The following is a 237,493-nucleotide window of genomic DNA, read 5'->3' as shown; positions in this document are numbered from 1 at the left end:
CTATCAGCACCGGCTGTACCATCGGTGTTTGTACACCCCTGGGCCAGAATGCAGCACACCCTCCAGGAGTCCCGTTAGCCCGGATGCCAAGGGGATTATCACCCCTCCTCCGTGCGGGCTAGCAGGCTGGCGAGGAGGAAAGAAGGGACAGTTCCAGTCTGTCTCTTAGCACGAGTAGGCTGTTGTGCACTGTAGACTCATGTAAATTTGCTAGCGCACTCTACGGCGCAAATAAATAGTGTGCATCAGTAGACCTATCGTTTATTTTAGCATAGCCTACCTGCCCCTCCCAAATAATCAGTAGCCTCGCGGCTACATACACTTACGTTTTGGAACTCGGAGTCCTCGGTTAAAACCCGGCGAGGTCAAAAATAAAAAAATGATGAAAGGTCCTTCCTCCTCGGAAGCTATCGGCAGACTGGCCTCCCACCACCTATGTGAAGGTATATATATATCGTGAGCGATTATGACTTCATGTCCGACATCTTGGAAATCTTTATTTATTATCCGATTTAAATGAAAAAATTTCAAAATTTATAAAAAATTAATATAATTAATTTTTATAAAAAATCTTCAAAAAACACTGTTGCACATATCATTACATCCACTATATTAATTCTATAAAGTGGCATGTTTCATTATGCCCGCCATCTTGGATGACTATGACATCATCGCTAACATTTATGTTACATCCGCCATATTAGATCCTAGAATGTTGCACTTTTTGTTATGGCCACCATCTTGAAAAACTGCAATTTTTATAATAGAAATTTGGAAAAAAATTCAAAATTTATAGTAAAAACTCATTAATAAAATTTTAATAAAATATTATTTAAAAAACGCACTTCCGCCTTCCAGCCTACTAAAGTGCGCTGATGTCATGTTAGTTTAATTCTTACCTGCTAGAGTGCAGTAATAATTTATTATTAATGTGACACCCTCCATCTTCCCATTTGGGTGCCATCTTGGAACTGTGTAATTATTTAGCTAGGAATTCGGGAAATATTTCAAAATACACCAAAAAATTTACCATCAATTTAAAAATTGATTTGATCAGTTCCAGTCCTTGGTTCGGTACTTAATCGATGCAAAATTGTTTAATTTTATATAAAGATTAAAAATTTTAATACATAATAATCAAAATTCTTAAAGAGACTTAAAATCCTCTACTACCAGCCTTCAGTTAGCTTTAATAACCGCCATCTTGGAAATTTGTATTTGTTGACCCATAAATTTGGAATAAATCTAATATTCATAAAAAAAAACTCATTAATTTACATTTTTACTCGAAACTTGAATCGATCCCTGAAGATATAAAATTAATTTAATGTAACATCAATTTAGCATACTAGTGGCAGGTTCGAGAAATAAAACACTGCAATTTCTTTTTAAAACGTACTATTTATTACTTTTTTCTATTATACTACAGAATCACCTGCGAAGGTTAGAAATCTTGCAAACATTCATGTCTGCATAGGCGTGAAATGATTAATTCTTAGCTCCAACCGGTTTATACCAAACAGATACCAGCCAGAACCTTTACTGACATTGTCCTTCCCTTCTTGACAGAGTTTTTGGACATCGTGTTTAACAGTTTGCTTCACATCGTTAGAACTGTAAATTCCTGCAGCCGATGTCTTTAATGCACACTCCTTCACGTTGTCATCGAACAGTCCAAACAAAAGTTATATTTTAATAGACCGTTTATTGCTACATCATCAGTAAGCTGATTCATTATGTCCTGTCTGATATAATCATGAAAAGTACAATTGTCCTTCGACTCACTTAACGTATATAGAAAATAGTAGTCTTTCAATGTCCCACGAAATACAGACTGTGCCAAGTAGAAGCCATTATTATTCACCTGTAATGCATCGAACACAGTATTTGGTTTAGTTTCATGTCCAGAAGTCATAGCAATCGGTTGCTGCACATTTGTTTATTTGTTTTTGCATGTACGCTTACGAGTCTCCAATCAAAACCGAGGAGTCGAACTTTCTACAGGTAGTTCAACAGTAGGTACACGGACTTCACCTTGACAGTTTATCGCATGTCGACGCAAATTATCAATTCGAGTAAACCATTTATGGCACTCATCACATCGAAACTTCATGCGAGAAGGATTCTTTGTACATTAACTCCTCTCATGTCTCCGAACATCATATGCAAATGCAAACGACGTATCACAGTAGCTGCAAGGATACCGTGGTGATGAAGACAAGCCTTTCAGACCTGATCCATATACTGACGTTGCCACAGTTTTAGAATTTCCAGGCATACTCTTATGAACTTAAATGCCTCGTTGTTGTATAGAAACCTTTACTTTCTGCCGCACAGCAGGACCTTTACATGTCATCATGTGCATTTCATATTATCTTTTCTAGCAAATGGCTTATAATATTTCTCAAAACTAAGCATGTTGCGAGGAGGATTCTTAGCACATTCTCTATTCTCGTGTCGACGGGAATTGCTAATGTTTGAGAAAATCTTGTCAAAGTAACGGCACGGATGTTCGTTTGTTGTTGACGAGTCACCATCCATTGAAGTCTCCATTGAGGGTGAAACAGCGTTCATAGAGGTTTCCTGTGCAGTCAGCACTGAAGTCATTAAACTCTCTTCTGCTGGTGGTGGTAGTGTTGACGTCAGGATTCCCGTATAGTCGATGGTACAAGCTCCATCGTGTTCGACGTTAAAGACGGTAAAGATGCCATCGAGTTCACAAGAACAGGTAATTACATGACTTATGTACCAGATGAAACAAACTAGGTGATCCTGACACCGTCGACGTCAATCACAAACTGAGCGACCTGCTGCCTAGGATTCGCTTATATACATACACCTGATGGAATGATATGCTAATCAAATCAAGAACTATTTTTACTATAACACACGAGTCAAAACAATGTTAAAAATAGAAGCCCATATGATCTAAAAAAATTCGATGCGTTCTGATACGTTCTCAGTAGTATGTAAATGAGGCTCCAGGGACAGGATGCAGGATGTGGATTGTGATTGTCGGTCCGCCATCTTGGATTCTGACGTCATGGCGGCCATCTTGGATTCTGACGTCACGGCGGCCATCTTGGATGAGTTTAACGGGACACAGCATAACGGGACACATCGTAACGGGACAAGTAGATCACGGCGGCCATTTTGGATCCGCCATCTTGGATCCGCCATTTTGAATGACGTAATTGTGTGTTCTAGAAAATTCCGGTGTTATGTTTTCCGCCATATTGGATGATGACGTCACCGTTGCAATTTTCGTTACGGCCGCCATCTTTAACTTTTTTATTTATTATCCGATTTTAACGAATTTTTTTTCTGTTCCACTGGAGGCCGCCATCTTGGATACCGTCGATTTTGTTTCTGTTGTTTGTTCCTAGATAACATCAGAATCGCTCTTGATTTTTTTTGTTCCGCCGCAGGCCGCCATCTTGGATACCGTCGACTTTGCTTCTGTCGTTTGTTCCTAGAGAGCGCCAGCGTCGCTCTGTCTCATCACATAAGGTCGATGTTCCATTACCTACCATAGCTATTATGAACCTTATCGACATTTTAAATTTTATTTTTTATGAAAAATATATTGGAAACGCTGTGATTCGAACCATCGCAGCTCTGATCTCTAGGTTGGAAAACATACGCCTTTAACCGCTCGGCCATCGAGACATTTACCAGACCGAAGATTAAATAAGGTATATATAAAAATAACATGCATATTTGGACTTGTAATTTTTTTTAATTTAAAGTAATAATAGCACCACCTGTTCGAGACAGACCTACCATCTTGTCATTTGGCCGCCATCTTGAAAATCCATAATTTTTATGCTAGAGATGCGGGAAAAAGTTCAAAATTCATTAAATAAATTGACAATAAATATAATGATTGATTATATCGATTCCCGTTCTTGGTTCGAAACCGGTGAGGGTAAAAAATAAAAAAAACATCAGATCCTTCCTCCACAGAAGCCACCTACAGACCGATCTACCGTCACCAATACCAAGGTTCATATATCGTCAGCTGATATAACGTCATGTCCGCCATCTTGTTGTCATAAGCTGGAGACCAACACCTTGTTTTCGTCGGCTAGAGTGTGCCGATACCATGTTAGTATAAATATCTGGTCACCACACCATTGACCTTGACCTTTGACCTTGACCTTGAAATTTGACCTTGACCTTGAAATTTGACCCTAACCTTGAAATTTGACATTGACCTTGAAATTTGACCTTGACCTTGAAATTTGACCTTGACCTTGAAATTTGACCTGACCTTGAAATTTGACCTTGACCTTGAAATTTGACCTTGACCTTGAAATTTGACCTTGACCTTGAAATTTGACCTTGACCTTGAAAATTGACCTTGACCTTGAAAATTGACCCTGACCTTGAAATTTGACTTTGTCCTTGTCGACCATCATGGACCCGACATTTAATGTTCAGTAGATGCTACCAGGAGCTACCACCTGCTGGAGTACGTCATCTTGTGTGTGTACTCATATTATAGAGTACATTTCCATCTGGATAATTTCATTCTAACCCGCTACAGTGCAGTAAACATTTATTACCGAGGTGCCCCCCGCCATCTTGAAATTCGGACGCCATCTTGAAATCATGTAATAATGTAGCTAGAAAAGCGGGGAAAGTCCAAAATTCATCAAAAAAATCACTCATTAATTTACATATCGATTCGATCAGTTTCAGTCCTTGGTTCGATCCTCTATCGATGCAATAATGTTTAATTTGATGTAAAAAAATAATAACTTCAATAAGCCACGTTCAACATTCTTAAAGAGACTTTAAAACCTCTACTACCATCATCCTATAAGCCATCAAGACCAACATATTGGTAATTCATAATTTTAATGCTAGAGATTCGGGAAAAAGTTCAGAAATCATTAAATAAATTTCTAATCAATGTACTGATTAATTAGGTCGTCTAAGGTCCTTGGAACGATCCTGGACGAAGCTAAAATAAATTTAAATACCAGAAAAGCGTAAGGTTCGAGAAATAAAACACCACAAAGTCGTTTACAAACATAATATTTATTACACAATTTCTATCCTACTACAGAATCACTTGAGAAAGCCAGCAATCTTATAAACATTTAGCCCTGCATAGACGTGCAACGACTACTTCTTAGCTCCAACAGCTCCAAATGCCCAAATGGCTCCAACAGCTCCAAATGGCTCCAATTGCCGCATCTGTCTTCGTCAAAATTTTCTCATTTGCTCCAAATGCCACAACTACCTTTTCTTTCAACAGCTCCAATGATATTGGGCCAGAATGCTACGAGTCTAAGAGACTACGAGGCTACAAGGCTACGAGTCTAAAAGGATCTAGCAGGTTCCGAGTTATAGATGGCTGCGAGACTGCATGACTAAAAGACCGCATGGCTACGAAACTAAATGTATATGAAGCTACGTGGATACAAGTCTGCTCGGCTCCAACACGCAATGTACACACAGTACACACAGGAAAACGAAAAGTACAAACAGGAAAACGAAATGTACAAACAGGAAAACGAAATGTACAAACAGGAAAACGAAATGTACAAACAGGAAAACGAAATGTACAAACAGGAAAACGAAATGTACAAACAGGAAAACGAAATGTACAAACAGGAAAACGAAATGTACAAACAGGAAAACGAAATGTACAAACAGGAAAACGAAATGTACACACAGGAAAACAAAAAGTACAAACAGGAAAACGAAATGTACAAACAGGAAAACGAAATGCACAAACAGGAAAACGAAATGTACAAACAGGAAAACGAAATGTACAAACAGGAAAACGAAATGCACAAACAGGAAAACGAAATGTACAAACAGGAAAACGAAATGTACAAACAGGAAAACGAAATGTACAAACAGGAAAACGAAATGTACAAACAGGAAAACGAAATGTACACACAGGAAAACGGAATGTACACACAGGAAATCGGAACGTACACACAGTACACACAGGAAACGGAATGATCACACATACAGTAGCGGAAACACAGGCTTATTTGGAAATCAGGATACAAGAAATAAATCATACTTTTTTTAAATATAAATAATTCATTTTATTTTTCATTAGTACACACATGACAGTTAATCAAATGATTATTGTATGTAGACAGCGTTCCGAAGTTCTTACAGTATGGGCGATACTTCCACGATATGCAAGTAGTTTCCTCTACGAACAGATGCCACCATCAGTCTTAGCCGGTCAACCAATATTTTTGGATCTTCCCATGATGTGGAATCAATCTCTTCTGCCACCATCTTCATTACTTGTTTATTATAAATATTATGATCTCTGGTGTCTTGCGTTTTAACACCATCCTCAGGGTTACTTTCATCATCCAGCCAGCGATCATCACAAGCTTGATCAGATTTATTATAACACGACGTTTCCATCGCTTCGGTCTCAGGACACCACCACATTCTTCGATCTTGTCAGCTTTAGGTTCTGCATCATAGTCTATGCCTTTGTAAACAGCCTCAGAGTCACTGTAGCAATCACCGTAGAAGACAACGTCTTCACCCAGATTACTGCAAGAACTCAATATCGTTGATGTCGAAGTGTCTTCATCGCCTGTATGCTTCCTTTTCAGGAGTCCACCATTTATACAAAGTATGGAGGATCTGCTAAATATAGGCTTGAATGTATTCTCACTTTTCACAGTGTTGATACCTTCATTAGTTTCAGTCTTCCCGATACCATCAACATCCTTCAATATTTGTTTCTCGTCACGATCGGCGTGCTAAGGCTTCCATCTTTTCTATATTCATAATATTATTTGTCTTTAAATCTCCGCGTCCGTGTCACTATCACAGATGTAAATCATCATCATAGCTGTCATCAATATTGTCATGAGCTGCATCAATATAACTCATTTTATGATATCGTTTCCACATTTCAGTTGTCAGTGATTTACCACAATCTATGATCTTGTGAGCTCCATTCTCATTTTCTGTAAAAGCCTATGAGTCCAGTTTTATTATTTAATCCTTCAACCCATCATCACAAACTCAATTAAATAATTGTAGTATATAGAAAAAAAATCATCAAAGTTCCTTTCATTTAATCTTGGAAACCGTATCATCCTTTCCACCTATAGTAGGTATAGTTTCTTGAGCCCAAGAGTCTTTCATTATATATACCATGCAGTGTTCTTTAAGAGATGTAGTACACCACCATTTCTACATACAAATTCATCCTATCATTAATTTGTTTACACATTAGAAAAACCTTCACGCTATTTTTACGTGTTTTATTAAATTACCACTTCGACTAAAATAATTACCACACATAGTAATTTCTACAAAGGACACTTTTTCCAAGACATTTTAACCATAATCTGTCTGAAAACAGCCATGTCCCATCTATATCACAAAGTAAACGAGGGTTAGTGGAGATAGGTCAAACAAGTGCTAGTCACTCATAGGGTAAGAACCATGTGTTCGATACATAAATTAAATACATAAAATTCTGGCTTGTACTAGAACTATATCTTTGCTCAACAATGAGAAGTTCACAAGCTAGCAGAATCTGTTTATGTTTTTTTTGTATTTTATTTTTAATTTTTTATAAATTAATTTTTATTTATTATTATTTTTTCCTGAAATTTTATGATATGAAAGAAAACCTGTGGCGGTTTTCTCCGTGTGCTTCCGATTATTCTTGTCAATATTATGGTGTTTTTCTCCGTATGCCTCTGATTATTCTTGACAATATTATGGTGGTTTTCTCCGTGTGCTCCAGATTATACCTGACTAGACATCTTATGGTTTTCTCCGAGTGCTTCTGATTATTCTTGTTAATATATTGATGGCTTTCTACAAGTGTTTCTGATTATTCCTGGCTAGACATCTGATGGTTTTCTCCGAGTGCTCCTGATTATTTGTGAGAAATCTATCTCTGCATGAAGAATTTTTTACTTAATGAGTCATGTCATTTCTATTCAGAGTTACATTTAATTAGTTAAAATTTGTCAATAAATCACCACTTACAATATTTTTATCAGGTGGATTTAAAAAATAATAACCTTACTCAGACAAATAATATGCTTTGAGACAGCTGATAAGAATTAACATGAAGGACAAACTGTATTGTTCTTGGTGTCTAAGACAGGTAATTTTATTCAGAGTTTCGTATAAATTTCCGAAGTCATATTATCAAATCAACACTTAAAAAAGAATTTTGACAGGTGGAAATCAGGCAAAAACAAAAGTTCATTAATCAGACGATTACTACGTCATGAAAAAACTGAGAAACGCTATCACACACGAAGATTTCCCTTCCCCTTGTGTTCTAGCGAAGCCCTCCTTCTGTTGCGATCGTAAGGGAGCATCCTGCATCCCACACAAAACATTGACTGCTTATACAGACAACTGATACATGATGGTTGCTAATATGAGAATAGATTATCTTGTGATTCTTGCTAGATCATGATATTATTCACTAATTTTTAAATAAGGTCAATGTTCTTCCTCTTGAGATCTAGGGAGGTACACCTTTTTCAAGAGATCGTGAGTGAGCATTCCGTAACCTACAACCAACTTTGGTTGCTTTTACAACATAACATATGAGGAAATATGAAGGTGGGTAGTAAAACTACGTGGAACATGAGTTTTTTAGTCAAAATGAGAAAAAAATCTTTTTTCGTAAATAATTGATGAATGTTCATACATGAAAATACGAAGTACCTAAAAAATACCTTTAGTTGCTATTCAACCATTATGGAGTACGTACAGACTAGTGAAGGTACGATACACAAATATCGATCTCGATCTGGAGGACATTGTACATACTGTAGCAAATACTTTGATAACATCTATAATGCTCGTAGACATGAAAAGAACGAATGTGTTAAAAGCCCATACCGTCAAATACTAATTTGTGGCAAGTGTGGAAGACGGTTGACACGAAGAGAGAATTTAAAAAGACACGATAAAACTTGTAAAGCCAAGCTCGCGCAGGAGATAAAGTACGTAGCTGGAGACGCTATGCTCGGGGACAGTATGTCTTACAATGAAATTGATCTACCTAGTCTTAAAAGCGATTGTGTTAAAATATCTCCAGGTCTTGAGGAAGGAAATAGCTTAACTGGTGTTGAAGATATAAGTAAGGTAGAAGATAATGAAAGTAACATCTCCAGAAAAAGTGACAAGTCGTCTTATAGTAGACTTCTACGGACTTTGGAATATTTTTTTGGAAAATTAGCAAGTAAGCTTGATACCAAGGATGGTACTCCAATGTCAAAAAATTCGAAATACTGGGATATGCAAGATGAAGATGTCAGTGTGTTTGATAAAGATGTGAACAGCACCGATGATGATGATACAAATTATCATAATCATTATTACAACGATTTTCAGAATATGTTCAGCAAACATTCGAAGAAGATGGTGGCATCAAGTGAAATTGATTATATATCGTGGAAAGACCCGAACGTGTTAACGAACAGGTTGCGACTTTTACTTGTTTCGCAAGATGACGAAATTGTATCAGTTATCAAAGAAACGTGGACTATTCTTGATGAACTTAGAATTTCAGGGTATATATAATAAGTTAGTAATGTGTATTGACTGATGAAATTGTATACTTTTGTATTTTTGATATAAATATAATTTTAAAAATTGATATTAAAATGTGTCGTTATTCATGTCCTAATAAAGTTCATGTGTTTTCTACATTAAAGAATTGAGTTGCGGATGACTATTTTAATATCTATGTGTGTGTGTGTGTGGGTGTTGGAAAGTTTACATTTTATTTTATGTAGATGAAGGAAAATGAGTGTTGAAGAAGGAAAGAGTATGTAGAATTGAGTGTCGATGACGGAAAATGAGTGTTGAATTGAGTGTCGATGACGGAAAATGAGTGTTGAATTGTGTCGGTGACGGAAAATGAGTGACGAATTGAGTTTCGATGATGGAAAATGAGTGTTGAATTGTGTGTCGGTGATGGAAAATGAGTGTTGAATTGTGTGTCGCTGATGGAAAATGTGTTTCGATTATGTAAAATGGGTGTCGAATAGAGAGTCGATTATGGAAAATGAGTGATGGCAAATGAGTGTAGTATTAACTTTCATCCAGCACTGAGTATGTGTAGCTCGGTTCTGAAGGTTCAATGGGTCCCTGGTCCTATATAAATTTAAACTTAGCTAACATGATCACTGTCAATATTATTTAACTAGCCATCGGTATGCTGTTAAATGACTGGATGTATATAAATACTAGGTTGTTAATTGTCTTCATTTAGTTTTTGTGTGCTGAGTGTAGACTGATGAAAATAAGTGAGGAGCTTAATGTAGAATGGACTTGTGTTGATGGATATGTTGGTGTCCTACTGTATGTGCATAAATCTAATGCTAGTGGTCTGATAATATGTTGGGTTATTTACGAAGATATTTATCGATGTGTGCTATGAAAAGCATAAAAGTGTATAGTAAACTTATAGAGTAGGACTCTTGTTTCGGAGACTTTTTGTCATAAGGCTTAACAAGGATCGACTCTGAAGGCTTTGAAGATGTATGGTACTGGACATGTCTTGTCTGTAGCTATATCAACACTGAAGGACTCCTGAACTGTAGATGAGAGGTACAAAAATAATTGACTTTGGACCTAGCCCGGTATCGTATAAATTATTTTAGAAATGTGTTGTAGACATTTGGAGTCAGTTGGAGGTTATGTGTAGCTGTACATAATAAAATTTAAATTTGAGTAGTTGAAACTATGTTTGGTTTCTGAAAGTTCCATTGTTCAGAGACTCTTAATCCTTCTAGTAAGTCTAAATGAACCGTGTATGTAGGATGAGGGATTAGTTGTTTCAATATATAATTTAAACTTTTATTTCTTGAAATTCCTAATTTTTTTTAGTAATAACATTGGATGATGTATTGACTCGAGTATTATAGTAAATGGTTCTTGATTTGACTAGCGTATTATTCCAACCGGTGCATGTATATAAGCGAGTCCTAGACAGCAGGTCGCTCAGTTTGTTACTGGCGACGACGACGGTGTAAGGATCACCTAGTTTGATTCTTCTGGTGCATAAGACGCGTAATTACCTGTTCTTGTGAACTCGATGACATCTTTACCATCTAAAACGACGAACTTGATGGATGTTGTACCATCGACTACGGGAACCCTGACGTCAGCTATGGCGGAGAAGGTGCAGATCCCGTCGGCAACGACGACGACGTCATCACAAGAGGAGACTTCAACAGTCGTGATACCGTCAGCAGGAGAGACTTTAATGCCGGTGGTGCTGGCTACACAGGAAAACTCTACGAACTTCGTTTCGTCCTCGATGGAAACTTCAATGACTGGTGATTCAAGAACGACTAACGAACATCGGTGCTGTTACTGTGACAAAAGTTTTAAATACCGTCAACATGCAAGAAGACATGAAAATCATGTCTGTAGAAGAAACGCTAATCGTGTGACATTTCCGTGTGACCCATGTGGTGTACATTTCACAAACAAAAGTAATTTGATTAGGCATTGTAAAAGCAAAGTTCATTTGCAAGTTGAACATCGAGGAAGCGATGATAATTGCGATGAATATCTGTATCAGTGCCGCTACTGTGGTAAACGATTTGAGCGACTACGAAGTACACGCATCCATGAAAAGCATGGATGCAGAAGAAATCTTGACCGTGTAAAATTTCTGTGTGAGAAGTGCGGTGTACAGGTTACACGAAAATTTTACTTGAAAAAACATTATAAATTTTGTAAAGATGGGTTTCTAGCATCATCTCTGGTCCTCTAAGGTGTTACACTCCTGATCTGATGTATCGTGATCTGTATGAATTAGTTGTATTTTGTCACTCTTAAAACGAAATATAATAATTTATTTTAATAGAAATGAATGTTGCAAGGACTGAGAAAATGTATACGATATATATACATACAGTGTCAGATTTTATTGTGTATGCATGTACAATTTAAAATAAATTATTGAATTAAAGAATTTTTTTATTAATTTTTCTTAACCTACATCGTTTATCTTAATGTAATAAACTACATGTGGCACGTAATTTAGGTCGGATTTGTAATGTCCGTTTTGTCTTGTTTGTGAGTATTATTTTGTTTACCAATAATGCTGAAGACAGTTGTTTTTTTGCTAAAATTATTTCAGTCTGAGTATGTATGCCATCTGCATTCTTAAGATTTTTATGGGAGATGTTTTGGTAAAGTGCAGGTACAGGTAATGCCGTAACATTAGAGCAAATCTGATAGGAACTTGATTTATTATTTCTAAAATAATAATTTATTACTCTCCCGAAATAAACATAACATACTTGTGGGAAATCTATGGTCTTAAATCGTAACCTGTCATATATTGGTGTACACTACGGAGGTGATATTAAAAAATTGAATAATGTTAATCAATTGCGTACACTTCGAAGTAATCTGGTGCACTGGCTGGGCTGTAACAGTAAGATTCTGGATACTTGGTAAGCGATTATTCGTCCGAATTACTCGCACATTCGTACTGATTACTAACATGAATTTAGGGTTCACGAAAAAAATGTATACTAGCCGGGGTCATGATTTAAAATATTTTGCCGCTTATAATTATCAGAGTATAGAGTATGGTATGTAAAGTTCGACTCCTCTCGTATATGTGCTACACATTTATTTTTGTAGGTAGCAAGATATACATTCGTAGGCTGATTTTCTGCTCCGGTTCGGTGATGTATACTTTGAAGTGGTTCCAGCAAGTACTTTACGTATGCTGGATTATGATTTCACTGGAGTTTTACGTGTACTGAGTTGGAAGGCTAGTGATGAGATGTATGCATGTCTTGAGCAAAACATATGAGTGTCGCAGCATTCTGCAAGCTTGAAATTCCCGCGCGAGGGGTCAATGTTCATTTGCAGGTGATGGTAGGCGTGTCTCGATCGAGAAGTCTCTGCCTCTATCATTGAGAATTTTTTTTTGCTGTTGGCGTGCTTGAATTTATGTACTTTTGACTAGTCGTACGTGAATAAGTTTTAATTCGTATGCATTGGAACATATTTTTCTACATGAGGTAACAAAAATACATAGATGCTACATTGACTGAGATAGGTATCGAACACATGGTTCTTACCCTATGAGTGACTAGCACTTGTTTGACCTATCTCCACTAACCCTCGTTTACTTTGTGATATAGATGGGACATGGCTGTTTTCAGACAGATTATGGTTAAAATGTCTTGGAAAAAGTGTCCTTTGTAGAAATTACTATGTGTGGTAATTATTTTAGTCGAAGTGGTAATTTAATAAAACACGTAAAAATAGCGTGAAGGTTTTTCTAATGTGTAAACAAATTAATGATAGGATGAATTTGTATGTAGAAATGGTGGTGTACTACATCTCTTGAAGAACACTGCATGGTATATATAATGAAAGACTCTTGGGCTCAAGAAAATATACCTACTATAGGTGGAAAGGATGATACGGTTTCCAAGATTAAATGAAAGGAACTTTGATGATTTTTTTTCTATATACTACAATTATTTAATTGAGTTTGTGATGATGGGTTGAAGGATTAAATAATAAAACTGGACTCATAGGCTTTTACAGAAAATGAGAATGGAGCTCACAAGATCATAGATTGTGGTAAATCACTGACAACTGAAATGTGGAAACGATATCATAAAATGAGTTATATTGATGCAGCTCATGACAATATTGATGACAGCTATGATGATGATTTACATCTGTGATAGTGACACGGACGCGGAGATTTAAAGACAAATAATATTATGAATATAGAAAAGATGGAAGCCTTAGCACGCCGATCGTGACGAGAAACAAATATTGAAGGATGTTGATGGTATCGGGAAGACTGAAACTAATGAAGGTATCAACACTGTGAAAAGTGAGAATACATTCAAGCCTATATTTAGCAGATCCTCCATACTTTGTATAAATGGTGGACTCCTGAAAAGGAAGCATACAGGCGATGAAGACACTTCGACATCAACGATATTGAGTTCTTGCAGTAATCTGGGTGAAGACGTTGTCTTCTACGGTGATTGCTACAGTGACTCTGAGGCTGTTTACAAAGGCATAGACTGTGATGCAGAACCTAAAGCTGACAAGATCGAAGAATGTGGTGGTGTCCTGAGACCGAAGCGATGGAAACGTCGTGTTATAATAAATCTGATCAAGCTTGTGATGATCGCTGGCTGGATGATGAAAGTAACCCTGAGGATGGTGTTAAAACGCAAGACACCAGAGATCATAATATTTATAATAAACAAGTAATGAAGATGGTGGCAGAAGAGATTGATTCCACATCATGGGAAGATCCAAAAATATTGGTTGACCGGCTAAGACTGATGGTGGCATCTGTTCGTAGAGGAAACTACTTGCATATCGTGGAAGTATCGCCCATACTGTAAGAACTTCGGAACGCTGGCTACATACAATAATCATTTGATTAACTGTCATGTGTGTACTAATGAAAAATAAAATGAATTATTTATATTTAAAAAAAGTATGATTTATTTCTTGTATCCTGATTTCCAAATAAGCCTGTGTTTCCGCTACTGTATGTGTGATCATTCCGTTTCCTGTGTGTACTGTGTGTACGTTCCGATTTCCTGTGTGTACATTCCGTTTTCCTGTGTGTACATTTCGTTTTCCTGTTTGTACATTTCGTTTTCCTGTTTGTACATTTCGTTTTCCTGTTTGTACATTTCGTTTTCCTGTTTGTACATTTCGTTTTCCTGTTTGTGCATTTCGTTTTCCTGTTTGTACATTTCGTTTTCCTGTTTGTACATTTCGTTTTCCTGTTTGTGCATTTCGTTTTCCTGTTTGTACATTTCGTTTTCCTGTTTGTACTTTTTGTTTTCCTGTGTGTACATTTCGTTTTCCTGTTTGTACATTTCGTTTTCCTGTTTGTACATTTCGTTTTCCTGTTTGTACATTTCGTTTTCCTGTTTGTACATTTCGTTTTCCTGTTTGTACATTTCGTTTTCCTGTTTGTACATTTCGTTTTCCTTTTGTACTTTTCGTTTTCCTGTGTGTACTGTGTGTACATTGCGTGTTGGAGCCGAGCAGACTTGTATCCACGTAGCTTCATATACATTTAGTTTCGTAGCCATGCGGTCTTTTAGTCATGCAGTCTCGCAGCCATCTATAACTCGGAACCTGCTAGATCCTTTTAGACTCGTAGCCTTGTAGCCTCGTAGTCTCTTAGACTCGTAGCATTGTGGCCCAATATCATTGGAGCTGTTGAAAGAAAAGGTAGTTGGGGCATTTGGAGCAAATGAGAAAATTTTGACGAAGACAGATGCGGCAATTGGAGCCATTTGGAGCTGTTGGAGCCATTTGGGGCATTTGGAGCTGTTGGAGCTAAGAAGTAGTCGTTGCACGTCTATGCAGGGCTAAATGTTTATAAGATTGCTGGCTTTCTCAAGTGATTCTGTAGTAGGATAGAAATTGTGTAATAAATATTATGTTTGTAAACGACTTTGTGGTGTTTTATTTCTCGAACCTTACGCTTTTCTGGTATTTAAATTTATTTTAGCTTCGTCCAGGATCGTTCCAAGGACCTTAGACGACCTAATTAATTAGCACATTGATTGGAAATTTATTTAATGATTTCTGAACTTTTTCCCGAATCTCTAGCATTAAAGTTATGAATTACCAATATGTTGTCTTGATGGCTTATAGGATGATGGTTGTAGAGGTTTTAAAGTCTCTTTAAGAATGTTGAACGTGGCTTATTGAAGTTATTATTTTTTTACATCAAATTAAACATTATTGCATCGATAGAGGATTGAACCAAGGACTGAAACTGATCGAATCGATATGTAAATTAATGAGTGATTTTTTTGATGAATTTTGGATTTTTTCCCGCTTTTCTAGCTACATTATAACATGATTTCAAGATGGCGTCCGAATTTCAAGATGGCGGGGGGCACCTCGGTAATAAATGTTTACTGCACTGTAGCGGGTTAGAATGAAATTATCCAGATGGAAATGTACTCTATAATATGAGTACACACACAAGATGACGTACTCCAGCAGGTGGTAGCTCCTGGTAGCATCTACTGAACATTAAATGTCGGGTCCATGATGGTCGACAAGGACAAAGTCAAACTTCAAAGTCAAGGTCAAATTTCAAGGTCAGGGTCAAATTTCAAGGTCAAGGTCAATTTTCAAGGTCAAGGTCAAATTTCAAGGTCAAGGTCAAATTTCAAAGTCAAGGTCAAATTTCAAGGTCAAGGTCAAATTTCAAGGTCAAGGTCAAATTTCAAGGTCAGGTCAAATTTCAAGGTCAAGGTCAAATTTCAAGGTCAAGGTCAAATTTCAAGGTCAATGTCAAATTTCAAGGTCAATGTCAAATTTCAAGGTCAGGGTCAAATTTCAAGGTCAAGGTCAAATTTCAATGTCAATGGTGTGGTGACCAGATAATTATACTAACATGGTATCGGCACACTCTAGCCGACGAAAACAAGGTGGTGGTCTCCAGCGTATGAAGACAAGATGGCGGACATGACGTTATATCAGCTGACGATATATGAACCTTGGTATTGGTGACGGTAGATCGGTCTGTAGGTGGCTTCTGTGGAGGAAGGATCTGATGTTTTTTTTATTTTTTACCCTCACCGGTTTCGAACCAAGAACGGGAATCGATATAATCAATCATTATATTTGTTGTCAATTTATTTAATGAATTTTGAACTTTTTCCCGCATCTCTAGCATAAAAATTATGGATTTGCAAGATGGCGGCCAAATGACAAGATGGTAGGTCTGTCTCGAACAGGTGGTGCTATTATTACTTTAAATTAAAAAAAATTTCAAGTCCAAATATGCATGTTATTTTTATATATACCTTATTTAATCTTCGGTCTGGTAAATGTCTCGATGGCCGAGCGGTTAAAGGCGTATGTTTTCCAACCTAGAGATCAGAGCTGCGATGGTTCGAATCACAGCGTTTCCAATATATTTTTCATAAAAAATAAAATTTAAAATGTCGATAAGGTTCATAATAGCTATGGTAGGTAATGGAACATCGACCTTATGTGATGAGACAGAGCGACGCTGGCGCTCTCTAGGAACAAACGACAGAAACAAAGTCGACGGTATCCAAGATGGCGGCCTGCGGCGGAACAAAAAAAATCAAGAGCGATGCTGATGTTATCTAGGAACAAACAACAGAAACAAAATCGACGGTATCCAAGATGGCGGCCTCCAGTGGAACAGAAAAAAAATTCGTTAAAATCGGATAATAAATAAAAAAGTTAAAGATGGCGGCCGTAACGAAAATTGCAACGGTGACGTCATCATCCAATATGGCGGAAAACACATCACCGGAATTTTCTAGAACACACAATTACGTCATTCAAAATGGCGGATCCAAGATGGCGGATCCAAAATGGCCGCCGTGATCTACTTGTCCCGTTACGATGTGTCCCGTTACGCTGTGTCCCGTTAAACTCATCCAAGATGGCCGCCGTGACATCAGAATCCAAGATGGCCGCCGTGACGTCAGAATCCAAAATGGCGGACCGACAATCACAATCCACATCCTGCATCCTGTCCCCGGAGCCCCATTTACATACTACTGTTCTCGTCTCAGAATTTCGATCTCACCAGTGTATGCTAGGCTCTAAAAGCTCTAATTCGCGCCATCAGGTCCATATACATTTGGCTCCAATGCTCCAATTGCCCATCAGCGTTAAGTGCTCCAAGAGCTTCATTAGCTCCATTTGCTCCAACACGAAATGTTTACGCAATATACACGAAATGAACGCACAGTACACACAGTAAACAGAACGAACACGCAATGTTCACGCAATTGACGCGCAATACACGCATTATACATGCAATGTACGCAATGACCACACAACGTTCACGCAGTTCAAGCATTTAATGAAAAGGAAACACAATTGGAAGCACAGCCAAAATCGGAAGCACCTTCAACAAAAAAGAAACACATCTAACGAAATGACACATATTTTCACGAACATAAAATTCAGTGGGTTGCGTTCGTTAATTTTACGTTTGGATACAATGCATCCAACAGTCTTTTGCTCCAACTGTCTTTAACTCCATCAATCAATGACAAAAAAAGTATTTGACTCAAAATAGTCTTAGGCTTAGCTCTTTTTGACTACAAGATTAGGAGGCTACGAAGATACGAGTCTACAGGACTACATGTCTACACGAGTACTTGGCTACGAAGCTACAAGTCTAAATGGCTCCAATTACTGCATCTGTCTTCGGCGGAATATTCTCTTTGGCTCCAACTGCTCCAGCAACATTATGTTATAAGATTACAAGGCTACTTGTTTACGTAGCTACAAGTATACACTGCTCCAAGGCATCATGACTATGCGACTACGAACCATGATGTTACGAAACTACGCGACTACGAGTCTACAAGGCTACGAGACTGCGAGGCTACAGGACTACGAAGCTTTTAGGACACAGGCTATGTGGCTTCGAGACTACTTGGCTCTAACTGTCTTGGAATCCATTCAGCAGCGATAGTTAATTTATCTCATGAAGAATAACCTGTTGTAAGTAGTCTCGCTTCTTACCAACAGATGATGACATGTGTTGCTTGCAGGCATGGGCGCAAATCTGTAGGATTTCAAAAGGGGGGGGGGGGGGGGTGGGCCTAAATTCTGTGGTTTAAGAATTTTGCGCTAGAGATTAACCTAAACAAGTCTTCTCTGGATGAGAAGCTCGTATGTTATACACTTTATTTTTACGTAAGATATATACAATAAAGCAGAGCAACATATGTTTTTGTAATTATTAATTAATGACTATAAGAAGTGATCTCTTAAACATGTTTGAATAATTTGGTAAGCTAAATACGTAAAATATCCATGAAAAGAAGTATTAAAATAATATATGTGAATATAATGCAAATAGATAACACCCCACCCTTACATTACCATTGACCGTTTACCCCAATCTTTAAGTTAGTATTTTAGTTTTTCTACTATTTCATACCACACACACGCGCAACACTCTTGCAGACATACATTGGGGTTACAGGCTTACAGCAGACTATTCGGTGCAAGTTTGTGTCTATTCTTCTAATCTTCTATGTTCGTTAAATAATAGATTTTTGAAATATTTTGGGTCATTTATTTAATACAAATATCTTAATATGGAATGTCAGACAATTCTCCTTCTGTAAGCAACAAGTTTCATAACAATGATCTTTTCTTATTCTAGGAAATATATATTTGTGACAATTAAATTTAGCATTTACAGATTTGCGACAATGAGACATGGCCGTAATGTTATAAAGGAGGGTTCAATTATATTTTTTTGCAGAATACTCGACTTTCTCTGGAGTAAAATTTTGACAGAGAAACTAATGACATTCTAAAATCCCAGCGAATAGTGCATAGTGGTCATTTAGAACTTTACCAAATACACATTTTCGATATACCTATGTTTTGCTCATTTCATTAGGAGGCATTAACTTGGCTATGTGGTTATAAAACCATATTTTCTTTCACCAAAGTAAGAGCTTCGTGTGTTTTTCATGTTTCTTATCTTTAAATCCAGACATTTTTTAAAACTCTTAAACAAAGTTTTATTTCAAAAATATTAAACATTTGAATCTTTTCTTATGATACGGATATAAATCTTTGAAAAATAACTGCATTTGAAACACAGGTGTTAAATCATTCTACTAAACTAGTTACATTATAACTGATAAACTACTACAATGTAATGTGTGCTGCCTGTTTAGTGAGCCAGAAATATGAGAAGCTGATTGTAAAACACAGCAAAAGGTTACTGCAGCGCTGCTGATCGTAGCGAAGGACTACTTTTGATGACGTCACGCGCTTGAAAGCAGGCCTGGAATCTAAGTGGGGGTTGCCTGGGAACCTGCAAAGTCTAGGGCACCACTGCAAGCGGGGTGAAATGGTTGGGGTGTATCTGTGTTAGAGAGGCGGGATGATATTAGCGACGCTCGCTGGTGTTTCTAAGTGCGGTAAAGCCTCTAAGCGCAAGACTCTGAACTGGCGCGCAGTCTTCTCGTCATCACAGGATAACTGTGAATTTTGAGCCGTGAGTGTAATATTATATGGTGGAGAAATTAAGATAAAGGTGTAATGCAATGCCCTTAAGTGCTTTCAAGAGTGTGTACCGGTTGTTTTACGCTTACAAAATACTCCGAGAATACGCATTTTTGGCCATTTTAACACTTCTTAAAATACAATTTAATACCAAATCCGAAATCAAAAGTACTTTTAGGTTCTCAGCGAACTCTTAAATGCTTTTCTTAAACAGACCCCACTAGGATATCTTGAGTAGTTTTTAAATCGCTTTGATTTTCCTGAAGCGCTCCGTGTGTGTGCCCGGACAGACGGCTGGTTAAGTACAGGACAAAGTGAATGGTCCAGGAAGAAGAGTCGGTCAGGAGCAGAAAAGTTCCAACCATGCTGTGGTCGGGAGCTTGGGCCTTGCTGTCCGCATTGGTGGTTGTGCGCGTCTGGGTTGGTACCAGTGGCGCATGCGCCCCTGGCGGCGGGCGACGGTACTCTTCGCCCTCCAGCCAGCCAGTCAGCGCGTGTGCTTGAGACTAGGAAATTATGGTGTAGAACGAATATAAGAACAACAATCGTGTAAGTTTAATTACGTTAATCGCTAGCTAGCGCGTCGGATCTCACCACGGAAGGGACAGGGTGGCAGTTAGCGAAATCATCCAATATGTCGTTGCGAAACTCTCGTTCCACGTTCCGAGTTTGTTAACAAACATAAAAGGTGCCGCCTCGTTGCGAGGGTGGGGCAACTTGGGCTGGCGATTGCTGTTTGTAGGAAAGAATGGAACTCATTCGTGCTATGCTACACGGAGTCCTGAGCTTTATTACGTTTTATAATAATATAGGGGTGTTCTGGCATTGGATTGTCATAGGAGCGACTCTACTCGAGTGTGTTTTGGATTGTTATTTTAAGCATCGGTGATATCTCATGTTTTTCTTTGACTTTTATAGAATGGGAAACACGTGGTTTGCATAAATGTTTTCTCTTCCTGTTGATTTTTTTATCTTAAACAGTGTCGAATATTTTAAGTGTTAATTTTTGCTTCTTAATTGATTGTTTTCAACTATTTATGAATTATATTTATTAATTTTCATGTAATGTACAAGTTTATGTAAAATACTTAGTGAGTAGGTGTGTTTTACTAATTATTAATCGTCCGATCATCCTTTAGTGAAATAATTAACGTAAGAATATTTTTAATTTGTGTGGTTTGTTTTTCGGAGGCGATAGCTTATATTTATTATGAACAAGCATTGAACACCTATATGATACACGTAGCAACACTTATGCATAAATGTAATAAGAGTTATTGAGTCATGGAAATTCAAGGCGATTTTCCTCGCGTAAGATCATTAAATTTTTTCCTGAGTCAAGTTATATATTTTTTAATAATATAAATATTTATTAAAAATATTTTACTTTAAGCTTCTCATTCAGCATGTGAATAAATACACACAGTTTTTATCATTAAATAAGAATTTTTGAATATATTTTAATTATTTAAATATATTTTCAATAAAGCATAGGCTAATGGTTAACTGAGAAAACATATCGTGTTAACTGAAGGTAATCTGCATTAATACGTCTTTCACATCCAATCAGAACTAAATAAAAGGCATACTTACATTATTATTTCCAGCAAATATATTTTTATTATTTACTCTTCCAGATAGGGTTCAAAGTAAGGGAGAGAGATGTTTGGAGAGGGGGAGGGGATGATAGGAGAGGTTGAGATAAAGTAACCAAGAGAGAAGAGAGGGGATATGAGAAGGATGTTTGATCAGGGGTAGAGGAGGAAAATAGTTTTTTTTGGAAAGGGGAGGAGCAAAGAAGCGAGGAATATGTTTGTGAGAGAGGGAGAGAATGTGAGGGAGGGAGGTAAGTAGATAAAGGTGTCTATACATCTAAAAATTACAGGTTCTTATGAAAACATGACATGAACGAAATGGAACAATTTCTTTTGTAAGTGTGTGTAACTGTAAAATATGTTATGTCCATTAATGAAAAAAATATGTCTCAATGTATGCATCACATGCATGAAATGGAACACTTGGTTGTTTTTTACGACAGTGATACACTCTAGAACGTTTTGTTAGTTAAGGATGGGCGACACTAGCGCTCCTAGTTTATACTTTTGACACGACATGTAGCGCACCTTAGTGGTGAACGATGCAACTAATTTATGCCTACTAGCATGCCTATCAGGAACTTTTGGAATTTAAAATACAAAAAAAAAAAACTCATCCTTTAAGCCTTCCCCTTCATGATCTTTACATTTACCTCCTTCTCGCAATTGATTTGAATACTGAGATAATTAATTTCACACTTCATTTCATCGCATTTCCCTTCTTTTCCCGCTCCTTTATAATGTTAGATCCCTTATTATCTTCTTCACTTTATAATTGTGGACGTGGGCGAATTGGCAGTGTGTTCGCTTCATGATCACTCCTGTGCTTAGGGATGGAGTTCAGTGACGGCCCTCATTATTATTATTTTTTAAATTACAAATAACACCGTGCGACTGTGGTGCTTCCTTGTAGGGATCCTCTAAACTATCTCTGATATCATTCAAGATGACCGATGGCATTAATCAGTGACATTTTCCATGTTAACCAAGATGGCCGACAACGCACACATGACACTTGGTAGAGGAATTTAAAACTATGTTCGGAAGGGGATAGGAGTTAAAATAATACCTCGGTAATGAGTCAATTATCAATTAATGTGTTCTCATGTTGCAAATAGGCCCTACACTTATAACACAAAACTAATTTCTCGGAAACCACATTGAAAAAATAATTCTTTAAAATAATGCCAAGCGTGATACATATTCGCTAAATGTGTTTTAAAATATATTTCTGACCGCGAATCACGGGTACTTTCCGCACCCGCCTTTATAGTTTACTGTTGGAATCGTAAAAATGGCTAAGACGACCATTCGATTTGCTGACGGATATTTTAAACTATTTGAAAAATGGCTCCGATAAAAGTGAAAAGACTTGAAAAAATACGAAACCCTGGCTTTGGACTTGATATTTATCAAGGAATATTTTTAAATTATGTCCCAACTTATTAAAATTCATTATACAGTTAATACAGTAATATTCCTTTTGTCTCTGTGAACTTTGTTTCGCGCCACCTGTCATAGATAGCAGCACCGTCTCTCTATACTTCGTTTTAAACATTTCTGTTTCATTCATGAAACTACACCACAAAATTCCGATAACCAAGAGATAATCTATTACACATCAAAAAAGGTTTATAAGGGGAAGAGGGGGAGATGGAGATAAAAGGGAAAAAATTAAGAGTCAACTTAAAAGAGCTAACAATCAATCTCAACAGAGAATTGAATTAATAATTTATAAATAAAATGGTGTAATGAGATAATGACGTATGTATAGTGATTAAACAAAATAAAAAAATAAAAATAAAAAGAGAAAGATATTGTCAATGAAAGATATTTAAATTTAAAGTTTTGAAAGTAAATTTTCATGACAAATAAAGGACAACATTTCTGCAAAAAAATTCTCGTGCACCAAAATCTTTTGAAATAATACTCAGCAAATAAATTTAACAAACTGCTGTATCAAAATTCGTGGTACACGTGGTAATGGGTGATTTTACGGAACTAGATAAGCACAAGTCTCCAAACAATATTGTGTGCTCGAAACTGAACCGGTGAAGCCCTAAAAGGCACTTTCCAGAAAAAAAAAAAAACTCGCAGTTCACAGCAGCCATGGATGTGCAGCGAGACAAGTGCGAACACGAACAAACAGAAGGCCGACATGCATCGCACGCGCAATGCGAGGGAATCACACGGATTATACGGAGAAAATTTCCCAACAAAACGCGTGTAAATCCTGCCTCACTGCTGGTTACCGCGATTGTGAGCAGTTATGATGCGAGACTAGATTAACGGTGAAGTTTTTGAATAAAATTTTTTTCCTGAAATCCATTGGCGAATTGACAAATATATGTTCCTGTCTTGTTCTCCATTGTTTCAAAACATTGCACGCACCACCTTCTAGCGCTTCAACGGTAGAGTAGCGAGTGTTTAGGGCAGCAGATGTCGGGTTTCGGAATGCGCGCCTTCAGCCTCGACATGTGGTGTATTTCCTCTATTTTTCGCGTACCAGTGTGTGTTGACCTCCTAGGAGAAGGCTTGTGTACCCGGTGGCTTATGCGCATGCACGGGTTTGGGTATATAATCTTTAGCAGGGGCGACCACAGTCCTTTCATTTATTTTTTTTTAGCGCCCTTAGCGTCCGTGCCTCTCATCGCTCGCTCAGTCATGGATCTGTGGCCTCTCTTGCTTGCGCTCGTGTGGACGCACGCGTAAGGTGGTTGTCTGAGGGGCACGTTCTGCGGTGAACTCGTCAAAGGGTTTCTTGCGTGCAGGCTGCGAGGAAAGCGAGAGTCGGGGGCGCACGAACTCGACGGGCTGAAGCGAGTGCTAGGCATGGTGGCCATTTTTCCTAGTTAAGGTATTCGGGTTCATCATTTCTCTGGGTTCAAGTTGTTCCAGACATTTAAGTCCTTTGTCATATTTATGTGGAAAGAAAATTGCCTTGGGCTTTACGAACCAAGCGGTTCGCGTCAGCTGGGAAGGAATAGTTGTTTTCAAGGGGTTTGTAGCCATGCGATAAGAGCCCATCGTAATCTGCCAGTGTGGAGTAGATTCCTTGTACTAATTAAGGCGGCTTGTGAAAGAAGCTGTACTGCGGAGCATTGCAGGCGCAGTGTCATGACGTAGGTAGGAGGCCGCGTGAAACTGCCAAGTACTGAGACGCGCAAGGTGTGTGGGGCGTCGCACGGGCGTGGAACTCCATGTTGCACGGTGCAGTCGCCCACTGCCGTGTGCTAACTAACCTTCGCAATGTCATAAAGTTGTCTTTAAACTGTTCCTTACAGGAAAAAAGGTTAAGTTAACTGAAGTACCAGGAATCGAACAATATTGGTTGTAATCGATTTGAATTAATGACACGGAAATGATAAATAAAAAAATGTTTATTCAGCCAAAAATGTTTTTTTTTGTAAAAGCGTTAGAGCTTAGCTTACTATTTTATGGCTAAAAATCGAGGCTGTAAAAAAAATTCTCATTGTTATGAAGAGGTTGTAAAATTACTTAACTTATAAGGGAATACTTGCCTACGTCCTTTCTTAATTTATTTGATAATGAAGTGGCATTGTTTTTTAAATCTAAGCCAAGCAGTTAGATATCGGTATTTACTTTGTAAAGTTTCATGTCATATTGTCTTCAACAGATATATAAATCTGTCGTATAATTGTGTAACATTCAAGAAGATGTTGCTCCATAAAAAACGTTATTGTATTTATTCGTTTGCTGCTATAATAATTAAAGAGTGTTAATCAAATCATGTTCTCCTGAGTCTTAAGCTTTGATTTCGTACTGAGCATAGGGCAGCGAACACTTTGGCTCAGTGTAACTTACAGAGATAGACAGCTAACACAGTGCAAACGGCTCAATGCCTCTGCAGGCATTAACACCTGTTTCTCTTATAATATAATTGCAAATCGTACGGAGTTGGGCAAGGCAGGGGTGGGCCACTTGTGATATGTGGTAAGGTGCTTCACCCCACCCCTTACGGTTTAACGAGCATATATTGTATCGTGTCTTGTCCTTGTCTAGTTGGGTTCTATCACCCCCTAAAGCACGAATTTGGACTTATATCGTACTTGACATTTAATATTATCTTGCTTAGAATATATGTAGGCCTACATAGTCTAACTGTTACAAGATAATACTCAATCTATATCAAGAGATTTGATACACTGTAACACATGTATGTTTAATAACCTGTACTTACAATGTTACCAGCATCAGATAAAGATGATACTTCAGTACGATTAGTAAAGAAAGGAAAAAAAATCTAAACACGTGTATGTCTATATATTTAATAACACTTTATTTACATTTCAGTAAGTAAAAAAACACTCCAGCATAAACTATCCCAAAAACAAATGTTAAACAGTAACTGAAATCATGTAATAACCAAATTTTCTTCGTTTGATCATTTCATCGTATAAATCACTAAAAGGGTAAAAAATGAGTGATAAACATTCCAGATGACATTCAAAAGGGAAGACAAATTAGCATTGCAGCAGAAGCTAAATGCATAATCTTTTCATTATTTTGAAATGAACATTTGTGTTTTAAACGAACTCATTATAAATATTGTATGTAAAACTAAAAAATAAATTAAAATATTATTTGAATCTAATAGTGCAGCTTAACAAATTATCGCAACATGATCTTAAAAAATTGAACTGTGAGATTAAAAACTTATTTTGGGCATTAGCTAGCATAAAATGTTTTTCATAATAACTTTAAAATTAATATAAAAACATGTCATTTTCTGTAACGAAGTAAGCAAAACAAATTCTCACTTTTTGCCCATCTTGACCTTCGTATGTTTATTTTGCCACTATATATAATTATGTATGAATATTTCATGACATAATAAATGCTCATCGAAGCACAAACTATAGTTTCTCCACTTAGCTTATAACATTTAACCACCCAAATATAATACTTTTATATAATTTATTATTAGGCTTAAGATGTTTATGGAATCTGTGTTTAGTCTGCATATTGTCTAATGATACCTTTCACATAAACACGATATGGTAAATGTCCATATTATCGACAGTACACACTATGATGAAAACATTGCAAGCAGTTTAATACCGTAATAACGTGACAGCCGAAATTTATTGAGATATAGCACAGTGGTAAGAATCAAATACACCACCCGCTTAACATGTAAGCCAAGCATGGCATTTTTGTTACGTATAAACTGTCAAGTCTATGCTGAGCTGAATGAATGTGACACAAAGCATTGAACTACAAACACAACAGTCGCTGAATGCAGGAATCCGACACAACAAAGAAACTCTATGGAGTATCTGTTTAACTTAATGGAGATGACACAGAGGAGCAGGTACCCAATATACCATCCAATGAATGTAGCGAGTTCGCGTAACCATGGGGACCCACTATCACGTGTTCTGTGCAACTTGTAAGGCTCTCATACTAATGACTTTTGTTGTAACAGCTAGCATGCATTGAACTTATTGGAGGTAACAAAGTAATAGAGACAGAAAAATCCAGCTACTGAATGGAAAGAACCAAAAAAAATCATTCTCCAAGAAGTGAAAGCTGTTCATCGTATGGTCAGCTAGGTAGTAATGATACAGAGCGGAATAATTAGACAACAGCCACTGAACACCAGCTGCCTAAAGTGCCAGTGTAATTAATAAAACCTTTCAAAGGTTCTATTGAACTGGATGAAGATGGCACAAGAAGTTAGGAATATATTGTACCAGCCACTGAACACCAACAGCCAAGCTCGATATGGGTATTATTGTAAATTCTGTCAAGGGTACATTGAACTAGGCGTAAATGACACATGACGGTAGGAATCGACTTCAACAGCCGCCAAGAGCCAAGCATGACATGGTCATTGATATAATCACTGTTGAGGCTATGTTGAACTGATTGGAGATGACACAGGATGGCAGGAATTGACTTCACCAGCTCCTGAACACCAAGAGTCAAATATGACAAGTTTTTTTAACGTACCTCATGTCAAGGGTATGTTGAAATGAACAGATATGACACAGGATGGTAGGAATCCAATGCACCAGCAATTGAACGCTGAGAGCCAAAGATGGCATGATTATTGATGTAACTCATGTCGAGAGTACTTGAAATCGTCAGAGATGACACTGAATGGTAGGTATTGACTGCACCTACCATTGAACATCAATAATCATCCATAGACCTAGTCGTTGATGTAACTCCCATCGAGGGTTATGCTGCTTTGAACAGAGATGACGTAGGACGGTAGGAATCGACTACACTAGCCGCTGAATGCCAAGAGCCAAGCTTGACATGATCATTGATGTAACTCCTGATGAACTGGGCAGAGATGTCGCGCTCGGGGATGTGTCTGTTGATGAGTTCCCGCAATGCGACACCGGGCTACAGCCTGTTGAACCTGATGGAGACGGCGACCAGCGCGACGAAGAGCAGGCACCAGCCACCGGAAGCCGCGAAGCCAGCATAGACCTTCGGGTGCGCCATGGACATCCCCCGTGACGTGATGGACCGCACCGCCTCGACGGGCAGCGTCAGCGGCAGCCACGGAGACGCGGTGGCCAGAGAGGGATGCAAGCCCGCCAGCGGCCACAATATCCCTGCAACACGGCGAGGAGGACAGCTTACTTCCGCGAGGTTTGTGCATTCAATTATGTTTTGGTGATTGTGAACAATTTTAGTCAACCTTTATCATTTCCTAACTTAAAATCTGAATATTTTGTATTTGATGCAACATTATATACTTAAACAAGATTCCACCAAGTAGGCCTACTTTACACGTACCGGGTTATGATTTTAACAATGTATTGCCGTGATGGCTGGGAAGCGAGACCTTGAACGAGCAGTCATGTGGATGGCCACCCGTCACTTCTGCTAGCTTGCAAGTCCCTCCTAGCGCGTGGCACGCAGCGACACACGGGTCTCGTCCGGTAGCCTCTGGCTCTAGCCTCAGAGTTTTTTTTAAAAACTTCGAGGTAAACTAGCTTGAATTTATGTACTTTGACTAGTCGTACATGAATACTTGTAACTTCGCATGTTTTGAAAGATATTTTCTAAGCATGCCAAAATTAAAAAAAAAAAAAAGTTGATGAGTGGGTATCGATCACATAGTTACTGGCCCTTGGTATGTACTAACTACTTTCTCCTCTGCCCTTATGTTTTTTGGTTATTATTTCACGGACCTTAGACATTTTAATTTATAATTAATTAATTTAATTTACCCTGTACTGCTTGGTATCAAATTAAGGACATGAATCGATTGAATCAATAATTATTTAATAAGTGATTTTTTTCTTAATTCTCGGTAAAATATTATGAATTTCCAAAATGGTGGCCAAGATGGAATCGGTAGTTTACTATTAGCTGGTAGATGAGGAATTAAAGCTAATTTTAAGAAATTGTAACAATTTATCAAATAATTTGTTTTTACCAAGAATAATCTTTTTGTTTTTCATCGAGCGATGATCGAAGCAAGGACAAGAAACGATCGAGTCAGTTAATAAATAAAAGGCTAATTTTTTTATGATTTTTTTTAATTTTTCCGAATTTCTAACTTAAAAATTACTAAAAATCAAGATGGCGGCCAAATTGGCTGAAAAGATAGCCATTTCCTGGCAATAAATAATCCCTGCACTCTAGCGAGTAAAAATTAAACTTATATGGAGACAGCGCGCTCTAGCAGACGAAAACAAGGTGGCCACCATGACTTCACACTGGCTGACGTAAAATCTGCCTTGGCATTAGTGGTGGGAGTTCAGTCTAACGGTGGCTTCATTGGAGGAAGGAACTGTTGCCATGTTTTATCGAATGACTTCGCCATGTTCGAAGTCATTACCATTTTATAAATTTTAGTATTAAATAAATCAAATGATTTTATATGAATAAAAATTATTCCTGTTTTCTAGCATAAATGTTACGGATTTTGAAGATGTCGGACGATTTTATAAGTGGCACAATTGTTATATTAAATCATTTTTAATTCATTTTTTAATTTTTTTCCCCATTAACAACGGATAAAAATTACGGAAATTTTATATAGAATTCGTTACGAAAATTGCAACTTTTCTAGAATCCAAGATCGTGACTAACGAAAATTGCAACGATAACATCACAATTCAAAATGACAGAATGTTCTATAATCCAAGATTGGGGAAAACAAAATGGTGGATCCAAAATGGTGGCCATGGTCAAGGTCAAGGTCATCCATTATGGCCGCAGTGATGTCACAAACCAAGGTTGCGGCAGCTCCTCGGCCGAACCTTGCTCCTCGCGGGATACGTGTTTTAAAGGAATTATTTAGAAAAAAAATAACAAAAACAGAACTATCCTGGAAACACGATGCACAAGTTCAATCTGGTGCACAACTCACCGCTCATTAGCAGAAGGGGCATCACGCAACCGTTCGCTAGCAACGCTGCGGCCATCTCACACTGGCAGAATGCTGATATGGCGAAACCTGGAAGAAAGAAAATGATCCAGCTTAAATAATCTCGTATGTAAGCGTACGAATTATGTACGGGAATACTTTCAATTTCATTGGCATAAAATACTTTTTGGAATTAGTTCATTGATTTTACAATTTTTTTTACGTAGTGCTAGAGGGATCAAAGCGTGTAGATGAGCGCTTGTATTGCTATAAGAAAATCCTACCCTGTTACCAATTTAATGTATACGTAATAATTATATTTTTAAGTATAGAAAACTGAGATGTTTACAGTTGTATAAAAAAAAATTTTTCGATTATTTATGTATGAGATATGTAGTTAAAATAAAGTATTTTAACACAAAAGGCTGCCTAAAAACTATTTATTCAAATATAAATAACGTGATTTTAGCTCTTCTTCAGCGCTATAATTAAATAAATAAGTATTTTAAGGCTCTCAAACCTATTTAAAACACTTACAGCAATTATATAAAATTTTATAAAAAAATTACTACTAGTTATGAATATATTACAAAAATCAGAAAACACACGAAATTTTAGAAGCATACATAGATACATGTAATAATTTAGTACACACACCCCTTAAAGTAAAATATCTGTGTATCCATGTCCACCTCTTCACCCTGGTATCCCCTCGCCACCTTTCTGTCGGCGATTTCTCTAACCCCATGTTTGTATTGCTCGGCGCATGCGCCGTAGAAGTTTAAAAATCTTTATAGCGTACTGTCACTTTTCTCTCGGTCTTATTCGACTAACTTAAATTCTTGAATTAACTTCTCCTTTTCTGTTACTTCATATTTTTCCGCAGCCATAATTCTCTTATTAAATATTTTGAGTCTGTGCGACGGGAACCCTCTGTCGACATGGTTTTCTGTGTTTTAATTGCGTAACGATTTCAATTCGTAGTGCAAGGTGGCCGCACAGTAAATTCATATAAATGTCCGTTATCCAGTTTCGAATGCCACCTGTAGTGACTGCAAAGTTTTTTTTTTTACCATGCCGATTCAAGGTAAGTTTGTTTGCACCCTTGTTCAATATTCATTATTTATTTTAATTCATTTGTGTCGTTTTCATCCGTCTCTAGCGATATGCTTATGCCCTTGTTAGGGCCGCCGCGTATTTGTTGTTTGCGTTTCTAGTAGTTGAATTTATTGTATTATTTAACTGCATGTTTCAACGTTTTCTATTTTGTTTTGCGTCCGCATCGTGTGCATGCGCACTCGTCGTATGCCGTTTGATGACGTGGGTTCTGTTTAACTCGTTTAGTATGTGCGTAAACCTTGTACGCTGTTCCACATGTGTGTGATCAGAATTGCCTTAATGCTTGTTTTTGACATTAATGCCACTTTAAAGTTTATCTTTCCTATTACTCGCGTACCTTATTGATGTCGCATGCAAATATGTTTTCTGTGAGTACGCCCATGAGTTGTCGATTCGTAAGAAAACGCTTGCAAGCTGTGAGTTGCAAGTGTGCTTGTTTGTTGCACTGTAATTTCCTCGCCTTATCACTTATTATTAAATTTTGATAATGATGTTTCGAAGGAGAATGTCAGTAGTCATCTAGACTACTATTATTAACATTAACCTTCAAGAACAACAAACTTTTATAAGATTCCTAAATATATTGTTTTGTTAGTGAATAGCATTTTTTAAAGTAGCCAAGTAACAAATTATTTAAATTTTGCTTATTCTGAACAATGCTAGATTCAAAAACGTGTGTTATAAAAATTGTGTAATGCTAAAAGAGCAGAGATATTGTTTGCTTCTATAAAATTTCAGAAATATTATACGCCTTCCTAATAAAACGAATATTTTAGAAGTATTACTTAATATTGTTTACAAAATATTTCATCTCAAAATATATTACTTTGCATAGATGACAAAGTAAATTTATAAATTGTGTTAGAAAATATGTACTTAGAGTCTTTTCTGTAAGAGTAAATGAAATTATAGGCTTCTAGTGCATCGAATGTTCATAAATATTTAATTTTGAAAGAAAGAAACAATAATAATACTATAAAAGCAATGGTTTTGAAACCCCCTTTTTAGTTCGTTTATCTATTCATTTAAGAAAATAAGTTTAACATCTGGTATTTTGTCTCCTGACATACAGTGGCATATAGCCCATAAGTATTTTTATTATTATTGTGATGCCTAAACTCACTCGACTGACATACGTAAACTACAAGTTCATTTTAAGAAATTTTAAAACCTATCTACGAATTATCGTATACGTCTTTGAAAATGAATTTAAGCAACTAGTTTATTGCAAATAATAAAGACAAGTTTTAAATATGAAATCTAAGTTTGTGAATAAAGTTAAATTTAGCATAAATTTGCAACCAAAGTAAAATAAATCACTTTCATAAGATTATTTCATTGAAATAATTAGAAGTAACATGCTTATTTTCAAATTAAGTTTTGTTATAAGTTAGTTATAGATGTTATAGTTATAGAAATTGATGTAGTTATAAATATAATTATAAAAGTTATAGTTGTATAGGCAGTTTATATATTTATAGATAGGTCTAAAGTGTAATAATACCCGCGAGTCAAAATGATATTTTTTTTTTATTTATCGACTATTTTTTTTAAAATACCGAGTACTTCACTTTACTGTCACTGCCCCTTATATGTAGCAGCTCTAGCATACTGACTGTCGTGCGTGTTGCGTAGCTGCCAGGCGCTGCCGATTTTCGTCCTAAATTTGGTTCTGGTAATTTTCTAAAACAGTGAAGTTAACGGTAAAATAGTTACTTTTTTGTTTTATTGAATTTAATACTATCCAGACGCTTAGTGTTTCATTATAAATATTTTCGCTATTATTTGCAATAGACAAGTTGTTCAGATCCAAATAAAAAGGCATATACCAGCTTCAAGAAGCACTCCATAACGTAAGTTATTGTATTTTTTCTCAAGTTACTTATAAAACTGAAGCTGTAGTTTGGCTATTGAATTGAGACACCCAAATAATTACTGCCAGGGTATTTATTTCGTGGCTATTTAAATATATTTTATCATAACGGACAAGTAATAAATTTAAATTTTAATGGCTGGTTAGTGTGATTTAAAGTGTTGGTTATCAATATATCCACTATAACCCGACAAGATAGAGCTGGACCTTTTACTGCGCATGCGCCAGTTCCCGAGTGCAGTTGAGGGGAAGAAGGGGGAGGGAGTGACTCCGCCCTGGCCCTTGTTCGTCGCGTCGGCCCGACTTACACGAACACGGGATCGTATCCACGCAGTTGGCCAGTAGCAAAGTAAACTCTGTACGAAGAAATAACTCTTCGCCGCAGCTTTGCGCGGGCAACACTCAAGTATTTAATACCCTTTGTATGTATGTGAGCTCATCTCACTCAGTCTAAGTTGTACGCCTATTGTTAAGAATGTAAAGAGTAGGGCTAAGTATATAAACAAAAAACTCGCAACGACAAAAGGATGGCAAGAAAAAAATTAAGTTATTTTAAATGTTATAACTATTAAATGAGATTTCTCTATTGGGAACTAGGATTTCGTCAGCTTTTTCCAATACGCCAATCGTCTACAAAGGGAACGTAAGTTATTTAACAAGTTATTTTACAAACACGAATAACAAACTTTACTGTCAATTAAAACAAAGAAGGCAGACGCCCGCACATAAATAAAATAAACGCAGCGAAAAAGTAAATACGGGGCCTGAGATACACATTTTGAGCATTTGACATTATCGGAAAGGATTTGTTATGAATTAAGATGGCTGACACTCCAGACAGAAACGCTAGAAAGTTGAGAGTTTAAAAATCGCTATGATACGGTCTTGCGTCGTTCTTTGTTTAGGAACCATCACATCGTTCAACTGTTGTTTAATTTCTGGAAAACACGATTACCATCCAGACCGCCAGAGTCGGGATTCGAACCCTTTGGCAATTAGTTTTGCAAAGGAATTTTTGCAAAAGTACAAAAACATTTATAACTATGTATAACAGGGAAGTACGGTTAAAATTGATTTGAACGCGACTCACCTATCGCGAGCTCGAGTCTGAGTTCAGACATTCGGCCGTTTCTGTAGCGCTAGATCCTGTGTCTCCCGAAGAACTTTCGCCACATGATGAGTCAAGATTCACTATTATATTGTCGATTTCGATGTCCACTATTGCATCGTTCTTGAAATATTCGGCTTCAATGTTTTTAACGTGATCACAGCACTTTTTCCACTGTTCCACCGTATAGGAACAAAACAACTTCTCACACAGTTTTAGTTTATCGTCCAAAGATGTAGATATTTCCTCGCAAACTTTTGCTTTGAAATCTGCTCACACTAGTTCAATCGGATTCAAATCCGGGTGGTATGGAGGCAAACGAATGGTGTCATGGCCACACTCCTCTATTATTTGATCCACTTTGAATATTTTTGTGCTTTGGTGGGATCTTCACCAAAAGTAGCAAATCGGCTTTGGTCATGTGTGTGGAGAATTGAATGTTGTTGGCTTTTAACCAGTCTTGGATGCCAGATTTCAGAGTAGTGGTCGTAGCCTTTTTATTTATTTGGACATTGTGGTAGCTGGCATTGTCTAGAACTATGACACTATTTTTAGGTAAATTTGTAAGTAGCTTCTGTCTTACCCAGGGAGAAAAATTTTGGTAGTTCATGTCATCATGATAATCGCCAGACTTTTGTTTTGATTTGAAAATTAATAAAGCATTAGAAACGAAGCCTTCTTCTCCACCAGCATGCGCGATTATCAAACGTGGCCCCTTGCCAATTGATTCTGTTACACCTACTTCAGTGCTCGACTGCCAGCAGGAATTAACGCAATGTGTTGCATGTAGGTATGTTTCGTCAACATACACGATATTTCTACCTGCATTTCGATATTTACGAATTGTTTGTAGATACCTCCCCCTCCAAGCAGAAATTTCCGGTTTTTCTACCAAAATCTTTCTTTTTGATTAGCATTTCTTCCAACTAAATCCTATACGTTTTAACAAATGCCGCAAGTACTCTCTACTGCAATTTAAAACTCAGCCCTTTCGTAATGCCCTGGTCAGTTTCTTTAATGTTGGAATTATTTTTCTAGCGGTGTAAAACTCGTTAATTTTCCGCCGTATAGCGCCGCACGTAAAGTCATCTACTTCGATTCTTTTTTTTCGTTCCTTAATCTTTCCCGTGGGAGTAAAAAAACTTAAACTATTTTTGCCCTTTACTTTAACTTCTGCCAAAATTCTTTTTACAGTTGACTGAGAAACCCTTGTTGCAGCACTTGTTGCTTCGACAATGTTGTACTTTAAATTATGTAATTGCTTTTGCTCTTTCAAATGTGTCGCCACATTGTATACAATCTCACGTGCCTGTCCCCGCAACGGCGTGCCGTTTAAAATCAGTGACTTATGACCCGACGTTGATGCCATGGATAGCGTTCAATCGTGTAACTAGGACCGCGAGCTGACGGCACCGGACCACTCTTTCCTAAAAGCGAGCGACAGCTCAACTGGCCCCCACCCCCGCCAGAAGCTTCGGTCACGTGACTGCCACCTCCCTCCCCAGCTCTTCCAAGGTTCTTTTGTAACTTGTGTGATTATAGCAAGATGATATTAACATCTTATTTACATCATCAAATCGCAAACAACGTATTTCTTTAAATATGTTATTTTACTTGTTATTATCTATGTTGAAATTGACCTTTTTTGTGTGCGTGCATAAATATTATGTTTAACTTATACCATATATATACACACAGTATAAACTCTTTATAATGTTACTCGATTTAACGACAAAATCCCTGAAACGTCAAAATTGCTTGACTTTTGGTTGGTTTACCTTGTTTTCTATACAATAGTACACTTTATATAGCGTCACGCTCACTCTATTTAACGACAACAATACGGAATTATAATTCATTAAGCAGTACTTTCTATGTTGCCGAAGTTGATAAGAACTACAGCTGTGTACGTTCTTTTGTTTGCTGTTTTGTTGTTGTATTATCTAGCACGTGTTTACTTCGACTGACGTACCGGAAATTCTAAGAAATGTTGTCTTTTGTTTTAGTAAGTATGTTGAACTTGCACATGTTTACCTCGGTCACCAGACTTTTGTCAAGTTGTTACACGTTATCATTACCGCAGTTGCTTACAAATTTTTGAACTGTAAACATGGCGAGTAAACGAGAATCTTTGTGTATTGAAGAAAAAGATTTATTTATAAGCTCGATATAAGCGGGAGAAAATATCAGTGATGTTGGCAGACGCTTTGGATTTAGCCGCTCTGCCGTGTCTACAATATGAAAAAACAATGAAAAAAACAGATTATACGCAATAAATGTTGTTATTTGTATGAATTTTAATGTTCGTGAGTAAAATGTGTACTTTATTAGTAAATACATATTGTTATAGAATAGTAAAATGATATATTTTATTTCTCTACATTAAACGACCACTCTTCATAACGCCGAAAAATGCTCTGACCGTTAAGTGTCGTTATATAGAGTTTACACTGTATATATATAAATATATTTGTTGCCTATAGTCTATAACAATAATGCCACCACTGTATAAATATGCTAATTCTGCTTTTTTTAAGTTAGATTTTTTCTTTAGAATTTAATTATTACTTATCATATAGAATAATAATATTAAATAGAGAACATTTAATAAAATAATTTTATTCATGTATGATATCAAGCTGGAAAAACTGTTTTACCGTGTTATCTTTTCTTTAGTGGTGCGTATTTTAGATGTTATTGTTGTCTTTAACATTAAAGACCTAACTAATTGTTTAGAAGTTTATAAACCTATTTTTATCTCATTTACCAGTCAAATCTAAAAACAACAACAAAAGATATGAATATTCGTCGAAATGGTTTAGCGAAATATTAGTTATTAGAAGGGGACACTCATGTACCCAAAATAATGAACGGAATAATTCATTTTTACTTTTCTTTAGGAAATATAGTAAAAATGGTAATGGTTATGGTATAAATACATTCTTTCTTCGACGTCTTATATCCCTTATGGTTACGATACAATAACAACAAACATTTATACATAGATAGCTGCAGAAATAATCTTTTGCACAAAACGAAACACATTATAATGTTAGTTATAATGGACTAAAAATTGTATGCCATTGATTTTGCTCAGCTTGAAAAAAATTAATGCTGTGTGGTAAGTAGTGTGTAATAATTATAAATAAATTATTATTTATATCATAAATTCCATTGTAGGGCAAGAATAAGTAAATTATATGCTGAAAGAAATTGTTTCACTTTTGAATAATGTCCAGTTAAATCAATCGTTAACATGTAATATTTTAAACAAACATTTTAAAAAAATAAAATAACATTGAAAACAATCTAGCCAGTACACGCTTTTTCCTATTTATTAAATAAATTTATTGCACTACAATTAATTTATTACATTCAACATTCAGGGTTCTAATTGACTGAAAAATAACATAGTTTAATTAATGACACTGTATAAAGCAAGAGTAAATCTAAAGCTAACTCTACTTAATGCTAACACTGGACTTGTTTAAAGGGTAATCCAAATTAACAATTGAAGCTCGTTTGCTTGGATTACGTGAATTTTAAATGTTATCTACAATTTCATATTTCATTAGAGAAATACTTATTTTGATAGTGCCCAGGCTTTAAACAGGCAATTTTTTTAAATTAATATGATTATAGGAGTTATTCTTAATGCTTATGTTTTAAACATACTTTTAATAAAACAAATTTTTATTATTTTTAAATATTTTGTCAGATTAGAATAATTTAATTTAATGGTTTTAAAAATTTTCAATCCCAAATTTAAATCCTAGAATAACATAGGCTATGTTTTCTTTTAGTACAAAATTAAATGTCCATGTGTGATGTTTTTCATAAAACACATATTTTAGGATATCATTCGTAAATAAATAAAAAATATATGTTTTATATAAAGTGTAGACACCTGAAATTTTCGACTTGTTTGGATAAAGTTATATATTTTCTTTTTTAGATTTATATCCTTTAAATAAATAGTTTTACAACAAAATTTAAATAAAATAAATAATAATATTAAACACTTTATGTATCACACTAATTTCATACACACATATTATTCTACAAATAGAATATAAGTTGGATATTAAGCGTCGGCCACATTATGCAGTTAAATCAGATTACCTGTGTTTTTCTACTCGATGTTTTCTTCTAGGTATTTGTTTACATGTTTGATTTTTATTAATTAACTGAGTGCTTTTTTAAGGTATCTGCATTGTGCACAGTAGGAAAAGTGGTTAAAAGAATATTTAATCAAAAAAACATTTCGGAACTTTTAGGTGCAGTAGGAGAAGTGCAAAACGTGTCTCCAGTCTAAGGTAAGCAAAATCATTAAATAGCACTTATTTAAGTGATGATTCTAGGTATAAAAATTAATTTTAGATTGTGTTATAAATAAAATTCGTAATAGCTTCAAAAATATTGAAATACTGAAAATGTTGCTCCTATAAAGTTTTTAACTTTATAAATTTTCATACTCAAACAAAGATTTTACAGGAATGATTAAAAAATTTTACACAAATAATTTTCAACGATTTCCCAAAAGATTCAGTGTTAATGATTTTTTTCTTCTGTTGCTAAGTAAAAATTAATTTAGGTTAAATGTGTTGCACGATAAAAATTATTGCTAAACATGCATATCTTATATACTTTTCCCCAGAAGGTTAGTTTTAGCACATCTATGGTGAAAATAGACTTCCAAGATAAACTATTTCGTTTGATTATTAAATCCAAAATGTGTATTTTTGAGTGACATGGCCATGACTGAGTCTAGCGCTGACCTAGGAGCATGCCTGACGCGCCCACCACCATGCTCAGCCACCACAACAGCACGGGATTGCCGATGCACTCCAGCTGGAACACGTTGAGTGCGAAGACCTCCAGCACCATTATTTGGCAGGCCAGCACGACAAACTGCGCCAGGAAGTGGGCCAGAACTATCTCCAGCGTTGTGATGCCTGCGGGCGAGAACAAAACCACGCTCTGCTACCACACCAAAACACATCCATATTCTAGAGCGAATTAGAACGTTCAGGCGAGAAGCTAGGATGTGGCTGTGAGCGATATTAACGATATTAATAATTGAAGTCAAAATGAAAACACAACCTATCTGGAATGCCAAAGATTTATCTAGCTACACACAAAGAAATCTGTACTTTTACAAAATATTCATTTGGAAACCATTATCCAAAAAATAGTTTGTAATACTAAATGAATGTAATTGTAATTTTGTACAACACATGGCTATGGTTATTTTTGCATATATGAAATATGTTTTTCGAGATAATACTACATATTACGAAAACTGGCACATAATTTTATATTTTAATTAAAGTATCACACAAGAAGAAATTTTTTAAAACTTTTAAAAGATAACCGAATATTCAACAATTTGACTTTATTTTGTTTTACAGTGCTTATTAATGTGCGCAGTTATTCCTTATTTTCGCCACTTATCAGACTGCCCAATTGCTTGCCCATCCCAGTGGTTTCGCCTTTATAACTGGTGGCCATCTAATAGAGAAGCCATTTCATTATTGGGCCAGGCATTCAGGACACCTTTACAAAATTGCTGTGAGTCGTGTGCCGACAGTGGGAGTGCACTTTAAAGAAACTCGACCAAATATGAAACGCACATGCGATGCAACAAGGGCTTCAAAACACACCTGGTCTTGAAATATTTTGCGAGAAATGCATGCCCAGAATACAACCATTATCCTAAAAAAATATCCAACATTATTTTATTTCTTATATAAATAGTCTGACACCTATGCTTCGCAATGATACTGAAAGTTTGTTTACTTACCAGCTACAATATTTCTGTCGAGGAGTCCTTCTCTTCGCTCGAAAACTATACTGGGTGTGGATAAGGCGACACCCAGGAAGTACACAATACTGAAAAATAAGGATGCGCAAAAAATTTAAAATACAAGTGTAGGTTGTAAAATTCTAAAAAAGATGTGAGTTGTGAATTAAATATTCTTGTATTCACACTGTTTCCATAGAATAGAGTATCATATTTTCGAACAATTAATGCTCGTTGGTTTACCAAACATTTACCAGGGCAAATACTCTTTTATATCCATGCACATTGCTTTTTTAATAAAATAATAATTGTCTTTTCTTTTAAATAGAAGTAACACACAAAAATTATGCACTTATATGTTATGTTGTAAGAATTTAAAGCTACCCTTTGGCAAAAAAAAAACAGGTGAAATATTTGCATAGCGCTCTTTTAATTATTTCGAGGACTTTTAAAGTGTTAGTTGAATTACAAAAAAACATAACATCTTCAAATATTATCAAATAATATTTGTACTATATGTATCTAGTAACCCTACTTTTCGTCCTTGTTATTTAATATTCAAATTATATCTGCACTGAAAGTAAATCTAACACACGAAGTTAGTACTTTACTGAATTAAAAATATTAGTATTTTTTGTGAATTTATTCATATTTTCGTTAACTGAAAACCAGCAGAAGGCATTTTGAATTAAATTGCCACAACCTTCTCCAGAATATTTTAAATAAAAATGCATTCTGCTAAGGAAAATACTTCTTGGATGGAGATCAAAAGAAGATTATATTTTAAGAATATGTTTACATACTCGACAATAAATATATTGGTCAACAAGGTCTAAGAGCTAATATTGCATGTATTATGAATTTTAATTTCTCTATTATATAAAGTTCGTCAGATTACCTCCAGCATTGTTTTAATACTGTCATACCATCAAAGTTATCATTTGACTGAGATATCTCAAATTTGCTACTTGAATCTTAATATAAGATTTTTAAAAAATGCATTACAGTGTTGGATGAAAATTTGGAAACTTTTTGCTCATTTCTTGCATTAAAAAAGTAAATTTTAATCACGTAAAAGCTGTTTTCCTAAAATAAATCTTTTTTTCGACTGTTTAGAGCTGTAGGCACATGAATTGTAAATTATAGCTACATATTTACTAACAATTCTATAATTATTTTACGTTTATAACCTATTTAATCTCCCATATTTACTTCGCTATTTTAAAAATATGTTTATATGGATATCAAAGCCATTTACATTTCCACAGGGCGCGATTCGGATTGGTTAATTCCATCAAATATCGAATGTAATTTAGAACCAATCCTACACTAGGCTAGGTGATACTGCAGTGGCCTACCATTACATTTGCAGTATTAATATATGTAAAGGGACCACTTCACACCCAGTCTGGGACAAGAGGATATTTTGACAAAAAGGAAAGTTTCCGATGTGGTACTTGGTTGAAAACATGGGATCCTAGAATTACCAGCCAAAAGCACAAACTACTGAGCCGATAAGTCTGAAATACTTGTGAAAACAATTATTTTCAATCAGTTGCATATTTCAAGCGAAAAACCACAAAAAATATTTCAAGCAATTAAAAAAATACTTCAATTCCACTTACAATGAAACAATTATACCAGCAAAATACTCCCGTGTACATTATCTTGTATGTTGATGACAAAATATCGATTTGTTTCTTTCAACAAACATCTATTTTACACATTGCTAAGTATTATGTAAAGAGGAAGAGATATGAGCCAAAATACTCATATTGGTTTGAACATATTTTTGGTCAAAACCTTTTTCTGTAATTTATTTTTAAAATTCTTCTATTGTAAGGGCATAGTTTATAATTTAACATAATGTTGTAGCTATTAGTGACTCCTGCTTTAAATTAATAGTTTCCACTGAGAAGTCTTTGTGTTTAGTATTAATTTTTTGGGGAAAAATGACCACTACAGTATGGCTTCTCCTGCTGGAGAAGGTGCTTGTTTGTAGCTGAGGCGTGAAAGCAATTGCCAGTTCTAGTACCCGAGACAGATTCTAATAGAGTCAAATGAAGGGTTTATGATATAAATATGTAGCCTTTCTACACCTCTGGCAAACCTCTGCCTCCTCGTGGCACCAGTGGTGTTTACAAAAGTGAGCTCTGCTTGGGATACTATCCCAATTCATCAGGCAGTGTCAGTTGCTGGAAAAAGGGTATCTGGTGAGGAAGAAGGGCTATGACTGTGAGCACACGCAGATAGTCATTTAAAACTCACCAGAGATCGCAGCCTTTCGCGGCGATTGTCTGGAGTTGCTTAGCTTCTGGGTTGTAGCCACGTCGAAGGCGAAGATATCGCCGACGTTTCGGTCGACATTGCAGTTGCCATCATCAGGGAGGGAGGATGATAGCGACTGCAACGTCGATCGAAAGGTCTGTGATATCTTCGCCTTCAATGCGGCTCCAACCCAGAAGCCAAGCAACTCCTCACTAGAGATCGACTGCCGATCCTTCAGACCTTTAGGTCTCAAAAACTTCGGTTTCCAGTAATGAACCATTGATTATAGTATGGCAACAGTGACAAATTGGTACTTTCACTTTTTGCAAACATTTGGCTGTAATTCGAGCCTTAATGGTTGTAAACTACATAACGTTATGTGCTAGGAATCGGGGTGAACCCAAGTTTCACCGACGTAAGAATGAACCATTTTACACCACAAAATCCATGCTAGTTTAAAGCTATTAGTCTAGCCACCTACTAGTTCCATGAGAATTTGGGAGTATTAATGGACAATACTTGATGTAAATGGGGTCCCCACTGATGGTTTACCTGTCGGCCCAGGATAGAAACATGGTTTGACTCTCACTCGGCAATGGTGTCAACTGTCCTAGGAGCAACTCGAAGGAATATCTTCCCTGAGACGGGCGGACAATGTGAGCGGCAATGTAGCTACATTTACTAGCTGCATGGATCCCTCTCGGACCATGGAGCTCTGGGTGCACTGATGAGTCACAGTGAGGTGTGTTGGATCAGGGTAGGTGCCAGTGGGTTCTCAGGCGGGGTTTCGGCCTGTGTCAACTGACTGATTAGCTGAGTGGGCGTGAGTGACTTTGATGATGGGCCTTTCAACTTAGCTGGGTCACAAATCATGTTTATGATTGCGATAAGACGGTACATCCATTTACCTCGCGCAGGGCCCCCGCTGACAATGCTTTTCATTTTCATTTATTTTAATTTGTCTAGTACTATGTTAAAAATATGGACATCGATCGTTAAATGAAAATTAAATTTTTTTATCTTGTTACTTAGTTTACCTATTAACCTATTTCAATTAATGATTTCGTATTAGAAAAAACTTTCAAAGATTTTATTACAATGTATAATGATGTGATGATACCGGAAATGTGATCTTAATCATTTGTTAAACTAACTCAAGTATAATTTATCAGGAAAGAATATCAAAATATCTTAAGATAAATGAGCAAAACCATCGTCGAAATTTAAGTTTCATGTTGAGTTAAAAATGATTCAAAGAGTAAATTTTTACAATTATTCTAGAGGGGGCTTCTAATAGGTAAATAGCCCGGAGCCCACAAATTTTAAAGCTATTACACCATGTCGCCCATATAGAGAAAAGATAAAGAAATCACTATCTGACTATATGTCAATAGTAACTATGTTGAAATTTTTGTAAATCTATTTATATGTAAACTGTCTTAACACAGACAATTTTCAACATTAAATGATACAAAATTGTTTGCCTTAAAACTATTTACACCAATGTTGCATGTATTGATTTCTTAACAACAATAATTAATAATAATGTTTGCCCTTGCTTACAAAATAATGAACGGCCCTCCAAACTGGTCAATATTCCTTGGTATCATATGGCCGTACACGGATTCTTTTACCTGAAATCAGAATCAAGGAATTAATTTCACTTCTTTTTAACTAACATGTTGCATTGAATAAAGTGAATAATTAAATCTACAACATTGTTATTATTTAGTGGACAGAATCCCTGTGGGAGGTCATGATTAAAAGAGTCTGCCCAGTCAGTATCGCTGCATCTACTAAGCAGATTCATCCTGATTGGCCACACCTTCCTCTTATCACGACCACCAACACAAAATCGGCTTTAGGATATATTTCTCTGGAGGTTTTATCGTAGTAATAAAAGATGCATTTGCGAAACCTAACATAAAATAAGTCAACACTTTCTTTGGAATATTTACATATTGATGGTCTCAAAAACTTAATCATTAATGTTTTATACAACATTTTATGACTGAAAAATTTAATACTTGAATTTAATTATCTTAACTATTTAAGTACCAGCACTTTAATAAACCCTCCTAAAAATTAATGCTCGAAAGGGGCTATATTCCCACCCTGTCACACCGTTACCCCCTGGAGCGAAGCTTGCGCCAACAGGGACCAATCATCACTTGTTTGTGAAAGACTGAAAATAAATAAATAGTGTGATAGAAAAACAATCCTCCTGCGGTAAATTGCCCCATGAAAATGGCGGCAACGAGGCGTCCCAAAACGTTGGGCACATCATTCATTATTTTTACGAATGTAGCTTCAATCCTGAAACCAGATGCAGTTAAATGTTGCATAATAACTGTGGTTTAGCATCTCGCCGACATAGAAGTCATTACAGATTTGAAGGGTAGAGCAATGTGACTGAAGCTGCGTCAGAATGCATTGTGAGAGGAGGAAATGGGAGACCCCGAGAAAAACATACCAGCTTACTGCAAAAAAAAAAAAAACCACATATACCAAACACTTGCGAAACCCGGATCAACTTGTTTTGAGGCATGTGCTCTGACCGCACTATAACTGTGGCCGAAAATTGAATAAAACATAGGTCGATGGATATTTTTGGACTTCTTTTATTTTTAATGACTTTTTATATGATGCAAACATACTTCAATGGTACCTATTTGAGCGTAATGATCTCAATTTTATCACTGCAACTTTGTGAATATATATTTGGTTACGACCATTTATATTTTGGTCATTATTATTTTAATATAATGGTAGATTGGAAACTTACAATATGATTAAACATAAATAGTTTTCTAGGGTACATTCAAGCAAACTTGCTCAGTAATTGATTGAATGTATAACATGACTACATCTGAAGTTTAAAATTTGAACCACTTTTATATACACATATAAATGCTAAACCAGGATGTAATGGCATTTTGAAATACTACTTTTTTATTTTTAATGTACATCTATAATATAAAAATGAATCGCAAAATGTGTTGGTAAGCGCATAACTCAACAACGCCTGGACCAATTTGGCCAATTTGTTTTTTAAATGTTCGTTGAAGTTCAAAGATGGTTTTTACGGCGAGAAAAATTCGAATAATTGCCGGAAAACCCCTAAAACCAGCCCTTTTATTTTTTCCATACAAACGTTTTCTAACTAAAACGATCACTCATTGTTGTTTAAACAATGTAGGTAAGTATGTTCCTAACGTCAAAGAGTCAGTTTGCACTTTATTACCTCTGTACAAAGTTCAATCATATCTATCAAAACAGTGTGCGTTGGAGCAAAGATAAACAAAAAAAAAATAAACCGAAATCGAATAGTTCAATTTGGTCGGCTTCGCGATATAATTTCATTTGTTTTACTTTAAAATGCATCAGTTTTCAAGTCATTACATCAGTCAAACAAAACCAGCTTTACCAAAGGTATTTCATAAGTTTAAGAGTAGTATATGATAGGGGCTCCGGCGGCAGGCTTCAGGCTGTGGTGCCTGTGGTGCCGACCGCCATCTTGGATTGTGACGTCACGGCGACCATCTTGGAGGAGTGTAACGGGACATAGCGTAACGGGACAAGTTTGACCTTGACCTTTGACCCTCAAAATTCGCCAAAATTGGGCAAAAATTGCCCAAAATTCCACAAAATTCGTCAAAATTTACATTTCTGTGAAAAAAATTCCGCCAAAAATTCTCAAAAAATTCCACAATTTAAAAATCAGGATTTCGAAAATCCTCAAAAGTCGTTTTGTCCTAGAAAGAACCCAAATTCCTAAAAGCGGCTTAAAACTCCTAAGAGCTAGCCGCTCTAAGCCGCAGAGGTCATGACCTTGAAAATTAGGATGCCATGACAGCCATTTTGAATGATGACGTCACCGTTACAATTTCCGTTACGGCCGCCATCTTTAACTTTTTTATTTATTATCCGATTTTAATGAAATTTTTTTTAAAAATTATAAAAAAAAATTAAATAATAAAATTTTAATAATTTTTTTTTTAAAAATCATACATTAACGACACGGAGTTTGGAGTCCTCGGTTCGAACCCGACGAGGTCAAAAAAAAAATTAAAAATGGCGACCGATCCTTCCCCTGTGGCAGGGTGCTGGCAGACTGATTCCCACCACTTTTTTTCAAAGAATATATATCGTCACCTAGTATGACGTCATGTCCGCCATCTTGTCTTCGATGCTGGAAGCCATCATCATTGTATCGTCGGCTAGAGTGCGCTGACGCCATGTTAGTTTAACTCTTACCCGCTAGAGTGCAGTAATCATTTATTACTAAGGTGCCCGCCATCTTGAAATTTGGCCGCCATCTTGAAAATCCGTAATTATTTAGCTAGAGATTCGGGAAAAAGTTCAAAATTCATTAAATAAATTTGTAATCTATATACTGACTGATTAGATCGACTAAGCTCCTTGGTTCGATCCCTGGATGATACAAAACAACTTTAATTTTAAAAAATACCACAAAAGCGACAGGTTTGAGAAAATAAAAACACCGCAAGTTCTATTAAAAAATACTTTTATTACACAAATTCAGTACACTACTACAAGTACAAAAAAATTACACAGACAAATTACTAAAGCCTTGTGGATTTCTCGACGTCTGCATCTGCCACCCACGAATTGAAGCGAGGTGGAAAGCCCCACCACTTGACGTAGGACAGTCCATTTCTTCGTTTTATAATCTTCTCCACCAAGTACGTATCGGGATACAACGTAGGCTGAATCTCTTCGGCATAGAAGCCGCCATGGATAGGTTTGTGGTCCAAATCTTCGAGGTAGTAGGTCCTAGGCTCTGATTCACGAACATGTGTCACACGGAAAAGTTCGGGACTCCAGTTCGCAGTGAAACCTTTCTCGAAGATACCTTTCTGCTTGGAGATTCGCACAATGTCGCCGACGTTAGCTTTACGCTTTCGTGGATCTTTCTTCTTCGTGTTGGGAAAAACTGTTTGAAGCAGGCGATTATCCTTTACGTCCTTTGGCTTCATTTTCGTGGTAGAATGCACAGTGGAATTATACTCGCTTATTAGTTTCGGTAAGATGTCAAGCCACTTGTAATTTCCGTTAGCCGTGAACTGCCGCCACATCTTGGAACGCAAAGTTCTGTTAAACCTTTCGACAACGGAGGCTTTGACGTTACTAAATGTATAGTAGTGTTTGATGCCATACTTCTTCATCAAAGCCTTGAAGGTCGCATTGTAGAATTCTTTCCCGAGGTCCGTTTGCAGGTGCGACGGTACACGTCCATCACGCAAAATATTGTTCATGGCCTTGGCTACGTCAGTTGCAGTCTTTGATTTGACAGGTCTAGCCCAAGCGAACTTGCTATAAACATCGATGACTGTCAACATGTACTTGAAACCTTTATTCAATCGGGAATACGGTATCATCTCAACAAGGTCCGCCTGGAATAAATCATCAATTCCACGAACTATGACTTTGCGACGAAGGTATTTCCGTCTAGCAGGAGCATGAAGTTCGCGAGCGATTCCGGTTCGACTCATTGTATGTAGCCGGCTTCCTTCAGTTCTTCAAGTATGGAGACTATTTCGTTGATGTGCGAATAGTTTCCTACACTAAGCGATGCATGTAGAATTCTAAGGCGATCAACTAATTCATTAGGGTCGTCCCAATATACATAGTCAAATGTCTGACCACTTTCTAGCTTTTTTAAACCTTCGCCATGTATTGTTAGTTCACTGAAGAGATTAGCGAGAATGTCGATTTTTTCATGATCTTCGTCTTTATATACACCACTATCTGGATCGTTATCGCGAAAATGTGCATTGGTAAGCTCTAGCAGTTTTTTGTACTCTTGTAAGTCGTTGTAAGAATATCCTTTAGGCTCCCTGCGAAACAGCAATTCGTACAGACCCGGAGTCCCGCGCGTTTTGAACTCTGCTACGCGCACGATATTTCCTGGTAGAAAGTCTATTTCTTTAGCACCGAGGAACTATTTATTATGTTTTCTGTACACTCCGTAGGTCGTGGCATTATTCCGGCTCGTAAACGATATCAGGTATGGTCGGACCATTGCATTAACTTGATGTCCCTTTTTCGGTATTTTTTTCTTGTGCATGGACTCTGTACTTGTTAAGTCCTCTTCTTCTCGATCTGGTTCATACTTTCTCTTCTTTACAGTCGGCATTTCATCTTTAACTTCTGTCTTCACAATGAAGGCTGGTTCTTCCTTGTTTTCAAGTTCGTCGAGGCGACTAGTGATTGGTTTAAATATCTCCTCATTTTCCATCTCACGTGCAAGTCTGGTTCGTCTAGCAAGTAAATATTTTTCGCGAACAGACTGTATAGCTCGATGAAGGTCACTGGCCAGGTCCGACATTGTACTGGCTGAAAACTTATTGCAAGACCTCCTTTTATACTTTTCTATTCGTTCGCAGAAACTTCTTTCTTGTGTTTGGCCAAATCTGAATTTGCTGACGATTGAGATAGTGATGCTTTCAGACTACTTTGAAAAGTCCTCAGATCGTCCCGTCTTTGTGCATTCGAAACTTCGATCATGTCGCGAATGCGAGAATCCGAAGCTTCCACGCGCTGGTCTATGGCTACGAGGTACTCAAGTAATTCCTTTTTCACCCCGTCTATTTTTTGAGCCAGTAGCGAAATGTATTTGCGGATAACGTCGTCATGAGACTTGAGAGCAGTACGTAAGTCTCGACTGCTACGACCGAATTTCGAAATGCTATGACTCATGTTTGGTGATAAACTGATCGAAACCTCGTCTGTACCTGCCCTTATATAGAGGCCAGTCTTTGACTACAACTAGGAATCCGTGTTCTTCTTTCCAACACAAGTAGCACATGTCTTTGAATTCCTGGAATGTCATGTCGGTGTTTACGTGATCATCATAAGCGTGGCGTAAATTAAGTTCGTCCATGCGAAACAAAACTATGACATTTGCGTTGTCTCGTAGGAGATGTTTTGGAATACGACTGTACGTCTGACACAGGTAAACGCAGTCTACCTTGGCGTGTCTGCCCATGGAAAAGTACTCTTGTATTATGCCTTGTTTCTCGCACATTACATCGTCGAAAACAAACACGGAATTGGCTTTTGCTTCGCTTGGAGGTACAACATCGGTATTATCGCTAAACGGAAAATACTCCAGACCATCCACAGATCGTAGAACAGTTGCTAGGCGCTGGTACTTTGGCTGTTGCAACGACTTGGAATACAAGTAAACGTTCTCGAACCGAAGACCATTTGGTTCCTCCAGTAAACTCAGTAAAACACACGTTTTACCGCAGTTGGACGGACCCGCCATTATGCAACGTACGGCAGAAGGCAACAGTAAGCCATGTCGTGATTCACGCGCACTAAATACATCGTCTTGCGTAATGCGCACGGGCAAACACACGTCTTGCTTGACGACCTGCATTGTACTAAAGTAATTGTATAAAATCAAACACATTTATACTTTCTGGTCAGTTGTGCGTAATGACTCGAAGAGGTAAGAACAAAAAACACATCGGCGCGGGACTCGTAAACTCGCTGATAAACAATCTGCCATTCGAGCTACACATTCCCGGCTACAGATTCTGCGGCCCCGGCACGAAACTAGCGAAAAGGTTAGCTCGCGGTGACGTGGGCATTAATTCTCTCGACGAAAAGTGCAAGCAGCACGATATCGCATATTCATTAAGCAAGGATCTGGAATCCAGGCACCGGGCCGACGAGATATTGGCACAGGAAGCCGAAGATATAAGCAAATCGTCGAACGCGGGACTAGGAGAGAAAATCGCAGCGTGGGGCGTATCTAAGATCATGAAGGCAAAGACGAAATTAAGACTGGGTGCTCGTCGAACCAGCTACATCAAGTCAAAAACTAACTCACGCAAGAACAAGAAACGCAAGATCGGTGCAGGCGTGCAGAAAGCCAAGCAAAAATTACAGACTCTCGACAAGAAGATTATAGGAGGGTTTCTTCCTTTGCTTTTGCCTGCATTGGGTGCTCTCGGTGGCCTCATCGGTGCAACGAGCGGTATAGTGCGGGCAGTCAACACTTCGAAGAATGAGCGCAAGCAGTTAAAAGAAGCACAGCGACACAATGCCAGCATGGAAGCCATTGCCATCGGTAAAAAAAACGGCGCAGGACTGTACTTGCATCCTCACAAGACAGGACGAGGCATGAGAAAGAAACGTGTAAAGAGAAAATCCTAAGTTCCCTACCGAAACGACCGCTCACCAACGTAGATTTAATAAAGTACGCACGCAAACTGAAAATACCAAATTTCCGCGGCGTGTTTATGCGAGACACTTTGCCCAGCAAGCCAAAGACACGTGAGTGCGCCATAATTAATATAGACACGTCGGCGGGTCGCGGCACGCACTGGGTGGCGTACATAAAGTCTGGAAAAAAAGCTACTTACTACGACAGTTTTGGAAATTTACGCCCTCCGCCCGAACTGCGACAGTACCTGGGCTGGTCCACTACGTTGTTTTACAATTACGAAACGGAACAGAAGCCTAATCAAACAAACTGCGGACACTTGTGTCTTCGCTTTTTAACAAACAAATTTTATTTGTCAGCTAATTTTTGTTTGTTAAAAAGCGAAGACACAAGTGTCCGCAGTTTGTTTGATTAGGCTTCTGTTCCGTTTCGTAATTGTAAAACAACGTAGTGGACCAGCCCAGGTACTGTCGCAGTTCGGGCGGAGGGCGTAAATTTCCAAAACTGTCGTAGTAAGTAGCTTTTTTTCCAGACTTTATGTACGCCACCCAGTGCGTGCCGCGACCCGCCGACGTGTCTAAATTAATTATGGCGCACTCACGTGTCTTTGGCTTGCTGGGCAAAGTGTCTCGCATAAACACGCCGCGGAAATTTGGTATTTTCAGTTTGCGTGCGTACTTTATTAAATCTACGATGGTGAGCGGTCGTTTCGGTAGGGAACTTAGGATTTTCTCTTTACACGTTTCTTTCTCATGCCTCGTCCTGTCTTGTGAGGATGCAAGTACAGTCCTGCGCCGTTTTTTTTACCGATGGCAATGGCTTCCATGCTGGCATTGTGTCGCTGTGCTTCTTTTAACTGCTTGCGCTCATTCTTCGAAGTGTTGACTGCCCGCACTATACCGCTCGTTGCACCGATAAGGCCTCCGAGAGCACCCAATGCAGGCAAAAAAAAAGGAAGCACAAGTTGCGAGATCTAAGTCTTAGTTAGAAATCAGAATACAAGAAATAAAAACATGAAATTTTTATAATTTAAATTATTTATTTTATTTCTTTACATTATACAAATGCAAGTAAAACATGCCATTATTGTATGTAGCCAGCTTTCCTCAGTTCCTTGAGTATGAAGGATATTTCTTTGATGCACGAATAGTTTCCTGCACAAAGCGAACCATGTAGAAGTCTTAGCCGGTCAACCAATATGTTTGGATCTTTCCATGATGTGTAATCATTCTCTTCTACCACCATCTTCCTTGCACGTTTATAATAAATATTATGATCTCTGGAGTCTTCCGTTTTACCACCAACCTCAGGGTAACTTTCATGTTGGAGATGGTGATCATCACAAGCTTGATCAGATTTATTTAATATATCACGTCGTTTCCATCGTTTCGGTCTCAGGACACCGCCACATTCTTCGATCTTGGCAGCTTTAGGTGCTTCATCATAGTCTCTGTCTTTGTCAACAGCCTCAGAGTCACTGTAACAATCACCGTAGAAGGAATCGTCTTCACCCAATTTACCGTAATAATTCGATGTTGATGATGTTGTAGTGTCTTCATCGTCTTCATGCTTCCTTTTTAGGAGTCCATCATTTTTACAAAGTAGGAAAGATCTACTTGAATTCGGCTGGAATATATTCTCACTTTTCACGTTAAGGATTCTTCCATTGTCTTCATTCTTCCGTAAATCATCATCCTCCTTCAATTTAAGTTCTTTGTCGAGATCGGAAGAGCCAAGAAAATTATTGTCGTAATACAGATCACTCTTCCTTAGGCTAGTAGATTCATCGTTGTCCTCTAGCTTGTACGCAGGCTTGGCGCTACAAGTTCTGCCATGTCTTTTTAGGCTCTCTCTCCGCGTAAACGACTTGCTACATCGAACACAACTTATCATATTGCGCAGTGGATTTTTAACACAGTCATTCTTCTCGTGTTGTCTTTTATTCTTTCTCAAGATAAACTCTTTACTGCAAAACTTACACCTATGTTCTTTCGATACAGCGTCAGATCCCAAATCGGAATTCATATTAGTTACTGAGACTAATGCCAGATACCAATTGAGTGTTTTAAATTAGATCCAATACTTAAATAGAAATTTTTTCATATTTCATCAGCGAGAATTAATATATCTCATGCAAAAGTACTTTATGCATGTAGTTCGGCTTTTCAATAACAGATGTCGCCACATGTTGCTTGCAGGTAAATAATATTTAGTTCTTTTATGCGGGATGCGGGATGCTCACTAACGATCGCAAAAGAAGGATGGCTTCGCTAGACTCCAAGGAAAAGGAAGTTCGTCTTGCATGTTGGTGCTCCACAGATGTCTCATGGCGTAATATTAATTTGACTGAGTAATGATATTTATTAATTCCACCTGATAAAAATATTGCAAGTTTTGATTTAGTAGCAGAAATTATCGAATTAAATGTAACTTCAAATAAAATAACATGTCTCATTAGACAAAAAAAAAATCCATGCAGAGAACGGTTTCTCAGAATAGTCAGAAACACTTGAAGAAACCACAGGAATGATTGCAAGAACACGGGAAAAACCATAAAAATATTGACAAGAATAATCAGGAGCACACGGAGAAAACCATCATAATATTGGCAAGAATGATCAGGAGCACATGGAGAAAACCATCATAATATTGACCAGATTAATCAGAAGTACTCGGAGAAAACCACCACATGTTTTCTTTGATTTCATAAAATTACAGGAAAAAAAATTTAAAAATAAAAATAAATTAATTAAAAAAATAATAAAAAAAATGCATAAATTTCTGGCTTGTACAAGAACTATCTTTGCTCAACAATGATAAGTTTACAAGCTAGCAGGAACTGTTTATGCATTTTTTTTAATTATTTTTTTAATTAATTTATTTTTATTTTTAAATTTTTTTTCCTGTAATTTTATGAAATCAAAGAAAACATGTGGTGGTTTTCTCCGAGTACTTCTGATTAATCTGGTCAATATTATGATGGTTTTCTCCATGTGCTCCTGATCATTCTTGCCAATATTATGATGGTTTTCTCCGTGTGCTCCTGATTATTCTTGTCAATATTTTTATGGTTTTTCCCGTGTTCTTGCAATCATTCCTGTGGTTTCTTCAAGTGTTTCTGACTATTCAGAGAAACCGTTCTCTGCATGGATTTTTTTTTGTCTAATGAGACATGTTATTTTATTTGAAGTTACATTTAATTCGGTAATTTCTGCTACTAAATCAAAACTTGCAATATTTTTATCAGGTGGAATTAATAAATATCATTACTCAGTCAAATTAATATTACGCCATGAGACATCTGTGGAGCACCAACATGCAAGACGAACTTCCTTTTCCTTGGAGTCTAGCGAAGCCATCCTTCTTTTGCGATCGTTAGTGAGCATCCCGCATCCCGCATAAAAGAACTAAATATTATTTACCTGCAAGCAACATGTGGCGACATCTGTTATTGAAAAGCCGAACTACATGCATAAAGTACTTTTGCATGAGGTATATTAATTCTCGCTGATGAAATATGAAAAAATTTCTATTTAAGTATTGGATCTAATTTAAAACACTCAATTGGTATCTGGCATTAGTCTCAGTAACTAATATGAATTCCGATTTGGGATCTGACGCTGTATCGAAAGAACATAGGTGTAAGTTTTGCAGTAAAGAGTTTATCTTGAGAAAGAATAAAAGACAACACGAGAAGAATGACTGTGTTAAAAATCCACTGCGCAATATGATAAGTTGTGTTCGATGTAGCAAGTCGTTTACGCGGAGAGAGAGCCTAAAAAGACATGGCAGAACTTGTAGCGCCAAGCCTGCGTACAAGCTAGAGGACAACGATGAATCTACTAGCCTAAGGAAGAGTGATCTGTATTACGACAATAATTTTCTTGGCTCTTCCGATCTCGACAAAGAACTTAAATTGAAGGAGGTTGATGATTTACGGAAGAATGAAGACAATGGAAGAATCCTTAACGTGAAAAGTGAGAATATATTCCAGCCGAATTCAAGTAGATCTTTCCTACTTTGTAAAAATGATGGACTCCTAAAAAGGAAGCATGAAGACGATGAAGACACTACAACATCATCAACATCGAATTATTACGGTAAATTGGGTGAAGACGATTCCTTCTACGGTGATTGTTACAGTGACTCTGAGGCTGTTGACAAAGACATAGACTATGATGAAGCACCTAAAGCTGCCAAGATCGAAGAATGTGGCGGTGTCCTGAGACCGAAACGATGGAAACGACGTGATATATTAAATAAATCTGATCAAGCTTGTGATGATCACCGTCTCAAAAATGAAAGTTACCCTGAGGTTGGTGGTAAAACGGAAGACTCCAGAGATCATAATATTTATTATAAACGTGCAAGGAAGATGGTGGTAGAAGAGAATGATTACACATCATGGAAAGATCCAAACATATTGGTTGACCGGCTAAGACTTCTACATGGTTCGCTTTGTGCAGGAAACTATTCGTGCATCAAAGAAATATCCTTCATACTCAAGGAACTGAGGAAAACTGGCTACATACAATAATGGCTTGTTTTACTTGCATTTGTATAATGTAAAGAAATAAAATAAATAATTTAAATTATAAAAATTTAATGTTTTTATTTCTTGTATTCTGATTTCTAACTAAGACTTAGATCTCGCAACTTGTGCTACCTTTTTTTTGCCTTTTTTTTTTGTTGATGGAGCTTCCAAGTGTGCTTCCTTATTCGATGGAGCTTCCAAGTGTGATTCCTTATTCGATGGTGCTTCCAAAATGTGCTTCATTATTCAATTGTGCTTCTAAATGTGCTGCCTTTTCGTTGTCGGTGCTTCCAAATGTGCTGCCTTTTCGTTGTCGGTGCTTCCAAATGTGCTGCCTTTTCGTTGTCGGTGCTTCCAAATGTGCTGCCTTTTCGTTGTCGGTGCTTCCAAATGTGCTGCCTTTTCGTTGTCGGTGCTTCCAAATGTGCTGCCTTTTCGTTGTCGGTGCTTCCAAATGTGTTGCCTTTTTGTTGTCGGTGCTTCCAAATGTGTTGCCTTTTCGTTGTCGGTGCTTCCAAATGTGCTGCCTTTTCGTTGTCGGTGCTTCCAAATGTGCTGCCTTTTCGTTGTCGGTGCTTCCAGAATGTGCTTCCTTTTTGTTGATGGAGCTTCTAATTTTAATGTTGTTTTGACTCTAGTATTATAATAAATTGTTCTTGATTTGACTAGCGTATTATTCCATACGGTGCATGTATATAAGCGAGTCCTAGACAGCAGGATGCTCAGTTTTGTTACTGACGTCGGCGGTGTAAGGATCACCTAGTTTGTTTAATCTGGTTCATAAATCGCGTAATTACCTGTTCTTGCGAACTCGATGGCATCTTTACCGACTTTAACGTTGAACTCGGAGGTTGTACCATCGTCTACGGGAACCTTGACGACAGCTACGACGGAGAAGGAGCAGATCCCGTTGGCAACGATGACGTCAACATTGGAGGAGATTTCAACAGATGTGATACCACCAGCAGAAGAGACTTTAGTGCGGGTAGTGCTGACTGTACAGGAAACCTCGACGAACGCTGTTTCGCCCTCGATGGAGACTTTAATGGATGGGGAATCGTCAACAACTAACGAACATCGATGTCGTTACTGTGACAAGATTTTCTCAAACATCAGCAATGCTCGTCGACACGAGAAGAGAGAATGTGCCAAGAACCCTTATCGTAAAATGTTTGGTTGTATTAAGTGTCGCAAGCAATTTACAAGAAATGCTAATTTGAAGCATCACTTGGAGACATGTAAAGGACCTGCAGTGCGGCAGAAAGTAAAGGTTTCTATACAACAACGATGCATTGATGTGCATAAGAGTATGCCTGGAAATGATTCAGTTGCAGTAACAGCGACATCTGGTTCGGGTTTGTCTTCAACTAGGCATCCTTGTGGCTACTGCGACATGACGTTTGCATTTGCACATGATGTACGGAGACATGAGAGGAGTAAATGTACGAAGAATCCTTCTCGCATGAAGTTTCGCTGTGACGAGTGTCATAAATGGTTTACTCGAATTGATAATTTGCGCCGACATTCGATAAACTGTAAAGGTGAAGTCCGTGCGCCTACTGCTGAACTACCTGCAGCAATTACGACTCCTGAGTTTAGATTGGTGACTCGTGAGCGTACAAGTAAAAAAACTGATGTGCAGCAACCGATTGCTGTGGCATCTGAACATGAAAATAAACATAAGACTGTGATCGGAGCATTACAAGTGAACGATAATGGCTTCTACTTGGCGCAGTCTGCATTTCGTGGAACATTGAAAGACTACTATTATCCAAGTACGTTAAGTGAGTCAAAGGACATTTGTAATTTTCTTGTTGATATCAGACAGGACATAATCAATCAGCTTACTGATGACGTAGCAACAAACGGACCTTTGAAATATAACTTGTGGTTGGACTGTATATATGGAAAGCCTTATCCGTTCGATGACAAAGTGAAGAAGTGTGCATTCAAGACATCGGCTGCAGTAATTTACAGTTCTAACGATGTCAAGCAAACTGTTAAACAAGGTATCCAGAAACTCTGTCAAGAAGAGGAGGACTATGTCTGTAAAGGATCTGGTTGGACTCTGTCTTGTATAAACCGATTGGAGCTAAGAATTAGTCATTTCACGCCTATGCGGACCTAAATGTTTGTAAGATTGCTAACCTTCGCAGGTGTTCCTGTAGTAAAATAGAAATTATGTAATAAATATTATGTTTGTAAAAGAACTTGCAGTGTTTTTATTTTCGAACCTGTCATTTTTTAGGTATTTTTACATAAAAATTAAGATTATTTGCATCGATCGGGTATCGAACCGAGGACAGGAATCGATCGAATCAATATGTAAATTAATGAGTGATTTATTTAATGAATATTGGAACTTTTCCCGAATTTCTAGCTAAATAATTACGGATTTTCAAGATGGCGGCCGAATCTCAAGATGGCGGGTGTCATAGTAATAAATGATTACTGTACTCTAGCGGATAAGAACGAAACTAACATGACGTCTCGCACTCTCGCCGACGATACAATGATGATGGCTTCCAGCATCGAAGACAAGATGGCGGACATGACGTCATACTAGGTGACGATATATATGCTTTGAAAAAAAGTGGTGGGAGTCAGTCTGCTAGCACCCACCTAGGGGGAAGGATCGGTCGCCATTTTTATTTGTTTGCCCTCACCGGGTTCGAACCGAGGACTCCGAACTACGTGTCGTAAAAGTATATTTTTTATAAGTATTTTATTAAAATTTTATTAAATGAATTTTTTTATAATTTTTAAAAATTTTTTCATTAAAATCGGATAATAAATAAAAAAGTTAAAGATGGCGGCCGTACCGAAAATTGAAACTGTGACGTCATCATCCATGATGACGTCAGAGGCTTATCGGAGGCTGTCGACATGGATGCTTAAGCCTACATATGGACATTTCTAGCCGCTGGGATTTTTAAGGACTAAAAACGGGAAATTTTCCCTCGAAACAGGAATTTTTCTCTCGAAAACGGGAATTTTTGAATTGTGGAATTTTTTGAGATTTTTTGGCGGAATTTTTTTTCACAGAAATGGAAATTTTGGCGAATTTTGAGGAATTTTGGGCAAATTTTGCCCAATTTTGGCGGATTTTGAGGGTCAAAGGTCAAGGTAAAACTTGTCCCGTTACGCTGTGTCCCGTTACACTCATCCAAGATGGCCACCGTGACGTCACAATCCAATATGGCGGACCGTCTCCTCGCTCCTCAGCCTGAAGCCTGTGCCAGCTCCGGCTATTATATACTACTTTTAAGTTTTTATTATTTCATTTCCCTATTTTAAATACGGCTTGAAGGATTTGACACCAAGTCATATCAAATTTAAAAAAAGTCGAAACAACAACTGTCAGTGTTTTTTTTCTTGGGTTTTTAGGTTACCTACCCTAATGAGTTTGCTTTTGTCAACTTATACACGAAACAAATTATTACCTATATAGTGTTTTGTGCAGTGTTCATTTACCTATGATCGCTAATTATTGCATGTGACAAAATAATCTATAATATAGATATGCCTCCTATTAGACAAATCAATTTAAGTAGAAGAACCCGAAATGCCACAAACCAAGCTAATTACCGATCTAATCATGCACTACAATGAAAATAAAAATTATTATGTTTCACATGATTAACAATAAAGAGATAACTTATTTTTTTATTTATCTTTTTATTTATATGTTTTATTTAATTATATTTCTTATTCACAACACCCTATCACCAGGGTGACGGTTCTGTTCAGGATAATTTTTTGCCCCATCTATAAAATATGTAGGAACAAAAAAATTTCACATTACAAATCATTTTGACAGGACTTTATTGCAATTTAATTAGGCAGTACGAAGTCTGCCGGGTCAGCTAGTTTTCAATAAAAGTTAAATTAATGTTACGAATCCGGCTTAATGTTATGAACAGTTCTCCTGGCAAAAGGCAAAATTCTCCAAATATTTCCTGTAAAAATGTTCTCTGGCTTTAAAAAATATTTTTTTCTAAGGTTTAAACTTTCGCAAACACTATATGGTTTCCATTAAATAACATTTAGTAGTGACCACTGATATATTTAAAGCGATAAAAAAATACAGCCACCTGCAAAGAGTTTTGAATATTGTCAGAACAGAATACGTATTTTGTTGGTACCACAAAACAATTAATCATGAACATAAAACATATTTTCCAATATAGTTACAACTTGACCCTAGTTTTTTAAAATGGTGTGTATTAGGCATTTTTTCTTATTATTTTTTTCTGAGTTAATACTGATAGAAACAATTGCTTGAATCAACATTTTTTTTAAGAAAATGACACAACAATTTGGCTTTCAATACCATTTACTATTTTTGTAACCTAAATCAATATACGTGGGACAAATCTCTGAAAACCCAAATCAGCTATAGCAAAAACTTCCCGGAAACCAGACACAGCATTAATTTTTACAAATTCCACACCATAGCCAACATCCGAAAATGAAATAAAAGTTACATTCAAGAATCAGTAGGAATATTAAAAAAAACCGGCAAACATAATAAGAGATGATGGTTGCAAATTAAGCAGAATATAGGATTCACTCTTCAGAAAACCTCAAAACCAATCCCTGGATCTAATAAAAGAGAGTTAGCCTCTGGTTTGCCAAACAGCCCAGCCAATCAAAAGAAAAGAGGCCACTGATTTGCCAGCACCCCCCGTCATTCACAGAAACCCAGCTCCAATGGGACAAACCAACAAATCAACCAGATGATAGGAAGGCTGTCATTGGTCCACAGCTGCAGTCAATCGGAAAACACTCCCCTCTCAGGCAAGTGTTTTAAAATGCAGGAGAAGATGTAAAAACCTCTACAATTTACGACCTGTACAAGGATAACAAATAACGTAGCTCCTTTTGTTCTGGGAATAAGGTGAAAACAGCCCTCTGTGCTCCCTAAACATAAACTGGCTTAGCCTTCTTTTGACGAAAACTGTTTTGGAACACATCAGTTCGGTCAATAAGGCAGCCAGCAGTGTAATAACCCATGTTAATTTATTTACCGTTCACCAACACGATTAATCGATGATATGCCTGTGCGAGTGTCGGCCTGAGTCACCCATGACTTGCACATATAGGCTAACTACTCATACATGTCCTGTGTCGCAGGGGTCTCTTTGGAGCGGCTCGCACATCTCTACACTACATGCCACACCCGAGTTTAAATACGTCACTTGCAATTTCAGCACACTTACAAGCCTTTAAAGTTCACCATCACGACTCCACATCACGCCAGATAGCTGATCTAACTCCCCCGCCGACGACAGGTACACATAACTTTTCTAGCATTGCACTACAAGCCAGCGCACACACAGGCCCGTGTGCCAAACCTATCCAACAAGACAGCACCCCATCCGTTGATCCAAAGGATTCTAACAAAAGTGTTGGCGTGCAACTGCTTTACAATGCACCAAGTGAGTTATAGAAACTTCGGTTTCTGGACTCGCACACACTAAATGCCCCGGATGGCAATATGATGGATCGGCGGTAATAAACTCAGTTTGCACCAAGCAGTGGTGCAGAGAAGACAGCCTCTCTAAGGCCTAGTTACACTTTGTCAGAAAAATGTTGGTCAGACAACACTGCTTTGGGTAGTAGGCGACCTGTGGGTCGGATGTCCCGCGAATAGTGACAGGGAAAATGGTGGATGACCACATCCATGAGCAGGGAGGGGAGACAGCCATGGAGACACAGAGTGCGTAACACACACACACGAGCGAGACGACCAGGATTCACACACAAGCGAAGGACCACAAGGCAAGAGGCCGGTCCGGAACTCCGCAAGAGACAGGGAAAAGCGACGTAACTCCTTCGGGGACAACGAGGGTTTCATCACAGGCAAACTAGCACTGAAAACAAGGCAAAGAGTAGGCCCGACTGCCATAAACACCACAAACAAATTCGACCCTCTGAACCAAACAAAGCCGGACACACACCAAACCGGTACAAAGGCGTTCCCATCATGGTTCGAGAAATCTCCAAACTCAAAGATATCGTACAGTTTTTTAAATCCACACAAGAGTATAGTTCAAAAACACAGTCACTCTCATAAGGGAACTGCGACATAGTTTCAAAAACAGGGATGGATCACTCTGTCGCTAAACTACCTGAAGGATCAAAACATCCACTTTTGCGCCTGCGGACGAGCGGAACACAAAATTGGTCGTTAAGAGCATAAACACCGAAGTCTCGGAGGAAAATATAAAATAAGAGCTGTTGGAAAAAGGTTTCCAGGTGCTGGATGTGCAAAATTTCCAAATCATGCGACCGGATAACACAGAAACACGAAAGCCAAATAGCACAGGGACACTATAGCCAAATAGCACAAGGACATTTAGCGTTACCATCGTGCCTTCCAAAAAACAAAACATCCCAAATGTAAAAACGGTGTAGCTACTAGACTTCTGTCACCATCCAAAAATATAAGGGCCCGCCCACAGGACATCGCACGATGTAAAAGCCGTGGGGAGTTCAACCACACTCAGACCCGCCGCAGTAATACACAACTGTGTGTGATTTGTTGAGGTAAACATACACAGGGCACAATGCACACAGACCATTGAAGCAAACAAATGTTTGCATAAACTTCAAATCCGGAGGTCACATAGCAGCCTGGAAGTCATGCCCGATGTATCAGAAGATCGTCGCAAACAGGTGAAGCGAACAACAAACCCAGACACGGCCGACAACGCATCAGGCTCCACCTTCTAGTAGCCAGACTGAGATCCCCCTCCCCCGGCTCATGCCATTATAGGTGCTATAACGCGCACCTGTGGTAAACAAGCCCCAGCCGCGCCCGCAAACAACAGAGCTCGCCCACACGAGGAAAACCTTCACAGAAGCTGCACAAGCCTCTCAGAACAACACACACACTCCGGTGCAATAAAGGACCTACGAAGAACTTACAGAGGGATCTCTGAGCTCGCAGAAAATTTTCATTTATGTAATTTTAATTTCACACAACCACCTGTGAAATTCAGGCCGTTTTTCAAACGAATAAGAACCGAGCCAGACCTACTGGAAAGACAATACATACTCATAAATGCCATTGCAGAACTAGCTACACCTTAAATGGCGCACAATGCGGGGAAGTCTCTTCAGATTTTAATTTTTAATGCCCAAGGCCTTCATCATAAAATGTGCGAATTAGTGTAGTGCCTTTTTGTATATGGGACTGATGTCGCTTTGATTTCAGAAACATTTTTTACACCACATGTGAGATCGTAAATACCTATGTGGCTACACAGTTTACAGAACCGAACGTCCCACACACGGAGGAGGTACAGCTATTTTGATTAAAGACGTAATTCAACACCATCCGACTACTGTAAATTATTTACAATACATAGAGGGTACCAGAATAAATATCGGTTATACTTAGTACATAATTCTCATGTGTGTATGTCCGCAGTATATAATCTAACACAAGTCCCAATCATAAAGCAGGACTAAGATAAACTCATGGAGTTAAAGAAAAACCTTTTCATAGCAGGGCCCTATTTCATAAAACTCGACAGGCGTGACATATGCGACAATTATGTCAAAATTTACAAATATGTCAATTTGTAATTACAAGTGTACGTTTCATATAAAAAGAGGTTGACAGGCAAAGAATCTTAAATAGCTACAATTAAAAACAACTGTCTCATAAACACGACCGTATGTGACAATTAATTGTAGGTCAAATTTTTTTTGAGTGATGTGGCCAAAATAATTAAACTTACATTTCAAGACAAGCTTATGTTAATTTTCATTAGTTATGTATATTTTGTACCTAATTATTCGTTTCAGTTTTTGTAATAGTGGATAAATATTTGTTGATTTAATTATAATGGAAATGTCAGTGCATGATACAAAGCAAACTCATTGATATGTATATGGCTAAAAACAAAGAAACCACTTAATGTTCAAACACATGTATCAGTTCTTGCAATACTGCAATAGCCTCTGGATCAGCTGCGTCAACATCCTCATGAGCTTCCCCAGTGTCGCCTTCTACATTTTCATTGTTTTCATATGGTTCATACACCTCTGATCCTAGGCGTTTCTCAATGTTATGCACAATTATACAAGACAACATAATGTTACATGCTGACACTGGCTGTATGCTCAGATGATTAAGGCATGGGAACTTCTCTTTTAAAATACCAAGCGAATTTTCCACCAGTCGTCTCGTAGATTTAAAGGCTCGAAGAAAACTTGTAAGAGCATTTGTCCGAGGTATTTGTACTGGGATATTTGGTGTAATAAGCCACTTTTTTAATCCATATCCACTGTCTCCCAGTAATATTGCATGTGGAAATGGTCTCCATCCATTTTCCCACTGTTGTGACAACGATGAACATCGTAGTACTCGTGCATCATGTACTGAACCGGGCCACCGAGCACTGGCATACAAAAATTCTAGGTTAGGTCCACACACTACCATTATATTGATTGAATGGTTGCCATTCCTGTCTACAAATGAGACTTCATTATCATGTGGGGCATCTATCTTGATCAATGACCCAACAACAACTCCAGCAACCCTTGGAATGTTTGCTACACTCATGAAAAGCTGTGGAATTGCTTGGCCAGATTCAGTTGGCCAGTGAACCTCTTCTCCAAGAAAGGTGTGAACCAGTAAGTGACATAACTTATTTACACATCGGTGGATAGTGGCTTTTGATAAGCCATGTGCATCTGCATTTACATGATATTGTGCTCCTGTGCCCAGCCAATGCAATGCGCACAAAAGTTGTTCTTAAACAGTAAGAGCATGATTTATTTTTGTTTCTGTCCGCAAATGTTGCCCTAACCTATTTATAATGTATTCAGCTGTTACCTTGCCAACGCGGAATTTCTCTTTGAAGACAAAGTCACTGAAATTGAAGGTTAGGTTAATCTGTGGCCTAAAAACTCTTCGAACTCGTCTTTCTCTTTCTTCATCACTCCCGCTACTGCTACTGCTGCTACTACTGTCCATTATGTCCAATCACATCAAATTAACCCAATATTTTAACACACTATTGCACTGCTGTTATTACCAATCATTAGGTGACACTTAATGGTTTACCTGTCACTTCCACTCTGACAATTCTACAAATTTGTAAAATTGTTACATACAATTTACATATCTGCGTTTCATAAAACAGTATTACCTGTCAGATGTGACACATTTGTCACATTTTTACCTGTCAGCTTTAAACTTTTATGAAACAGTTATATGTCAAATTGTCATACATTTATACATATTTGTCGTGACATATGTGTAGACTTGTCAAATTTTATGAAACGAACATATGTCGAATTGTAAATATGTCTGACAATTCATTGTCACCTGTCACCTGTAGAATTGTAACGTTTATGAAATAGGGCCCTATGTGGCTACACAGTTTACAGAACCGAACGTCCCACACACGGAGGAGGTACAGCTATTTTGATTAAAGACGTAATTCAACACCATCCGACTACTGTAAATTATTTACAATACATAGAGGGTACCAGAATAAATATCGGTTATACTTAGTACATAATTCTCATGTGTGTATGTCCGCAGTATATAATCTAACACAAGTCCCAATCATAAAGCAGGACTAAGATAAACTCATGGAGTTAAAGAAAAACCTTTTCATAGCAGGGCCCTATTTCATAAAACTCGACAGGCGTGACATATGCGACAATTATGTCAAAATTTACAAATATGTCAATTTGTAATTACAAGTGTACGTTTCATATAAAAAGAGGTTGACAGGCAAAGAATCTTAAATAGCTACAATTAAAAACAACTGTCTCATAAACACGACCGTATGTGACAATTAATTGTAGGTCAAATTTTTTTTGAGTGATGTGGCCAAAATAATTAAACTTACATTTCAAGACAAGCTTATGTTAATTTTCATTAGTTATGTATATTTTGTACCTAATTATTCGTTTCAGTTTTTGTAATAGTGGATAAATATTTGTTGATTTAATTATAATGGAGGTGTCATAAACAGTAAACACACCGACTGGGGATACCCTTAAACAAAAAAAAAATTGTAGGATTCTACACGACCATGCATCCAAAACGAATTATGTAATATTTGCCCCCGACTCTCCGACATGCTATCCAAATGAGAGTGCTCCAGACATTTTAGATACAGCATTACCAAACATTCAAATACTCAAATAAATATGGAAACACTAGATGAACCTAACCAGTACTAACACAACTAACATTCAATGCTATCCACAATATACAGAGTTTTAATAGTAATTAGAGAATTACAGACTGGGATGGCTTTAATGAAGAGCCAATAGAAACATTCACTCAACACCCAGAAATAAATTCCCCTGAAGACATAAACCCACAAGTAAAACTTTTCACCGGTACAGTAAACAACGCAATTAAAAAAACTCCCGTTTTGATACAAAGAGAAATTTCACAAGGTTAACTACCCCATTTCAGACTTTCACATAACTTTAAGAAGACAGGCTAGAAACATAGCACAAAGGCGCCCGTCCCCCCTCAAGTAATGCAGAATACAACAGACTCAATAATTTAGTAAAACGTTAACTAAAACAGAAAAAAAAAATCAATTTGGACACCTGATCACCGAAGTTGGTACAAAACCACAGGAGAAGTGGCGACTAAGGGCCGGTTTTATGACCCCCGGCTAAAGTTCCGGCTAAAATTTAACCGCAGGCTAGCTCTTATTTCGGTTTTATAACTCCCTGTTAACGTCTACCTTCCAGTTAAAGTTCCGGCTAACCTAGCGGGTGGATGAACCGGCCGCTAGCTGCTTAACCGGAGGTTAAGCAACAGAAAATAAAATGGCGATGTATCAGGCGAGGTTAGTTGTTGATAGTGATGATGACTATTTGAGGAATTCTATTGAATATTTGGAGGATGCGATGGAATAATTTATTACTAAATATAAAATGCTTCGCCGTATTCGTCAAAGTTTTATTAAAAATTACATGTCATGAAAGTGTAGTCACGCTTTTCTATTCTCGTCGAGTCGTGTATTATTATTTGACTTTAATCGATCACGAAGTACATAAACGTATGCAATGTATATAAACTGAAATGTTCCTGCTTAAGAATATGTGTAAATAAATGAATTTTAAAATTGAAAAACGAGGGTTATTATTACCTATAAAATGCGTGTTTTCGTGGAAGTTGTATCTGTGCATTTATTATTTATCGTAATACAGTGGACATATGCCGGGAATGAAATGCACTTCATACGACTTCAGACGTGGTTATAGTTCAATGAATACAATTGAATGTGAAAATAAATGTTACCCAATTATCCCTTCCCTATCTTACAAACCTTTAGGTACTTATTATCTACCTGCCACGCAAGTGCAAAACGAAAACAGCACTGGAATTATTCTGTTTCCCGTATCCAAGTTTATCCCTTGATCCTATCGGCATGACCCTTTATATGTTGGTCTTGTTTTACATTAGACTTGCTGTTTTAATTTAGAATGTTGAAAAATCATGTACATAACTCAAAATACCTAACATATCACGATACAAACAAATTATGTCAGGTCTTGTAAAAATGTATTTCTTTCGTATACCTACATTTTACAATCATAATTAATTCCCTAGTGAAAATGTCTAGGATCTCTCGACCTACGAAATTAAAACAGCAAGCATCCTATACCACAAACTAATTCCATTAAGGATCAGATTAATTTGGATACGTGATACGAAACTATTAGTACAAAAATGAAACCTACACCAGTGAAATGAAAATCGACAAGTATTTTCCCGAAACAGGGTCTATATTATTTGATTATGAAATAAATTTATGAAAGAAATAAGTGTTCTCTAGCAAAAATGTCATCCGTATTTATTTGTTTGTATAGAATTACTTCGTTAGTTTTGGCTCAATATATAACCTAACAAAATCATGAGTTTCAATACAAGAGTAAAGTTGAAAACACACGGTTTTGAATCGTAAATTGTGATTTTATGGTTTAATTCAAAGCAGGTTTGACGTTGAAGTAGTTTTTGGTTAATTTAATTATATCTGTTGCAAGATAAAGTTCGCGGCATATTTCTTTACTGCAGCTGTAAACATTCCGAATCACAATACAAACAAACAGCTGACTAACATTCTACCAGGAAAAAAAACTGTCTCGCAACAAAAGTTACTAAATTCTGGTTTATTTCATTACCAACACACCCATTATTACACCACACGCTTCGTCAGGTTCCGGTTAGCCAACTGCAGGCTAAGTATGGGTCATAATACACCACTCGTTCGTTAACCGGAGGCTAGCCTAAGCTGAAGGCTAGCTAACCTGAAGATTTAGCCGGAGGTCATAATACCGGCCCTTACTCGTAGACTCCGCAGTAAAAATAAATTCATTTTAACCTCAGAAATCATCTCTGCCACTGGGGCTAGATACACAGCAGACTACAAAGCCAATGCAATCGCAGATAGGCCGGAAAAAAAAATTCCCTCCAAACACTGATATAAATGACAGGCAATTTAAACTCACAGTAACACAAGCTGTAAATAATTATTTACAAGAAAGCACAAAATCTGCACCAGAAACTATTGATTAAGGAAACTACTTAAATTAATAAAAGTCAGCTCTAATAAAAAAATGAGTAGGAACTGACACTATGACCTAAGAAGCCCTTAAAAAGACATCTACAATAAGCACTTGAATATTTAATGGTGATATTCAATATTTGTTTTACATATACAACTTACCCAGACTCCTGGAAGCTCGTTAAAATAATAACAATGCCAAAATCAGGGAAGAACCCAAAACTTCTAGAAAATAGGCGTCCTATTTGCCCTTTAAATAGCACGAGAAAAATTTTTTTGAAGAAAACACTTGTATCACGATTAAAAAAAATATGCAGAGAAAAACAACATAGTTCCTAACATTTAGTTTGGCTTCAGGAAAGGCCATAAAACAATTCACGTTCTAAGTAAAATAATTGACGGCACCACTTATGGTTTTAATATTCCTTTAAAAAAATACACCATGATGACCATGTTAGATGCGTAAAAAGCTTTCGACATGGTATGGATTCCGGGTTTAATACAAAAACTCATAACTTTTAATTTTTCCGACACATACATTTACCTCGTAGCCCACTATCTATGGCGTCGTAAATTCTATGTTGCTCTGGTCGGGGCTAAATTAACCCCTCGAGACATAATGGCTGGGGTACCTCAGGGCTCCTCTCTCTGCCCCTTTTTTTATAATATATACACAGCGGACATCCCTAAAAAAAAATGCCTACGTGAAAATATACGCGGACAACACATAAATTATTAATCAATCTGTTAATTTAAAATATGACATGATATGTGTTTAGCCACCGTTAACAGCCTTAGGACAATTCTACACTCTATGGCGAATCAAATTAAACGCAACTAAATCATCAATACTAACGCAGAGGCAAAGCTGAAATTAAACTTCAAATTTTTAAACAGGCTATTTCCAATATCACTGAGGCCAATTAACTAGGCTTATTACTAGAGAGATCTTTCGTCTGGAACAAACAAATAAAAAAACAACCAATATTGCAACAGGAAACCTGTACCCTATGCTTAAAGCTCCCAATTTACCACGCCGGAAAAAGCTCCATCTTTAAACGCAAATTGTATGCTCACAGATTCTCTATGGATGTGAGGTAAAGGGCTGCGCTGCACAATCCTGTATTAAATGACTTCTGGTAATGCAAAAACAACTTCCTAAGAGCTGTAAACTGCACCCGACCCACCAGCAATTAAGCCACACAAAATGCTCCTAAATTCCGTAAATTACAGAAATACTTTCAGAAAATAATAACACATTTTACCTTGATCTACCGCAACATGAAAACATTCTGTTATAGTCAATCAAATTTACGACCCGTCCGAGCAACGAAAACACTAATAAAAAATTTAAACAATTAGATTAAATTAAAACTTCCGAATGGGAGTTAAATCAACCTCAGGTTTAATTTTTTTTCGATATAAAATCTACCACTGGGTTTAAGTAATTCAAAATGGTCCGAAGCACGCAAGTCAGTCTCCTAGGGCTATCTGCTTGTTGTGCTATGGCTGACTCCCATGTCCGATAGGCACAGCGCGCCTGGCAGGCCTCAAGTCCAGTGCCGGCTGTGTTTCTGAAAGGCATAGGATTTTGAATTACACAAAACAGTTCCCTGCCTAGAGGAACTAAAAATATAAAATACCCCCAAAAAATGAAAAGAAAACCAAACAAATATTTATAAAATTTATTAAAAAAAAACGGACGAAGGCTCTCTGCCTGAGTACTACCTGATCGTGAACTGTACAGGGATAACTAACAACACACCTTATTTTGTTCCAGGGAAAATATGACAACAGCTCTCTGTGCACTCTAAACAATAAATGGCTTAGCCATTATTTTATGCCAATAATAATGATTATCTCGGCACCATCTAATGTAAATATTTATTCATACTTTTGAGCTGTGTTCAGGGACTTACATTTATTTATTTTTTCATACGTACAATGGGGCCCTTATTACTTAAGCATTAGGCACCGCCCACTGCTAGCGCTACTGTGCTAGCTGCTGGTAGCACCACGATAGCAGCGTGGTGGATTTCCCCGTCCGCCATCACGTCTGGCTTTAAGCGCCTGGCGCAGGCGCTGCGTCTTTCGTTACATCAGGGACAAGCACGGCGGTGCTGTGCATCCGGCCTGCGGAAGCATGGTTCCCATCCTATACCCGCCTTATCTTTTCTCGCCACGACGTCGGTATCATATCTCTCCTCTCCCTCCAACCTAGTCTTGCCCGCCATCTTGTCACCTACCCCCCTTTTGTTTTCCTACTCTTAATAAATACTTAGCAACCACGATCCTTGCCTTGGACACCGTGCGACGCCTGTCGGACTGTCCTCGAATTAATTTAAGGCCTCTGGTAGTGCTAGTTATTGCCACCAGGGAACACTACCTCTCGGCACATCCTCTAACTCTACTCTAAACCCGAGGCTCTACCTACTGTTAGCCGCGTTGCGCTGGCTTTACCCTCAATGCTAAACCCTAACTTTCTAGCTTGTTTATCTTATTTTGCCGCTCATGTTTATTCGTTAATTTTCTTGTTTTCTACCACTGCACGGTTGGGTTTATGGCAGTGGGTTTATGCTGGTTCGGGAGATGGTAGGGCCTCGTTTTGCATCAGCTATCTCCCTTTCTGGGCTGCCTCTCCCGTGTCTCCTGCGTGGACTCCTGAGATGCGCCCCTCCGCTACTGGCCGCGGCTGCCTGAGCACTGCTCTGAGGCCCGCTGAGCCCTCGCAGCGGCCGGCGCGCAGCAGCTAGTCCCAGAGGAGTGCGATCCCTGTGTACTCTTTAGAACATTTTAAAATCAATTGCGGGCTATCTTGCTTACAAAAATTATAGTCTTAGGACATTAAGTAAGGAAGTCATAAAGTCAAATTTTAAATTTAATCTTTACTGTAACTGGCCAGATTCCAGATTTTGATAGTTATTACGTACTAAAAGTCATTATCTTTTTTTATAGAAAAACTTTAACAATTTACGTAATTACAACGTGATTGTGATCTCTCAAAGTAACTTCCAAAACCACAAATGTTTCATAACCTAACTTACTAAAATGTAACAGACAAACCTAGTTGTTATTTACTATTAATTCATTTCTTCTTCTAGTTTTACGATCCACAAGTTGATGACCTGATTGTCAGTCGGTAGCTGTAAATTTTACCTTGGTTCATTACTTCCATATCTGTGGTGTTCTACATAATTTATAATTTTATTTGTGGATTATAACCAAGAAATATTTCCTGTAATTATATATATGTATATATATGGAAGTAGTGGTACACTCTGACCACAAATGTTATTGGAACGCAGCAGTTCGGTCCATAAGACGGCCAATAGTGAGTTAACCAAAGTAAATTCTATACCGATCATCAAAAGGACCACGCGAAAATACGCCTGTGCGAGTGTCGGCCTGAGTCACCCGTGACATGCACATACGAGTTAGCTATCCATGTATGTCATGTGTTCTAAGGGGCTCGTAGGAATGGCTCGCACAGCTTTACACCACAGCCACACCCGAGATTTAATAGGTCACTTGAAATTAAAGCACCCTCACAAGCCTCTGATGCTCACCATCACCAAAATGACACTACATCACGCCAGTTAGCCGTAATAACTGGTGGGGAGCTTCCCTCCCCCGCCGATGACACAAAATCCTAATTTATTTTAGCATTACACTACAATCCAACGCACACACAGGCCAAACATATCGCACAAGACACGCGCCCCGCCCGTCATTCCAAGTCATTCTACAACAGTGCTGGGTGCACCTGAATTACAATGCACGAAGCGAGTTATTGAAACTAACTTTGGTTTCTGGCCTCGCACACACTAACTGCCCTGGATGGCAATACGATGTATCGGCGGTAATAACCTCAGTAGGTAACATTACCCTGATGGTGGTGACTGCAACATCGACTGAAACGTCGGTGATGTATTCGCCTTGGAGGCGTCTACATCATAGAAGGCAAGCAACTTCATTTCATTACATTTTATTTTTATTAATTAATGATGAAAACAAAATACACAAACAGAAGTTTCTCAGTTATTTACTTACCCGTAGAGGTAGATGTACCAATTTTGGATTGTAACCACACGATTCAGCAATTTCCTGCATAAATGTTTGATATTTTCTAAACAGCTGCGCTTGCAAGTAATGACTCGTTATGAAATCTGCAACAAAATAATTATTATGTTAGTCTGAAAAATTGCAATCGTAAATATATTTTTTACGAACGCTAGAGACAAGACCAAAAGTGTTAAGCTTTATGTGCGGAGAACTGCTGGGTTTGTAAGTCATAGCCCAATTAAAAAGTCCAGTTTTATTTATTACTAATGTATACACTATACATTTTATTACTTCACTCAAGATTTCTATCCACAACAATTAGTGGCTCGCTCTTCTGTCCGCCTCTGCCCGCTTCCTTCGCACTCTCACCCACACCACGCCGCAGTACAGTCCTCAACTATCGCTCGTCGCACCCGACTGGCTCGCCAGGCCTTCTCGCAGGCATCGCCTCCTGATAGGTCCTCTTCACATCTGCTGATCGCACGGATATCGCCAGTATCAATCCCCGAGGGGGAGACTCTCTCCCCTACTCAAAGGAGTGATACTGGCGATACCCGTGCGATCAGCAGATGTGAAGAGGACCTATCGGGAGGCGATACCTGCGAGAAGGCCTGGCGAGCCAGTCGGGTGCGACGAGCGATAGTTGAGGACTGTGCTGCGGCGCGGCGTGGGTAAGGCGGGTTACACACATATTCATCTCGCACGGTGCGACTAGCATTTTTCTTGCTACTAGCATGCAGCTCGAAGAATAACCTGTGTTAATCACGTGGAGCTTACACACATATGCGACTGGCACGGTGCTACTGGCATCGTGCAGCTCAAGTGCTAGTCGCATGCAGCGTGCAGCACCACAGGAACCGATCGGTCGGTGTTTTTGCGCTGCATGCAGCGTGCGTCTTGAGTTGGCGCATGCGCAGAACACATTTCCAAGTCGCATGGCCATACGCAGACAGCCCTGACGCTCTCGTTCCTACGTGTACTGTGTTGACAAGTGCGGAAAGTCACTTTTTGAATAGCTTGAGTTTGTTATTAGTAATTTGTAATTAAATAGTGAATAAAATTGTGTGAATAGTTTGTTGTAATAATTAGAAATGCCTTTTCCGGAGGACGAAAAAACAAATATTGAATTTGTTTTAGCTGTGGAGGAGACTCCAACACTGTAAAATTTTAAGTTGAAAGAATACAGTAACAGAAATGAGAAGGACAAGGAATGGAGACTTCTTGCATCGAACTGAGCGCCAGAACGTCCCCACCTCTCTCACCTTGCCACTAGCACGTGCCACGACCATGCAGCCTGCATTCATCTCGCACAGTGCTACTGGCATCAAAAATGCTAGTCGCACCGTGTGAGATGCATATGTGTGTAACCCGCCTTAGTGTGCGAAGGAAGCGGACAGAAGAGCGAGCCACTGTCGAGCCAAGCTCCAGTGGAAAGTGTTAATGTTTCAATGACCAGTGTAAGACTAATTGTTGTGTACAGAGATCGTGAGTGCAGTAATTAAATTTATAGTGAAGACATTAGTAATATATAAAACTGTACTATTTAATTGGGCAATGACTTACAAACCCAGTACTCTCCACGTAAATCGTAACAATATTTTATAAGGTTTTCAATAAAATTAACTGTAACCTATATATGAAATACTGCTTGAAAATGCATCATAAATGGCATGGTAAAAGGTAACCCATGTACTTGTGTTCCTCACATGGATCAGATACTTAAGAAGATATTTAAAATTTTTAGGTTATATATGCAATCCTGCAATCATAATACATTTTAATTAGTGTAAACTGCTTTCAATATTCAGTCAAATTAGACTGCAAATTTGTGAGAACTACCTAGTGATAGGTCGTATCACAATTTTCTAGACTTCAAGTCTCAAATAGTACCTGCCTCAAATCCGAATATTTGCCTCAATTATTTACTTGAAATTAAATCTATACACACACGTTTTGGTATTGAAAAATTCAAATCTTTAAGTGCTCGTTTCACGAACTACATAAGTTCCCCAAATCTATAAATATCATAATTTTATTTACGCAATTACGTATTAAATTGTAGGGGAGACCGGGGCAGGTTGTAACAGTGTTTGTATTTAATTTTTTTTGTGTTCATGTATAATACCTAAGAAAAATATTTACTGGGCAAATTATGAAAGAGCCCTTCTTCTTCCATCTCAGGTATTTTGGAAACAATCCTTCAGCTATTTTTTGCTGCACAAGGGGAAAACCGCTTAAGAGAAAAGTGTTACAACCAGCCCCGCTCTGGGGCTGGTTGTAACAGACCCTGGGGTTGGTTGTAACAGTCTTTAAAAGTGTTTAAAAATTGAAATCCAGGAATTATTTACAATTTATTGTGAACCATACAGGAAATATTAAACATATAGGGGAGAGTTGGGTAAAACAGGGTAGTTGGGTAGAACGGGGTACCACTGTTATTTTCCGTACACGTGCTGCTATCTGTGTGTACGTTTGGTAAGTTACTCCTCTACACGTCGTCACTAGAGTGAGGTAGTATGAAGTGTCGCACAGTATTATTTCGTGCGTAATAATGGAAATTACAAATTTATGATGTTTCACTAAAATGTTTAGCGTGTATTGGCTATACAATATTTAATCAGTGGTTGCAGATATATTTTATGGTAAGTTGTATTCAAGTAAAGTATTATATTTGCTATGTTGTGCCATAGTAACCGATGTAATTGACGGGTGTTAAGATTTTCTGTTGTCGTTTTTGCTTGAGAACCTGCATGTAGGGTAAAACAGGGTACACAGGTAATGGGTAAAACGGGGTAGTACCCCGTTCTGCCCAACCAGTTTCCTGTTTTAACCATTTTTTCGATCAATTGTGCAAATGACTTTTAAAATTAAAAACAGTTTTTTTATGGATACTAAATGTTATACAGAGTTACCTACAGTACATTTATACAGTCACCCAAAAGACAACAACTGACCGAGCTAACCCCAGACCTTCAGAACCGAGTGGAAATGACACTGTCGGTGATATTCCACTAACTGCTGCAACAACTGACCGAGCTAACTCCAGGCCTTCAGAACCGAGTGGAAATGACACTGTCGGTGATATTCCACTAACTGCTGCAACAACTGACCGAGCTAACTCCAGGCCTTCAGAACCGAGTGGAAATGACACTGTCAGTGATATTCCACTGACTGCTGCAACAACTGACCGAGCTAACTCCAGGCCTTCAGAACCGAGTGGAAATGACACTGTCGGTAATATTCCACTGACTGCTGCAACAACTGACCGAGCTAACTCTAGGCCTTCAGAACTGAGTGGAAATGACAGTGCAGGTGATATTCCAGTGACTGCTGCAACAACTGACCGAGCTTACACAAGGCCTTCAGAGTCCCATGGAAATGTCAGTGTTGGTAATATTCCTGGGACATCTGGTTTGGTATCTTCACCAACTGAATCTCGTTTAGGCCTATCTGATAAAAACAATCGTAATGCTTCATCAAACAGTAGCTTCACAATTCCACCGACTACAGTGATGCCGATTCCCCATGCCAAAAGAAACCTGCATAAGGAAGAGGACGACGACGTGGCAAGGCAGCTGTGCTGACCGACTCGCCATATAAGAACGAACTAATTATTATTCAGTCAGCTTCACCAAAATCTTTAAAAAGGAAAAATGCTGGTGTGTCTAAATCTCAAAACAGTTCTAAAAAACATAAGAATAAAGAAGACAGCAACAAATCCATACCAACAGTAACTTTGCGTGTGTCTGATGATGATGACGTTCCTTGCATGTATTGCGCTGAACAGTTCTCCACTTCAAAATCAGCCGAAAGTTGGGTGCAATGCTTAAAGTGTCATTCTTGGAGCCATGCAGGATGTGCTGGTGTAGACACAGATGACTATAGGCCATTTGAATGTGATTTCTGCCAGTTTTGAATATAGACTCTGACCTTATTTTGTGTTCTGACGGGCCTACTAAGACATATTAGGCTAATTAAACAATCATATGTTTTGTCAGATATTTGGGTTAACCGCATATGCAAGGTTGTGTTATAGATAATTAGATTATGCTATTAGACTAACCACTTCCTCAAAATTAACAGTGTTATGTTATTGTTGTTCAAACAATGTTTGTGATTTTCCGCAAACCAATGTTTTGTGAAGTTTTACTGCAAATACAGAGGAACATGTAAGGTGAAGGCTTATAATTAAATTTTTTTTAATTCTCATATTTTTACTGACAATTGTATTTATTTGTCATATTACATGATGTTCAGAATTTTTTATAATGCACATACGTAATCATTTAAAAATCTGCTTTCTGTACCCCGTTTTACCCAACCAGTTGGGTAAAACAGGGTAGTGTGCATACATTCAAATAATGAAAAATCTCTGCAATAATAATATTTCAGAAGACACAGTACTAGTTGCAGAATTAAACTCACATTCTAATCTACGCATGCTGATGGTTTCAGACAGATACCGCAATATTAAAACAATAAATTAAAGCGATTTATACTAAGTACCCCGTTATACCCTACTCTCCCCTACTTGTTTTTACATATTTGGTAGAACGAAAAAGTCTTTATAATGCATAGTAGGTACCTAATGCTTACTCGAATATTCCATCTGATTGACAGTTGTGACAAACATACTTTTTCGATATTTTCGCACAAGAAAAGTGTGACCACAATTGGCAGTCCAAACAACGAACCCACTCCTAACCAGGCTTGCTTGAAGAAAATGGTTCTAAACACACTAAACAAAAACATTCACTGTCGTCCTCTGATGAGCTGCTGTCACTTTGTAATGAATTTCGTTGTTTTGGAGGAAGTTTTGGCTTAGCTTTAACACGTCTGCACATTTGTGGTAATTTCTTCTTTCCTTTCAGGAAGACCCGATTTCTTCGTTTCTCATATTCTTCCTCCAGCGCATTATTTTCCAGAGTGTCTGTCAAAATGGCACTTTTCCTTGTTTTTCTGCCACCACTTTTTTCCTCGGTGTGGATTTTGGAAGTGGCTGGAATGCTTCCGGCGAAAACAATTCTGGCTCGAGTGAATTATTAGGACATGCTTGAGTTTGATAATCTGGAGATTCCCTTGCCATATCATGTGAACAACTTGGTGCTACGTCTGGATTTGGTCTGTCCGTCACAAACGAAGGAGCAAAATCTGTATTATTAAATATGTCTTCGTTGTAAGGAAAAATTCCACATTTCTCAAATCCTTGTTGGGTGTTGTAGCTAGCTGGAAAGCTATTTTTAAGATCGATGGAATATCATAGATTGTCATCGGCTTAACTGTTGCCTCTGGGGTTTTGTTGTTCCTTAACCATGCATACATTGCTGTATTTATCTGTCTCTTTGTGGTGAAAAGACACTTTGATCAAGTGGCTGAAGCCGATGAGTGCAATGAGGTGGGAACGATAACATAACTATGCCATTTTGTTTCGCAAAATCTAGACAGACGGAGGATATGTGTGACTGATGATTGTCTAAAAGTAGGAGGACTGGTGTCTTTAAGCTAGGACGAACACAAGCGACAAAATGCTTAAGAAAAATCAAAAACTCGCCTTTTGTTGTCCATCCAGACTTATTTGCAGCACCTATACACCCTGTTGGACCATCTCTGATGAAGTGATCGTAATACCTGACTCTAGGAAAGATGAACATGGGTGGAATAGAATAATTGCCTGCAGCATTCACTGCCACAGTTAAGGTAACCAACTGTCCTCGTTCGGCTGATGTCATCGCTCCAACTTGTTTAACCACTTTCATTGCTATAATTTTGGAAGGATTTGAAAGTAGTGACCCCAGTTTCATCTACATTCCAAATGTCATTTGCTGTGAAAGAGTTGTAACAGTCGACGGGGTTGGTTGTAACTTATTTGAGTTGTTACAACCTGCCCCAAATGACACTACTAGAGAATTCATACATTTTGACAAGGTAGTATATATATAATTTAAATGCCAATAACGTATATGCCAAGCAAGTGTTTAGAATATGTATGTACTCCAAAGACAGTTTTTAAACAATGTAAACACAAATTACAATAATTATGAATATTAAACGGTAAATATTTATTCAACTTGTCGAAAAACAGTATTTCTCTTCTTGTTTCTAACGAGCGTGTCTGACCGGCGATATGTTGCCATTCACACCGAGAGCAACTACAGGCGCTCCCGTGACTAAATGGAGAAGACTCTCTGGTGACTGGTTGTGGAACTAACTGTCGTGTTAAAACCTGCCCCTGTTACAACCAGCCCAGGTCTACACTTTATTAAGGAAAACTTTGAGTGTGCGTATGGAAAACCACACAAACAGGTGTTTTAATATTCACAGTATTCAATGATGAATTTTTTGATTAACAAGGTTTTTCCAAATTATTTCTCTGGATCTTTTTCCTGGAATATTTAAACTTTTAAACACTACAGTTTAGACTGTATTTGAGTGTTTGAGGACTCGACAGCCTGTCCTCGTTAACATGTATGATACTTATATCTGTGGAATTGCAGTTTATTTAAGTGACTGATTTCAAGACATCAACAGTTTTGTAACAATGTTTCCAGTTACTACCAGTAAAATGAATTATTATTGCAATTTAATCTAAGTTGATGATTTTAAATTAACTATTTCTAAGAGAAATTGCAGAAAATTTAGAAAACCTTGACACATTTCATTTGTTACAAAAATAATTATTATAGATGTAGCTATCAATAAAGTTTTGTAAGTAATTCATTATTGATATATATATATATATATATTAACATATATATAACGACTGAGGTACAGGCTTCAGGTTGTGGTGCAGGGCGTAAGGCAATAATCTGAATATTGCCCCTCTCTGAGGAATATTTTTAGGAAAAAAATGTGAAATTTTTTCTCGGAAAGGAAATTTTTCCCTCTAGATATAGAAATTTTGGGGCATTTTTTTTAGGATTTTTGAGTCGTTGTTGAAGACTTAAATGGGAATTTTCCCTACAAATTTAAGATGGTAACCTGAAGGCTGCGACCGAGTTACCAATACTAATAGCCTACTACTTTCGGCAGTAGCTAGTATTGTGAAATAATCAATTAGTATTTAATTAAATTTAAAATTGCCATAAAAAAGATAAAAATATAATCAAATAATCTTTTTTTTTGTTTATACCAGGTTGTGTTGGTATTGAAATTTAGCCTTTATTGTAAACATTTGTGCTTAGGTGTATATTATAAAGAAGCACATCATATTTTCCTTTGTATTTTATAGAAATAATAAATCTTAATTATGTATATATACATTAAAAAAGATTTTTATGAACTGTATTATATTTGAAAATAAGGAAATTATTACTATTAGTATTAATAAAATAAAAACCAAAATTTCAGTCTGCAGAAATAAAAGTTTTGTTTTCTTTTTTATTTTAACGTCTCCATTTGATCTTACTCTATTTTATGTGGTAGTTTTTTTTTTTTTTAGCTAAACCGTATTAATTTCAAAAGGGTACTTAAACGTTTTGCTTCAGCACTCATTATTAAAGGATCCTTTGGCTAAGGCTGGATAGGTAAGGAACGCAACCCTAGGCTGAGGTCGGCTCCGTCGCGGCACTCTGCCCACCCGTCATGTCCAGCCGCACCAGCGCGTTGCTCTGCTCGACCGTGTCGTCTGAAGGGGCGACGTCTGGCCGGGCCCGCTCGGCCAGGGCGGAGGTGTAGTTCTCATTGAAGTAGAGGCTGCCCCAGGCCCTGCCACGGCGCACCGCCTCCGCCGCCAGCTGCCGGTCGCTGAACAACTCCTGCGAGCACCCGCACGCTAGCCTCCAAGTGCATCGTCTGTATCCTTGGTTCACACGTCTCCAATATTGTGGACAAAGGATATGTGGAATTATTTTACAAGTGCATTCACTGGGGATTGAGCTGGGTGTGGGCCACAATCGATTTAGTAATTAGATATTGGAAACAAATACAATTGTTTTTAACTTTTATTAGAATTTTTTGGCCCTAATGTAAAGATTTTCAAGTTGATAGTTAAGATCAATGTCGTGGCCTCAAATGGGACCTCTGAGAAAAATGACCCCAATTTGAGGAATATTATCCTCTTTGAGGAAATTTGTCTCGCTCTGAGGAAAACTTTCTGTCTTTGAGGACTCTTGCCGCCCTCTGAGAAAATGTCCCCTCGAAATTTTTTTTTTTTAGGAAAACTAATAGGAAATTGTCACTCACAAAGGGAATTTTTCACTCGAAGTAAGAAATGTTTGGCCATTTCATGGATTTTTGAAACTTTGGTTGGGATTTTGGTTGAAATTTAACCTGAAAAAAAATCCCTACCATTTCCAACAATTTTTGTCACATTCGAAGAACATATAATTAGAGACCGAAAAATGCATAGATTAATTTCATGATCTGCTATTGTTTCGCTGTAAATATGAATGATTGTGCGCCAATTATATATACTCAAAAAAATAAGTATCGAATCACAAGTAATCCTGTAGAGATGCTTCAAAAAGCCAGCAGCCAGTGAACAGGTGACGGCCCGAGTATGCAAAGGATCGTAGAGTCCATTGAATAAGTGAATTTTTCCAGTTCCTACACATAATGTTTGTTGCTGAGGTTGTCTACAAACACAGTTGACAACTCAATAGTGAGAGAGAAAAATGTGTGAGCGTGGAGCACGCGTGAAACAAGTGAAACTTCTGGTTTATTAGGTATAGATAGAAGTAAATTATTATTATCTTTATCACTGAACAAATGAAAATAATTGAGAATATTAAGGCTGCGGGTATGATCTGAAGAAAAATATGGTAGCGTAAATCGTTACGAAAACTTAGTTACGAGAATTCCGTAGCATCACTCCTGCGTCATTTCTACCTCTCACATGTAGTCTTCCTATCAAGCCGTTACAACTAGCATATACTCGTAGCATGCTGTGCTATCTACCCATCTCCCCCTCCTTTACCGTTTACCCTTTAGACCGTAAGTTCAGGCGTTAGAGTGCCGTCACCGCTGACGCACTATCGTCTCTACCGGTTCCCCCACCACATACATAACTATTCCCTTCATGCAATCGGAATTTTCGTAATGCTCAAGAATAGTATCCCCCACAGCAAAGAAGTTTAACATCAATAATTATTTTGAGAACTGTCAATTTTCAAATATGTTACACTATATAGACTATACCAGAAGTTCCCAAATGCACAAGGAAGTGACCGCACCACCGGCAGAGCCGCGGAAATGGAATGGTACAGTGGCACGATGCACTCCCTTAAATTTCCATTCACGTAGTTCATATCATTTGTACCACTGAACAATAACTTTGAATATTGCGTGTACATCAGTGAAACACGGTGCTTGTGTCAAACACAAGTGGCAACCACTGAACAGTTTACCATCGCTTGAGCATGAGTTGGATTCTGGCCTAGTGTTAAAATAAAGGGTGCGTCTATTTATGCACAAATATTAGAAGCTATACTTATTTTTATTTATCACACTAAACTATTTTGAAACAAAGAGTTACAAACAATTATCAAATTTTTGATTTATAAACTAACAAATGGGGCAAAAAAATAGCAGCACAATTTAATTATAAGAATTAATGTAGTAATCACATAAATATATTGTGTTTTAAAATTGCTGTTATTTTATTTGTGCATATTCAATATCTCAAAAAAATATATAAAGGATAGTTTCGCTGTCATAGTGATTCATTTGGTACACTTATAAACTTGGCACCAACACCGATGTTCACGAATGCGACTATATAGAAGTTAATTTGCCACCACACGAGGTCAGCTTTCTTAACGACCTAGGCCAGGGATCTTAGCAAACGCGCAGCATGCATATATAAAAAATGGTCGCGTTAACCTTCCATTCATGGTACAAGCGCAATCTATTGCATTTCCGTTGCTTACTGAATTATCACCATCAATCGACCTAAAGAAATGTAAACACAATTGAAATAAAACCGCGGAATGATGTGGTAGGTTGAAATCCCAAACTCACGGTAGTGAAATGCGGAGCCCCAAGTAGCCTGGTGAACCGGCAGCCCAGGTCGGCGAGCTCACACGAGCCGTGCTCGAGCGGCAACCCGTCGTCACCGCCGCAGCGACCAGGCGACCCGCTGGAGTTGCGATCGTGGTTCACCACGGCTAAGGTCAGCAACTCGGGGAAGCCAATGAAGGCGTAGTACACGATCGTGGGCAGGAACAGGCACTGGCCGAACAGGTACAGCATCAGCCTGCCACGACAACAGCACGCATTTTGGATACAGAGATTATGGCCTAATAAGAACAGCAGCAGTCTGCCACGACAACAGCACACGACATGGATGCTCGTGGTAGGTTTTACCACGCTGCCCTTCAAACAACATCGTGGTTTCAAATTCTTTTTGCGACTGCACTCGCGCTAGAAGACTTTTGAAAGAACGCTTATTCTCTTAATGGTGTGAGAAAATCCTTTGTATCAGTGAGAAATAAATTGCATCTTACACAAGCGGCAGCAATTAAATTTTATTCTATACCTTGAGTAGAAGTAGTAATTTGTAATCTAGCTTGGTGCCAAATATACCCTGCATTATTGCTCTACCTGTAGTTACAGAACGAGGTGAAAATGCGGCATCACACTGGCCACACATTCCATCTAAATCCACGTTCCTATTTCTCTACAGTAATTCTGATTTTAATTTTTGTTATGATTTCCCAAAACATTTCCAGTCAAATACTACGACAGCGTCCGATATCCATGTTCTTCTCCAATTGGTGTTTAATTTGTCTCTTACCATATCGTTGTCAACAATAAGCCAAAAATTCACGGTGATTGGATAAGAATGACCATAAATATGTGATGCATGTTCACACCGAGTGCATCTTCAAAGTTACTTGCCAAAACTCTCTGAAAACAACTCATTTTGCTAACTTCTCAGTAAACATCTTTCACAAAATACTTCGTCGATGGCTTTGACTTATGATTTAACTACACATTATTAACCAATATTACGTCACAAAACTTATGCCTAACCCGACTTGTGCTCAGATAAGTTCTGCTCTCTTAGGAAAACTTAACCAATTGTTATCATACCTGACCTAACTTTTAAACTTCCATTTTTGAATGTCACTTTTGAAGATATGATTAGATATTAAAAATTTAATAATTTATTCATAGCTTATCTTACCTAAAATAAGGAAATATGTATCATATAGCCCATTAATTTTGCGCTCTTTCACTCTTTCATTCTTGCATACTTGCACTTTTAGAGCCTTATAGACTCTTATCTTAACAAGCTTGACTTAAGTGTTATGATTTCGAAACAAATTTACCTTCCCAATGTAGCCATACTGCAGTTTACCTGTAATGGAACTTTGGTTCTCATTTTATCGTTAACATTTGACTCTCAATTCAGCTCCTTCATTATATAAATGCAAACGTAAAATTTTCGTCCGTTCAAAATCTTTACTCTCAGAAAGTTTTATACAGATTACTTTTAAATTTTGACATAACATTGCATTATAATACGCGCTTGTTTTATGTACCTATGTCACACCTGTGACAGGTAATAGGGTAGATAAAAATATAGGTATGTAAAAATATATATAAATGATTTTTTATGTGTTCGTTATCTGTTTTGTAATAAGATGAAGATATAGATGGGAAGATAAAAATATAGAGAGAAAGGATATAGAGAGAGGTATAGAGAGATATACTGAAGGATGTATATTTATATTGAGAGATGTAGTTAGATGTAGCTAGGGAGATATATTGTGATATAGATAAACATAGATATATATCGAACGATTGAGTGATATGAAGAAATATGAATAGATAGATAAATATATATGTTTTAGATATAGAGAGAAATATAGAGATATGTATAATTTAAAGAGGCATAGCAACGCATGCCGGGCATTAGCTAGTAACAAATAATGTCTTACTGAACTTAACTAATCTCACTTAAACAAAAAATCATTTAATTTTTCATTTAGATTGTTGTTATGTTCGTGACAAAAGGGATTCTCACTCACCATTGGTCCTTCCACAAGCTCGTGCAGTTTTTGTAGAGTAGGGCCGACATCCTTCCGGTGGAAATGAGGTTCCTCGATTTTCCTATTTTCTGCGGATCACAATACACTCATGAACAAAACTTGCAAGCTGCATATTTACCTAAGTAACTATATTTTACATTTAACAACACAAGAGGAAAGTTTTTGAAGTGAAACCTCTTTGTTGTGGGGGATACAATTTTCGAGCGTTACAAAAATTCCGATTACGTTAGGGGAAAATTTATTTATGTGGTGGGGGAACTCGTAGAGGAGGAGATGGTAGGGTATATGTAGAAATGAAACAGCCTACTTGCAAAATTGCACATTTGCATAGTTTTACAAAAGCATATTTACACACACGCAATTAGATAATTAATTTTACACTTGCATAATTTTATAAGTGCATACTTGCATAATGCACACTTACATACATGCTCATTTGCACACTTATGTAATTTATACTTGGACACTTGCTAACTTGCACAATTCCACACTATAATTCTTGTACACTCGCATACATGTGCAGATGCACATTTGCATATTTTTATGCTTGCATACTTGCACAATTGCATTCTTGTTAACTTTCATTTTTGCACACTTGCTTACTTGCACACATGCATTTTTGCATAATTGCATACTTTCATACGTGCACACTTTCTTACTTGCAGACTTGCATTTCTGCATACTTGCATAATTTCGTACTTGCAAACTTGTATACTTGCACCTTTACATACTTGCACACTTTCGTCCTTTACACTTGCAAACTTGAATACTTTCACACTGACATACTTGCCCAATAGCATAACTTAGCGTTTGCATACTTGCAAGTAGTATAGGAATGACGGTCCGGCGGCAGGCTTCAGGCTGTGGAGCGTGTGGAGCTGCACGCTCGAAAAAATGTCACGTTCCGGAGGCCATATTTGATGAGCGTAACGGGACACAACGTAACGGGACATAATGTAACGGGACAAGTAGATCACGGCAGCCATCTTGGATCCGCCATCTTGGATCCGCCATTTTGGATGTCGTTATTTTGTTTTCTCGAACTTTCCGGCATTGTGTTGTCCGCCATATTGGATGATGACGTCACCGTTGCAATTTCCGTTACGGCCGCCATCTTTAACTTTTTTATTTATTATCCGATTTTAATGAAATTTTTTTTAAATTTATAAAAAAAATTAAATTAATAAAATTTTAATTAAATATTTATAAAAATTGAACTTTTTAGACACGGAGTTCGGAGTCCTCGGTTCGAACCCGGTGAGGGCAAAAAATTAAAAATGGCGACCGATCCTTCCCCCTGTGGTGGCTGCTGACAGACTGCCCCCCACCACTTTTTTCAAAGCATATATAACATCATCTAGTATGACGTCATGTCCGCCATCTTGTCTTCGATGTTGGAAACCATCATCATTGTATCGGCGGCGAGAGTGTACCGACGCCATGTTAGTTTAATTCTTACCCGCTAGAGTGCAGTTATCATTTATTATTGCTGTGACAACCACCATCTTGAAATTTGGCCGCCATCTTGAAAATCCGTAATTTTAATGCTAGAGATTCGGGGAAAAGTTTCTAAATTCATCAAAAAATTAACTTAATAGAATTCTGATTGAATAGATCGACTAAGGTCATTGGTTCGATCCCTGGCCGATACAAAACAACTTTAATTTAAAAAATACCACAAAAGTGTTAGGTTTGAGATAATAAAAAACACCGCAAGTACTTTTAAAAACTTTTATTACATAAATTCAATACACTACTACAAGTACAAAAAATAATACACAGACGTAGAACTAAAGTCTTGTGGATTTCTCGATGTCTGCATCTGCCACCCACGAATTAAAGCGAGGTGGAAAGCCCCACCACTTGACGTAGGACAGTCCGTTCCTTCGTTTTATAATCTTCTCCACCAAGTACATATCAGGATACAACGTAGGCTGAATCTCTTCGGCATAGAAGCCGCCACGGATAGGTTTGTGGTCCAAATCTTCGAGGTAGTAGGTCCTAGGCTCTGATTCACGAACATGTGTCACACGGAAAAGTTCGGGACTCCAGTTCGCAGTGAAACCTTTCTCGAAGATACCTTTCTGCTTGGAGATTCGCACAATGTCACCGACGTTAGCTTTACGCTTTCGTGGATCTCTCTTCTTCATGTTGGAAAACACTGTTCGAAGCAGGCGATTGTCCCTTACGTCCTTTGGCTTCATTTTCGTGGTAGAATGCATCGTGGAATTATACTCGTTTATTAGTTTCGGCAAGATGTCAAGCCACTTTTAATTTCCGTTAGCCGTGAACTGCCGCCACATCTTGGATCGCAAAGTTCTGTTAAACCTTTCGACAACGGAGGCTTTGACGTTACTAAATGTAGAGTAGTGTTTGATGCCATACTTCTTCATCAAAGCCTTGAAGGATGCATTGTAGAATTCTTTCCCGAGGTCCGTTTGCAGGTGCGACGGTACACGTCCATCACACAAAATATTGTTCATGGCCTTGGATACTTCAGTTGCAGTCTTTGATTTGACAGGTCTAGCCCAAGCGAACTTGCTATAAACATCGATGACTGTCAACATGTACTTGAAACCTTTATTCAATCGGGAATACGGTATCATCTCAACAAGGTCCGCCTGTAATAAATCATCAATTCCACGAACTATGACTTTGCGACGAAGGTATTTTCGTCTAGCAGGAGCATGAAGTTCGTGAGCGATTCCGGTTCGACTCATTGTATGTACCCGGCTTCCCTCAGTTCTTCAAGTATGGAGACTATTTCGTTGATGTGCGAATAGTTTCCTACGCTAAGCGAAGCATGTAGAATTCTAAGGCGATCAACTAATTCATTAGGATCGTCCCAATATACATAGTCAAATATCTGACCACTTTCTAGCTTTTTTAAACCTTCGCCATGTATTGTTAGTTCACTGAAGAGATTAGCGAGAATGTCGATTTTTTCATGATCTACGTCTTTATATACACCACTATCTGGATCGTTATCGCGAAAATGTGCATTGGTTAGCTCTAGCAGTTTTTTGTACTCTTGTAAGTCTTTGTGAGAATATCCTTTAGGCTCCCTGCGAAACAGCAATTCGTACAGACCCGGAGTCCCGCGCGTTTTGAACTCTTCTACGCGAACGATATTTCCTGGTAGAAAGTCTATTTCTTTAGCACCGAGGAACCACTTATTATGTTTTCTGTACACTCCGTAGGTCGTGTCATTATTCCGACTCGTAAACGATATCAGGTATGGTCGGACCATTGCATTCACTTGATGTCCCTTTTTCGGTATTTTTTTCTTGTGCATGGTCTCTGTACTTGTTAAGTCTTCTTCTTCTCGATCTGGTTTTCTCTTCTTTACTGTTGGCATTTCATCTTCAACTTCTGTCTTCACAATGATAGCTGGTTCTTCCTTGTTTTTAAGTTCGTCGAGGCGACTAGTGATTGGTTTAAATATTTCCTCATTTTCCATCTCACGTGCAAGTCTGGTTCGTCTAGCAAGTAAATATTTTTCACGAACAGACTGTATAGCTCGATGAAGGTCACTGGCCAGGTCCGACATTGTACTGGCTGAAAACTTATTGCAAGACCTCCTTATATACTTTTTTATTCCTTCGCAGAAACTTCTTTCTTGTGTGTGGCAAAATCTGAATTTGTTGACAAGTGAGATAGTGATGCTTTCAGACTACTTTGAAAAGTCCTCAAATCGTCACGTCTTTGTGCATTCGATACTTCGATCATGTCGCGAATGCGAGAATCCGAGGCTTCCACACGCTGGTCGATGGCAACGAGATACTCTATTATTTCGTTTTTCACACTTTCTACTTTTTGAGACAGTAGCGAAATATATTTGCGGATATCAGAGTCGGGGCATACAGTATGTCTGCTGCTACGACCGAATTTCGAAATGCTATGACTCATGTTTGACGATAAACTGATCGAAACCTCGTCTGTACCTGCCCTTATATAGAGGCCAGTCCTTTACGATGACTATGAATCCGTGCTCGTCTTTCCAACACAAGGAACACATGTCTTTGAATTCCTGAAACGACATGTCGGTGTTTACGTGGTCGTCGTATGCGTGACGTAAATTAAGTTCGTCCATGCGAAAAAGCACTATAACATTCGCATTATCTCGTAGGAGATGTTTGGGTATTCTACTGTACGTCTGACACAGGTATACGCAGTCTACCTTGGCGTGCCTGCCCATGGAAAAGTACTCTTGTATAATGCCCTGCTTCTCGCACAGTACATCGTCGAACACAAACACGGAATTAGGCTTTGCTTCGTCGGTAGACACCACATCGGTATTATCGCTAAACGGAAAATACTCCAGTCCTTCCACCGAGCATAGAACAGTTGCTAGGCGCTGGTACTTTGGCTGTTGCAACGACTTGGAATACAAGTAAACGTTCTCGAACCGAAGACCGTTTGGCTCCTCCAGTAAACTCAGTAGAACGCACGTCTTGCCACAGTTTGACGGTCCCGCCATTATGCATCGTACAGCAGAAGGCAACAGTAAGCCATGTCGCGATTCGCGACCGATAGTTTCATCGTTTTGCGTAATGCGCACGGGCAAACAAACATCTTGCTTGACGACCTGCATTGTACTAAATAAATTGTATAAAATCAAACACATTTATACTTTCTGGTCAGTTGCGCGTAATGACTCGAAGAGGTAAGAACAAAAAACACAGTGGTGCAGGACTCGTGAACTCGCTGATAAACAATCTGCCATTCGAGCTACACATTCCCGGATACAGATTTTGCGGCCCCGGCACTAAACTAGCGAAAAGGTTAGCTCGCGGTGACGTGGGCATTAATTCTCTCGACGATCAGTGCAAGCAGCACGATATTGCCTACTCGCTCAGCAAGGATCTGGAATCCAGGCACCGGGCCGACGAGATATTGGCACAGGAAGCTGAAGAAATAAGTAAATCGACGCACGCGGGTCTAGGAGAAAAAATCACGGCCTGGGGCGTATCTAAAATCATGAAGGCAAAGACGAAATTAGGACTGGGTGCTCGTCAAGCCAGCTCCATCAAGTCAAAGACTAACTCACGCAAGACCAAACGCAAGACTGGAGCAGGCATACAAAAAGTCAAGCAAAAATTACAGACTCTCGACAAGAAGATTATAGGAGGATTTCTTCCTTTGCTTTTGCCGGCATTGGGTGCTCTCGGCGGTCTCATCGGTGCAACGAGCGGTATAGTGCGGGCAGTCAACACTTCGAAGAATGAGCGAAAGCAGTTAAAAGAAGCACAGCGACATAATGCAAGCATGGAAGCCATTGCCATGGGTAAAAAAAACGGCGCAGGCCTGTACTTACGTCCTCACAAATCAGGCCGAGGCATGAAAAAGAAACGAAAATCCTAAGTTCATTGCCGAAACGACCGCTCACCAACGTAGATTTAATAAAGTACGCACGCAAATTGAAAATACCAAATTTCTGCGGCGTGTTTATGCGAGACACTTTACCCAGCAAACCAAAAACCAACGAACGCGCCATAATTAATTTAGACACGACTGCAGGTCGCGGCACGCACTGGGTAGCGTATATAAAGTCTGGAAAAAAAGCTACTTACTACGACAGTTTCGGTAATTTGAGACCTCCGCCTGAACTTAGGCGGTACCTGGGCCGGACCACTACACTGTTCTACAATTACGAAACGGAACAGAGGCCTAATCAAACAAACTGCGGACACTTGTGTCTTCGCTTTTTAACTAAAAAAATAATTTAGCTGACAAATAAAAATTACTACTTAAAGGCTGTGCAGTGATGATAATTTATTAGTCATGTCGATAACACTTACCTTGACAGGTCACGCATCTGAGCTGCGGGCGGTTCATTTCCCGCCTCTGGATTTAGACGGAGAATGGTGTATCGGACTCGTAGATTTTCAAACGTATAATGCCATACCGAATATCGACGAAGAAAACTGCAAGATCTGCTTCCTGAAAAGCGATGGGACCGCTCATGAAATACAGTTACCTGTTGGATCTTACGAAATTGACGACATTGCAAATTACATCAGGGATATGTTACCGCAGGATGTAGACTTTCAACTGCGTGGAAATCCAAACACTCAAAAAAGCATTCTAACATGCAGTGAAATTGTCGACTTTACGAAACCTGGGACCATAGGTTCGATGTTAGGATTCGAATCAAAGGTGTATGATGCAGGAAGAACGTACGAATCTACGCGTGCAGTAAACATTTTGCCTGTGAATGTCATAAGAATAAACTGTAATTTGGCAAGTGGAACGTATCTAAACGGAAGACTAAGCAACATGCTGCACGAATTTTCGCCGATGGTCCCGCCAGGATATAAACTGGTCTAAGTACCGCAAAGTATCATTTACGTTCCAGTCGTCGTGAAGTGCGCACACGAAGTCGTCGTCAGAATCGTTGACCAGCGAGGACGATTGGTGAATTTTCAAGACGAAGAAATTACATTACGGCTGCACTTGAAGCGATGGGCATAAAGTTCGTAACACCGAACAGTTATAAAAGAAGTCGTATTGACGTGAATAAGAACAGTTCTCTACCAGACATCGGTGCATTAACACCTGACAACATCAAGTATCTTCTTAGTATTGGACAAGTGCCGAATAAATATGGAAGACGAAATCCTCAACGTGGAAGATCCGGTCATTTTTGATGACAGCATTACGAAAATGGAATTGCACGAGTACCAGCCTTTCCTGCTCGGACCGTACGCACTTCCATCGGAAGAACGCATTGCTGTACAGCACCAAGATATTTGTACTTTACCTTCACAGTAATTTCTACGTATAAGAGGCATGCTTACAAAAGCGGATGGTACGCATCCGACAACGACGTCAATATCCTGCAATGGTATTCTTCACCTCATCGAGCGCGTTACATATGTACTCAATGGCGTCGAGGTAGACCAGACGAGAGATGTAGGCATAACATCTGCTATGAAAAATTACCTTTCGCTCACGCCAAATGAACTGACTGCTGCAAAGATGGCCGGTTGGGCTCTCGAGGATGAATATAAGCTTCCGGTTTATGCCGAAGGAAAGTTCGAAGTTTGTGTTCCTCTGTCCATGCTTCTTGGATTCGCTGAGGACTACAGGCATATAATCATTAATTCGAAACAAGAGCTCGTACTGCTTCTAGCCAACACGCACATTAATGCAATTGTCGTCGCTGCAGAAAACCCTCAAGATGTCTCGCTAACACTACAGTCTATCGAGTGGATGCTGCCCCACATCCAAGTGAGCACCGTTGAACGAGTCAAGATGTTGAAGAACATAGAAAATGGCAAGAACTTCGATGTGCCATTCCGATCCTGGAGCCTGGAAACTTATCCTGGCTTGCCTCATAGTCAGCGTATCAATTGGATAGTAAAGTCCAGCTTCGCTACGGAAAAACCAAGATACATCATCGTCGGGCTTCAGACCGGAAGACAGCTCAATGCAGGAGTAAGTCGTTCCTTATTCGATAACTGTCAATTACGTAATGTAAAAATATTTTTAAACAGCGAAAGTTATCCGTACGTTGATATGAACATGGACTTTGAAAGTGGAAGATTTCTTCTCGCATATCAAATGTATGTCAAGTTTCAACAAGCTTACTATGGGCGGAGACAGTCACCGATACTGAGTCCCGACAGTTTCAAGAACAAGGCTCCGTTAATGGTGTTTGACGTTTCCAAACAGGATGATCGATTAAATTCAAACATCATCGACTGTAGGATCGAGATTTCGACTAGCGGAAATATTCCACCAAACACTTATGCTTTTTGTCTGATACTTCACGATCGGCTTGCATCATACAATTGTCGAGACAAACTTGTGAAAATTCTGACTTAAATTCTGTTTCGTTTGCGATAATAATTCAGTTACAATCGAGCATTGCTAGCGACAAGATGTACTGCAACCTGCAAGGTTTCCAGAGTCAAAACGGCTTTGTTCTCAAAGAAATTGCCGTCACCTCCGGAGACAAGACTCGAACCCGCAGCTTCCGACCTCCGTATCCTTTGAAACTACTAGACGAAAAAAGTAAACGTTCGAACGAATGGCTATGCAAATATTATCACGGACTAGAGTGGGACGAAGGAAAAATCCCATACCACCAAGTGAAAAACACACTTCAAGATTTACTAGTTCAAAACGAAACAATATACGTTGCCGGACCTGAACAGAAAAAAATGGCTACGAGATCTGTGTAATGACGGAGCAGTTGAAATTGAAGACCTACAGACCGACTATGGCTGTCCTTCCCTGCGCAAGCTTAGTGCAATATACGATGTGCAGCCAAGTGACAAGTTTGAACGTGTCTGTGCCTGTACAAACTCGCAGTTAATGCAGAAATGGCACACACAGTGTTAGTAGGAGTCTGCATATATAAATGTCGTACCTACGTACGTGTCTTCAGTTGACGTTCGACCTGCAAGAAGATGTTTACGTTTCATCCTGCTAACATGTACGTGAGCGCAAGACCTAGCTTCAGCAGTGTCGAGTACAGCTACTGGGATTCCGGGTATCTACGTACATATACAGAAACCTGTGATGGAGGCGCTCAGCATTGGCGGTTTGCGCACTTTCCTGTGTCCTACGAACCAACCCAGCAGCTATTAGACTGTTGCGAACCTGGAAACTGTGCCGTCTATCACATGAGACCACACACAATCCTTCCTGCTAGCATCGATGAGGTAGTCGCCTCGTCTGCACGTGTAACACCAAACATGAGCGTGTTGCAACCTGTTGCTACCTGTGATGCTTCTACGCAGACGTCCAAACGGTGTGCGTCTCGTCGTCGCAGTTCAGGCAGTGAATCTGTCCCAACTAGCACTGCAGTAGAGCCAAGGCGCAGACGTGGTCACAGACGTTACCGACCATGTCTTGTCGGAGTTGACGACGTCGCAGAAGATGACCAGCTGGAAACCTGTGTTCCTGATCCCGTGGCCTGCGAACCAGTTGGAACCGGAGTCGACGAGTCAGTTCGTGCGGCATTAAAGACTTTGCTTGTGAAAATGCTTGATTCCTTAACCTAATGTGTATTTGTGTAATTTTTTTATAAATAAATGTGTAAAACCTGAACTTGTGTTTGTTTTTTATTTCTACAATTTTTAGGTACCCAATAAAAATTAATTTTAAATACAGACAATATTTTGACTAATGTAGTATTCCAGTAGACTGCGGGTATATAAGCGAAGTTCAGACGAGTGGAGCCTCAGTATACCTCTGGCCGCGGTGCAGTACGGACCTGCTCTCTTCAGTAAATTTCGTAGTTACTGCTCCAATGTCGACCGGGATAGACTGTTTACCGTCAGCAGCGGGGACCTCGATGACAGCAATGATGATGGAGTCGGAGATTCCGATACCGACTGCAGAGGAGACCACGGCAGCGGAGAGCTCAATGCCTGCGTTGTCGACAGCTGCGGAGATCTCGATACCGACTGCAGAGGAGACTTCAATTAATGAAGAGCGTACTTCGAATCAGTGCAAATACTGTGTCGCATCATTTACTAGAACTTCAAGCGCTCGCAGACATGAAAGAAGCAGTTGTCCGAATAATTTACTGAAACGAATACAATTTCAGTGCAATAAGTGTAATAAACTAATTTCACGCCTCGACAGCTTACATCGTCATTATATAAAATGCTCCGAGACAGTTAAGTGCAAGTATAATGAACATGGTTATTGTTTTGACTCATGTGTTGTACCAGCTGATGAGAATATATATAAGTGAGACCCTGGTGATATGAACATTTAGTCCGTCTCTGGCTGCGGTGATGAACGCATCGGGTAGTCAGCCTTGAATAATAGACCAGTATCTAGCTGTTCTTGAGACCTCGATGGCGTCTTTACCAGTATCAACACCGACCTGGATCGAAGGTCTACCATCATCAGTGCAGACCACGATGACTACGTCGTCTACAGCTACACCTGCTCTCTCCGCACAGCAGGAGATTTCGACGCGTGCAACATCTTCTGCAGAGCAGACCTCAACGGCTTCAGAAGTTAACATGACAGCAGTGTTACAATGGTTGTCAACAGTTCCAGTGTCATTGATAAAGGAAGGAGCATCCAACAGTGTTCCATCGCCCAACTGTACGTACTGTGACAAGATCAAAAACTTGAAATTACGTGATTATGTAATACACAATTCTAATAATAATTCTGAAAGTATTAAATATCAGTGCAACAGGTGTTTAAGCAAGTTTAAACGTTATGGAAGATTAAAACGTCACCTCAGGAATTGTGATAGACTGTCTGTACATTCATCAGAATCAAGCTGTATATTTTGTAACAAAACATTAGCAAATATTCAAATTTCAAAACGACACGAAATATATCACTGTCCTTTTAATGAAGTCGATAATTCGGTTTTGTGTGAAAATTGTGGTGTACCATTATGTCGACCTGATAGACTGAATAGACATTTACGAACATGTAAAGGACTTAGTCCATACAATAAGAAGACTGTTTGAATCGAGAAATCCACAAGACTTTAGTTCTATGTCTGTGTATTATTTTTTGTACTTGTAGTAGTGTATTGAATTTATGTAATAAAAGTTTTTAAAAGTACTTGCGGTGTTTTTTATTTTCTCAATCCTGTCACTTTTGTGGTATTTTTTAAATTAAAGTTGTTTTGTATCGGCCAGGGATCGAACCAATGACCTTAGTCGATCTATTCAATCAGAATTCTATTAAGTTAATTTTTTGATGAATTTTGAACTTTTCCCCGAATCTCTAGCATTAAAATTACGGATTTTCAAGATGGCGTCCAAATTTCAAGATGGCGGGTGTCACAGCAATAATAAATGATTACTGCACTCTAGCGGGTAAGAATTAAACTAACATGGCGTCAGCGCACTCTCGCCGCCGATACAATGATGATGGTTTACAACATCGAAGACAAGATGGCGGACATGACGTCATACTAGATGATGTTATATATGCTTTGAAAAAAGTGGTGGGGGGCAGTCTGTCAGCAGCCACCACAGGGGGAAGGATCGGTCGCCTTTTTTAATTTTTTGCCCTCACCGTGTTCGAACCGAGGACTCCGAACTCCGTGTCTAAAAAGTTCAATTTTTATAAATATTTTATTAAAATTTTATTAATTTAATTTTTTTTATAAATTTAAAAAAAATTTCATTAAAATCGGATAATAAATAAAAAAGTTAAAGATGGCGGCCGTAACGGAAATTGCAACGGTGACGTCATCATCCAATATGGCGGACAACACAATGCCGGAAAGTTCGAGAAAACAAAATGACGACATCCAAAATGGCGGATCCAAGATGGCGGATCCAAGATGGCTGCCGTGATCTACTTGTCCCGTTACATTATGTCCCGTTACGTTGTGTCCCGTTACGCTCATCAAATATGGCCTCCGGAACGTGACATTTTTTCGAGCGTGCAGCTCCACACGCTCCACAGCCTGAAGCCTGCCGCCGGACCGTCATTCCTATACTACTCTTGCATTTTTTTTATCTGTGACCTTAACCAAAGAGAATTATGTTAACTACAACTAATCTATTCTAATAAAAAAGTCTGTACATTGGATGAAATGTAATTTCGTCCCGGTCTTGCAGCGGGACGAAATGCCTCGCAAATTCGTGGTGCGCGGTGTGCACCGTCACACGCCCCTAGAATTCCTACAACAGGAGTTCGCTACCGCCAACCTGCCAGTGCAGAACTGGTGGTTCCTCGAGAACCGGCAGCGCCGTGAAAAATGCGATGCACTAGTCATTGAAGTGCCACAGTGCTGCGAACCGGACCGCTTTCCCTTGCTAAAAGAGTTCGCCGGCATGGCCATCCGCGTCGACGACTACCGCCGCCCTTCAGGCCCCAGCCAGTGCAGCAAGTGCCAGCGGTTTAATCATGTTGGCAAGGGTTGTAGAGCCGCCCCCGTCTGCAGGTGGTGCAGTGACCCGCAGCGCGCCCCCGACTGCCCTCTGGCCGGGCAACAAGAGCACAAGAAATGTGCTCACTGCCAGGAACAGCACTGCGCCAACTACAAGGGCTGCAGTGAATACAAAAAGTAAAGCCGCTGGCACCTACCCCCCTTCCCTCCAAGGTCAGCAAAGTACGCCAACAGTAGTCTCGCCGCGACATCCGCGAGAACAGACGAGCCGCGACACAGCCCGCGCCCCAATAGCGACCCTCTCCGGGCTTCTTCGGCCCTACGAGATCCCAACCATGGGCCCCCCGAGGCACCACCAGCCCCCGGGCTCCACCCAGTTCACGAACAACAGGTTCGAGGCACTGACACACCACAGCGTGCCCAGCTACAACGAGCTGGACTTCCCTGTCGTCGCCAACAATCCCTGGTAGCGCAGGCTGTGACCAAAGCAGCCAAAGAAAAATTGGACGGGCCACAAGAACGGCAACGGAAAACAACAACAACAACAAGAACCAACCCCAGCTGCCCCAGTTGCCCCGGCCAAGGAAATCCCCGCTGCGGCCCCGAGACGAGTGACCCAGACCATGGTTGTTGACACAGCCCCTGTGTTACCACCACCGCCACGGACACACAGGTGCTACACCTGGAGGATGTCCAGTCCTTCCTCCTGAACAATAAGGCCATAAGTGCCAACACTCAATTGCGCAGTTCCATCGGCCCACTGTGCCAACTGATGGCAATCTGGCTCGACCCAGCGAAACCCATTGCCGATAAAATCCGGGCAACCATTGATTGCGTGTGTGCGCTCGCCGACACCATCCATGGCGACGATGAATAATGCGAACCCGGCTCCAAACACAAACCCGGCCAGTAGTTTTAAGTTACATTCCCTTCTATTCTGGAATGCACGTGGCATTAAAAATAAATTACCAGAATTAATAAACCAGATGGATAAATATAAAATAAAATACCAGCGATAAGTGAAACAAATTTAAAAGCGACTGATAGACTAACCATTTTAAATTACGTCATATACAGACGCGACCACGATGCCAGAGGCGGCGGAGTCACCCTGGCAGTACACAACAGTATCAGGCACTCTGCCTGCCAGCTCACCGATTTTCAAAATCTAGAAGCAATAGGAATTAATTTGACTATAAACCGCCAACAAATTAAACTCATTCCAATGTATGCGATCCCTGGTAGGTCCCTCAGCGTGGTGGATCTGGACGCTCTGTACGGGGCGGCCCCGAGTTTTCTCGCTGTTGGCGACATAAACGCTAAACACCTAGAGTGGAACTGCAGGGGCACCACGGCGAACGGCAGGCTACTCTACACTCACCAGCTTAATAAAAACTATAATGTACATGCTCGCTCCGAGCCATTACATGACTCAGGCAGACCCAATATCTTACCCGATAATTTAGATATCGCCCTAAACTAACGTGTCAACACAGCATTCGAACTCGAGGTTGTACACGTCATGTCGTCAGACCATTTACTTGTCCACTTAATATTTGATGACGCAACTTTAGACAAAAACCCACCACGCAAAGTTAGGGATTATAAGAACGAATATTGGCAACGTTTTAAAAATTACTTAATGATAAATCTCCCTGACGCGGCAAAATTAATATTGAAAATAGTGAAAACCTAGTTTCCGCGAAAACCGAATTAACTGTAAAAATCCAGGATGTTATCAGCCAGTGCATCCCAGAAAAGGAAGTTCGGTTAGCGCATGACGAACTGCCAGAGTACATCCGCAGTTTGATCGCACAAAAGAATCGACTGCGGCGCGAATACACGCGGCGCCGTACACAACCCACGAAACGCCGAATCAATGAACTCAAAACAGTCATATCCGACGAAATCTCACTCTGGCACAGCAGCCAGTGGGAAAAAATATCTCAAAACTCAAAACCCAGGACCGACATCCGAAAGGACTGACGAAACTAATCCTAAATTAAACAGATAAAATCCCGCCCCTCCAAACAAACAACGGCGTAGTTTTCCAGCCCCAAAAAAAGGCATAGGTTTTCGCCGACACACTAGAAACAGCCTTCCAGCCTTATATGCAGGCCCGCGACAGGCAATTCACCGAACAAATTTACCGCGAAATACGTTTTAAATTACGACAACCCACTGTCTCAGAAACCTTGCGAACACAAGCACAGTAAATAAAGCGAGCTATCAGAAAAATGAAGCCGCGCAAAGCTCCAGGGAACGATGGCATACAAGCTGTTGTTCTCAAACAACTCCCAAACGAAACACTTGAATATCTAGCGGAATGCATAAATGCAATAATTATACTAGGTATTTTACCCTCCCAATGGAAGGAAGCACAAGTCATAGTCTTTCACAAGCCGGGTAAAGATCAAACATTACCCCAAAACTACCGACCAATCAACCTCTTAAGCACTGTATCTAAAGTCGCCGAGAATATTTTGTGACACCGACTCAACCTACACATCCACGAAAATAAAATATTGCCGAATGAACAGTTCGGCTTTCACAGTACACATTCGACAGTACACCAACTCGTGCGTCTCACCGAAGAAATAACGAGCACATTTAATGCAAAAGACTACGTAGTCGCAACATTTATAGATGTAGAGAAAGCCTTCGACAGAGTATTTCATGCGGGGATAATTTACAAACTATATCAGACAGGCTTCCCAGACTGCTACATCAAGCTAGTCGCGTCGTACCTAAAAGACAGAACTTTCAGAGTATCTGCTGAAGGGGTTCTATCTAATATCAAAGAAATAAGCGCAGGAGTACCACAAGGTAGAATCCAAGGCCCTGTCATATTTAATATATACGTAAGCGATATGCCACGCCTCACACACCGCCTCGTCAAGCTAGGCTGCTATGCAGATGACACTGTGTTGTATAGCAGGTCCCACAATATCCAGCTAGCAACAGACAGACTACAAGTTGCACTCACCGAGTTACAACACTGGTGCACGACCTGGCGAATCAAAGTAAATACAACAAAGTCCGAAGCAACTGTGTTTACTCGCAAACGCATTTCACCTGTCGACAACAGGCCACACATTAGTTTGTTCAACGAAAACATCCCTCACAAAGACGTAGTAAAATATTTAGGTGTACATATGGACAGTAAATTGCTATGGTGCAATCACATAGATGCCAAAAGAACACAAGCGGAGGCTAGAATCAGCTGCCTATACCCAGTCATGAGTAGGCGACGTGGCAGCACTGTAAAAATTGGTTTGCTGCTTTACAAAGCTCTTATCCGCCCCATCATAACATATGCAGCCCCTGTCTGGGCAACCGCAGATCACACACACTTGCTGAAACTACAGCGAATTCAGAACAAATTTATTCGAATCGCTACAGACGCCCCTGTATACAGTCCTGTAGAAGCTTTGCATCGCGAAACGGAATCGGAAACTTTGCAAGACTTTTACATTCGTACAACAAAAACATTCTACGATAAATGCGTAAACAGTTAAAATCCGCATGTTTCCTCACTCTGAAATTACGATCCCGACATAACACAAAAATACAAACGCCCGAAATCAATCCTCGCACATCGACCCCCGTAGCGATGCGCGAATGGCCAAGCAGCCGGCCAATCACAGCCGCCTGCGACAGCCGAGGCCGGACCCCAATCAAGTGGTTGCGAACTGGCGGGTAAATTTCACACATACATTCGGATTGCTGGTAGTTCGTCATAAATAGTCTTAAGTATTTAGCTGAAAGTACACAAAATTTCGCGTGAAACATGCGAAACCACTTCCCTCCCCCCCCCCAAAACTACACATAATCGCCATAAACAAAACATAGTGCAAAATTCAAAATAGTGCGAAGCACGCAGGTGTATGAATTGACCCCCTCGGGTTCTCTGCCTGTCGTGTTAGGTCTGACCCTCATGTCTGATGGCATGGCTCGCCTGGCAGGCCTCACCTCCAGTGCCGACTGTGTTCTGAAAGGCATGAGATTTTGCATTACAGCTAAATAATTAAATAATCAAACTAAATATTTTTCTTTCTTCTTAATTGAAGTGGGCTGGCTGGCAGCCCAGCGGGAAACGACGAAAGTCGCCCCCGAAACAACCAGTGCCATCCCAACCAATGTTGACAGCAATATCCTAGCCCCCAACCCCCTGCATGGTAGACTCTTTTCTACTCTGTCCAACTCTTCTTCCAGATCCATCCTTCTGTCTCCCGTAAGCTTCCTGCATGATTTTAATGCATGAATTTTTTGCATCCCGCATGTCAGAGCCCAGGGTTTTCCCTGTGTCTATGCAGGTTTTACCTGGGCTCAACTTATCTAGTTTCAGTCTAGTATAGTCAGTGAGGGGAGTTAGTCGTGGCGCCAATCGCTGCCATGGCTGGCCAATCCCCCTCCTAGCACACGATGCATGCTACCCCTCCTGTATGGCTAATCCCTGCATGTTTAAAGCGTATGGGCTTCGGCCTGAGACGCACTTAGTCTCCCTCCCTAACCCGGAACCCTCCACAACACACATAGTTTTTAGTTAGGTTAGGATAATAAAAAACCTGTCATTCACTTGTTCAGTAATGAGCGTACATTTTGTTGTCACTTGTACTTGTCTAGTTGCGTTTTCAAAAAAAACAACTTTGTTTTTAATGGTGAGAGTAAAATATCTGTGAAATATTACTTTACATAAAAAAAATTCAAAGGGTAGATTACTTACCTTTATTTCTGGAAAATTCATTTTGTCGGAGTAATCCGTATTGTTGATGTCATATATCCTCTGAATTTCTTCATTGTCATGTTCCTCAGATGTTGGGAGTTCATCCTAGTTGTAAACAGAGATATATTAGTTGGTTTTTGCTATTTTGATTCCATCAAAATTTTAACATAGCAGAATTGAAATCTTTTAAAGTTATTAGTGGTAGACTATTAGCGTACAGTGAAAAGCTTCTTATTTGTGTGTGTGCGTGTGCAATTTCACTTGCACTAATATCAGAATAATGCTGATATTAATTCACTGCAAGACAAGTATGTGATCCAATTAAAAAGCTTAACTAACTAAATCTATGAATAGAATAACCAGGGGTAAATAAAATGTCACAATATAATTCAAGTTTGGAATTTCAAAATTGTTTTTGCGTTAGATTGTTTATTTTTAATATAAATTACGTTTGCAGGTGTTTAATTCTACGTTCAAATATATTTGGCAATATATTAAACCTTGATGAAATCACATTTACCTCATTTTCACTTCAACAGGGAATATTGTTTAAAATATAAAGCATAAACGTATTTCATTTTAATGTGGACAATGTCATATATCACATTTCCACATTATTTTAATTAGTTTATATATATAAACAGAATGAAAACTTAAAATATTATTTTTACTATACGTACATATTTTTTCAGGGGTCGGAACGTCACAACTTTTTTTTTGAAAGGTGGAATACAGGTATAAAATTTATTACCTTACGTATTAGTGGATTATCAATCATGTATAGTGATCATGAAACAAAAACCGCATATACGTTAACATTTAGAGTGCTTTTTAATTTTGTTTTCATAATTTTTTTTCGTATTTTGTGCGAGTATTATTTTCTTGTTTTGTAAATTTTTTTAAGAAATGTACGTTTTTCAGAGAAAAAATATCTATACTATTATTTGTTATGTTACTGCGTGAACCCTTACCTGTGAGCGTTTATTCTGCTCCTGTTGTAGACTGAGTAGAACGAACACTTCTTCCAGCGAGTCACTTTGATGTCTCCGCAAAAGAGATCCTGGAGATTCTTCAGCCAGTAGGCAGCCGTTCCTTATCAGTCCGATCTGTCAAACCACGCCGTTTTAACTCACAATATAAAAATATAAATTTACACTACGTACACGAGGTAAGCGGTGAAGAAGTGTAATATCTTAAGAAACTTAAGACTGATCTTATTTAAGAAATAATAATTTTAAGGTATTAGTTGGGTCTACTAACGTGAGTTTTTCGTCCCTCTTTTACCAACTAAAAAAAGATTTCATTTTAATTCTCACTCACTTTTCTTCTTCAAGCGTTGAAAACTATTTATTTATTACTATTTCTTACACTTTCATTTTCATGTAATGAGACATATTTTAGTTTACTGCATCAAAGATGTTTGTCTTTAAATTTAATAAAACCTAGCTCTAAATAACCTATAAATGTTTGTATTTCAGAGAACGGTAATTAATTGGTTATAGACCACGCAATAAACAATAATTACACCCACTCTCTAAAACACACGTCACGCTCTGACTCGTCTTGAGTTTCATCTCTTGACTAAAAGCGACCTCCCTGGGAAATGCGGTGGGTAATGGGAAACGTGGCTGTCGCCTTCAGTGCTGCCAACCTTCCTCTGACAGACGTCGCTTTCCCAGCTGTCTGGTCGTTTACAGATTGACCATTTTGCTGTCGCCCATTATTTAGGAATTATAACTAGTGCTCATTCCAAAATAAGTTTTCACGTCAAAAAATTCTATTGAAGCACTGAAACGCATCAGTATGAAGCGCGCTTGCTGCAGCATTGCACGGTGGTAGCGACCGCAGAGCCCTCGCAAGTGCGCATAGCGTATAGCGAAGCTCGCCACGATCAAGATGTGTTAGCATTAACCGAAAAGGCGAGTATGTCTCTGTAGTGTTTGGCGCACGGCATCTACGCTGTTAATGCAGTTTGCAGCTTGTGATGCATACTTGGTATAGTCTGTTGTCATGCCACTTGCATTAACTTTGTTAGTTCTCAAAATTAGTACAAGTAGCATCAATTTTCCCAAATTTCATTTTCCATTCCATTACTTAAAGTTTGTTCCCGAAAAATAACAACCTTCTGAATTTGTTTACGGACACTTTTAAGAAATGAACAGTGGCAGAAGAATACAAATGACATTAACACTACTCTTTAGAACTGACAAATGTAAGCCATATATTCGTTTCTCAATTTTTAGAGTTCTAATATGAGTGACGCAATGCATTGCCAATGGATATGGTGTGTTTACAAGCCACTTTAAAGGCAAAGAAGAAAAAAAAAATGTGTGACTTTCAGTTCTTGCCAGAGTTGTGTAACATCTAACATCGGTAACGAGCATAGTCATGTGTTCTCATGTTGCAAATACACTTACAATTCGAAACTTGGACACGAAATATAACGAAAGAATTCTTTTTAAATGATTGCGAACGTGACAAATATACGGAAATTGTATTTTCGACTAAATTTCTGAACGCGAAATCACGCGCATATTTCGAACCTTCCACTAGAATGCGCTGTCAGAAAAGCTACGTCGACTATCGAATCATTCCATTTGCGAACGGATTGTTAAATTTATTATAACATGAAACGGCTCCAAAAAAAGCGAAAAAGACCTGAACTTTGAACCTGATTTTGAAAGAGGAATTTTATTAAAAAAAACTTCCCGGTATTGAAATCCATGAAACAGTTAATATTTTAAGGGTTTCCTTTGGTTTTGTGAATATTTCGTGGCATTCGCCACAAATGTCAGCACGGAGGTTACATATTTCCATTCCGCACCACTTCCGTTCCATTCACGAAATTACTTCTACCAAATGGACAGATACCAAGAGCTAAGATATTACACAACAATAATGTTGGTCATCATTTGATCCATCCAGTCACAAGTCACCTTGCAAACCCATGCAAAGTCATATAGTATGAATGTGTATTTTCTTATTGAGCCTACTGAGCCGCCTGGGGGTCCGCTGGCCCGCTGGCCCCGGGTGGGCTGCGGTCCACTCACTACCCACCTCCCTCCCCTCCTCCCTAATAAACTTTCCCCCACGGGCGCTTTTTCATTCACCCTTCAGCCCCTCTGGAGTGTTCTACGGGCTCTCAGAGGCCGGCGCATGGATTGGCGTAACTAAGCGCCATTGTTCTGGGGAGCTTCGAGCGTCAAGTCAACTCCGATGGCACGACACATCGGAGGTGTGATAGACCATTCCAGAAGGTGGGGCGAGGGGTATAAATGCGGCGATGCCAACCTCCAAACAGTGGAGCGAGGAGGAGTGACTTCTTGGCGGGCGAACGCGGACGACAAGCGGACGGGCCTCTGTGCGGAGACGGGTGAATCGGTACTGTGCAGCGTGCGTGTGACAGATGAGGGAGTGGAGCGAGGCACAGTGCTGTGACAGAGTGATATGATTGATAGGGAAAGTCTTGGTCCAGCCGAGCTCCAGCGGCGAGAGTGAAACAAGGCCTGAACGAAAAGTCTTTAATATGTTATCAGATATTGTAAGAGTTGTAATTTAATTAATAGTGTAATTAGTAGTTTATTATGTCCTGAGACACAGGTTTCAGGATTGGAATGCAGAGATCCGCGGTGGCCATCTTGGTTTATGTCAGTTACGGCTGCTTACTTGGATGGCCTAGAATTTGACATTTGACACTGGTGGCCATCTTGGATTCCGCCATTCTAGAACATTCTGCCATATTGTATTCTAAAACCTTATAGACGAAAATTCCCCTTAAGCTATGTCAACCCGGCTTAAAACCGACTAAGCTAATAACAACATCGAATAATAAAGAATACTATATTGTGAATTAAATTAATATCCAGCAAGCAATATATTATTGGTAGAGAGTGACTTATATACTAGTCCTCCAATTCAAATAGGTGGCATGGTTAGAGCCTTAGATTGGACTTAGCACCACCATGTGTCAGACTCCAGGCAACTAGTTCGAAACGAAGAGGAGTCGAGTGTTCGATGGTGATGTCACCATAACTAAAAGTGTAACACACATGAGTGGGGCTCTCAATTCCAAATAATGGTGGATAGTTATAGAAAACTAAATGGCCTAATGATCTAGAAAACCAAATGCTGGAATTCAAGATAGCTGCCGGGTTTAAAGGTCATCCAAAATGGCCGCCGGAAATGACAATCCAAATATGCCGCAGCAAATGACATAGTCCATGATGGCCACCAAAACTGACATAATCCAAGATGGCCAGCCGGGTCAAAGATCAAAGTTAAGTTCATCCAAAATGGCCACTGGAAATACATAATCAAAGATGGTCACCGGAACTGACGTAATTCCAGATGGCCGCCGCGGATAGCTAAATCGCGAGTCTGGTCTCAGTGCATTTTAAGCATGTATAATTTAGTAATAAATAAACTATATTTAAATAATTGGACTATCATTTTCGAACTGGTTTTCATACTAGTAACAGTTTGAACACAAGTTACAAGATGTAAGTTACTATATAAACATAAACTACTTGTAAGTTGTATTGATGAAGTTAATTTAACGTGTTCTTTCTAGTTTTACGAGATTTTCCTAGTATTAAGTATGAACTCATAAATTTAAATAATTGTTTTTTTTTTTTAATTTTATTACCTTACATTAATTAACATTTTGGATGGAGTCTCCAGATAATTCAGTTATACCTAACTATAGTTTTTTATTAAGTTTCAAACACATGTGTGATCATATTTGCATATGATATTTTGTTTAAGTAGTAAGGATTCCTGGCTGGTGGGTGAAAAATCTTGGAAATTTTATTTTGTAAAATGTTGCAGAAGAAACCACAGAATCACCTTGCTATTATAGTCTCTCTCACGCTTATAATGCAGTACAGACTAGTTGACTAACATGTTAGTGATGTCACCATAACTAAAAGTGTAACACACATGAGTGGGGCTCTCGATTCCAAATAATGGTGGATAGTTATAGAAAACCAAATGGCCCAATGATCTAGAAAACCAAATGCTGGAATCCAACAAGTCGTGTGCTATCAATCTTGTATCAGTGCACTGATTCAAGATTGATAGCACACGACTTGTTAACATTAAAAGTTAGTCTTGTTTTGTATACCATTAGTAATTATAAAATTGCTTCAATATTTAAAAAAAAAAATTACAATTTCTTGCCTTTATATCATAACACAGTATTATTATAGTTGTAGTCATTCTGAAAGAACGAAAAAATTTAATTCTAAACACCAATTATTATTTCGTAGGAGAACCTATTTGTATCAGTCAGTTACTATTAACAATTAATTAATTCCATTAAATTATGTGCTATTCTCAAAAGAAGCAAAAATAATTAAAATATAATTGATGTAAACAAATCGTTAACCCAAACGGCTAAATATTAGAGCGTGTCTTTAAATTATGTCACCTAATAATTAAAATAATATAATTTTATCAGATGATGGCCTGGATGAAATACAACAGGGAAATGTATTTCCACAATCCTCATTATAAATTTGACTTTATAATATCAACATTTTTAGTTTTCATTACATTACAAAGTTGTGTCTGGAACTTTCACGCTCTATGGTGTGCATCTGGCAAGTGAGCGCTAATGGCAAGTGAGCAAGGACAGCGCCAATGGCACCGGGCGGGGCTCCAGGCGCCCGGAGCGAGCTGGGCGCCTACCGTGTGCGCCTGGCGCGCCTCCTGGATGTAGTGCGTGGTGATGACGATGGTCGTGCCGCGGGCGCCGCTGAGGTGCAGCAGGTGCCTCCAGATGACGTCACGCAGCAAGGGGTCCAGCCCCACGGTGGGCTCGTCCAGCACGGCCAGGCTCGGCCCGTGCAGCAGCGCCGTGGCCAGCGACAGCCGCCTCTTCTGCCCGCCGCTGCGGCAACACACACGCAGACGGCTACGTCAGCATGCATATCCAAGTGGGGTGTGTTTAGGAAAAAACACTCAAGGAGTTCGCTGAGGGCCGATAAGTGCTTTTGATCTCGGGTTAAGTTTTTCTACTGTATTTTTATGAAGAGTTAAAATGGCTAAAAGGCGTGTTTTCAGAGCAATTTTAAGACATAAAGCAACCGGTACATATTCTTGAAAGAACTCAAGGGACTTGTACTGTGTGCCGCCAATTAGTATTTTTGGCACAATTCTGAATTTGAATTTTTGAAAAATAATGTCGCCAGTCATTTTTTTGCTGCAAGAACTTAAACTTTTTTCCGCCTCCTGTAGAACTCCCGTTTAACCTTTGTCAGACCTGACTCCCTAATCTTTATCAGCATAAATATAATTTTGCCTCCCATCTAATGACACAGCAAGTGCTATCGTCTTATCCCCGCCTTGGCACACGTTCCGTCGCCTGTAATTCTTCTCCGAGCCGTGACAACAAGTGCTATGTCCTGCAAGATATTAGAGCAGCTAGGTTCTGAGAGCCAGCCTTACGCGAACGATTTCAGGCACTCCCGCGGCTCGCCTAAACTTACCTTTTGGGCACGTCGCTGGCTTAATTTCCCAAAGCTGCGCAGTTCCATTCTTCCACCTTCCTACAGCCTTTCCTGGGAACCAGGGCCAGTTAAACGGCCGGCCAATAACCCCAGCCTGTCTCGAGGCCACGACTCCAGTCTCAGAATGTATCGCCTCTGCCCTCTAGTGGCAGAGTTGCGAGTTATTTCCCCTGGATGTTGGAACGCCCGCTAAACGCCTGCCCCCTGGCGTCTCACGCAACAAACAATGCCCTCTATTTCATTTCCAAGCCACCATAGCGCTGCACTAGTCCCCTCCATAAGCCCGATGCTTTAGCAGTCGCCTCGTGTGAGTTGATCTCTCCTTGTTTCGGACACCCCTCAGTAGGTCTTGCTGACATCGGCCAGTACCACCAACTTCGAGATATTGAAGTCAGTATTTCACGACAATTCCCTCGGAAATCTTCGGATCCTTTCGGTACGGAAACCAAAGCCTCCCCCCTTTCTTTTGATTGACTTCGTCATTTAATTACGAGTCGCTGCCGCCCCAAACTGACTTCGCGCCGCGACAGCAGACTGATCACACCGCATCGCCGGCGAGCCGCACATTAAGACTTCACTCCGGTCGTTGTTTAAAGATATAATCAGCTAGGCAAGGGATGTGATCCCTACAACTTTAGTAATTAGTAATTAGTCAGTCTGCATGCCTCGTAGAAGTAGTCATGCTTCGTCAATAACACTTCATTATATTTTATATTTTTGAATCATGGAAACATCCGCGACAACCGCGTGTTCGCGAGCTCCGCACCCTGGCCGATGCTAGAAGCCATCTCCCTGCATGGTGAGTTTTTGACAAACCTTATTCCCCGACCACAATCATCTTAGTAAGTAGACATTTTCTGCCTATTTTGCTAACTGTCTGTGATCATGTTCTGAACGTGTTTGATTCGGACCTGTTCACAGACAGGGTCCAAGGGCTGGATGCGGACCTAACAACACCACCCTCGAGTCCTTCCTCCAGCAATAAGGACGACTAAGGCGCCCTGATGGCTCATTAGCAGCTCAACTTTGGCCGGCGAACGTCAAACCTCCAGTCCTCCATTTTTTATGTCTTCTGTATAAACATTAAATCACGACGTTGAAAAGATCGTGGCACCAGAAATTTTTCTTTCGGGACTTTAATAGGGTTGCAACCAACTTAACCTGTGTATTGTTTCTCATTCTATTTTAATTATGTCCAATGTTTAATGGTAATTTTCTAATTAGGGCCGACTCATTCTTTAGATGATGTAATTTTAAATCCACGTTAATGTAATTTAATAATTGTAATATATTTTTCAATCAATTAATCAAGTTTCTTATTATATGTGAAAGTAATCAAAAGTTAAATAAACATAGAGGTACTTATATATATAGACGAAATCATTATTTTTCCTTTTGAAACTAAAAGATTCACCAGTTTACAAGTCATAAAGAGAAAGTGAAGTGTGACAAAATAATAACAGAGCTTAGGTTTACTGTTTACTCTGTTTTTACTGATGTGTAACATATACACCTTTGACTACAGTTCTCCGCCATATAATGTTATTTTCACCGGTTGTGCGCCAGTTCAGAGCCTTGTGCTTAGAGGCTACACCACGCTAAAAGCACCAGCAAGCGTCGCGCTTACATCCCGCCTTACTAACATATGCATTCCTGACTAGATGGGCCTCTTCAGCTCACAGTCTTCTCGTCGTGCACAGGAGAACTATGACACCTGATTGGTAAACGTAACATTAGATGGTGGAGAAATGAGGATACAGGTGTAATACAAGGACCTCGGGTGCTTTCAAGTATCATTACCGGGCGTCATCTAAAAGTTATTCTAAAAACACGCGTTTTACTCCTTTTCGTTCTCCTGAAATACAGTTTGAAAACAAAATACGGAAACATAACTACCCAACAGTACTCTTAAGCAGTTTTAAAATCGTGTGGTTTCGTTTGAAGCTCTGCATACGGAATGCGCAACCGGGTAGTAAGTCCCATAAGGTGCGCACACACTTATCGTATCCTAACAGGTTTTGGGAGCGCACATCATCACACACGATACTTACGCGTGACAAAAAAAGCGATTCAATTTTTTGACTTACCGAAACTCTCACCACTGCGGACATTTAAGTGTTCCATGTCCTGCGTCAATCAGTGCTGCTTGAAGTGTTAACGTAAAGGGCAGGAGTATGTTATATTTTAGTAAACTGCAAGTGATTGCCTCAGCATACATGTATATTTGTACTAGTAAGAAGAAAATTAAGGTAAAAATTACTATCATAAACATTATTCTTACTATATTCATAGTTATACTTAACAGCTAAACACGTAATATTTATATTTTTATTACATTGAATTGGTATTTATTACTTCATATTAAACATACGAAAAAATATTACAAATTGTGTATCTACGTAACTTTTCCTGTTCCATTACTATTTTACCACGCTTTTATATTAACTTCACCTTAATGTATGTATGAATAAAATTTGTAATAAAATTTCTCCATTCAATTTTTACCCACTTTTCTAAGTCCAAATGTGTTGAAATTTTGCATACATATAAAGAACCTCTGACAGTACAATATTTTGATTAAGAACTTAGTTCTAAAGGGGAGTGGGGCCTCAGATGGTCAAAAAACCATTAATTTTGAGATATGGTAATAACCAGGGTTATTGTGAATCTATGAGGTCGGGGCATGGTGGGAATTTGCCCCGTGGTCAACTGTTACACTGGGGGGAGAAGGGTTATTTACCCCAAATTTCTAAAATTTTAAAAACCAATGTTTTTTTCCGATTTTGAGTGTTTCCGATCCAAAATGTTTGTTTCCGGAGGAAAATTTTTCGGAGCTTCGTTTTACTCCCCCACGAAGGGGTGATGTAATGACCCTCAATTTCTAAAATTTCAAAAATATATTCTTTTTGATTTGGAGTGTTTTCGAGGTCGGATAATGGTAGAAAAGTGCAGCATTGGTGAGTGGGGCTCTTGATTTAAAGATGGTGGATCCAAGGTCAAAGGTCAAGGTCAAAGGTCAAGGTCAAAGTCAAGGTCAAAGTCAAAGTCAAGGTCAAGGTCAAGGTCAAAGTCAAGGACAATGTCAATGTAATCCAAGATGGCAGCCGTGAAGTCACAACTGCTGGGACTCCCAATCCTCCCAATCCTCCTGCAGAAGCCTGGGCTCGGAGCTATGCTGAATATTACTTTTGAAAATTGGCGCATAATTTTATATTTTAACTGATGTTTTATTCAAGCATAATTCTTTTAATCCGTGTAAAAACAAGTATATTTAATAATTGACTTCATTTTGATTTATAATGCTTATTAATGTGCGTATCTAATACTGGAATGATATACAGAGAACGTTTTACAAATAACTTTAACTATTGGAGGTACCTACTGGGCAACAAAAAGCACAAATTCCCGGAAAATAATCCGAGCCCAGTATTACAAGTAACACTTTTTGTAGCGATACAGTGTTTTTTTTTTATGTAAATATTTACAAATATCTTTAATTTCCATTTATAAAAAAATACAGTGTGGAAGGTCTTAGCTAGTGCCTGGTGTGGATGTTATAACAGCTGTAGTATTTGGTAACATCATTAAATTAAATGATTTTAAGAAGGTGCATTTAGCTGTTCATGGTATTTCATGATAACATGTAAGTAGTAACTACTAGAAGGTAGAGGTGGGTTGCAGAGTATCAACCTGCTACTTTATAACTGATACACGCCTTTATCAAGTACTGCAAACGAGTACACTATTCAAGTATCAAGTCCTTTTTTATCAGTTTATAATTCCCCTGGAACAACACCACGGCCAATGTGCGCAGAACCCGATCGCAGATGACGGTCACTTGGGCGGAGCTTGTGAAAGGGAAGGGAGTGGCATGACGAATCTAATATATAAAATTCTCGTGTCACAGTTTTCGTTGCCATACTCCTCCGAAACGGCTTGACCGATTTTGATGAAATTTTTTGTGCTTATCCGGTATCTATGAGAATCGGCCAACATCTATTTTTCATCCCCCTAAATGTTAGGGGTAATCCACCCCTAAATTGTTTGTTTTTTTAATGTTTGGAGAAACTTTTTTATTTTATTTTTTTTATAATGTGGCATTAAAAAATACACACAACCCTAAATTTTCACCCTTCTACCCCCAACCCCTAATTTTTAATAGAATTTTATATTTTTCAACCCCGGTCGATAGCTGATCAATTAACACTTGATCAACCTTCCCCGCCTACAGCGAGCTCATTACCTGGATTAACACATAGACCACATATTAATATGAAATTCCATCCCTAAGGGAGTGAAAAAGTGATAATTTCATTTTATAACAGAAAAAATCATAGGTCATAGACATACAAATAGTGAGGGAGTGTCATTTCTTTATGTCTGCCACACGATCATACACATAGTAAGGTCTGGCAAATTCATATTTTTCTCCTTGGTGAGACCAGCCCGCTTAGTGGAGCTCGCAGCGGCTAGCAAAATAAAGGCGCTCATAACCGTTTTGTTCTTAACTTCGTCAATAGATAGAGTTAGTTGCCTTGAATTTTAAACACACCATCGTTTGATGCGTTTGTCATGTCTTTAATTTTCGTTTGTTTGTGCCGTATGCGTTACTATACCATTCATCCAATTGCGATGCAATTTTGGTGAGTTGTAATGCGCATGCCCGTGAAGGTTTCTGAGACGGTATAACTATTTTGCAATAGTTGAAGCACAAATCGTTTCAAAAATGTGTTTATTTCATATTATATAGCGGTAATTCGTCTGTTTTTGTTGTATAAGTGCACACTAATGACATAATTTATTTAAATATAAAAGAGAGTCAGAGATAGAGTGATATATATAGAGTGAGATAGAGAGAGACAGAGAGATAAGTTGAGATAGAGCGAGGTATAGAGAATGAAATGGGTTAGATAAAGAGATATATAGATGTATATAGCTATATAGAGATTTATATATAGAAGAGATAGAGATAGTGTGAGGTATATATGTAAATATGTAGATATAATGAGATAAATAGCGATAGAGAGATGCATAGATATATAAAGATGTAGATAGAGATAAATATATGTTTAGAGAGATGGATAGATGATTTGTATATGTGTAACTACTTCAAACATATTACAAAACATAGCTGAATGAGGCATTGCAATGCATGTCGAGCATTAGCTAGATAATTGAATTTTTTCTATATTTGTAATCTCTTATTTTTAAGCTTTTTTCTATATTACTTTATAGAGTCTAGATTACATACAGACCAGGTAAATAACTATAAACTGGCAGAGCAACGTCTGTCGGGATCTGAAAGTGATATAAATTATTTTGCACACTTGACATTCAAATTAAGAAGACAATTACTAACTACATCTGATTTCGAAAAAGGTACCCTTCATCATGTATTCAGCCCGGGCAACGCCGGGTACTGCAGCTATAAATTCCCTAGAAATAATTTATATAGCAAAACAACGTTTGCCGGGTCAGCTAGTAAGGGATATAAAAGGGAAAGAATTTAGGGGTGGAAGCGCAGGGGAAGGCGTTGAAGGAGGGGAAGCCTCAGATGTACATCAAGTTCTGTCCCTGCCCGAACACGCCCGAATATTCACCTTCGGCCAACCTCGGGTTTATTTATATATATTTATATTTCTCTGTTTATTTTAATGTAGCTATACTAACCTAACTAACCGTCCATAGCGTTTTAAAGTGTTTTAATGTAGCTAACCTAACCGACCACTTTTAATATTTGAATTCATTTTTCCTGCACAAAAATAAAACAAATCCCGAGGTTGGCCGAAGGTGAATATTCGGGCGTGTTCGGGCAGGGACAGAGCTTGATGTACATCTTAGGCTTCTCATCACAGTACGCTCAGTGCGCAGTTCGTGCTCCTTGCAAAGATTGAGGACTCCGATTACGAAAGGCGTGGAAAGAGAACACCGATACCTTTTTTCGACTACGAAGAATGTAGAATGAGAAAACTGATACCTTTTTAGGACTATGAATAATGTAGATTGAGAAAACTGATACCTTTATACGAAGAATGTGGAAAGAGGAAACTGATACCTTTTTACGCTGGTGATGACGGCACGGAAGATGTGTAACCTGTAACGAGAATGCTGATACCTTGTTGCTTCCTGGGACCGCTACTGCTTAGCTGATACAGAAGTATCAGCTACTTGTAACTAGTACATTACTGTACCAGTAACAGGTTGGAACAGATATTGAAAATTGCTGTTACAACCCACCTCTACTAGAAGGTAGTTGGCTTCGGTGGCTGCTGATAGTGCTCTGTCTCTACTACAGTTTAACTCTGTTGGGGGCTGGTGTTGGTAGTTGTTGGTGCAATTTAAATTCATTGAATTTTTCTAACCAAGCATATTGAACTGGTGCTAACCGATCAGATGAAATGTTTGGAAAAAAAAAAGATTTTATTATTTATCAGATTATGTCTTAAGAATTTTCTTTGGAACTTATTTAAGAAAATTTGACACTGAACATATGTAATTTTTTGACGTGACAACGTCTAATAAATCGATGAATGCCGGCTGCAGGCACGAAAAAGTGTCCCATTACGCACATTGTCCCATTTAGCTGTGTCCCGTTACGCTCATTTTATATTGCTCTTTGCTAACCTGAACCTCCTAGCATTGCGACCGAGTCCGTGGCGTAATTCTGTTTTCATGCATTTCAGTGTAACATTTTCATTGCTCTTTGCTAACCCGTTCCTCCAAGCATTGCTGCAGAGTCCGTGGCGCAAATATATTATTTTTTACTGCATCTTGGTGTTGGGTAAGTCATTTTCCTTCACATCATCCTTGAAACACTCCCATTCGTTCCCTACTTTTCCTATCAGCGTCCTATCCTTAACAGAATAACACAGATTGGAAGAAGTTAAATAGCAAACATGTATAAAAATTATAGTTAAAATAATCTGTTAGTTAAAGTAATAAACATATTTGAATTAATGAGTGCAAATAAAAGTAAATTTATCAATTAAATTGTAGATTTCATTTCACTCCATTGTATCCAAACAAAATAGTGATAATTCAATAAAAATGATTCAATTTTATTCATAAAAATATGCAATCATTTCATCAACGTTTTGTTATGACGTTGTCACGTTAAACTATCGTCCGTAAACCGACTTTACAGACAACCAATTTTTTTTATCTTTAAACCGATTGTAGGTTAATTTCGAGGCAAATTTTTACAACGTAAACATTTATAAAATTATTTTGAGAATTTTGCTCCTTTTTTTTTTCCAGCAGCAGTAATCAACTCTGCCATAGGCTTTATAAATAGCGTAAGAGCCTACTTTCCAGGAAAAACTATGCCCCTAGGAAAGCCTCATATTTTTAATATAATCAAATTTTCTCCTTTTCAGCCAGATAAGGACATATCACACACAAAAAAAAAGGCTTCTGAGTTTCACTAAATAACATAACCATGCATTAACAAGTCGTAAATCACTTGTTTATACAGTATTAGATTTATAAGTGCACCTGCAGACTGCCCAAAAAAAGAGTTACTTTGAGTTTTATAAACGACAGTAAATAGGTGTAGTGTTATAAATTAAAGCAATTTTACTGACTTTTCAACAAAGAATGCTCCTTATATAAAAGAAAATTCCATTAAGTGCATTTAATTATTTGTAGCTAGTGTTCTCCGTAAGTATTAGGTTCGGTTTCACGTGCTATATTGTTTATCTCGTCTTCCTAGTACTACTTTCATTAAAAAAAGGCTAGTCCTGAAAATTTATCTCAATCTCTGTTCCGCATTTTTGTTTCATCTCATATTTTGCTAACAAATATTTACTAAGTGTTATCTTACATCGGGAAATGTTCCGCAAGTGTTAGTTATTATAAAAACGTGTACCACATTTGTAGCTCGCAAATAAAGTTAAGTAAATATCTAGCACGTTTCACATTTTTTAATCATTGTAATCATTATGTGTGGAGTTTGTTATGCTTAACACAAGAAAATGGTTAAGCTATTTTCACGTAAATTTTTGTACTGTAACATTTCATGTTAGCCAATTTTATAATGTGTCTTGCTACAGACAAACGAAAGAAAATGAAAGAGTAATGACAAAAATAAACCATAAATGTTCTGCTCGAGAATATTTAGTACTTTATTTTTTAATGGTTACACACACCTCACATCCTCTGCTCTCTATTCCAGCATAGAGCCCAACACTTAATTATTTTGTATTTGAGTTGATTGAGCGCACAGTTGGAGGTTGCTGGGTCGGGATCGAACCCGGCACACTTCAATTTCTGCGCAACTATGCTAGCAGAGTCTGTTTCTGGTGTGTTTTGTTTTTTTGTTTTTTTGTTTCATGCGCCATGGGGTCTCCTGCTACCTCCTGGATCTATACGTTGAGGCGAGGCGATCTCCAGGAGTACTTGACTGGGAATGCCATAGAGTTCAGCGAGTCCAACACCGTATCTGAGTTCAGGGCGATGTTGGTTCGCTATGTTCGGGAGGACTGCAAGACGTCGGAAGCCGCCCAGGCGCGGCAGCCTCTGTTTCCGTGAGTCCTATCAGCACTCATTTAAACTTGGAATTGTTTTTTTTCTCCCTTAAGGCGCTTCCACGTCTTGAGGAAAATTTTCCAAAGTCGGTGATCGACTTTTTGATTCAGGCGAGACGGGTTACGAGCTTGCAGCTCGTCAGTGAGGGCGAGTTCATGAAGGCGCTGTTGAGCCTGTGTGACGATGCCTGTGTCCAGATTTTGACTGGTGCTATTGCAAACGACCATCTTTGATCAGTTTAAGAAGTCTGTCTTGCATTTCGCGTGCCCGCCCCGAGTCATGGAGACATGCAAACGAGGTTTGGTATTCCGTTTTCAGGGTCCTAACGAGCCCCTGCTTCAGTTCGTGAACTCCGTCATATCATACACGGAAGTGTTGGAATTGGGTTTGCCGGAGAATAAGTTAGAGCAAGTCATTTAAGGGAATGTTTCGCCTCTAGTATCACAGATCTGTGCGATGTTGTTACCCCCGAGAGTTTAGAGTTCGAAAGTGGAGTGGGAATGTAGAAAACAGGCTTTTGTCAGTACAAAAATATCATGAGGATGTTTTGACCTCTAAGGCCGAACGTGTTTGCCTATCACCTGTTAAATACGAACATCGATCCACCCATAAAGTATTGTTGGCCTCTGACACGCAGTCAGGTTCAGTTCGCGACCCGAGGCGTGATCCCGCCTTAGTACAACCTGGCGATGGTCGTTAACCTGTTACTGCATCGAGTGCCAGGAGTCCCGACGCGAGGCCATTTAATGCTCCCGTGGCTGGTACCGTCAGGTCAGGTGTGCCAACTGTGGCGTGTATGGGCATTCAACATCTGAGTGTACGCAACCAGCTGTAGACATTATGCAACGTAAATGTTGCCGTTGTAAACGCTCTGGTCATGACCGCTTAAAGACCCGGAAAACGTGTAACGACTGGACGGTTGGTTGGTCGTCGCAGTCGTGGGATTCGGAAAGCCAACGACAGGGTGTTCAATAATTTTATTCATGTCTCAATCTTCGACAAAAAATTCCTGCTCTTTTGGACTTGGGTGCCACTCGCTACTTGATAAGTAAAAATTTATTGCACAGGTTACTTCAGCAGTACCTCCATTTGGTTCATGTTCGGTCTGGATCGGACTTGAAAATTTGCAATGAAAATGGTGAAATATTGTCCTAATCCTATGTTGTTTTACAAATTAAAGTAAATCGATTTTCTTGGAACTGGCACTTAATTTTTTCACGGGTGTATCCCAGGATTTAATTCTGGGTCTTGATTTTCTTGGTGGCACACGTTGCCTTTTGGACGTAGCCAACTATGAAATTACTTTCGGATTCGCCCCTGAGTTAAAAATACTTATGACCTATCAATCAAGGACTCCCATTGTCATGTTTGGGGTGTAAAATTCCCGTGAACAGGATAAGGATAAAGACATCGCGAAACTCGTGCGAGAGTTTCCTGACGTCATAACTGTGCGTTTAGGCAAATGTGACGTCCTGCCTGATAAGTTCTAATTAAAGGATGATTCACCTGATAAAACGAATAACATGAAGGTTTCCCCACCTAAATTTCAATTATTAAAACAATCGTAACCCGCCGGTTAAGCGCCAGAGTTCTTTCCCCGGCGGTTTCAGATTATTGTTTGCCCACCTTCCTGGTGTCAAAGAAGGAGCTAGGGGAATATCGTTTGGTACACAACTACGCTCCCTTGAATCATCGCATAGAGGCTGATCAAGTTATTTTACCGACTGTAGAGAGCGCCATACAACACCTGGGTAAGGCAAAGTTTTTTTTCGGTCATCGACTTAAACGCCAGCTTTCACCAGTGTCTGTTGCACCCAGACTGCCGCAAGTATAAAGTTTTCTCTACCCATTGGGGCCAATACCAATTGAATCGTGTTCCCATTGGTGTCAGTTTCGGCAGCCAAGCCTTAAGCCGAGGGTTGGATCATGTGCATAGCGACCTGAAGTACAAGTTTGAGTTAAATGATATCGATGACATTATTGTGTACAGCGGTAGTTGGGAGGATCACTTACACCACCTGCGCAAGGTTTTAGAACGTTTAAGGACAACCAAATTAATTGTTAACACTAATAAGATCTATTCAGGAAGAGACCATGTAAAATTATTATGTTTTATTATTTTTCAAAGCCATCTTATTATGGAAACCGATAAAGTGTCACCTATCGTTATTTTTTCCCGTCCAAAAAATCTTAAGGATGTTCAGAAATTCCACGGGATGACCGGGTGTTATGCACGGTTTGTGCCTGACTATGTGACTGTTTGTGCTTCCCTGAACCGGCTTCTTAAAAGGGGTTCGGAGTTTGTTTGGGAGGAAAACCAGCTGAAGGCCTTTGATGCCTTGGAAGGACTGATCGCTTCCCCGCCGATTCTTATCTTGCTGGTTTTCGGACAGCATTTCGCTCTTCAGGTGGATGCCAACATTGCTTTGGGTGCGTTTTTAGGCCACATGGATAATGGAGTTCTACGACCTGTTGATTTCGCTAGCAGAACATTGCTGGAATCTGGAAAGCGTCTAGGTGTTTATGAAAACGAGGCACTAGTTTGTCTTTTCGGTGTAGAAAAATTCGCGTCATACTTGGATTGTCGCGAGTTTGACTTGTACACGGATAACAAGGCGCTCAGCTGGTTATATAATCACCCCCACCAACTGGGAAAACTCAGACGCTGGGTTTTGAGACTGTCACTTTTTAAGTTTAAAATAAACCACATGAAATGTAGTGACAACATTGTGGCCGACACACTGTCCAGAATGTTTTCCCCTGAAGAGTTTGAGTTAGATGATTTTCCTGTACATCTTGCAGCTATTAATTTAAATGTATGCAATATTTTTTCCGAATGATTTTTCAACTTGTGTGACAGCTAACATGATGATCCGCTTTGCAAATCACACGTGATCTGCGAGATAAGAAGGTTGTGCCTTATGTTATTGAGGAGGAAATGATTTATTTTATCGGAAAATCCGGGCGTATGCTGAAAGTAGTCATTCCAGCTCTGCTATGCTCAATGGTAATAAATTATTTTCACTCCTCCTTGATAGGATGTCACCTGGGGATAGACAAAACCAGCCAGCGTATCTGCGCCCGTCTGGCCTGGCCTGAGTTGCGTACTTACGTACGCCATTTCGTACGTTCTTGTAGGGATTGTCAGATTTCGAAGCCCCTACAGTGTGCTAAGGTTGGACTCTATTGTGCTGACTAGTCTGTGGCGCCGTGGCACATCCTTCATGTAGACTCTTTTGGCCCGCTGACTCGCACTTGTAAAGGAAATAACTGTATCCTGGTCATTCTGGAAATATTCACAAATTTTGTTGTGTTGATTCCCTTGAAAAACACGAAGGCCTGCTCTATTGTAAAGGCTCTGCGTGAGTGAGTTTGGAAGATCTTAGGGGCGCCTGCTATGATTGTGAGTGAAAACGCACGTTACTTACAATAAACTTTGTGGAAGGACATGTCACTGGAGTGGGCCATTCGCCCAATCAATAGAAATGCTTATTTTCCCCAGGGTAATCAATCCGAAAGGATTGATAAAGTTATCAAGGGTATCCTTACATCTCTTTACAGGAATAATCAGTCCGCTTGGGACGGCGAGCTGGATCTAGTTAATGTTGGGTTGAAATCAGCGGTGCACTCCGCCACGGGTTTTCCCCCCTCCAATCCATTTCTGGGAAGGGAACTCACCCACCTTCTCTTTAATCAGTGGGGACTGCCACCCTGGATCCGGTGACTTACGATCGCACGCAGGATGTTGTGATTCAGAAGGTCACGCATAACCTTAAGAAAGCTGGTGAGGTAGTGAAATAGTTATACGATGTACACAGGAAACCCTGTGACTTTAAAGTTAATGACACTGTTCTCTGTCGCAAATATGTCTTGCCATCTTTGCCAGAGAAAGTAAATATTAAATTAATACCACCCTATTGTGATCCATTAAAAATAGCATGTTTTTTAAATGTTAAAACCGTTTTGGTAGAGGAATTAAGTAAAAAGGGCTTGTTTCGAAAAGTAAATGTTGTACAATTAAAGCATTTCCAACCCCCGCGGTAAAATAAGTATAGTTGCTTTTTTTTATTATTCACTTTCCCTTTTTTTTCCTCGTGTTTTTTGTTGCCGTCCTTTGTTCTGCAGCTTGCCCACTGTCCTCTCAGCTTTCCTTTTGATGGCCGCCACGCCCAGAAGAGTTCATCAAAGTTGTCCGCCGTCTGCCTGCCCTGCTGTCGTCCTGCCACTCTGCCTGCCGTATGCCTGCCGTGCTGTGCGCCTGCCCTGGGAAGCGCCTGATTGTCAGCCCTTCGTGGGTTCCTGTTTTGACGAGCGCCCGCCTGTCCGCTCAACCTGCCTGTTCATCGCCGTGGTGCTGTGTCCTACGTGATGTCATCGGTCGACTCCCCGGGCAGGGCCCGCCTGGGGATGTGTCGACATAGGCCTAGCAGACTGTCTTCCCCCTCGCGCGCTGAGACCTGCGCTGACACGGTGCTGTTCCCGTGTCGAAGCTGTACTGTGCTCCCCCGCCGTCTCCCACGGCGGGGTCGAGCTGAGCTGAGCTGAGCGGGATGGGAGGCGATCCCTGCGCCGCGGCGTGGCCGGGCCTGCCCCTGCTGGCCATTATCTTGCCTTGCAGCGTTGCGGCGCGGGTTGTGGTCTGTCTGGGCGCCTATTCATGGACTGTACCTCCGAGCGACGCTGAACCCGGGACCAACGCCTCCTCCTAGATGCATTTTCGTCATCACAGCCTCAGGACTTCGTCGTCTTTGTATATTGAGCTACGTGTTGTCTTCGGGATTTGTTTGTTTTTAAAAAATGTACACCTTTCAGCGCTGGAATCATCCCCCTTTTTTAATGTGTAAGAAACTGTCTGCGTCTTGAGCGTAAGTGACTGTAGGTACGGGGACAGACAATTACAGTTTTGGGCAGAGGTTCGGACAGCTTATGGCAGGGGAGCTGAAGTAAATTCACCGTCATCACTTGAAGACGTCTCGGCATGGATATCACCTTCCTCCCCTTCCCCTACTCATGTTGTTGCTTGTGTCGTCATCCCTTCCTCTTTCCTCGCCTATGACATCACTCCAGGATTCCCTCGCATGCGTAGTGCGCTTTAGGCTCGTGGATTTAAGTTCTTGAGAGCCCTGCCTCCTCCTCATTTCGATTCATTCTTTTATTTAAATTCTTAGTTTGTTCTTGCCAAAGTAATTCTTGGTCGTTTAAGCTAGGTTTTTTGCGACGTGAAGGCCCGGTGAGACATAGCGTGTAAATTTCCTATTGGGTGATTCGATGTTCATCACAGATGGTGGCTCTGATTTAAAGTAATTTAATTCATTGTTTGTTTACCTCAATGTTTTAAAATTACTGTTTCGGTCGCCACTTCTAAATTTTGTTTGGCGTTTCTTGCCTTCATGGTGCTTGTGTGTAGTCTGGTTGCACCTAACTGTTCTGCCTTTTGCATTATCACCATGTTCTGTCCACGCGAATCATGTTTGCGAGCCTTTCTGTCTCTCTTTTTTGGTGTGTTTTCCCTGTAAATTGGTAGATAAGTATTTATACCCAGTTACGATTTTAGTCTGGGTGTCTTAGTAGTTTAGCTGTAGCTGCTCTAACGTTTCTCTTGACTCTTGCGAGATTAGTACAGGTCTTAATTTGACTGTTCATTCGCTGTGTTTAATCTCGTGTTGTTTCCATTGCCAGCCTTACGTTTGTTAAAGCTAAGTAAAGTTTAATTAATTCCCTGGGATACTGCGATATCCGTGTAATCGTTCAGTGCTAGAAATCTTGTGAAACTTTGTATCTGCGTTCAATCACCATTATCTTGTAGGTTTATTGCAATTTACAATGCATAACGCAGTTCTCGCGTTCCTCTTTATTCGTATCATATTTTTAACACATTGTAATTAATACGTGCAGAGTTTTTTATGCCTAACATAAGAAAATATTAAAGCTATTTTCACGTAAATTTTTGTTCTCTAACATTTCTTGTGAACCAATTTTGTTATGTGTCTTGCTTCAGACAAACGAAACCAAAAGAAAGAGTAATGACAAAAATAAAACATAAATGTTTTGCTCGAGAATATTTAGTACTTTACTTTGTATTGGTTACACACACCTCACATTCTCTGCTCTCTATTCCAGCATACAGCCCACCACTCAACATTTTTTTTGTATCTGCGTGGCTTGAGCGCACAGTTGGAGGTTTATGGGTCGGGATGGAACCCGGCACACTTATATGTAATTGTTAAAAATGGTTAAAGTATAAATTCAATTAAATTTAAAAAGTTTTAAATAATTAATATTCAATATTAATATGAACATGGGTATAAAATTAATTATGTAATTTATTTAAATAATCGAGTTAAATTGTTATTAGTAAAGAAAATCAATGAAAAAAAGCTGAATGTGCAATCAAATATATTAATTTTTTCATTTGTTAAATAAAAATGTAATAATTTATAATGTAAATAAATTATAAATACGGGAACATAACATCACAAACAATTATGAAAATGGCCAGTAAACTAATAAACCTTTTACAGACATTCCCTACCAGCGACAATGGAAGCCTATAAACAACCTGACATCGTTATACATACAGGAACACAACCACACATATAAATACACTTAAAAAAAATGAAAAGGTTTATAAATACAATTTCTATAGCTATATTCACAATAAATAAATGTTTTTAATGGTATGGACCAGTATTCAATATGAAGTAGGTATAAGATTTAAAAGCACAAATATAATTTTTATTTTTATGTAGCATTTTTTGTACGTTTCCTTTTTTTGTATGTAGACTTTTTTTCATACTGTGATATTTTCATTCCATGGTGCACACGCCTCATAAAACTTCACTGAACATTTTTTAATAACGCCTAAAAAAGTATAACTTCAAATATGTGTTAAAATACAAAATGCAAGTGACCTATTTGGATAAATTTTCAGGAATATATTTTAATTGAAAAATGTTTTACAAGACTAAAAAAAAGTTGCAATGGCAAGTGAGGCCACGCCTTAAGGTAAATATTTTGTACAGCGTGCACTGGAAATGGATTGACAAGTCTTCATTATCATCATCTACTAGCCTAATTACCTAAATAGCATCTGGCCAGTTTACCTCAGATTCTTTACTTTCGTATTTCTTTGTGGCAGCTGAAGGAGTTCCAACCAGAAATGGAGATTCTCTTCTACATCTCTGCTTTTTCTGTCGAAAATCCACCCGAAGTACAGCATTGTTTCCTTGATCGTGAAGGTGTCGTAAAGAGCTACGTCCTGCGAGCAAAGAACCAATCCCAGTTGATTGTGTGATATAGAGTACGGTTCACGAGCAGTTACCACAACTCACTGGGATTATATCATTTGAAGAAAAATGTATCGTAAATTTTGGTACCAATATCAACATTGATCTAGGTATTCACCAAATTTTAAATACTTTTCAATAAACCTCTTGTTGTGAATGGAAAAGGATGAAGGGCACTGCATACCAAAGGACTGACCAAACATGTTAGAAACTATCTGCGCGTGCCATGGCATGCCGCTCTAGTGTTCAAATATACATACATGTACAGCTGTGTAGAGCAGCACATAAGGTACGCAATTGTATGGAAGTAGATGAAAACATTTGTGATGCTTTCTGTGAACTTGTCAAACTAAATTGGATTTTCAATGTGAACACTATGTTTTGATAGTACATCATTTTTTTTTTTTACCTTAAGTGTATTGTAATTGTTTTGCGCTTTTATAGGGGATTATGCTCCGCCATCTTCGATTTCTCCATCTTATTTGCTATCCATCCCAATTGTTTGGCATATCAAGGCATAAATAAGATTTTCCAAATTTCTATGCCTTGTTGGAACCTCATATTTACGAACAGGCTCTGGTCTGTATGAGCCGCGAGGAAACAACTTATTATTTCATGTGGATGACTACAACTATCGAGATACAGAACACCATTTCATAAGTGTTTACTTCAGCGAGTAGCTATGCCATGTCAAAACAAAAACAAACAAAAAATAGCATGGAAGCTTTACTGCTAGCGGTACCAAAATTTTTGAAATTGCAAGATGGCAAGGTGTGAAATAATTCCATAAATATTGGGAATAAGACCCGTATTTCTATTACATACATTGACGCTAACGATGCTGAAATAAGCCAAAAGAGTGGCGGTAACTCCTCGTGGAACCAGAGAGTTGGGATCCTGCAGCCATGGTAAGAGACAGTAGAATAGCGGCTGACCTGCGGCATGTAGCCGATCGAGCTCTTGGATATTGTGTGGTCGTGCCGCCCGGCCTCCACGCCCAGCACACAAACCTGGCCCGAGTCCACCTGCTGCCGCCCCACCAGGCAGCTCAGCAGGGTGGTCTTCCCGCAGCCGCTGGCTCCGAGCAGAGCGTAGCTGGAACACAGCACTGCTCATGTCCACTGTCCATTGTTACATGGTTGGACAACAGATGATTCCGTGGAAGGAATGGTTTGTCTGAAAAAAAAAAACAAGAGCACAGACGAACACAAAAACCTACAGTAACGCACAGGTGTTTGTAGAATTTTTTAATTTACTTTTCTTTCTTTTTTCTCACCCTATTCCACAAATTCCTATGTGTGGTCAAAAATTTGTAATATTTGACCTTAGGTCTATGGGTTTATGATGTCCATTTAAAAAATATTTTTATGACAACCGACCTATACCAGCAATGATGAATGTGCAAGATTTTATTTTAAACCAATTTTTGCCTAGCGCTAGAATCATTCAAAGAATGAACCTGGAAATGTAGACGCCAAGTTCGCTTGCGCACCTTTCCGGAAGCACTGCACTGAACGTTACCAGAAACAGTTTATGGTTGAAAGAAACAGGTGCAATTTTTTTTTGTCAGCAAATATTTTTAATTGCCAAAAATAATATGTAAAGGCCAAAAAATTACATTATATTTTTGTCTTTTACCACTAGACTTCGACTGAACACAGAAACCGTTCTCTAAGAGGTGAAGACAAACTAAAATTTCAAAATTTTTTCCGATGACCCTACGATATTCTCTTGCGTAACCTTTTCTTGAATTAAGCATATTTTGCACTTAATTTTTTTTCTTTTGTGGCCAGTATCACTAACTCTCGTACTTATTGGCTTCTTGGCTGAGGCAAAATGCATTTAAATGATAGTTACTCGATGTTTTGGCTTGCCAATCTGCATCTAGAGACAGAGAACGAGAGGATGGTGTGCCCAGAAGTGCAAGGGAAAGACCGAAACGGTATTTCCCGGCCGAGCGTGGAAACTCAAGGACAAATATATGATCAGAATAGGAAATAGATAGAGAAGGGAAAAACCCCAGTATATGTATGCGGAGTTTTTTATTTTTTATTTCTTGTAACTTGTGTTTGGCTTGACTGATTTTTGAAAGTGTCTCTTAAGCTTCTACTTGATTGGTTGTGGGGGAACACGTGACCATCTCCCTCCTCCGTGGACGGAGGTAGTCAGGTCGGTCGTTAGTCATGTAGCAGTTGTGGTAGCAAATGGTCGCGGTCGGACTATGGCTCCAAAAATTACATAATCATGAAGCTGAAACGTGAATTTCGTGGCTGCGGTCCGGGTGGTGCCGATGGATAAACATTTTTGGACATTTCATCTAGAATTCTTGATTGCAGTCGTCTAAGTTAAGCCCATAACGACGCAAACGCGAGTCTTTTTGTCGTCTTTCAAGTATGAAAGTACCTACTTTTCATCGGACAATTCGATACCAGTTGAAATTTTTTCTCAAATCAACAAACTTTATTTGCTTTGTGTTGTGAATTATCTGGAACAGTGTTATGGTCGTAAGATGGCAGCCTTTGTCCTTACGAGAATTTTCTGTAATGGAAAATAAAAAGTAGTGAAAATCAGTCATTGTTCTTGAGAGAGTTTATTTACATCACGAGTCATTTAGAGCTACGTTTAAATGAAATTTGAACTATAATAACGAACACAACAAATTCACGTGTTTTACGTTTGTGCAATTCAGACCAATTTTGAGCTATCTAAGAGGTCTGGGCTGTAACAAAGTATGCGACCGCTAAATTATGCTATGGTGCAAGTCTGAAAGTATGCAAGAACGCAAGTTAAAAGTATGCAAGAATGCGAGTGTGCAAGTATACGAGTTTGAAAGTATGTGAGTGTTCAAGTGTGCGAATGGTTAAGTACGCAAGTGTTCAAGTAAGCAAGTGTGCAAGTATGTAAATGTGTAATTATGTGAGTACGCACATATGCAAGTTTTCAAGTTTGCTGCGTCATTTCTACCTCTTCCCTGCCGTCTCCTCTTTCGGTTCCCCAACATGTACCTAACTAAACATCTCCTCTCTTGGTTCCCCAACCACGTACCTAACTACTCCCATTCTCTCCATGTCCCCCCACTACATATCTAACTATCCCCCTCCTCTCCTTGTTTCTTCACCACATACCTAAGTATTCCCCTTCACTCCTTGTTCCCCCACCACGTAACTAGCTGTTCCTCTCCTCTCCTGGTTCCCCCACTACGTACCTTACTTTTCCCCTCATATCCCGGTTCCCCCACCATGTAACCAACTATTCACATTATGAGATCCGAATTTTTAATTTAATTTTTAATTTTTTGTAGCCCTCTCAGCAAAGACGTTTCACCTAAAAATTTTCAGTTCCACGAGGAGCACATGTGTATTTGAATATTGTAGCGGCATGCTATGATACGTGCAGATAATGCGATTATATTTTAAACATCAAATAACTGTTTATACCATAAGACACAATTTTGACCGTTATAGTGGCAAAGAATCTGTTAAAACATAGTGTCAAAAATAGTCACTGTTCAGCTTGCACGCACACCATGCAAAAAATTTTTCGAAGAGATATCGTTGCTTAAGGCTTATCCATCTCATCACTTGAAAAAGAAAACTATTTTTGTAAAATAATGTTTCTGCTATTCCGAAATATGTATTGTAACTGAAAACATTATAACAGCGAATAAATCAATAATAATCTATTTAAATTAAATACAATTGAAGAATGGCCAGATGCTTCCAGTCCATTCTTGCCTCTCCTCCCTACCTTCCCCTCCCTTCCTTGCCACGCCCCCCACCCTTTTCTTCCTTTCCCCTTCCCCTCCCTCCTTCCTCCTCCATCGAGCTTCCAGATTGTTCCGGCCTTCTAATACTTCCTTACAACCCCTCCCTCCCACCACTCTTCCCCTCGTCAAGCCCACGAGGTTACTAGTAGGTCAGCAGGCCGCTTCACTACTCGGTCGACTTGCAGCGGTCCTGGTTCCCGTCGCGGTCGCCCCTGTCTCTGGTAAGGCGTATTTGTAGGCGTGCTCGGCCATGTTCATTTCTAATTCACCTATGTCTCTTCCTCTCCAGGCGCTGGCGCCTGCTGTCGGGCATTATTGCTGTTCTTGTGCTTAATGTTTGCTGGTCATGCCCACTTGTTTTTGCACTATTTGCCTTGCCGTCGAGCCCGCTTTGATTAATTTGTGATGCTTTTGAACCTTACTTTGCTTAAGCCACTCTTTGGCTGCGTGATTCAGGCCTTCTGCCCTCTTGGTTTGCCATCTCGTTTTTCATCCTGGATTGTTACCACGCCTTACCAGATCCCCAGGGGTGACTCATAATTATCACTTTTAAAATGATTGTTTCGTCTTTTTGCTTTTATTCTTAGATGTTAAATTGTTAAGATTGAGAATCGAATATCCTTCGGTTGATATTGAAGTTACGAGTTGTGTAATACCTGTCTTGTATAAATGTTTGCGAGCTCTTATGTATTATATTTCTTGTAATGTGATGCCTTTGTTAGTGTACTTGCGTAGGTCGCAAATATGATCCGATCCAACTCTTAGATCATTAAGAACTATGTTCGAAATGAATTTTGGATTTTCCCAAAATTCACTGAACGGAATTGTGGATTGTTTACTGTTTTGATTGGCATTTTTGGAAATAACGCTCTCATGAGCTCTCTTACGGCCATTCTGTATGATGAGTGTGCCATTTCAGTATTAATGTTTTTACATTCCCACAGTATTTACATACTCACATTACCTATGTTGCGATTCATTGCAGTGTTTTTGAATCAGGCCTTATGCCTGCCATGTAATTACCATTGTCAATGTGTGATGTTCCTTACCGTTCATAAATAAAAAGACATGTTGTTTGCATCATACAAATTGATTTCTGCACTACTTATTTTCTTTCCTTTTTTATAATTGTGTCTTGTGACGCTTGAGGCAGTCAGGTGGGTGACTCGTGCCCCACCTGCTTCACGATGACAAATTATCAGACTGTATTTTTTACAATTGAACATTTTAATTTCGAGTATGGATATTGAAACAATGTAAAAAAATATATTTTTTAGGTCTACTTCCATTCTTGTGTACCTCACGTGCCACTCTACGTAGCTGCACATGGCTGATATTGCTTACTGTAGCAGCGTTTTGATGATTGGACCCAAATTTAAATAACATATTTTGTTTCAAATAATGTACAGAATAAATCCCAGACAGGTGGTAACACCTCATAAATCATCTTGCATAAACAGGAAAAAGATTTCTGCAGAGAAATAGTTTGTAATACCACAAGAAAGATATTGTAATTTTTTACACCAATTGGCTAGCAAGGGTACATGCAACATGAAATACATGGTATGTGCATACAAACATGAAAGACTTTTGTTGAGATAATACTTTGTATTTCTTACGAAAATATGTGCAAGGTTTCATATTTTAATTGACGTTTCATTAAAGTATAACTTAAAAATAAACATGGAAATTAAATCTAAAATTCAACAATCTGAATGTTTTTTTTTTGTTTTATTATGGGAAAGGTATACAAATAACTTTAACATTTGGAGTTATTGGGACAACACAGAGCATAAATGCCTGGGTAAGATTCCAAACCCAGTATTACTGCGAACACTATTTTGTAGTGATATATTTGTTTTCATGTTAATGTAAAGAAATTTAAATTTGAGTTCACATTCACAAAAGCCATGTTTAGCTGACCACTGGCACACGGCAGCGCTGTGTGTGTGCGACTCACATGGTGCCCTCTGCGACGGTCATGCTGAAGTCGCGCAGCACCGGGACGCTGCCGTACCGCTTGCAGGCGCGCCTCACGCACACGGCGGTCCTCTGGGGAGCCTCGAGCTGGCGGAGCTCCATGTCGCTGCGGGGCCTCAGCAGCTACCGTCCATCCAGGCGCGCCCGGCACGTCCGCTCGACGGCTCTCGACACGTGGAGCGAGCGCGCGCGCGCAGACTGTCGGTCGGCCTGCGGAGACTTGCGGTCACCTCCACGCTCCGCCCAAACACCTGCCCTAAACCATCATCTTTTGTACTTTTGCCAGGATAGTCCTTGGAAACCCCGTTGCCGACGATGTCGCTCGTAAAATTGCAAGGCAAGGCTTTGTACTAAATAAAATTTAACAATCCTCTGCCTTGTAGTTTTACAAGTGATATCATTGGCAACGGGGTTTCCAGGGATTTTCCTTGTAAAAAGTACAAAAAAATTTTACAGTAAGTCAGGCACAACTGAATAGATGGAATATTGCCACTAAAATAATGGCGCGGTTAAGAAATGCCATCATCTAAAATTAAGTTTTAAACATAAATAAAACACAAAAATAAAGACATAAATAAAAAAAGTAATACCTATACAGACACTGTTAGTTCAGAATTTATGGAATGGTGTTTAAACGGTGTGGCGTATTGAGCATAATTGCAAACTATGTATTATGAGTTGGAAATTTTTTTCACAATGTTGAATTATCATGTTAGCATTGAAATATGCAAGGCTACCATGTGCACTTGTGCATGCGTGTGCACGTGAGTATTTTTTTTTATTGAAACTAAAGTTATGATTTTAATCACTTATACTTGGTGGCTATGCAGTTTTTAAGTTTTAAAACAAAATATAGAGTACTGTAACACAGTCTTTTGGTTGTTTCATATTGGAAAATACATAATCTGAAACATTTATGGTGAATATTCCCAGTAAAGAACAACCAAAAAAAAAAAATAAAAAATCAAGGTAGCCAACGTTTTCTATCCAAAAGTTAACAACTTTTAGGTTGTTAGGTTGCCGAAAAATACCGCACAATTCACTTATTTACAAAGAAAATAAGAGGGTTAGTTATAGCATTGAGTTGCGACTTTATCTTCCTTGCTTTGAGCACCTACCGCACTTGGTTATTACGAAACAAAACGCGGCGTATTTTTCGTTACTATCCGCGAGACTTGTGAGCTGCGCTATAAATCCAGATATTAGGAAAGGATACAGATGGAGCATTAGGCGACAGAAGTGAAGTCGTTTGCTTCCCCCTGTTTTATTTTCACATTCTAATATGGCGGACTTTTGTTCATATTTGTATAAGCTTTTCTAGCCTGATTTTATTAACGGCTATAGTTAAGTTGTTCGGAAGAAAATTAGATCAAAATATACTGGCTAATATGTTTGTTTATATATATATATTAAAAGTCCAAAACTAATCTTCATAATACAAATGTAATAATATGAGTTGACATTTTTTGCCAATTTAACCTCCAATACAGGTACAGCTGATACATTTGTAAATAACGGTTGCCATGTTGGTACGTGCAGTACACTTAAATCCCTCCCCTTTTGGCTTCACCCCCCCTTCCTATCCTCTTATCGTAAATAGTACCTACCTTACGTTTTATCTGTGTATTTCCCTAGTCACTGTATTAATTATTGAAGTTAAAGGGCCAGCAACCACTGAATAATTCATGCGTGCGTTAAATAAACTATTGTAGTATAGAAACGGCCATACTGGCACAGGGTTCAGGGTGTTGAGCCGTGGAGCCGACTACCATCTTGGATTGTGACGTCACGGCGGCCATCTTGGATGACCATGAACTTGACCTTTGACCTAGAACTTGACCCTGGCGGCCATTTGGATATGCCATCTTGGATCCGCCATCTTGGATGACGTCATTTTGTTTTCTCGAACATTCCGGCATTTGTTTTCCGCCATTTTCAATTATGACGTCACCGTTGCAATTTCCATTACGGCCGCGATCTTGAAAATCTTTATGATCAGATTTTAATGAAAAAAATTTTAAATTGATAAAAATATTCAATTAATAAAATTTAATAAAAATATTTAAAAAAACATAAATCTATGACATGGAGCTCGGAGTCCTCGGTTCGAACCCGGTGAGGGCAAAAAAAAAAAAATGGAGACCGATCCTTCTTTCATGGTGGCTGCTAGCAGACTGACCCCCACCGCTTTTTTCATAGCATATATATCATCAGTTAGTATGACGTCATGTCCGCCATCTGGAAAATCCGTAATTTTTATGCTAGAGATTCGGAAAAAATTCCTAAAATCATTAAATAAATTTGTAATCAATATACTGATTGATTCGATCAATTACTGTCGTTGGTTCGATCCCTTGTGATTTTATGTAAATATAATAATTTCAATAAATCATGTTCAAAATTCTTAAAGAGGTTTAAAATCCTATACTACCAGCCTCCAGTAAGCCATTATGTCCACCATCTTGGAAATTTGTTTTTATTGTACCATGAATTTATAAAAAAAATATTAAATTCATAAAATAATCCATCATTAATCTACCTATAGAATCGATACATGGACAATAAACAAAATGACGTAATTTCAGGTAAAGGTTACAGGTTTGAGAAAATAAAAAACCACAAATTCTTTATGAAAAAAAATTTATTACATAAATTCTACACTACTACAAGTTCAAAAAAACACAGACAATTTGCTAAAGTCTTGGTTAGCCTAAACAAATTCTGTTAAAGATTTATTTTCACATTTAATTTTGTGCTGTTCAAGACACTGTATAGCTATTAGTCCTGATTTTCGAGGTTGATTAGCGAAATATTTAAGCACATATGTATTACACAAATAAATCTTAAGTCCATGTCCAAGTCGGGAGAAGATTTTGATGTAGCAGAAGTGTGCAGCACCGCTTTCATTTGTCACAAGTAACAAATCGAAATGATTTTTTCTTTCTTGTTTGGTTACCCGAATCGGACACACCTTATTATCCTCATTTAGCGCATACACATTAACTGAAACTCCAGGGTTATTTTTCTCAAAAATATATATCTGATTTAATGGTGGCAGATAGTACAGAGCATCAAAGTTGAACTTATTCTTCAAAGCATAATACCTCTTATCAACATGGATTGATGATATCCCTCGACAAATCTTGCTAAAATACTCAATTTAAAACAAAACTGATCCTTCAAGTTTTGAGAATTGACTACTGCTCTTTTGTTGACTATTGTCTCAGGTAAAGCAATAAATGAGGATGTCTGATGGTATGGAAGCATACTATCACTTGTTTATTTTCCTATTCACATAATCTTGTGACTATCCAGACTGTTACAATGCGAAAAAACCTTATCGCATTTGTCGCACTTATATGACTTTCGAGAGATTGTTGGATACCTACTGCCGGTTATAAGATGTCTTTTTAAATTATCATGTCCTACAAGTTGTTTAATACACTTTTTACTTTGAAACTCTGTTCTTTTCAGTAAATTGTTTTGACACCTGCTTTTTTCATGTCTGCGCGCACTTGAAATGGTAGTAAATGATGCACCACAGTATTTGCACTGACGCGATGAACGTTCCTCATTCGTTGAAGTATTCAATGTTGCTGGCGAAACTTCAGCTGATGATGTAACAGCACATATCGTTGTCTCCTCTGCAGCCAGTATCGGGATGTCCGACTCCATCAACGTCACTGCCATCGAGGTCCACGATGTTGATGGTAGATCATCCATTCAGGTCGACATTGGAACAATAACTAAATTCGCGAAACTAACTGAAGAGAGCAGGTCCGTACTGCACCGCGGCCAGAGGTGAACTGAGGGTCCAGTCGTTTGAACCTCGCTTATATACCTTACTGTTGCCTAATACCGTATGATGCATAATGTCGGGTCCGTACAACTGCGGTAATACATGCGTTCTACTGAGTTTATTAGAGGAACCAAACGGCCTTAGGTTTGAAAACGTGTACCTCTATTCCAAATAGTTGTAACAGCCAAAGTACCAGCGACTAGCTAGAGTTCTACAATCGGTGGATGGCTTGGAGGATTTTCCATTTCATGATTATGCGGATGTGGTACCTTCTAGCGAAAAAAAAGCAAATTCTGTGTTGGTTTCTGACGATGTATTGTGCGAGAAGCAAGGCATGATACAAGAGTACTTTTCCATGGGCTGACACGCTAAAGTAGACTGCGTTTACCTATCTCATACGTATTCCAAAACATCTCCTACGAGACAACGCGAATGTCATAGTGCTTTTTCGCATGGACGAACTTAATTTACGTCACGCTTATGACGATCACGTAAACACCGACATGACATTCCAGGAATTTAAAAACATGTGCTCCTTGTGTTGGAAAGACGAACACGGATTCCTAGTTATAGTCAAAGACTGGCCTCTATATAAGGGCCGGTTCGAGTTTCGATCAGTTTATCGTCAAACATGAGTCATAGCATTTCGAAATTCGGTCGTAGCAGTCGAGACTTACGTACTGCTCTCAAGTCTCATGACGACGTTATCCGTTATCACTACTGGCTCAAAAAGTAGAAAGTGTGAAAAACGAATTACTTGAGTATCTCGTTGCCATCGACCAGCGTGTGGGAGCCTCGGATTCTGGAATTCGTGACATGATCGAAGTATCGAATGCACAAAGACGTGACGATTTGAGGACTTTCCAAAGTAGTCTGACTGCATCAATAACTCACTTGTCAACAAATTCAGATTTTGCCAAACACAAGAAAGAAGTTTCTACGAACGAATAAAAAAAGTATAAAAGGAGGTCTTGCAATATGTTTTCAGCCAGTACAATGTCGGACCTGGCCAGTGACCTTCATCGAGCTATACAGTCTGTTCGTGAAAAATATCTACTTGCTAGACGAAACATACTTGCACAGAGATGGAAAATGAAGAGATATTTAAACCAATCACTAGTCGTCTCGACGAACTTAAAAATAAGGAAGAACCAGCCATCGATGTGAAGACAGAACTTTAAGATGAAATGTCAACTCTAAAGAAGAGAAAGTATGAACCAGATCGAGAAGAAGAGGACTTCTAGCGTACAGAGTCCATGCACAAGAAAAATATACTGAAAAAGGGACACCAAGTTAATGCAATGGTCCGACCATACCTGATATGGTTTACGAGTCGGAATAATGACACAACTTATGGAGTGTACAAAAAACATAATTAGTGGTTCCTCGATGTTATAGAAATAGACTTTCTACCAGGAAATATCGTGCGCGTAGAAGAGTTCAAAATGCACAGGACTCCGGGTCTGTACGAATTGCTGTTTCGCAGGGAGCCTAAAGGATATTCTCACAACGACTTACAAGAGTACAAAAAACTGCTAGAGCTAACCAATGCATATTTTCGCGATAACGATCCAGATAGTGGCGTACATAAAGACGAAAATCATGAAAAAATCGACATTCTTGCTAATCTCTTCAGTGAACTAACAATACATGGTGAAAGTTTAAAAAAAGCTAGAATGTGGTCAGAAATTTGACTATATATATTGGGACGACCCCAATGAATTAGTTGATCACCTTAGAATTCTACATGCTTCGCTTAGTGTAGGAAACTATTCGCACATCAACGAAATAGTCTCCATACTTGAAGAACTGTGGGAAGCCGGCTACATACAATGAATCGAACCGGAATCGCTCACGAACTTCATGCTCCTGCTAGACGAAAATACCTTCACGCAAGGTCATAGTTCGTGGAATTGATGATTTATTCCAGGCGGACCTTTTTGATATGATACCATATTCCCGATTGAATAAAGGTTTCAAGTACATGTTGACAGTTATCGATGTGTATAGCAAGTTTGATTGGGCCAGTCCTGTGAAATTGAAGACTGCAATCGAATTAGCCAAGGCCATGACTAGTATTTTTGTGATAATCGAATACCGTCGCACCTGCAAACGCATCTCCGCAAATAATTCTACAAAGCGACCTTCAAGGCTTTGATGGAGAAGACTGGCATAAGACCCTACTCTACATTTAATAATGTCAAAGCCTCCATTGTAGAAAGGTTTAAAAGAACTTTGAGCACCAATATGTGGCAACAGTACACGGCTAACAGAAATTACAAGTGGCTTAGTACCTTGCCGAAACTAATAAGCGAATTCAATTCTACAGTGGATTATACCACGAAAATGGTGCCTAAGGACGTAAAGGGTGATCACTTGCTTCGAACAGTGTTTTCCAACACAAAGAAGAAAGATTCACGAAAGCTTAAAGCTAACGTCGGTGACATTGTGCGAATCTCCAAGCAGAAAGGTATCTCCGAGAAAGGTTTCACTGCGAACTGGAGTCCTGAACTTTACCGTGTGACACATGTTCGTGAATCAGAGCCTAGGACCTACTACCTCGATGATTTGAACCACAAACCTATTCGTGGAGGCTTCTATGCCGAAGAGATTCAGCCTACGTTGAATCCCGATACGTACTTGGTGGAGAAGATTATAAAGCGAATAAATGGACGATCCTATGCTAAGTGGTAGGGCTTTTCACCTTGCTTTAATTCGTGGGTGGCAGATGCAGAAATCGAGAAATGCTGAAGACTTAAATAATTGGTCTGTGTTTTTTTTATACTTGTAGTGTAGATTTATGTAATAATTTTTTTTAAAAGAACTTGTGGTTTTTTATTTTCTCAAACATGTAACCTTTACCTAAAATTACGTCATTTTGTTTATTGTCAATGTATCTATTCTGTAGTTAGATTAATGATGGATTATTCTATGAATTTAATAATTTTTTTATAAATTCAAGGGACAATAAATACATATTTCCAAGATGGTGGACATAACGGCTTACTGGAGGCTGGTAGCATAGGATTTTTAACCTCTTTAAGAATTTTGAACATGATTTATTGAAATTGTTATATTTACATAAAATTATATTTTTACATCGTCCAGGGATTGAACCAAGGACAGGAATCGATCGAATCAATCAGTATATAGATTACAAATTTATTTAATGAATTTTGGAATTTTTTCCGAATCTCTAGCATAAAAATTACGGATTTTCAAGATGGCGGACATGATGTCATACTACCTGATAATATATGCTATGAAAAAAGTGGTGGGGGTCAGTCTGTCAGCAGCCACCATGAGGGAAGGATCGGTCGCCCTTTTTTTTTTGCCCTCACCGGGTTTTAACCGAGGACTTCGAGCTCCATGTCATAAATTTTAGTTTTTTTAATATTTTTTTTTAAATTTTATTAATTCAATTTTTTTACAAATTTTGCTTTTTTTTCCATTAAAATCGGATAATAAATAAATATTTTAAAGTTGGCGGCCGTAACGGAAATTGCAACAGTGATGTCATAATTCAAAATGGCGGAAAACAAAATGCCGGAATATTCGAGAAACCAAAATGACGTCATCCAAGATGGAGGATCCATGGCCGCCGGGGTCAAGGTCAAGGTCATGGTCATGGTCATCCAAGATGTCCGCCGTGACGTCACAATCCAAGATGGCGGTTGGCTCCATGGCTCCACATCCTGAACCCTGTGCCAGTATGCCCTTTTCTATACTACTTATAGTGTCAGTTAATAATGAAAAAAATTGGTTTAACTGATAAATAAATTTTAATTTTTTAACTGGATTTTATTCTTATTGCAGCTATTTAAAACATAGGCGATTTGTTTGATAATTTTTTGTTTTAAATATGGAGTAAAATAAAAATGTGTTATTAATGTTGTAGTACCATAACTTTGCCAAAGAAAACATAACACAATAGATAAAATCACTACCTTATCAGTTCCTGACCTCAAATATTATTTTCATTAAAATTAATTGACGTCCAAGCTATGATAAAACTAAAATCGTGTAACTTAATATTCACAATATTTCATATCTATTATAGATAAATTACATCGCTTATTTACCAACTAATAAACACGGGGTATATAACGTAGCATCAGTGCGATAAACAATATCCAAAATGTGTGTTCACACTCAAAGGTTACAGTGTATAACGTAAAAACGTCATCAATGGTCGGAGTTAAACGAAAATTCTTGTGTTCGTAAACACGCGGTATCTTCCTACGGTAATCTCCATGACCTTCGATGTTTGCCGTGTCTTGTGTCGTAGAATGTGTGTTGTTCACAACTCGGGTGTTAAGGGGGAACACGCCACTCTATTTTGCAATTTCAAAAATTTTATAATTCTTGCAGTAAAGCTTTCGTGGAAAATTTTTTTTAACATGGCATAGGACTTAGCTTTGGCTACTTGTTGAAGTCGAAACTTGTGAACTGGGGTGGGTATTATGGTATGCGTAATCGCCCGTGACAAATAATACGTTATTTCTTCACAGGTGTTGAAAACTATAGCCTGTTAGTAAATATGTGGTATCAAAAAGGTATAGAACGTCTAGGAGATATTCTTTAGGCGTTGACATGGCAAAAATTAGGATAACTAGTTCATGCATATAATTAGAACGAAAAGATGGAAAAATAAAATATGGCAGGGCCTGATACCTCTTAACACGCCATTTACAAACAGTTCAAGATTTATTGATAGTGTGTGATTACGAATATAATTTAAGAGACATTTCACTTATCTATACAAGTTTTTTTTTCATGGTTTCGTCTTTAAGACGTATTTTTTTTATACAGTAAAACAGACTAAATCGTGTGTTACCACGTACTATTTTAGGTATAAAAAATTCTAAGCTTAGTATTTAAAAGGTATAGGGGAATGTTGTAAGTCTTTGTATTTAATATTCCATTACGAAATGAATGGGTCACAGATTAAAGTCCCATTGAGGCGCGTTGTTGACGCGAAGACCGCCCGCCAGTTCTGTGCCTGGCGCGCAGAGGCGAAGAGACGTGCGATGCGCGAGCCAGTGTCGCCCTTAGCGCCCCCGCGCTTTTAGCGTTTGTGGGCCTTAAAGTACCCGCCTATACCAGAGGTGTATCTGTGTCAGTGAGGCGGGATGGTAAGTGCGGTTCCCGCTGGTGCTTCAAGGCTGTGGACTGACTCGTCGTCTTCTCGTCGAGCATAAGGTAACTATGATATTACAGCGATAACCATAACATTATATGGAAGAGCGATGGAGATAAAAGTGAAGTGAGAATACCTTCAGCACTTTTTCAATTCCATGCTTTACAATTATTTTGTGTACACACATTTAATTATTTACACTCTTCTAAAAGTACAGTTTAAAAAATAAATTTGGAAAAAAGAACTACTCATCCGCTCTCAAAGTATTCTTTAATGCGTTTCATATACACCCCCGGATATCTTGAGTAGTTTGAAAGTCGCGTGTTTTTCTTCTGAATGCCTGCACACCATGTGTGTGCCCGGGTAGGCGGGGGCCTGAACTTACGCGAGCCTCAGGTTCCCTTCGTTATAAACACATTTAGAATTAGTTCGAACAGGTCCGATAGCTAAGATTTTCACTAATAATTTGTTAAATTTTCTTATCGTGCCTCTAAGTCTTATTTTGTGTTTGAATTTTTTTTGTACAGGTTTTAAGGCGACCCATGCCCGCGCACAGATCAGCTCGGCAGATGAGGAACTTCCCATGGGTCGTGACACGAAGCTCGTGCTGGCTGCGATGATACAGTCGGCATAAGCCTGCGGCCGTAGATGTGTGTAGAGTGGTCATGTTAGAAGACTGACTGCTTTTACGCACTCGGATGATATCTTCTGTACTTTTACAGAAGATTACTTTGGAAAACAGTTTACAAGAAATAGTTTGTAATACTACAAGAAAGGTATTGTATCTTTGTAGAACACAATGCTATTTTTATTTTTTGCATTAAACCAAATATATTTTTCGTGATAATACTATGTGTTACGAAAATGAGTGCATAATTTTATATTTTAATTGATGTTTCATCAAAGCATATTTTTTTTAAACCATGTAAATGATAAAGATTGCAGGCTTTTACTGCCATTGTCTGCATTTTCTTGGCTTCTGGGTGTAGGCCGTGTCAGGTAATTTTCTTTCGACGTTTCGGCAGTCATTGCAGCTGCCATAATCTGGTATACTAAGTCTGACTGTAGACTTAGTCTATCTGATGATGTCAGCTGCAATGACTGCCAAAACGTCGAAAGAAAATTACCTGACACGGCCTACACCCAGAAGCCAAGAAAATGCTTGGAAATTATAATTTAATATTTAATAATTGGACATTATTTTTATTACAGTTATAATTGTGCGCAATTATTAATGGAAAGCTAATCAGGAAACGGTTTGCAAAATTTTTTTAACTATTGGAGGTACTGGGACAGCACAAAACATAAATTCCCAGGTAAAAATCCGATCCCAGCATTACTGCCAACACTATTTTATAGTGATAGTGTTCATGTAAATGTAAAAAATAAACAAATGTCTGTAATTTTACATGAATATTTTGGTTCCAGTTAAAAAAATAATATACGGTGCAGTAAACACATGGACATTTCCATCTAGGATGGACTCCTATGAAACCAACATGGTTCCCACATGATTGAAGATTCGTGAAAAGGTTGGGTTTAAGGTTGTGGTACTGTGCATTATGTCTAAATTTATGCACTAATCCTTAAGGTGACATGGTCCATGTCGTGGGCTCTTTAAAGTGAATTTAGATTTTCAGGATCATTCACTCTGAGTGATCCACGCAGGGCTAATTCTTTACATGATTTGGAGTAGGTATGGCATAGGAATTTTGGCCAAATCCATAACACGTGCAAAGTAATTTGAAACGTTAGGAAAATAACAAATACACAAAACCATTCACAATGACGTGGGCTACAATACAGTTGAGAATTACTATTAACGTCTTCTTCCACACACTTGGCGGCACGCTCATGTACCACACGCATTGCCCTATGTGACTGCACACGTGATACGTGTTTGTGCAGTCCCTTGGTAAACAATGTCCTTCATCCTTCCCCCATACAAAAATAGGCCTACGCTAATCTTGTAAGGCATTTAGAACTTTTTCATTTACAATGTTAAATGTGGGAAATAAAACTCATATTTACATAACATTTAAAGCTCCAAATGATGCGAAGAATAAGCCTTTATAAGGCGTGTGGGCTGAAGCACACCGTGCCAAGATTTACGTGATTGTGAAGACCAAACTACATATATATATATATATAATGTTGAATTACAAGACTAATAGCATCTATGTTGGGAAAATTAGGTCAAATCCCAAGACTTTTACGACTAATATTTTTTATTTAAATTGTTTATGTACATACAGAATGACTCTGAATTTGATCGAAAACTATTAGCAACAGGTTCATCAAGACAAAATAAGTTGAGAGCATCTATAGAGTTTATGGTCTGAAGTGCTTTACAAGGCTGGTATACATCTTTGAAGTTGGGTAACTAGGACGTCATTGTTCTCGGAGCTTGGAGTGCTGAGTCGGGGATTATGTTGGCGCGAAACTGCGGAGCGCTACTAGAGACCTGTCCAGGGCAGGACGTGGCAGGTATGTAAAAGGTGAGACTGTTATGCAGTGGCAGTGAAGTGAAGAGGGCGAATGACTCCTTGGTGAGCGATAGCGGAAGGCGAGTGGCGGAAATCGTGCGCGAAGATTGGTGCATCGGGGACCGAATCATCCCGGACTGAGTTGTGTGTGCGGCGGACGAGTGAGCAGTGAAAGGCAGTGGGCTGGGACAGAGGGGCGCGGTAAGAAACAAGCAGTAGAGAGCTACTGTAGAGTCGAGCTCCAGTGGGATAGGTAAATGTGGACTTAATGAAAGAGTTGATAAATTGTGGACAGGAAATTAAATAGTTATAACATTATGAATAGTAATAGGTAATACATAAAACTGTATTTAATTCATTCGGTCATCCTTTCCGGACGTGTTTTTCCCACTCGTAGCAATACAGATTATTTTCTTATATTACTTTTATAAAGTTATAAAAATTATAAATACATATTTACGCAATTACAATAAGATATCGGGTGATATCTTAGTATGGCCACACTACTTCATTTACGAAATACTAAAAAAATAGTAATAATAGCAATTAATATTAGTGGTACTATTAGCCGCTTGGTGTATATATTTGTGAAAAATAATCTTTTTAATTTAAATATGTATATGGGTTTCAAGAGTAAAAATTAACGGCACGATCTATAAATTTCCTTTTTTGTATTGTGAATTCTAAGCTATAAATTAATATTCAAACGTCAAAATGGCTTTCCTTCATTTACTAACATGTTTTAGTTTTTAAGTTTTAAGTAGTAGGAAAATTTTTGTTCAGGGTAATGTCAAGTATCAACTTTAACGTCTGCTTTGCCTGCATTTCCCGGGGTACGTGCACTTCTTTCCTTGTTTCATTATGGGTCGTTTGTAGCTGTTCGACTTTCCTGGATAATAATTATACCCCACGGGAGTTCTTTATGTTACTGCCACCCAATTACTGCTGGTCAAGCTATGTGCATGTCAGGCATAATTAACTTGATATCAAGTTTTGCATAAACTATACTTAAATACACGCTAAATAACTCTGCATGGTCCCCCAAGTGTTTATTTAAAGAAGGAAAAAACCAGCTAAAATATTTTATATTACACTTTGGAATAAAGTGCAATGTAATAAAAAAAAAATTTTAATGTTTTAATTGCCCCTAGAAATATTTTTTTACCGTCACGCGCTTTGTTATTTATTCAAGAACGTTTATTTCTTACCAACTGTAATACTGAGCTTCTCATTGGTGTATAATGCTTTTTGACAGGGCAAGATTTCTTAATAATCTCTGTAAAGAAAATTTTTTAAAATTAATGCCAAGTACAAAATATTATTTTCGTATCCGTCCTTTAAAATTATATTTTGATATTTCACCAGTATTATGTCTATGTGATGACAAGGATGTATATAGAAAGTCGGGATTAAGAACCAGAAATAAGTTCGCTTGCGAGAGATACGTAAGTTTGATGCAATGTATAAGATAGTATATTTGGAATGTAAGTACTATGCACCACGTGTCGGCTCGCGTGGTATTGCCAGCGCGAATTGGTCATACAGACAGTTCCATAAAAGCGTACGGGCCATAACTTTGCAGCTGAACACCGAACGCACGAGGTCAAAACAATTTTGTACTCAGCAGATAAAGATTTATGATGCTCTGCCATTAGTTCTTTGGCAGTAAAGTTTAATAGATTGTGTCATCAAAACAATCGAATGGTAGACCCATCCGATACATAATGTAGAGAATTTATGGGTAATAAACACGAGCCGTCAGCGGCTTGTACGCAACCAATTTGACAGCTAAAACAACATGCGTCGAGTCACGTTACCACGTGAAACGAAGGTGAGTCTCCGTGACCGAACATAAACAAAACGAGTTTACAACTCTGGGTTATTATGCTTTCGTGTTCTATCAGTAACACTCTCGATAAGGTTAAAATACACATTATCAGTGTGTGAATATAAATAATAACAATGTACTTATACCAAAGTCATCAGTATCTAAAACACCTACACATTGACACAACTCAGCAATAACATACTTCTTTATGATAACAAAAACGTCAGAGTAGTGTCATGAATATACCACTAGGTCATGCGCTGGCATCTGTCTAATGTTGTTTTCCTAAAACGATCCGACGATGCGGCGTTCAGTGATTCGCGCGCTTTCGATATGAACTCTCGTCTGTGTTGAGTTTTTACGATGCACTCTCGGAAACGCACGTTTTCACAAACTCAGACATCATTAACGCCTCTTCTAACGTCGAAACGAGTTGCTTTGCCGGTGGACGTTGTTCTATACTTGAGCGACTTCTTGTGTTTCGTGGACTTTCGCAACTTCGTTCGATCTCTTTGGCCCATGGCTGACGAAAGCAACATCGTACGACGGAAACTGTGGGAATCGTCCACTCATACAGTCACCGTCCCTTTCATGGATGGAAAAAACCTGGACATCGAATACAACTACGATCCCTGGAGAAAAACCGAAGATTGCATTCTCCTCAACGTTGATACTCTGTTGCCTGTGTTGGGTGGGATCAGACCGCCGGCAATGGAAAAGTTCGCGAGCGTCTGGCAGCTGGACAACTTCGTCAAAATGCATGTTAACCTAGATCGGTGTTTGCAATATCGATACGTTTCGTGCCCGTGTTACACACTGAAGAAGCAGAAGCCTCGGAATGCCAGGATGATCTTGAGGGCCTCCAGTGACACGTGCTGCAAGTATCGACATTTCCACCATTATTGTTCGCAGCACACTCGCCATTGGTTAAAGTTTTTTCTGGGACCTTTGCTTAAAGCCCGAGAAGAAAACAAGCTTCCTGACGAGGACGACATTAAAGGTTATTTATATTTTCTAAGCAACGCAATTAATTTCTGAAAGACGAACGAGTCTCGGCAGATTTGACGTAATGTACTCGCGTCCGAAATAAGATAAAATTTTAGTCACTAATTAGTAATTATACCTGTTCATATAAATATATATATACACACATATGTGTTGAGTTTTTTTCCCCTTTCACCCGTCAACCACGACAGAATAACAGAAAATGTGTAGAATATGTTTCCAAGGTATTAGGAAATAATAAATAAAATGGAAAATATGTGAACCCTGGAACATGTTCCAAAACGCTGTAATTATTGAGGTATTACTGAAACAATTTTTCGAAATAACTGAATAGGCGATCCTCGCTCTAGAGAACCGCTACTGCAAGTTTAGAGAAAGATTCGTATAGAGTTGAAGGCTAGACTAGAACTAGCGTATGAGTTGCTCCTAACCACAGACACCACGGTGCCAAGTGATCGTTTATTCCGGAAAGGTTTAATAGATTCTCAGAACGTCGGCACGACGGCGCTCTATATTTGGCGCGCAGTTTAATGAATATATAAATATGCGCATGATAAGGAGCATTCGGCTGGCTGTCGGCTGTGCAAAGTCACCTTTGAGGCGGAAAGGTCGAATTTCCAATCACAAAACAAAGTCACCGCGACCGATATTAACGCTGCTATTGCTATGCCAGGTACAGAATGAATTTTAAAAACATACGAAACAATGTTTGCGCGCGCACGTTATGCAATAAGACGAACGCCGGTGGGTCTGAGCAGCTAAAAGTTATCAGTGTCAATTCTCCACCGAACGGTCGTAACATTGAATGTAATTGGCGTCGAAAAAATATTAACGATAACCCCTAGGTTATCTAGCACTAATTGTAAAGTGCTTTAATTGTGCAGCCGATAATTCGCGAAACTGCTGTGTTTCTCAAAGTTTGTAGCAACGCTAACCCTTGTTACGGCATGTTATATTGACAGGTGAGGTATGACAGGTAAGGTGATGGATCAGTAGCTATGCCGTGACTGGGATTGCGAGGGAGGAAGCCGCAGTCGTTTAAAATTGAAAGTTTCCCATATGGCTTAATCGATTACAAAAAGCCTCTGTCAACGGATCTTTGCCATCATCCCGCATCCACTGTCAGAGTTTTTTTTTGTAAATGGTCGCGTCACGTCATACGATTTCAATTTCAAAAATTTGAGTCGATCACTCGGGTAAAGGACGGACAAGTAGAAATAATATTTTTAACTAGTGAAACGTGTTTCGTTTCAATGCTCGAAACAAGTTATTATTTTACCAAAAGTTCAAACCCATTTGTATGGAAATGTATAAGCCAAAAAAAATTGAGAATCACTAGCTGATTGCATGGTTCGATCAGAGCGCACCCACAAAGAAATCGATAATGTAAATATTTTCATATTTTTCGAATCTCAAATAGGTCACTGATAGCTTAAATCACCTTGTCTACGTGCAATCGACGTTCCAACCTCATTCAGAACGTCTTCAGTCTCTGTGCCGTTCGCTTGTGTAACAATAGGGAATAACAATAGTTTTCCGCACAACTCGTCAGTCGTGTTTTTCGGTGTGATTACAATGAATTCAAGAAAACGTAACTCTCCGACAAAACGCTGCCAAATCTGTAAAACCGGAAAGCAACTGCTGCCAACATCAGCGTCTTCATCGTCCGGGCTAATGACGCTTCCTTTGGAGATAATTCTTTCCACGGCCAAATTTCTTTCGTTCGAAGATTATAGAAGATTTATCCTGTCACTTGGGCCGAGTTATAGCATGTGCCCTACGATCCAGAACGAATTATGGCGAATGTCTACTTACTGGACCAAAACCTTCTTCCTGAACGGCAGGCGGTTGAGAATAGAATACAACTTCGACGCCTCTAGAATACCAGAAGATCGCGTGCTGTTGAATGTCAAATATTTGAAGCCGATCTTCGGTGGAATCGTGGCTCCAACGATGAACAAATTCATGGCAGTCTGGGAGCTTATGAACTTCGTTAAAATGCACATTCACCTGAATCGATGCTCGGACGGAAGATACGCCTCCTGCCCGTGCCATCTAGTGGACACTGATGGCCGCCATCCCGAATACTTCCAAGACAATCCAATGGTTACTTGCGGCTATAGACACTGGCATCACTACTGTTCGCATCACGTCGCTACCTGGCTTCAAAATCTTCAGACTACTGTGATTATGCTGCACCAAAATGGCAATAGCTTCACCGAGGACCTCGCTAAAAAGTTCCTACTTTCTGCCAACAATTCGGTTTACGTTAACGGAGTTGAGATGAAACGCCACGATTCTATACTCTACAGAATGCTCCAGAGCTATATTCTCATTACTCTGCGCGTTTATTGCAGTTGAAGACTAGCGTCACGATCTCCTTTTAGTTCATTATTTTAAAGTGCACGAGATCTCATGTGGGAAGTAGTTTATTGCTTTTTGTCATAATTTTTCTAAATTTGTTATAATTTATATGTAGAATTAGTTTTTTAGTCATCATCGGCGTTTTTAGAAATTTGTGTGGGAGTAGTTTATAGCTTTTTTGCCATTTTTACAAGGTATAAATCATGTTTATTCAAAGTACGTTGTTTTATTTATTTCCTCTAACTTCTAAACAGTGCCATATGGTGGAATGAGAGTATTTTGCTCTGTAAAACTTTTTATTGTTCACATCCGTAGCAGAGATCACACTTTTTAGTAGAGCGTACGCAACGCTCGAACGTGAGCTGACAGCACGTCGCCGAAAGCACTACGGGCTGAGTCACTACCGCATCGCAGCGTCTGCCAACGTGAGGAAAAACGTTTTTCCTATGAACTTACGATCTTACCTCAGAGTCGACTCGGTCGTTCTTTTAGGAGCGCGGCAGAGCCTCGTTGTCCACGCTGTTGCCGTAGATCGTGCGAGACCACTGAACGTTCTCCGCACGTCGAGATCTTGGACTGTTCGAGGAGCGTGTTTGCAAGTAGAGGATTATCACGATCGTGATGGTTGCAGAAAGTCACGTTTCGGTTGGGAATCTTCATAGGTTTGTTCTTGATAGTACACAACGTTGTGAAGCTGCTGAGGACGTGACTTGGTCTCGGTGACTCGTTTAGCCAAGACTCAGAGTTGACCACACGCGACGACGAACTGTTATGGCTCTTTGTGCTCGCTCAAAGGATGGGATTAGAGCCAACGCTGAGGCTTTCGCCTGTTTGCACCGTAAGCCCTTCTCCCTTACGTACAAAGAGGTCGTTCTACGCTCCCGCGAGTGGCTTTACCCTAACCTTAGAATCCGTACGATATTCTGACGGAGATTGTACCTGTGATGTTTTAAACTGCATTAGCCAACAGTGGTGTCAATTTGGTCGTTTTTCTTTAGTTTCAGTTATAAACTATGATATATTAGGGAAATATTTTTTTTTAAATATAACATAGCATATATAGAGTGAAAACGTTTTTTGGATTAGGAACATATATATTTTTAGTTTACTTCTTACAAACAAAGAAGAAAAATTACACATTCTTTATAATATTAGTACCGATGAGTTCAGTGTATGTTTTAAATATATAAGTGGTTGTAGAAACGAAACTAATGATGATGAGTAAGCTTGTTTTTTGAAGTTCTAGTACTTTATGCACGTTGAGGGTGAAATTTTGGAATGCAACGGAAAAGGAAACATCTGCGCACACACCAATGACGGAAGTTTAACATGATAAAGTCTAAGTATGAACCCTCGAGCCTAAGTCGTTCAGGTAGCCGACCGCGTGTGGCAGCATTTACTTGTACATATTTGCTTACGTGAATTTTGTGGAACGTAGCAAGCGTATCGGTGTGTCAAATGTAGCTTTGATTGTGATAGCAAACTATCATTGAATACATTTTATAATCTTTAATAGTCTCGAAAAGAAATGGGCACGACTTTAAAAATACGTTGTCTAGGGATTTATAAAAGAACAATTCCTAATTATTTCATTGTTACCTAAATGTGATTGATGTCATAGTTGATAAGTGCCAGGGTTACGAATAAAAATATTCGTGTTTGATTTTCTTGACTGATTTAAAAGTTTTTTTTTTACTTTTTATACAATCTTTCGTTAAATTATTTACTCATAAATGTAATAACATTACTTAAATACTCATTTTTTTAACGATTTACAATAAGTTATACAGATCTCAGTTTATTGGTTTAGTAATTTTACATCAGGTGGGCATGTAACCTAAATTTACGTATAATGAATATGTTCAGGCCGGGTGTAAATGTTGAATTTGAATTTCCCGCCCGCAGCGTTGGAATCGTGACGCTGCTGCTCCCACGTCATCTTATGACCAGTTCGTTCTCGTTTGTTTTTGGCTTCGGTAGGTCGGCCGTGCGCGACAGTAGAAGTTTGTAATTATTAGTAATTATACAGTCCATTATGTCGATTGAGCCCAGACATTTGGTCCTCCGGGCCGGATTCAAGATCCTACAACATTAATTATTAGTCGTTTACGTGTTTTCGTCTCGTCTTGTGTCGTATTTCGGTCGCGTGCGTTGTGCCGGCTTTGTGCGCCGTGGAATCGTGGTTGTATTGCCTGGATAATTTAAGGAGGCACATCGACATCGAAACAAAAAATATATATAGATTTGGAGAAGAAAACGTGTTTTGTTTATTATAACAAAATATATGTACATGTATTGACGTGGTGATGAAGCTGTGACGTCAACACTTGCAGTACGAGTTATATCGATTGTTCGAGATGGCGACCAATCGATCGTAATTGTGTGGTCGTTCTCGTCCATTTGTTTACGTTTTTTGCATGTGTTCTTATCTCGTGCACGTCATGTCTGAAAAGGCAGAAGTTCTCATTTGCCGACTGGAGCGAGCTGAGAACAGATTACAACGAGCCGCAGCCTTAGCCAACAAGTTTGAGACTGACAACTCATAGCGGGGACTGTTTATATCTACCTGCCGAGATCTACCAGACCTAAAACAGGATCACTTGACACTCGAATTGACGTGCAAGGACAAACCACATTTTGACCTCGCCAAGCACTCTAATAGGTTAGATGAATTTTATGACCGCTACTATGTCATAATGTCAATCCTTGACACTGCAGTATGTGATTCAAAACAGACTCAGGTCTCCAAAGGTTCTTCACCTGCACCGTGAGTGTTACCATGTTTTGCAGGTAAAATAGCCTCTTGGACCAACTTCGCTAACTTGTTTCAAACACTTATTCTCGATAATCGTGACCTGTCAAATGTGTAACGGTTCGCATACTTAAAGCTATCCTTGGAGGGTGAGGCCCTGTCATTAGTGCAGTCACTGCCATTGACAGGTGAAAATTTTGAGGTAGCATGGACATTATTGGGGAGAAGATACGATAACCTGCGGTTGATAATATCACATCAAATAGATGCCATACTGCAGGTTCTTGTTGCCACCTTGACCTCAGTGGCTACCCTGCGTAGTTTTCTATCTACAATTGGTGAGAATGTGGCAGCTTTGCAAGCATTAGGACTACCGATAGATCAGTGGGACCTATTATTGCTTCATCTGCTTGAGAAGCGTCTTAGTGGAGATTTACGAAGGTTGTGGGAGTTGCGTGTTCAAGAGTTGGAAACACCAGCACTTCAAGACTTTGTGGTATTCCTGGAAAAACAGTGCAGATCCGTAGAAGCAGTGGGTGTCAGTGGGCGTGGCCAGGATCCCAAACCCGGGCCTTCAAAGGTCATCAACCGCACAACCCAAGGTCAATGGCATAATGCATCTGGCACAGACTTTGTTGCATCATTTTCAGCTTGCTGTATGTGTAATGGAAAACACCCTCTGTACCGTTTTCACTAAACGAAACGCAAGGGACAGATTCGCATTTGTCAAGGATCAAAAATTGTGTATAAACTGTTTAAGGCCCCATCATACTGTGAAAAGATGCCCGTCGTCACTTTCATGTAGTCATTGTCCTTCTCGCCATCATTCCTTTCTGCATTTTGAAGGCACTGAACATCGGCAGAAAGAAGTCAGCAACGAGCCACCTGATGAGGAGGTTGCGGTGGACAGTGACACACCTACATCGGTCCTGTCCTCATTCTCCGGAGGATCTACTTACACCACAGTGTTGCTCTCTACAGCATTGGTGGAAGCTCAAGACACGTCGGGAGCATTTCAGCAACTCAGAGTACTGTTGGACTCTGGAAGCCAAGCCAACTTCATCTCAGAGGGTGCCGTTAATCGATTGGGGCTTCATCGACGAAGGATATCGCAGCCTCTTCAGAGTATTTCCCAAACACCACTCACGAAACCACGTGGAGTTGTTTCATGTTTGATCAGACCTAATGGACAGGAAGGGCCTAACTTCTCAACAGAAATGCTAGTCCTTCCTCAATTAACAGGTCTTAACCCATCATCACCATTGAAAACAAACAATTGGCATCATCTAAACCATTTGAGGTTAGCAGACTCTTCATATGCCCTTCCCGATTCTGTTGACTTGCTGATAGGCGCAGAACTGATTCCAAATATCTTGACAGGGAGGAAAATAGAGGGCCCTCCTGGCACTCCTGTTGCCTTAGAATCAAGCTTCGGATGGTTACTCATGGGTAGAGTAACAAACACCACTGAAACTCTTTTGCCCACTGCTGAAATTACATCCCTGTTTGTTTCTTCTTGTAATGAGACTCTAGATGCTGCTGTAGAACGTTTGTGGCAGCTGGAGGATCTGCCAGATGTCAAGCTCACTCCCACGCCAAACGAAAAGGAATGTGAAAGCATTTTTAGCCAAACATGCACCCGGCTTGAAACCGGAAGATATGTTGTTACATTGCTCTTCAAGACCGCCGATCCAGACCTAGGGGATTCGCACAGTTCAGCGCTTCGTCGCTTTCAGTCCTTAGAGCGCCGTTCGAATCGACAACCGGAAGTGAAGAAAGAATATGTGGATTTCATGGATGATTACCTAGCCAGTGGACACATGAGTCCTATTGGTTCTCATGAGGTGCCGGCCAAGTCATACTTCATCCCTCATCATTGTGTTCAGAAACCTAGTAGCACTACCACTAAATTAAGGGTAGTTTTTGATGCGTCTGCTAAGACCAACTCAGGACATTCGCTCAACGACACATTGTTAACCGGACCTAAGCTTCAATGTGACATTGTGAATGTATTGTTGCAGTTTCGGATTCCCACAATTGTATTTACCACTGACATCAAACAGATGTACCGTCAAATTTTGGTACATCCCGACCACAGAAATTATCAGTGTATCCTGTGGCGAGCAAGTCAGGATCAACCAGTACAGACATACAAATTGAATACTGTTACATATGGCATTTGTTCGGCTCCCAACCTGGCTCTACGCACACTACATCAGCTGGCTGAGGATGAAGGTGGAGATCTCCCGTTAGCTGCTAAAGCTCTTTTACAAAACACTTACGTTGATGACATTGTCACAGGGACCAATGATTTGCAGTCAGCTCGAAGGCTGAGGAAAGACCTCCAACAGTTACTTTCGCTTGGTGGTTTTGAACTGCGGAAGTTCGCCAGCAACTCTACTGAACTCCTCAATGACCTACCGCCAGAAGCTGTACTACACCCTTCTGAGACATATTCATTTGATCATAGCTCCTCTGTAAAGGTCTTAGGGTTACACTGGAATCCGATTCAGGATACCTTTTCATATGACTTCCAATTTCGATCACTTGTACTCACGAAGCGGGGGATTTTGTCCGAAATAGCTCGCATTTTCGACCCGTTAGGGTGGTTGTCGCCTTTGATGCTTCTAGCCAAGCACCTGATGCAATGCCTGTGGTCAGTAAACATTGGATGGGATAGTCCTGTTCCATCCGACATAGCAGCAAAATGGGAAATTATAAGAAGTGAGCTGTCTTTGTGTTCTGCCATTGCCATTCCTCGCTGCATCCACAAGCATCATCCTCAGTCCCTTATCGAACTACATGGCTTTGCTGATAGCTCTGAGAAGGGATATGCTGCAGTTGTGTACCTGCACCTGGTGTCCACCTCAGGTGTAATTTCAACCCAGTTGTTAGTTGCAAAATCCAAGGTTGCCCCTTTGAAACGAGTGACTCTCCCTCATCTTGAACTATGTTCAGCTCTCCTCTTGGCACGTTGCCTACATACTCTGATCGAAGCATACTCCCCTGAGTTGCCAATGCGAGAAGTATATGCTTGGACTGTCTCATCAGTTGTTTTGGTCTGGATCCAAGCGTCCCCACATCAATGGAAAACCTTTGTGGCCAATAGGGTAAGCAAAATTCAGGATTATACATCCTCAAACTGCTGGCGTCATGTTTCTAGCGCAGACAATCCTGCTGACTGTGCATCGCGTGGCCTTACTCCTGCACAATAAGTACAGCATCCACTTTGGTGGTCCGGCCCTCCTTGGCTTCGTCAGCCCAAAGAAAACTGGCCTGTCTCCCCAATCACGATATCTGAGGAAGCCCACTCGGAGAAACGTTCGTCTGTGGTTCTTCACACTGTCATAGAGTCATCTCCGTTAGCTACGTTAATGGATAAATTCTCCTGCCTGCGTAAAGTAGAAAGAATAGTGACTTGGTGTCTTCGTTTTAGTTATAATGCACGTCCGAACTGTACAAGAATTCTAGGTCCACTACAAGCTAAGGAAGTGCAATCTGCATTTAAGACCTTGATCAAAGAAACACAAACTGACTTCTCTGAGGAATTTGCCAGACTCTCACGCAACCAGTTATGCACTCCCGCCATTCAGAGTTTGACACCCTTTGTGGATGGTGATGGTATTCTACGGGTGGGCGGTCGGCTTCAGAATTCTGCCTTACCGTCGGATCAGAAACATCCCATACTACTTCCTAAGAACAGTCGCCTAGCTGTTCTCCTCATTGACAAGCTCCACCAGGAGTTCCTGCACCCAGGCGCCCTTACGGTAAAGTCACTGCTCCAGCAAGAGTTTTGGATAATAGGTGCCAGGAATTTAGTTCGCCGGCACTTGAAAGCGTGCCTAAAATGCTTCAGAACTCGTCCAAAGAGTGTTTCACCTGTCATGGCTAGTTTGCCAGCATCTAGAGTGTCTCAGGCTAAACCCTTTCTCCACACCGGTGTTGATTATGGTGGCCCCTTGTCCATTACCATGGCCAAGGTAAGAAAACCTTGAATTCTCTCAGCATATATCTGCCTGTTTGTGTGCTTTACCACTAAGGCCATACATATTGAGCTTGCATCTGACCTATCTACAGATGCCTTCCTCGCTGCTTCTCGACGCTTCATTGCGCGACGAGGACACTGTGCCCACATAAATAGTGACTGTGGCACAAATTTTGTTGGTGCAAATCGTAAATTGACTGATCTTGTAAGATTTATGGCTGATGCCACCACGAAGAAACTCTTTGTTGAGACTGCAGCTCCCAAAGGGACAACCTGGCATTTCAATCCACCTGCTGCTCCACACTTTGGCGGATTATGGGAGGCAGGGATTAAGAGTGTGAAATCCCTTCTACTGAAGTTTGTAGGACTGCAACTGCTCACCTATGAAGAACTATGCACCGTGTTGGCTCAGGTGGAAGTATCCCTAAATTCCCGACCTCTGTGCGCACTGTCAACTGATCCCAATGACACATCTGCATTGACCCCAAATCATTTCCTAACCTTTGGGCCTCCACAAGTGCTCCCAGATAACGACACTACTTTGACTCCTGTGAACAGGTTACAGCGATGGTCCCTGGTCCAACAAATCCATCAATCCTTTTGGAAGCGATGGCACCAGGAATACCTGCATCACCTCCAACAGAAGAAAAAATGGATCAGTGGAGACAAGAATGTGACTGAAGGACAGCTAGTGCTCATCAAGGACTCAAACCTGCCCCCACTGCGTTGGCGGGTAGCCAGAATTGTTAAGGTGTATCCTGGCAAGGATGGAGTCGTGCGTGTCGCAGAAGTTCGCACTGCCACAACCTTAAGTAACATCCATTGCTCCTGATATGTAGCAGCTATTACATACTGTGTGAAGCGCGATTTGCACACCTTGTCAGGCATTGCTTATTTTTGTCATAAAATTTATCAAATACGATTTAGTTAAGGGTAGCAGTACAAGGCAATCTTTATTCATTTTTTAAAGTACACATTACTTAGCCATTAGTGTTTCGTTTTTAAATATATTTATCTATTATTTGAAAAAGAAAAAAACAGTTGTTCAGCTCAAACTTCAAAGACTTATACCAGCCTTGGGAAGCGCTTTAGACCATCTGTTGTATTATTTGTTCAACTTTTTTTGTTGAGCCAGCTGTATAAGTTTTTTAGTCAAATTCTGAATCAACCTGTATTCACCTAATCTCTTAGACCTACGTGTTGACCAGTTCACCTTTCCCCTTCTCACCCATTGCCAAAATTGGACGGCCTTTATATAAAAAGAACCAAGCGCCATATTTTACATTTTTGAGATATCCTCATAACTGAATGCATGAAACACGCTAAATTCTTTTAAAAAATAGACCCAAGTGATATCTACTCTGTGCTGCTATCTGTGAGCACTTGAACCAACAACCATTTTGCTTAGAGGTTTTCTACTTTTATTTAAACTGAACCAAGTGACATTTGGCGGTTGGTTCTGTTTAAAGAAAATTTAATGTGTATTTTCTTTCTTGATTTAAAAAGAACCAAGTGATATTATAGTGATTGTACAGTAATAATATTGTGAAATCAAATAGCTTTTGGAATGTAATAAGTAGGTAATAGATGTGTTGTACACTTTAACGATGTCTGGATTGTTGCAAAGAGGGCGATACATGGTAGAATTGGCATGTGGTACAGAAATAAACAATGAAGAGAGAAAAAAGAAGCAGAATGTTCTTCAAATACCATCAAAGTTATTAGAAACCAAAAAGCCAGTAGATTTAGAGGTTAGTTTGGTATTACTAATTTGACTTACTGTATGGTTGTATTTTTACTTATAAATGCTCTAGTGACATGTGAAAAAAGCTATATTTTTACAGGTACATAATGAAGGTGAAGCTACTTCTGCAACAACCAACAATGAAAATGAGAGTGCCAGTATGACAATACAGGATGTTCTTGAGGTACCATGGGGAGTATTAGAAAACTGGGAGACAGCTCACTTCGTAGAGGTTAGTATGAGAAAACTCAGCAGGCTTATATTGCATTAATGTAATACCTACATTAAAATAACACAGTATGCATCCTATCAAATCTGTGTTATTACAGGTAACTACACATGATGCACAACTTGACGAAGCTGCTTCTGCAACCACCAGCAATGATAATGGCTGTGCTAATATGGGTCGGCCTCTTATTGGCAGTGTTCCTGAACATAATAATAAAAATAGTTACAACAATGAGGTATGAATGCATTTATGTGGCGTGTTTGATGCTGCTTTGATATTTATCATTTTCAAATTTTTAATATGCATATACATACATCATGTCAAGCTCTACACTATGTTTTGTATTGCTTTGGTGTGCATAAATATATTTTTGACACTAATATCTTAGAGGAATGGGGTTTAATTTGTTTTTAATTCAACATAGATTTTGAAATACTTGAGGGTACAAAATTCTATAAGTTAATATTAGATTTGTTATTGTGTGTTTTTTTACAGAGTAGAATCCCTCAAGATCATGATGCATATTGTCAAAAGGATCATACATATGATGATGAAGACTGGGATGATAGTGTTCAAGATCCAGACTACACTCCACATTTAGATTCAGGCAATGAAGGTGAACATAGAGAGACCAAAGACATAGAGGAAGAGAATGAAGATAATAGTAATGTACCTGAAAAGTTAGATGGACAAACGACTCAATACAAGAAAGGAGGTAGACCTAAAAAGGGGAGAAAACGAAAGCATGTAAGTCAAACATGTCAGTCACGGAAAAAACTAAAAGACAGCAACAAACCTCATTTCGTAGTTAAAGGTACTTACTGTAGTCCCAAGAAATTCAATGATTTTAATTGCAACTGCCCCAAACGATGTAAAGACAATGTTAATATTGATTCCAGAAAAAAAATTTTTGAGAAATTTTGGGATTTAGGATCTTATGATTGCCAGACTGCTTTCATTGCTGCACATATTCAAGAGGTAAATGTTAAAAGAAAGAGGTCATCATCTAACAAACGACAATACACTAGAAAATACGAACTGGATAAAGTGAATGTCTGCAGAGAAATGTTTACTCATACCTTGGGAGTATCAACAAAACGAGTCAACACATCACTAAACAAAATTCGCTCCGATTGTGTAACTGACAAGAGAGGAACTCACGGAAAAGGTGTGCCTCGAATTCCTCCAGTTGAAATTCAAAAAATTAAGGATCACATCAACAAGCTTCCTAGGTATAAATCACACTACTGTCGGCGAGTGAGTGGTGATACAGAATACCTATCTACAGAACTTACAGAATCAAAAATGTATGAATTATACAAAGAGGAAAATGAAGGAAATGGAGCAGTAAGTTTTAGTTGCTACAGAATGATACTTCACAGAGATTTTAATATCAAACGGAAAAAGCTGAAAAAAGATACCTGCAATGCATGTGACAGATTTCATGCAGCAATGCAAAACTGCAACAACATTGAAAAGGAAACAATTATGAATGATTTAAATGTGCATCAGTCAGAAGCTGAAGAAGCAAGAGATGCAATGAATCATGATCTTAAGACTGCAAAGGAATGTGAAAATGTGGAAACATTATGTTATGACATGGAGAAAACATTGCCTCTGCCTAGAATCCCAACAAATATAATTTATTACAAGAGGCAAAAATGGGTTTATAATACTGGGATACACTTTGGGAAAGAATCCAAAAGTTTCTTTTATGTTTGGGTAGAAGGCACTGCCGGAAGAGGTGCCCAAGAAGTGGGTTCCAGCTTGCGAAAGCATATTGTTACTCATGTCGGAAGGAATGTCACAGACATAATTTTGTGGTCTGACTCGTGTGGGGGCCAGAATAGGAATATCAAAATGGTACTAATGATGAGCACATTGTTTGATGAACTAAACTCACTGAATTCTGTAACACTTAAGTATTTAGTTTCAGGTCACACTTATCTCCCGAATGATTCTGATTTTGGCGATGTGGAATCTGCCCTAAAACAACAACAGCGACTATATACTTTGGAGGACTACATAAAGGTAATGGAAGGATGCCGTAAAAAGAGAAAATTTGTTGTGACACAAATGCAGAACGACGACTTTAAAGGGACCAGTGAAATAGAAAAAGAGATCACCAACAGGAAGATTGACACAGAAGGAAATAAAATTAACTGGCTCACAGTTCGTCAAATCAAATTGGAGAGATGTAAACCACAAGTTCTTCAGATGAAGACCAGCAATTCTCAAGAAACTTTCATTGATGTTAACATTAACAAAAACAAGCGACGAGGGAGACCCTCAGATGGATTTCAATCATCTAAATTAATTTCCCTGTGGCCCGAAGGAAAGCCTATAAGTAAGGAAAAGCTTAAGGATATTAAATCTATTCGTCATCTTATACCTCAAGGAGTCTGGCATTTTTATCAGAAATTTCAGTCAAGTACAGAGGTTGAAGATGACATAGATGGCTTTGGGAATAACGCAGACTTCACAATGGAAGATGAATAATGAATTGCTTATGTGTTTTATGCTGAAATGTGTATGTAATAGTTTCTCATAACCAACAGACTTTTAAGAACATTTTTGTGATTTATTTGACATCTCATATGGTATAAGTTATGCTTTCAGGGTATCTGGCATTTTTAACACAAAGCTTATATCCGACAGGTGAAGAACACTTGCCAGATTGTTTTAAGACTGATTATGTAGATTTGCAATGGAAAATTACTGAACGATGGGTATTAAGGTAATTAAAATGGTGTATTATTTGTTTGACAACATGACCATGGCATTCATGTTCCATTATACTTGGTTCTTTTTAAAGAAACTGTACTTTGTTTTATTCAAAGAGAACCAACAGCCATTTTTACTGATTAAACTATGATAGGAAGAGAATTCACAATGTTATGCATAATAATAAAGCAGCTTATTATACATGTTAAAATATTTTACAGTGATTTTTTTATGTAGATGTTTCATTATTTTTTTGACATATGGAAACTTTAAACAGTCTTTTCTCAGTTATGACTGAATGGCGCTTGGTTCCATTTATATAAAAGCCGTCCAATTATCTTTCCTTCAACCAACTAAGGATGACCAGGACAAGGAAAGCACATGACTATTTCGTTTCATATAGGGAGTTTGAAGGACGAACTCAGCTCCAAAGCTGCATTTGTTGTTCAACGTGCTGGACTTACCGGTAACTACTCCCGTGAGGGCTGAATGCCTCCATCATGAGCTCCATAGAGCCACAGGGAAACGGATACGCCATTTCAACGCAACTTGCGGGTATTTGAGGTGGAGCTACCACGAGAGGGTTAGGCTTCCCTTAAGGGCAACACAGATCTCAGGCCTGAACCGGGAAAATATTTTTTTTCTACGAGTGAAAAATCGTCAATGTTTCAGAATAAAACTATCATAGGAGCTTTGGCCAATCAGTTATTATAAAGTAAGCCCAGTATAATTTTTTACAATAATGGCGTTAGGTTTAATCAAGTTGCCTATCACCCACTGCAAATGTTTACTTAATTATCATTTTTGTAAAACGAACTTACTTTTTGATGAATTTTTATCATATTATGGTTCATATATTGAGTTGTAAAATTAAGTTTTAAAATTGTATTTGTTTAATAATATTTAAATACTATTAACATTTTATTTTCAAAATTTTTAGGTATTTTAACATTTAAATTTCATTATTATTTTTTTAATAAGTGTGTTTTTCTGTAATCTATTAATTACTACCTTTATATTACCCAATTCTAGCAAATATATTGACTACTATATCTTCTTTTACATTGAAGATTTATTTTAGTTGCCTGATAAACTATGCAAGAAAACTTGACTTCTTCGTTACAACCGTTAAAATAGAAAAATATCAAATCTGAAGTTGTTACCAACTTCCGAAATTAAGTATACATTTCTCGAACGATAAATTCGATAACATTTGTTTGTACTGTATCACCTTGTCAGTTGTGGAAACCTTTTAAATGATCGCTGGAGTCTGGAAAGATGAAATATAACCAATCTGACCTTAACATACACGCAGTGAAGCAGTGAAAAAGCGTTGCTGGGACGTCATCCAAGTGGAAACCTACCGGCTCGGCCCAACCCACTGCAGCGCGCGAATCAGCTCGAAGCAAAACAACAAAACAAGGTACAAGGAAGTGTGTGGAACAAGGTGACCCGAAGTGGCTTCGCTAGCCATGGTACATTACAGGTAAAGCTTCTTTCATTTCAATTACATATTACTATCACGCTAGACTCGATTGTCCTACTCACACTCGAGGTATGGTAGACAGTTCAGTGGCTGCCGCTATGTCTCCCACTGATCCCTAGCGGCGTTAGCACAAACTATTGCTGAATGAATTAGAATTCGCTCGAGGCCTTCTGGCTAGTGTCAGGTTCCAGTTTAGTCACACAGGCTATACGAACACAAAGAGGTTTACAATGAAACCTAGTGTAAATAAATGTTAATTTTCTAAAAATAAATATGAGGGAGCAGCCTTCAACGTTTTTAGTTTATTTAACGCTTGTGAATTTTTACTCAACAAGTATACAATAAAGTTTTAAATACAATTTCTATGGTTTTGGTAGTTTGCCGTAGCTGTTTCTGTATTTTTAATATGTGGTATTTAAATTACCATATGTATTAAATATGTGAATATTCCAGTAGTTTCAGTTAGTTATATGTACTACATATTGTAGGTAACTTCCACAAACTTTAAGTATGTAGAATCTAAATATTTTTCAAACATATTTTTATTACTCGTAGCTTTAGCTTTTAAGTCGACCAATTAATGCGTTTTTGGAACTGAGTGAACACTTAAATAATGATTAGCAGTCTAAAGTCTTGATTTATCACCTGTTATGCAAGGTCATAAATAAAGATTTGATGGGAATAGCATTAGTATAACTATGTATTATACCAATACCAAAGCCGTAAAATTTATATATTTGTTGCATTTTCGTCGATATGCATAAGTTTTTCTGCAGATACTTCATCGTTGTAAATATACTCTGACTAAAATCATAAACTTAAGCAATGAATTTTTTTTAAAAACTACAATATTGTGATTAGAAATGCTTTAAATTATTTAATTTATATTGCATGCATATATTCTCATAACATCCAAAATCGCCACATAACACATGAGTTTTTTTTTAATATAAGATTTTCATTCGAGCATTTGAATCGAGGCATGCAATACAATTCGGTTAAACAGCAATATTTGTGTACAATAACTCAAAGCTTACTTGTCTTGAAAAGCCAAATTACAAAATTTATAATTACATAACATTTCTTTGTGTTATTTTACGAATTAGTTTGTAAAATGATGTGGCAGTTTAATAAGGCACATTAGTAGGAATAACATATCGTGTCCACTCCTTGTCAATCAATTAGTAACAACCAGAATATTTTCTTTAATACTATAAAATAAAATCTCATAAAATAAATTTATGTCAATACCGGATAGCTACCCGTTTACTGAAATAAGGTGGGAAAACATATTTTTTAAAAGTTAGTGTGTTTACAAAATATTTTGGCGGTGATTTAAAATACGTTATTACTAAGTCCTTACGACAACCAGTTTTAATTTAGTTGATAAGTTCTCATAAGTATATTTGCTGCACTTATTTATTCTCTATGTGATTGATATTATTCACATCCGAATATTCAATTGTACCCAATATTTTTCTCGCCATCATCTTTAATTTAGTGAACAAAAATTATCTAGTTTAATGTCAGCGTTTTACGACTCATGGATAAATTACCTAACTTTCAAACTAACTTTTTACTAAATTTACAAACTAAAACCAAATAGTTATAGGATGTATTATTTGTTAAATTGTTGTGATAGCGATACAGATAAGTACAATAGGTAGGAAAAAATAATGGACACTCGAGCATTGCGAAGAATTGGAATGTTACACAAAACAAACAAAAAACAAGCCAAATAAAGAAAATACATGATATAATTTCACATAAAATATCGTCAATATTAAATGCAAACACTTGTGGAATTCAGCTGAAGTGAATTCAGTATATATATATATATATATAATCTTCAGGAACGTCACATTTTTTTTCAAACCAACCAAACCAAAATCTTTCCTGATAACACCTCATATCGCCACCACTACTAGTTTCACTATTCCAAATTATTTGTTTTAACTTATATGGTAAATTAATTTATTTATTGCAGTCAATTCATCTTAAATACATTGCGAGTTGGTAAGTACACGAAATATAAATTTTTTAATATTTGACGATACATGTACATCATTTTTAATACAAAAATCATCTGGCCTCCAATATTTTTTTTGTGTTCTAATACAACGATATTCACGTAAATATATAAGAAAAATTACTCCGCCCATTTATAACCCTCCTTCTCCTAAATGTGGCGCGCAGGGGAAAAAAACCGTCTACCCTATTCTGTCAGTACTCGCCAGTGATGTGTAAACATCTAACCACGTTAATGAGCAAACTCATGTGTTCTAATTTTTATTTTCACGTTGCAAATAAACTTTTTAAAACAAAACTCGAACAAGAAATTTAACGTAGAATTCTTTAAAATAATCCCGAACATAATAAATAAACCGATAAATAAAACTGTCGCTTTTCAAACACCAATTTTCTAGATGCGAATCACACACATACTTTCAACGCCCACAGCTAGACTTCACTGCCTGAATTATTAACTTTGCTTCCCATCATCAAACGCAGATAGCAATTATCCGCACTAAACAAATATACATTTTAGACTATTAAAATCGGCTCCGCTAAAACCCCAGTTTTGGACCGGATTTTCGACAAGGGTTTTTATTAAAATACTGCCCATCTTGTTAAATTTTACTAAATATTTAATACTTTAAATTGTCCATCAACATTAAGAGATATACTTCTAAGCATATCCAAAATATTATCTTGAAAACCTTTTGTAACACATCTTATAACACTAAGTACATGTTTGTTTATTTGTTTTTATTAATCGACCGAAATCAGCCTTTAAATACTTTCTACAAGCAAACATTTACCTTACTGAGTTGATCTAACATTATTTTATTATTATTTTGTAATATAATTTTAAAAAAATTTAAAAATAGAATCCAGTTACGAGATTTGAACATCGAAACGTGAGGTCACCAAGCGCGGGTACTATCGATTTGCTATTACTAGAGACCTGCAAAATTCGCGGATTCATTGACCTCTAAGATAGACTCCACAGTCCTTTAAATACTCGCGGAAATGACACCTGTTCATTGGCTACTGACGCGTGAGACGTCTTGTCCGTAATTCGGCACTTTCTTGGTTTAGTGTTTCCCATTGGCTCACAGTTCCCCGGATAAAATGTGGGCCAATCGCAGAAGCGGTACGAAAGTATAGGTAGTAGTATAGGATAGCCGGAGCTGGGACAGGATTCAGGTTGTGGAGCTGTGTGTCCTTTCCGCCATCTTGGATTGTGACGTCACGGCGGCCATCTTTGACTCAAAATTCCTCAAAATTGACTCAAAATGACTCATAATTTCCCGTTTTCGAGGGAAAATTTCCCGTTTTCGAGGGAAAAATTCCCGTTTCGAGGAAAAATTAGGATTTCGAAAAACCACAAATGTCTTTTGCCTTAGAAAGAACACAAATTCCTGATATAGGCTTAAGCATCCTTAACTACAGCCTCCGATAAGCCTCTTTTAGGATTATGACGTCACCGTTGCAATTTTCGTTACGCCCGCCATCTTGAAAATCCGCAATTTTTATGATATAAAATCGGGAAAAATTTTAAAAATCATAAAAAAAATTATTTGATCGAATTAAATAAAAATCTTAAAAACCACTGTTGCAGTTATCGTTACGGTCGCCATCTTGGATTATATAAATTTTACATATTTCGTTACATCCGCCATCTTGGTTGAGTACCATGTCATTCTTACACTTTATGTTACGACCACCATATTGGATCCTATTAATGTTGCAATTATCGTTATGGTCGCCATCTTAAAATTTAGACGCCATCTTGATAATCCGTAATTTTAATGCTAGAGAATCGGGAAAAAACTTAAAAATCATTAAAAAAAATTAACTAATCGTATTAAATAATAAAAAACCTAAAAACCACTGTTGCAATTTTTCGTGACGGCCGCCATCTTGAAATCACCCGCTGGAGGTCACCATCTTGTTTTCGTCCGCTAGAGTGTGCTGATACCATGTTGGTATAATTATCTGGTCACCATACCTTTGTCCTCAACTGTTGACATTGAACTTTGACCCTGACCTTGAACTTTGACCTTGACCTTGAAATTTGACCTTGACCTTGAAATTTGACCTTGACCTTGAAATTTGACCTTGACCTTGAAATTTGCCCTTGACCTTGAAACTTGACCTTGTACTTGAAATTTGACTTTGTCCTTGTCGTCCATCTTGGATCCGTCATTTTATGTTTAGTACATGCTACCAGGAGCTACCGCCTGCTAGTGGTTATTGCCACCATCTTGTTTTCGTCTGATGGAGGACGCCATCTTGTGTGTACATCTTACCATCATGCTAGTTTTATTCTAACACGATACAGTGCAGTAATCATTTATTACCGAGGTGGCCAACATCTTGGAAATTCGTAATAACTAACACATAAATACGGAAAAAATTCCAAAAGTCTCCGAAAAAATCAATAATTAATTTACAAATTGAATCGATGGATTCGTGTCCTCGGTTCGATTCTTGACCAGTGACAGTTGTAACCAATTATTAAATAAATTTTAGATTCTGTTTTCCATTACCTTTCGCGGAGTTTATTGTCCATTCACTACTAAATTCACCTAAAAAATCACCCATTCAAGTAATGATTGATTCGATACTTGGTTCGATCTATTGTAGAAGCTAAAAATAAATTTAATCTAAATACCAGATAAGTGTAAGGTTCGAGAAATAAAACACCGCAAGTTCTTTTACAAACATAATATTTATTACATCATTTCTATTCTACTACAGGATCACTTGCGAAAGCCAGCAATCTTATAAACATTTAACCCTGCATAGGCGTGAAATGACTAATTCTTAGCTCCAATCGGTTTATACTAGACAGAGACCAACCAGAACCTTTACTAACATAGTTCTCCTCTTCTTGACAGAGTTTCTGGATACCGTTTTTAACAGTTTGCTTCACATCGTCAGAACTGTAAATTACTGCAGCCGATGTCTTGAATGCACATTTCTTCAATTTGTCATCTAACGGATATGGCTTTCCATATATACAGTCCAGCCACAAGTTATATTTTAATGGTCCGTTTGTTGCTACATCATCAGTAAGCTGATTGATTATGTCCTGTCTGATATCACCAAGAAAAGTACAAATGTCCTTCGACCCACCGAACGTATTTAAATAATAGTAGTCTTTCAACGTTCCACGAAATGCAGACTGCGCCAAGTAGAAGCCATTATCATTCACCTGTAGAGCACCGACCACAGTCTTAGGTTTAGTTCCATGTCCAGATACCATAGCAATCGGTTGCTGCGAATCTGTTTTTTTGTCTGTACGCTCACGAGCCTTCAACCTAAACCGAGGAGTTGAAATTTCTGCAGGTAGTTCTGCAGTAGGCGCACGGACTTCACCTTTACATTTTTTCGCATGTCGTCGCAAATTATCAATTCGAGTAAACCATTCATGACACTCATCACAGCGAAACTTCATGCGAGAAGGATTCTTCATGCATTTGCTCCGCTCATGTCTTCGTGCACCATGGGAAAATGCGAACGTCGTATCACAGTAGCTGCAAGGATACCGTGGTGATGAAGACGAACCTTTCAGACCTGATCCAGATGTCGATGTTACTACGATTTTACCATCTCCAGGCATACTCTTATGAACATCAATGCATCGTTGTTGCACCGAAACCTTTGCTTTCTGCCGCACAGCAGGACCTTTGCATGCCTTCATGTGCGTTTTCATATTATCTTTTCTAGCAAACTGCTTATGACATTTCTCACAACCAATCATTTTACGATAAAGGTTCTTAGCACATTCGCTCTTCTCGTGTCGTCGAGCATTGCTGTTGTTTGAGAAAATCTTGTCGCAGTAACAGCACCGATGTTCGTTAGTTGTCAAATCAGCATCCATTGAAGTCTCCATCGAGGTCGAATCGTCGTTCGTCGTGGTTTCCTGCACAGACAGCTCTGTAGTCATTAAGCTCTCTTCTGCTGGTGGTACCACGACTGATGAAGTCTCCTCCAATGTTGTCGTTCTCGTTGCCAACGGGATCTGCACCTTCTTCGTTGTCGCTGACGTCAAGGTTCCCGTAGACGATGGTACAATGTCCATCATGTTCGTCGTTAAAGTCGGTAAAGATGCCATCAAGTTCGCATGATCAAGTAATTACGCGACTTATGCACCAGATGAATCAAATTAGGTGATCCTTGCAACGTCGTCGTCAGTAACAAACTGAGCGACCAGATGTCTAGGACTCGCTTATATACATGCACCGGATGGAATAATACGCTAGTCAAATCAAGATCAATTTACTATAATACTAGAGTCAAATCATCATTAAAAATAGAAGCACCATCAAAAAGGCAGCACATTTTGGACGCGCCGTCAATAAAAAGGAAGCACATTCTACAAAACGAAAGCTCATTTAACGAAAAGGAGGTACACTCGCATTTACATTAAACTCGATAGGATGCGATCGTCAGTGTTAAGTTAGGATATAATGTCTCCATCAGTCTATGAATCCAACCAGTTAGTAGTTCTATAAGTAATTGGCATCAACAGTCTTTTGGCTCCAATATTCTGGCTTGTACTAGAACTATATCTTTGCTCAACAATGAGAAGTTCACAAGCTAGCAAAATCTTTTTATGTATTTTTGGTATTTTTTTGTCATTTTAAATTTTTTATTAATTTATTTGTTATTTATAAAATATTTTTTCCCTGTAATTTTATGATATCAAAGAAAACGTGTGTCGTTTTTCTCCGTGTGGTACTGATTATTCTTGGGAATATTTTGGTGGTTTTCTCCGTGTGCTCCTGATTATTCTTGCTAATTTTATGATGGTTTTCTCCGTGTGCTCCTGATTATTCTTGCCAATTTTATGATGGTTTTCTCCGTGTGCTCCTGATTATTCTTATCAATATTTTGATGGTTAATCCGTGTGCTTGCAATCAATCTTGCGGTTTCGGTCAAAGGTCAAGGTCACACCCATCCAAGATGTCCGCCGTGACGTTGCATTCCAATATGTCGGACCGTGAGAAATCTGAGAAGCACTAGCAGGAAGGATGAACTTCCTTCTCCTTGGAGACTATCGAAGCCATCCTTCTTATGCGATCGATAGTGAGCATCCTGCATCCTGCATAAAGGAAATATTATTTACCTGCAAACAACACGTGACGTCATCTGATGTTGAAAAGCGGAACTACTTGCACCAAGTACCTTTGCATGAGATAAATTAACTCTCACCACTGAATATTGCTATTGTAGTCAGTTAGAGACATGACGTTTCGTAGCCACGCGGCCAATTAGTCATGCAGTCTCGTGACCATGCGTTCTGGAAGCTTCGTAGTCCTATAGCCTCGCGATCACGTAACCTTTAATACTTGCAATCGCATAGTCTCGTAACCTCATGGCTCGTAGTCTCGTAGTAATGATGCAATGGAGCCTTGTAGACTTGATGCTACGTAATCAAGTAGCCTTGTAATTCTTATAACATAATGCCGTTGGAGCAGATGGATCAAAAGGGAAAATTCTGACGAAGACAGATGCGGCAATTGGAGCCTTGTAGATGAGTAGCTTCGTAGTCAAGTACTCATGCAGACTTGTAGTCCTGTATCCTCGCGGTCACTTAAACTTGAGTTCTAGATGCTTCGTAGCTCTGTAGCCTCGCAGGCATGTATAACTCGTAACCAGCTAGATCCTTTTAGACTTGTAGTCTTGCGGCTCATAGTCTCTTAGACTCGTAGCATTCTAGCCAAATATATTTGGCGCTGATGAGACAAAAAGCAGTTGGAGCCTATGACTTTAGAAGCCAATGACTTTTGGAGCCAAATACTGTTGGAGCCAATGAATATTGAAGCCAATGACTATTGGAGTCAATGAATATTGGAGTTAATGAATATTGGAGACAATGATAATTGGATCCAATGAATATTGGAGCCAATAAATATTGGAGTCAAAGAATATTGGTGTTAATGAATATTGGAGCCAATGAAAATTGGAGCCAATGAATATTGGAGTCAATGAATAATGGAGCCAATGAATATTGGTGCCAACGAATATTGGAGCCAAAAGACTGATGGAGCCTTTTGGAGCCTGTTGGAGCATTTTGAGCAATTGGAGCCAATTGATATTGGAGCCCGTGAATATTGGAGCCAATGATTATTGGAGCCAACGAATATTGGAGTCAACGAATATTGGAGCAAACGAAAATTGGAGCCAATGAATATTGGAGACAACGAATATTGGAGACAACGAATATTGGAGCCAACGAATATTGGAGCCTACGAAAATTGAAGTCAACGAATATTGGTGTCAACGAATATTGGAGCCTACGAAAATTGTAGCCAAAGAATATTGAAGACAATGTATATTGTAGTCAACGAATATTGGAGCCTACGAAAATTGTAGCCAACGAATATTGGAGCCAAAAGACTGTTGATGCCAATTACTTATAGAACTACTAACTGGTTGGATTCATAGACTGATGGAGACATTATATCCTAGCTTAACACTGACGATCGCATCCTATCGAGTTTAATGTAAGTGCGAATGTACCTCCTTTACGTTAAATGAGCTTTCGTTTTGTAGAATGTGCTTCCTTTTTATTGACGGCGCGTCCAAAATGTGCTGCCTTTTTGATGGTGCTTCTATTTTTAATGATGATTTGACTCTAGTATTATAGTAAATTGATCTTGATTTGACTAGCATATTATTCCATCCGGTGCATGTATATAAGCGAGTCCTAGACATCTGGTCGCTCAGTTTGTTACTGACAACGACGTTGCAAGGATCACCTAATTTGATTCATCTGGTGCATAAGTCGCGTAATTACTTGATCTTGCGAACTTGATGGCATCTTTACCGACTTTAACGACGAATATGATGGACATTGTACCATCGTCTACGGGAACCTTGACGTCAGCGACAACGAAGAAGGTGCAGATCCCGTTGGCAACGAGAACGACAACATTGGAGGAGACTTCATCAGTCGTGGTACCACCAGCAGAAGAGAGCTTAATGACTACAGAGCTGTCTGTGCAGGAAACCACGACGAACGACGATTCGACCTCGATGGAGACTTCAATGGATGCTGATTTGACAACTAACGAACATCGGTGCTGTTACTGCGACAAGATTTTCTCAAACAACAGCAATGCTCGACGACACGAGAAGAGCGAATGTGCTAAGAACCTTTATCGTAAAATGATTGGTTGTGAGAAATGTCATAAGCAGTTTGCTAGAAAAGATAATATGAAAACGCACATGAAGGCATGCAAAGGTCCTGCTGTGCGGCAGAAAGTAAAGGTTTCGGTGCAACAACGATGCATTGATGTTCATAAGAGTATGCCTGGAGATGGTAAAATCGTAGTAACATCGACATCTGGATCAGGTCTGAAAGGTTCGTCTTCATCACCACGGTATCCTTGCAGCTACTGTGATACGACGTTCGCATTTTCCCATGGTGTACGAAGACATGAGCGGAGCAAATGCATGAAGAATCCTTCTCGCATGAAGTTTCGCTGTGATGAGTGTCATGAATGGTTTACTCGAATTGATAATTTGCGACGACATGCGAAAAAATGTAAAGGTGAAGTCCGTGCGCCTACTGCAGAACTACCTGCAGAAATTTCAACTCCTCGGTTTAGGTTGAAGGCTCGTGAGCGTACAGACAAAAAAACAGATTCGCAGCAACCGATTGCTATGGTATCTGGACATGGAACTAAACCTAAGACTGTGGTCGGTGCTCTACAGGTGAATGATAATGGTTTCTACTTGGCGCAGTCTGCATTTCGTGGAACGTTGAAAGACTACTATTATTTAAATACGTTCGGTGGGTCGAAGGACATTTGTACTTTTCTTGGTGATATCAGACAGGACATAATCAATCAGCTTACTGATGATGTAGCAACAAACGGACCATTAAAATATAACTTGTGGCTGGACTGTATATATGGAAAGCCATATCCGTTAGATGACAAATTGAAGAAATGTGCATTCAAGACATCGGCTGCAGTAATTTACAGTTCTGACGATGTGAAGCAAACTGTTAAAAACGGTATCCAGAAACTCTGTCAAGAAGAGGAGAACTATGTTAGTAAAGGTTCTGGTTGGTCTCTGTCTAGTATAAACCGATTGGAGCTAAGAATTAGTCATTTCACGCCTATGCAGGGTTAAATGTTTATAAGATTGCTGGCTTTCGCAAGTGATCCTGTAGTAGAATAGAAATGATGTAATAAATATTATGTTTGTAAAAGAACTTGCGGTGTTTTATTTCTCGAACCTTACACTTATCTGGTATTAAGATTAAATTTATTTTTAGCTTCTACCATAGATCTAACCAAGTATCGAATCAATCATTACTTGAATGGGTGATTTTTTAGGTGAATTTAGGAGTGAATGGACAATAAACTCCGCGAAAAGTAGTGGAAAACAGAATCTAAAATTTATTTAATAATTAGTTACAACTGTCACTGGTCAAGAATCGAACCGAGGACACGAATCCATCGATTCAATTTGTAAATTAATAATTGATTTTTTCGGAGACTTTTGGAATTTTTTCCGAATTTATGTGTTAGTTATTACGAATTTCCAAGATGGTGGCCACCTCGGTAATAAATGATTACTGCACTGTATCGTGTTAGAATAAAACTAGCATGATGGTAAGATGTACACACAAGATGGCGTCCTCCATCAGACGAAAACAAGATGGTGGCAATGACCACTAGCAGGCGGTAGCTCCTGGTAGCATGTACTAAACATAAAATGACGGATCCAAGATGGACGACAAGGACAAAGTCAAATTTCAAGGACAAGGTCAAATTTCAAGGTCAAGGTCAAATTTCAGGGTCAAGATCAAAGTTCAAGGTCAAGGTCAAAGTTCAAGGTCAGGGTCAAAGTTCAATGTCAACAGTTGAGGACAAAGGTATGGTGACCAGATAATTATACCAACATGATATCAGCACACTCTAGCGGACGAAAACAAGATGGTGACCTCCAGCGGGTGATTTCAAGATGGCAGCCGTCACGAAAAAGTGCAACAGTGGTTTTAAGGATTTTTTATTATTTAATACGATTATTTAATTTTTTTAATGATTTTTAAGTTTTTTCCCGAATCTCTAGCATTAAAATTACGGATTTTCAAGATGGCGTCTAAATTTTAAGATGGCGACCATAACGATAATTGCAACATTAATAGGATCCAATATGGTGGTCGTAACATAAAGTGTAAGAATGACATGGTACTCAACCAAGATGGCGGATGTAACGAAATATGTAAAATTTATATAATCCAAGATGGCGACCGTAACGATAACTACAACAGTGGTTTTTAAGATTTTTATTTAATTCGATCAAATAATATTTTTTATGATTTTTAAAATTTTTCCCGATTTTATATCATAAAAATTGCGGATTTTCAAGATGGCGGGCGTAACAAAAATTGCAACGGTGACGTCATAATCCTAAAAGAGGTTAATCGGAGGCTGTAGTTAAGGATGCTTAAGCCTATATCACGAATTTGTGTTCTTTCTAAGGCAAAATACATTTGTGGTTTTTCGAAATCCTAATTTTTCCTCGAAACGGGAATTTTTCCCTCGAAAACGGGAAATTTTCCCTCGAAAACGGGAAATTATGAGTCATTTTAAGTCAATTTTTAGGAATTTTGAGGAATTTTGAGGAATTTTGAGTCAAAGATGGCCGCCGTGACGTCACAATCCAAGATGGCGGAAAGGACACACAGCTCCACAACCTGAATCCTGTCCCAGCTCCGGCTATCCTATACTACTATAGTTGTTTTGATGCTAGCCTATCGCGAAATCAATCCGCGAATTTTGCATGTATCTAGCTATTACATAAGCCTCTTGGGAATTCTAAAGTGTGATATGTATTATAATTATTGTAATGACAGTTCTCTTAGGTATTTTAAAACTGGTTATTACTTTTTTAAGTAGTATAGGAATGGGCATACTGGGACTGGCGCCGGCGCGTGGTGTGTGGCCGGTGGTTTCGACCGCCATCTTGGATTGTGACGTCACGGCGGCCATCTTGGATGGTTGTGACCTTGACCTTGACCTTTGACCTTGACCTTGAATTTGATCCTCAAAATGTGTCAAAATCCGCCAAAATTGGGCAAAATTTGCCCAAAATTCCTCAAAAAACGCCAAAATTTCAATTTCTGTGAAAAAAAATTCCGCCAAAAAATCTCAAAAAATTCCACAATTCAAAAATTCCCGTTTTCGAGAGAAAAATTCCCGTTTCGAGGGAAAATTTCCCGTTTTTAGTCCTTAAAAATCTCTGCGGCTAGAAATGTCCATATGTAGGCTTAAGCATCCATGTCTACAGCCTACGATAAGCCTCTGACGTCATCATGGATTATGACGTCACCGTTGTAATTTCCGTTACGGCCGCCATCTTTAACTTTTTTATTTATTATCCGATTTTAATGAAATTTTTTTTAAAATTATAAAAATATTCACTTAATAAAATTTCAATAATATTTTTTTAAAAATCATACATTAACGACACGGAGCTCGGAGTCCTCGGTTCAAACCCGACGAGTGCAAAAAAAATAAAAATGACGACCGATCCTTCCCCCCGCGGTGGCTGCAGGCATACCGACTCCCACCACTTTTTTTCAAAGCATATATATCGTCAGGTAGTATGACGTCATGTCCGCCATCTTGTCCTCGTCTGCTGGAAGCCATCATCAGTGTATCGTCGGCGAGAGTGCGCTGACGCCATGTTAGTTTAATTCTTATCCGCTAGAGTGCAGTAATAATTTATTATTGCTGTGACACCCGACATCTTGTCATTTGGCCGCCATCTTGAAAATCCGTAATTATTTAGCTAGAAAAGCGGGAAAAATTCCAAAATTCATCAAAAAAATCACTCATTAATTTACATATTGATTCGATGGATTCCTGTCCTCGGTTCGATACCCGATCGATGCAAAAATGTTTAATTTTATGAAAAAATAATAATTTCAATAAACCATGTTAAACTTTCGTAAAGAGACTTTAAATCCTCTACTACCATCATCCTATAAGCCATCAAGACCAACATATTGGAAATTCGTAATTTTAATGCTAGAGATTCGGGAAAAAGTTCAAAATTCATTAAATAAATTTGTAATCTATATACAGATTGATTGGATCGACTAAGGTCCTTGGTTCGATCCCTTGTCGATACAAAACAACATTAATATTTTAAAAAAGTACCACTAAAGTGTAAGTTTTGAGAAAATAAAAAACACCGCAAGTTCTATTAAAAAAACTTTTATTACATACATACTACACTACTACAAGTACAAAAAAAATACACAGACAAATTACTAAAGTTTTTTGGATTTCTCGACGTCTGCATCTGCCACCCACGAATTGAAGCGAGGTGGAAAGCCCCACCACTTGACGTAGGACAGTCCATTTCTTCGTTTTATAATCTTCTCCACCAAGTACGTATCGGGATACAACGTAGGCTGAATCTCTTCGGCATAGAAGCCGCCATGGATAGGTTTGTGGTCCAAATCTTCGAGGTAGTAGGTCCTAGGCTCTGATTCACGAACATGTGTCACACGGAAAAGTTCGGGACTCCAGTTCGCAGTGAAACCTTTCTCGAAGATACATTTCTGCTTGGAGATTCGCACAATGTTGCCGACGTAAGCTTTACGCTTTCGTGGATCTTTCTTCTTCGTGTTGGGAAAAACTGTTTGAAGCAGGCGATTATCCTTTACGTCCTTTGGCTTCATTTTCGTGGTAGAATGCACAGTGGAATTATACTCGCTTATTAGTTTCGGCAAGATGTCAAGCCACTTGTAATTTCCGTTAGCCGTAAATTCCGCCACATCTTGGAACGCAAAGTTCTGTTAAACCTTTCGACAACGGAGGCTTTGACGTTACTAAATGTAGAGTAGTGTTTGATGCCATACTTCTTCATCAAAGCCTTGAAGGTCGCATTGTAGAATTCTTTCCCGAGGTCCGTTTGCAGGTGCGACGGTACACGTCCATCACGCAAAATATTGTTCATGGCCTTGGCTACGTCAGTTGCAGTCTTTGATTTGACAGGTCTAGCCCAAGCGAACTTGCTATAAACATCGATGACTGTCAACATGTACTTGAAACCTTTATTCAATCGGGAATACGGTATCATCTCAACAAGGTCCGCCTGGAATAAATCATCAATTCCACGAACTATGACTTTGCGACGAAGGTATTTCCGTCTAGCAGGAGCATGAAGTTCGCGAGCGATTCCGGTTCGACTTATTGTATGTAGCCGGCTTCCTTCAGTTCTTCAAGTATGGAGACTATTTCGTTGATGTGCGAATAGTTTCCTACACTAAGCGATGCATGTAGAATTCTAAGGCGATCAACTAATTCATTAGGGTCGTCCCAATATACATAGTCAAATGTCTGACCACTTTCTAGCTTTTTTAAACCTTCGCCATGTATTGTTAGTTCACTGAAGAGATTAGCGAGAATGTCGATTTTTTCATGATCTACGTCTTTATATACACCACTATCTGGATCGTTATCGCGAAAATGTGCATTGGTTAGCTCTAGCAGTTTTTTGTACTCTTGTAAGTCGTTGTGAGAATATCCTTTAGGCTCCCTGCGAAACAGCAATTCGTACAGACCCGGAGTCCCGCGCGTTTTGAACTCTGCTACGCGCACGATATTTCCTGGTAGAAAGTCTATTTCTTTAGCACCGAGGAACCATTTATTATGTTTTCTGTACACTCCGTAGGTCGTGTCATTATTCCGGCTCGTAAACGATATCAGGTATGGTCGGACCATTGCATTAACTTGATGTCCCTTTTTCGGTATTTTTTTCTTGTGCATGGACTCTGTACTTGTTAAGTCCTCTTCTCGATCTGGTTCATACTTTCTCTTCTTTACAGTCGGCATTTCATCTTCAACTTCTGTCTTCACAATGAAGGCTGGTTCTTCCTTGTTTTTAAGTTCGTCGAGGCGACTAGTGATTGGTTTAAATATCTCCTCATTTTCCATCTCACGTGCAAGTCTGGTTCGTCTAGCAAGTAAATATTTTTCGCGAACAGACTGTATAGCTCGATGAAGGTCACTTGTCAGGTCCGACATTGTACTGGCTGAAAACTTATTGCAAGACCTCCTTTTATACTTTTCTATTCGTTCGCAGAAACTTCTTTCTTGTGTTTGGCCAAATCTGAATTTGTTGACGATTGAGATAGTGATGCTTTCAGACTACTTTGAAAAGTCCTCAGATCGTCCCGTCTTTGTGCATTCGAAACTTCGATCATGTCGCGAATGCGAGAATCCGAAGCTTCCACGCGCTGGTCTATGGCTACGAGGTACTCAAATAATTCCTTTTTCACCCCGTCTATTTTTTGAGCCAGTAGCGAAATGTATATGCGGATAACGTCGTCATGAGACTTGAGAGCAGTACGTAAGACTCGACTGCTACGACCGAATTTCGAAATGCTATGACTCATGTTTGGTGATAAACTGATCGAAACCGCGTCTGTACCTGCCCTTATATAGAGGCCAGTCTTTGACTATAACTAGGAATCCGTGTTCTTCTTTCCAACACAAGGAGCACATGTCTTTGAATTCCTGGAATGTCATGTCGGTGTTTACGTGATCATCATAAGCGTGGCGTAAATTAAGTTCGTCCATGCGAAACAAAACTATGACATTTGCGTTGTCTCGTAGGAGATGTTTTGGAATACGACTGTACGTCTGACACAGGTAAACGCAGTCTACCTTGGCGTGTCTGCCCATGGAAAAGTACTCTTGTATTATGCCTTGTTTCTCGCACATTACATCGTCGAAAACAAACACGGAATTGGCTTTTGCTTCGCTTGGAGGTACAACATTGGTATTATCGCTAAACGGAAAATACTCCAGACCATCCACAGATCGTAGAACAGTTGCTAGGCGCTGGTACTTTGACTGTTGCAACGACTTGGAATACAAGTAAACGTTCTCGAACCGAAGACCATTTGGTTCCTCCAGTAAACTCAGTAAAACACACGTTTTACCGCAGTTGGACGGACCCGCCATTATGCAACGTACGGCAGAAGGCAACAGTAAGCCATGTCGTGATTCACGCGCACTAAATACATCGTCTTGCGTAATGCGCACGGGCAAACACACGTCTTGCTTGACGACCTGCATTGTACTAAAGTAATTGTATAAAATCAAACACATTTATACTTTCTGGTCAGTTGTGCGTAATGACTCGAAGAGGTAAGAACAAAAAACACATCGGCGCAGGACTCGTGAACTCTCTGATAAACAATCTACCATTCGAGCTACACATTCCTGGCTACAGATTTTGCGGCCCCGGCACGAAACTAGCGAAAAGGTTAGCTCGTGGTGACGTGGGCATTAATTCTCTCGACGAAAAGTGCAAGCAGCACGATATCGCATATTCATTAAGCAAGGATCTGGAATCCAGGCACCGGGCCGACGAGATATTGGCACAGGAAGCCGAAGATATAAGTAAATCGTCGAACGCGGGACTAGGGGAGAAAATCGCAGCGTGGGGCGTATCTAAGATCATGAAGGCAAAGACGAAATTAGGACTGGGTGCTCGTCGAACCAGCTACATCAAGTCAAAGACTAACTCACGCAAGACCAAGAAGCGCAAGATCGGTGCAGGCGTGCAAAAAGACAAGCAAAAACTACAGACTCTCGACAAGAAGATTATAGGAGGATTTCTTCCTTTGCTTTTGCCTGCATTGGGTGCTCTCGGAGGCCTTATCGGTGCAACGAGCGGTATAGTGCGGGCAGTCAACACTTCGAAGAATGAGCGCAAGCAGTTAAAAGAAGCACAGCGACACAATGCCAGCATGGAAGCCATTGCCATCGGTAAAAAAAACGGCGCAGGACTGTACTTGCATCCTCACAAGACAGGACGAGGCATGAGAAAGAAACATGTAAAGAGAAAATCCTAAGTTCCCTACCGAAACGACCGCTCACCAACGTAGATTTAATAAAGTACGCACGCAAACTGAAAATACCAAATTTTCGCGGCGTGTTTATGCGAGACACTTTGCCCAGTAAGCCAAAGACACGTGAGTGCGCCATAATTAATTTAGACACGTCGGCGGGTCGCGGCACGCACTGGGTGGCGTACATAAAGTCTGGAAAAAAAGCTACTTACTACGACAGTTTTGGAAATTTACGCCCTCCGCCCGAACTGCGACAGTACCTGGGCCGGTCCACTACGTTGTTTTACAATTACGAAACGGAACAGAAGCCTAATCAAACAAACTGCGGACACTTGTGTCTTCGCTTTTTAACAAACAAAAATTAGCTGACAAATAAAAATTGCTACTTAAAGGTTGTGCAGTGATGTTAATTTATTAGTCATGTCGATAACACTTACCCTGACAGGTCACGCATCTGAGCTGCGGGCGGTTCATTTCCCGCCTCTGGATTTAGACGGAGAATGGAGCATCGGGCTCGTAGATTTTCAAACGTATAATGCCATACCTAATATCGACGAAGAAAATTGCAAGATCTGCTTCCTGAAAAGTGATGGGACCGCTCATGAAATACGGTTACCTGTTGGCTCTTACGAAATTGACGACATTGCAAATTACATCAGGGATATGTTACCACAGGATGTAGACTTTCAACTGCGTGGAAATCCAAACACTCAAAAAAGCATTCTAACATGCAGTGAAAATGTCGACTTTACGAAACCTGGCACCATAGGTACGATGCTCGGATTCGAATTAAAGGTTTATGATACGGGAAGAACGTACGAATCTACACGCGCAGAAAACATTTTGCCTGTGAATGTCATAAGAATAAACTGTAATTTGGCAAGTGGAACGTATCTCAACGGAAGACTAAGCAACATGCTGCACGAGTTTTCGCCGATGGTCCCGCCAGGATATAAACTGGTCGAAGTACCGCAAAGTATCATTTACGTTCCAGTCGTCGTGAAGTGCGCACACGAAGTCGTCGTCCGAATCGTTGACCAGCGAGGACGATTGGTGAATTTTCAAGACGAAGAAATTACATTACGTCTGCACTTGAAGCGATGGGCATAAAGTTCGTAACACTGAACAGTTATAAAAGAAATCGTATTGGCGTGAACAAGAACAGTTCTCTACCAGACATCGGTGCATTAACACCTGACAACATAAAGTATCTTCTCAGTATTGGACAAGTGCCGAATAAATATGGAAGACGAAATCCTCAACGTGGAAGATCCAGTCATTTTTGATGACAGCATTACGAAAATGGAATTGCACGAGTACCAGCCTTTCCTGCTCGGACCGTACGCACTACCATCGGAAGTACGCATTGCAGTACAGCACCAAGATATTTGTACTTTACCTTCGCAGTCATTTCTACGTATAAGAGGCACGCTTACAAAAGCGGATGGTACGCATCCGACAACGACGTCAATATCCTGCAATGGTATTCTTCACCTAATCGAGCGCATTACTTATGTACTCAATGGTGTCGAGGTAGACCAGACGAGAGATGTAGGCATAACATCTGCTATGAAAAATTACCTTTCGCTCACGCCAAATGAACTGTCTGCTGCAAAGATGGCCGGTTGGGCTCTCGAGAATGAATATAAGCTTCCGGTTTATGCCGAAGGGAAGTTCGAAGTTTGTGTTCCTCTGTCCATGCTTCTTGGATTCGCTGAGGACTACAAGCATATAATCATTAATTCGAAACAAGAGCTCGTACTGCTTCTAGCCAACACGCACATTAATGCAATTGTCGCCGCTGCAGAAAACCCTCAAGATGTCTCGCTAACACTACAGTCTATCGAGTGGATGCTGCCCCACATCCAAGTGAGCACCGTTGAACGAGTCAAGATGTTGAAGAACATAGAAAATGGCAAGAATTTCGATGTGCCATTCCGATCCTGGAGCCTGGAAACTTATCCTGGCTTGCCTCATAGTCAGCGTATCAATTGGATAGTAAAGTCCAGCTTCGCTACGGAAAAACCAAGATACATCATCGTCGGGCTTCAGACCGGAAGACAGCTCAATGCAGGAGTAAGTCGCTCCGTATTCGATAACTGTCAAATACGTAATGTAAAAATATTTTTAAACAGCGAAAGTTATCCGTACGTTGACATGAACATGGACTTTGAAAGTGGAAGATTCCTTCTAGCATATCAAATGTATGCCAAGTTTCAGCAAGCTTACTATGGGCGGAGACAGTCACCGATACTGAGTCCCGACAGTTTCAAGAACAAGGCTCCGTTAATGGTGTTTGACGTTTCCAAACAGGATGATCGAATAAATTCAAACATCATCGACTGTAGGATCGAGATAACGACTAGCGGAAACATTCCACCAAACACCTATGCTTTTTGTCTGATACTTCACGATCGGCTTGCATCGTACAATTGTCGAGACAAACTTGTGAAAATCCTGACATAAATACGGTTTCGTTTTCGATGATAATTTAGTTACGACCGAGCATTGCTAGCGACAAGATGTACTGCAACCTGCAAGGTTTCCAGAGTCAAAATGGATTCGTGCTCAAGGAAATTAGCGTCACCTCCGGAGACAAGACTCGAACCCGCAGCTTCCGACCTCCGTATCCGTGGAAACTACTAGACGAAAAAAGTAAACAATCGAACGAATGGCTATGTAAATACTACCATGGCCTGGAGTGGGACGAAGGAATAATTCCGTACCACCAAGTGAAAAACACTATTGAAGATTTACTAGTTCAAAACGAAATAATCTACGTTGCCGGACCGGAACAGAAGAAATGGCTGAGCAAGTTGTGTGACGACGGAGCAGCTGAAATCGTAGATATACAGACCGACTACGGCTGTCCTTCCCTGCGCAAGCTTAGTGCAATATACGACATGCAGCCATGTGACAAGTTTGATCGTGTCTGTGCCTGCACAAACTCGCAGCTAATGAAGAAATGGCACACACAATGTTAGTAGGAGCCTGCATATATAAATGGCGTACATACGTACGCGCCTTCAGTTGACGTTCGACCTGCAAGAAGATGTTTACGTTTCATCCTGCTAACGTGTACGTGAGCGCAAGACCTAGCTTCAGCAGTGTCGAGTACAGCTACTGGGATTCCGGGTATCTACGTACATATACAGAAACCTGTGATGGAGGTGCTCAGCATTGGCGGTTTGCGCACTTTCCTGTGTCCTACGAACCGACTCAGCAGCTGGTAGCTTGTTGCGAACCTGGAAACTGTGCCGTCTATCACATGAGACCACACACAATCCTTCCTGCTAGCATCGCTGAGGTAGTCGCCTCGTCTGCATGTGCAACACCAAACATGAGCGTGTTGCAACCTGTTGCGACCTGTGATGCTTCTACGCAGACGCCCAAACGGTGTGTGTCTCGTCGTCGCAGTTCAGGCAGTGAATCTGTCCCAACTAGCACTGAGCCAAAGCCAAGGCGTAGACGTGGTCACAGACGTCATCGACCATGTCTTGTTGGAGTTGTCAACGTCGCAGAAGATGACCAGCTGGAATCCAGTGTTCCTGATCCTGTGGCCTGCGAACCAGTTGGAACCGGAGTCAACGAACCAGTTGGAACCGGAGTCAACGAACCAGTTGGGACCGGAGTCGACGTGTCAGTTCGTGCGGCATTAAAGACTTTGCTTGTGAAAATGATTGATTCCTTAACCTAATATGTATTTGTGTAATTTTTATAAATAAATGTGTAAAACTTGAACTCGTATGCTTTTTATTTCTACAATTTTTAGGTACCTAATAGGAAAAAAAAAATAATTTTAAATACAGACATTATTTTGACTCATGAGGTATACCAGTAGACCACGGGTATATAAGCGAGGTTCAGACGACTGGACCCGCAGTTCACCTCTGGTCGCGGTGCAGTACGGACGTGCTCTCTCCATTAAGTTTCGTGAGATTTAGTTATGTCGACTGGAATAGAATGTTTACCGACAGCAGCTGGGACCTCGATGGCAGCAACGATGATGGAGTCGGAGATCCCGATACCGACTGCAGAGGAGACCACGGCGGCGGTGGAGATCCCGATACCTGCTGCAGAGGAGACAACGATACGTGCTGTTCCATCATCAGCTGAAGTTTCACCATCTGCATTCCAGACTTCAATTCATGAAGAGCATACATCGCATCAATGCAAATATTGTGACGCATCATTTACTAGAACTTCAAATGCACGCAGACATGAAAGAAGCAGCTGTCAGAATAATGCTCAAAGAATACTGTTTCAGTGCAAAAAGTGCAATAAACTAATTTCCCGTCTCGACAGCTTACATCGTCATTATAAAAAATGCTCCGAGACGTATAATGAACATGGTTATTGATTTGACTCATGTGTTGTACCGGCTAATGAGACTATATAAGTGAGACCCCAGGTGATATGGACTTCAGTCCGTCTCTGGCTGCGGTGATAAACGGCTCGGATAGTTAAGACTTGTATAACATAATGGACCAGTATCTATCTATTCTTGAGAACTCGATGGCATCATTACCAGTATCAACACCAACCTGGATCGAAGGTCTACCATCATCAGTGCAGAGCCCGATGACAACGATGTCTACAGCTACACCTGCTCTCTCAGCACAGCGGGAGATTTCGACGCGTGCAACATCTTCTGCAGAGCAGACCTCAACGGCTTCAGAAGTTAACATGTCAGCAGTGTTACAATGGTTGTCAACAGTTCCAGTGGCATTGATGAAGGAAGGTGCATCCAACGGTGTTCCATCATCCGGCTGCATGTACTGCGAGAAGATCAAAAACTTGAAATTACGTGATAATGTAATACACAATTGTAGTGATAACTCTGAACGCATTGAATATCAGTGCAACAGATGTTTAAGCAAGTTTGTACAATATGGAAGATTAAAACGGCACCTCAGGAATTGTGATAGACTGGCTGTACATTCATCGGAATCAAACTGTATATTTTGTAACAAAACATTGGCAAATATTCAAAGTGCACAACGACACGAAATATATCACTGTCCTTTTAATGAAGTCGATAATTCTGCTTTGTGTGCAAATTGTGGTGTACCAATATGTCGACCTGATAAACTGAATAGACATTTAAAGTCATGTAAAGGACTTAGTCCGTATAGTAAGAAGACTGTTTCAATCGAGAAATCCAAAAAACTTTAGTAATTTGTCTGTGTATTTTTTTTTGTACTTGTAGTAGTGTAGTATGTATGTAATAAAAGTTTTTTTAATAGAACTTGCGGTGTTTTTTATTTTCTCAAACCTTACACTTTAGTGGTACATTTTTAAAATATTAATGTTGTTTTGTATCGACAAGGGATCGAACCAAGGACCTTAGTCGATCCAATCAATCTGTATATAGATTACAAATTTATTTAATGAATTTTGAACTTTTTCCCGAATCTCTAGCAATAAAATTACGAATTTCCAATATGTTGGTCTTGATGGCTTATAGGATGATGGTAGTAGAGGATTTAAAGTCTCTTTACGAAAGTTTAACATGGTTTATTGAAATTATTATTTTTTCATAAAATTAAACATTATTGCATCGATCGGGTATCGAACCGAGGACAGGAATCCATCGAATCAATATGTAAATTAATGAGTGATTTATTTAATGAATATTGGAACTTTTCCCGAATTTCTAGCTAAATAATTACGGATTTTCAAGATGGCGGCCAAATGACAAGATGTCGGGTGTCACAGCAATAATAAATTATTACTGCACTCTAGCGGATAAGAATTAAACTAACATGGCGTCAGCGCACTCTCGCCGACGATACACTGATGATGGCTTCCAGCAGACGAGGACAAGATGGCGGACATGACGTCATACTACCTGACGATATATATGCTTTGAAAAAAAGTGGTGGGAGTCGGTATGCCTGCAGCCACCGCGGGGGGAAGGATCGGTCGTCATTTTTATTTTTTTTGCACTCGTCGGGTTTGAACCGAGGACTCCGAGCTCCGTGTCGTTAATGTATGATTTTTAAAAAAAATTTATTGAAATTTTATTAAGTGAATATTTTTATAATTTTAAAAAAAAATTTCATTAAAATCGGATAATAAATAAAAAAGTTAAAGATGGCGGCCGTAACGGAAATTACAACGGTGACGTCATAATCCATGATGACGTCAGAGGCTTATCGTAGGCTGTAGACATGGATGCTTAAGCCTACATATGGACATTTCTAGCCGCTGGGATTTTTAAGGACTAAAAACGGGAAATTTTCCCTCGAAACGGGAATTTTTCTCTCGAAAACGGGAATTTTTGAATTGTGGAATTTTTTGAGATTTTTTGGCGGAATTTTTTTTCACAGAAATTGAAATTTTGGCGTTTTTTGAGAAATTTTGGGCAATTTTTGCCCAATTTTGGCGGATTTTGACACATTTTGAGGATCAAATTCAAGGTCAAGGTCAAAGGTCAAGGTCAAGGTCACAACCATCCAAGATGGCCGCCGTGACGTCACAATCCAAGATGGCGGTCGACACCACCGGCCACACACCACGCGCCGGCGCCAGTCCCAGTATGCCCATTTACATACTACTTTTTTATATGATTAATTTCCTTTACCAAATATATTACAGGGTAGTTTCACTATCGTAAAGTTCAATGGGCAGTCCAATACGTTTTTTATGTCCCCTTATATTTACGAACGTTAATATATACGATTTACGTTGTTACAGATGGGTCCACTATCTTCGTAATAAATTTCTGTTTTTCGAATTCGTTTGATTTTCACGAAATCAATCCTACCTAATGTTGTATAACAAGAGCTAATATCTTTACAAATCAACAAGACAACTCAACATAAAAAACAGTTTTAAGAGTACTAAACAACTAAACATTATAGCGTCATAACAGTGACAGACAGCGCAGACAATCAGTAGCGAAAGAACTCAATTGCACACAAACGAGAGCGACAGTATGAATAAAACACAAACGAACACAGTAAGCTTTTGAGAGTAGCTTAAAGTTTTTTATGTATTTTGTACGTCTATTCATACTATTAGTCTTAATTTTAAGTGACAGACAGTAATTAAAGCAATCGGAAAAGCAATCGTGTAACCTTGCCAAAATGCTTGAGAAATTAACCGTAACGTTCTTCAAACCATGTCCTTCCGATCTCTCATTATTATATGGTGGCATGTTAGTAATTTCTCCCACGGCTAATTGGCAGTTGGAAATGTAATTAGTTACGCCTTTACCATGACGTCAAGTGTTATGAAACCACGGAAATGATATTTGTGAGCACAAATGCGTTATGTTTATTTTTCCGCCGTGTCGGCTAAACAAAAATGTTGTTTGACATTGAAAAAATGTTCTGAGGTAAAAAAAAAATTCTCTGAAATTTAGTGCCACCCAAAATTATATATATATATATATATATATATATATATATATATATATATATATCACATAAGAAGCTATTTTAAATGAAAAGTGCAAACGATATGTTAAAGTTTTTAGAAATTTTTTGCATGTTTTTTAAAACATAAAATGATTTTTCAGAATTACATTAGCATTTGGATAATATTTTCTAAGAGTATGATGATTGTAACTTTAACTACATATTTTTATATTTTCTATTGACAAAATTTTATTAAGGTCATTGACATTTATGAATAAATCTTTTTTTGAAGAAATATAACCAAAATAAAAAATAAACCACTGTCATGGTGTTATGATAATATGTAAGTATTTCATGGGTTTTCATGAGACAACAATTAAAAATTGTAGAGATCTGTAGGTATGTTTTTCAAAAACATGTTTAGTTAAATTATTATTGCCGCATATCCGTGCAAGATGCATAGAGCACGACACGTTATACTGTTCCTGATGACTTATATTGATTTAGATATTAAAGAGACTATAAGTCTTCGCCCTCTTGTATTAGAAAAGTTACAAATTTTTGCTATAGTTTCAGTTTCGTCATTCCAAATTTGTAGCATTACCTTGAACAAAACCTTTTCGAAACTATGAACCTTGTTTCAATCTGGTAATTGCTAACACGATCCTGTCAGGAGGAAATAACCTTTATTGCATGCGGGCACAACTGCCATAAGAATTACATCAGTAATGGATGTTGACGTCTACAATTTTCTCCGAAGCTAAGGTCCATGCCGTGCCGCACCATAAAAGAACACAATACGAGCGCCATAGCTACTGCATGGGTTTTTAGTGATTCTATGATATTGTATCTTCGTACATATTACGAAGGGATCTTCACTTTCGAGAACTGTGATCCGTTTAATGAAGGAATCACACATGTGGAAGAGAAAAGTGAGTTTTGGTAAATGTTTTAACACGTTCGTGAAGTGTGAAGTTGTTTCTCCCAAAATTGTTCTTGTATGAGTTTATTTTCAAATTCAAGTGAAATCAGCACCATTTATTTAACAGAGACATTTGTAAATCAACGAAATAAACAGGTTCATTTGTAACCAGGATATTTGTAAGATAATGCTTGGTCTCACACACCAATTAGTTTTTTCTTGTCGTTACTTTCATTCAAGCGCCATTTGTAAAATCCTAACACAATACTCCCCTTTCATTTGTTTTACTGTCAGAAATATTTTTAACGTACATTCAAATTGTGTAATGTAATGGGTGTGAAAAGTCGCGCAAGTGATAATAATAATAATAATGATTTACACAACTTTTTACACCTACTATAATAGGTACATTTAGGGTATATACGGTTAAGATATTAATGACAGTAAAGAACATATACAAAGGAGATATCGGGTTAAAAATTTAGAATTAGCTCTTACACAAAAGTAATGATAAAAAAATAAAAATAAAAAATAAAATTTGGTTCCGGATACCGAACTTAAGAGTAAAAACATTAAAAATGACCGAAAAGTATAAAAATTTAGTGCCCAGTTTTGTTAGTAGGATAGTAATTACGTTTACCGCTTAAAGTCCAATAGAGACACGAGACACGCTACCGACGCGAACACTGCAAGCCAGCTCGGTGCCTGGCGCATAGAGGCGAAGAGACCTGTGACGCGCGAGCCAGTGTCGACCTTAAGCGACCCCTCTGGGGCAATCGCGTGTGGCCTGCGTAAGGTCGACAGCGTCGAGGTCCAAGGTCGATGATCCCCGCCCTCGGTGCCAGCCAGTAAACCTGTTGCCGGGCGCTCGGACCTGCCCGACACACTTACGGCCGGAATCACACGCACAAGTGGCCTTTGGAAGAAAACAAAAATTATAGTTGGCCTAAAACGGAATTTCCTGCGTTTCATGGTGAACCGCATGCAACGCTGACTTTTTTAAAGCAGTTTAATGGCGACTTTGAAGCCACAAAATCATCTGCCTGGGTGGAATGTGAGAGTTTTTTTTATATAGGTTTGTTAATTATATACCGGCTGACCTCTAGCCTCAATGAAAAAAGCTCTGGTACTTGGACTGGTCAGGGACTTTCCCAAAGTGGAAAATTCCATCTTGGTTTCAGGACTGGGTTTTTTTTCTATCCTCCGGAAGGCAATGGGTGACACTGCAAATTTTTATTTTTGTTTATGGAGGGTTGACACTACGCATCAAGAATAGGACCAAATATTGATCAAGACATGATAAAGTACAACTGTTTCAAACTCGATAAATTGTTGCTTGGTTCATCTCTATTAATCTTTTGGGGAATGTATTTTTTGCGAAAAGAAATCTTAACTCCCATTGGATTGCAATAAGCTATGCCCGAACTAACGATTGTTTCCTTGTGATTGGCGCTGTCCGCTTGGCCGGGACATTCTGGATGCATTTGCTTCCGTACAGGATGGCTATGATTGGTGTTCCGACAGTAGACATTTAACTGAAATTAATCTAGCCAACTACGAATCACAACCAATAATTCAAATTGTTGACACACATCTGGTCTTTTTTTTTTCGGCTTAAGTTACATTGTACTTCTTTTCCTTAACAGTAGGTTAATAAAAATAAATTTCTCAGTAAAACTTAAAATAATTACTTCCAGAAGTAACAACTGGGGTAGACAAGATTAAGTCCAATAAATTTAAGTCATAACCAACCCGTTTTAAAAATTAAAGTGAACGTAGGTCAAAGCTTTTTTTTTTTGTTTACTTGAAACGTCGCCTTACAAATGAAAATTATAACCTGAACAAATCGGGTGTATAAAAATTAATCTTGCTAAGCTAATAACAATAAGGTGTAGAATTTTTTTGTGGGTCGTAAATGGCAGATGACTAGGAACTAGAAAAGTCGTTAGTTCAATGACTTCTACTCTGGGGTACCTCTCCTCTAAATACTCGTGAAAATGTTACTTCTTCATTGGCTGCTCTCTTCAGAGATGTCTTAACCTGGCCTTCTGTGAATCGATACCTCTTTGGTTGAAAGTTTCTCACTGATTTAGGAAGTTACCCAACATAAATTTGTAGGCCTATCGCATCACCGAGTCAACATAAATAATGTAAAAATGTTTTTTACTTCAAGCCTTTCACGAACTTAACCGAGAACCTAAGGTGTCAACAGACGAATGAGACATTTTCTTTTTTTTTTTCTTTAACCACATTAAATCCTAATCTCTGGAGACTTGTAAAAATTGCGTTATTGTCTAGAGAGAGGCTATAATGAGTATTATCATACATTTAAGAATGTTCTCATTAGATCATGGGCAGTTTTGACACGAGACGAAGGACGTAAAACCAATCAGAACTTCACAAAGTTAAAAAAATATCCAAATACATGCAATCCTGTCTAAAGGTGAAATGTGACAGCAGCAAATGGACAACAGATAACGACTTATTTGTGTACAAGTTTCTTTGGATTTCAACATGGTCTCTCCTAATCTCTCAGCACAGGACCACATAGCAGTCCCCCTTACGTGATTGGGGGGGGGGGGGGGGAGCACAAATTTTTCACGGGAGATAATTTTGATTAGGCTACTTGTGTTATGGATAGCGCATGGCATTGTGCCTTGCTGTTTATTTTATTGTTGGAAGAAACAAAAAAAATATATAATACACACAAATACCAAACACACTGGGAAACATACTAATCAAAGACACCAATGTCAACTCTCGTACAATTCGTGTTTTTGCTGAGGTCTTTTACATAGCTAAAATTCTTGAAAAAATATATGTACTTTATTTTCTAATGAGTGATCAAATTTTTTTTCGTGTAAAATACATTCCCATAAGTATTATAATATTAGATACTCCTCTATGGTATACGTTTGACAGAATCAACATATAGAACTTTAAATCATAGGTTATCACAGTTTCATGCATTTCAGAAACAATTTATTGTTACAACCCAGTTAAGGTTGTCCCTGTTTACTAATGTTAGGTGTTTACCAAAGCACATTATTCTTTAAAAGTAAAAAGACTGTTTTTTTTCTTCTGGATGCTCAGGTATTCTGTAATCGCGCGGTTATTCACGAGCTGATCGTGATGCGAGTAGCTTTGGGGTTTTCACCAACGAGGCAGTGTTTTCCAAACAGAAGCGTTTCTTTGTCACACAGTCGGGAGGTTGCGTCAATTGCGTTTCGTTTGTCGGGTGAGAATAAGAGGCGAATAAAATTTCCGGAAGCGTAAGAATATTTGAAAAACAAAGCAAGTGTTCTTGAAACGATAAAACGTTCGTAAAGAGAAGGAATGTTCAGAAAGTGAAAGAATGTTTGAGAAGCACGGAAGTGATTGTGAAACGATGAAAATTCGTGAAGAGATAAAATGTTTAGGAACCGAAGAAATGGTCGTGAAATTATGAAATGTCTTCATTCAATAGAATAAATGTTTGGGAAGTGAATGAATGTTCGGAAAGTGAAGAAATTTTGTGGATAAAAGAGGGTTTGTGAAACAATTAAATGTCCGTGTTGAGAATAATATTCAAAAAGTGAAGGATTGTTCGGGAAGCAAAGTAGTTTTCATGAAACGATGAAATGTTCGTGAAAAAAAATGAATTTTCGAGAAGAGAAGGTATGTTCGTGAAACGATCGAGATATTGTGATTCCAGCATGGCAAACTGTCAAATTGCCATGTTCTACATATAAAAATGTAATTTTACTACAAATATTAGGAATCCTACGAAATGCGCGTACTTTCCATTTCCGAAATAGCATACACTTTATTGTAAAGAAAAACTGGTCGGTGTCATTTGTTAGTTAGCTGCTGCCACAACTTATGCTCTAACATGATTGGGTAACACATTGTTTGCATGCTACTTATTGGCTTTCAGTCCGGAGTTCGTCAAAGCAATCCGTGAACAATGGAAGAGGTAGGGACTAGAAAAATTCGTGGGTTCAATGACCTCAATAATCAACGCCAAATTCATCTGAGTGCTCAGATACGAGGGTTATTTTTTTTCAACCTCCGATCGGCTGTAATAAAAAAACGGGAATGAATTGGGAAATTATTTTAATGTCAAAAGAAACGTACATCTTCACTCTATTTTTCCACATAATCACCGTGCAGATTGAGGCATTTGTCGTACCGATGCACCAGCTTTCCAATACCCTCTGCATAAAATGATGCCTCCTGCCTATTCAGCCATGTTTTAACAGTGCCCTGCAGTGTGATTACAGTTTCATTTCTCCATGGCATGCCCATTAATCGATACCCTAATCGCTCGTACACGAATCGACACGTCTCGTAGTGTTTACCCCCTTCCACCAACCATGTGGAGCGGCCAACTCACACCTCAGTTGAAGCTTGGTTATGGGAATGTCAACATGGCTGCAACGATAAACTGTACGGCGAAATGCGAGCTGCGTGGAGTCATCCGTTTCTTACAGGCAGAAGAGCACACTGCAGCAGAAATCCATCGCCGAATGAGTGTTGTGTACGGTGAAAACTTTATGAGCGATGGCGTTGTGCGAGAGTGGTGTCAGAAATTCCGCGAAGGCCGTATTGATGTTCATGATGAAGGTGGCCAAGGAAGGAAGTCGGTAGCAACAGATGAAACAGTTCAGAGAGTTGATGCAGTTGTTCGTGAGAGACGTCGATTCACGATTTCAGAACTGTCTGAGCAATTTCCGCTCATTTCAAGGTCAGCCCTATACGCCATTGTTACAGACAATCTCGGATACAGGAAAATCTGTGCCCGATGGGTACCCAAGATGTTGACTGACATCAACAAGGAGCGGCGAATGGCATCAGCCTTGTCGTTTTTGCTGCGTTACGCAGACGATGGTGAACACTTTTTGACTCAAATTGTGACAGGTGATGAAACATGGATTCATTTCGATAATGAAGAAACAAAACTTCAATCACAACAGTGGATGCACACCTATTCTCCAAACAAGCCTAAAAAGTTCAAATGGACATTCAGCACCAAGAAACAGATGGCTACAGTGTTATGGGATCACCAAGGTGTGCTACTGGTTGATTTAATGGAGCCAGGGACAACAATCAATGCTGCTGCAGTAGGGAGAGCGTGCCGACTCTGGAACATAGGCGAGGGGGGAGCGGGGTAATCCGGGGATTATCCCATTTTTATGGTTTTTTACGCATTTTTTATGGTTTTTTATGTGCAAATCCAGTTTTTTATGCGCTAATCCAGTGGCTAATCCGCTAATCCAGTGGCTAATCCGCAAATCCGCAAATCCGCAAATTCGCAAATCCGCAAATTCGTAAATTCGCAAATCTGCTAATCCGGAGATCCGCAAATCCGCAAATTCACATATCCGCAAATCCGCAAATCCGCAAATCTCAAATTCGCCATTTTGTATTTCTAGAAATTTCCACCAACTTCGAATCGTGACGTCATGATTCTGTGTCGTCTGCTGGAGGCCGCCATCTTGATTTTTCCTGGTCGCCATCTTGTTTCGTCTGCTGGAGGCTGCCACCTTGATTTCTTCTGGCCGCCATCTTGTTTCGTCTGCTGGAGGCCGCCATCTTGATTTCTTCTGGCCGCCATCTTGTTTCGTCTGCTGGAGGCCGCCATCTTGATTTTTCCTGGTCGCCATCTTGTTTCGTCTGCTGGAGGCCGCCATCTTGATTTTTCCTGGTCGCCATCTTGTTTCGGCTGCTGGAGGCCGCCATCTTGTGTGACGTCATATAGTTCTGTTGGTCGCCACCAGGTAGCAGCAGGTATTATTTTATTTTAACTAAAATATTTTCAGTGCCGAGGCTGGGATTCGATCCATGGGACGTGAAAACGTCCAGGATGTCGTGGTTGCGAGGCGGACGCCTTGACCACTAGACCACGAGACCAATTGGAATATGGTGGAATAAATAATCTATATATGCTATGTACTGACGGCAAGTTTATGATAAATGGGGGGAGGGTGTTTTTGCCTTCCTTAATGCATAACTAAGGCGCCACATTTGAAATTAAAAATCATTATACAGCCGCCATCTTTAATTCCAGCACAGACTACCAGATGGCGCCAAATTCAAAAATTAGTTGCCAGAGGCGCCGCCATCTTGGTTCTCAAGTTGGCTGGTAGATGTCGCTAGTATCGCGCGCCAAATTCAAAAATTAGTTGCCAGAGGCGCCGCCATCTTGGTTCTCAAGTTGGCTGGTAGATGTCGCTAAAATCGCGCGCCAAATTCAAAAATTAGTTGTCAGAGGCGCCGCCATCTTGGTTCTCAAGTTGGCTGGTAGATGTCGCTAGTATCGCGCGGCAAATTCAAAAATTAGTTGCCAGAGGCGCCGCCATCTTGATTCTCAAGTTGGCTACCAGAGTGTGCCACCATCGCCATCTTTATTTCATATTTCAGCTGCCAGGGCACAGCACCATTCGATAGATCGAATGCTAATCGATATATTTACTTTTATTTCATATTTCAGCTGCCAGGGCGCAGCACCATTCGATAGGTCGAATGCTAATCGATATATTTACTTTTATTTCATATTTCAGCTGCCAGGGCGCAGCACCATTCGATAGGTCGAATGCTAATCGATATATTTAGTAACAAGTGTTGCTACCAGAGGGCGCGATATTTAAATTTAAAAAATATTACAACCTTTAAACAATTCTCCGCCATCTTGGATTCAACAGCCCCACCATCTTGGAAGCACATGATACACCCAAGGACTCGTTCCAATACATGCACAGAGTGCACCGAAAAGATTGTTCCCTTACATGCACAGAGTGCACCATATTGAATGATCATGATATGTGTTCCTTTATATGCATCAGAAGCAGGCATAAGAAATTTTTTCTTATAGGCATACTTTAGTGTTAGCTTTCCTGTAATGCATTTAATAATAGTGTAAGCTCATTATTATTATTTAGTGATAGTGAATTTATAACTATGATGTGTAGTCTCATTCTCTTCATCTCGACGTGGCGGAAGATTCTCTGGAGTGTAAGCTGAAAAAAAAAATAAATAAAAACTTGTGTTTGAATTTATAGTGGTATGCTGCTTTCCACATCACCTTAGAGACTATGTCTCAGGAGGTACAGCATTAGATGCGTTAACTCCTTTTTTTTATACATGGCGAGTTTCCCCGAGAGGCCTATTTTCCATGTTTAACAAGGGCGCAAGCATTATGCTTCACCGTCACTCTCTCCCAAGCCGCTGTCCACTCCATCATCTGGCTCCACTTGCTCTTGAGCCTCCATTACAGCTTCAAAGCATGCTATAATACCGTTGTAAAGGTATGTTAGAAACTCGTATTCCTCTGGAAATGCAGCGAACAAATTGATCGCGGAGACCTCTAGATGGTGTACTATCGCATCTATATTCATGCCGATGCAAGCATGAAGCGCATATTCAATGCAATCGCGCATTTCCTCAAAAGCAGCCATGTTCATTATGGAATTGTCAGAGACAGAATGAAGACTATAGTTGACCTGGTCTTGACGGAAAGATGACATGCAACCCCGATGTCGCGCTACACATTCCAATGAGGCGCCCAGCGCGGGCTGACGTCACAGCTTGTTGATCCCAAGCTGCAGAGTGCTGGGTCGTGTTCAGGAAGTAGTCCACACATTATAAATACATTGCAGGAATAGAATCTCAACAACAGCCCACACAAACGATTCCATAGAATATGCTTCGATTGAGAACAAGCAATAAGGTAAAATAAAATGTGTATATGTAATCTTAAACTCCCATATCCTTTCTCTTTACCCATGTCCTCACGGTATCGGGAAACCCCTTCCAAGACACCTGGAATCTTTCACCACGCTTTCGATGAATTTTATTTACCAAATATGTATCGGGGTATTTTGTAATTTGAATTTCTGAAGCATAAAAAACACCTTGTATTTCATTTCCATCCATATCACTCAAGTTATACACACGCGGAAAGCTGGACCTCATAGCTGTTACTTTAAACACTTCGTGAGACCAATTCGGTGTAAACCCCTTTTCAAAAACTTTCTTGTTTCGTGACACGCGTACATGATCCCCCACACGAGCCTTAGGTTTTCTAGGGTCAATTGTCTTTACATATTTGTAAACACTTTGTAGCAAAGAGTCATCCTTCACTTGATTCGGAGCCATGCCAATGGTGCGGTGGAATCTGTTATTGTAGACACGTAGAACTTGTGGTAAAATTTTAAGCCACTTATAATTTCCTTGAGCTGAAAACTCGCGAAAAAGCAGCGATTTTAGAGATCTATTAAACCGCTCTACCACACTTGCTTTAATCTCACTGTGAGTGGAATAATGATTAATATTTTTTCTTTTCATAAGAGCTCTGAAAGTTGAGTTATAAAATTCTGTTCCCGCATCACTTTGAATACTTTTAAAACTTCCTGCTTCTTTCAAAATGCTTCTCATGGCAGCAGTAACCATCACACCTGTCTTTTGTTTAACTGGAACTGCATAAGCACGTTTGCTGTACACATCTATGGCAGTCAGGATGTACTTGTAACCACTGTTCACTTTACTGTATGGTATCATTTCTACCAAATCAATCTGTAGTAAATCATGGAGTCCATATGTTAAGACCTTTCTGCGAGGAAATATAATACGTTTGCCTCGGTGAAGCTCGTATGCAATCCCACGCTGTGCGTCGCTCATTTTGCAATGTATCCTGATTCTTGTAACTCTTCAAGTATCGAAAGGATTTCGTTATTGTGTCCGGTGTGGCCAGAAGCCTGCGAGGCCATTAACAACCTGAGTCGATCTACTATCTCATTCGGATCATTCCAATAAATGAACTCTCGTTTACGACCTAAATCCAATGTTTTATGTAACAATCCACTTCCTCGTTGCTGCGAACCAATATGTGGAAACAGTTGCTTAATGATATCAAATTTCGCATGTGACGTGCTTTTATAGAGATTTGTTGCAGGATCATTCTTTTTAAAATAAGCATTTGTAAGCTCTAGTAGATTACCATATTGTTTAAGGGCCGATTCCGAGTACGTATGCGGCTCTCTGCGAAATAAAAGTTCAAATAAACCAGGAGCAGGTTGTATTAGTTCATCTTTAACGCGAATCATATTGTTATCGTGAAAAAATACTTCCGTGTCCCCTAAAAACCAGCGGTTATGTCGTTTAGATACACCATAGGTTCCATCACCAGAGCGAAGGTTGTAGCTCTGCAAATAAGACTGCACTCCACCTAAAGAATCATCATATGGAACACCGTGATGTTTTAAAGGAATAGCGTTCGAGTCATCACTGTCGCTTGATTCTAAATATTGTTTCACAGTAGCTTCTTCCGCAGAATCCTGCTTCACAGTATCGATAGACTGTGCGAGCGATGTAGTAGGTCCAAGTTTATCCAAACGCGAATTAACAGACTTGAATATTTCTTCATTAATTGCATCCCTCTCCAAACGAGCTCGTTTGGCAAGTAGATACTTTGCACGAACATTTTCTATGACGCGCTCCAACTTACTAGCCTCAAGAGACATGACTGCAGAGTTAGCGATAGCATATCACCCTTTTATATACAACTAGCATCAATACATGAGTGATCTAGGCATGTCTAGAGCTTGATGGTTTTGGAGGTGCTGGTTTTGGAGGTGCTGGTTTTGCAGGTGCTGGTTTTGGAGGTGAAGGTTTCTTAGACAACACACCGCGAGAATATTCATCAGGAGTAATCGTCAAAACACCAACAGTGCGATTCATTTGTGAAAGCTGTTGTACAATTCCAGCATTAATTTTCAATACCATCTCAACCATGTTAGCATTTAGTGCATCATTTAGTTCCTCTATAAATGTTTGTGCGAATAAATCTAACCTGCTCTCCAACGAGGTGCACATATCACCCAACTTTGTCGACACAGCTGAAAGACTTTCATTTAATTGAGCAATTAAATGCTGTTCTTTAGCCTCCATATTGCGCAAGAACTCCATAATCCCCACTTGCACATCTCTTGTTACAGTAAGTGATCTGTTGATATCTGTAACTTGTCGTGTCATACCATCAGTCATCGAATGCAAAGCATGTGTAAAAGCCCCGCTTACTGCGTCAACATACTTCTTATTAGCAGCATCACCATCTTGTTTAGGATCACCAACTCTCTTCAAATGTTTCCAGCTTAAGTCGCAGTCCCCTTCACGAGTAAACGTCATGCATGAGTCGTGCGATCGTTTAAGTCCACCACCACCGAACTTTGACATCATGATTCATGAACCTATCAGAATAAACTGATCAAAACCACATCTGTAACGCCCTTTATGTAGAGGAAAATCTTTAGCTATCACAATGAAACCATGCTCATTAGGACTGTTCCAACAGTGACCGCAAAGAGTTTTAAATCTCTCAAAGCTCATATCTGTACCGACATGGTCGGAAAACACATGTTTTAGATTAAGATCGTCCATTTTAAACAAAATTATTAGATTACAATTATCTCGCACTAATTGCTTTCGGGTTTGGGTATAAGTTTGTACCAAGTAGAAACAGTCGATCTTGTGGTGTCGCCCCATAGAATAATACTTTTGAACAATGCTTTGTTTATCACAAGCAACATCATCGAAGATTAGCACAGAGTTGGGGAGGGCTTGACTGGGGTCTAAAACATCAGCATTTTCTTGAAATTTAAAAAATTTCACTCCCCCGACATTTTCCAGCACATGGGCTAAACGTTGATATTTTGGTTGTTCTAGGGACTTGCTATATAAATACACATTCTCAAAACGTATCCCATTGGGGTGTTCTAGAAGTGAAAGAATAAGACAAGTTTTGCCAGAATTCGAAGGACCTGACACTATACACCGTATGGTATTTGGTAACAGAGATCCATGACGTTCTTCAGTTTTACTAAACACATCATCATCAATTAGTGAAATTGGTAAAGCGAGCTGTTGTTGAACAACCTCCATTCTTAATACTAAACCTAAACACTATAAAACAGTCATCCTTATAGTGAAACCACTCAGTGTCTTGATATGTCTTGTATGAGACGGAAGAGAGGTTCAGGCTTAGTTAATTCTGTTATAAATAAGCTACCATTCGAGGCACATCTTCCGGGCTACAATTTCTGTGGACCTGGCACGAGACTAGCCGAGAGACTAGCAAGAGGTGATCGTGGTGTGAATGCACTAGACGAGGCGTGTCGTCTTCACGATATTGTGTATGCGAATAGTAATAACTTGGCTGAAAGACATAAAGCGGATAAAATATTAGCTGACACGGCCGAGAAGATTAGAAAGTCTCCCGAAACTAAATTTGGACAAAGAGTATCCGCGTGGACCGTTAACAAGATTATGAGAGTGAAACGTAAGCTTGGTGCAGGTTTAAGATTTTCATCATCATCAAAGAAGAGAAACCGTAAATCTGTCAGGAAAGCCCTGGGGAAGAAGGGTGGTCTATTACCATTTATATTTCCAGCACTCGCTGCATTAGGCAGCTTAATTGGTGGAGCTGCGGGTGTTGCTAAAACTGTTTCCGATGTGCGGAGTCAGGCACGTATGCAAGCGATAGCACGTGCAGCAAAAAACGGTTCAGGACTTTATCTACGCCCCTACCCACAGTCGGGTGGTGGGGGAAAGCGAAGAGGAAGAAGAAGAAAGAAAAATCGCGGGAGCAGGAAGCGATAATCAAAAACTTACCAAAGCGAGCTCTTACAAACCTCGAGTTAATGAAGGCGATAAAAGAATTGAAAATACCATACTTTAGACAAATATACATGCGCTATTCGCTACCTAAGAAACCATTGCGTAATGAAAGTGCTATTTTGAATCTAGACTCATCCAAAGGACCGGGAACGCATTGGACTGCTTATGTCAAGACCGGTCCTAACGTTGAATATTACGATAGCTTCGGAGACTTGCCTCCACCAGTGGAACTGATACGATATTTAAACAAGTGCAACATAACCTATAATTATGACAGGCAACAAAAGTTGCATTCATGGAATTGCGGTCACTTATGCTTAAGATTTTTAGTATCAATATATAAGAAGCATTAGTGTTATCATAAGCCACATATGCGACAGAGTGTTTATAGAGAGACCACACACAACGCGAGACGCAGTGTAAACTAGACAAAATGTCAATAACATTAATTTTAACTGGGAAGAGCTCGATTATGAGAACCTACTACTTCCCTCCCTTGCAATTGGATGGAGAGTGGACAATGGCATTGATCGACCTGACAACATATAACTCGATACCGAACATTGATGAAAATAATCAAGTTTTTCGATACATCGCAAACAATGAACATCATGAAATGAAATTACCAACAGGTGCATATGAAATAAGTGACATGGAAGCTTACATAAAACAGAACCTACCTGCAGATTCAACATTTCTATTACGAGGCAACCCCAACACCTTACAGTGCATAATGTTCAGCAACAATATACATGTGGATTTTAGTGGAAAAAATACATTAGGTGAAATGCTTGGATTTTCTTCTCAAGTATACAAAGCAGGTGAGCTGCATGAATCGACAAATCCTGTAAATATATTCCCCGTGAATGTTATACGAATTACAAGCAATGCTGTGGGACACACATACTTGAATGGTAAATTAAACAATACTATTCATGAATTTTCCCCCATAGTACCTCCGGGATATAAGATAAATGAACGACCTACCACGCTCATTTATGTCCCAGTTACCGTTCAATCGATATCGGAGCTCGACATTCAAATAGTCGATCAGGAAGGACGCTTAGTTAACCTAAGAAAGGAAGAAATAACTCTAAGACTGCATTTGAAAAAACAATGGGAGTGAAATATTTTTCTAAGCATAAATGGAGCGGTTCAGGTGTGTCCTTATCCAGTAGACGACGAGACATCAAGCGGCTAACATCTGTTAACGTGAGATTCCTTAAAAAACTTGGATTTAGAGTTTATCCTCATGGAGAACACCGTTCTTGAAGTCGAGCAAGCACCACAATTTGAGGATTCTATTTCAAAAACTGAACTGCATATTTACAAACCATACTTAAATGGACCCTATGCCCCCAACTCTGAAATCCGTATAGTGATTCAAAATCATGATGCATACACAAACATCTCAAAATCCTTTTTGCGTATACGTGGAAAACTCGTAAAGGCAGACGGATGGAAACCGGACCATGCAAAGATTATAAACAATGGTGTATTACATATGATCAATCGGATAGGATTTGAACTGAACGGCGTTCTTATAGATCAGACCAGATCACTAGGAGTGGTATCTACAGTGAAGAATTATCTTTCACGAACTCGTGATGAATACGCCATCAGCAAAATGGAGGGATGGTGTCTCGAGGAAAACTATAGCTTGCCTCTAACAGCCGATGGTGTTTTCGAAATCTGTGTTCCGCTAAGCCATCTCCTCGGCTTTGCTGAGGATTATCACCGTATACTTCTAAACTCCAAACAAGAGTTAATTATAGTTTTAGAAAATACGTACATTAACTCGATCGTAGATGCGAGTGCGCAGCCTCAAGCAGTTAATTTAACCATAAACTCTATCGATTGGGCCGTACCACACATCCAAGTGTCTCCAGCGGAACGCACGCGACTGCTTAAGCTTGTGGAGAAAGGCAGAAATATAGATATAGCATTTAGATCTTGGTCTGTTGAAACATATCCCAGCATGCCACAAGCACAAAATGTCAGCTGGTCAGTAAAGACAAGCTTCTCGATGGAAAAACCACGATACATAATAGTCGGCTTTCAATCGGCTAAACATAATGTAATGGCTGCCGATAAATCGAGGTTTGACCACTGCAACATAAAGAATATAAAACTATTCTTGAATTCAGAAAGTTATCCGTACACGGATTTGGACATAAACTTCGACAATGGATTTTACTTAATCGCATATGATATGTATTCAAATTTTCAAGAGTCTTACTATGGAAAGCAGAATGCACCTTTGCTTGACCCTCATCAGTTTAAGGAACTGGCTACGTTATTCATGTTTGATGTAAGCCGTCAAGCTGAGAAAATACCTTCGAATATCATAGATTGCAAGTTGGAGATCACAAGCTCAGCCAACCTACCGATCTTAACACAAGCATTTGCAATAATATTGCACGACAGACTTGTCTCCTATAATCCACGAGACAAAGCTGTTAAAATACTGGGTTAAGCATAGTAGAGGCTCAGTCGTGTCTCAGCCACCATGAAGTATGTTAATCTGCAAGGATTTTTCTCTCAGTATGGCTTTATTACCAAGGAACTTAGCATTGCTGACTCTGAGGGGAACATAATTACGCGAACATTCAAACCGCCGTTTGAGTGGAGAGACATTAGTCGTAAATACCGGAGAAGTAATGCGTGGCTCACTAAAAATTTTCATAGTTTAAAATGGGAACACGGATTGTTTCCCTACAACAGTCTTTCCACCATCTTGACAACTCACTTGAGTGGAACTGTAATAGTTGCTGGAAGCGAACAGAAAAGATGGTTGGGTAAACACTGTCTCAAACACATGCACATAGTGGATGCACAAGAGGAATATGGCTGCCCGGCTTTCAAAAAATTAGACATAATGTATGCTCAAAATCGTGACAGCATAAGACCTGTATCGTCTCGCCGTAACGTTGCATTGCTTAGGGCTTGGATGCTAGAACACAGCGATCCTGGAATGTTGGATGACGCGCTCGAAATGGAATCAACAACAAGCGAAGCAACGGTAAACATGTCTGGACTGGAGGCGCTATAAATTGAGGTCATCGTAAAGGGGTACGACAGTCAGCGTACAGTTCGCGGTCGTGCGGGCGTAGACTCACTATATATTCAAGAAAAATGACGTTCGATCCATCGGCACGCTACGCAGACGTGTCACCCGGCTTTCGTCGTGTGGCATACCTTACCGGAGATGGAGAGTTCCACCTCATAGTCTGCAACTTCAATCATCACTGGAGCACCGATTGCGATCTGGAGGCTCCGGACTTTATTGAGACGCCCTGCAATCAGGTAGATTGTGTTGTGCACTACTTGAGACCCGACAGTAAATTTCCTACTACCTTAGAAGAACTTAAGGCAGCAGCCGCTACTGAAACTATAACCTCAGAACCAGATTATTCTGCAGTAAGGTGTGATTTGAGACGCAGCACGAACCCAGAGACAGTTGTGCATTGGGAGGAGCAGTGTGATGGTTATGTTCACAACACAACTTATGAAAACAGTGTTTGCTACGAGACATGTAGTTTCCTTCAGTGTAAACTTTATCGATTCACCCCATTCGCTTAAGTTTGAGAGCTAAGACAATACCTATGTCAGTCATGTTATCACCGCGATTCCATGATATAACTCAAAGCCAAGAAGATGCCGTAATAGATGAATTGTGGGCACCGAGCATCTTAACATGGGATGAAGCGACAAGATATTTTAATTATCCTCCTGATCCACGATCTAAAGAAATGAAGCCTTCGACTTTGTTTGACAATACCGAAAATAGATATCTTTACAAACGTGCAAGTCTGAACTGTGTTGAATTTCATGTAGAGTTTTATGAATTTGATATTGGATTGAGTAGTCATCGATACGTTTATTTCGAACTTTGTCGCGAAAATACTCATTTCCGACTGAGGTGGCACGCTGATAGACCATACAAGTCCGTGACTCTCTTGACTGTTTTCGACTGTCAGCATAAAGACTGTGTAATAAATCTTAGTCATCCAATTGCAAAGTGTCCCTGTACTATTGATGAGCTCAAGACATCCCGTGACAGAGACTATGAAAGTACTTTCTCCGAATGGTGTACCGGAATTAAACACTATCGGCATAATCCCGCTACATGCATGTGGAACCCACCTCACGACACGCCTTGCAGTAATCATTTGTGTTCCTTGTCGAGAGGTCGTTTATTACGAGAAAACAAATTCTCGGTGTCGATGCATCTAAGCAAGCAACTATGGGGATATAGATAATGGACTGTTCTACGAGATGCTCTACTCTATGGAATTTCGTAATCAATTTATTCATTCGGATGGGCAATATATTTTTAAATAGGATCGCCGCTTCCTGGGTCGACAGTCGAGCTGAAACTGTGTCGGTGTGAGGATCTGTGCCAAGCAAGATGTCTAACTTTCATTCAAGCAAGAAATACGTGAGTGTAAATCCTGGTCTAGGCAGTGTTGATTACAGCGAGTGGAGTCAAGACAATTTAAAACACATATCGGAAAGCTGTGACGGCATGTTTCACTCGAAACAAATACTCGACCCAGGACCTCAAGACATACCATTTGAATTAATTAACTGCTCGGGTTATGGACAATGTATTGTTAACATGCTTCGACACGATACAGTGCTGCCTGCCACGAGTGAAGATGTCTACGCACACGCATTCAACCAGACAGCTACCCAATCGGTTCAGGTTATCCCTGAATGCATTCAAATCAGCCCTGATTCGCCAACATCCATCATACCTGTAGCTGAGCCAATCACCGAGGCGACACCGAAGTCCACCAGACGACAGCGAAAGCCTGCTGCCTCTCGCAAGAGTCGAACCAGAGATCTCAGTCATTTAGGAGCGGTGAGTCAAGATGTCGGAGTTCAAACAGAGTCTAGTGCTTCCATACAAAGAACTGACGAGATGGCCCGGGTAGCAGTGCGCTCATTACTTCTAGAATTATTAAGCAAAATATAATTGAATTTTTGTCACTTTGTGTATGTAAATGTTTCAGCTGAATACGTAAATATAATATTCTTTGTGTGTAAGGAAATGTTCAAGTTAGCATTCAAATCTTTTTTTTATCGTCACTTTAATATTCTTTGTATGTAAATGTTCAGGTTTGTATGCAAACATTATGTGTGATTTTCTTGTAATATTTCAGTTTTGCATAAAGTTTTAAAATAAATTGTTAAAAGCATAATGCATATTTTATTACCGAAACTGTTTGTAACTTAAGTAAAGAACGTGTAGGTTACTGTATTTTTTATTAATACTCTTTTCAATTATATAATTTTCTGGTTTAGTATAATTTTAAAAAAAATGTATTCAAATTATCCATCAGTCTCTGCGCCCGCACGTTCACGAAATGTATGTTGACTACAATAAAACTAATGTGTAACCTCTGATTTATTGTTATGATTTAAGTATTCCTCTGATATAAAATAAAAGCTAGCATTGAAACGTCCTGCCTTCCTGGGCCGACCAGTGGGTTGACGTGCGAGAGCCCGTGGATGAAGCTCTCTATTTTCAGAGAAAGGAATTTGTTTTTCCAGACAACTGTCGTCGCACCTAAGAGGTGTCTATATGCTGTCACAGACTTGGTTGACAGTTTCTGCAATCGTTGTAATGCATTACAACGATTGCAGAAAAATGTTTTCAGTAAGCTATAATAAAAAAACATTAATTAAATTTTAATTCTGAAAAAAGTGAATGGTAGAAAATCTACTTTCTAAAACAAAAAAACATATAGTTTAACTAGTTTTCCATGATCACCATATTATTAAATGATTTTACCAAATATAATCTACTCAACTTTCTTAAATTAATAAATTTCAGTTTATAACTGTCATCTAAAGCCGACACACAGAGTAGGCGATTCCGCGAGAATTCAGGTCATCGCCCGACGCAGATTTATATATATATATACACCTGCCACAGAGGTCGGAAACCTCATTTGATCGCAGCCAGCCCTCGTCAGCCCTCGATACCTCCTCCGCAGAGAGACGTTCTTCTCCAGATAAGGTATGTGTTCTGTCAGTTCTGACTGACAACACGAGATGGAGTACATTCGTTTCGTTAAAACACGTTCGCGCACTGTGTTTACAGTTCTTATTTAACAATATGTCCACTATTTTAAATAAATAAACACGTTAAAACGGTCGAATTAAGCAATAACTAAATCCATGTATTTATATTACTTAAATTGTGTATTATCACGGAAAAATTACTAAACTCTATTTTTTTTGTTGCGATTATATTACTTTGAATATTATTCCTGTTTTCGCTTATTTATTAATGATTGAGAATCAACTTGTTTTCATAATTATTTTTACAACGGGATGCGTGTATTTAATATTTCTTTAATACATCTTTCATTCTGTTACTGAACGCTATGCGCGATTTATAAAAACAACAACCATTCAGAGCTCGTTCTTTGCTTGCAAACAGTTAAATAAATTTTGTCAAACTTTAAACAATATTAAGCGTGATATGAAGTTGATATACATTTGTTTTCAATACAGTATGTTCCATGTAAATAATAATTCTCAACATTCTCAGAATATACCGACATATAATTAATTTCTTGCACATTGTTTACATGTCTTAAACATTTTATATTTCTACATTATTTACAACTTGAAATACTTCACAAATAAATATTACAAGAAGTTTTCTCATGACATACAATTATTTCATATTTACACTTATTTTTTCAATACAAATTTTTACACATATTATGGAAAATAATAAGTGCTGATACAGCTGTTGGTTTCAGTATATTAGAGCAAGCATCTTTTATTTATTTTTCAGGTTCTAACTTGTTGAGCGTATCCTTCTTTATTTTTTTTAAATTCCTTTTATAATAATGTCTTCTCCATACTCTAATAAGCGTGCTAGATTTGAGGAAAGCGAGCCTTCGATGTCTGAGCTCGATGAATCATCTATTGATTCATTGATTTCATCTTCATCATCATTTGAGTCAGTGATTTTATCGTCGGCTGATGATTCATCCAACCTAGAGATCGAAGACACGCCACCTCCCTCTTTGCCTAGCCTGAAGCCCGTCGCTTTAGATTCCGCATTCCAGGGTCGACTTGTTGATTCCAGAATCGCGAATGATATTCCCCAGCCCGACCCCAACATTAATAGATTTCTCTCCAGGTGCAGGGAACCCTTTCTGGACGTAGTGGGTGGCGTTCTCCGCCCATTCAAAATTTATCTTACATTGGCCGCGGTATTTATTAAGGAGGATCCTGTGCAGGGGCCCATCAGTGAAAGCTTCCACTTCGCCTCCAAAAGTATCCCTGTTTTGTTAAGTGAGGACCTAGCAGAAATTTTCAGTTTCACATTAGTTTCTGTGCTTATGGAGCATGTAAGTGAGTTTGCTTTGCGCGGGTCTGGATGGATGTTGAGTCATGTAAAACATCTCGACATGCATGTCTCTGCATACCGACCATTCACGGTGGGGGCCGCGCCTACAAAGTTGCCTGCATTTTTGTCTAACCGCAAAGCTTGTGTAAACATCGAGACTGACCGTGAGATGTGCTTTCTGTATGCCGTTATGGCAGGTGTGACGCCGGCGGCTGGGATGGTTACTCGTACTGGATCGTATCCTAATCCTCTCGAGGTTTTTGATACGACCGGTATGACGTTCCCCATGACACTGAATCAGGTTAAGATCTTTGAGAGTCTCAATAATATTTCCGTGAACATTTATTCTTGCGTGAGTGATCAGGGAACGATTATTGACGAGGATTTTAACAAACCCACTGATGCAAGTATCCAGCCGATTTGCATTACCTCTATGCGATGTGATCGCCATGTGAATATTTTGGCTATTCGTGCGTCTGGTGCTCCCGCTCATCTCCATTTCGTGACTATTAAGAATTTGTCCCGCTTGCTTTCTTCTCAACTCTCGCGTGATCAACATACAAAGTGGGTTTGCGACCGCTGTCTTCAGTATTTCCATACTGCGGACAAGTTGAACTCCCACACTGATTTGTGCAGCCAACACACGGCCGTTCGGTCAGTATTCCCGACTGAGGAGACCAAATGGCTCGAGTTCACAAATGTATCCAAGAAGGAACGTATGGGCTTTGTCGCTTATTGCGATACAGAGACCTACTTGAAACCGATGTCCACCTGTTTACCGGAGACCGATGCCTCCAGCACCACGACGGTGAACGAGCACGTGCCTTATGCATGTAGCATTTTATTAGTTTGTTCGTACGATGCTTCGCTTACCAGATATGCGCACTTTGAAGGGGAGAATTGTGTTGCCGACATGGTCTCTACCTTGATTGATATGACTAAGTGGGTGTGCGCGATTTATGCTAAGACCGTTCCCATGAAAGCCCAGACTCCTGCTGTTGCTGCGCGGTTGGCGAGTCAGACACATTGCCATATATGTAATAAGACACTAGGTGACAAGTCAGTGTTGGACCATGACCACCTGACCGGTGAGATTCGTGGCTATGCGCATTCTAAGTGTAATATTGCATTTAGACTGCAGAAGAACCAACTGGTGGCTATTTTCCACAATCTTCAGAATTATGATGCCCACTTTTTGATGAGACCATTAGTCTCACGTCATATTGCACAACCTGACGGTTCCTCCATTTTGGAGAACCCCGGGGAGGTCAGGGTTATAGGCACGTCTCTTGAAAGTTACAAGAGCATAACAAAGTACATACCGATTACCGGTAATGATGTGAGAGGAGGTACTCGAACAGTGCGTTTAAGATTCATTGACTCCCTTAACTTCCTAACTTCATCTCTGGATACTCTGGCAGGTAATCTCTCGCCTGCTCAGCTGAGCCTCACTCGTGTCCAGTTTCCAGAAGACGCACAGTTTGATCTAGCTCGTAGGAAAGGGGTGTTCCCATACGATTTCGTCACTAGTATGGCAGAACTGCAGACGACCTCACTACCCCCTAGGGAAGCATTTCATAATGCTCTTAGTGGGACTGACGTGAGTGACGGGGACTATGCTCACGCTAGATCTGCGTGGAATGTTTTCCGCTGTAAGACTTTGAACGATTACGCGTTGCAGTATTTGAAGGTGGATACGTGTTTGTTGGCTGACGTGTTCGAGAATTTCCGTTCAGTTTGTTGCCAGTCCTATGGCTTAGATCCGGCGCACTACATTACGGCCCCATCACTTGCGTGGGACGGTTTGTTGAGCAAGTCTGAGGTGTGTCTGGAATTAGTCACCGATCCAGATATCTATCTTTTCTTGGAGAATGCTGTTCGGGGTGGGATCACCAACGTTAGTCGGCGCTATGCGAAGGCTAACAATGTTTACATGAGCGATTATGACTCCAGCCTGCCATCTTCCTACATCTGTTATTTCGATGTAAATTCTCTCTATGGTCATACGATGCTTGGTAAGCTTCCGGTGGGCAACTTCCAGTGGGTGCAGGAACTCGAATATGCAAACTGGAACTTTAGCACCATGGACACCGATGGTGACTGCTCATGTTTTATAGAGGTGGATCTATCCTTTCCGCGTGAATGTCATGACCGGCTATCAGACCTGCCGCTTGCACCCGTGAATGGCGTACCGGTGAACGGCAATATGTCAAAGCTCTTATTGACACTTGAACCGCGAAAGAACTATGTTTTACATGCAAAAACACTGCAGCACTACCTTACGTACGGGGCCGTTCTTGACAATGTTCATCGTGTTTTGCGCTTTGAACAAAAATCCTGGATGGCGTCGTACGTACGGTATAATCTGAATTGCCGTGCTCAGGCAGCGAACCCCTTTGAGAAATCCTTCTATAAATTAATGAATAATTCCGTTTTTGGCAAATCTTTGCAGTCGCCGCGTAGGGAGCGTGACATACGTGTGGTTTCGCGGTACGATACCATATATGGTGCGGCAGAGTTGATAGGTCGTCCGTCATTTAAGGCAAGGCGGATCGTCGATGAGAATCTGGTCCTCATTGAGTTAGCCAAAGGTTCGGTAACCTTCAACAAACCCCTTTACACTGGTGTGGCCATCTTAGATTTATCCAAATTGCATCTCTATGATTTCCACTATAACTATATGCAGGTTAAGTTTCCCTTTCCATCTCTGCACCTGCTTTACTCAGATACCGATTCTCTTCTGTACCACATCGAGTGTCGCGATGTGTATTCTTCGATTCTCCCCGATTTGGCTTCTCGATTCGACACTTCGAATTATGCTCCAGATAATGCTCAAAGGTTTCCATCAGTCAACCACGGCATGACTGGTGTCATGAAGGATGAAGCCGCTGGACGCATCATTACTGAGTATGTTGGTCTTCGCCCCAAACTTTATGCATACAAGATGGACGATGGTGCTTTTACGCTTAAAGCCAAGGGTGTGAAGGCCAGTGTACTCAGCTCGCTACTTTTTGAGCAATATCTGGATTGCTTGCAAACAAATTCACGGGTTTGGGGGACTCAATATCATTTTCGTTCACGAAATCACATTGTTTGTACTGAACGCGTGACTAAGGTGGCGTTGTCATCAGGTGACGACAAGCGGAGCATTTCCGATAATGGAATTAGCACGCTTCCATGGGGACATTACCGTCTAGATCCCTGAACCTGAGTTCCCCACATAATAAGAGATTCTAACTTTTTTTTTATTTTATAATTTTCCAGTTTATTTTTTTTTTGTACTATCCTCATACCTTGGTACGCTCAATAAGCATTGCTGCTCCGAGTCGAGTTGTAGGAAAACAACAGCACTCCAAACTCCTCCTCCGCTCGGAGTGGTCAACTGGGTAGATGGCAACCAACTTCGATTCATTTCCTCCCCCTTCAGCCATAAAACATTAAGAATGTTGGACAGAACTCATGCACTACTGTACTGCGCATGTGGAGATAAAACCATCGGTATGTTTAACATGTAGAGATTGCACTCATCTTATTTACACGGTTCAGATAGTGAATCTGATAGTTTTCTTTAAATGCTAGTCTGTTTAATAATTTAAAGTAAATTTGAGTCTATCCTGATTTTAAATGCTAATGTGGTTAAACTTTGTTGCATGTCATCTTTCCGTCAAGACCAGGTCAACTATAGTCTTCATTCTGTCTCTGACAATTCCATAATGAACATGGCTGCTTTTGAGGAAATGCGCGATTGCATTGAATATGCGCTTCATGCTTGCATCGGCATGAATATAGATGCGATAGTACACCATCTAGAGGTCTCCGCGATCAATTTGTTCGCTGCATTTCCAGAGGAATACGAGTTTCTAACATACCTTTACAACAGTATTATAGCATGCTTTGAAGCTGTAATGGAGGCTCAAGAGCAAGTGGAGCCAGATGATGGAGTGGACAGCGGCTTGGGAGAGAGTGACGGTGAAGCATAATGCTTGCGCCCTTGTTAAACATGGAAAATAGGCCTCTCGGGGAAACTCGCCATGTATAAAAAAAGGAGTTAACGCATCTAATGCTGTACCTCCTGAGACATAGTCTCTAAGGTGATGTGGAAAGCAGCATACCACTATAAATTCAAACACAAGTTTTTATTTATTTTTTTTTTTCAGCTTACACTCCAGAGAATCTTCCGCCACGTCGAGATGAAGAGAATGAGACTACACATCATAGTTATAAATTCACTATCACTAAATAATAATAATGAGCTTACACTATTATTAAATGCATTACAGGAAAGCTAACACTAAAGTATGCCTATAAGAAAAAATTTCTTATGCCTGCTTCTGATGCATATAAAGGAACACATATCATGATCATTCAATATGGTGCACTCTGTGCATGTAAGGGAACAATCTTTTCGGTGCACTCTGTGCATGTATTGGAACGAGTCCTTGGGTGTATCATGTGCTTCCAAGATGGTGGGGCTGTTGAATCCAAGATGGCGGAGAATTGTTTAAAGGTTGTAATATTTTTTAAATTTAAATATCGCGCCCTCTGGTAGCAACACTTGTTACTAAATATATCGATTAGCATTCGACCTATCGAATGGTGCTGCGCCCTGGCAGCTGAAATATGAAATAAAAGTAAATATATCGATTAGCATTCGACCTATCGAATGGTGCTGCGCCCTGGCAGCTGAAATATGAAATAAAAGTAAATATATCGATTAGCATTCGACCTATCGAATGGTGCTGTGCCCTGGCAGCTGAAATATGAAATAAAGATGGCGACGGTGGCACACTCTGGTAGCCAACTTGAGAATCAAGATGGCAGCGCCTCTGACAACTAATTTTTGAATTTGCCGCGCGATACTAGCGACATCTACCAGCCAACTTGAGAACCAAGATGGCGGCGCCTCTGCCAACTAATTTTTGAATTTGGCGCCATCTGGTAGTCTGCACTGGAATTAAAGATGGCGGCTGTATAATAATTTTTAATTTCAAATGTGGCACCTTAGGTATGCATTAAGGAAGGCAAAAACACCCTCCCCCCATTTATCATAAACTTGCCGTCAGTACATAGCATATATAGATTATTTATTCCACCATATTCCAATTGGTCTCGTGGTCTAGTGGTCAAGGCGTCCGCCTCGTAACCACGACATCCTGGACGTTTTCACGTCCCGTGGATCGAATCCCAGCCTCGGCACTGAAAATATTTTAGTTAAAATAAAATAATACCTGCTGCTACCTGGTGGCGACCAACAGAACTATATGACGTCACACAAGATGGCGGCCTCCAGCAGCCGAAACAAGATGGCGACCAGGAAAAATCAAGATGGCGGCCTCCAGCAGACGAAACAAGATGGCGGCCAGAATAAATCAAGGTGGCAGCCTCCAGCAGACGAAACAAGATGGCGGCCAGAAGAAATCAAGATGGCGGCCTCCAGCAGACGACACAGAATCATGACGTCACGATTCGATGTTGGTGGAAATTTCTAGAAATACAAAATGGCGGATTTGCGAATTTGCGATTTGCGGATTTGCGGATTTGTGAATTTGCGGATTTGCGGATGTCCGGATTAGCAGATTTGCGAATTTGCGAATTTGAGATTTGCGGATTTGCGGATTTGCGAATTTGCGGATTTGCGGATTTGTGGATCTCCGGATTAGCCACTGGATTAGCGCATAAAAAACTGGATTTGCACATAAAAAACCATAAAAAATGCGTAAAAAACCATAAAAAATGGGATAATCTCCGGATTACCCCGCTCCCCCCTCGGCTATGTTCCAGAGTCGGCACGCTCTCCCTACTTGCTGCATACTGCGTTACACTACGACGGCTAAGACAGTCGATACGCAACACGCGGAGAGGAATGCTGACATCTGGTGTTGTCTTGCTTCATGACAACGCCCAACCGCATAGTGCCGCCGTAACACAACAACTCCTTGCAAGATTTCGATGGGAAGTATTTGATCACCCTCCTTACAGTCCGGATTTGGCACCGAGTGACTATCACCTTTTCCCTACATTGAAAAAGTGGCTTGGAGGACGACGCTTCAACACCAATGATGAACTGCAGAGCACTGTTAAAACGTGGCTGAATAGGCAGGAGGCATCATTTTATGCAGAGGGTATTGGAAAGCTGGTGCATCGGTACGACAAATGCCTCAATCTGCACAGTGATTATGTGGAAAAATAGAGTAAAGATGTACGTTTCTTTTGACATTAAAATAATTTCCCAATTCATTCCCGTATTTTTATTACAGCAGATCAGAGGTTGAAAAAAAAATAACCTTCGTAAATGTCTCTTGTTCATTGTTCATAGGCTGCTGACTTGTGAAACGTCTCAACTAGGTTGCCTATGATTTGATACTTCTTTGATTGAATCATCTTCCACTGGCACAGAATTCTCCAGATGAACTGTGAGGCAATAGTAGAAGCAGCACATAGGTATAAATAAGTATTTAGATTAAAGCCTATCACGCATGGAATCTGCGAATTTTTTCTGTAATAAATATATGTTATTAATATGTACAACTGTTTACAGGCGTGACAGTTGTTAACATTACCGTGAATTTTGCATTTCCTTAAGGCCCTGGCACATTGTCAAATATTTGTCTCTCCAAATGTATTTGACATAGATTAAGAAGGGTAGATGGAAAATGGCTTTTAATATTCTCGATCAAATAAATTTGGTCAGATAACCTCAAACATGTTTTAAATCCTTTACCTTTATCAAAGTTTAGTATTGTTCTGAGCTATTTCTAACTTTTTAATTTTAATCTCATTCTAAAATTAAATAATGCATGACACTTCTGAATTGTTATGATGATTGAGCATTTTAAAAATTTTCTGACACACAATAGTATTCTTTACCTAATAAAAATAAATGTTCATTGATGGTTTTAAGTTATTAAAATATAATTTTCTTTTTACACGTAAAATTATTATGCATACGACATTCATACTAATGTTTTTTTTTTTTTAGTAAGTTCACTTCTATAGCATCTTTAATCGCCCATGTGTTCTTCGTCAATTAAAAAATTAACTGTGACGGAAACGAACGTCATTTCCGTTTTCGACAAGCACCATTTTTATTGGCTGTTTGCATACAAAATATATCACAACCCGTCCTACATGCAAAATATTTGATGAAAAATTCAACAAACAACGGTGACGTCACAACCCTCCAACATTGACTCAACATATTGGTAGTTGTTGGAAGCGAATATCTGACATTGCGACCAGGGCCTTTGGCAGTAATCAAACTCCCTTTGATTCAAAGTGAGTTTTGTATCATTTTTCAACAGAGACTGTACGGGTTTGTGAAGTGCGTCGGCCGCGGGGAAAGTGGTTGTAGACCGAGCAGCTGACTGACCGTGACCGCCTTAGCGGGCAAGGCCTCCGCGGTGCTCCTTGAGGTCAACCTGCGCAGGCGCCCAGGTTGCTTCCCGCTTACACGCTCCCAGAGGCTGGAGGGCACGCCGCGACATGGTTGAAGCCACTTTCCTCGCTTCGCCATCGACATGCCCGAGCACGCTGAGGACCGGTGAGCCGGGAGGTCATTGAGATGATACATTTTTCACACTCCTTAAAATTTTACGTGATCAAATTATTTTCTAGGAGCCCTTTCGAAAATGAACCACTAAATAGTTCAACCATAGGTAGGGACAGGAAAATTTCGTTGATTCAATTCGCGATATGCTAAAATTAAAATAAATATACATTTGGGCTTCCCATGCTATTGGTTTACTATTAATATAGGCCGATTAAAGAACCTCAATGAAAGACGTATCCAGTCACAAGTCACCTAGTTGAGACACCCCAAAAGTCAGCAGCTAACGAACAGGTGACGTTTGCCCAAGTATGCAGAAGATCGTGGAATCTATCCTGGAGGACAATGAACCCGCGAATTTTTACAGTGCCTATGCAAAGGTTTTTGATTCAAAATATTTTATATAATTTTTAATCACGAATAAAAAACTTTACATGTGTTAACTGACTCGGAGGTGAACAGAGGCCAAGGTACACTGTGGAATAGCAACAAGAAATATTTAACCAGATATGTCATTGTTGCAGCAGCCACATTAGAACCAGCACAGCATATCAGTGCTGTTTTTCACATATACATAGTACTAATATTTTTCGCTAACGGTTCCCATCTTCGTAGCGTTGTGATAGTGAACAATAGCTCTTTATTACATAGCATAGCTGAAGTGGTGCTTGGCCACGCCTGAAGCTGGTCGATAAAAAAATATATTATTTTTCCCGTCGTTAAGGTAGGTTCTCTTACACCATTTTGATTTTTTGTTTTCATTTTCTCACCATTAATATTAGTTAAGGGTTATTTTTCTATAAATTTAACACGTTACCTCTCTTGCATTTGTCATCCTGTTAAATATACTGTTAAGAGATATTTACAAAGGGTGAAATAATTTCGCCTTAAAGTCATGTAAGTGAAAACAATATTAGTATATGAATGGGGTTTCTGGGACTGGAGTCGGAGTATAGAGCGTGGAGCAGGTCAAAGACCGACCACCTGACATCATGGCGGTCATCTTCGAACCCCTTCCTTTAACTTGAACCTTGACCTTGCCCCAGGCGCCATTTTGGATCCGCCATTCTGAATTCTGTTATTTTGAATCCCTCCATCTATCCCTCCACTCCATAGTCGGAGTGAGGAGCTGCAGCCAATGTCCGCCATCTTGTATTGTGATGTCATGGATAACCTTGACCTTTGACCTAGACCATTATCTTGAACTTTGATCTTCAATTTCGCCATCTTGACATAGATCACCTCAATCCTTGAATGTTGCAATTTTCGTTACGGTTGCATCTTTAATTCTGTAGTCATATCCCCATATGTTTTTCGTCTGCTGAAGGGCACCATCATGTATTCCGTCATCTTCGTTTCTGCTGTTTGTTTATAGAGAGCACCAGAATCAGTCTTATGCACATAAGTCGATGATCCATTGCCTGCTAATGTTGTTGTAGACATTATCCGCACAATTAGTTTAATTTTTTACACAAAATACATTCGAAGTGCTGTGATTCGAACCATGACAGCTCGGATCTCTGAGTTGGAAAACAAACGCCTTTGTCCGCACGGCCATCGAGTCATTTAACAGATTGAGAATTAATTAAGGCATATACAAAATAACACACACTCGGACAGAATTATTTTTTTTTCAATTTGAAGGATCAATAGCATCACCTGTTCGAGACCGAGCGCCATATATATTTTTTTTCAATACATGCTACCAGGAGCGCTTTTAAACACTTACTAAGGGCGTTGCCACCATCTAGTTTTCAGTAATCTATACCAGGAGCACTGGCGTACACAACATTTTCCAGAGTGTGTTTCCGCCATATTAGTTGTTTTTGTGCGCTAGAGTGCAGGAATCAATTTATTACTGTGATATCCGCCATTTTGTCATTTAGGCCCCATTTTGAAATTCTCTAATTAAACTGTAAATTCGGAAAAAAAATCCAAATTAATAAAAAATATTACTTGTTAGTTTACTGACTGATTCGATCGATATCCGTCATCGGTTCGATCCTTATTTGGTGCACAAAACAAAGAAAATTAAGTTAAAAATCCCAGAAAAAGTACAGGTTCGATAAATAAAACACCACAATTTTTACAAATAAAAAATTTATAACACAACTTCTACAAGTACAAAAACAAACAAATCACTGGAGTTTCTTGATTTCTGCATCTGCTACCTATGAATTAAAGCGAGGTGGGAAGCCTTACCACTTGACATAGATCGTCCATTTCTTCGTTTGAGAATCTCCTCCAGGTTTGTATAGGGATAAATCATAGGTTGAATCTCCTCGGCATAGAAGCCGCATAGTTTTTCAAATCTTTAAGGTAGTATGCTCCAATTCGCGAACATGTGTCACACAGCAGACAAGTTCGGAACTCCAATTCGCAGTGCAACATTTCTCGAAGACGCCTTTCTGATTAGTGATTCGCACAATTTAACCAACGTTAGCTTTAGGCTTTCGTTGATCTGTCTTCTTCATGAAAAAACCTGTTCGAAGCATGTTATCATCCTCTACGTCCTTTGACCTCATTTTCATTGTAGAATACGCAGTGGAATTGTATTTACATATTAGATGCGGCAAGATATGAAGCCACTTGTAATTTCCGTTGGCTGTGAACTGACGCCACATCTTGGTACGCAAAGTTCTGTTAGACCTTCGAAAACAGAGGCTTTGACATTATTAATTGTAGAGTAAAGTTTGATGCCAAACTATTTCCACGAAGCCTTGAGATTGCATTGAAAAATTCATTTCCGAGATCCGTTTTCAGGTGTAACGGTACATGTCCATCATGCAAAATGTATGTCATTGCCTTGGTTACATCGATTTCGTTCTTAGATTTCACAGGTCTTGCCAAAGCGAACATGCTTTACACATTGGTGACCGTCAACATGTATTTCAAACCATTATTCATTCGGGAATATGGTTTTATCTCAACAAGGTCCGCATCATCAAGTCCACGCACTATGATTTTGCGCCGAAGGTATTTTCTTTTTGCAGGAGCATAAAGTTCGTGAGCGATTCCGGTTCGACTCATTGTATGTAGCTGGCATCCCTCAGTTCTTCGAGTACGGAGAATATTTCATTGATGTGGGAATAGTTTCATGTAAGCCTACTAAACGAAGCAATTAGAAGTCTTAATCTGTCAATCAATTCGTGTAAGTCGTCCCAATTCACAAAGTAAAAGGTCTGACAACTGTCTAGCTTTTTTAAACCTTTATCATGTACTCCTAATTCATTGAAGAGATTGAAGATAATTTTAATTTTTTCATGATATTAGTGTTTATACATGCCACTTTCTGGATCGTTTTCGTGAAAATGCGCATAAGTTAATTCTAAAAGTTTATTGTACTCTTGGAAATATTCATGAGAATAGCCTTTAGGTTCTCTAAGAAACAGCCTTTCGTACATACCTGGACTCCCGTGTGTACTCTTCTAAACGTATGATATTTCCTGTTAAAATGTTTATTTCTTTAGCACAGCAGAACCACCTATTATGTTTTCTGTACACTCAGTACCTAGGTTGTGTATTTATTCCGACACGTGAAAAATCCAAAGTATGGTCGGACCATTGTATTAACTTGGTGTCCTCTTTTCCGTAATGTTCTGATGTGCCTAAACTCTGTACTTGTAAAGCCCTCTTCTTATTAAGATGGTTCATATTTCCTCTTCTTTGCAGAAGGCATCTCGTCATCCATTTCTGTCTTCACACTGATAGTTGGTTCTCCCTTATTTTTAAGTTCGTCGAAACGACTAGTGATTGATTGAAATATCTCTTCATTTGCCATTTCATGTACAAGTCTGGCTCTTCTAGCGAGTAGATATTTTTCACAAACCGACTGTATAGCACGATGAAAGTCACGGCCTGGTCCGACACAGTACTGGCTGAAAACAGATTGCAAGACTTACTTTTATACTTCTTTTTATTCGTTCACAGAAACGTTTTACCTGTGGTTAGCAAGATCTGTTTTCGCTGCCAAGTGAGTTAGTGATTTATTCCGACTACTTTGAAAAGCCCTCAGATCGTCCCGTCTTTGCGCATTCGATACTTCGATCATGTCACAAATTAGAGAATCCGAGACTTCCACTCCCTGGTCGATGTCTAGCAGGTACTCTAGTAATTAGTTTTTCGTACTTTCTAATTTTTGAGCCAGTAGTGAAAGATATTTCCGGATGTCGGCGTCGAGAGACTTGAGAACAGTATGCAGTTTCGCAGCATAAATACTACGACCGAATTTCAAAATTCTATTACTCTTGTTTGACAATAAACTGACATAAACTTGTCTGTACCTGCCTTTATATAGAGGCCAGTCTCTGAATATAACTATAAATTCGTGCTTATTTTTTAAGCGAAATGGGCACATTTCAAATAATTCCTGGAAAATCATGTCGGTGTTTACGTGATCGTTATAAGCGTGACGTAAAATAAGTTCATCCATGCGGAAAAGTAATATGATGTTCGCGTTGTCATGTAGGAGATGTTTTAAAATCCTGCTGTACGTCTGACAAAGGTAAATGCAGTCTACTTTGGTGTGTCGGCCCATGGAAAAATACTCTTGAATTATGCCTTGCTTCTCGTACACTACGTCGTTAGAAACAATTATGGAATTGCTTTTGCATCGCTAGGAGGCAGCACACCTGTATTATCGATAAACGGAAAACACTCCTGAAGTCCCACCCACTTAGAATCGTTGCAACCCGCTGCTACTTTGGCTATTGCAATGTCTTTAAATATAGGTACAAATTTTCTAACCTAAACCCGTTTGGTTACTCCAGCAAACTCAGAAAAACGCACGTTTTGCCACAGTTGTATGGGCCTGAATAATGCATCGTAAGGTAGAAGGCAATAACGAACCATGCCACGATTCGCACCACTGGCTTCGTTATCTTGAGTAAGCAATCACACTTCTTGCTTGACGAATTGCATTGTACTGATTAAATTTTATAAAAGCAAAAGATTTTTTTTTACCTTCGACTTAGTTCAGTATAATGACTCCAAGAGGTAAGAACAAAAAACACATCGGCGCAGGATTCGTAAACTCGCTGATAAATAATCTGCCTTTCGAGCTACGCATTCCAGGCTACAGATTATATGATCCAGGATCTAAACTAGCCAAACGACTAGCTCGAGGCTACGTGGGGACTAATTCTCTTAAAAAGTGCAAGCATCACGATATTACTTATTCCCTCAGCAAGGATCTGGAATGAAGGCACCGAGTTGACGAGATATTGGCACAGGAAGCCGAAGATATAAGTAAATCGCCAGACGCAGGACTTGAAGAGAAAATCGCAACGTGGAGCAGATCAAAAATCATGAAAGCAAAAACCAGATTAGGAATGGGTGCTCGTCGAACCAAGACCTGCAAGACCAAGCGTAAGACTGGTGCAGGTGTGCAAAAACACAAGCGAAAAAGACAGATTTTTGACAAGAAGGTTATTGGAGATGTTCAACCGCTACTTTTACCTGCATTGGGTGCCCACGGCGGCCTCATCGGTGCTACGAGCGCAAGCAGGTGGAGGAAGCACGAAGACACAATGCTAGCATGGGGGCCCTTTCAGAGGGAAAAAAATGACGCAGGACTTTACTTCGACCCCACAAATTAAGTCAAGGTATGAGAAAGGAACGAATAAAAAATCCTAATTTCTCTACCGAAACGTCCGCTCACCAATATATATTTAGTCAAGTACACTCGAAAAAGAAAAATGTGTAATTTTCAAGGCTTGTTTCTGCGAGACACTTTACCTAGTAAACCAAAGAATCGTGAGTGAACCATTATAAATTTATATGCATCGACATGCTATGGCACGCACTGGTTAGCATACGTAAATCTGGAAACAAAGGCCGAGTATTACAACAGTTTCGGCCATTTGAGACCTCCGTCAGAACTTACACACTACCTGCATGTAACAACGCTGTGCTACAATTACTAAACCAAACAGTCGCCTAACCAAACAAAGCTGTGGAAACTTTTGCTTTCACTTTTCTACCAAATAAAAAATGGTTGCTAATTTTTTTTTACAAAATAGCTGTTCAATCATCAAAATAATTCAGACATGTCGATAAAACTATTACGTTGACAGGTCACACTTCCAAACTTGGGGGGGGGGGGGGGGGAGAAATCCATTTCCCGCCACTGTAGTTGGAAGGTGAACGGTGTATTGAACTCGTATATTTTCAAACATATATTGCCATACCGAATATAGACAAAGATAACTGCAAGTTCCGTTTCCCGAAAAACAATGGGACCACTCATGAAATACAGTTAAATGTTAGATCTTACGAAATTGACAACATTGCAATTTACATCAGGGATATGTTACCACAGGATGTAGACTTACAACTGCGTGTAAATCCAAACACTCAAAAAAGCATTCTAATCTGCAGTGAAAATGTCGACTTAAAGAATTCTGGCACCATAGGTACGATGCTTGAATTCTAACCAAAGGTGTATATGCAGGAAAAATGTACGATTATGTGCGTGCAATAAACGTATTGGCCATGAATGTCATACGAATAAACTGTAATTTAGCAAGTGAAACGTATCTCAATGGGAGACTAAACAACATGCTACACGAGATTCCGCCAATTGTCCCGCTAGGATATGAACTGGTTGAAGCGCCGCAAAGTATCATTTACGTTCATTCGTGGTGAAGTGTGCACACAAAGTCGTTGTCAGAATCGTCGACCAGCGAGGACGCTTGGCGAATTTTCGAAACGAAGAAATTACATTACGTCTCCACTTGAAGCGATAGGCATAAAGTTGTGACACCGTACAGATATAAAAGAAATAGCGTTAGCGTGAATAAGATCAATTCTCTACTAGACACCGGAACATAAACACTTGACAGCATAAAGTTTCTTCTTAGTATTGGATAAGTGCCAAATAAATATGGAAGACGAAATCCTCAACGTAGAAGATCCGGTCATTTTTGATGACAACGTTATGAAAATGGAACTGCACGAGTACCAGCCTTTCATGCTCGGACCGTTTATCCTACCTTCTGAAGTATGCAATGTTGTACATCGCCAAGATGCAGGCAGTTGGCACGCATCTGTTTACGGCTTCAATAACAAGTAAAATTATTTTTCACCTAATCGATCACATTACATATGTACTCAATGGTGTCGAGCTAGACCAAACGAGATATGTAAGAATAAAATACGCTATGAAAAATTACCTTTCGCTGACGCTGAATTAACTGTTTGCTGCAAAGATGGCAGGCTGGGGCCTCTAGGATGGATACAAGCTACTTATTTATGCCGAAGGAAAATTTTAAGTTTGTGTTCCTCTGTCCATGTTTCTTCGATTCGGAGAAGACTACAAGCATGTAATCATTAATTCGAAACAATAGCTCGTACTGCTTCTAGCCAACACGCACATTAACGCAATTGTCGCTGCTGCAGAAAACCCACATGATGTCTCGTTAACACAAAATTCTATCGAGTGGATGCTACCTCACGTTCAAGTGAGCACGATCGAACATATCAAAATGCTGAAGAATGTAGAAAATGGCAAGAAAATTGTCGTATCACTCCGATCCTGAAGCCTGGAAACTTATCCTGGCTTACCACAAGTCACGCGGACAGTCGCCGATACTGAGTCCCGACATTTTCCAGAACAAGGCTCCGTTAATGTTGTTTCACATATGTGAACAGGAATAAATTCAAACATCATTGACTGTAGGATCGAGATATCGACAAGCGGTTAATATCCCACCAAACACCTATGCCAAACACCTAAGATGGCGGACCCAAGATGGCTACCATGATGTCAAACTAACTGACGTAATATCTACATTGACATTAATAGTGAGAGGTCAGTCTGCTGGTGGATTCCATGGAGGAAGGAACCATCGCCTATTTATTTTGTCCTCGTCGGGGTCGAACTAAGGACGCTGTGTCGCAAGTGCATTTTTATTAAAATTAATTCAATTGATTTTTTATAATTTTAAAAAAAGTCCCATTAAAATTGGTTAATAATTCAGGATTATCAAGATGGCTGTCAATTTTAAAAATGACGGAGGTATTTTTATTAAAATTTTATTAACAAAATTATTTTGAATTTTAAAATTTTTCCTGATTTTCTAGCTTTAAAAAATACTGATTTTCAAGATGGCAGTCATAATGAAAAGTGCAATGTTCCAAAATCCAAGATGACGGCCATAACGTAAAGTGCAACGATGACGTCATACACATCGAAGTTGGGACCGTAACGAATAGTGTAGCGTTCTAAAATCCAAGATGGCGGGCTTAACGAAAAGTGTAACTTCCTACAATCCAAGATAGCAGGCGTAATGAAAAGTACAACGTTTGAAGTAAAATCATTTTATATATATTTAAGAAATTTTTCGGAATTTGTTAGTTAAATATAAAGAATTTCGAGTTTACAGACAAGGTCAAGGTCATAACTTCTGCTGTTTACGGTGGCTGGACGACGGTGAAATTAAGCTGCTATGAAGAATTTTCATTTTTGTGAATTTTTTTCGGAATTTTTGGTCAAAAGTTAAAGATTTCATGTTTACGGTCAAGATCAAGGTCGTCACCTCGGCGGCTTAGAGCGACTTACTTTTAGGAGTCTTAAGCCGTTTTTATGAATTTGGGTTCTTTCAAAGGCAAAACGTCTTTTGAGGAATTCTGAATTTCAAATTTTTGAGGGGGGGAAATTAACATTCTTTTCTAAAAACGGGAATATTTCCCCTAAAAAAAGGGAAATTTCTAGGATTTTTGAGGCATTTTAAGTCATTTTTGAGGAATTTTGAAGGTCTTGGTCATTCAAGATAACCGCCGTGACGTCAGAGCGGTCGGTAACTGACCCGCTCCAAGCTCCACTCCTATAACCAAGTAGCAAGACTGGCCAATATTTAATATTAACAATTACAAACTCTTGCGCGAAATTTATACTAAATGTATATACTAATTAGTAAATATAATTTTAAAATAGCTGAGACAAAGCAATGAATGCAAGTCAGGCATTGTGTTGAATTAACGGAAACTGCCCTTATCTTATAGTAATGACGAGAAACTTAAAAAAAAAAAAAAATTGATAAATCTTTTAGACTCGCCAGCTATGTTTAAATCTCGGTAACGAGAAATTCATGTGTTCTTATGTTGCAAATAAACTTATAATATGAAATTCTAACACTAAATTTAACATATATTTCTTTCGAATCACACGTTTCAGACTCCGCCGCTAGAATTCGTTACCGGAGCAGCTATTTCAACTATCGAATCATTCAATTTACAGAGCGATCTTTCAAAGTATATAATAGCCTGAAGAGGCTCCGATAAGAGCGAAAAATACTTCAGAAAAAACTGAAATTGGGCTTCTTACCTGATTGTCGACAAAGAAATTTATTAAAATAATAACTGTCTGTTATAATTCATTAAACAATACAATTGATTTTTCCTTTCGCTTTGTCAAATTTTCTATCCGCCACAGATGGCAGCACCGTGGTTACACATTTTCATTCCATGCGACTTCTGTTCTATTTACAACATGCCGTATACAGAGAGCTAAGATGATACACATAAAAATATATAGTTTAAAAATAAAAAAAATAGGCTATATATATCATTGAATAAACTAAAAATTTTAAAATTAAATTTTTGTCCAACAGCCGAATAATGCACCACAACTCCGTATAATTAAAAGCGTAGGTTGCTATCTTATTTCATTTTCGTAATGACTAAATCCTAAAAATTGTGATGAATATTTAAAACAGATTATATCATATTTTCCTCCATAACAAAACCTTGCAAACTCTAAATATATATATATATATATATATATATATATATATATATATATTTATATTTATTTTTTATTTTTTCGAAATTTAAACGTTTTGGATCGGAAACATTCCAAACTGAAAAAATCACTGATTTTTTTTTTCAAAAAGTTTTGGATTTTAAACCACCCCTACCCCCCCTTATATTGAACCACAGTCAGAACTGGGGAAAATACTCACCATGCCCCGACCTCATGCCCCGGCCAAAACTTGAAATTAGGTTTTTTTTTACCATCTGACTCTCCCTTCACTCTATGGTCTTAATTTATCAAAATATTCTGTTGCCAAAGATCTTTATATGAAAGCAAAATTTTAACACGTTCGTACGTCAAAAAGTAGGTAAAAATTATATGGAAATATTTATTACATAGGTCATTCATTCATACATACAGGTGAAGCTAATAAAATTGTGTTAAAAATAACAGGAGCTTAAAGTCCTTAAATTCCTTAACATTGCACAAAATCAAGCCTACAGGTCCTAGACCTTAGTGGTAAACTTGAAATTATCTTAAATTTTTTTATTAAAAAGCGGAAAAATAAATAAATAAAACAAATTTTTTTCTTTTCAATATTTAATAACCTATTTGATCTCTGTCGGCGGTTCGATTTGTTTTCATGGTCATAGACCCCAAAACCATCGTCATATCAAAAGTTCATATTTATGTATATCACTTTTGTATTAACAAAATAACTGCTCTAGTATTTTCAGATTTATGCATGTAATACAAATATGAAAAAAAAAATTGGAAAAGTTCATAAACAGGTAAAGTCCGACCGAAAGGATAAATATAGGGAAGACTTATGTATGATTTTTAGATAATTTAAATAACTTAAACTCCTTTAGTATTAAAGAAAACAGTGGCATATGTTTAAAGTTAAACTTCCTTCTCAGAATACGACCAAAACTGTTTGTTGAAATTTTTTCCATATCAGAACAAATACCTCAAGTGATGGAAAATATGGATGTCACAAGTCAGCAGCCAATGAACAGGCTCATTTTTCCCATATATGCAGAGTATCGTGGAGCCCATCCTGGAGGTCGCTGAACGCACGAATTTTTCCAGTCTCTACTTATAATATGTGAGACTTATGAGCCGCAGTATGAATCAATGACGTAAAAGAGCTAGCTACTAATGAGTTAATGTAGTTGTTGAGTAAGCTGTTTTTTTTTGTTATGTAAACCGTTAAGATTAGGTTTCACTGATAGGTTAAATAATTATTTTTGTATTTATTTTTGATGTGTTAACATCTTAGCTTTCGGAATATGGCATTTGGTAGGAGTAATTTTATGAAAATGGAACGGAAGTCGACTAAAGAAAATGTGACACAAAGATGGTGGACCTACGTGTAGGAACATAAACCCGTATAAATACTCATTTGTAAATAATAGGAAACAAACCGAACGTATAGGTGTGTCAAATGAAACTTTATGATTAGGAAACTACCGTGGAATTTAGTTGGTAAACTTAATAAGTCATTGAAAAAAGTAATCCAAAGTTAAAAATAAAAAACTAAGACATCTGGCATTACAGTGAAATTTATATCTTCAAATTGCCCACAACGACTCACGGTAGTACTGAATGTGCAGTGGTATATGCGCGCATGTTGATCTGAAGAGACATGGTTCAAATCTCGTCACTGGAAAAATTCTTCAATTGTTGTAATAATGTAAAATAGTAAAATATTAAATTATTATTTTGTATCAGCTCAATAATGTTAATGTTTGTTTGTTGGAGGGATTTATAGTCGGAATTCTGTAAATGCCAAAACACAATAATAAAAGTAGTATTAAAATATAGTATACTATTTTTAAATGTTTCTGGTTAATATTTTAGTAATGCCATTGAAGTATAACTGCTTAAATGTGCGAAAAACTTATGAAATTAATTTTTTAATGAATTTTAACAAGATATAAAGTAGTTGAAAAAAAAATACCTTGTCAGGAATCAAGTACAAGGCCGAGTTCTATTTGACTGCAACTTTTCGATAAAAAAATACTAAAAAGATAGCGCCACGTTTGGAATGCTTTAGAGAACAAACTAAATGTTAAATAAAAATGACGCAATGTTTGTTCCAACAAAATTTTATAGCTAATAATTTGTATGTATTTTTTAAGTTGATATTATAAGTATATTGTGATGACTATTTAATTTGAAAAAATGTATTCCAGGACAGATTCACTACAGTAAAGTTTACTTTGGCACGCTATTACTCACATTACATCCCCCGATGTTCGCGAAGCATGCACGGGTGCATGTTGCCACACATGGGTCCGCCATCTTGACCTCTTCGGCTCGTAGCTATAGAGGTTTCTGAATGCATGCACACTGGACATTCAACCCGTCAAATTTGCGTTGTGTAATGACAGCTTATTTCATTGCATTTCTGGTGATTACTAAAATTTCATCAAAAATCGCTTAAAGAAGTATAACCTCAAAAACGCAGGCAATGATAATTTCTGTCTAAGGGGAAATGTCACAATTTCAGCGTTGATGCTTTTACATGTAACACGTTGTACCATCTTGTTACAAAGAATTATAGTTAGGTTTTAAAAAGGATAAAAAAAGTTTTACAGTTTTTTCCTTAGATGAGTATTTTTCGTTATGTATCATGCTCGAAATAATTTTTAAGACTTCTACGCTAATTAGGTGTCCGAGTTTCGTATTTTAAGTTTATTTGCAACGTGATAACCCGTGAATTGGCTTTTTACCGAGGTTAGATGTTTACACATCACTGGAGAATACTGAAAGATACGCTTTCACATTTTTTTTTATTTTACACATTTAGAGCTTTTCGCTGATTGGTTCATATATTATATATATATTTTTAAAACTAAAAATACAGAGAAATAAGTTATGTTATCAGTGTGGCTAAACGTGTGCACTGACACAGCGAACAGGAAAAACAGACTAACAAAATAAAAATACTTCAGTAACGTGTTTCTAGCCTGCATTATTGTTTACGTTTTAACTACAATATTTTTGCAAGTTTGGCTTTCCAACACACTCAGCTATGTCACACCATTTCAAACTTATTTATACTAATATTTTAATCTGTAGCATATTTTCTGATCATTGCGTAATTTTACCAATTTTGCGTGAGAAATTTATTTTATGACCCACTGATCCCAATTCTGAAATTTTTAAAATTTTTGTCTGTATGTATGTCTGTCTGTATGAGCGCTTATAACTCAAAAATGGCTTCACCAATCATCCTGAAATTTGTAATACAGTAAGATAATGCGGTTGTGCAAATGAAAGGCTATATATCCTTAAAGGTAAAAAAAAAATACCCTAGTTCCTCATTACTATATGACTGACGTGAACTTTGTAAAAGAACTTGCGATTTTTGTTTTTTAGGCTTGTTTTATTTTGCGATTGTGTTTTGTTTTTGTTTAAACGATTGCCATTACATGATGAAATTCATAACCAATAAATTCAATGTAAAATTGACATCACGTAATTATCTGTGAAGCGGGTGGTTATCGGCTATTTATAGATCAATTACATCTGGCCTTGTATTTCCTTTATACCATCCACTGATGGTCACGTGGGATATAACGTTTCATCGTTGCGATAAATACCATCCAAAATGTATGTTCACATTTCAAAGGATACAGCGTCATCATTAGCCGGAGTTTAACGCTCAGGCGTTCAAAGTGCACTTCGACAGTTCTAGTGGCAAACCTACATGCATCCGTATATTTGAAAACATTTCGTAACAAGTTATTTCTCAAAAAAAAATGTAGTTCTATCTTAATTTTATTGTAGACTGGACGTGCAGTAGTTCATTAATTGCTTCATCACAGGTAGAGTGAAGTGACCACAGCCATTAGTAAAATAAGTGATTAAAAGCATTTGAAGAAATGGTTAGAATAGCTATAAACTGTAAAAAAATTTCTTTCGAAGTGCAGATGTGTCTTCAAAAAAAAGCCTTTCAGTGTACGTATACACCTACGATTGATTTTGTGTGCGTAGCTCACAGTTTGGTCATTAAGTTGGTTATTTGGGGCATTAGCTCGGCAACCGTCGCGGCCCGGGCGACCTCACCTGTGCGCAGCTCCGACGACGACGGCGACTCCGGGAGGACTGCGGCTCCGCGGAGGCCGCGGTGCGTGGAGCGGCGCGGGAGGTCGCCGTGGTGCACAGGTCCAAGGTCACCCGTCACACGTCTTCCGCTCGGGAGGGGAGACAGCACGCACGCAGAGTCTGCATTCCAACGAGAAACTTCGGCTGCTGGTTCATCACTACAAAATAAGTTGAAAACCTCTATATACCTACTACTCAAGGTGCTTTATCAAGACTGGCGGTACCTACACGTCTTTGAAGTTGGAACAGAACCACTTTTTTGTTTAAATAATAAAGAAATTATTTAAAAAGAAACGCTGAACGCATGGAAAATGTTAAATTTAATGAAGTTTTAAAACCACTGAGCGAAATGTTTTGGTTTTACACTTATTTTTTGTGACGTGTTACCACCCCCTATGATTTCAATAAATATATTTTGCGACAACGATGTAATTCGCGATGGTAGTAGAACTCTATTTAGTTATACATAATTCAGAAGCTCAACGTTCCATATTTAAAACTTTCTGTGTTATTTACAATACAAATTTTGTTCAGTCAAATTCAAATATTTATATCAGCCTTGGGATGCACTTTGGACAATAAGTCGTATATATATATGCAACTTATTTTGTCGTGATGAACCTCCTGCCAAAGTTTGTCAGTGTGGAATACAGATTCACACAGAATAATTTTTTACTGTATTTATTAATTCTTCTTATTTTTTACATGTGGTGATGTTAAGGTATGAACACCACCTTGTCTTAAACTTAACTACAGATTTAATAACATAAATACTAGGTACTTTTATTAATAAAAATTTACATCAAACATTAGAACAAATATGTTATCACTTGGAAAAAATATCTTAAATATGTTAAGAAGATAGCTCACACTTAAACTAAGGGGAGAAATGTAAAATTAATCAAACAGAATGAATCATGTCTCTATACAAATTATGAAAGCGGTGACTAATTCTTTTTTTTTTTTTTTTTTTCGTTTTCAGGAAAGTAAACCAAATGGAAACAAATGTAACCAACGAAGGAAGAACTGATTGACATTATATTGTTGCCTGAGATTGGTACAATTCGTAGGATAAAATTTAGTAAGTAAAAATTGTTTTCACAATTTGTATGGAGACTTATGGCTTAATCTGTAAGATATTATTAGTTATATTTATAATATTTTACTGCTCCATAGAAGACTATTTCTTTGATGATGGCGACTGCAATTTCTAAAGAAACATTGATGAAATCTCACTTTTGGCGCACATTTAACCCACACGCTACTGCAAAAGCCTATAATATTTATCTATATATATTTTTTTAATAATATATACATTGAGGATCCAACGTGGCTTTGTTAAGCTACATCGAGTTAATCTATGCTTTTTTTATTTCTAATGGAGCGTATTTCCAAAGTCTTTGTAGCTGTTGAGTGTTTCCTAAAATAATCGTGTTCTTTGGTACTATAAGGTAGGTTTCAAAATATATTGTAGCCGTTACCATGGTGCAACTTGCGGAAAAAAATTTTACTTAGTTTTTCTTTCAATGGTCCATACATAGACCCAACAACCATCGTCAACCCAAATGTTTATACATATATCACATTTTTATGGACACGATAACTGCCGTGTTGTGTGCACATGACTTGTGCAGAGTAAATACCACCATAACATCTGCCAGAAGCACTCGTGCGGTAGTTGCTCTGAACTGGCGAGCAGTTTCCTCGTCGTACGTAGGACAAATTATATATATGAGCGGCAATCATTATATTATATGGCGAAGAAATTAAGGTAAAAGTGTAATGCAAGGCCCTTGGATGCTTTCAAGACCCTCCACTGGGCGTTTCATGTCTAATAATAGTCTGAAAACACGCGTAATAACCCTACTCACTCTCTTAAAAAATACAGTTTGAAAAAACAATACGGGAACAGATTCGCCCTCAAGGCACTCTTAAATGCTTTATGCAAACACACCCCGCTCGGATATCTTGAACAGTTTTCAAATCGCGAAGTTTATCCTGAAGCTCTGCAGATCATATGTGTGCCCCGGTAGGCGGGGGTTTCCTAGGCTTCAAGGTGAATGTGGATGGAAAGGGAAATAACGCCTCGTCCTCGGACGAGGTTTGCACGAAAATAACCGGTTTTTTCTGCCGACTGCGAGGAAAGTTTAATTTTGGTAGTTAAAGAGTGCCCGCTCTTAGATTGCAGCGTGGAAGTAAATTGGCGCTTTCTCTCTCTTTCTAACACACGCCGACTGCTGTTAGCGCTGTCCTTGTTTCTGCGCTGTTGCCATATGTATACATCATACGAATTTAAAATTAAATTTTCTGGACAAAGCGTTTCTTCATATTATATAACAGCGAAATGTGCATCATAAATATATATATATATATATATATATATATCGCATATTTAATGTATTTTTTTATGAAACCGAAAAAAAATACATAAATTATTCACTGGGACCGGTTTTGAAGTATTCCAGATGTATCACACTAAAAAAATTAATCTACGGGTGTATTAGATTCAGATTTTTTTTTGTAAATAAATTCATGTTTTGTGGACGTTACGTAATAAATATCAAGAGAAAAACTCTTAATGTTTTAGTTATATGTGTACATATTTAATATATATGCAGGTTATATATAAATAAATATATATCCCAAAAGGCATTTTCTCATAAACCAACAAAGCAAAAATTTGACTAGTGGCAAAAAATTTTTCTACTGAAGTTAAATGGTGGGTCGAAAGCGTGGAGATGTCCAACATGAATGGAATTTATTTTAAAAGCAACATCTTCTGAATTTCTCCTACAGTTTTCGTGTCCTTGCTGTGAAGACGTGCTGTCATAAGAGGAAACACAGGCGTGTGTTTTGAGAAGTAAGGTTCAGTCTTGCAGGCAAGTTCAAAGATAAAGGATTCCTTCGTTTAAGCTATTTCCTTCGACACGCATTTCTAAAAACCAGCCTGAAAATTTGTGCCGTGTGTTCCGATGAAGCGACGCTTTGTGTCCGGTGTCTCGTTACGGTTACAACTTTGACGGATTATTTATTCACACAAGCGATTATATTTTGTGATATTTTGTAAGTATATAAACTATAGAAGGCGGAACACCGAAAATAAACCACATTGATAAGCGACGAGGGAGGGAACGCAACATTGTGTTGAAAGTATTTAAGTATTTAAAAATAACACATGAGTGTGAACAATGCAGTTAATTAAACTTCCAAAGCAACAAGCTGTTCCGAAGGAACCATTTTGGCATGGCATTCTAAGAACGCTTGGTAAATTATAACCGAAAAAAAAGAGTAGTATGTAAATGTATGTCCTGGGACACGGGTTCTGGGTGTGGAGCTGTATGTATGGCCGCCATCTTGGATTTAGACGCCACGGCGGCCATCTAGGATAACATTGATCTTGAACTTTGACCTTGACCTTGACCTTTGACCTTCAAAATTTGCCAAGAATTTCCCCAAATTTGCCCAAAATTTCCAAAATTTCCATTTCCTTGGAAAAAATTCCTCCGAAAATTCTCAAAAAATTCCACAATTCAAAAATTTAGATTTCGAAAACCTCAAAATAATTTTTGCCTTAGAAATAACACAATGTCCTAAAAGAGGCTTAAGCATATTTGTCTAAAGCCTCTGATAAGCCTCTGACGTCATTTAGGATTATGACCGCCAATTGGATTGTGATGTCACCGGTGGAATTTCTGTTACGGTCGCCATCTTGAAAAACTGTAATTTTTATTTTTGAAAATCGGGAAAAATTTTAAAATTTATAAAAAAATTATTAAAAAAATAATAAAAATTTAATAAAAAATATATTTTAAAAATTAAATGCACACTGACGTCATGGAGCTAAAAGTCCTCGGTTGGAACCCTGAGAGGGCAAAAAAATAAAAATGACGACCGATCCTTCCTCCACGGAAGTCGCTGGCAGACTGACCTCCAACCACTTATGTCATGGTAAATATATCGTCAGCTAGTAAGATGTCATGTCCGCCATCTTGGAAATCTATATTTATTATCCAATTTTAATGAAAAAAATTTTAAAATATATAAAAAATAAATAATCAAAGTTTGATGAAATATATTACAAAAATTGCATGTTTTGTTACGGCCGCCATCTTGAAAATCCGTAATTTCAATGATAAAAAAACAAAAAAAAATTCAAACAATTTTTTTAAAAATTGTCTACATTAAATGTTTAGTTACAAAACGAATTCGGTCCTCGGTTCGATTTCCGGCTAAAGTAAACCAGTTATTTATTAATGTATTAAAAAAATTCTCAATAAAAAGTAATAAAATTGTCTTACGTCACACCCGACATTTTGAAATATGTCACCACTGTATGAATTATCGTTACGGACGCCATCTTGAAAATCTTTATTTATTATCCATTTTTAATGATAAAAGTTCAAAATTAAAAAAAATTAACTTATTATAAAACTGATTAATTAGATCGAATCCCGTCCTTGGTTCGAAACCAGTAAGAACAAAAAAAAATTACAGCTAGTTTCTCCCCGGAAGCCACTTGGACTGACCTCCCTTCACCAATACCAAGGTATATATATCGTCAACTGGTATGACATCATTTCCGCCATCTTGTCTTCGTCTGCTGGAAGTCACCATTTTGTGTTCGTCTGCTAGAGTGTGCTAGCACCATGTTAGTATAATTTTCTGTTCACCATACCTTTGACCTTGACTGTTGGCAATGAACTTTGACCTTGACCTTTAACTTTGACCTTGACCTTGAAATTTGACCATGACCTTGAATTTGACCTTGAAATTTGACCTTGACCTTAAAATTTTTACTTTTACCTTGACGACCATCATGGATCCGACGTTTTGAGTTCAGTACATGCTACCAGGAGCTACCACCAGCTAGAGGACATTGCCACCATCTTGTTTTCTTCTGCTAGAGGGCACCATATTGTGTGTGTACTCGTCTTATAGAGTGCATTTCCATCATGCTAGTTTTATTCTAACCTTCTAGAGTGCAGTAATCATTTATTTTTACTGAAGTGTTCGCCATCCGGAAATGTGGGCGCCATCTTGGAATCGTGCAATTATTTCGCTAGAGATTCGGGAAAAAATCCAAAATTCATTGAAACATTCACTCATTAAAGTAATGATTGGTATGAGTCTTGGTTCTATTCCTTGAAGATATAAAATTAATTTAATATAACATCAGTTTAGCATAATAGACAGGTTTGAAAATAAAACAGTACAAGTTATTTTACAAAATAAAATTTATTATCTACATATCTTCTATTCTACTACAGAAACACTTGCGAAGGTTAACAATTTCATAAACATTTAGTTCCGCATCGGTGTTAAATAACTAATTATTAGCTCGAACCGGTTTATACTAGACAGAGACCAGCCAGAAACTTTACTGACATAGTTCTCCTCTTCGTGACAGAGTTTCTGGACACCATGGTTAACAGTTTGCTTCACCTCATTAGAACTGTAAATTACTGCAGCCGACGTCTTGAATGCACACTTCTTCACTTTGTCATCGAACGGATATGGCTTTCCATATATACAGTTCAACCACAAGTTATATTTTAATGGACCGTTTGTTGCTATGTCATCAGTAACCTGATTGATTATGTCCTGTCTGATATCATCACGAATAGTATAAATGTCCTTCGACTCACTTATCGTATTTAGATAATAGTGGTCTTTCAATGTTCCACAAAATGCAGACTGCGCCAAGTAGAAGCTATTATCATTCACCTGTAATGCACCGAACACAGTCTTAGGTTTATTTCCATGACCAGATGTCATAGCAATCGGTTGCTGCAAATCTTTTTTTTTGTATGCTCACGAGTCTTCAACCTAAACTGAGGAGTCGTAATTTCTGCGGGTAGTTCAACAGTAGGCACACGGCCTTCACTTTTACAGTTTTTTTGCATGTCGACACAAATTATCAATTCGAGTAAACCATTAATGACACTCATCGCAGCGAAACTTCATGCGATAAGGATTCTTCGTACATTTACTCCTCTCATGTCTTCGTACACCATGGGAAAATGCGAACAACATATCACAGTAGCTGCAAGGATACCGTGGTGATGAAGACGAGCTTTTCAGACCCGATCCAGGTACTGAAGTTGCCGTAGTTGTTCTATTTCCAGGCATACTCTTATGAACATCAATGCATGGTTGTTTTATATAAACCTTTACTTTCTGCCGCGCAGCAGGACCTTTGCATGTCTTCATGTGCGTTTTTATATTATTTTTTCTGGCAAACTGCTTATGACATTTCTCACAACCAAACATGTTGCGAGGAGGATTCTTAGCAAATTCTCTTTTCTCGTGTCAACGAGCATTGCTGATGTTTGAGAAAATCTTCTCACAGTAACGGCACCGATGTTCGTTAGTTGTTGACGATTCTAAATCCATTGAAGTCTCCATCGAGGTCGAAACAGCATTCGCCGAGGTTTCCTGTGTAGTCAGCACTGAAGTCATTAAGTTATCTTCCTTTGGTGGTACCACGACTGTTGACTCTCCTCCAGTGTGGACATCAGAGTTCAAGTAGTCGTTGGTACAACCTCCATCAAGTTCGGTGTTAAAGACTGTAAAGATGCCATCGAATTCACAAGAACAGGTAATTACGCGACGTATGCACCAGATGAAACAAGCAAGGTGATCCTTACACTGTCGACGACAGTAACAAACTGAGCGACCTGCTGTCTAGGACTCGCTTATATACCCGCCACAGATAGATTAATTTAAGGCAAGAACCATTTTATAGGTATAATACACGAGCCAAAATGACATTAAAAATAGAAGCACATATGAAAGAAAAAATTCGATGCAGTGTGATACATTCTCGTCTCAGTAATTCGATCTGACCAATATACGCTAGGCTCCAAAGCTCCAAAACTCCAAAACTCCAACAGCTATAAAGCTCCAAAGCTCCAACAGCTCCAAAGCTCCAACAGCTCCAAAGTTTCAAATGCTCCAACAGCTCCAAAGCTCCAACAGCTTCCAAAACTCCAATTCGCGCCATCAGGTGAATCTACATTTGGCTCCAATGCTCCATTTGCGCATCGGCTTCAAGTGTTCCAAGAGCTCCAACACGTTATGTTTACGCAATTGACATGCAATGTACACACAGTACACACAGTATACACAGGAAACGGAATGAACACACAGTAAACACAGTAAACTAAACGAACATGCTATATTCACGCAATTGACGCGCAATACACGCATTGTCTATGTAATGTACGCAATGACCACACAACATTCACACAATTCAAGCATTTAATGAAAACGAAGCACATTTGGAAGCACAATTGTACCGGAAATTAAGTATTTCGGCACGGTTTTTTTTTTAAATTTTTATTATAATTTTAAATTATTTTTGGAAAACTCATTTTTCACATTTACTGGTTACACAAGGGTGATTTACACTTTGTTAGGCTGGTGTACTCTACTTAGTTAAACTTTGCGGCAGTGGACCAAGGCACTTTTTTATCAGGGGCCAATCTGATGTTTTGCAAGTCTAAGACGTCGTTAGCAGCCCGGATGACATTTCTCCCGCTTGCAGTCACGTCCGTGGCCTGTAACATTATTTCCCTGCATGACTAAATTACCAACCGCTCTGGACGAGTTGTTACCATTTCTCAGAGACAAGCTTACAACAGCTCTTCCTGTCATGCATATGTCTTAGATTCACTAATAGAAAGTCGCATTAGGCTGCTCTTTCCCACCCTCACCCCCCAGTCCCCCCCCCCCCTTTCGTTCTCAGAATTTAGCCCAGGATCATTGCCCTGATGTGAACTCGCCAGCCAGTGGTCTACTTCAAGGACGATTTGCCACAGAAAAAATATGTGCAGAAATGGGCCACCCACGACATCTAGTGGCAGAAACAGTTACTTCTGCACTTGTCGCCAGCGAGTGGAGCTAACGCCCGCGACACCTAGTAGCGACTTTGCTAACCTCCTTCTTTCTTTCCCCTTTAGGCCGCCAGAGAGCAGCACCGGCAGCAACTGATGTATGCCCACCTCGGTCACCTCCGGAATTTTCGGTCCAGAGCCGAACCTTCCCCCTCTTTTCCGTAGGGCCGAGCGCCCATTTTAATTAGGAGCATTGCCCGCCATTGCGGCACTTAGACTTCTGCTACTTACCGCGTCATCTCGGCGTCCCCTCTGTTGAGAGGCTTTTTCGCGACAACGACGAACTCTTTCGAATAAGGAATGTAGACAGCAGTGTTAAGGGATGTGATCCCAGTTTCAATATGTAGCAGTAGCCTGTCAGTCGTCATTAGGCAACAAGTTATGTCTTAGTTTAAATTGTATTATTTTTTTTTATTTGCCTAAATCATGGTTTCTTCCGCATCATCCGCGCTATTCTCGGTCCGCGACTTTCGGATGTCGGCGCGAGACATTTCCTGAGTCCAGGAGCTACACCCTGTTTGGTGAGTACTTCGGTCTATTTTTCCTCCCCGAATTCCCGTTTGTTGGCCTTTTCGCGCTTACTGTGTTTGACTGTCTGGAAACAGGTCTAATTCATCCGAATTTTACTTGTTTTTCAGACAGGGTCCAACATTTGGGCGCCGAAATTGCACCCATCATGTTGTCCAGGACCTCGAGCTTTATCCCGGCCAGACGTCCAACTTTGAAGCCTAGGGTGATATTTAAAATATTACTTCTCCCTACAACCAACGAAAGTAATTATTTAAATGAATACCAGTGAGCAGTGCCATAGAGAACTTAACAAATAAGAATATGTGAAATTGTTACAGTAATGAGTGGACGAAACTAACCTGCTATAATATGTCAGGAAGAACATTTTTAAATTGCTTTTCTGTGCTTGATTTGTTGAATAAATTATAGTATAACGTGTATTAATCATATCGGGCCGGCCCTCCTTTTAGTAACTTGTTAATACCTTTTTTTGTGAAACAAAACAAACGGAAAACAGATTTGATTTAATTTTTTTTAATAAATCAGGAAACCTATAGACCAATCTACTAATGTAGTGATTTATTTATTTATTATTTACCTATATCTATTTAGAAGATCCTCTAGCTCCCAAGTGGCTTGTGTGCAGGGAGTATCAAATTGTCTTGTTCACCACCTCGTGCCACCTCTGGTTATACTTGTATTTTTATTTTTATTTTTGCTCAGCTGTTTCCTAGGTTTTATTTTATACATTTAAAATAATCTAATTTTAGGGCACGCGGGGCGTTACACAAACATCGAAAAAGAAGCACATTTGGAAGCACAATCACAAAAGGAAGCACATTTGGAAGCACAGTCACAAAAAGGAAGCACATTTGGAAGCACAATCAAAAAAAGGAAGCACATTTGCAAGCATAATCACTAAAAAGGAAGCACATTCGGAAGCGCAATCACAAAAAGGAAGCACATTTGGAAGCACAGTCACAAAAAGTAAGCACATTTGGAAGCACAATCGCAAAAAGAAAGCACATTTAGAAGCGGAATCAACTAAAGGAAGCACACTCGGAAGCACATTCAACAAAAAGGAAGCACATCTAACGAAAAGGACGTACATTTTCATGAACATTCAACTTAGTAGGTTGCGTTCGTTAATTTTATGTTAAGATAAAATGCCTCCATCAGTCATTGGCTACAAAAGTGTTTTGACTCCATCAATCAATGACGTCAAAAGTATTCGACTCCAAATAGTCTTAGGCCTAACGCTATTTGACTTGGATTATTATTTGGAGTCAAAGACTGTTGGAGTCAAAGACAGGTGTAGCATTTGAGGTCTACCTTATATTTGAGATCGTATGATACTGAGAAAAGAGTATTCTACTTAGTTGAATGTTCGAGTAAATGTACGTCATTTACGTTAAATGCGCGTAGACAATACTGCAGTATTGTATCCTACTAATGGGACCGTATCAATATGATAAGATCGTATTTCTCTAATGAGATCGTATCCTACTGGGTTGAATTTTGTAACAAAAGTGCTGCCTATATTAACGAGTTTGTGTACAATTGTGTGTATTTTTGAGTGTGTGATCATGGTGTGTCTAGTGTGTGTCCTTTTTGATGAGTGTGTTCCCTTGTGTATACAGTATGTGACCTTTTGAGGAGTGTGTGTCCAGTGTGAGTCATTTGTGTCCTAATTGTGTCCAGCGTGGGTCCTTTGTGATAAGAGTGTGTACCATTTTGTGTCCTTTTTGACGAATGTCTGACATTTTCGTTGATGACGCATAGCAAATTCTGTAATCTGGTTATGATTGGCCTCGTGATTAGGAGACGCCTGGCCTATATGCCTGTAATTGTATATGATCTGATTATAATTTTCGCCGACTATAGAAAAATTACACCCCTGGGGTACTGACGGTATGTGCCGGACCACCAAAAGGACATGCCTGACCAATCAACTAGTTGGTTCCTGTCCAACCTGCTAGCTGTGTCTGTTCAACCTATCTGACTTGCCTGGCCATCTTCCGAATGTGCCTGGTCACAGACTGGATGTGCCTGGCCACCGACTGACTGTGCCTGGCCAACAGATTACGATGTGCCTGGGCAACAACTGGTTGTGTTTGACTACCAACTGGTCGTGTTAGTCTCACCACAAACTGGAAATGTCTAAATATTAACTAGAGATATTTGTTTAATAGACAGTCATGTGGGGATAACTTAAAAAATCGTGCCAAGACCATGCAAAGAAGACTGTAGAATTTGAGAAATTCTTGTGTTTTGCTTGGTTTTTTTTTGTACTTGTAGAATTATTGTATAAATGTCTTTAATTTTTTATTTTTTTCTCCTACGTGTATTTTTTTGGTTATTTAAATGATATTTAAGTAAATTTCTTTTATGTATGTACGAAGGATTGTACTAAGAACAAGAACTACAATTGATCGAATCAATCCCTAGTTTAATAAGAGGTGTTTTTTTTTTTTTTTTTTTAATGTGTTTTGGAAATTTTCCCGAATTTCTGGCCAAATAATTACAGATTTTACAAGATAGAGGTCAAGACAGACGACATTTGGTGGCTGGGGGATGAGGAATTGTACCTTGTTTTAGAATTTTTCACCATATATTTTAATTAATAAATTTGTATACATAAAATTACCTTTTCTTGTATCGAATAAGGATAGAACCAAGGATAGGAATCAATCGAATTAGTAAGTAAACATAAGTGATTTTGTTAATGAATGTTGGAATTTTTCCCGAATTTGTAGATAAATAATTATGGATTTCCAAGATGATGACCAAAACAACCGAAAAGATGGCTGACGCCTTGGCAATAAAATACTAATGCACTCTAACGGGTAAAAGTTAAACCTATATTGCGTCAGTGCACTATGGTGGACGATGTGACACTAGCGCTCCTGGTAAAAAGTACTGAAAATAAATATATTTGCCTCCATCAGACGAAAACAAGATGGCTGGTGTGATGTCGTAATCGAAATAGGTGCCTCCAGCAGACGAAAAAAATAGCGACTATGATGTTATAATCCAAGAGGGCTGTATCCTGCAGACGAAACCAAGATGGCGTACGTGACATCGTATTAGCTTCCGTAATATATATTCCGAGGACTCCAAAATCTTTGACGTGAGTTTTTTTAATTAAAATTTAAAATTTTTATCTAAATATATTTTAATTAAATTAACTTTACTTTCAGAATATTTTGGTTAGTAATTAAGGATTTCCAAGATGGTGATGTCATTATATTTAAATTATAAAATGTTTTTATTATAATTTTTTATACATTTTTTAAATTTTCACAATTTTTTTTCAGATAATGATTACAGATATTCAAGATCGTGGCTGGTAAGACAATTGAAGCGATGACGTCACAATTCAAATTGGTAGTCTGCTGTAGACAACAAGATGGCGGACATTATCTTGGCGGGTTTAGGCGGCTAGTGACGGGGTATTTAAGTTGCACCAAGGAATTTTTTTTAGACATAAGTATTTTGGGGTTCTTCGAATTTCATATTTTTCGATTTTTTTTTTTTTGTGTTTTTCCTCGATAATAAATTTTCAGTTTTTTTTTAATATGGCAAAAATGTTTCTATAAATTTTAAATTTTGGCATATTTTGAGAAATTTTGGCATTTATTTGCAAGTTTTGAAGATCAGGATCAAAGTTCAACGTAAGATTTATCCGAGATGGCCGTCGTGACGTCATCGGAGATTTAGGTTTGCAAGGCAGCAGACACCGCCACCACCACCACCACCACCAGGGCTTTGACTGACATTTATATACTAGTCTGGTGGCGTGTATTCAAAACGGGTGGATGACGGGAGGCTGCCAACTAGGAGTGCGCAAATGAATAGGCGAAATATGGTCACTAAAAATACTGTACGGTTCAGAAATGCCAACATCAAAAATTTAGTTTTCAGTATAAAGAAAGAATAGAAATGTATTAAAAAAAATGACTTAAATAAATAATTAATTTAACAAAGATTCTTAGTTCAGAATTAATGGAATTGTGTAGTAATAGGGTATTTAGTATAATTTATAAATATAATACTTTGGAAAAAATTGTTACATTGTTGAATTATCTTGGTAGCAATGAAATAAGCATGGCTGCCATGTGCACTTGTGCAGGCGTGTGCACCTGTGTAATTTTTGCAATTGAATCTGAAGTTATGATTTTAAACAATCATATTTTGCGGTTATGAAGTTTATTCTTTTTAAATGTATGAAACATATTGGTTTGATTGTTGCGTATTATAAATTAGATAATCTGAAACATTTATAGTGAGTGTTTTGATTGCCCATAAATACCGCACGGTTGGCTAATTTCCAAAGAAAATAAGAGCGATGGTTATATAACTGGGTTGCAACTGTTCATCTTCCATGCCCTGTGCGGCCTAGTGCATTCGCGTGTAGGGACAGCGAGTGCAGGGTGCTGGCAACCGGCGTTTGCGGGGCGTGGGCAACCGGCGTGTGCCGGGCGAGGGCAACCGGCAACAACATTGCTCGTCCTGGCCACTCGCTCTGTTGTCAGCCACCCACTGGCTACGCTCGTTCATCCGTACTGCGATGCCCCTCTGGTGCAAGGTCCGCCTCCAAGGCCGAAAACTCGCTCCCCTTTCAGTTTCCACCAATACAGATGCGGACTCGTTCATGAGCTAGTAGCGTGCCAACATTCTACTACAATTCCAGCTGAAATCGTTCACACGGTACTCGTAAGCCCTCAGCGAATAACAGTGTTACACAGTGGAGGTGACGTCAGCAATTCGTATAACTTCAAAGACTTCCGCCGTAGATTTTCCCCGCCGCCAGGTGAAGTGCCACGTCTGTCCGGTAGCTTGTTGTTCACACATCGCAATCAATAAATTTAATACTAGATTAAATTTACCGTTACAAAGTCAAAGTCCATGATCATGTGTCGTCATGTACGCCTTCTGAACCACGCCGTCACCGAAAGCCAACCTCTAAATTCCCTCATACTTTAAATGCTAAAGTCTTGTACTCGTAGAGTGAGTTACTTTAACTATTCGCCTAGCGACTTGTACTTTCGCAACTTCACTTTACTTCACACGTCTTCCAGTATCGACGAGACTTTAATTCTTTACATTGATCATTAAATAAATGCCCGGCTCACCACAGTTAAAGTACAGGATGCAGAGGTGACGTCGGCGTCGAGGCGAGGCGAGGCGGTGCAGCTCTTCGGTCTCTCTCTGGCGGGGTTTATGTGTCCCTACAGTCCAAGGAACTAAAACACCGTGATCCTTCCTTACAACTCGGCTTCAGACAATGTGGTGGTCAAAATGACCGCGACTGTTCCAAGCTATCCTAGGCTAAGCTGCGGGCAAGTATAACTGACAGAAATGAAAAGGCTCTCTGCCTTGGTGCGTCCTAGGTGGTATCCTTACAATATCAGTAGAGACCGGAAAAATTCGCGGATTCATTTCACGACAGACAGAAATTCATATAGTTATACCTCAGTGCTGCCTCTGCTATCGGCTCACAACTCACTTGGATGACTCTGTGCCAGTGAGAAACACTCAACAGAAGCTGTGTCGAATCACAGGCCGCTACACTTGGACACCTTTGCAAGACAGCAGCCTATCAGAGGGTGACATTTGACCGATTGTACGTAGAACTATAAAGTTCATCCTAGAGGTCATTGAACCCGCGAATTTTTCCGGTCCCTAAATATCAGGCGTTAACAGCACACGTTAACGCGCGTTAATAGTTAACAGCGTTACGTCCTAAT

At 39.0% G+C, this 237,493-nt stretch overlaps 1 protein-coding gene across 3 annotated transcripts; it reads right to left on the bottom strand.

Annotated features, from left to right (window-relative positions):
* Positions 1-25,920: 25,920 nt before the first annotated feature.
* Positions 25,921-223,355, bottom strand: LOC134527620 (ABC transporter G family member 20-like). 3 transcript variants are annotated; one of them, XM_063360464.1, is made up of 16 exons: positions 223,300-223,355; positions 128,136-128,365; positions 123,345-123,504; positions 122,227-122,381; positions 105,777-105,978; positions 101,060-101,194; positions 100,089-100,193; positions 83,509-83,597; positions 81,494-81,728; positions 79,113-79,290; positions 71,525-71,640; positions 43,741-43,811; positions 39,910-39,998; positions 38,885-39,061; positions 30,010-30,096; positions 25,921-28,240 (listed from the first exon to the last, which is right to left on the bottom strand). In XM_063360464.1, the coding sequence occupies exons 2-16, from the start codon at positions 128,255-128,257 to the stop codon at positions 28,026-28,028; spliced, it is 2,136 nt and encodes a 711-aa protein (XP_063216534.1). In that variant the 5' UTR covers positions 128,258-128,365; positions 223,300-223,355; the 3' UTR covers positions 25,921-28,025. The 3 variants fall into 3 exon arrangements, with proteins under 3 accessions (XP_063216534.1, XP_063216535.1, XP_063216536.1); XM_063360465.1 differs by having other exon boundaries at positions 128,136-128,411; positions 223,300-223,354; XM_063360466.1 differs by having other exon boundaries at positions 128,136-128,406; positions 223,300-223,342.
* Between the last annotated feature and the right edge of the window lie 14,138 nt (positions 223,356-237,493).

The sequence above is a fragment of the Bacillus rossius genome, chromosome 1 (genome assembly GCF_032445375.1).
Source record: "Bacillus rossius redtenbacheri isolate Brsri chromosome 1, Brsri_v3, whole genome shotgun sequence".
In the NCBI taxonomy this organism is placed as follows: Eukaryota; Metazoa; Arthropoda; class Insecta; order Phasmatodea; family Bacillidae; genus Bacillus; species Bacillus rossius.
Note: the sequence above shows the minus strand (reverse complement) of the source record. Positions and strands in the feature narration are given on the sequence as shown.

What these genes read in the sequence shown, in the direction of transcription:
- LOC134527620 (XM_063360464.1), bottom strand. Translation starts at nt 128,257, where the DNA reads ATGGAGCTCCGCCAGCTCGAGGCTCCCCAGAGGACCGCCGTGTGCGTG. An exon ending in ACCGTCGCAGAGGGCACCAT is followed by an intron (nt 123,505 to 128,135) that starts GTGAGTCGCACA and finishes GCTGTGTTCCAG; the next exon opens with CTACGCTCTGCTCGGAGCCA. An exon ending in ACGAAAGTAAAGAATCTGAG is followed by an intron (nt 105,979 to 122,226) that starts GTAAACTGGCCA and finishes GTGTTGCCGCAG; the next exon opens with CGGCGGGCAGAAGAGGCGGC.